Here is a 288358-nt window from a genome sequence, read left to right as displayed (position 1 = left end):
TAGATCTGCGCGGAGACGAGAGACGTATTGGAAATAATAGCCTTTAATGGCATCTTTCAGCCTTTCTGTAATGTCTTTTAGCTGAGATGCAATGTTCTCTCTTGCCGTGTCCGTGAACACGATTTGCAGAGAATACTTTCACAGCGCTTCCTAGGCACTAATGTTGCCCTAGGATAAGCAGTAGCAAGCGGTAACAATGTGCGCGCTGAAGCCCTCCTTCCCAGCTCCGCCGCCCACGCGAGCCCGGCACAGAGAGACTGCGTGGGCCAGAGATGCGGCCTTCCCTACTGCCACAGGCAGCACGGGGGAGGGTCTCTGATTCTCCGGGGAGCTGGGGACGGGAGCTCTAGAGGTCTGGAAAGAGGGGGAGCAAGCCCACCGAAACGCCTTACATACAAAGAAATATGGTATCTTTCGGCCTTTCTGTATAATGTCTTTTAGCTGAAATGCAATGTTCTCTCATGTCGGGTCCGTGAACACAATCTGCAGAAAGTACTTTCACGGTGCTTCCTAGGCACTATTATTGCTCTATGATACGCAGTCGCAAATAGTGGCAATTAGGGGTGGCCGAGCAATGCTGCGCCCGCACAAGGAACTCTGCGGATTTTGGCAGAGTTTTTCGGTGATACCGCAGAATTCGGCAGAGTGAAACTTCACAAACTCTGCCCAGGCCTAATCTTAAATCACTGGATCTCCAGACTTCTCTCAGTTTACATGTGCACCACACTGCACAGTACACATATAAAAAGGTAAATGTTTAAAATTAGTTTAAGCATAGTGTTTTGTACAGAATAGGTATCCTTCCAGACCAAAACAGATGCAAGACATTACACACACCTTTGCACTATGCTGCAAGATGCGAGCATGGCACAGGGAACCAAATTGTGTGCCAGCACCGGGGAGAGGACAGGTGTGCCATGTCTTAGTAGATATGGTGCTATCCTTCTCTTGCTCGTTCACACAACCCAGTGCAGCGGTTTTTGTTGCTACTCTGCATTGCATGAAATAGTAATACATTTACCCCAATGTACACAGCAATGAACAGCAGGGCAGAGCAGCTTGGGCAAGCAGTTTTAGGTTTCGCCTACCACAATCCTTCTAGTTGTCTGTAGGTGGAAGTCCCCTGTCAACCATACCACAAGCTTAAAGTGGCCTTACAGTCCGTCCATTGCTTAACATTGGTTGGCTTTATTATCGCTCTGGTTTGCTTGCTTCTTGTTTGATGACTTGCCTTCCTCTTCTTGTGTTTGTCACTCTCCTAAGGTATCACCACTTTACTATTACTTTGATGGAATAACTTGTATCCTCTCAGTGCTCACTTTTTAGGGAATAACTTTTTTTAAAAAACTTTAAGCACTGCCTGAGAGTGCATATGTGTACCAACTAACTTTTCCCTTCTGCTTTCCACCCCACCACTACCAGCCTGCTTTCTGTGTTCTTATTTTATTTAATCTCCCTCTCTTTCCCTGCTCTTGAGTTGCTTCTACACCTCTTGCACCCCCTTTTTATTATTATTTTTTTAAAAACATTTCTTGGAGGACTCAATAGCTCCCATTTGCTGCCAGGCTGCTCCACTTGCTGAAATGCACGTTAGGTCAATTAAAAATGTATTTTATTATTTACTGCACCAAGTCGCTGCCGCCATCTTGGAGTAGGAAATAAAAAATACCTGAAGTGCACTTGTATTTTTTTTCTGATGATGTGAAGCATCATCCAAAAAAGCATTGATGAAGCCAATAAAGGCGAGACTAGTTGTCTTTTTCAGCGATTGTAAGAGGGGCAGTCAGGTCTGTATAGGACGTTTCGACTCAGCAGTAGGTAGACTTCTTATTGCTGCACAAAAGGCACCTTCTTTTTGGAATTTCATACACACTGAATGAGCAATAGTTAAAAAGCTTCCAACAGGAAGTGGAAGGAACCTGCTTGCATTTTTGACAACATGCTTATTAAAACAACCTTGGGACTCAGGCTCTCGTAAACTAAATGGACCAATCAAACTACATCCCTAAATGGGAGTGGTTCGTTTTAATGTTTGTACCAGTGTCAAAGGTGTGTCATTGAATAACAAATTATATTAGTAACTTAATTAATGTTTAAAAAAAAAAAGTACTACTCGCTTTCTATTTTAAGTAGCCCAAACCATATTGTGTCATTTTTTGATTTGCACACCTAGTTTTTATGGATATGACTCACGTATACTTCACCGCAGACACAGATATGCTGCTTCCAAAGGAAAGCGATGAGCTAAAAAACATTATGCTATGTTATATTTATGAAGCACGCATGTAGATGCATGGTAGCACAACAGGTTTATTGGTTGGTGAACACTCTAGAATCGATGACTGTGACCCTGTCTCAGGTCCTCCAGTTTTTCTACTGTGGGGGCGCCAGATGCCTGGCCTCGAAAGTCACATCTCTAGACTTTGACTCCCTATCAGGCCTTGGTGGTGAATTGTGCCCAAAAGCAACCTTTGGGGCATAGGGCTCTGGCAATGGTGTCCCACCTCCCTGGCATAGTCCTTCCTCTGTTTTCATGCTTGAACCACAAGTACAAAAAACTGATCAGCACAACTCTCTGGGTCATACACAATCTGGCTCAGCAGTGAATATCCACTGCCTAAAACCAGCTAGAGGTGAATGTGATACACTGCTAGACACACCCTGAATTCCTAGTGCCCACCAGATATGGGGCGCTTAGACTACATGAGTAAATAGTAACACACAGTTACCCCGTTCCCTAATTGACAGCGCATTTAGACTGGCCTATCTGTGAGTTATATTATCTCCATTTTGTGTTGAAATCATCCACTTGTGAATTATCACATTTTTACAAGGCTATTGCACTTTTAAGTAAAGAATCTGCATTCAGATCTTGGTAAAGTGTTTTTTTATGTGTTAACAGTGTCGGAGTTTCTAAACCAGGATCCCCTTTACAAAATGTCAACGTCACTACCCCCCGTGTGTAAAAGCCCAAAAAGGAGATAGTTGGCATTTTATTGATTTGAGAATTAGTTTTTAGTCCATGGGTGAGCATACTGAAGGCCTCATTTCGAGGCTGGCGGTCTGACCACCACATAAAGACCCTGGCGATCAGACCGGCGGGGTTCCGCCATCACCACCAGGATCCAGGATCCATGATCCCGACAATCTGGCGGTGGTGGAAATCGCAGTCCACCAGGGCAGCGCAGCATGCAGCGTCTCCCTACTGATCACAATTTCATTCTCCGCCAGTCTTTTCATGGTGCAGGGAGCTATAGGGGGGCTTCTGCACTGCCCATGCACTTGATATGGGCAGTGCAGTGGTTCCCCTGCCCAGCACCCTCGCAATTCTCACTGCCTAGCACCATCTCAGTGAGAATTGCCAGGATGCTGGTGCACCCTGAGGCGGCAGCATTGCCACTGGTTTGATTACGAACCGGAGACAATGCTTCTGTCTGTTTCTCAGTAGGCTGGTGGGGGGAAACTGGGGTTTCCGCCTGCCTAGCGTGAAACACCTAATTGGTCCTGCCGATTGGTCGCTACTACGGCGGCAGCCACCCTGTCGGGAGTTTGACAGATGGGCTTTCCTAACTGTTAAACTCGTAATGATGGCCTAAATGTCGAAGCCCAAATTTCGATGGTACTAAATATCAAGGACAAAATATTGAAGAAAAAATATTGACCGAATTTTCTTCATGTTGATATTCATTCATACATTCCAGTCCCTGCAGTTGAAAGATGATAGGCACTAATTCATACAAGGAGTTTCCCAGGTTGCCCAGGTCATGGAAAACAGGACTGACAGTTTATGTGACTGCTGTAAAGTGGTTGTAATTACAATTGCAGATTCACCATTGGAAAAAGTGAGCAAACAGTCATCTCATTTACATGTCCACAAAAGTCAAGGCTGCGGAAGCAAGGGAAGTCTTTGGTTGTAATAGATAAGGAACACGCCCATGAAGGTCTTTTGGGCGTTGCCAGGGGTCGCCGTTGCGACCCCTGGCTTGCCCCTTGCAACCCCTGGCCTCAGAGGTGTCAAAACCAGAGTCTGCTCCTCCTAATGGACGTCCGATGGGGATCCACTTTGGTGGTTTTATGTCAATTTGTTTTACTACACAAATGGCAAATAACATTATATCCTATTTGTGTAATAAAAATGGAGTACAATTAGCTGGAAAATGTCCATATCTGCAAGCTGATGTAAGTACAATTAGTTGTAATGTATGTGGCCTGCGTGCCTGCAGGTTTGTGTGTGTTTATGTGAGAGACAGTGTGTTAATGTGTATGTGTAAGTATGTACTTGTGACTGAAAGTAAATGGCAGATGGCGTGTGATGTCACTTTTGCTACACCTGGCATTTTGGTGAATTGATGTCCATGAACAGCTCATGTACAAGTCCTACAAACAGGGTAATCAGTTGACAGGTATGGTATAGATCTGAGTTTCAGATTGAATTCTAATGAATTATTAAGTGGGGAGGATACCAGAAACCACTCGACTGAGAGACAAATCCATGAAGAGTGCTGACAACTCGAGTTTGTAGTGGCCGCTGCTTGAATTTCTACCTACAGATCCTGTGCTATCAAGTGCAGACAAAAACTGGGAGAGGGACACAAAAATGACAGGTGGTTACAAAGTAAAATTTACCTTCTAGGCATGCAACCTCTTGAAGGTGGATATAAAAACCATATAAGAACATTAGCATTTTCATCCTGCAGTATCGCAACATGTCTCCCAGGGGGGCTCCTCTGCTCCGATTAACAGGTGTTTGTTGTTACCCATTTCAATGGTACTCATTTTATCGACCTGTGAAGAATGAAAGGATGAGTGGGCCTGCTGGTATTCAAGCCTTGATCATGAGGTTAAAAACAGGTTTGTGGAGTGGATGCACCAATCCCCTGATGAACCAGACCCAGTCCCTTTTAAACACTTTAAACATATATTTGATTTATCCTGGAAGCGTGTCAGAGCTAGCTTTATGAGTTCAAGTAGGCATTTTAAGCTTGATCTTGGCTGAGACTGGGAAACATAGCCATTGCTTCAAGGTACGACAGCTATGTGTAGATGTTGACTTTAGAACAGGGCAACAATGTTTGAGTCCCAGCCTTCTCTCAACATCCTGTGATTCCAAGTTAATCAAATAATCTTTTTGAACCTTAGGACATGTGTAATGTAATCTGGTGCTCATGTTGAGTGCTCTAATGCCCTTGGGTCAAGTTTGCGCTATAGAAAACTGCAATAAATAAAGCTTGCACCAAACAAAGTTGCTAGCAGACTTAGGGCTAAATGTACAATGTATTTTGCAGTCACAAATGGCCCGATCTGAAAAAGTGCTTTTTCTGATGTCCAAATTGTGATTCTGTAGCAGGGTTTTGCTATTCGGTATTTGGAAGGGCTGTGTTTAGATTCACAATGTTATGTCCAATTTACTGCCAACTCAAAGTTGGTGGTGCCCCATTCACAAATGGGAACCCTTTGAGAATGGCTGAATAAATATAAATCTAAATTGTCCCATCGACAACTGCTTGCTCTTTAAAGACAAAACTTAAATGTTTCATTTTATTTTTTTTAAACACGTCTCATTTTCCCTTAAGGAAAATGGGCTACATTAAAAAAGAGTGCTTTATTTAAAAGCAATAACAGACATAGGCCCTCATTACAACCCCGGCGGTCAAAGACCGCCAGGGTTGTTTTGGCGATTGTACCGCCAATAGGCTGGCGGTACAAATCGCCATATTACGACCAAGGCAGTAGCGCCGCGGTCACACCGCCGGGACAGGTGGTTTCCCGCCATCGTTGTCCCGGCGGTTATAATCCGCCAGGGCAGCGCTGCTTGCAGTGCTGCCTGGGGATTATGACTCCCCTTCCCGCCAGCCTGTCCATGGCAGTAGAGACCGCCATGGAAAGGCTGGCGGGAAGGGGAGTCGTGGGGCCCCTGAGGGCCCCTGCACTGCCCATGCACTTGGCATGGGCAGTGCAGGGGCCCCCAGGCACAGCCCCACCCTGCTTTTCACTGTGTGCACAGCAGACAGTGAAAAGTGCTCCACTAGGAGCCGGCTGCAAAGTTACGGCCGACATCCCCGCTGGGCCGGCGGGGATGTTGTAATGTGCCCGGCGGGTTTGCAGCCGCATAGGCGGCCGCTCTACGGTCCAACCTTGTAATGAGGGCCATAGCGATCTGCTGACCCCTGCAGGCCACCATATCTGTGATGGCAGTGAATCCTAGTGGGTCGCAAATTGCGACCAACCTCATTAATAAGCCTGAGCTATGTCTATCTGCAACCCACTAGGAATCGCTAATGAAACTCAAAAGAGTTTCATACTTAAGGAACAGCAATTTCCTAATTGCCATTCGCAGGAAATCACAATTAAAAAATCACTATTCCTAATTTTCGCACAACTGGCCCTAGGTGTAGAAGAAAAACATACCGTGATCTACTAACAGAGGCGTCGTGATTGCTTATCCCCCCTTTACCAGCTACTGCAGGGTATGGTTCTTCATAGGCCTCTTATCTGCAAGTGGCAGATAGAAGCTTATCGTTATTGCTAAAATGGAGAAAGAAAGGTTGGCAGGTAAAAAGGGAAAGGAGGATGGACGAGTGGATGCATGAGTAAGTGAAAAGATGGATGAGTGGGTGAAATGTTGGGAGGCTGAAAAGATGGACGGAAGAGGGGGGAGAATGGGTGGATGAAAGAGTGGATGTGTGGGTGAAAAGATGAGTGGGTAAAAAGATGGATTGAAGGGTGAAAGGATGGGTGGGTAAAAGGTTGTATGGATGATTGGGTGAAAGGATGGGTAGGTGATTGGTGAAAAGATGGGTAGATGAGATGTGGCTAAAAGGATGACAGGGTAAATTGAACTCTGATCGGATGGATGGAAAGATGGATGGATGGATGGCCGGCATGGATGGGTGGGTGGTTGGATGAGTAAATGGATCTGAAGATGGATGGATGGAAATGATGAATGGGTGAGTGAACGGATGCAGAGAAATTGAAATCTGAGAGGATGGATGGATGGGTGGGTGGAAGTATGGCAGAGTAAATGGGAACTTGAGAGGATGGATAGCAAAGTAATTGGAAGCTTGAGAGGATGGATGATGAATGGTGAATGGATGGGCAAAAGGATCAATTGATGGATGAAAGGCTGTATTGATAGATGGGTAAGTGAAATGATGGATGTATAGGAAGATGGATGTACAGACTGATGAAAGAATAGACTATAGATGGACGGATGGATGATGGAATGACCAATGGATGCCTGGAATGTTTAAAGATGGAAGAGTGGAGAAGTGTGGCACAATGGTTAGAGCGGCAGACCAGGATGCAGAGATCTGGCCTGGGACCAGGGTTCAATTTGTGCCTTGGCAGGTCTTGGGCTCAATTCCCTTGTACCAGATAATTCTCGCCTCAGTGCCTAATCTAATTAATGGGTCCCACTCTGTAACTCTGGGCAATAGCTTGCTTAATCTCCACAACAGCCCTGACAGCACTTGGATGCCTGGAGGTTGCCCAGGAGGGGGCGCTTCACAGGGAAAAACCAGAAGGGGTTTCCTCAGCAGTATGTGTACAGTGCCTTGAGATCCTAACGGGTGAGTAGTGCACTATATAAGTGGAAAGTTTACATTTTTAAAGATTGAATGATGGATGACAGAATGAGTGGATGAGAGAATGTAACAGTGAAGCGGTGGATATCAGTGGGTGGATGGAAGGGTGGATGGATGAATACATCCATTCTTATGTGGAAGAGACAAAGGAGCTCTTCTAGGGAGGTTCAGTGTCACATCTTGATTGCTTGGTGGAATCAGAGCTTGGTTTCAAAGGTTTCTCATAGAAGTCTTAAGAACAGCCTTGTCTCTATCCTCCTTCACATTTGTGTCTGTGTGTTCACCCTCCAGACATGGGAATACAAGCATCTCTCTGGGGAACCTGTATTCCTTACTTCATCCTATGCCTTCCTACACCAAAATGGATCCCATTGGTCCCAGCAAACAGACTCTCACCACATCATCGAGTCCTATTACCAACCACAGCCATACATACATGCGCTAGATACACGTGGTGTGTCAGACCAAGGCTCTAGGTGTCACTTAAAAGTGGAACCTAATATGAGTGGGCCACATTCTCCTTGAAATAGAGAAAAAGGTTTGCGCATTTCTCCAGTTCACAAGAATCAGTATGCTGCCACCACCGCTTCATGTCAACAACTCAGTCTGTCCATTTAGAGAACACATATGCTGCAACCGTCCGGGTCACATACCAGGTTCAGGACCTCTGACTTATTACAGACATGCATAGGTTTCAGCGCATCCGCTAGACTAACGACTAATCATGTCAGCATTGCAATTCCCCCTTGGACAGGAAATATATTTATGCTTGGTGGATGTACATGCAGGTGTAAAGCATTAAACAGTGATGGATTGCCTCTTTGGATCAGTAGTAGCTTGCACAGGGGAACATATAAGGGAATGTTTCAAGGAGGGACTGCATCCAATGTGCGAATGGCATTTGTGGGCATTGAGGGAGAAGACAGCTGCTCCATCAGGGGTGTAAGAGAGGCCTCCACAGTCCCTGCAGAGGAGGGGGACCCCCAGGTTTACCCATACTGGAGGGAAGCCCCTTTGCCCCTACTGATATGAGTGTGGTGGGGGCTTCAGCATAACTTGAAGGGGGGGGGCTCACATTCTTATGCACTGTGCTCCATGGAGTGCTCCACCTGATCCTGATGCTTCACCTCCTGTTTCTTGTAAGAAGAGTGGGTTCAATACTTCCTCTTCACAGAGGTGGACATCTGCTGTCCCTCGCAGTCCCCCACCTACCCTCTGGCAGCTGGTCACAAAGATTAAGAGGACGACTTGTGCCTCCTGAGGCAGGATTTCCACAAGTTCTTGTGACCATACCCTCTGCACTGCACCGGAATGCTACAACAAGCATAGCACAGAGACAGAACGATTGCTTCACAGCAATACAAACTGACCAATGGTAAATCTTGTCACTAGTCTCTTGTAACAATGTTTTTCTCTTGCTGCAGAGTTTGGTTCCTGTTTACAAGCACACCGTCTCTATGCATCATCCAAAACTATTTGGAAATCTTTCTTTTGTACAAATAGTTCCATATCATCACAGCTGTGCATGATGAGTCCTCGGTAATAAAAACCTGTGAAGGGCAGGCTGTCAGAGTCTGAGTCATGAAGGAAAGGAGCCGAGGTAGGTGACCTTGTCATAGTTTTCTCTGCTTCTCTTGGAGATGGTCTGTTCATTCCACAGACACACCCTGTAACTAGGACAACATTCCTGCATACTACCGAGGCAGTTCCAGTCCCAGTGTGAGCAGTTGGGAGAGCTTGTCTGCACTGGCTGGTGAGACGGAAGTGATAATCATAGCTGGCACTCATAGGCAACATATTCCTTATTACCAAACACTGAGAAACGTCGGAGTTTTGGGGCTGGGCTTTGCTGCTTTAAATGTTCTATTTTGTGGGCAAGCAGTCCAAGAGTTGACACCCACATGCACCTAACTTCCCTGTAGGAAGCTGTTTCTCTATATGGTGCACTAAAAAGAAGTACACCATCCAGAGAATTCAGTGGATCCCCAACTGGTTTACAGAGGCAAAAGTGGATATTACTAATGCTCTCTTTTGTGGTAGTGTGGGCGAGCAGTTAGGCTTATCAGAGGGCACTGCAAAGCATTTGTTATACTCACAGTGGCAGTAAATGAGACACACTAAAAAAATAAATCCGAGACCAAATTAGAAAAATAACACATCTTATTATATATATTTTGAAACCAAGAGCTTCATTCATAAGTAAGTACTGTTTTTGTTATGAAATTTCACAGGTAGGTAAAACGTTCAAACATGTGCGCCTTTATGCACAATGCAATGCTATAGAAGGGAAAGTCAGATATGCATAAAGATACATACAGTTAGTTTCAGGGGTTCACCTTCAGGGTTTGGAGTTGTAGTGGGCCAAGGTCCATAGTACTACCAGCAGCTCTTCAGGAGGTTCCCGGGTTTCACTGGGAGCAGAGTGCTGGGGAGGTTGTAGCTGGGCAGGCTACGGTGAAGGGGGGTCACCTGGAAACAGACTGCACAGGGGGACAAGTCCAAAAGCTTCTAAACGGGGCCTTGGGTCACAAGGGGTTTTGGAGCAAGGGGGCACAGCCGGTTCTTCAGGACCTGGGCCAGGCTGCAGAGTTGTTAGGGCAACTGGGCTGGCGCGCAAAGATGCTTCTCGAGGTTAGGGGCCAACAGCTGGCAGGGGCAAAATCAGGACTGCTGGGACACTCAATAAGTGGGTCTCACTGGTGCTGACATCCCTCCACTGCTGCTTGGTCCTGGTGCAGTGGGAATCCAGAATGGACTCTCACTGTTGGTGCTTGGTGCAGGTCATCCGGTACCCTGGGGGTTGGTGCAGCACAGCTCCGCTTGGTCTTGGTGTCTTCACACTCAGGGGGAGACAGATTTGGTCCCCCAGGGCATGAGTACCTTCTCCTGGTTGTCTGCAGTGCTGATCGGGCCAGGGAGCTGCAATGCGGTGAACTGGACTCTTGTCAGTGCCTGTAGTCTGCAGGGAAGTAGCTCCTTCACTCCACGGGAGACTGGTGGCGATTTTTGAAGTGCTTGCAGGCTACAGAGGCTTTGGCAGTTCTCCAGCTTGCAGGATGAGACACTCTGTTGAGAGTTGCGAGCAGGCAGTGACTCTTCTTTGTCCTTCTTCTCTTGATCCATCGAATCTGCGTTCAAGGGTTCAGGGGTGCCACCTAAATACTCCATTTAGAGGCGTTAAGTGGGGTGCAAGGTAGCAGCCAATGGGCTGCCTATCTTTTGGGTGACTGCACTCTCTACATGACCACTACTGGAGGGAAGTGGGCATAACCCTGACCCTAGAACGCTAACTCCATCCAAAACAAGATGGAGGAATCTGAAAAGTGCTGTCCTCATCAGCTAGTCCACCTTGGGGTGGAGCTGGCATGATGAGGGCACACCACCTGATCATGCTGATTTTCCAGCTTGTCTTCCTGCCAAGAAGTGGGGTCAGGACAGGGGGGTGGTCATCTCTGCCGTCTGGAGAGACCTGGGTCGCATAACAAAGGCGACTGGGCCTTTGAAGCTCCGTGACCTGGAATGCACCTCCGGATGGAGGAGGTGTCAACACCTCCGCCCAGATCATGCTTTGTTCCTGGCCTCCAAGAGCATAGGCTGTCACCCCAGGAGGTCAGAAACATGTCTATGGTGGCTGGACTGGTTAGGATCAGTCAGTCAACACTCTAGCAGTTGGTAGGTTTTTCAGGGGGCATCTCTAAGGTGCCCTTTGGGTGCATATATTAATAAATCCATCACCGGAATCAGTGATGGTTTAATAATATGAGAGGTTTGATACTAACCATCCTTATTTTCAGAGAAGCCATCATGTAGCTGTGGAACTTGTATTGACCAGTGTCCAGCACATGTATTTAAAATGGCTTGTCTGTCCACTTACTATATGTAAGAATTGAAAAGACATAGCAGGGCTGTATCTGCTCATGTTGATATGTCCTCACATGTGATATAATGCACCCTGCTTTAGGGCTCTAATGCCTTCTGTAGGGGTGACGTACCAATATCATATGCAGTGGTAGGAGACATGGCACACAGAGATGTGTACCAAGTTGTGTTTTCACATTTATCTGCACCAAGACATGCAGCCTGTGATGGCAGCACTGTGTGTGCTTAGTGAGGGGTCACTTAGGGTGGCACAACTGGTGCTACAGCCCTTGGGGTTCCTCGTTAATACCATTTACTAGGAACGTACTGAGGGTGCTAAAGGTTGTGCCAATGGGGGAAACAACAGTACAATTTTGGTAAAGAGGTCTGGTACTGGGGACCAGGTTAGCAGGAACACAGTGCACTTTCAGTTGAAATCACATCATGTGCCATGCAAAAGTTGGTGGCAACCATGCCAAAAAGGAGAGCTTTCCTACACTCCCCAACTCATTAATAAGTTTTATGAACCAGCTATTTTAAAAATGCAGTACTTAGTTTGTAAAAGAATAAGTTCTAGGGTCCAAACGTTTGCTCAGAAATAAGGGGTTGGGGCTACAGAATGCTCGAGTGCCGAATATGAAAGGTGCCTAGGCATGACTCTACCCCAATGGCTCTTTCATCCACCACCAAACAGCCCCTGCCTTTTTATTTCACTCTTGCACATTCTGTTTTATCCCTGATTCCCCCCTTGTCACTAATTTCTGCCTTTCTCTTCCTCCTTCTCCCCCCTTCCTCCTTCTTCCCCTCTTTTGTCTGTTTGTCTTTCTCTTGCCTGGGGTCAAAGTCAGATATGCTATAATGAGAGCTGGTCCCCAAAAATGAGTACTTGTCCTTGCCCTTAGGTCCAGTGCCTTTATATTCACAACCAAATAATATACATTAGCAGACAGCAGTGTACATAGGTGGTGACCGTGTAGGCCAGTTGTTTTCTATTCTGATTAAGGTAGAATTTGTTCATTCTTGGGGCTATGGTGTGAAAAAGATATAAGACACGAGATTTGAGTGATATAAGTATTCTGTAACATGCACAACAAATGCATCACTTGGTCTGTTTCAGAGAGCATGGCTATGAAATCAAATCACCAGCATAGGAAATGATAGCAAATACTGCAAAGCTTGACCACCTGGATATATAATTCGCTGAACAAGTATTTCTCTAAGATCCATTGAAATGCTCAGTGATCCCAAATTTTCCTTTGTGCAGATGGTAGAATATTCCAGTGGTGTGTACCTCGAACACCCAATGAACATTTTCCAGCAAAAGATTTATTTTGATGCAGGACCACCAGGACTGATATAGATGCTGCCAAAGCAACCAGGTTTCAATGTCTTTCCTGATTACCATTTGAAAATCCATGGCAATAACTACCAAAGTTACTGAATTCCATTGATCACATTTAGGAATAGAAATGCCTCTCTTTTCATTTCAACCCAGAGTCCTCAACTAATAGCTCCCTGATCACAGGATTATCCCTGAACAATTTGATTTGTAACTTTTGTAACATTGGATTGTAAATTGCTGCATTCAAAAGGGACTCAATGAGATACCACTTGTGCTCTACTGGGTTTCACTAGAGATCTCCTCGGACCAGGCTAACATGGCTAACATGACGTTATTTACTGAGTGGTGACTCTAAACCCAAAGCATTTTGTATACACACTGCTATTTTAAGAAGGCCCAGTAAAAATAAATACTCAGAGTTCATTTTTAATGCCTCTAACTATCCAGCAATAGGTGAGAAATATGAGGATACAGTGCAGAAACTTCTTTTACTGTGTTGATGTGGAAGAAGCAGAAAGATGGCATTTATTTATCAAGCAATATCAAGGGCAAATCCTTATCAACTTCAAACCTCATTTTCCATACACATTGTTCTGGTCGAGGAGGTTGACCCACCAAGGTTGATGTTGAACAGATGCAATTTCCTCTACAGTCCATCCTCAATCTCAATCTCCAATGAGCATTCCTTTATATCATAGGCTGAATTTGATGCACCAAGAACTAACTGCAGCAGGATCTGTGTATCACCCAGCTAGGGAGAAGACCATAAACCATAAGTGCAGATCATGGAGGAAAGAGGTTCAAGGGGGATGTTACAAAATGTGCAAGCAAGAGGAGCATGTGGCACTTCATGAGCGATCAGTCTCTGAACACATGAGGGGCAAGAGAATTTCAGGTTTTGGTCCCAGCACAACAAGAAGAATGTGAAGATGAACTCCTTTCTTAGCTACTGTAAACAGGATGCACTCAAGGTCGCCCTGATGTTCAATTTGAGAGACAGATGCCCAATTGGACTTGTAAATTCCAACTCATATGTGTAAGGTGGAAAGTTACTGGTGAAGATGAAGTCAACTTACAAATGTTCTGTAAGGCTTAGAGTGATGTATAGACAGATAGGTGGCAGATTCCCTTTACCCTTTGACTAGCGGGACCTCTAGTGAAGTATAAACTTCTCTATTTTACCCTTGCGGAAGTTGCTTTATGCTACGTACAGCTCTCTGGAAGAGCTTCTACTGAAGTTTCTGCTATACTGATACTTTTTCTGACAACAATTCCTTTTCTATCATTAGAAAAGCCTTTAGGTTTCCCTCGAGTTAGTTAGGCTATTTAGATTGTATCAGTTTCAATGGTTAAGCAGGAGAAAAGTAATTTAGACTCTGACCGCCAAGTACTCTTTCTTGATTCTTTGTATTGTTGCCACTGAAATACTTGCAGGTTTTATTCTGGTGCAATCTAATTTGATTAGACACTTTTATTTGAACTTATGCAGTCGGGTTGCAGATAAACTCAACATCTCTGGGGCAATTTAACAACGTGGTGGCACCGTGGGCCCCCTCGCCTGCAAAATGTTGAGCAGCTGCATGCGGCCATAAAAATCAGAGAGGAGCATACCACATGAATCCCCATGCCACACAAACTCCCATGGATGCTTCAGTGAATGATGACAGCGACATAAACAGCAATGAGTGAGTCAATGAATTCTGTGTGACAGGGCTGTTATCATTACTCAATCCACCCTTATGTGTCTGATCCTGCTATTGCGGTCTTCCACTACCAGTGAACACGTCACACAAAAGGAGTGCTAGCTAGCCCAAATAACCCCTTCACAGTAGTCTCAGGCTTGGGACTCACCATCAAGCACTGTTCTGCATGAGCCAGTGGTTTGTAAACAAAGTCACTAGCCCTCCGTCAAAGGAAAACAAAATGGCAGATGCACCCATACTAGCAACTTGAAATCCATGTGAATTCTAGCACTAGGTACACAGAAGGAGCGGTAAAGGAGATCTAAAAGAGGCACAAAGAATACTCGCAGAATACTCTCCTACAGTGACTTTGAACCGGTTTTATCTCCTACCACCAGGCACCTCTCAGCGCAATCCTTCACTTGGCAAGCATCATTTTCAACCCCTATTTGTGATGAAATGAAATGGCAGTCACGCCCATCCTGGTGCCTGGGATTGCCTGGGATACCTCTAAGACTTTCACCCACCAAGTGGTGCATGGTCTAACTCCACTGTGTGTGATCTCACCTTATGTATCTACTTTTAACTCTACAAACACCTTGCAGTAGGTTACTGAGTACAGGCTCAGTATGCTCACCACACTCTGTCTTACTTGTTACCCAAAAGTGTCTAAAAAAGTTAATAATACTAATACAGGAAATTACTACTTGGCTCTTGTTGCTATTGGAAAGGCGCTCTTCCCACACAAAGTGATTGAGTCTGTTTCTGTGGACACTGGGTGGTCAATGGGCACACAAACGCCATTCTAGGTCACTTATACACCAGCATGTGGTGACGTCTACGAATTCCAAAATGGCAGACTATAGAGGTAAAAGCTCCAAAGACAACATGCAAAATAAATCATCTCTAAAACAAACCAAGGCAAGCCCTCCTCTCTCACACACCCCCATCAAAACCAAACAAGACGCATATGCCTGCCTAGAGATGGTCCTTCAGCATCTCAGTGCATCACACAACCTGGCCCAAGAGGCAAAGGCAAACACAGATGCAATGCATCATGACCTCCAAGCCTTAAGGAACAACTTCCAAAACATGTCAAGCAGACTCACAGAAGCAGAAACAAGGTTTGATACATTGGAGGATGCTTCTTCAACAAAATGACTAGAGTGGACGTGGATGCCAATAAGATTATAACCCTTATGAAAGATATCTCCGAGTTGGAAGACCAGGAACTGCATAGGTAACCTGTGCATCTTTGGACTGCCAGAAAAAGTGGAGGATGACCCAAACTCATGTGTTGAGTTTCTGGAGGCCCGGTTACCACAAGACTTCGAGATAGAACGGGCTTATTGAGCACCAATGGGCAGTCCATGCTCTAATCCACCTAATATGCACCCTAGAGCCATGATATTTAAACCACTAAGTTATCGTCACACAGAAATCATACTTGCCCAGATAAGAATAATTTAACAGGTGCTCTGGAACGGCTCCAAAATCAACATTGCATGAGACTACTCAAAGGACACAGTTACAACTAGAAAATGCTTTGTGGCCCTTCATTAGTCTCCAAAGGATCACAACATCCCATAATAATTTGCAGGCCCCTCAAAGTTTCAGATCCTCATCCATAGAAAAATACTGCTCTTCATGGACCCATCTGAACTACAGAAATTCCTGACCTCCTCCATACAATCTACAATGAGCAGTTAATGTCACTGAATGCCCATTCACACTGGATTTCCCTTTTGCTTCATCACCTCTACGTCTACCCTCATGCAGAACTAAAAAGAACCAACAGAGGAGACCACAGCTTTTCTCAGACAGATCCTACAATGTTGAGTGACTGCCAACACCTTGGGCTTCCATCAAGCTACACTGAACACTGAACTCTGAGCTATCCCACAGCAAAGTGCCAAGCCCCCACTATTGTCACTAACCTACTTTGAGTTTCATCATCAAGTAAATCCTTCATGTCCTGACTAATGTGGCCCATCCTGTTACCTCTGGGTTGGTCCTTCAGTTATGTTTATACTTCTTGTGCTGACTCATCAGATACATAAGACTAACATATATGACTAACTGTATGTCTGCTATTCCTCCTGTCAATGGACTGTTTTGATGTGATCAGAAATGGTTAAATGTCTCTTGGCTAAATGGCTGTGTGACACTTGCACTCTACTTTTCCAGCTCAAAGAAATTGTTGCTGACACTGTATTATCATTATAGGTAGTATAAACTACTCAGCACAATTATAATGTAGTGTGTAATATATGATGTCACGTGATATATGAATAAATATGTATGATGTCATACGATACTGAGATAACGCACTACTACTGTAATATTGAGTGCTGTATGGCAATGATACTGTGCTTCTTGCCCAATCTGTTTAAGATGATGCATGGTTAGATGCATGTTGCATTGATACTATTTTACTTTCACACTATACATCTTGCTAAGACAGTATCTCTTGAAATAAGTACAATATTTGATGCTCCTTGCACAATCTTTTTCGGATTATGGTGTAAGGTTTTGCCTGGTTAGGTAGCTTTACCATGTTTACATAAGCTATTAACTAGCATCCCCTTCACACCCACTTGGACGATTGCCAGAACAATAGTTGGACCAAATAGCCCCTACTATCTTTGTGTCCCATGTTAACCTCTACTCAACCTCTGACCTGTTACCCGACAATGGACCCCCCACAACATACGTAGCCCAACCTAATGAATAGTTCCCCACTAACACCTCACAGCCCCTGATTTCTCCAAATTCATAAAGGCCTATAGGGCGTATCGGCTTTCAGCATCACCAGCACTCAAACCTACCTTAGGGCTCCATCTTTAACCCACTTACCTAGAATGTATACTTGTGATACCCAGCCCCCTCCTATTATTCCTGATAAGTACTGTCTCCTATTGATGATAACACCCAGACACCCATCCATCTCCAACTGCAGACATCTGAAAAGAATCTCGCAATGACTCTTCACACACAACACAAGGGCTCATTGAACTTCTTCAAATTCACCCTCTCTCCTAGACTTTCATCAGTCAGCATTCCTACTGGGCTGGGTAGCAACTCAGCTGGTTTGAGACGGGCCAGCTTGTGGGTCAAAGTGCCCGCATAGAACATGGGTGGAGGAATGCATCCCAAACGCATCCCTTGGGTTGGGTGGTGGGTGGAGGGGATCTGGTTTTGTTGATTTTGCTTCAGTTTCAATTGTAAATTATGTTTCTATGGCTTTTCTTTTCCCCGCTATCTACTTCACCTATCCTAACCTTCTCCTCTCCTCCTGACATCCATGCCTGTAGGAAAGTGGCCTCTTCCTAGCTTGGTTACCTCCACTTTTGGCCTGTTTGTCAGTGTGTTTGACTATGTCTACTGGGATCCTGCTAACCAGGACCCCAGTAGTTATGCTCTCTCCCTTAAATGTGGTTATTGGTTACTGTTAACACAGTATTTCACCCACAATTGGCATACTGGTGCCCCCTTATAAGTCCTTAGTATATAGCACCTGGGTACCCAGGGCATTGGAGTTCCAGGGGATCCCTATGGGCTGCAGCATATATTTTGCCACCCTTAGGGAGCCAATGCAAAGGCTTCTGCAGGACTGCCATTGCAGCCTGCGTGAAAAGGTGCAAGCACCCTTTCACTGCCATTTTCACTACAACAGGTCACTTATAAGTCACTGCGATGGCAGGCCTTCCAGCCCAGAGGGCAGGGTGCAAAGTACCTCTGTGTGAGGGCACCCCTGCACTAGCAGAGGTGCTCCCACAAACTCCAGGTCCATTTTCTCAGACTTCGTAAGTGCGGGGGTGCCATTTTACGCGTGTACTGGGCATAGGTCACTAGGTAAGTCCAGCAACATAATGGTAACTCCAAACATAGGCATGTTTGGTATGTCGGAATCATACCTCAAGGCTTTTGTAAGCATTGGTTGTATAATTCCATGCACTCTGGGGGCTCCTTAGAGGACCCCCACTACTGTCATTACAGCCTTATGAGGTTTTCCAGGCAGCCCCAGCTGCTGCAACCTCTCAGACAGGTTGCTGCCCTCCTGTTGCTGAAGCAGCTCGAGCCCAGGAAGGCAGAACAAGACATTTCCTTTGACAGAGGGGTGTTACACCCTCTCCCTTTCGAAATAGGTGTTACAGGCTGGGGAGGGGTAGCGTCCCCAAGCCACTGGAAATGCTTTGAAGGGCGCATTTGGTGCCCTCCTTGCATAAATCAGTCTACACCAGTTCAGGGACCCCCACTCCCTGCTCTGGCGTGAAACTGGACAAAAGAAAGGGGAGTGACCACTCCTCTGTCCATCACCACCGCAGAGGTGGGGCTCAGAGCACCTCAAGAGGGCCCCTGGGTTTTGCCATCTTGGATTCAAGGTTTGCAGGAAACTCTGGGAGCATCTGAGTGGCCAGTGCAAGCAGGTGACGTCAGAGCCCTCACCTGATAGGTGCTTACCTGGTTTGGTGACCAATCCCCCTTTCAGGGCTATTTAGGGTCTCTCCTTTGGGTGGTTCCTCGGATTCGAATTGCAAGACTCCAGCAGGAATCCTCTGCATCCTCCATTTCCACTTCTCACTGAAGAAACTGCATCTGGACCCTCCAGGAACCTACAAGCTGCAACAAAGAAGCAAGACGTCTCCTGCAACATTGTATCTCTGGCTCCTACCAGCAACTGCAACATTTTCCCGGTCATGCACCCTCTGAGGACAGTCCGTCTTCAGCCTGCATCAGAAGTAAGAAGGAATCTCCCTTGGGGGTGAAGGAGTCACTCCCCTGCTTCTGCAGGCACCAAATGCAATGACGACCGGCTGCGTGGATCCCCCCTCCTGCTGAGCTGTGTGGATCCTGCATCTCTGGTGGTGGACTGAAGTGGTCCCAATGGTCCTCTCTTCCAGCTGTCCCACTTTGGTGGAGGTAAGACCTTGCCTGCCCACGCAAGACAGTACTCCGTGCACTGTGTCTTTTGCAGCTGCCAAGGCTTGTTGGCATCCTTCCTCCAAGTCCTTCATGCATCTTGAAGTTCCCGCCCCCAGCACTCTATCCTGTGACGCACATATTCCTAAGTGGTTCTCCGGCGGTGTGGGAGCCTTTGTCGTATGCTGCGTGGGCCTCTTCTGCAACTTTCTTGTCCCGGTGTTGTGGGACTCCTGTGGACACTGCCCAGTCTTCTTTGGCCTCCCTGAGTTGCCGAGGGCCCCCTCTGAATCCCCCTCCTGGGTTGAGTCCACCTTGTCCTTCCTGGTCCCGGACAGCACCATTTTCCACTAACCGCAAGCTTTGCATGTGCCAAGGCTTGTTGGCAGACTCCGACAACACAAATCCGACTGCAATCCTCCATCCGACATGGGACATCACTTGCATCCTCCAGGAACCCCAGTTTGTCTTCTTGGGTGCAGTGCTGACTTTTCTTCTTCACCGGTGGTTCTCCTTTTGCACCTTCATCTGGTCCGACATGGGACATCACTTGCATCCTCCAGGAACCCCAGTTTGTCTTCTTGGGTGCAGTGCTGACTTTTCTTCTTCACCAGTGGTTCTCCTTTTGCACCTTCATCTGGGTTAGCAGGGGCTCCTGCTCTTCCTGGACTCTTCTGTGCTTCTTGGACTTGACCCCCTTCTTCCATAGGTTTTCTTGTCTAGGGATCCACTGTTGGTGTCCTGCAGACTCTTCTGGGTTTTGCATAATCCTTCTTCACGTTTCTGTGTGTGTTCTGGGAAAGTTACTGTGATTTACTCCTGCTTTCCTAGTCACTGGGGTGGGTTGTGGTACTTACCTTTGGGCTTTTCTAATACTCCCAGCTCCTCTCTACACACTACACTTGCCTAGGTGGGGGACCAACTTTCTCATATCAATTTCTTAGTGTATGGTTTGTGCTCCTTCTAGGCCCATTTCTAACTATTGTGATTTCCACTAATTGCACTGTTTTCTAACTGTTTTTATGCCTATTTCGGCAAACTACTGTATATAATTTGTGTATTACTTACCTCCTAAGGGAGTATAGTCTCTATGGTATTTTTGGTATTTGTGTCAGAAATATAAAGTACCTGTATATTTGTAACACTGAGTATTTTCTTTCATGTGTGTGAGTGCTGTGTGACTACAGTGGTATTGCATGAGCTTTACATGTCTCCTAGATAAGCCTTGGCTGCTCATCCACAGCTACCTCTAGAGAGCCTGGTTTCTAGACACTGCCTACATTTTACTAATAAGGGATAACTGGACCTGGTATAAGGTGTAAGTACCATAGGTACCCACCACACACCAGGTCAGCCTTCTACAGTGCCCATTCCCTCGGCTACTTGGGCAGTAGTCCAACACACAATACTTCCCCAAAATTGTCAGCAGGGTCCAGACACCAATTATACTTGTGACTTAGGCCCATTACCCATGGACGAATGAACCAAGCGATCCCATAATGATTTGTACCCACTCTCCCCTGCAGACTTCGACCCCCCGATACTGCTGCTCTAAGAAACCTCACGATCTTCCCATGGCACTGGTATTGAACATACACTCATTAAACACAAAGGAGCTTAACTGGCTGGTTAAACGCAGAGTAGTGGTGGATTACTGTAACAAACCGAAGGGGGATATCATTCTCTTACGATAGACCCACTTAAAATCTATTCATGATGCAAAATTCTACAGCCTGTGGATTACAGATATTGGCATCTCCCCGGTCACGCAAATAAAGAATAGGGTAATAACACTAATCTCGAAAAAATTGTATATATCAGTCATATCACATACTCATGATCAAGCAGGCAGGTGACTCATCTCTAAGATGGAAAAAGAAATCTGGAGCTCTTCATTGTAAACATTTATGCACCAAATGACAAAACTTCAGATTATTGGAGGGACTTAAACAAACAACTCTGGAATCTTCCGGACAACCTAGGCGTTATTTTAGGTGCTGACTTTAATTTGCCTACGGGCGGGAATCTAGACAGAATATCAATCTCACAAATGTATAAGCAATAAAGAGCACAAACTAATGAAAATATGCTGTAATATCAATAGTCTTGTAGGTGTCTGGCATCTTTGTAACCCCACCGGGATTGGCCACACCTTTTACTCCTCACCCCACCACTCATTCTCACAAGTAGACTATATCATGGTAAGCAACTATCTGCTGCACCTCTCCCATTCCCTGAAAATTGAGCTCATAGTGATCTCCAATCACGTATTTGTATAAATGCAACTACCACTTAAAGACCCCACCACCTCACAAATGGCGCTTGAATAACGATGTCCTAGATAACTATAACAATAAAGCAATAGAGACGGACATTGAAAATGTCCTCATAGAAAACCACCTGAATAACACCTTTCCCACAACCTGTTGGGATGCCCTCAAGGTCACGTTAAGGGGGACACTAATTCATATTGCATCCATTAAGAATAAGGCCACCTAAAATCACCTCAAGGAACTAGACATGTCAAACCAAACCCTAAGTACCCAACTCAGACAATCTAAAGGTTCATCCCTTCTACTCAAACTGCATGCAGAACAGTATGAATACAACTGAATCCAGAGTCAGAGAGCCCAAAAATGAATTGACGTGGTCAAAGCAGGTAGGCTGTGTAATAACAACAAAGTCTGAAAATCACTTACAAATTATCTAAACTACACACAAAAACAAATCCCTCATATCGGTTATAAAAAACCCAGATGGGGTGGTCACCATATCCACATCAAGCATACTTGATTCTTTTAAGAGGTTCTATGTGGAACTCTTCAACTCCAATGCCCCCACTTCCCTCACCAAAATTGCTTAATATCTCAACTCCTTCAACCTCCCAAAATATCACAGCAAGATCAACTAATGATTAATAAACCTATCTCAGATTAGGAAATAATCTTGGCTATACGTTCCCTCAAAACTGGGAAGGCCCCTGGCCCAGATGGCTATTCAACAAAATTCTATAAAACATTTGCCAACAGAGTGTCCGGTCCTATACATGCAGTTTTCCGCAAATATGCCTCCACAGGCCATAGTACCGGCTTGGCCACTCAAGCTACCATTGTAGTGGTACCCAAGAAGGGAAAAGACCACCTAAATGTAAAAATTATAGACCGATCTCCCTTAGTAACATCAACTGCAAGATTTACGCACAAATTTTAGCCCGCAGACTGGAGTCAGTCATTCAACAGCTGATCCCAAACTCACAAACAAGTTTCCTTAAGGGCAGACTTGTGGGGACAACATCAGGACATTCTGCCATGCCCTAAAAAGAGCTAAGTTATCCCTCTCAACAATAGCGGCCCTACCCCTGGACGCAGAAAAGACCTTTGATAAGGTTTAATTGCCTTTTTTCTACATGCCATTTTATACAAATACCACCTTGGTGAGGAACTTAAACGCATGATTATGGCCCTTTATTCAGGTCCAAAAGCAAGGATAAGAATGAATGGTCACCTATCCTAAACTTTCACTCTTTCACAAGGTACTCGCCAAGGGTGCCCGCTCTCCCCTCTGCTGTTCCTACTGGTCATTGAGATGTTTTCAGGGATAACCCAGGGATTGCAGGTATCAACTTTCTTCTGGCAGACAAGTAGTAGCCGCCTATTCAGACGATGTATAACTATTCACTGAAGATGCCTCACAAGCCATACCAATCATCATAGAAGAAATAGCTAATTACCGGGCTACTCCTTGAATAAAGATAAAATGGAGGTATTTGCCTTAAATGTACACTGTACAGCTGCTGTAATTGGTGAGCTTGGACTAAAGTGGCAACCAACAGTCATCAACTACCTGGGTGTGGGGGTTTACTCAGACCTTAAACACCCTGTTTCACTTAACAAACAAAAGACGCTGACCAAAATCAAAGAACTTCTTACCCCTTGGTCACAAAAAAAATATCACCTGGTGGGGACGAGTGGGAACGATGAAGATGATGATAGCCCCACTGATTAACTTTACATCTAGCATGGTCCCGGTGATCTTATCCCCCATCCCTTCAAATCAGTGGATAGCTCCATCTCCGAATTCACATGGAAAGGGAAAAGGCCAAGAATCGCCATAAAAATCCTCAAGAGGAACAGATCCTGTGGGGGAATAAATTCTTGTTACCAAAGAGCTTTCCTGATCTCCTAGGGAACATGGTGGTGAGACCTCAGGGACCTAATCCCCACCCCATGGCTTAGCATTGAAGCCAGCCTCACTGCACCACTTCCCCTTTGTTCCACCCTCACATCACACAATATCCCAGAGCTCCCACTGGAATACTCCAGGTGACTTTTAATGGACACTGTAATGTTACTTCTCCCACTTGACAAGCGCCTAGAATATCAACTAAAAGGCTCAACCCTAGCCTCCTTGTGGTTTAACCACTCGATTAAACTGGATGGGAAAACACTTTTTTGGGATCCATGCGCTCAAAAAGTTATAAATACCATATATAGGTGGTCATTCTGACCCCGGCGGTAAAATGCACTTACCGCCGGTCAGAAGACCGCCATAACACCGCTGCGGCCGCGGAAACCCGCCACGGTCATTCTGACCCGCAGAAGGCAAACCTCCGAAAATCCGACAGCCACAACCGACCGCCAGACCAGCGGTCGGCGGAAAGGTGGAGGTGACAAAACCTCCACCGCCACGCCAACAGAAATACGCCCATGCCATTACGACCCACGAATCCACGCGGCGGTCATTCAAACGCGGTATTCCATTGGCGGGACACACCGCCGCGGTCAGAATACACACAAGCGAACAAAACTCAGCCACATTGGACGATTTGAATCCCACACACCTGATACACATACACACACCACTCCCACACACACAATACAATATAAAACACACACCCACATCACCCACAAACCCCTACGCCACAAAATTCTGAAAGAAGGCCAGAGCGAGACACCAGCATCCACAAACTAGCAGCCACAGCCACTCAACACCATCACCCACACACTATCCACACACAAAACAACACACACCACCACACTCAACACACTTAACTACACATACTCCACCCCACACATTATACACACCACCCCATGGCACCCCAAAGACAACCCCGCTTCACAGACGAAGAACTCAGGGTCATGGTGGAGGAAATCGTTCGGGTAGAGCCCCAGCTGTTCGGCACACAGATACAATACACCAGCATTGCCCGGAGGACGGAGCTATGGCAGAGGATTGTCGACAGGGTCAACGCTGTGGGACAGCACCCCAGAAATCGGGAAGACATCAGGAAGCGATGGAACGACCTACGGGGGAAGGTGCGTTCCATGGTATCCAGGCACAACATCGCCGTGCAGAAGACTGGCGGAGGACCCCCACCTCAACCCCCACAATTCACATCATGGGAGGAGGAAGTCTTGAACATCCTGCATCCTGACGGCCTCGCAGGAGTCGGCGGAGGAATGGATACTGGTAAGTTGAAGCTTCACTACTGCTTCCCCCCCACCTGCATGCCAAATCATACCCCAACCCTCACCCCCATCCTCGAACCCCACCCTCACCCCCACCCCCATCCTCACCCCCACCCTCACCCCCACCACCATCCTCACCCCCACCCCCAGCACACCTATTCCCCGCCAATGTCTCACCATCACAACCCACACATCCCAAAACCTAGGCCTGCATGCGTCCACTAAGCATGAACACCCATCACCAAAGCATGCCCAATGCATATACACATCCCCCCCACAAGCCACCCTCACCAAAGCCCCCACACACGAATGCCAGCACTTGGGGACACGAGAACCCATAGATACACCCATATGCCACACATTGAAACTATAACCATACCTCTATACCCCTGCAGGACCCGACCGTCAACACACCGCGGCGGAGGGGCCAGAATTCTCCACACCCCCCACCCAAGAGGCCGTCAGCGATGACAGCAGCTCTGTCGACCTGGACACCGATGACCAGCCCGGACCATCGGGGACCTCTGGACAGTCGGTTCCCCTCACACAGGCCCAGGCCACTACAGACCCAAACCCCTCTGGGAACACCAGCACAGCTCCCACCCAGCGGGCCCATGCCTCTGTCTCCAGGGCGCGTCAATCTGCGGTGTGTCTACCACTACAGGGCACCCAGGATAACCCACCACCCCAACAACAACAGGGACCTGGGGGCAGTGGTAGTGGGCACACCGGCCAGGGGGCAGAGGCCCAGGGAAACAGGGCAACTCGGAGGGCAGCTGTGCGACAGGGGGGGGGACGGGCCCAGGGAACCCACTCTCCACGAGGTCCTCACCACCATCATGGGAGCATACAACCGCTCCCAGGAGACGATGGCGACGGTACTGGCCCGGTTCCAGGAGATCCAGGTACTGCAGGAGGAACACTATCGGGGGTACAGGGAGGACATCAGAGCCATCAACACCACCCTGGTTACCATGGTAGGGCTGCTGCAGGACCTCGTCAACACCAGGGCGGACACTCAACAACACCCAAGGGCCCCTGCCACTAGCCTGGACCAAGAACAGCCAACCACCTCCGCCGGCGCTAGTGGACAGGAGGCCCCCGCACAGCAGCAGCCCACCAGACCCCCACCTCCTGCAGGAGAAGAACCACCCCGCAAGAGGGCCCTGAGATCTCGCAAGAAGACAGAGTAGGATGTCAAGACCCCCGCCAGCAATGGATACCACCTGATGTCATCCCACTGTCCCACATTGTCACCCTGTCCATCCTTGAACTGCCCATGCTCCATCTCTCCACAGGCCTCTGGACAATGCAACTGTGTGACTGTTACTCTGGACTCTGCCATGGACATTCCTTCACCATAGCCCCCACCCACTTGAAACCACCCATCCCATTTTGAGCACTTAAATAAACACCTATTTTGCACAAAACTATCTGGAGTCTGGCTGTGATTTCAATATATTGTAATTGACATGACAGTGCAAATATGTCCTTGTACATGGTGAAGTCAACAAACAGCTGCCACAAAGCTGTAGTCCATGGGGAAACGAAGCACAGGACTCGTAGTGGGGACCCCAGATCTGAAATAGGGAGGGAAAAGCCACAACTCAGTCATCATACACTGGGGCAAATAGACAGGCAGCAGAGATGCAGGAGAGTAGTTCACATTTACTAAATTATCTTTGAAATGTTACCTGTGTCCTATTGGAAGTACTGTTCAATGATTCTGTCCCTGTTGTCTGTTTCAGCCCGTCGTCTTCCTCCTCGTCACTCTCCTCAGGTTCCACAGCTGCCACAACACCACCGTCTCGACCATCCTCCTGCAGGAAAGGCACCTGGTGGCGCAAAGCCAGGTTGTGAAGCATGCAGCAGGCCACGATGATGTGACACACCTTCTTAGGTGAGTACATTAGGGATCCACCTGTCATATGCAGGCACCGAAACCTGGCCTTTAGGAGGCCAAAGGTGCGTTCGATCACCCTCCTAGTACGCCCATGGGCCTCATTGTACCGTTCCTCTGCCCTGGTCCGGGGATTCCTTACTGGGGTCAGTAGCCACGACAGGTTGGGGTACCCAGAGTCCCCCACTAGCCATACACGGTGTCTCTGTAGCTGGTCCATCACGTAAGGGATGCTGCTATTCCTTAGGATGTAGGCGTCATGCACTGACCCTGGGAATTTGGCATTTACATGCGAGATGTACTGGTCAGCCAAACACACCACCTGGATGTTCATTGAATGGTAACTTTTTCTGTTCCTGTACACCTGCTCCCTGTCTCTTGGGGGAACCAAAGCCACATGGGTCCCATCAATGGCACCAATGACGTTGGGAATATGTCCAAGGGCGTAGAAATCACCCTTCACTGTAGCCAATTCGCCCACCTCAGGGAAAATGATGTAGCTCCTCACGGATTTCATCAGGGCAGACAACACTCTGGATAACACCTTCGAAAACATGGGCTGAGACATCCCAGAAGCAATTCCCACTGTTGTCTGAAATGACCCACTTGCCAAGAAATGGAGTACTGACATGCACCAGAGGGGGAATCCCTGTGGGTTGGCGGATGGGGGACATCAGGTCGGGCTCCAGCTGGGCACACAGTTCATGGATAGTGGCACGGTTAAGACGGTAGGTCAGGATAATGTGGCGTTCTTCCATTGTCGACAGGTCCACCAGCGGTCGGTACACGGGAGGATTCATCCGTCTCCTCGCCCAACCCAGCGGACGGTGCCTAGGAAGGACAACATGGAGCACACAGTCAAGCAACCCACAGGTACGTACTCACAGCTAGCACAGTAAACGATTCTCTATGCAGTGAATGGCGTGTCTGACTGGCTATGCAAGGCCTAGGCCTGTGTGACGCAGTTGAAATTGAGCCATGTGGGCCCTGGAAATGGCGGCTGCCTGACCTGTGAAGTGTGACAATGGGATGTGAGGTCAATGCGCTGGCGTGGCACACCGCGGCGGGCGGCGGGCGAAGACCGCGGCGCGAAGCCGCATTGGTTAACATTGAAGCCTATGGGTTTCAGGAGCCAATGGCGAAGGGCGCCGGCGGTGGCGGGACGCACCGCCGCAGTACGCACCGCCGCGGACGTGACCGCCATTTTCTATCTACTTATCCACTTGCGACTTGAACTTTCACAGGAGAGGACCTATACTGCAAGTGTTGCTGTGACCTCGGTCTGGAAGGGACAATGGCTGCTGCGCCTGGGGAAAGGGCCCCTGCCTTCACTGGAGAGGAGTTGGAGAAACTTGTGGATGGGGTCCTCCCCCAGTATGCGCTACTCTACGGTCCTCCAGACCAACAAGTGAGTTTAATTCAATCTGGATTTGGGGCCACTGGCTGGCTTGGGGGCCTGGCGGGGGGCCTGGCGGGGATGGGGGGCATGTTGGGCCTGGCGGGGGGCATGGCGGGGGGCATGGCGGGGATGGGGGGCATGTTGGGCCTGGCGGGGGGCATGGCGGGGGGCCTGGCGGGGATGGGGGGCATGTTGGGGCTGGCGGGGGGCATGGCAGGGGGCCTGGCGGGGATGGGGGGCATGTTGGGCCTGGCGGGGGGCCTGGCGGGGATGGGGGGCATGTTGGGGCTGGCGGGGGGCATGGCGGGGGGCCTGGCGGGGATGGGGGGCATGTTGGGGCTGGCGGGGGGCATGGCGGGGGGCCTGGCGGGGATGGGGGGCATGTTGGGGCTGGCGGGGGCATGGCGGGGGGCCTGGCGGGGATGGGGGGCATGTTGGGCATGGCGGGGGGCATGGCGGGGGGCCTGGCGGGGATGGGGGGCGTTGGGCCACTGGCAAGGAAAATGCTGACAAACTTGAACGTGGTATTTCTCCCTCCCTGTACGTGTCACATAGGTCCGCGCCCATGAGAAGATCGGGATTTGGCGTGCCATCGCCAAGGAAGTCCGGACCCTGGGGGTCCACCATCGACGGGGCACCCACTGCCGCAAGAGGTGGGAGGACATCCGCCGTGGGACCAAGAAGACCGCCGAGTCTCTGCTGGGGATGGCCTCCCAACGTAGGCGGGGTGCCTGCCGTCAACTGAGCCCCCTGATGTTCCGGATCCTGGTGGTGGCCTACCCTGATTTGGATGGGCGCGTGAGGGCAGCACAGCAGACACAAGGGGGTGAGTACAAGCATTATCTACTCTGTTGTCGCGCAGTGGAGGTGTCTGGGTGGGGGAGGAGGGCTGGGGGTCCCCCTAGGCCAGGGCGATATCTGTAGGCTGGGCACCCCCGTAAGCCCCTGTGTCCCCAGCCACCACCCTCAGTAGTTTGTCAGTACAGCCATCCCTGGGCCGTGTCATCCATGGGTGCAGTTGTCAAATCTAGGCGTGTAGGGCATGTTTCACGGAATGCGTAGCGGACCACAAGTGCGCAACTTAGTGCAGGGGGCATCTGTGTCTGTCATGTCCGCTAACTGTACCGGAGATCCATCTACTCAATATCCCTTTATTTCTCTCTCCCCCCCCCCTTTTTGTTTGTCTTTCTGTGCTTGTGTGCATCAGCATCATCAGGCGGAGGAGAAGTGGCATCGGGGCAGGAGGGAGCTGCATCTCACATGGCCCAGGAGGGCCATGCCACAGAGTCAGACTGGACCAGTGAGACGGAGGGCGAGGGGAGCTCCACGACGGGGACAACTGGACCCTGCAGCGACACGGACACGTCCTCGGAAGGGGGCTCCCTTGCGGGGGTGGCACCATCCGTGCCCCCCGCCATTACAGGTACAGCCGCCACCCAGCGCACCATCTCCGCCCTCCCAGCAGCCCCTCAGCGTTCGCCCCGTGCCCGCTCTGCCAGGAAGCCGGGCATCTCCTTCGCCCCAGGCACCTCAGGCCCTGCCCCTGTTACCCCCGCTGCCCTCAGTGAGGAGGTCATTGACCTCCTCCGAACGCTCATTGTTGGGCAGACTACCCTTTTGAATGCCATCCAGGGGGTGGAGAGGGAGGTTCATCGCAGCAATGCGTACCTGGAGGGCATTCATTCGGGTCAGGCTGCCCATCAGCGATCGTTCCAGGCTCTGGCCTCAGCACTGACGGCAGCCATTGTCCCTGTCTCCTGCCTCCCTCTACTAACTCCCTCCTCCCAGTCTCCTGTTCCTCTGCCTGTCCCACCCACACCATCAGACCAGCCTGCACACACCTCAACACCCAAGAGAAGCTCATCCAAACATAAGCACCACAGATCACGCAGACATTCACACACGCAACATTCCGATGCAGACATGCCAACAGTCACTACCACCTCTGTGACCCCCACCTCCTCGTCTCCCTCCTCCCTCCCTGTGACGTCTACACTCACACCTCCATTCACCTCACCATCAGCCAGTGTTTCCATCACCAGCACACCCTCCACTCCAGTCCGCACACGTGCAGTCACCACCCCCACTGCCATTTACACGTCCCCTGTGTCCTCTCCCACTGTGTCTGTCACCCCCTCTTCCACACCACACAAACGCAGCCACCCACCCACCCAACAGCCATCCACCTCACGACAGCCTATCCCTCCTGCACCTGCACCCAAAGACAGCAAACGTGACTCACCTGCAACCACATCCTCTCCCTCCACTCCCATTCCCACTGTACCTACCACTCTCCATTGTCCCAAGAAACTCTTCCTCGCCACTACTAACTTCTTTCCTGACCCTGAGCCCCCCCCTCCTTCTCGTCGGGGTAAGAAGAGCACCTCAGCCACCACCAGCCCTGCAGCCCCCTTGACAAGGGTGCAGGGGTATTGGAGCCCGCCAGCCCGCATGTCTGGATCTTCGCCCAGCAGCAAGGGGACAGCTAGCCCACCCCCTGGGAAGAGGAGCAGAAGGCGGAAGGGGCGCCGCAGGAGCCCGCCTTCTACATCCCCCCCGGACACCACCCAGAGACAGTCACCAGCCACAGCTCCAAAGGGAGGAAAGGGCCACAGGCCCACGACTAAGGAGGGCAAGGGCAGCAAGTCGGAGAGGTCAGGCAGCAGGCCTGCTGCCCAGGAGGAGCCCACAACCCCCATAGCCGCTGCCCCGGGAGGAACCGGCACAGCTGCCCCGGGAGAGCCCACCACCCCCATAGCCGCTGCCCAGGGAGGACCCAGCCCAGCTGGCCAGGAGGGCCCCACCACCCACAGCCCAGGTGGGCATTGAAGGAGCACCATCCCCGCTGCCCAGGAGGGCACCACCAGGCAATGAGCAGTTGGCCATAGACCGACCGCCGTCTCAAGAACCGCTGAACTGGGCCCTTCAAGGCAAGGACCGCTGAACTGGGCCCCACCGTCTCAAGCACCGCTCCGCTGGGCCCCGCCGTCTCAAGAACCGCTGAACTGGGCCCCGCCGTCTCAAGCACCGCTGAACTGGGCCCCGCCGTCTCAAGCACCGCTGAACTGGGCCCCGCCGTCTCAAGAACCGCTGAACTGGGCCCTTCAAGGCAAGGACCGCTGAACTGGGCCCCGCCGTCTCAAGCACCGCTCCGCTGGGCCCCGCCGTCTCAAGAACCGCTGAACTGGGCCCCGCCGTCTCAAGAACCGCTGAACTGGGCCCTTCAAGGCAAGGACCGCTGAACTGGGCCCCGCCGTCTCAAGCACCGCTCCGCTGGGCCCCGCCGTCTCAAGAACCGCTGAACTGGGCCCCGCCGTCTCAAGCACCGCTGAACTGGGCCCCGCCGTCTCAAGAACCGCTGAACTGGGCCCCGCCGACTCAAGCACCGCTGAACTGGGCCCCGCCGTCTCAAGCACCGCTGAACTGGGCCCCGCCGTCTCAAGAACCGCTGAACTGGGCCCTTCAAGGCAAGGACCGCTGAACTGGGCCCCGCCGTCTCAAGCACCGCTCCGCTGGGCCCCGCCGTCTCAAGAACCGCTGAACTGGGCCCCGCCGTCTCAAGCACCGCTGAACTGGGCCCCGCCGTCTCAAGCACCGCTGAACTGGGCCCCGCCGTCTCAAGCACCGCTGAACTGGGCCCCGCCGTCTCAAGCACCGCTGAACTGGGCCCCGCCGTCTCAAGCACCGCTCCGCTGGGCCCCGCCGTCTCAAGAACCGCTGAACTGGGCCCTTCAAGGCAAGAACCGCTGGCCCTTTGGCAGACGTGGCAGGGCAGGATCTATCTCGGGCAGGGCTGCAGGATGTCCTCTGGCCAACTTGCCTCCTCCAGTGGCAGTGGGGTCTGTTATGGACTGTATGGACCGTGGCTTTGCACTCCCCAGGATGGCCCAGTGGGCAGGCCACCCACTGTATGGACTGTATGGACAGTGGCTTTGCACTCCCCAGGATGGCCCAGTGGGCAGGCCACCCACTGTATGGACTGTATGGACAGTGGCTTTGCACTCCCCAGGATGGCCCAGTGGGCAGGCCACCCACTGTATGGACTGTATGGACAGTGGCTTTGCACTCCCCAGGATGGCCCAGTGGGCAGGCCACCCACTGTATGGACTGTATGGACTGTGGCTTTGCACTCCCCAGAATGGCCCAGTGGGCAGGCCACCCACTGTATGGACTGTATGGACTGTGGCTTTGCACTCCCCAGAATGGCCCAGTGGGCAGGCCACCCACTGTATGGACTGTATGGACTGTGGCTTTGCACTCCCCAGGATGGCCCAGTGGGCAGGCCACCCACTGTATGGACTGTATGGACAGTGGCTTTGCACTCCCCAGGATGGCCCAGTGGGCAGGCCACCCACTGTATGGACTGTATGGACAGTGGCTTTGCACTCCCCAGGATGGCCCAGTGGGCAGGCCACCCACTGTATGGACTGTATGGACAGTGGCTTTGCACTCCCCAGAATGGCCCAGTGGGCAGGCCACCCACTGTATGGACTGTATGGACTGTGGCTTTGCACTCCCCAGAATGGCCCAGTGGGCAGGCCACCCACTGTATGGACTGTATGGACTGTGGCTTTGCACTCCCCAGGATGGCCCAGTGGGCAGGCCACCCACTGTATGGACTGTTTGGACTGTGGCTTTGCACTCCCCAGGATGGCCCAGTGGTCATGGAGTCCCCTCGTGGATCTGGCGTCGTGTACTCAAGTGGCTGAGGTGCCCCCCCTTCCCTTCCCCCTGAGGTGCCTGTCCTATTTTCTTTCTGATGCCCCTGCAGTGTTCTCTCCGTGGAGTTCTTGTCGTGGGACTGGGCCTTGCCCCTTTGCACAGGACCCCTGTGATCCACGGACAGTGGTTGGACTACATTTAGTAGCTGTGTATATTTTGTACATAGTTTATTTATTTATTGGGATTACTGGTGTACATATTTCAATATATCTGCCCGTTTATGATCTCTTCTTTTGGTCTTTGCATTATTTAGGAGGGGGGGGGCTTGTGGGTTGTGACAGTGATCTGTGGGAATGCATTGATGTGTGTGTTGTAGTGGGTGTGGGTGGGTGGGTGTGTGCCGGTAATCTTTTCCCTCCCCTGTGTCGTAGGTGCAGTACTCACCGATGTCTTCCGCGCCGCCGGGCGTGCTCCTGGTATATGAGCAGGTATAGGAGTGCGGGGATGACCTGCAACTCTGGTTCCATACTGCCGGAATCTCGCGTGGAGTGCGTAGAGGTGAGCGTTTTCCCGTTCGTAGTCTGTTTCCGCCGTGTTCTTATCGGCGGTGCTCCCGCCCCGGAAAAGGTGGCGGATTGGTGGGTCGTGATAGGGTGGGCGGTACATTGTCTGCCGCCTGGCTGTTGGCGGGGACCGCCGCGCTGTTTGTTTGTACCGCCGTGGCGGGCGGAGTGTTAATACGGCGGGCTGTGTTGGCGGTTCCCGCCAGGGTCAGAATTGCATATTTTAGACCGCCGGCCTGTTGGCGGCTTGGCCGCCGCTTTATCACCGACCGCCAGGGTCAGAATGAGGGCCATAGTCTAGGATTGCAGGTGAATTCTGTCCCCTTTTCTACCCTACGAATGAACTTCGATCTACCTAGTATTGACTTCCATAAATGTCTACAATTCAAAAGTTTATTAAGCAAACTGAAACCCCCTCACAAGCCAGATCTCCCTCTCCTGTTAGGCAACCTTAAAAGAAGAGGTCATACTGCTTCCCACCTCTTTCAACTTCTTGACAAACACAATGGACATGCTTTGACATTATTTACATAAAATGAGAACTACATACCCAATCGATGGACACTTCACACCTTAGCGAAGCAACATGGCAAAAGATCTGTAAATCCCCCTTTGAGGCCAAAATCACACCACTCTTGCACAATCCAGATTCTGGTCCATTCACAAAATGTACTGGACCCCAGCTAGACTGCACAAACTCGGACTGAGGAACTCAATCACATGCAGGTGATGTGGGGAGGGTCCAAGGGACCTTCAACACATGATTTTTAAATTTAAGATGACACTTTCACTATGAACAAAAATTGAAGACCTGCTGCGTCAAACCCCAAACGTTCCAAGAGAGATTGACTTCCTAACAATGGTCTTAGGAAAACAAGCCAACCCCTGTGCGGAGGAACCTCACACCTCCTCACTGGTAGACCTCCTCCTTTCCCTAGGCACCAAAACAGTTCTCTCAGATTGGAAATCCATATCCCTCAGCCCCTTTGACAAATGGTGGAAATTACTATCCTCAGTTAGATGTGCTGATAACCCTTTATACTCTAAACTCCATGGCCCCTTGAGCCCTCAAAGGTTTAGGGACGCTTTTGACAAATACTTACAGAAGAACAAATCCCCATAAAGTCCTCCTTTGCTTCTTCTTTTTACTTGGGGCAGTGTCCGGAAGTTATCATATACCCAGCTTACTCCTGCCCAGTGTAGCCATACCTTCCTATTTCTTTCCCTACTCCCTCCCCCCTCTTCTCTCTCCTTTTCCTCCTTTTGTTATGTTTGTGGAACACGCTATTCAAACAGTTTGAATTGTAATTAACTGGACCTACCAGTTGCTAGATATAAGTACTTCCATATCAGTTTTGTAATAAGAGACTTTTTGCAACCACTCGTTATTACGTGCATACTGTCACCAGCGATATCATAGAATGGAGGTCATTGTATCTCTCTATCTCCTCAGGCACTTGGGGGCATATTTATATGCTGTTTGCACAGAAATAGCATCATTTTTTTATGCTATTTCAGAGCAAACCACTCCACATTTATATTTTAACGCTAGACCCGTCTAGCGTCAGAATATTGGAGCTAAAGCCATTTTTTGCCTGCGAAAAACTACCTTGCGTCAATGAGATGCAAGGTAGGCGTTCCTGGGCAAAAAATTACTCTAAGGCCCATGCGCCTCATTTATCATCCAATGCAAAAATGGTGCACAGGAGGGTGGCAGGCCTAAATAATGGTGCTAATCTTGCTTAGCCCCACATTTAAACATGTGGGTCAGGGCAGGCGTTCGGGGACCTGTGGGCCTATTTCCTTGGTGGAACACCATGGAATAAGTCCACAGGTGCCCTCCCCAGGCCCCAGGGACACCCCCACCCACACCAGAGGGACAGCGGAGGATAGGGGACCCCATTCCAGGTAAGTAGTGGTAAGTATTTTTTGATTTATTTTTTTAAGTGCCATTGGGGGCCCTGAAATGGGCCCCCATACTTGGCACTCGATGCAATGACCATGCCCAGAGGACCCATGTCTCCTGTACTGGCCACTGGGGTGATGGGCATGACTCCTGTATTTTATAAGACAGGAGTCATGTAGTATAGTAGATTTAACATCAACAAAAGACACTAGGCTGGTTAACGTAATCTTTTTTTACTCTAACCAGCCTAACGTCATTTTTAAGTGGAAAGCCCCCTTCTCCCATACCGCCACCCCCACCAGGCTAATATCATTCTCCATGACGTTAGCCTACCCTTTGCGCCGGATTGCGCCATTCCATAAATAAGACGCCTGGCCGGCGTCTTGAAATGGCGCTAGCCGGCGGTATACTTTTTGATGCTAAACTGCGTTAGAGCAGTTAAGCATCAAAAAGTATAAATCAGGGCCTTGGAGTGTACTGCTCTCTTTGTATTGTTAGCTTCTTGACTTTCTTTTTATTTTGTGTAACATAAAAAAATATTTGAACAAAAAAATACAGTCTATTTATTTATATTCATTTATATAAATCTGGGATTGAATCTCTAATAAATCCTTTAAACTCTAATTCCCACCTCAAAGATTTAGGGGGTGATTCTGACCCTGGCGGTCGGTGATAAAGCGGCGGCCAACCCGCCAACAGGCTGGCGGTCCGAAAAATGGAATTCTGACCCTGGCGGGAACCGCCAACAGAGACCGCCACTTTAACACTCCGACCGCCACGGCGGGACAAACAAACAACTCACCAATCCGCCACCTTTTCCGGGGCGGGAGCACCGCCGATAAAAACACGGCGGAAACAGACTACGAACGGGAAAACGCTCACCTCTACGCACTCCACGAGGACGGAGGACAGCATGGAACCCGAATTGAACATCATACCTGCACTCGTCTACCTGCTCATCTACCACGAGTACGAACTCCGCCGCAGACGTCAACGGTGAGTACTGCACCTACGACACACGGGAGGGGGGAGGAGGAAAGGTTACGGGCACACACATATGCGACCCCCACCACCCCCCCAAGATGTACACACCAATGCAGAGCAACAAGTCACAGTGACACCACCCAAACACCCGTAAAAAATACAATCACATAACCAAATAGAGAATAAATATTTATGAACAAAATAGTCTCAGAAAAGTATTTTTCAACCATCAAAACTTTCTTCTGATAAACAAATTATTTACACAGCAGTGGATAACTGAAGCAAGTAGTCCTGCACATCTTACGAATCCATCATGTCCGTGGGCCAAAGTGTAGCGAAACAAGGGCAAAGCCCACACAGGAGACCTGAGTCCTTTGGAGAGAACACTGCAGGTGCATCTGGTGACAAAACCACAGGCACCTCAGGGGGAAGGGAAGGGGGGGGCACCACAGCCACATGAGTCCACAACGCCAGATCCACGAAGGGCCCACCATGCCCACTGTGCCATCCTGGGGAGTGCAAAGCCACAGTCTCTCAAGTCTCTCCAGTGGGTGGGTTGCCCACTGTGCCATCCTGGGGAGTGCAAAGCCACAGTCTCGCAAAGTCTCTACAGTGGGTGGATTGCCCACTGTGCCATCCTGGGGAGTGCAAAGCCACAGTCTCTCAAGTCTCTACAGTGGGTGGATTGCCCACTGTGCCATCCTGGGGAGTGCAAAGCCACAGTCTCGCAAAGTCTCTACAGTGGGTGGATTGCCCACTGTGCCATCCTGGGGTGTGCAAAGCCACAGTCCATCAGGTGGATAAATGTCCCCACTGGACAAGGAGGATGGATGGTGGGCACAGTGAACCCTGAACAGTGCCTGACAGGAAGGGCCCAGCGGAGCGGTGCTTGAGACGGCGGTGCCCAGCGGAGCGGTGCTTGACAGGAAGGGCCCAGCGGAGCGGTGCTTGAGACGGCGGTGCCCAGCGGAGCGGTGCTTGACAGGAAGGGCCCAGCGGAGCGGTGCTTGACAGGAAGGGCCCTGCGGAGCGGTGCTTGAGACGGCGGTGCCCAGCGGAGCGGTGCTTGACAGGAAGGGCCCAGCGGAGCGGTGCTTGAGACGGCGGTGCCCAGCGGAGCGGTGCTTGACAGGAAGGGCCCAGCGGAGCGGTGCTTGACAGGAAGGGCCCAGCGGAGCGGTGCTTGAGACAGCGGTGCCCAGCGGAGCGGTGCTTGACAGGAAGGGCCCAGCGGAGCGGTGCTTGAGACGGCGGTGCCCAGCGGAGCGGTGCTTGACAGGAAGGGCCCAGCGGAGCGGTGCTTGACAGGAAGGGCCCAGCGGAGCGGTGCCTGACAGGAAGGGCCCAGCGGAGCGGTGCCTGACAGGAAGGGCCCAGCGGAGCGGTGCTTGTGATGAAGGGCCCAGCGGAGCGGTGCTTGAGACGGCGGTGCCCAGCGGAGCGGTGCTTGACAGGAAGGGCCCAGCGGAGCGGTGCTTGACAGGAAGGGCCCAGCGGAGCGGTGCCTGACAGGAAGGGCCCAGCGGAGCGGTGCTTGTGATGAAGGGCCCAGCGGAGCGGTGCTTGAGACGGCGGTGCCCAGCGGAGCGGTGCTTGAGACGGCGGGGCCCTCTTCAGCGGTGCTTGTCTTCACGGTGGGGCCCTGTTCAGCGGTGCTTGTCTTCACGGCGGGGCCCTCTTCAGCGGTGCTTGTCTTCACGGCGGGGCCCTCTTCAGCGGTGCTTGTCTTCACGGCGGGGCCCTCTTCAGCGGTGCTTGTCTTCACGGCGGGCCCTCTTCAGCAGTGCTTGTCTTCACGGCGGGGCCCTCTTCAGTGGTGCTTGTCTTCACGGCGGGCCCTCTTCAGCGGTGCTCTTCCAGTCAGTGTAGGGAGTCAGACCTGGCCTGGACAACCTGCTCACTCGCCCTCCGAACGTGCAGTGTCAGGCCCCTTCGGAGACGGAGTCCTGGGCCCTTTGGTGTCGTCCCTTGCAGCCGGGATGGGGCGTGTGGGGCCCTCCTGCTCCGCGCTCCTGCTGGCTGGCCTCTCCGCCCTGCTGCCCTTCCGCTCCTTAGATGGGGCTCTCGGGCCCTTGCCTCCCCTGGCTGTTGTGGCAGGTGAAGTGGCCGGAGTCACCTCCTTGGGGGCATCCGTCTCAGTCCGCTCACGGCGGCCCTTCACTTTCCGGGTCCTCTTGCCTGGGGGGGGGCTGCCAGTCCCCTTGCTGCTCAGTGAAGTGTCACTGCCGCCAAAGGGTGGACTCCATATTCCATGCACCACTTGTACCTTGGAAGCTGGGCTGGTGGTCGCTGAGGTGCCTTTGGGACTTTTCCCAGATGGAGGGGGTGGGTCAGGGGAGGGAAAGAGGTCAACATTTGAGAGGTAATATTTCTTTGGACCAGGGTAAAGGGTAGGAGTAGTGGAGATAGAAGTGGAGGAAGAGGATGTGGTTGTAGGAGAGTCAGGTGTGCTGTCCTTGGGTGCAGGTGACTGAGACGTAGGCTGTCGTGAGGTGGTTGGCTGTTGTTTGGGTGTCTGCCTGCGTTTATGTGTCTTGGAAGAGGGGGTGACAGACACAGTGGGAGAGGACACAGGGGACGTGTACATGGCAGTGGGGGTGGTGACTGCACGTGTGAGGACTGTAGTGGAGGGTGTGCTGGTGATGGAAGAACTGGCTGATGTTGGTGTGCATGCAGGTGTGAGTGTAGACGTCACAGGGAGGGAGGAGTTAGACGAGGAGGAGGGGGACACAGAGGTGGTAGTGACTGTTGGTATGTCTGAAACTGGGTGTTGCTTGGGTGAATGCTTGTGTGTTCTGTGGTGCTTATGTTTGGATGAGCTGGCCTTGGGTGTTGAGGTGTGTGCAGGCTGGTCAGATGGTGTGGATGGGATAGGCTGAGGAACAGGAGACAGAGAAAGGCTGGAGGCAGTTAGAAGAGGGAGACTGGAGACAGGGACAATGGCTGCCGTCAGTGCTGAGGCCAGAGAAGTTGTGGTAAATAATTTAGTTTACCTTATCTTATTTCATAATTTTCTAGTAATAGGTAAATGAGGAAGGAGACAGAGTCCGGGACGTGGAGTATAATCAGGGTTTATTTCAATAACTCGAGTTAAGGGAGAGCTCCCTCACCAAGCGGGTTAGGGAGTGGTCTGCCCAACATTGCGCAGCTTGCAGCTTTTATACATTTCTTGCACAACACAAGCAAATGGCAGTATTCGGTAATTTTCCATCAAGCAAACTTTAAAAAGAAAAAAACAAAACAGTCTATATGCGTCAGTGGAAATATGTGAAGCTGGAACACTCCAATGTGCGTCAGTGGAAATATGTGAAGCTAGCATGCAGACGGAGAAATGTCAGAAGCGTGGGGTAAAAAATAGAGTACAGGGGAAAACAAACGTGACTTTCTTCCAACCACAGGTTATTCTGTCGAAGCGAGCTTTTTCTTAGAAACGGAAGAATCGGCTTAACCACAGCTATGTGGGTGGCTGACATCCTGCCTGAAGCACATCGCACGTTGTAATTTATCTTCTGCTGCATTCTCCAAAATGTCAACACATTCTCAAAATGGATGCTTACTCTCAAAATGGATGTCCAGATGTCAAGGTACAATGATTGCATGAGGGTGCGATATTTTATTTTTCCACATCCCCTCCTTGCACCAGAGTGCAATCACTGTCAGTACAGGCCATTGAGGTAGATCCTGGCATTTTCTTCCTCCGGCTTATGTCTTCTAGGGGTGCACAGGGTAGCACATAATCCACAGAGTGGTGGACCACACTGTAGGCAGAGACAACACCCCATAAGCACTGCGAATATTATCCCAACTATGGATAGTAACTTCCAGCCCCAGGAGGATACCAACCCCCAAAACCATCCTGACCAAGTCCAGGTGCCTGGTTCCTGGTGTAATCCTGATGCTATTTTGTGTAATTTGGAAATAGCTTTATAGACTGAAGGGGCGTTATCGGGAATGAAAATGCAACAACTCGACCCGATAATTTTACAAGCCCCACCCTTCTCCGCTAGTATGACGTCGAGAACAAGACGATTCTGGAGCGCTACCATTCTGATAGCGGATTGTTCCTGAGTCAAGTTCCCCAAAGCGGCTATAGTCTGATTCACAACTGCCTCTACTGTTCGAGTAAGTCTACGTATAAGCTTACTGTTCTGCACTGGTCCGATGAAGAAGAAAAAACCTCTATTAAAATCAGTATATTGTTCCGCAGCAGTTTCAGTTTGATCTATTCCGGATGTATCTATATACCTCTTGTACCTCCCTGCACTAATTCGATGATCCTTGTGGTACGTTGAAGAGGCAAGGAAAACAGGTGGCAATAAGAAGGATATATAACATCTCCCCCCCCAGTTGTAGGGAAGACGGACATAGGCAGACTGGCCGCAAATGAAATAGGTATGTCTGGTGGTCTGAAATGAGGACCGACCATGATCCGTAAATTTCACAGTAAAATTGCATTCACTGTATCCTACAGAGATAGTGCCAGTCTTCTGGATGCACAGGTGTCCTTTTACTTTGAAAACGGATATAGTTATTGGCCCTCCCTCTCCTTGAGACCTGGATCTTGTCAGCTTAAAAGTCAAGTCATCCTGTTGGTATTCTTCACTTTCGAATACCGTTCCATTAGCCTGTGGTAACCCTTCCTCATCAGGATAACAGACCGTTTGAAGGACAGTGTTTAGATTACCCCAGGGCCAGTCCTTTTGATCTGTTGGCATCTCAGACCTGTTGTAAGCTGTGATCAGGGCAAACCAGGCCTCGCATGAGCCGTTATATGAGAATGGAAATGGTGTTAATGGCATTCCCCCTTCATCTTGGTGAGGGGGAATCCGTCCACATACCCAGCAATTAGTGGTATTAACCACTTGATGTGAGTAGTGTAATAGCTTCACAAAGGTGTTGTTCTGCATAGCTACTCTATGTGCCAACTCATGAGGTGGAAGATCGTGATGTGTGTGTTCTTGAGTGTCATTAAGGGGTGTCTGAACTCGTTTGCTTGGAGGAAAAACCACATACAGTATCCAACTCACACATGCTATTGCTGCCAACAAAAACATTAATATCAATACAAAAATATTTTTCCCAGCACACATTCTTCTCTTATATTTGTCCCTTAATCTCTTTTGTTCCATCCTTGTTTCTGTCACAAGCCTTGCCATTAGGCGTATCTCCCTTGAGCCCCTGCCGTTTCACCAACAAGAGGAGCTTGTTTGGACTTAAGTGACCTGGGCTCGGGAAGAAGACCTAAGTTTCGACTTGTATAACTGTTGGGGACTTTCTTCTGTGGGTAATGTCAATTGTTCAGAATGTTTTGGAATCAGGTGAGGCAAGGTGTCCTCTGCCCCTTCTTTAGAAAAGTATTTCTTACAATGGCTGGCATGTAACCAGCCCTTCCGTCCTTCGACTTTCACGGCTGTTCGGGTAACCAGTAGAACAAGCTTGGGTTCCTTCCACCTGGGCTCAAGAGGCGTCGCGCGATCAAAATTCCGGATGAGGACCCAGTCTCCCGGTCTGATCTGGTGTTCTTTGGGTTCGGTATTATCAGGAAATGCAGCTGCAACCTGTGAACGACAAGATTGAAGTGCAGACATCAAAGAAGCCAGATAATCTGTCAATACAGGTAGTTCAATGTCTGTTATAGCCTTAGCTCGCGGTGTCCCCCAAATGTTAGGTGGTCTACCAAAAACTATCTCATAGGGAGCTAGTCCAGTCCTGGAATGGGGAACCATTCTCATGTAGAACAATGCTACAGGTAAAGCTGTTATCCAATCAACTTTCTTATCAGCACAAATTTTTGCCAATTTGTTTTTTAGCGTTTGGTTGTGTCGCTCGACTAGACCAGCTGCTTGTGGATGGCGTACGCAGTGGAATTTCCACTGGTATCCCAGCAAGAGCGAAATTTTCTTCATTAATTCAGATGAGAATGGTTGGCCATTGTCAGAGTATATGACTCGAGGTAGACCAAACCTAGGAAAGTATTCCTTAATCAATTGTTTGGCAGTGGTGTTGGCAGTATAATCAGGTACGGGGTAGGCTTCTGTCCACCTTGTTAATGTACATACTACTACAAGGACATACTTGTATCCTCTGCATCTTTCCATTTGTATATAGTCCATTTGTATGACCTCAAAAGGATGTTCTGGAGGATGAAATCCTCCTGAGCCTACTGTCACACCCTTCCCGATGTTGTACTGGCAACATATCATGCATGTTTGGACCTTGTTTTTGGCTGCGGCTCTAAGGTGCTTATTGTCCCATATAGATCTTGTTGCATCTAACATAGCCTTTTCTCCTAAATGGGCTGGCCCATGTATTGTTTCTATAATGATCTGTACCATGGCGTCCGGTAGATACCAGACTGCTTTGTGTGGCACCATCCATCCCTGGTCTGTCAAGATCCCTCCCTCCTTTTTCCATTTTTCTTTTTCTTCTTTTGTAGCATGACTCTGTATGTCTAGTATATCAATAGCGGTATCTCTGGTAGTTTGTGTATGTCCTATAAATGCAAGGTCATGGGGTGACCCTTTTTCTATGTCTTTCTGTGTCATTTCCTGAGCTGTTTGGTCTGCTAAGGCATTTCCTATAGCGACATCGTCTGTTCCCTTTGAATGTGCTTTGCATTTAATTACAGCTATTTGTTCGGGCAAGTGTATGTCGTCCAATAACTGTGTTATGAGGTCTGCATGTTGTATTTTTGATCCATGGGATGTCATGAAGCCTCTTTCTCTCCATAGCGTTCCGAAATTGTGAACTACCCCAAAGGCATACTGTGAGTCGGTGTAAATGTTTATCCTTTTTCTCTTCCCTATGTGACAAGCTCTACTCAAGGCTATTAATTCTGCAGCCTGCGCCGAGAGAATTGGTATTTGTCGACATTCTAGTACCTGTGTTTTTGTGGTGACTGCATAGGCTGCTTTCAGTTCCCCTTTTTCATTTCTTTTACATGAGCCATCCACATATATATTTTGTTCCGCCTCTTTTAAAGGAATATCTCTTAGGTCTGATCTTGGTTTTGTCACTTGTTCAATCACTTCTATACAATCATGTACTCCGTCTGTCTCTTCAGGGAGAGGTAAGAGTGTCGCTGGATTCAGGGTATTACATCTAAGTATTTGAATGTGGGGTTGGAACAGTGTCAGTTCATACCCTGTCAATCTGGCTATGGTCAAATGTTGAGTCTGTGTTCTATTGAGTAATAGTTCCACTGCATGAGGAACCCTTACTACTAGTGGGTGTCCTAGTACTATGGTGTCACTTTGTCTGATAGCTTGGGCTGTCGCTGCTACAGCTTTCAGGCATGCAGGAAGGGCTTGCGCTACTGGATCCAGAGTGGATGAAAAATATCCGCACGGCCTTTGTTTGCCTGCTTGTTCTTGTGTAAGAACTGACAAAGCAGTCCCATTTTTCTCAGTAACAAATAATGTAAAATCTTTGTGGTAATCGGGGGTAGCTAATACAGGAGCCTGACACATTGCTTGTTTCAACGTTTGGAATGCGTGTGTATGTTCCTCTGTCCAGGGAAGTTGGGGTGTTGCACTTGCTTCCAATGTTGTGAGGTGTACAAGTGGTTTAGATATTAATGCAAACTGAGGGATCCATTGTCTGCAGTATGATGTTAATCCTATGAATTCACGTACTTGTTTCTGTGTTTTTGGTTAGGGTATATTTAGTACCAACTGTATTCTTTCTTGTGTTAGTTGTCTACCCTCCTTCGACAGCAAGTGCCCTAAGTAGGCCACTTGCTGTTGACAAAACTGTAACTTGTTTGTTGACACCTTATGACCATTTTCAGCAAGAAACGTTAATACAATTAACAAAGCTTGTACACATGACTGTTCAGAGCGAGCCGTGATGAGTAAATCATCAACGTATTGCAGGAGTGCAGTATTTTGGGGCATTTGTATAGTGTCTAATTGTCTTTTTAATGCCTGACTGTAGATGCTCGGGCTGTCAGTGAAGCCTTGAGGAGCTCGTGTAAACCGGAAGCTCCTTCCGGACAGTGAGAACCCAAACAAATACTGGCTATCTTCATGTATGGGTACGCTAAAGAACGCATTCTTGAGGTCGATGACGGTGAAATAAGATGCCTCACAATCAATAGTAGTTAAAAGTGTGGAGATATCTGGTACAACAGGATGCTGGGACACCACACACTTATTGAGTTCTCGTAGATCAACTACCAGTCTATAACTGGGATTTTCACCTTGTTGGACTTTCTTTGCTACTGGTAATACAGGGGAATTAACTGTGTTTGAAGGTACTTCTATCACTACCCCTGTTTTGATGAGATCTTCTATGATGGAAATGAGATCTCTCTCAGCTTGCGGAGGTATTTTATACTGGCGTAATCGTGGTAGTATGGCTCCATCTTTCAATATAATTTTGTGAGGCGCAATAGTCATTCGCCCAACCGAGGTGGAGCTGGTGGCCCACAATTCGGGGGGAAGGTGTGCAAGCCGAGGATCCAACTCTCTAACGGTATAGTGGCTTTTAAAATCTCGTAAGAAAAGGCGTACGTCCTGGGGGGAGCATACTATAATAGCTCCCAATTCTTTCAGTTGTTTAATGCCTAGCAAATTTTCGGGGCAAGCATCTGTTAAAAGAAGATCGGTGGTCGTAGTGAGGGGGCCGACTTGTAAAGGTAAGGGCTCTGAAGTACTACTAGTAATGGGCTGACCTGAAAAACCTAGGGAAACATTTTTATTTCCTGACAGTGGTGCTTGAGGCAGTTCATTGTGATCAATTGTTGTTTTGCTTGCCCCGGTATCCAATAAAAACTTCTTTTCTTGTCCCAGGAGGTGAACGTCCACATATGGACCAGTCTGGTCCACAGGTATAGGGATAAGGGGCAATTTATCCTCTTCCCTCCCTGGGCAACTTCAGAAGAAACTGGGAAAGTCGGCATACCCATTATCCTCTCCATTCATGTACATCTGTGACCTCTGTTTTATTTCTTTATCGTGGCTCCTGGGGACTCTTCCCTCCGTTTTGTATTGTTCCCGAGGAACATGGGGTCTAGATAACGTTTTACCGGTGGCCAAATTGTGTTTCAGAACAGGGCATGTTACATTCCCTTGCAAGTCTTTGACATAATGTCCTTGTTTCTTACAGTATTACAAACACCCTTGGAGGTAGTTGTTGTCTTTTGTTGTTGTGGCGGGGGGCCTGTTCTGGGCATTACAGTCTGTGCGACTAAAGCTCTTATCTTAGTTTCTTTCAGTCTCGTTTTTTCACGCTCTTCTTCCTCCCTCAGCCTATTTTGGTGATATTGCAATATTCGTAAGACTTGGGAAGGAGTCTGAGCCTGCCAGGAACTTTCAACTCTTTGAACCCTTTCCTTTAATTTAGGCAAGCTATTTTCTACCAATTTGGACACAAACAGGTGGGGGTAAGAGTCACTATTTGGTTTAAGACCCCTATTGATAGCGAAACACTCCTCTAATCGGGAATAATAATCCCCAGTATCCTCACCAGGTTTTTGCTTACAAGCCGAAATGGCGTCCCAATCCTCTTTTTTAGTAGTGAGGAGTTGGGGTAATACTTTGAGAATAAGACCTGGCAACGCCTTTATATCCTGGTGTATATCTCCCCCCGGTTCGCGAGTACTTTCATGTGTTTCAAGATTTGCCCAATTTAATTCAACAGCATCAACTACCCAGTTTTTCTCTCTCAATTTTTCATAAATCCCCGAGGGCAACAAATTTTTCAACATGATTGTCATATCTGCTAATGTATATGTTCCCATTGTAAGGACATCCGCGAGTTCTTTAAAGAATCCTGTAGGATCCCTAGAATGGGATGGAACCATTTCTTTCATTTTCATAATTTCCATTTTAGTAAGGGGGGTATACACAAAAACTCTGTGCAAGTTATTTCCAACATCTGCTCGTGGGTGCACCTCTCTGAGAGGAAAATGACGAAGTGTGTCTTTCTGTTGTAAATCATGGTGTCGTGACCGAAGAAGTGTTCGTGTTACTTCGTCATGATACTCCTGTCTAGCCTCAAGGAATATGTTCAAAAACAGACTTGGGTCTTGTACGAATGTTAAGGACGTGCACTTAGACAATAAATCTTCGAGGGCCTTTTGATGGGGTCTAATTATTTTATTTAGCGTCATCAAGTGTTGGGTCATATATATACTGGCCAATCTACGTTGCGTAAGTGGGAGATTAGAAAATAACTGGGCAATGACATCTGGATTGTATATTTTTGGTTGCGAGGTCCACAGGGTGGCGGTACGAGCTAATTCCTGCTCCTCAACTGTCAAGGGAGGTTCCTGATCAAGGAACCATTCTAAGGCTTCCTCTGTTTCCTCATATAATTCTTCACTCGTTGGGGCCTCGGGAAAAAAGGAAACAGTTGTATACGTAGAGGGGGTAAATTTTTCTCTTTTTCCGAGGTCCCCACGAAGTGGACATTGCTTAGTAGATCGTGAGGGACCCTCTTTGAATTTACGTTGTTGTTGTACCATAAGGCCCAATAAGGTACCTACTGCTTCATCTATTTCATCCTCTACTTCTTCAGTTTTTTCATTAAGGTCATTAATAATGTCTGCTAATTTTGTAGGAATTTTCAAACCATTTGCCTGGAAATATCGTGCAAAAAGAAGTGTCATGAAAGTATATATGTGCCTTTTTTGTCTCTTATTTTTCCCCTTCATAACATCTGTATATGCGGTGGAATCTCCACCTCGTAACATATATTCAATCATACTGTCAATGGTACTTTGTACTGCAGGCATTTTCTCTATTTTAGTCCAACTATCAACTAACTGTTTTCCTGGTTCATCCAAAGCGGGATATCTTTTATATAATGGATCATGGGGACACTGCACTTTATCCTCCCCGCCCGCTGCTTCGTCTCCTCTCGTTGTCTCTTCCAACGAAAGGTGTCGGGTGCGTTCTGAAAGGTTGTCAATTATAGTTGGGGGAGGTGTTACCGCTTGACCAGGTCCAGGATGGACGGGCCGCATATCAGTAGAATACGGGGGTGGTACGTCCAATAATTCTATGAGGGGTGCTTCTTCAAAATCTATAGGAGCGCTGGGAAGGGGACCATGTTTCAATTTAACCTGACCAGCAACCTCACATTTAGGTAATACCGGATACAGACCGGTCATATTTCCTTGTTTTTCTCTAATTGTTTGGTCAAGAACTGTTTCTTTTCCTGTCTGCAATAATTCGTCTGACTTCGCTTTTTCTGATATTTTCTGCGCTTTTTCAACTTTATTCTGAGCTTTCTCCTGTCTCCTATGGGCTTCTTTCCTCCACCATTCCACAGAATCTAATTGAGCCTGTCTCGCTTTCCTTTTGAACAACTGTTCCTCTACCTTAAGGACACTTTCTATATCGAAAGTCCCGTTGATGGGCCACCGGTATCTTTCTTCCAACTTTTCAGTATATTCCACCCATAAGTCCAAAAAGACTATTGCCGACATGCCATGTTTATTATACATAAATCTAGCTGGCGTGTCCTTAGGTGGAAGAACCACCTCTTTTTCTAAAAACTTTTTAGCCTTAGATTTAGTCTTAAATTTGGTAAACAACGACATTTTGTTACTAAATCTATACCTTTACCGTTTCCTTAATCGGAAAACGTCTTGATACTATTCAGTAATACTCACCGAACAGCAAATCCAGAATTTTCGATCGAATCCAGACGCTGCGCGTGTCAGGGATCTCAGACGTCTCGGACTCCTCAACTCCTCGATGTCGGGCTCGGGTATGGACCTCCCGCGTCTCTCACCGCCTCATATGTATGCCGGTCTCAGTCAATCCCCCGCATCTCCGAAGGAATTCGGCGGGAAATCCCCACCGGGTGCACCTGAAGTCCGTCAAGAGAGGAAACAGGGGAAAACACCGCGGCCGGCAAAAACCGGCGCGTGTAGAGAAGGGAAGGTCCCTGTTCGGGCGCCAAAAAATGTGGTAAATAATTTAGTTTACCTTATCTTATTTCATAATTTTCTAGTAATAGGTAAATGAGGAAGGAGACAGAGTCCGGGACGTGGAGTATAATCAGGGTTTATTTCAATAACTCGAGTTAAGGGAGAGCTCCCTCACCAAGCGGGTTAGGGAGTGGTCTGCCCAACATTGCGCAGCTTGCAGCTTTTATACATTTCTTGCACAACACAAGCAAATGGCAGTATTCGGTAATTTTCCATCAAGCAAACTTTAAAAAGAAAAAAACAAAACAGTCTATATGCGTCAGTGGAAATATGTGAAGCTGGAACACTCCGATGTGCGTCAGTGGAAATATATGAAGCTAGCATGCAGATGGAGAAATGTCAGAAGCGTGGGGTAAAAAATAGAGTACAGGGGAAAACAAGCGTGACTTTCTTCCAACCACAGGTTATTCTGTCGAAGCGAGCTTTTTCTTAGAAACGGAAGAATCGGCTTAACCACAGCTATGTGGGTGGCTGACATCCTGCCTGAAGCACATTGCACGTTGTAATTTATCTTCTGCTGCATTCTCCAAAATGTCAACACATTCTCAAAATGGATGCTTACTCTCAAAATGGATGTCCAGATGTCAAGGTACAATGATTGCATGAGGGTGCGATATTTTATTTTTCCACAAAGTGAACGCTCGTTGATGGGCAGCCTGACCCGAATGAATGCCCTCCAGGTAGGCATTGCTCTGTTGCACCTCCCTTTGCACCCCCTGGATGGCATTCAAAAGGGTAGTCTGCCCAACAATGAGCGTCCTCACGAGGTCAATGAGCTCCGCACTGAGGGCAGCAGGGGTAACAGAGGCAGGGGCTGAGGTGCCTGGGGCGAAGGAGACGCGCGCCTTCCTGGGCGAACGGGCACGGAGCGAAGACTGAGGGGCTGCTGGGAGGGCGGTGCTGGTGCGCTGGGTGGCGGCTGTACCTGTTGTTGCGGGGGGCACAGATGTTGCCGCCCCCGCTAGGGAGCTCCCAAACGAGGACGTGTCCGTGTCGCTGGTGTCTCCACCGGCCCCCGTTGTGGTGCTCCCCTCGCCCTCCGGATCACTGGTGCCCTCGGTGTCTGTGTCAGTGCCCACCGGGGCCTGGTGACCTGCAGCTCCCTCGTGCTCCGACGCCAATTCTCCTCCGCCTGATGATGCTAATGCACAAGAAACAAAGAATAATGGTGGGGGGAGAAATAAAACAAAGTTGAGTGCATGCCTTGTCAATAGCCTTGGCGGAGAGGACAGACACAGGTGCCTCATGCACTAAGCCGCGAACTTGGGGTACACTACTCTGTACTTCTGACTAGGCCAACAGGTCTAGGGACAACAGACGCGCTCATGGGTGATGTTGGACCATGGATAGCTGCACTTGGCACCCTACAGAGGTGGTGGGCGGGGGCACAGGGCCATGTCTAAGGGAGGGGACTACACTACAGAAAGCGCCCTGGCCTACTGTCACCCACAGCCCTCCTCCCCCACCCAGACGCCTCCACTGCGCGTATAGATAGGAGAATGTGCTGATACTCACCCCCTTGTGTCTGCTGTGATGTCCTCAAGCGCCCATCCAAATCCGGTAGGCCACCGCCAGGATCCGGGACATCAGGGGGGTCAGGGTACGACTGGCACCCCTCCTAGGTCGGGAGGCCATCCCCAGCAGTGACTCAGCGGTCTTTCGGGTTCCGCGGCGGATGTCCTCCCACCTCTTCCGACAGTGGGTGCCCCGTCTGGTGTAGACCCCCAGGGCCCGGACTTCCTTGGCGATGGCACGCCAAATATCGATTTTCTGATGGGCGCTCACCTGTTTGACATGTACAGGGTGGGAAAGAGAAAACGTCATATTTCTGCATGTTTGAAGTACATGCCCCCCCCTCCCCACCCTTGCCATGTGGCCCATACTCTCATCAGTCGTGCGTTGCATTCCTCATTTTCTCCCCACCCCACCAACTGACAGCCACCCCACTCCACACAGGCATTACCCATTCAATGTGCACTCAGTGTACTCACTTGTTGGTCTGGAGGACCGTAGAGTAGCGCATACTGGGGGAGGACCCCATCCACAAGTTTCTCCAACTCTTCAGACGTGAAGGCAGGGGCCCTTTCCCCAGTCGCAGCAGCCATTGTCACTTCCAGACCGAGTTCACAGCAGCACTTGCAGTATAGGTCCTCTCCTGTGGATGATCAGGTCTCGAGTGATTAAGCAGATAGAAAATGGCGGTCACGCCCGCGGCGGTGCGTACCGCGGCGGTGCGTACCGCAACCGCTGGCGCACATCGTCATTGGCTCCTGAATCCCATAGGGTTCAATGTTAACCAATGCGACTTCGTACAGCGGTCTTCGACCGCCTACCGCCACGGTGTGCCACGCCAGCGCATTGACCTCACATCCCATTGTCCCAGTTTAGAGGTCAGGCAGCCGCCATTTCAAGGGCCCACATGGCTTAAAGTCTACTGCGTCACACAGGCCTAGGCCTTGCATTTGCACACATACAAACATAGCAGTCAATACATTTTCGTGTACTGTGCAAGCTGTGTTGTACGTACCTGTGAGTTGATTGACTCAGTGCTCCATGTTGTCCTTCCTAGGCACCGTCCGCAGGGACTTGCGAGGAGAAGGAGGAATCCTCCCGTGTACTGGCCGCTGGTTGACCTGTTGACAATGGAAGAACGCCATATAATACTCCGATACCGACTTGACCGAGCCACTATACATGAACTGTGTGCCCAGCTGGAGCCAGACCTGATGTCACCCATCCGCCAACCCACAGGAATTCCCCCTCTAGTGCAGGTTCTATCAGTCCTCCATTTTTTTGCAAGTGGCTCATTCCAGACAACAGTGGCCATGTCATCTGGAATGTCTCAGCCTATGTTTTCAAAGATTCTGTCCAGAGTGTTGGCTGCCCTGATGAAACTCATGAGGAGCTACATCATATTCCCAGAAGAGGCTGATTTGGCCACAGTGAAGGGTGATTTCTATGCCCTTGGACATATCCACAACATCATTGGTGCCATTGATGGGACCCATGTGGCATTAGTACCCCCAAATGACGATGAACAGGTGTACAGAAATAGGAAAAATTACCATTCTATGAATGTGCAGGTTGTCTGTTTGGCAGACCAGTACATCTCCCATGTGAATGCCATGTTCCCTGGGTCAGTGCATGATGCGTATGTTATGCGTAATAGCAGCGTCCCCTATGTGATGGAACAGCTACAGAGACAGCGTGTGTGGCTAATAGGTGACTCTGGTTACCCCAACCTGCCGTGGCTATTGACCCCAGTGAGGAATCCCAGGACCAGGGCAGAGGAACGGTACAATGAGGCCCATGGGCGTACTAGGAGGGTCATAGAAAGGACCTTCGGCCTCCTGAAGGCCAGGTTTAGGTGCCTGCATATGACAGGTGGATCCCTAATGTACTCACCAAAGAAGGTGTGCCACATCATCGTGGCCTGCTGTATGCTTCACAACCTGGCTTTGCGACGCCAGGTGCCTTTCCTGCAGGAGGATGGTCCAGATGGTGGTGTCGTAGAAGCCGTGGAGCCTGTGGAGAGTGAAGAGGAGGAAGACGACGGTGAGGAAACAGACAACAGGGAAGCTGTCATACAACAGTATTTTCAGTAGCACACAGGTAAGGTTCAGCCACGCCATTTCCCATTTACTTAGAGCCTCATGCATCTCAACTTTCTGTATTTCCCCCCAGCTCTTTTAAATAACATTTCTTTTTCCCTTCCCTTCTCAGTGCTTAATGACTCATAGCCCGACTTCTGCTTGGTTTGGCCATGTACTACAGCGTATTGACATTGGTATGTTGTCATCACTAACTGACATCACATATTGTGAACTGTTATGGGTTGTACGATTTTTTGAGAATACAGCATGACTCCAAACGGTTTTCTGTGCAATAATTGTTTTATTTTGTGTGCTTAGATAATGGTATATTATATGAAAACGGTGATGGGTGGGGGTGGAGTGATGTCCATGGCAGAGTCCAGTTCTCAATCTGACAGGTCTATTGTCCATATGCCTGTGGAAGGATGGAGCAGGGGCTGTTTGAGTTTGGACAGGGTGGCAAGGTGGGACAGTGGGATGACTTCTGGGGGTATCTCATGCTGGCGGTGGTCTTGGCATGCTACTCTGGTTTTTTTTTGGGTCTTAGGCTCCTCTTGCGGGGTGGTTGTTCTTCAGCAGGAGGTGGGGTTCTTGTGGCCTGTCGTTGTGTGTGGGCCTCCTGTCCACTAGCGCCGGCGGAGGTGGTAGGCTGTTCCTGGCTAGTGACAGGGGCCCTGTGTGGTGCCACATGGTCCCGCAACGTGTCTTCTATCCTGTTGAGGGCCTGGACCATGCTCCCCATGGTGGTAGCGATGGTGGTGAGTTGGTTGCTGAACCCCATGTAGCGTTCTTCCTGCTGTGCCTGTATCTCGGTGAACCTGGCCAGTACCGTCGCCATCGTCTCTTGGGAGTGGTGGTATGCTCCCATGATGGTAGTGAGGGCCTCTTGGAGAGTGGGTTCCCTGGGCCTCTCCTCCCCCCCTGTCGCACGGCAGCCCTCCGAGTTGCCCTGTTTGCCTGGGCCTCTGTCCCCTGGACGGTGTGCCCACTCCCACTGCCCCCAGGTCCCTGTTGTTGTTGGGGTGTTGGGTTAGCCTGGGTGCCCTGTAGTGGCAGACACACCGCTGCTTGACCTGTCCTAGAGACAGAGGCATGGGCCCGCTGGGTGGGAGCTGTGCTGTTGTTCCCAGGGGGGTTTGGGTCTGCTGTGGCCTGTGTCTGTGTTTGGGGAACCCACTGCCCAGAGGTCCCTGATGGTCCGGGCTGGTCATCAGGTTCCAGGTCGACCGAGCTGCTGTCCTCACTGGGGGCCTGTTCCAGGGGTGGGATGGACATTTGAGGACCCTCCTGACCGGTGTGTTGACGTTCGGGTCCTGCATGGGGTGAGAGAGTATGGTTATTGTTTCTGTGTGTGAAATAGCGTGCGATTTATGGGTGCCCTTGTCCCCCAGTGCAGGCATTCCCTTGTGGGTGGTGTTGTGAGGGTGGTTTGTGGGGGGGGGATGGGTATGTGCAGTGGTCATGCTTAGGTAATGGGTGTCCAATGTTTGTGGTGGCATGCAAGGGTTGGTGAGGGGTTGGGTGGGTTGTGCTAGGGAAACATTCTCATGGATGATGTGTGATGGTGGGTTGGGGGTGAGGGTGGGGGTGTGGGTTGGCATGCTGGTGGGGTGGGGGGGATGACGTATATGAGATAGGACTTACCTGAGTCCATTCCTCCGGGTACTCCAGCGAGGCCCTCAGGATGCAGGATGTTTAATACTTCTTGCTCCCATGCGGTGAATTCTGGTGGGGTGGGTGGGGGTCCTCCGCCAGTCTTCTGCACCGCGATGTTGTGTTGCGACACCATCGAGCGCACCTTCCCCCGTAGGTCGTTCCATCGTTTGCAGATGTCGTCCCTATTTCTGGGGTGCTGTCCCACCGCGTTGACCCTGTCCACGATCCGCTGCCATAGCTCCGCCTTCCTTGCTATGGTGGTGTGCTGAACCTGTGAGCCGAAGAGCTGGGGTTCCACTCTTATGATTTCCTCCACCATCACCCTGAGTTCTTGGTCCGTAAAGCGTGGGTGTCTTTGTGGTGCCATGGGGTGGTGTGGATGAGGTGTGGGGTGGTGTATGTGGTGATGAGTGTGTTGGTGTGTGGTGCTTTGTGCTACTATGTGGTGTGTGTGATGTTGTAGTGTGCCTCTGTGTGTCTGGCTCTCTATTCTCTGATGTGTCTCTCTCTCCTTCGTCTCTGATTTTTGGTTGTAGGGGTTTGTGGGTGATGTGGGTGTGTGTTTTATAGTTGATTGGATGTGTGGGAGTGTTGTTTGTATGTGTATCAGGTGTGTGTATTTCAAATTGTCCAATGTGGTAGTGTTTTGTAAAGGTGTGTGTATTTTGACCGCGGCGGTGTGTACCGCCAATAGACTACCGCGTTTGAAAGACCGCCGCGTGGATTTGTGGATCGTAATGGCATGGGCGTATTTCTGTTGGCGTGGCGGTGGAGGTTTAGTCATCTCCAGTTTATCGCTGGCCGCTGATGTGGCGGACTGCAATGGAGGTCGGATTTTTGGAGGTTTGGCAGTTGCGGGTCAGAATGACCGTGGCGGCTGACCGCGGCCGCAGCGGTATTGTGGCGGTCTTCTGACCGGCGGTAAGCGGCTTTTACCGCCGAGGTCAGAATGACCCCCTTAATGTGTAACCAAATGGATTACACTGTAAATTTATTGACATTATTGGTGTGTTTCTCCTTATCCCTCTGAACTCCTAGAAAGATTCATCAGATCTTGAAAACTGTAAAAATGTGTTTCCAACATCTAGAAAAAGATAACGGAGCACAGCTCTTACAAGGCAGTCATGCAGTTCCATCTGGCTGAATAAGGCCAACTGAGGATCCAGAATCTCAATTAATCCTTCAATAAATGTTTTAATAACCATGCTCACCACCTTCTCTGCCAGGTTTGCTAAGACTGGTAAGTCATAAAGGACCTGTAATTACCTGAGCTAATCATAGATTTCATGGTTAGTTCTGAATTAAAAGATGCATTGATGATTTTTTCCAAATACGATGGACTACATTTGGGTAGGCCTGGATTATCATATTTGCACAATTTCCAAACCTGACAAATCGTGGTGGTGATTGGGAGCTCTCACGCATATTTTATTTTTCTAAGCCCAGCAAGGAAAGGTACAAGCATGAGAGCCACTCAAACACTGATGTCCTGTGTAGAAGGGGAACAAAATTGCTGACATTACATTGCTGGACCACCAGCTTCCTGATGAAGCTTGCTCAATGATACATCCTATTAGTGACCTGCGTGTGGTTCCCCTAGGTATTCTTGAATAATTCACACACTAGGTTGTATTACAGCAGAAAAAAGAGGGTCCAAACAAAATAACTTCCTGTTTAGAATGCCTGTTCGCCTTAAATGTGGGAGCCTAAACACAGAGGATATGGACCCTAGTCCTCCCATTAGAAAGTATGCTACTAATTAATTGGTAAGGTCCCACAATGAGAACGTGACTTTTCAAGCAGCTAATTGCAGTATAAAATATGGTTCATAGACAAAAACTGCAAAGAGGGATATTTTGTTCCCTGTTCAATTTATTTTTTATTTTTTATTGATGAGAAGTGGAGAGTTTAAAAAATGAGTCACAAATTCCAGCAAGGTTTCAGCCAATTTTCAGCCCCTCATAATTGTCTATTATATTGTGAAGGATGCATAGTTTTTAGTGGTGATGTCACCCCAATTGGCCTCTTCTATACGTTGGGTGAGTTGGTCAACCTCTTGTTTATGTTTCTCATATTCTTCTTGGGAAATTTCAATAAGTTGTTGGATCATGTTAGTGGATGCCAATTTGAGGTTATCTTCCCATTTCTGTAAGCGTTCCTGGGAAGTGGTATCCATGGGTGGGAAGATCAATATACGGAGTCCCCGGGGGATGCGATCATTTTCCAAATACTTCTTAAGAGAGGCCACCTCCCACCATTTGGCGGTTTCCTTCTTGAGCGATTTTTCCAAAGCTAAAAAGGTGCTTTTAGCTGATGAGAAATTGGTGGTAATAGGATTAAAAGTCCCAGCATCCACTGTATTAAAAACTTGGTCCAGTTTTGAATTAAGTTGTTCTCTTCTATTCATTGGAAAGGACATCTTGAGGCAAGGCTTGGACAGGAAGTATGTTTGTTGACAAAGTATTACATCAAAAAAAAGAGGGTCCAAACAAAATAACTTCCTGTTTAGAATGCCTGTTCGCCTTAAATGTGGGAGCCTAAACACGGAGGATATGGACCCTAGTCCTCCCATTAGAAAGTACGCTACTAATTAATTGTTAAGGTCCCACAATAAGAACGTGACTTTTCAAGTAGTTAATTGCAGTATAAAATATGGTTCATAGACAAAAACTGCAAAGAGGGATATTTTGTTCCCTGTTCCAATTTGTTTTTTTATTGATGAGAAGTGGAGAGTTCCAAAAATGAGTCACAAAGTCCAGCAAGGTTTCAGCCAATTTTCAGCCCCTCATAATTGTCTATTATATTGTGAAGGATGCATAGTTTTTAGTGGTGATGTCACCCCAATTGGCCTCTTCTATACGTTGGGGGAGTTGGTCAACCTCTTGTTTATGTTTCTCATATTCTTCTTGGGAAATTTCAATAAGTTGTTGGATCATGTTAGTGGATGCCAATTTGAGGTTAGCTTCCCTTTTCTCTAAGCATTCCTGGGAAGTGGTATCCATGGGTGGGAAGATCAATATACGGAGCCCCCGGGGGATACAATCATTTTCCAAATACTTCTTAAGAGAGGAAACCTCCCACCATTTGGCAGTTTCCTTCTTAAGCAATTCTTCCAAAGCTAAAAAGGTGCTTTTAGTTGATGAGAAATTGGTGGTAATAGGATTAAAAGTGCTAGCATCAGATGTATTAAAAACTTGGTCCCATTTTGAATTGCGTTGTTCTCTTCCATTCATTGGAAAGGACATCTTGAGGCAAGGCTTGGACAGGAAGTATGTTTGTTGACAAAGTATTACATCAGAAAAAAGAGGGTCCAAACAAAATAACTTCCTGTTTAGAATGCCTGTTCGCCTTAAATGTGGGCGCTTAAACCGGAGGATATGGACCTGGGAGGACTGGTGTGCACCAGGGGGAGGACAGGCCCAGGAAACCGGCTCTCCAGGAGGCACTCTCCGAGATCCTGGGAGCCTACCAACATTTCCAAGACAAGATGGGCCAGATCCTGGACAACGTGCAGAAGAACAGCTGGCTGCAGGAGGGACAGTACCAGGGGATCAGATAGGAGTTGCAGGCCTTCAACAACACCCTGATCTCCATAGCAGTGGTGCTGGCACACATGGCCAACATTATGAGGGAGGCAGTCTCACACCAGCGGGCCCCTGCCACTTGCCAGTCATCTGAACAGCCTTCCACTTCTGCTGCCGCTAGTGACCAGGATGCCCCGCCACAGGACCCACAGGCCATCAGCACCCCCCCATAAAATGTGAACCACCCTGCAAACATTCCCTGTGATCCAGACAGAAGCCAGGGACACTTGCCAAGACCCCGCCAGGAAATTAGACTCTACTGATTGTCTCCCTTGTGTCCCACTCAGTCACCCTGTCTACCTTGAACTGCCATTGCTCCCCTTCCTTTGTCCCCTTGGGCAATGCATCTGTGCTATAAACAGACTGGCACAATACCCTGGACATTCCTCCATCATCACCCCATCCCATTGCACTTAGCCCCGATATGTTAGCACTTCAATAAACATCCTTGGAATACAATCGGTTTTGAGTATGTCATGTATTTTAAATATGTATTGATTGAAACAGGTACAACCAGTGCAAATGAACTGTACATAGAATGAGCATAGAATTAATGACCTGTAGCTGGCTGTAGTGATCATACCAGGAGTATTTGTCATATCACCAACATCAGCAAAATGAATAGCCAGAGGGAACAGTAAGTGGGCATTGAATTGGGAAATACCAGCATGCCAAACAGAATACAACCAAAATCATTGATATGTAAAGTTACAATGTCTCACCTGTGTGTCATTGGAAGCACTGACGGATTGCACTTGTTCTGTTGTCCTCATCCTCTGCCTCCTCATCCTCACTGTCCACAGGGTCAACTGCTGCCACAGGGGCATCTCCAGTCTCCTCCTGCTGCAGAAAAGGCACACGTTGTCTGAGGGCCAGGTTGTGCAATATGCAGCATACCACTACTATCTGGCAGACCTTCTTGGGTGAGTAGCATAGGGATCCACCTGTTAGATGGAGGCACCGGAACCTGGTCTTCAGGAGGCCAAAGGTTCCCTCAATAATCCTTCTGGTTCGCCCATGTGCCTCATTATAAAGTTCTTCTGCCCTTGTCCTGCATTCCTCACAGGGGTCAGCAGCAGTGATAGGTTTGGGTAACCAGAATCACCTGCAAATATTGAGGGATAACATTTTTAGCCACACACTATCCTATATGGCCCACACCATACCTGTAGGAAAGTACCATCTTGCCTGGCATGTTACCCCCATTTTTACTTGTATATATGTTTGTTTTTGCCTGTGTCACTGGGATCCTGCTAGCCAGGGCCCCAGTGCTCATAAAGTGTGCCCTGTATGTGTTCCCTGTGTGGTGCCTAACTGTATCACTGAGGCTCTGCTAACCAGAACCTCAGTGTTTATGCTCTCTCTGCTTTTAAAATTGTCACTGCAGGCTAGTGACTAATTTTACCAATTCTGATTGGCACACTGGAACACCCATATAATTCCCTAGTATATGGTACCTAGGTACCCAGGGTATTGGGGTTCCAGGAGATCCCTATGGGCTGCAGCATTTTTTTTTCCACCCATAGGGAGCTCAGACACTGCAGCCTGAGTGAAATAACATTGACGTTATTTCACAGCCACTTTACACTGCACTTAAGTAACTTATAAGTCATCTATATGTCTAACCCTCACTTAGTGAAGGTTAGGTGCAAAGTAACTAAGTGTGAGGGCACCCTGGCACTAGCAAAGGTGCCCCCACATTGTTCTAGGCAATTTCCCCAGACTTTGTGAGTGCGGGGACACCATTACACGCGTGCAGTACATATAGGTCAATACCTATATGTAGCGTCACCATGGTAACTCCGAACATGGCCATGTAACATGTCTAGGATCATGGAATTGTCACCCCAATACCATTCTGGGGGACAATTCCATGCATCCCCGGGGCTCCAGCATAGAGCCCGGGTACTGCCAAATTAACTCTCTGGCGTTTTCTCTGCAGCTTCCGCTGCTGCCAACCCTCAGACAGGTTTCTGTCCCCCTGGGGCCTGGGCTACCCAGTCCCAGGAAGGCAGAACAAAGTATTTCCTCTGAGAGAGGGTGTTACACCCTCTCCCTTTGGAAATAGGTGTTAGGGGCCTGAGAGGAGTAGCCTCTCCTGGCCTCTGGAAATGCTTTTATGGGCACAGATGGTGCCCTCCTTGCATAAGCCAGTCTACACCGGTTCAGGGATCCCCCCAGCCCTTCTCTGGTGCGAAACTGGACAAGGGAAAGTAGAGTATCCACTCCCCTGACCGGCACCTCCGTGGGTTGCCGGAATATTCCCCCCTGCAAACACAGGCACCAAACTTCTGCATCACCGGTCCTCTGGGTCCCCTCTCATCTTGAGGAGCGCGGTCCCTGGAACACAGGCGCTGGATCCAGGTGTCCCCAACAGTCCAGTGGCCCTTCTGTCTAAATTTGGTGGAGATAAGTCCTTGCCTCCCCACGCCAGACAGTAATCATTTGTACTGTGTGAACTGCAGCTGCTAGGGCTTCTGTGCACTTTTGCAAGACTTCCTTTGTGCACAGCCTAGCTCAGGTCCCCAGCACTCCGTCCTGCATTGCCCAACTCGCTGAGTTGGACGCCGACTTGGTGGGACTCCCTTTTGTTGTGCTGAGACGACCGCCATGCTCAGATCTTTTGAACACCTGTTCAGGTGCTTCTGTGGGTGCTGCCTGTTTTTACATGGGCTCTCTGTGTTGCTCAGTGCCCCCTCTGTCTCCTCCTCCAAGAGGCGACCTCCTGGTCCTTCCTGGGCCCTGGCAGCACTCAAAATCCTCAACCGCGACTTTTGCAACTAGCAAGGCTTGTTTGCGGTCTTTCTGTGTGAAAACAACTCTGCATCCTCCAGCACACTATGGGACATCTTCTGACCAAAGGAGAAGTTCCTGGCACCTTCCGTTGTTGCAGAATCTTTGGCTTCTTCCACCTGGAGGCAGCCCTTTTGCACCTTCATCTGGGGTTTAGTGGGCTCCTGCCCCCCCTGGACACTTGCGTGACTCTTGGACTTCGTCCCCTTCCTTTACAGGTCATCAGGTCAGAGAATCCGTCTTCAGTGCTTTGCAGTCAGTTGTTGCCTTTGCAGAATACCCTATCTCGACTTTACTGTCTTTCTGGGGTAGTAGGGTAACTTTACTCCTACTTTCCGGGGTCTTGGGGTGGGGTATCTTGGGCACCCTTAGTGTTTTCTTACACTCCCAGCGACCCTCTACACACTAACTAGGCCTAGGGTCCATTTGTGGTTCGGTTTCCACTTTTGGAGTATATGGTTTGTGTTGCCCTTAGGCCTATTGTCTCCTTTTACATTCTATTGTGTCCTACAGTGTTTGAACTACTTTTCTAACTGTTTACTTACCTGATTTTGGTTTGTGTGTATATTTTGTGTTTATTACTTACCTCCTAAGTGAGTATATCCTCTTTATTTTTAGTAACTCTGAGAATTGTGTTTTCTTATGATATAGTGCCAAGTGATATAAGTGGTATGGTAGGAGCTTTGCACATCTCCTAGTTCAGCCTAAGCTGCTTTGCTATAACTACCTCTATCATCCTAAGCTGCTAGAACACCTCTAATCTAACCTGGCACAAAGTGTAGGTACCACAAGGTACCCACTATAAGCCAGGACAGCCTCCTACAATACCCATACACCAATATATACTGGGTGGGAACCAGGGCTCACCGATTAACCCTACGCTGTGCCTCTGTAGTTGGGCCATCACATTTGGGATGCTGCTATTCCTCAGGACAAAGGCATCATGCACCGACTCTGGATACTTAGCAGTGATGTGGGAGATGTACTGGTCCGCCAAGCACACCATCTGCACATGGAGGGGAAACTCTTACGATTCCTAAAAACCTGTTCATTCTGGCGGGGGACACAAATGCAATATGTGTTCCGTCGATCGCCCCAATTAAATTGGGGATATGTCACATTGCATAAAACTCGACCTTCACAGGGGCCAAATCCTCAACCTGGGGGAAAGCAATGTAGCTGCACATGTGTTTTATCAGGGCAGACAATACTCTTGTCAGCACTATTGAGAACATTGGCTGTGACATTCCTGCTGCCAAGCCCACTGTCACTTGGAAGAAACAGTAGCCAAGAAATGGAGCACTGATAGAACTTGCACAAGAGGGGGGATCCCAGTGGGGTGACGGATAGCAGATATCAGGTCAGGCTCCAGTTGGGCACACAGCTCTGTGATTGTGGCCCTGTCCAGTCTATAGGTGAGTATTATGTGCCTGTCCTTCAGTGTAGCTAAGTCCACCAAGGGTCTGTACACGGGGGTATGTCTCCATCTCCTCTTCATCTGCAGTGGTAGGAATCTAAGGGACAAAAGAGTGAGGAGCCTGTCACAAAATGAACAATGGAGCCACAACAGTAGTTTGCAATCTGTAAACATGTAATGGGTCAGTGTGATTTCTCCAGTATGTGCCTATTTCTCCTGTGACACAGCAGCCACAAGGGGGTGAGTACAGTGGATATCATTACAATGTACGCTTTGTGGGGTGGTATCCAGGTGGTGGTTGTGTGTCCTTGGGTGCCCCTAGGCCAGGCCAGACATAGCAGCGTAGGACCTCTGGTGGCTAAGGGTCTCAAGGGAAAATACTGCCTACCTAGCTTGTTAGCATTCACTACTGGCCAGGGCTGTGTGGGTCCCAGGTGCGCTGCAGTTGGCGGTTTGTGCTCCTCCTCATGCCTTGGTGGCTAGCAATATCACTGGTAGTGCACTGCACAGTGTGTAGGCCTGTCCCCTGTGTGTGAGGGTGCTGTGTACTCCAACAGTGGTGTTGGTGCAGTCATTGACCCAGTGTATCCTTTGCCTCTCTCCCCCCCTTTCTTGTTTTGTCATCCTGTCCTTATGTGCATTAGCATCACCTGGTGGAGGAGCAGAGGCACTGGCGACGCAGGGAGCTGTATCCCATAGGACCCTGGAGGCAGAGTCCACTGACGCTGAGGGCACCAGTGTGAAGGAGGGCGAGGGTAGCACCATGGCAGAGACTGGAGGGGACAATACAGACTAGTATACCTCCTCCGATTGGAGCTCCCTGGTGGTGGCGGACACCTGTGACCACCACAGCTGTAGGTACAGCCGCCACCCCCGTAACAGCACCGCCCTCTCAGCAGCCCCTCAGCGAGTTGCCCATGCCCGCCCACCCAGGAGGGTGCGCATCTCCTTCGCCCCAGGCACCTCAGGCCCTGCCCCAGTGAGCCCTGCTGCCCTGAGTGAGGAGGTTATTGACCTCCTGAGATCCATCTCTGTAGGGCAATCAACCATTGTGAGTGCCATCCAGGGGCTGGCAGCCCAGATGCAACAAACTAATGCATCCCTGGAGGGCATTCACACTGGATTGGCGGCCCAACAGAGATCGATTCAGGCTCTGGCCTCCTCTCTGATGGCAGCCATTGTCCCTGTTTCTACCGTCCATCCTACAGCTTTCACTTCCCTGTCCCATTCTCCTCAACCCCAACCCATCCCAAGCACACAGACAGATGGGCATGCACACAGGACAACGCCCAAGAGTGGCACAGGCAAACACAAGCACCACAGTTCATCAACCAGGCACTCACACAAACACCATTCATTTGCAGACACTACACATCCACTATTTCCACTGACTCCCCCTCCTCCTCCACCTCCCACTCAGTTACGTCCACACTCACACCTGCATGCACTACATCAATATCCACTACCAGCATCATCAGCACACCAAGCAGGACACACACCTCACTGGCAGACTCCTCCACAACATCTATGCACATATCCCCTGTGTCCTCTTCCACTGTGTCTGTCCCCTCCTCCTAAGGTACACAAATGCAAGCACTCAGGCACCCAACAGCCATCCACCTCACAACAGCATACAACCCATGCACCTGCACCCAAATCCAGCACACAAACACCTCCAACAACCACTCCCTCATTCTCCACTCCCTTTACTTCGCCCTCTTCCTGCCCCAATGTCCCTAAAAAGCTTTTCCTTTCCACCATTGACCTCTTCCCTACCCCTCCCCCATCTTACACGTATGGCCAGGGTATGAAGAACCCAGCCAAGCACCTCAGCCAAACAGTCCACGGGCCCAATTCCATCAGTACCAACTCATTGTGGAAAGGATTCCAGGCCACAAATACTGAAGGGGAAGGAGCCCACACCAGGCAGCAGAAAGGGGAAGGAGCCTGCCCCAGGTTGCAGAAAGGTGAAGGAGCCTGCACCAGGCAGCAGAAAGGGGAAGGAGCCTGCACCAGCCAGCAGAAAGGGAAGGAGCCTGTACCAGCAAGTAAAAAGGGGAAAGAGCCTGCAGCAGCTGTCACAGAGCCCCCACCGCCAGCTGTGGTTGTGCAGCCATCAGTGAGTGCAGGGCTGAGCAGGAGGCTCCCACTACCACGACGACTACCACCACAGTGCAGCCATCACAAGGTGCAGGGGCTGAGCAGGAGGCTCCCAGTACCACCACCACCACAGTGCAGCCATGGCAGGATGCAGGGGCTGAGCAGGAGGCTCCCACTACCACCACCACCACCACAGTGCAGCCATCCCAGGGTGCAGGGGCTGAGCAGGAGACTACCACCACCACAGTGCAGCCGTCACTGCCGGCTGACGCAATGTGATCCAGCCTCTCCCCTCCAGAAGCAGTGGGCAAGTCACCCACTTGAGAGACTGTGGTCTTGCACTCCCCAGGACCAAGCACAGGGCATGTTGCCCCCTCCAGAACCAGTGGGGAAGACACCCACTTGAGAGACTGTGGTCTTGCACTCCCCAGGACCAAGCACAGGGCATGTTGCCCCCTCCAGAACCAGTGGGCAAGTCACCCACTTGAGAGACTGTGGTCTTGCACTCCCCAGGACCAAGCACGGGGCATCTTGCCCCCTCCAGAACCAGTGGGGAAGACACCCACTTGAGAGACTGTGGCCTTGCACTCCCCAGGACCAAGCACAGGGCATCTTGCCCCCTCCAGCACCAGTGGGGAAGACACCCACTTGAGAGACTGTGGCCTTGCACTCCCCAGGTCTTGTTTCTGCATCCGGCTGAGGTGTGTCCTCCTCCCCCTGAGGTGCCTACCTATTTGCGAACTGATGCCCCTGCAGTGTTCTCTCCGTCTTGGTGCAGGTAACAAGTGGGGCCTTGGACTTTGCCCTGTGGCCATGCAGCCCCTGTGAACTGAGGACTGGGGAGTGTCCCTTTTTTGTACATTTATACTTATCTGTTGCATTGGCAAATTGTATTATTAATTTAATTTTTGTTGATCTTATTACAATCACTTTAGTCAATTCCTGTTGTCCTTGCATTATTCAGCCGATTTACGGGGCTAAATTGTTTATTGGTGCAGCTGGTTGTGTGTATGGTGTGTGTGTCTGGGGTGTGTATGGTGCATGTGTGTGTCACTCTCGTTTTCCTCCCCCCCCTTGTGTGCTAGGCGGCTGTACCGTCGTCGTCTTCGCCGGTGTTGGTGTTCATGGTGGAGCACAACGTAGTAGATCATCGGAAAAACTTGCAGTTCGGGTTCCATGGTGGCGTGGTCCTTCCCTGTGTCTCTAATGGTGAGTCCTTTGACTTCTGAGCTCTGTTTCCACCAGGCTTTTGATGGCGTTGGTACCGCCCCAGAAAAGGTGGCGGACTGTGCAGTCATAATATGGTGGGCGGAACTTTGACTTCCGCCTGGCTGTAGGCGGCTACCGCCATGGTGACTGTTGTTTCCGCCCTGGCGGTCGGTGTGGTACATTGGCTGTCTTTCGGAGATCTGACCGCCATGGTCATAATTTGGCGGTAGTTACCGCCAGCCTGTTGGCGTTATTACCGCAACTTTATCACCGACCTCCAGGGTCGTAATGAGGGCCATAGAGATCTTTTCATAATTTGATACCTGTGTACACTAGATTTCTTCAGATTTATGACAATTTAATGCATAAATCATTGGTTTAACTCTATCTGTCACTATTTGGACATGTGGGTTATTTTAGATTCAATGAAACATACTTCTAAGTCATTCCTTTGTTGGCTATTTACCCTTACTCTGTGTATGAGGGGAACAGTTGCAGGGAATTGTGTTTTTTTTAAAAGGACCCCCTTTTTACTCAGAAGCATGGGCTCGTTTGACTTTGTCTTCATCAATTCACCTCTTTTATATAGAATGCAGCAGATGAGACATTTAATTAAGTTTGCATTTGCGTAGACATGGAAAAAATACTGCTGGCACACCTCAAGGAGAAATATCAAAGGGAGTCAACGTCTATTTGATGTAAAATGCGGCAGCATGCTCTGACTGAGTGAGAAACACCACCCAGGGAAAAACAAAAGAATCTACACTGGCTTCCCCAGGAACCTTGAATTAACTTCAAGACCCGTTGCATCTCTTGCAAGGCTCTTTACATGAAGACTTCTGTGTACCTAACTAACAAATTAGCAATCTGCCAGTCAGCACCAGGCAAGGATCTTCAACATCACAGATTAGAGACTAAGGGCCCGTATCGCCTCCTGCCGCAACATTAGTGTCATTTTTTGAAGCCTATGTAACCCAACGAGGCCAAAATCGCTGTGCCTAATTTACAAAGTGGCAATGCATGCATTGTGACACTTTGTGACTCTTTGTGCTACATTATGCCTGTGCCAAGCATAATGTATGCAAAGGGGCGTTCCCCCATTAGGGGGGATGAAAAATGTTGAAAAGAAATCTAAGAGATTTCTTTGCTTCATTTTTTTCAGCACTTTCAACGCCTGCTCAGATCAGGCATTAAAAGTAGGCACACCATTGTTTACAAGGGGCCTCATTGGGCTTTGCAGGATTAGCGTCAACATTTTTTACACTAATCCTGAAAAGCTCCGAACTAGTGTGAAAAATTCTGATGCTAGTTCCCAAAGTACCACCATGGTGCACCGTATGTATCTTAGATACAGTGCACACATGGTGGCTTCAGGGGGCCACAAAGGGGTGCTAGAAAAGTGGCTCTGCACTGGGTGCAGGGCCACGTTTCTTAAATCAGGCCCTAAAAACTGCAGAACGAGAAAACAAGAAAACAAGCCTTCTCAGCCTACACCCTTTAGGTCTGCAACAACATTCCCTGTGAATACCTATCTTATAATTCAGGGAGAAACAGAAAACTCACTTCTTCAAGCAAGACTACCTCAGATAGGCTGACTTCTCACCCCTTCCACAGCTTTACCACTGCCCTCTTTCCCCTCCCCTGTATGTATCCCTACTTGCATCTTGCACCTTGCATAACACCCCATTGCTAGGTTGCCAGGTTTGTTCCTCAAAAACACCAAACCATGCATACAAACATACTAATGTAACGCAGGGGAAGACAGATGGATACTGTGCACTGAGTCTACACTGAGGCAAAAAAAAAGACTAGAGACTCTCCAGGAGCGTCCTTATGCTGTGAGGGTTCCATTAAGCAATGCTAAGATTTGGAGATAAAGGCCATCATTATGAACATGGCGGTAAACACCGCTCCGCCGGTGGTGGCGGGAACTACTGCCAACAGTCAGGTGGTCTGGAAAAACAGCCAGCCTGAAAACCAATCACCATCAGCAGAGGAGTGCCAACAACAACGGCAGAGGCCTCCCAAAGCCCGACGGAACGGCCCTACCCGCCCATCAAATAATGAAGCATTAGACCGCCATCAGTTCCGGGGTGTGAACCACCACCACGCAAAGCCAGGCAGAAACGAACCAAATAAAAGGAAACACTCACTGGAGGCACACACAACATGCCGAAGCAGACATGGATAGAGAGTTGCAAATCATGCCAGTCCTTCTCCTTGCCATATACCTCCACGACCGAGACCGCCAACGAAGACGACGGCGGTAAGTACTGCAACCTACTAAACAAGGGAGGAAAGGGCACAGTTACATACCCACCCTCTCCACCCACCCCGCAACGCACCCACAACTCCTCACAACAGCACAAGCCATACACCCCACAGCAAGATGTATTTACCGACAGAAGGCAAATTAAACCTGCCCAAAGTACACACGTGCACAACACCCCCACACAAAAAAATGATGAACCACGGATCCTGAGTGTGCCAAAGAAACACTGGCCACACAAACTTTAATGAAGCTCCATGAGCAACAGATGTCCAACAGAAGGCCAATGGCCAGTCTGTACTCCGAAGTCCGATGGCCCACATGGCCCCAACTTGACTCCCACAAGTGCAAAGGTACACCACCTCATAGGGACAACAATTTGGCATCCAGGCACCTCAGGGAACAGGGGCAGGGGGTGGGGACTTACGACTGGGAAGGTGGGGGCTTTGCTTTACGTTTGGGAGGTGGAGGGGGCTTGGGTCTGGTTTTAGAAGCTGGTGAAGCAGCCTGGGACTGGTGTGCGGCAGATGTTCCTGGCCAGCACGGGGTCGCTTGCTCACAGGTGAGGTAGCACGGAAACGGGAAGGGCGGACAGGGGCGAGCTGTGATGTGGGAGGAGCATACAGGGCAAGTAGGTGGGCACGTTTAGGGATGAGACTGTGTGGGCCAGTGGGTTCAAATAGGTCAACACGGGATAGGACAAGTTTTTTAGGGGCAATTGGGGTGGACCTGGAGGAAGGTGTAAGAGTGGAGGTAGAGGGAGTGGATGTGTGTTAGGTGGGTGTCTTGGAACGTTTGAGTGTCTTGGGAGGAGAGGGGTGGACACAGTGGGACAAGACATGCTGCCAGTATAAATGTATGTGGTCTGTGTGTCTGCAAGTTTAGTGAGTGTGCTGCACGTGTCTATTAAAGTCTTTGTAGTGAGTGCAGGTGTAGTGTCTGGGGTGCATGAATGGATGTCTGATTTTGTGGTGACTGCAAGAATGCGGTCATCAACAGTGAATGAGGGTGCAGTGCCTGTGAGTGTGCATATAGAGTTGACAGACAGGGAGGCGGAAGAGGTGGACACACTGGGGGAGGTGGATGTTGTTGTGTGTGCCTTTGTATGTTGGCTGTGTGTATGCCTGTGGTGGGAAGTGTGGTGCTTGTGCTTTGCAGTGTGCTTCTTGTGTGTTGAGGTGTGTGCATGGCTGTCAGAACGTGTGCTTGGTACAGGTGAAGGGAATGGGGTGCTGGAAGGGGTAGAGGTGGTTGGAGGGGGGACGGAATGACCAGGGACACTGGCTGCCGTCAAAGAGGAGGCCAGAGCCTAAAAAGATCTCTGTAGGCCAGACACAGCACCCTAAATGCCATCCAGACAGGCATTGGTCTGCTGCACCTCTGATGCTAGCCCCTGGGTGGTATTGACGATGGTTGTCTGCCCTACAGAGATGTTCCTCAGGAGATCAATAGCCTCCTCCGTGAGTACAGCAGGGCTGACTGGGGCAGGGGATGAGGTGCCTGAGGCAAAGGAGACACCCACCCTTCTGGGTGAGCAGGCACGGGCAACTCGGTGGGGAGCAAATGGGAGGGCGGTGATGGTATGGGGGTGGCAGAAGATGACACAGAATCGGTGGGCACTCTAGGGTCTGCATCCGCCAGGGAGCTCCCATCGGAGAAGGTATCAAAGTCACTACCTCCAGTGGTAGTTGCCTCCCCCGTGGTTCTCCCCTCGGCCTCCAACCCACTGGTCCCCTTGGTGTTGCTCGACTCTGCCTCCGTGGAACCGTGGGCCGCTGCATTCCCACTCGCCGGTGCCTCAGCTCCCTCGCCAGATGATCCTGATGTACACAGACAACACAAGAGAAGAGGGATGGGTAGACAAAACAGGAGAGACACTTGTTAATAGCTGAATAGAGGTACATAACTGGTTCAAACGCAAACAAACACCCACCCTGCAAATATTCCACCATGAAGCACCTACCACTATACGTATGGCCATGCCCCTGACTAGTGGCCACAATCCTGCTCTACAACCATTCCCTATATCACTGAAGGACCTGAAGTACTGCAGACCTGACCCGTACAACCCAACTCCCCACAGGGGCCATTAAGAAAAAGGACATCGGTCAGGGTCCCTGCCACTAGACAGCATACATACCACAGCCAACTCACACATCCATCAAGGAGGCATACAATGGTTTCTGTACTCACCTCCTTGTGTCTGCTGTGCAGCCTTCAAGCGCCCATCCAGGTCCAGATACGCCACCACCAGAATGCGCCGCATTAGGGGGGGTCAGTGCCGACAGGCACCCCTTCCTCGTTGGGAGGACTTCCCCAGCTGGGCCTCGCAGGTCTTCCTCACCCAGCGCCGCAGGTCTTCCCACCGCTTCCTGCAGTGGGTGCTCCGCCGGTTGTAGACCCCTGTGGTCCGCACCTCCCTGGTGATGGCATGCCAGAGTCCCCTCTTCTGATGGGTGCTGACCTATATGGGACACACACAAAAAGTAACACAGAGGTCAGACAATGCCCATTAGATACATCTGGCTATACATCCCCTATGGGACAGACACTTACAACAGCATAACACGACCTCACACATGCAGTATGTCCTTAATCCCACAACTGTACAGTGTCAAACGTGCACACATGTCTACAGCTGTCTACCAACATTCCACACATCCATGACCCCCAATCCACCTACTCACCTGTAATTCTGGTCGACCGTAGAGCTTGACGTACAGGGGCAGGACCCCGTCCACAAGTTTGTCCAGTTCCTCGCTGGTGAAGGCCGGGGCCCTTTCCCCTGCTTCTCGTACCATTTCCAGGACCAGAGGCAGGACACAGCAGCACACTCGATGGAGTACCTGTGTGCATGTAATCCGGGAGTCAAGTGACGTTTGGGTGATGAGATGGCATACTCTCCGCGGCTGTGTGCACCATCACCACCGGCGGCAATCATAATATGCTAAAAATCCCCATTGACAACCATGTTAACCAATGAATGATCGCACTGCAGTGAACACTGCCTCACGCTATTACGACAACCGCTAGCGGTATGAGGTCACTTCCACTACAGCGTTTCTGGATTACAGGGGGCAGACATTTTGGCCATTACTATGCAGTTATTATTTCCTCATTTGCCCCATGCAGGCCCTATTGTCCCCTACCCCCATAAGCATTTACAAATATGAATTTACTCACCACAACAGTCCTCATGTGTCATTGAGGACATGTCACTCCAGTTTAACATCCTACAATGCATATGTGTCATCGACTAGCATGCCAGCAGTGCTGAATATTTAACATTGTGATGAGATGTATGTGTGTTCCTCGCATGTGTTCTCCACTCCTCCTATGTTCCGACCCATGTGGCGTGGGATGGCCCCATCAGTGTATAGACCACTTGTTGATTTGGGGATCATGGTGGAGCGTCACATCATTATAAATTACATACTCAACCGTGCTACTATTCATGAACTTTGTGCATTACTGGATCAAACACTGAGACCGGCTAATCGGAATCAGCATGCCGTTCCTACTGAAGTACAAGTGCTCTCTGCACTCCATTTCCTGGCCACGGGCTCATTTCCAGTGACAGTGGGCATGGGTGCAGGTTTTTCACAGCCAATGTTTAGCATCATACTGTCCAGATTCCTGAATGCATTTGTACGACACCTGCAGACATATGTGAGGTTTCCCCAAAGTGCTGACCTCCCTGCCATCAAGTCAGACTTCTATGCCTGTGCCAACATTCCCCATGTGATAGGTGCCATTGATGGAACCCACATAGCTCTCATCCCCCCACGATTAAGTGAACAGGTGTACAGAAACAGGAAGAACTTTCACTCCATGAACATTCAATTGGTGTGTACTGCAGACCAGTACATCTCACATGTGAATGCCATGTTCCCTGGATCAGTCCATGATTCCTTTGTGCTGAGGAACAGCAGTGTGCCACACATGATGGAACAACTACAATGGGACAAAGGATGGATCATAGGCAAGTGTTACTGACACTTTTTGGCACATAGCGGACAGCCAGGCAGTCTGCAAATTAGGTTTGTCAGTGACAATCCTGCTTTGCCCCCTTTTTCAGGTGATTCTGGCTACCCCAACATGCGTTGGCTCCTGACACCAGTGAGGAATACTAGGACAGATGCAGAGAGAAATTACAATGAGGCCCATGGACGTACTAGGAGGGTGATAGAGCACACAATAGGTCTCCTGAAGGCTAGATTCCGTTGCCTCCTTATCTCTGGGGGATCCCTGGCCTATGAGCCTGAAAAGGTGTGTGGAATAGTGGTGGCCTGCTACATGCTGCGTAACGTGGCTGTGAGGAAATCTATTCCCCTCTTGGAGGAGGAGGGGGCAGTATATCCAGACCAGCTTCCTCAGAGAGGGGATGATAGAGATGTTGATGATAGGGGGGAAGATATACACTCCAGGAACCAACTGATCCAACTGTACTTCCAATAACTGAGTGGTACTATTTGATGCTGTTGCTGTCTGTGCAGCATACTGTCAGTATGCCTTCTCCTCTATGGGGGTGTTGGGTCTATAGACATTGTCACTTGCATGGGACATGTGACATTATAGACAACTTGTTTGACAAATCTGTTGGCACAACCACATGTTTTGCGTGGGGTGCCATTCCTGCTATTAAGCTTTGAATAAATGATTTCAAAGACAATTGCATGCACACTTCATTTTCATTCAACATAATGACAGGGGACATTTACATTAGTGAACAGGTGTTTTATTTGGTGTCAGGGATGCCATGGTGCTCTTTACAGTAATGGGAGTGGGCTCCATATTGGCTACAGGGTCTCAGCAATTGTTGGCAGTGGTAATAAGTCCATCTGTTATTTAACATTTTTGGGATTGTTATTGCACGTTGTGAACGGTGGTTCAGTGGCACACTTGGAGAACAGTTCTTGTCAGTCACTTCTTAGAGGGGGCCTTGGTCTTGGCAGACATATCTGGGCCTGAGGGACCGTGTGGGTTCCTGCTGTTGGCCTGTATGGGTTGAGGTGCAAGTCTCCTGTGTGTCCTGGGGTGGTGGCACAAGTCCAGTTGCTGCTGCTGCTGTTGTTTGCCGATCTGTATTTTGGCCTGTAGTAGGGTCTTCCTGGTCTGTATGGGTCTCAGGCTGGGTTGGGACAAGGTGCAGCAGCGCACCTGCTATGGTGGCCATGGTGGCATTGTGCAGTTTCCACTGCTCCATGGTCTCTTGGTGTTGGGCTTTCTGCAGCCTCTCACTCAATCTGGGCCAATCTGTCCTGGGTATGGTGGTATGCTCCCAGGCCCTCAGAGATCAAGTCCTAGGCTGCAGCATCCATCCTGTGGCCTCTCCCATGGGCCACTGATGCCCTCCCACGGGGCCTAGCCCCCTGTGCCTGTGTCCCCTGCACAGGTCTGGTGGTACCACTTGTACTGGGGCCATCATCTTCCTGCCTGTTGGTAGGGGGTGACTGTGGCCTCCCTCCTTATGTTCCACCAGTAGTCTGTGGCCTGGATACAAAGGACTGTGTGAGGGGCCAGGGCATTCCTTACTGTCCAGGGTTCCCTCTCCAGTGACCTGGGTGGTACCTCTGTCTCCATGTGGGGCACTGCCACTCCTTGTCCTGTCCATCAGGGTGGCATGGGTGGTGGTGCCTGTTGGGGGGAATGGACATGTCTGTTACAGTTGCATATTCGGATGGGGGGCACAGGGCTGGGCTGTTTTGTGCGGGTTTTCCACTTTTTGACCATGCAGGGTGCCTTTGTGAGGTTGCCATTGCATTTTGCTTAGGATGTAGTGGTGCATTGTGGGTGGTGTAGTGCCTTTGTGATTCCTTGCAGGGATGGGTGGGTGTGCACCGGGGGAGGTATATGGGCCTGTTGATGGATTTGTGGGCATGAAGAGTGACTGGCTGTACCGATTGTGCCCTGGGTGGGGTAGTGGTCCTGGTGGATGTTGGAGGGGTGGGGTGGTGCATGCATTACAGGTGTGGTGGATAAGGGGTAATTGTAGACGTCTTACCCAAGTACATTTCTCCAGTGAGTACAGTGAGGCCCTCAGGGTGCAGGGTGGCCAGTACCTTTTCCTCCCAGTCAGTGCAGTCAGGTGGTGTTGGTGGAGGTCCCCCCCAGTCTTCTGGACTGCAATGTTGTGCCTCGATGCCATGGACCTCACCTTCCCGCGCAGGTCATTCCATCTCTTACGGATGTCATCCCTTGTGCGTGAATGGTGTCCCTCTGCGTTGACCTTGTTCACTATTGTCAGCCATAACTCCATCTTCCTGGTGATGGGAGTGTGCTGGACCTGTGCGCCGAATAATTGTGGCTCGACCTTCAGTATCTCGTCCACCAGGGTCCTTAGCTCCAAGTGTGGGTGTTTGGGGGGTGCCATGGTATGTGTTGTGAGTGGTGTGTTGTGTGGATCTAGGTGAGGGTGCTGTTGTGTGGTTGGGTGTGTGATTTGTGTATTGTGGCATTTAGGGGGTCATTACGACATTGGTGGGCGGCAGTAGCGGTAACCGCCGTGCGGCCGCACTCCTGCAGCCCCCATCACGACATTACCGCTGGGCCGGCGGGCGCAAACAAAGTTTGCGCCCGCCGGCCCAGCGGGAATGAGGCCGCAACATAGAAGCCGGCTCCTAATGGAGCCGGCTGTGTTGCGGCCGTGCGACGGGTGCAGTTGCACCTGTCGCGCTTTTCACTGTCTGCTATGCAGACAGTGAAAAGCTGGCCGGGGCCCTGTTAGGGGGCCCCTGCACTGCCCATGCCAGTGGCATGGGCAGTGCAGGGGCCCCCAGGGGCCCCAGGACACCACTTACCGCCAACCTCTTCCTGGCGGTGCAAACCGCCAGAAACAGGCTGGCGGTAGGGGTGTCATAATCCCCAGGGCAGCACTGCTTGCAGCGCTGCCCTGGCGGATTATCACTGCCGGGGCTAAAACGGCGGTAAACCGCCGGCCCCGGCGGTGCGAGCGCTGCGGTCGTAATAGGCCAGGAAGCACCGCCAGCCTGTTGGCGGTGCTTCTGTCATTTTAGCCCTGGCGGTCTCGGACCGCCAGGGTCAAAATGACCCCCTCAGTGTCTGCTTGTGGTGTTCTCTATCTCAGTTATCCTATTGGTGATGCAAATGATTGTGGGGTGTGTCTGTGAGTGTTTTATATAGTTGTGGATGTGTGTCAGGTGTGTGGGTTTCAAACTTGCCAATGTGTGCAATTCTTACTGTTGGGTTCCATTGCTGGCCGTGGCGATCTGCGCCGCCAATGGTCATTCGACTTACACTGACCGCCGCGGTGAATTGTGCATCATTATTTGGAGGGCGAGGAGTTTGTGTGCTCGGCGGTGGCGGGGTGGGATGTACTGCATTTCTGCCGACAATGTCCTGGCGGTGACTGGTGGCTGTGAACATTTTGGCGGAATCAGAATTTTGCATCTTTATATAGCAGATTTTTGTTCACCACCAATGGCAGGATTCTGTTCAGCGTCGCCACAGCAGGGAACGGGGTTTACCGCCATCTTCATAATGAGGGCCAAAGTGTTAAGACACAAGTAGGTTTAAGTTGAGGTGAGGAAGCCATGGTAGTCGGGATTTTTAGGATAAATAACAGCATGCTGGACTATGCATGTGCGCAGTGAAAGAAAGTTTATTGTGAATGCCCTTAAAAGGTCTCATGGGGCCGGATTTATAGTTTAGCAGATGGGTTACTCCTTCACAAATGTGACAGATATTTTGTTCGCCATTTTACGATTTCCATAGGATTTAATGGAATCATAGTAAGTCAGACGGGATTTCCACCACGTTTGTGACGGAGTGACCCCATCCGCCAAACTCTAAATCAGGCCTATAGTGTATGAGCGCTATACAAATAACGTAACCACTAGCCACCTAGAAGTCCTGCATCAGAATTTAACAAGGCACCAGCGCATACATTGCACAAGTATTCTGCTGGAGAAACACCAGGGGTACACCTGAAATGATCTCTGATATCAATTATGATGATCATAATAAAATTATATTTACACCTATATTTGAATAAATATCTATACATAGAAGTGTACCCAATTTCTTGAATGTAGTCACAAAGCACAAGAGCACTGGAAAATTGGTCATTTCATTTGAACAGGAAGTTCATGAAGAATCCATGCCCGCTAGTACATGCTGGGGTGAGGAGGCCGACCATATCAGAGGCAATGTCTGATACTGAACCCCAGTAATATTGGGGCTTCCAGAACCTGTCCAGCGACCCACCGCACTCCACAACCACCACACGAGATACCTGGCCAAGCCACTTTAGGCAAGCCATTCAGGAGTAATAAATCACACTGGGGCCCAAAAGTGTTTGGAAACCAATCATAAAGAAGGCTATCGACCTACATCCCTCAACCCTTCGCCCTGTGGTCTAGCATTACTGTGGCGATGTGAGTTTATACAGTCAACTGGCTGGGTTCATGCCAACTCTAAGTGCAGCTTTCTGCAGACCTCCCCTGTTATTATTTAAGTCTCAGTAGAGATACACCCAGCAAGTGCCCTTTGGCAGTTTCAAAGCCATCTTCTATGTCTCAGCACACCCAGCACCTGGATAGAGATGAATCACCTCCTACCAATCCACTCTCCAATTCCACTGGAACCCCCGTAGGTCAGAAGTGACATACTCTACCCCGTGACCAGCTTCATTGTCCCAGCATGCTCTGCACCGAATGCTAATGAGTCACCTTTGTCAAGCCACTCCCCTTTTTTAATAGCGCTCAATACGTCAGAGGTGACACCTTGTCTTCTCCCGTGCCTAGGAGTGTCCAAAACTGCGGGAAACAGATTCAACACATTTCCTAAGAATAGTTGGAAATCTTTACATGATTCATGTAATCTTGTGATAGAGCAAGAGTACGTTTTATGGAAGAAAAACACAATTTATTTGCGCAAGTTATTTTACTGCAAAAGCAAATGAGTTAGAAATATATCTGTAATTTTTTCAGCGAACCATTTTGCGAGACAGTACGAGAAAGTTGTTTTATTGGTAATTTTCAGACTACTTTGCTGAACAAAGATCATGCATACTGATTTTATGTGAAAGTTTTCTCCTGCAAAAAAGTGAACTTCAGAAGAAGCTAGCTGTAAGGAAAAACGTGCCAATAAAAGCAATATTTAGCAAATTCGTAAAATCGCAAACTGATACATTATGCTTTGAAAAGTTGGAAGGGCCGTGGAATCCGGTATATCTGATCGGGGTAATTATTAAAGTGTGTTCAACTTGTACACAGAGAGCAGAGCTGCACGTCTAGCGCCTAGATCCCCTATTCAGGTAAGGGGCGTGCGCACTGCGGGGACCAGACTGACTGAATTTGCGGGGATCTGACTGACTCTGCAGGTCATCACTTTCTAAGACCGCTCTTTAAAAAAAAAAAATATGATGTATTATCGGCAGCCGAGGCCCCACTTGAGATTGTTTGTGCAAAAAAATAGTTTTTTTCAAATGGTTTTTAGACTTTTGTTTCGTTATTGCTAGTTGTAACCATGCTTGTGTAAATGTGCGTTTGTATTTGCACTCCTGCACTTTTTAAGTGTATTGGTGTGAATCTAGCGCTATTCGAACATCAAGTTTAAATCAAGTAGTTTATATGCCATATTTGCACTTTACTCCTTGTCACTTTTTAAGAATCTTTTTTATTGTCGCTGTAACAATGATTGTTTAAATGTATATTAAATTTGTATTTTTTGTATTTCCTATGTGGACCTCCATCAGAGTTCCAAAACATACATGAATGAATGAGTGAATGAATGTATTCATTGGATCCCTCTGCACACATGGGTGGGGACAGAGACCTGCAGCGGCAGTAACCCCGAACATCAAGGTAATATTGTGGACCCTACACCTCTAAAATCAATATTTCCATGTTCGTCTCCTAGGCTGCCTTCTTTGACTCTTTATCAAGTTGTCTGGTTTCAAGGTCCTTCCCAGTTTCTGGGCCGACAGATACTCTGCTGGGACACCCTGTGGCATAACTACTGCCATAGACTGGTCCCCAACTACCCGGCCCATCCCTGCTCCATGGCTTTCATCTCTAACTACAGCTTCTTGTACACGTTTCCCTACTTCTAACTCAACATAACCCTATTGTAATGACATGTATACATGGGCCAGCGGTGCTTGTTGCGTCGGTGTCCTGTTCAGCGGTGCTTGTGGCGTCGGTGTCCTGTTCAGCGGTGCTTGTGGCGTCGATGTCCTGTTCTGGTGGCGGTGTCCTGTTCAGCGGTGCTTGTGGCTGAGGTGTCCTGTTCAGCGGTGCTTGTTGCGGTGGGGTCCTTGGCAGCGACTCAGCTGCTGGCGGTCCTTACTGGCCCAGCGGCTTAGCTGCTGGCAGTCCTTTCTGGCCCAGCGACTAAGCTGTTTGCAGTCCTTTCTGGCCCAGTGACTCAGCTGCTGGCGGTCCTTTCTGGCCCAGCGGGGCTGGTGCTGGCGGTCCTGTCTGGCCCAGCAGGGCTGGTGCTGGCGGTCCTTTCAGGCCCAGCGGGGCTGGTGCTGGCAGACCTTTCTGGCCCAGCAGGGCTGGTGCTGGCGGTCCTGTCTGGCCCAGGGGGCTGGTGGTCCTTTCAGGCCCAGCAGGGCTGGTGCTGGCGGTCCTTTCAGGCCCAGCGGGGCTGATGGCAGTGGCCTCCTGGGCAGCGGGGCTGATGGCGGTGGGCCCCTGGGCAGCGGGGCTGATGGCAGTGGGCTCCTGGGCAGCAGGGCTGATGGTGGTGGGCTCCTGGGCAGCAGGGCTGATGGCAGTGAGCTGCTGGGCAGCGGGGCTGATGGCGGTGGCCTCCTGGGCAGCGGGGCTGATGGCGGTCTTCTCCACCGTGCTGCTCTTCCCAGACTTGCTGAGTTTCTTGTGCCCCTTCCCCACCTTGGAAGGTGTTGCAGCTGACTCCACTCTCCCACCTGTTCCCCTGGGAGTGGCTTTGGTGGCTGGAGTCTTCCCCCTCTCCTGCCGGGTACTGGCCAACTTTTGATGCTTGACAGGTGGGGGACTGTCCGTGCTGTGGCTCCTTGCCACACTGGCTGCCCTGCTGCCTGGAGCACTCCAGAATCCGGGTCCCAGGGATGTTGTGGCTGAGGTGCTAGGTTGGGACCTAGAGAGTCGGGCCCTAGGAGACTGACGGGGTGGGGGAGGTGAGGGAAGGAGGTCAAGGGTGGACAGGAAAAGTTTCTCGGGAACACTGGGACGGGGATCTGGAGGGGGTTTGGGAGTGGAGGAAGAGGTTGTGGTTGTAGGAGGTGTACGTTTGGTGACTTTGGGTGAAGGTGCATGCGCTGGAGGCTGTCCAGCCCCAGTAAGAATGTTAGATGGTATTCTTTCCAACTTGCCCCTTAGCAGACCACCTAGCATAACTGGTACTAATGTGAGCTCTCATCACAGTAGGGATGTCATTCCTGCAGGCCAAGTTGTTAGGGTGCCAACAGTTAGGGACAATTCTCCCTCTGTTCATTCACACCATTCTTCTGTGTCAAAGCATGCTCAACCCACCCACCCTGATGACAGAATGTTAGAAAGGGAGCTCAATAGATTGAGAGTGGAAGAGTCCAGGCTGAAGCTTAAACAGCAACAGCTGGCTCTAGACAGGGAATCTTTAGACTTAGAAAAAGAAAGACAGAGGTTGGGGTTAGGACCCCATGGTGGCAGCAGCAGTATTACAGATAGTAATCCTGTGAAAGAGCATGATTCTAGGAATCTGCATAAGATAGGTCCCCCTTATAAGGAGGAAGTGGTTTGCTGCACTTGAGAGGGCCTGTGTTGTACAGGGGGTCCCTCAAAGGCAGTGGGCTGCTATCCTATGGCTATCTTTCAGTGGAAAGGGTAGGGTCAGGCTCCTTACTGTGAAGGAAAGTGATGCCAATAATTTTACAGTTTTAAAGAATGCACTCTTGGATGGATTTGGCTTAACCTCTGAACAATACAGGATTAAGTTCAGAGAAACCAGAAAAGAGTTTTCACAAGACTGGGTAGACTTTGTTGACCATTCAGTGATGGGGTGGTTGCATGGCAGTAAAGTTTCTGACTATGAAAGCCTGTATAATCTGATCCTGAGAGAGCATATTCTGAATAACTGTGTGTCTGATTTGTTACACCAATATCTAGTGGACTCAGATCTGACCTCTCCCCAAGAATTGGGAAAGAAGGCAGACAAATGGGTCAGAACAAGAGTGAACAGAAAAGTTCATACAGGGGGTGACAAGGATGGCAAGAAGAAGGATGGTAAGTCTTCAGACAAGGGTGTGGACAAATCTAAAAAGAAGTCTTCATCAGGCCCACTAAAACACTCTGGTGGGGGTGGTGGGTCCAAATCCTCTTCTAATCAAGTAAAGAAACCATGGTGCTATTTATGTAAAGTAAAAGGCCATTGGACAACTGATGCCAGTTGTCCAAAGAAAAGCACCAAGCCTCCCACTACCACAACCCCTACTGCTACACCTAGTGCCCCTAGTAATAGCAGTGGTGGTGGGAGCAAACCTACTAATAGCCAATCCAAGGGAGTAGCTGGGCTCACTTTTGGTAATTTAGTTGGGGTTGGCCTTGTTAGGGAGAACACAGAGGCTGTGTTAGTCTCTGAAGGTGCCATTGATTTGGCCACCTTGGTTGCTTGTCCCCTTAATATGGATAAGTACAAGCAACTTCCCATAATAAATGGTGTTGAGGTTCAGGCCCACAGGGACACAGGTGCCAGTGTTACCATGGTAATAGAGAAACTGGTCCACCCTGAACAACACCTACTTGGTCACCAGTACCAAGTGACTGATGCTCATAACAACACTCTTAGCCACCCCATGGCTGTTGTGAATCTCAACTGGCGGGGGGTTACTGGTCCAAAGAAAGGTGTGGTTGCCTCAGATTTACCTGTAGAATGTCTACTAGGGAACGATTTAGAGACATCAGCTTGGGCAGAAGTGGAGTTGGAGGCTCATGCAGCAATGCTGGGCATTCCTGGGCACATTTTTGCTTTAACCAGGGCTCAGGCCAAAAAGCAAAAAGGACAGGGTGACTTGGATCCTGGAACGATGGACCAAGTGCTTCTTAAAGCTAGGGTTAGTAAAGGTAAATCCCTACCTACTATCCCTCCCTCTACAGATGATTCTACTTCTGAGGAAGAATAATTTCCCCCCTGTGCAGAACCTTCACCAGAGAAGCTGGAAGCAGACACTGCTGAGCTTTTGGGTGGAGGGGGGCCTGCCAGGGAGGAGCTGAGTGTGGCACATCAGACCTGTCCCACACTAGAGGGTCTAAGACAGCAAGCTGTCAAACATAAAAATGGGGATGTCAGTGACTCACACAGAGTTTACTGGGAGGACAACCTCTTGTATACAGAGGCAAGGGACCCAAAACCTGGAGCTGCCAGGAGATTGGTTATTCCCCTGCAATACAGAGAGTTCCTCCTAACTCTAGCCCACGACATTCCCTTGGCTGGACATTTGGGGCAGATGAAAACATGGGAAAGGCTTGTCCCGCTATTTCATTGGCCTAGCATGTCAGAGGACACAAAAGATTTTTGTAAGTCCTGTGCCACCTGTCAAGCCAGTGGCAAGACTGGTGGCACCCCAAAGGCTCCCCTTATTCCACTGCCTGTGGTTGGGGTTCCCTTTGAAAGGGTAGGGGTTGACATACTTGGCTCCCTTGACCCTCCTACTGCTTCAGGCAATAGGTTTATCCTTGTGGTAGTGGACCATGCCACAAGATATCCTGAAGCAATTACTCTAAGGACCATTACAGCTCCTGCAGTGGCAAAAGCCCTCCTGGGAATCTTTTCCAGGGTGGGTTTCCCAAAAGAGGTGGTATCAGACAGGGGTAGCAACTTTATGTCTGCATACTTAAAGGCCATGTGGAAGGAATGTGGTGTAAAATACAAATTCACCACACCTTATCACCCACAAACAAATGGACTGGTTGAGAGGTTTAATAAAACTCTCAAAGTAATGATAATGGGACTCCCTGAAAAACTCAGGAGGAGATGAGATGTCCTGTTACCTTGCCTCCTTTTTGCTTACAGGGAGGTACCTCAAAAAGGAGTGGGCTTCAGCCCCTTTGAACTCCTATTTGGGCACCCTGTAAGAGGTCCTCTAACACTTGTAAAGGAGGGTTGGGAACAACCTTTAAAAGCTCCTAAGCAAGACATAGTGGACTATGTACTTGGCCTGATATCCAGAATGGCTGAGTATATGAAAAAGGCCAGCAAAAACCTTCAGGCCAGCCAAGAGCTCCAAAAGCAATGGCATGACCAGAAGGCTGTTCTGATTCAGTACCAACCAGGACAGAAGGTGTGGGTCTTGGAGCCTGTGGCCCCAAGAGCACTTCAAGACAAATGGAGTGGTCCCCACATTATTGTTGAAAAGAAGGGAGAAGTCACCTACTTGGTTGATTTGGGCACTGCCAGGAGTCCCCTTAGGGTGCTCCATGTTAATCGCCTAAAACCCTACTATGACAGGGCTGATCTCACCCTGCTCATGGCAACAGATGAAGGACAGGAAGAAGAGAGTGACCCTCTCCCTGATCTCTTCTCTTCCACAGAACAGGATGCTCTAGTGGAAGGTATAGTTCTGGCAGATTGTCTTACTGCTGAGCAGAAAGACCACTGCATAAATCTCCTGGGTCAGTTTTCTGAACTCTTTTCTACTGTGCCAGGCATCACTTCTTGGTGTGAGCACACTATAGATACTGGAGACAGCATGCCTGTCAAAAGTAAAATCTACAGGCAGCCTGACCATGTCAGAGACTGCATAAAACAAGAGGTTCAGAAAATGCTTGAACTGGGAGTGGTTGAGCACTCTGAAAGTCCATGGGCCTCTCCTGTGGTACTTGTACCAAAGCCTCATCCCAAAGATGGGAAAAGGGAAATGAGGTTTTGTGTAGATTACAGAGGACTCAACCAGGTAACTAAAACTGATGCTCACCCTATACCCAGGGCAGATGAGCTAATAGATACACTGGCATCTGCCAAGTATCTAAGCACCTTTGATTTGACTGCAGGGTATTGGCAGATCAAGTTATCAGAGGATGCTAAAGCAAAAACTGCATTTTCGACTATTGGAGGGCACTGCCAATTCACAGTAATGCCCTTTGGTTTGAAAAATGCACCTGCCACTTTTCAGAGGTTGGTGAATACAGTCCTGCAAGTGTTGGAGGCTTTTAGTGCAGCATATCTAGATGATATAGCTGTCTTTAGCTCCACCTGGGATGATCACCTGGTCCACCTATGGAAAGTTTTGGAGGCCCTGCAAAAGGCAGGCCTCACTATCAAGGCTTCAAAGTGCCAGATAGGGCAGGGGAAAGTGGTTTATCTGGGACACCTTGTAGGTGGAGAACAGATTGCATCACTTCAGGGGAAAATCCAAACTATCATAGATTTTGGTTCCCACTACAACTCAGACCCAGGTGAGAGCCATCTTAGGCCTCACTGGGTATTACAGGAGGTTCATAAAGAACTATGGCTCCATTGCAGCCCCTCTTAATGACTTCACTTCTAAGAAAATGCCTAAAAAGGTATTGTGGACAGCTAACTGTCAGAAAGCTTTTGAGGAGCTGAAACAGGCCATGTGCTCTGCACCTGTCCTAAAAAGCCCATGTTACTCCAAAAAAATCATTGTCCAAACTGATGCATCTGAATTAGGGGTAGGGGCAGTCTTATCACAACTCAATTCTGAGGGCCAGGATCAACCTGTTGCTTTTATCAGCAGGAGGTTGACCCCTAGAAAAAAGCGTTGGTCTGCCATAGAGAGAGAGGCTTTTGCTGTGGTCTGGACACTGAAGAAGTTGAGGCCATACCTGTTTGGCACTCACTTCATTGTTCAGACAGACCACAAACCTCTACTTTGACTAAAACAAATGAAAGGTGAAAACCCTAAATTGTTGAGGTGGTCCATATCTCTACAGGGAATGGACTATGCAGTGGAACATAGACCTGGGAGTACCCACTCCAATGCAGATGGACTCTCCAGATATTTCCACGTAGACAATGAAGACTCATCAGGTCATGGCTAGTCTTATTGTCCTTCGTTTGGGGGAGGGGGGGTTGTGTAGGAAAGTACCATCTTGCCTGGCATGTTACCCCCATATTTCACTGTATATAGGTTGTTTTAGTGTATGTGTCACTGGGACCCTGCCAGCCAGGGCCCCAGTGCTCATAAGTGTGCCCTGGGTGTGTTCCCTGTGTGATGACTAACTGTCTCACTGAGGCTCTGGTAACCAGAACCTCAGTGGTTATGCTCTCTCATTACTTTCTAAATTGTCACTAACAGGCTAGTGACCAATTTCACCAATTCACATTGGCATACTGGAACACCCTTATAATTCCCTAGTATATGGTACTGAGGTACCCAGGGTATTGGGGTTCCAGGAGAGCCCTATGGGCTGCAGCATTTCTTTTGCCACCCATAGGGAGCTCTGACAATTCTTACACAGGCCGGCCACTGCAGCCTGAGTGAAATAACGTCCACGTTATTTCACAGCCATTTACCACTGCACTTAAGTAACTTATAAGTCACCTATATGTCTAACCTTTACCTGGTAAAGGTTGGGTGCTAAGTTACTTAGTGTGTGGGCACCCTGGCACGAGCCAAGGTGCCCCCACATCGTTCAGGGCAAATTCCCCGGACTTTGTGAGTGCGGGGACACCATTACACGCGTGCACTATACATAGGTCACTACCTATGTATAGCGTCACAATGGTAACTCCGAACATGGCCATGTAACATGTCTAAGGTCATGGAATTGTCACCCCAATGGCATTATGGCATTGGGGATACAATTCCATGATCCCTCGAGTCTCTAGCACAGACCCGGGTACTGCCAAACTACCTTTCCCGGGGTTTCACTGCAGCTGCTGCTGCTGCCAACCCCTCAGACAGGTTTCTGCCCTCCTGGGGTCCAGCCAGGCTTGGCCCAGGAAGGCAGAACAAAGGACTTCCTCAGAGAGAGGGTGTTACACCCTCTCCCTTTGGAAAAAGGTGTCAGGGCTGGGGAGGAGTAGCCTCCCCCAGCCTCTGGAAATGCTTTGATGTGCACAGATGGTGCCCATCTCTGCATAAGCCAGTCTACACCAGTTCAGGGATCCCCCAGCCCTGCTCTGGCGCGAAACTGGACAAAGGAAAGGGGAGTGACCACTCCCCTGACCTGCACCTCCCAGGGGAGGTGCCCAGAGCTCCTCCAGTGTGCTCCAGACCTCTGCCATCTTGGAAACAGAGGTGCTGGCACACTGGACTGCTCTGAGTGGCCAGTGCCAGCAGGTGACCTCAGAGACTCCTCCTGATAGGCTCTTACCTGTGTTGCTAGTCTATCCTCCTTCCTAGGTAGCCAAACCTCCTTTTCTTGCTATTTAGGGTCTCTGCTTTGGGAAATTCTTTAGATAACGAATGCAAGTGCTCATCATAGTTCCTCTGCATCTCTCTCTTCACCTTCTGCCAAAGGATCGACCGCTGACTGCTCAGGACGCCTGCAAAACTGCAACAAAGTAGCAAAGACGACTACTGCAACCTTGTATCGCTGATCCTGCCGCCTTCTCAACTGTTTTCCTGGTAGTGCATGCTGTGGGGGTAGTCTGCCTCCTCTCTGCACCAGGAGCTCTGAAGAAATCTCCAGTGGGACGACGGAATCCTCCCCCTGCAACCGCAGGCACCAAAAGAACTGCATCATCGGTCCTCTGGGTCCCCTCTCAGCACAACGAGCGTGGCCCCTGGAACTCAGCAACTCGGTCCGAGTGACTCCTACAGTCCAGTGACTCTTCAGTCCAAGTTTGGTGGAGGTAAGTCCTTGCCTCCCCACGCTAGACTGCATTGCTGGGTACCACGTGATTTGCAGCTACTCCGGCTCCTGTGCACTCTTCCAGGATTTCCTTTGTGCACAGCCAAGCCTGGGTCCCCGACACTCGACCCTGCAGTGCACAACCTCCTGAGTTGTCCTCAGTCGTCGTGGGATCTCCTTTTGTGACTTCAGGTGAGCTCCAGTTCACTCCTCTTCATAGTGCCTGTTCCGGCACTTCTGCGGGTGCTGCCTGCTTCTGTGAGGGCTCCCTATCTTGCTGGGCGCCCCCTCTGTCTCCTCACGCAAGTGGCAACATCCTGGTCCCTCCTGGGCCACAGCAGCATCCAAAAATCCTAACTGCGACCCTTGCAGCTAGCAAGGCTTGTTTGCGGTCTTTCTGCGTGGGAGCACCTCTGCAAGCTTCTTCACAACGTGGGACATCCATCCTCCAAAGGGGAAGTTCCTAGTCCTCTTCGTTCTTGCAGAATCCACAGCTTCTACCATCCAGTGGCAGATTCTTTGCACCCTCAGCTGGCATTTCCTGGGCATCTGCCCAATCTCTTATTTGTCGTTACTCTTGGACTTGGTCCCCTTGTTCCACAGGTACTCTCATCCGGAAATCCACCTTTGTTGCATTGCTGGTGTTGGTCTTCCTTGCAGAATTCCCCTATCACGACTTCTGTGTTCTCTGGGGAATATAGGTGCACTTTACACCTACTTTTCAGGGTCTTGGGGTGGGCTATTTTTCTAACCCTCACTGTTTTCTTACAGTCCCAGCGACCCTCTAAAAGCTCCCATAGGTTTGGGGTCCATTCGTGGTTCGCATTCCACTTCTAGAGTATATGATTTTTGTTGCCCCTATACCTATGTGCTCCTATTGCAATCTACTGTAATTCTACATTGTTTGCATTACTTCCTTTTGCTATTACTGCATATTTTTGGTATTGTGTACATATATCTTGTGTATATTTGGGATCCTCATACTGAGGGTACTCACTGAGATACTTTGGCATATTGTCATAAAAATAAAGTACCTTTATTTTTAGTATATCTGTGTATTGTGTTTTCTTATGATATTGTGCATATGACACCAGTGGTGTAGTAGGAGCTTTGCATGTCTCCTAGTTCAGCCTAAGCTGCTCTGCTATAGCTACCTTCTATCAGCCTAAGCTGCTAGAAACACCTCTTCTACACTAATAAGGGATAATTGGACCTGGTACCGAGTGTAAGTACCCCTTGGTACCCACTACAAGCCAGGCCAGCCTCCTACACCATGTGAATGCCAAAATCCCATGACGCTTACATCCTGCGGAATAGCAGCATCCCTTATGTGATGGGGCAACTCCAGAGGCACCGTGTGTGGCTATTAGGTGAGCACCTGGAGGCAAGTCAGTGGGAATGGTTGTCTGGGTCTGGGGATATCCCTACTGGTTAGTGTGTGTGTAACAGTTGTCCCTCGTCATTTGCAGGTGACTCTGGTTACCCCAACCTGTCATGGCTACTGACCCCAGTGAGGAATCCCAGGACAAGGGCAGAGGAACGCTACAATGAGGCCCATGGGCGAACTAGGAGGATTATAGAGCGGACCTTTGGCCTCCTGAAGGCCAGGTTCAGGTGCCTCCATATGACAGGTGGATCCCTATTCTACCCACCAAAAAAGGTGTGCCAGATCATCGTGGTCTGCTGTATGCTTCACAACTTAGCTCTGCGACGACAGGTGTCTTTTCTGCAGGAGGATGGTCCAGATGGAGGTGTTGTGGCAGCTGTGGAATCTCTGGACAGTGAAGACGAGGAAGCAGAAGAAGAGGACATCGACAACAGGAACTCGGTGATCCTGCAATACTTCCAGTGAGACACAGGTAAGAATACAAACCTGCCTACTACATGTACTTTAACACTACTACCTCTCTACTGTCTGTCGTTTTCACCCAGTGTATGGTCACTGAGTTGTCACTTTCCCTTACGATTTCACAGATGTGGGTCCCACTGTGTGACATCTGCTTTGTTTCCACATGGTCTAGAGCTGTGTGACATAGGTATGTTGACATTACAATTGAAAGAGCATTTTGACACTGTAATTGCTAATACACTATTTCGAAATCACAGACAGACTCCAGATTGTTTTGTGCTTTTAGGGTGTTTATTTAAGTGCTCTATATTGGAGGGTGCTGTAAAATGGTGAGGGGTGATGGTGGAGGAATGTCCATGGCAGAGTCCAGTCTATTAGTCTCACAGGTGCATTGCCCAAATGGGCTTAGGAAGTGGAGCTGGGGCAGTTTGAGGATGGACAGGGTGACAAGGTGAAACAGAAGGATGACAATCAGGGTGGTCTCATTTCTTGGCGGGGGTCTTGGCATCGTTCTCTGTCTTTGCCCTGGATCTCAGGGACCGTTTGCAGGGTGGTTCTCCCTCTGCAGGGGGTGGGTTGCTGGTTGGTGGTCCTGTGGCAGTGCCTCCTGTCCACTAGCGCCGGCGGAGGTGGTGGGCAGTTCATCGTCCAGGCTAGTGTCAGGGGCCCCTTGTTGTGCCACAGTGTCCCTCCTGGTGTTGAGTACTTCCTTAAGCACCCCTACAAGGGTGCCCAGGGTGGAATTGATGGATCAGAGTTCCTCCCTGAAGCCCAAATACTGTTCCTCCTGCAGCCGCTGGGTCTCCTGAAACTTGGCCAGTACTGTTGCCATCGTCTCCTGGGAATGGTGGTAGGCTCCCATGATGTTGGAGAGGGCCTCATGGAGAGTGGATTCCTTTGGCCTGTCCTCCCCCTGTCGCACAGCAGCCCCCCCAGTTCCCCTGTGTTCCTGGGCCTCCGTCCCCTGGACCGTGTGCCCACTGCCACTGCCCCCAGGTCCCTGTTGTTGTTGGGGTGGTGGGTTAGACTGGGTTCCCTGTAGTGGTGGACACACTGCTGATTGACGTGTTCTGGGGACAGAGGTATGAGCCCACTGGGTGGGTGCTGTGCTCGTGTTTCCAGAGGGGGGAAGCTCTGTGGTGGCCTGTGACTGTGTCAGGGAAACCGACTGTCCAGAGGTCCCAGATGGGCCAGGCTGGTGTTCTAGATCCAGTTGGATCTAGAAGCTGCTGTCATCACTGTGGGCCTCTTCTGTTGGTGGTGTGGACATGTGTGGACCCTCCTGTCTGGTGACATTGGGTAGGAGTCCTTCAGGGGTATAAAAGGATGTTTATTACATCTGTGTGTGCCATGGTGTGCAATGGGTGGGTGACCGTGTACCCCCGTGCTTGCATTCCTGTGTGGGACCTTGTGAGATGGTGGTTCAGGGGGGGCGTATGGGATAGCATGCAAGTAGGGTGGGTGATGTAATAGTTAAGAGCTGACTTACCAGAGTCCATTCCTCCATCTACTCTTGCGAGGCCCTCAGGATGCAGAATCACCAAGACTGGCTCCTCCCATGTTGTTAGTTGTGGGGGAGGAGGTGGCGGTCCGCTGCCAGTCTGATCAACCGCAAGGTGGTGTCTTGAGACCACGGAACGCACCTTCCCCCATAGGTCCTTCCACCTCTTCCTGATGTCATCCCTATTTCTTGGGTGCTGTCCTACTGCGTTAACCCTGTCCACTGTTCTTCGCCATAGCTCCATCTTCCTAGCTATGGAGGTGTGCTGCACCTGTGATCCGAATAGCTGTGGCTCTACCCAGACGATTTCCTCCACCATGACCCTGAGCTCCTCCTCAGAGAACCTGGGGTGTCTTTGCCGTGCCATAGGGTGGGGTGGGTGATGTGTGGGGTGGTGGGTGTAGTGATAAGTGGGGTGATATTTAGTGGTGTGTTGTGTGAGGTGCGAGGAAGTTATGTGGGTGATGGTATGGTGTGCCTGTGGATGCTTGGTAGTAGTTTGTAGTGTCTCTCTCTGGCCTTCTTTCGGTATTTTTGTCGTAGGGGTTTGTGGGTGATGTGGGTGTGTGTTTTATATTGTAATGGGTGTGTGTGTGTGGTGTGTGTATGTGAATCAGGTGTGTGTATTTAGAATTGTCCAATGTGGCAGTATTTTATATATGTGTGTGTATTTTGAGCGCGGCGGCGTGTACTGCCAATGGAATACCGCGGTTGAAAGACCGCTGCGTGGATTCGTGGGTCATGATAGTGTGGGTGTATTTCTGTTGGCGTGACAGTGGAGGTTTTGTTTTCACCAGTTTATCACTGACCTTTAGTGTGGCAGACTTGTGTGGGTGTCTGAATTTTGGCGGATTCCGAGCAGTGGGTCATAATGACCATGGCGGAATTCCGCTGCTGTGGCAGTGTGTTGGGGGTCTTCTGCACGGCGGTAAACGGCTTTTGCCACCAATGTTGTAATGAGGGCCATTATATCTTCCTGTTTGCTTAAGTATCAATGAGTTAAAGTATTCCATTTGGTAACCCACAGAATTTCTTTTCTGTTGCCGACTCACAATAATGGTAGCATATAACTATAATTCGTAATGTTATCTGCAATATGTGATGACTAGATGCATGCATGCATGAAAAGGTCTGTACAATAGTTTATGTCTTACATTGTGATCTGTGTTTGTCTCAGTGGAATACTTTGCTTTTATAGTAGTTTGGGTGATGCAACCTAACTGACATTGACAACAAATCTTAACTAATCTTAAATGCTTTTCAACTATATGAGTGGTTTATCATATTGCCATCAGTTATATAACTAGAATATCCACAGAATCAACCTTGTTTCCTTCCAGTTTATGTGGAAATTGTTTCTAAATTTTTAGAGGCATCCTTCTCAGCTTTGATCAACTTAAGTCTAAGGGGGTTATTCTAACGTTGGAGGAGTGTTAATCCGTCCCAAAAGCGACGGTAAAGTGACGGATATACCACCGGCCGTATTACGAGTTCCATAGGATATAATGGACTCGTAATACGGCTGGTGGTAAATCCGTCACTTTTCCGTCACTTTTGGGACGGATTAACACCTCCTCCAAAGTTAGAATAACCCCCTAAATCTTCTGAAACTTGCATACAAAACAAATATTTTTTCAAGAAGCGATTTATTCAAAATCGGATCTATTCCACGCAATGCCACACTAATATATTATGGATTTTCAAGGATGCTGTAGAAAGCTGTGTAAAAGTCAGTAATTTGCTAATATATCAATTGTCTCTATGCTATCCTCCTAATATCCTGTGCTTAACACGAATATTTCTTTTTTGAAGATTATCTCAGTCTTTTTAAAGGCTCTTTTTAAAGTTCATCTCACATTAAATGATTGTTCTGGATTGTTTATTTAATATATGAGTGTACAACAATCGATGGCTTAACCCATGGGGATGAAAAGTTGTGGACTGCACAGAAGTATTCTTACTGGTTGACTTTGTATATACTTCTGTCAACAGTTTTGCTTGTCTGACCTCTATTGGCACATCCTGAAAACAAAGTATTTGTCTCCAGTTACTAATAAATATCTTTTAATGAGGGTTAATCAGACGTAATCCCTTATAAAATTCCATGGGAGATGCCACATCATGTTTAGATTATTGCACATGAAACTTCTGAACAATTAGTCACATATATTTTGGCAAATGATGGTGCAATGTTGACACCCATAGCTGACCCTGCTGACTTCAAATAAAATTGTCCTACTAATCTGAAAATTGTTTACAGGACAAAAATTTATACAGATTTTGTTTGCAGTACTTTTGTCAACTTTTAATATTTGAAACTCATTGCACACTCACTCAATCATGTGCTAATGACGTATATACTACTTCAACTGTAATAACATGATGTTGTTAGGAGTACTATCTGTAGCTGTTAACTGGTTCTGAATATGCCCAGAGTCTAGTCCTCTACTTAAATATGACCTCCTAAGGACACCTGTGATGAGGAAGTTGGAGCACTGCAACAGCTGGTTTTGGGGTCTTTCAAAACCTTTATCTTTCTACCGACAAAACCATCCACTTTGCAGTAAAATGCTTCCTGCTCCTCCCAAACCCCCGCCCCCCACATTATTTCAAATCCTGTCTGAGCAAGGAGCCATAATTGTTGCCCTGTTTAGTAAATCACTCAATTGCCTGATCCTAGCTCTCAGAGACCTTCAAAAATGCACTTGCTCACAATACCCAAGTCACCATTCCACCAGAATCACTTTGCTCATTCTACCCACCACTGGAACACTCTCCCACTTGTGTTCAAAGGTACTCCTGGCTGCTCACTTTTAAAGCAGCCTTAAAATACCATCTCAGTAATCTTGAATTTTACAAACAAGGCCTAAGTGACTTGTCTCCCTCATTCACTCAGACCCTGCCCCAAAAAATTAGTTAATCTGTAATTCTGTAAAAATAAGCCAAAAGACCCTTGGAGAGTGTGCATGACAACAATGCCTTAATTCATTCTCTCAAGTTATCATATGTCTAAGCTGTTCATCCTCTCATGCAGCACACTTTTCCGGTGCCTATTACTGTAAGGTCTGACAAAGTTTTTGTTTTTGCAGTGTTTCCGTTTTAAAATATATAGCTGCTAAATCAATAACTAAATAAATAAGACTGGGGCCAAGGCGAAAAATCTATCTCTGTATCAATTAAGCATGTTACCAGTTAAACCCACTCCTACCATGCAATTCATATGGGATCTACCTATGAGGGCATAGTGTTCATTTACAGCCTGCCTCAGTAGTCCATCATGAGCACACAAAGGTTCTTTATACAGTTTAATGTTGCATGACTACTGAAATATACACTGTAACCCAAATCATAACAATCATGTAGGCCCTTGAGTGTGTATTGAGTGGTAAATGCAGTGACCTGGTTACTGCTATTATTAACCTTACTTTCAGGAGTGTGACATACATGCTATTGTTGTTGGTCCACTTAGGTTGAAGCACTATACTGTATATAGTCTAGTACAGTTGGTACATTTATAATGTTTCCCTAGCAATAGAAGGGACGAGCTTGGCATGGTTGTTAGTGTGCACAGAGAGTGTCTGATTAGCCTTGAAGATGGAGGGTGTGGCACATACTGAGTGTGTGAGCGTTTGACAAAAGGGAAGGAGTTAGATTTTGACACCACGTTGTGGTGGCATGGAGTAGGCCCTGCCTTTGAAGGATGTTACAGGATAGGAAAGGCTATTGAGGCAGATCAAGAGCTTTATTGTTGGGCATTTGAGTCATCTCAAGCCATCAGTGTTTTCTTTCTTTGGGAATTTGAATTCACCAAACATTCAGGGAGGTGTGACTGTGGACCAGAGGGACCTGTGTGCTTGTAGCATTATGTGGTCAACATGTATGAAGAGGTTTCCGCAATTTGCCTGAGCACACCCATTCACAGCACTCACACACAAATATATATGCATTCTTACATACACACATGCACCCTAAATAAAAGTAAACCTTACCGGGCCACAGCCATTACATCTGGTGGTGGGAGGGAAGCCTCAGTGGTTCCTGGAGGATTGGGGAAGGAACTGCTACCTCCTCTCATTCACTGGCCATCATGCCACTTTGAGGAGGACTTTCTCTTTCTCGTCACAGAATGGGATGAGGCCAATGAGATTCAGACCCCTCCACACCCTGTGACGTGGCATCACTGATGGACAGGCAGCCATGGGCACTTCAAGGCTTAAAACTGAAGCACCCAAGGGGGGAGGAGGAGGAGGACCTCACATAACTTTGTCCGGATGAGGAGGTCACACCCACATGGCTAAGAAATTTAGTGTATGTACAGCATCTGGCTTCCTGACCTGAACATTAAGAGTGTCTGTCAAGCTCCATTTGCTCAGCCTGAGAGACATTCATCATTTTTTGAAAAAAGGTGGAGGGCAGGACCCCTCCACCATTAACGACAGGCAGCGCCTGCATGTTTGGATATCTAATACAGTCATCAACACTGTAGGTATGGGTTGGTGCACTAGGTATTTCTACATGGGAATAGGGGAGGATAGCTTTGGCAACCAATCATTCATAACATCCCAAGGAATGCAGGTGTAATCCAGAGCCCACTACTTGGTATTCAAAATATGCTTATATAGACTGGTTGGATATAATCACAGGCATGCATGTGCATGTATCAGGACCAGATACTGAGTCTGATTGTACTAAGTAGCATCACAAAATAGTTGCTGCTTTTTGTACACAGGCTGCTTTGTGACCCCACCTTCTTCTTGTGCTGCAACTGCCTTACTAATTAGTCACCTATGTTAATTCACACTGAGTTATAAAAAACTCTTGTCTCATTAGTATTTATGAGGCAGAATTCATTTTGCAACTCCCTGTGAATGTCTGCTAATGCAGGGGTGACGCCTGTAAGTAACAGCAGAGCTCATATTAACGTTGCATCGACAAACTGCCAGCATTTGTATAAAACAGACCTAGCTACGACTGATTTTGTAAGGCTCAAAATCCTTCAATGGTTTGCAGCACAAAATTCAGGTTTAAATTATGCATGTCCAGAATCGACCTGTGCATGGTCACCCTGCATTTTTTGGCTTTGTTGTCAGCCTTTTTTTGGTTAGCATTCAGTCTCTGTCCACTATGAGACTGCTATTCAGTGTCATTGTGCATGTGATCCGGGACTTGAATTGTATAGTTAAAGTTGAATTCACCAAATTGTCTATTTAACTTTCCTGAAAGGCCACAGTAAATGGTGCAGAAAATGCACCAATTGCATTACATTTAAATATAATTTGTAGTATGGAGTGTGTTTTTACACCACCCACCTATATGACAAAAATATATGGTTGAGATACGCACCACTGTGCTCTGTCTGAGCTGAAGTTTAAAAAAACATCAATGACACCTGAAAAGTAATAGGTCCTTGGCCATGCAAGTAAAAACTATTTATTGTGGTCTCGCTACAGACAGCTCCATCACAGACAGCATTCTATAAAGTAGTCTACTGTATGGCCCCTTGCCCCTGATGTGAAAGATTGGGAAGCCTAAAAGTCTAATGTAGGAAGACACAAAAAAACACTGACTCCATTAGTTTCCTCAATTCATGGTGTTGATCCTCAAAACGGGGCTGTGCTTATCAAATGATGCAGAAAATGTACAATTGTGCAACACTAAATAAAATTGATTCTTTGCATTGGAAATTTATGAAACTTAACATACTAGAATGATTGTGCTTTTCAGGCTGGCATAAAATGACATCAGATGGATGAGTTATCTCAATGATTAGATGGGTTTCCTGTTAATCTCAGTTTCCTTTTTATTGGTGGCTTCTTTCCTTATTATGCATTTGTGCCTCCCCTAGTGTGTAACTATTATACCATTGCTTGGCTATGGTGGTAACCTTCAGTGGCTGACATTATGGAACTACGTTTGTTTTTAAATGTCATTACTTCTTTAGAACTCCATGGCATCTTCCTTTCTTCCCTGTGTGTTAATGCTGACACCCTAATCCCTTATTGTAGGAGGCTGGCCTGGCTTATAGTGGGTACCTGATGGTACTTACACATTGTGCCTTGTCCAGTTATCCCGTATTAGTAGATTAGTAGTGTTCTAGCAGCTTAGGCTGATAGAGATAGCTATAGCAGAGCACCTTAGGCTGAACTAGGAGACACGCAAAGCTCCTACTATACCACTTATATCATATAGGTACTATATCATAAGAAAGACAATACTCAGAGTTACTAAAAATAAAGGTACTTTATTTTAGTGACAATGTGCCAAAAATATCTCAGAGGATATACTCCCTTACAAGGTAAATAAAATACACAAATATACACACAAACCAAAATCAGGTAAGTAAAACAGTCAGAAAGTAGTGCAAACACTGTAGAATACAATAGGATGCATTAAGCCGAGGGGCAACACAAACCATATACTAAGAAAATGGAATGCGAACCACGAATGGACCCCAAGGCTAGTGCAGTGTGTAGAGGGTCGCTGGGAGTGTAAGAAAACACTAAGGGTGTCCAAGATACCCCACCCCAAGACCCTGGAAAGTAGGAGTAAAGTACTACTATTACCCCAGAAACACACTAAACCTGTGATAGAGGATTTTGCAAAGAACACAACAGACTGCCAAGCACTGAAGATGGATTCCTGGACCTGAGGACCTGCAAAGGAAGGGGACCAAGTCCAAGAGTCATGAAAGTGTCCGGGGGGCAGGAGCCCAATAAACTATGGATGAAGGTGCAAAATGGCTGCCTCTGGATGGAAGAAGCTGAAGATTCTGCAACAACGAAAGGGGCTAGGAACTTCTGCTTCGTGCAGAAGGTGTCCCACGGAGTGCTGGAGGATGCAGAGTTGTTTCTTTGGCAAAAGACCGTAAACAAGCCTTGCTAGCTTGAAGAGTCGCAGTTACAGAAAAAGGGTGCTGCCTGGGCCCAGGAAGGACCAGGATGTTGCCACTTGGTAGAGGAGACAGAGGGGGCCCTCAGAAGCGTAGAGAGCCCATGCACAAGAAGGTAGCAGCCGCAGAAGTCCTTGAACATGGGTTCAAGAAGACTGAATACGGCGGTCGTCTCAACACTACAAGAGAGGGTCCCACGAAGCCAGAGTTCAACTCAGGGATTTGAGCAATGCAGGACGGAGTGCTGGGGATCTGGGCTTGGCTGTGCAAGATGGATTCCTTGGAAAGGTGCACAAAAGCCCTAGCAGCTGCAGTTCATGCGGTGCACAGGATTACTGTCTGGAGAGGGGAGGCAAAGACCACTGGACAGTCTGGGTCACTTGGGTCCACCATCTGTGTTCCAGGGGCCACTCTCGTCAGGATGAGAGGGGTCCCAGAGAACTGGTGACGCTGAAGTTTGGTGCCTGCTGAAGCAGGGGGAAGATTCCGTCAACCCACAGGAGATTTCTTCATGGCTTCCAGTGCAGGATGAAGTCAGGGAGCCCCCAAAGCATGCACCACCAGGAAACAGTTGAGAAAGCCGGCAGGATTAGGCGCTACAATGTTGCTGGTAGTCGTCTTGCTACTTTGTTACAGTTTTGCAGGCGTTCTGGAGCAGTCAGCGGTCGATCCTTGGCAGAAGTCGAAGAGAGAGATGGAACTCTGGTGAATTCTTGCAAGTTGTTATTTGAGGAAAAGCCCACTGGAGAGACCCTAAAAAGCCTGCATAGGAGGATAGGCCACCTAGTCAGGTAAGCACCTATCAGTAGGGGTCTCTGACGTCACCTGCTCGCACTGGCCACTCAGAGGCTTCCAGAGTGCCCTCACACCTCTGGATCCAAGATGGCAGAGGTCTGGGACACACTGGAGGGGCTCTGGGCACCACCCCTGGGGTGGTGATGGACAGGGGAGTGGTCACTCCCCTTTCCTTTGTCCAGTTTGACACCAGAGCAGGGACTGGGGGTCCCTGAACCGGTGTAGACTGGCTTATGCAAGGAGGGCACCATCTGTCTCTCTCTCAGAGGGAATTCTTTGTTCTGCCTTCCTGGGACTGGGCTGCCCAGAGCCTAGGAGGGCAGAACCCTATCTGTGGGGTGGCAGCAGCGGCAGCTGCACAGAAAACCCCAGAGAGCTGGTTTGGCAGTACCCAGGGTCCATAGAGGAGCCCGGGGATGCAAGGGATTGGCACCCCAATACCACATTTGGCGTGGGGGGACAATTGCATGATCTTAGACATGTTATATGGCCATATTTGGAGTTACCATTGTGAAGCTACACATAGGTATTGACCTATTTGTAGTGCAAGTGTGTAATGGTGTTCCTGCACTCACAAAGTCCAGGGAAATGGCTCTGAACTATGTGGGGGCACCCTTGCTAGTGCAAGGGTGCCCTCACACTTAGTAACTTTGCACCTAACCTTCAGGCCACAAACTATGAGCACTGGGGTCCTGGCTAGCAGGGTCTCAGTGAGACAGGCAAAACACACTGACGAATAGGGTTTTCACCATGAGCACTGGGTCCCTGACTAGCAGGATCCCAGTGAGACAGTAAAAATACCCTGACATATACTCACAAGCAGCCAAAAGTTGGGGTAATAATGCTAGAAAGAGGCTACTTTCTCACATAACCCCCCCAAATGAAGGACAATAAGGCTAACCTTGGCCAGTTGAGACTTTATTGTCTAAGTGGAGAGTAGCTTTGTAATAGATTGGTTACTCCCATTATCATCCACTGTATGGTTACTTCCCTGAGGGGATGTGAACCACCCTGTTTGGAGTTTTTTAGCTAGCTAACAATGTGAAGTTAAATTCTCAGAGTTCCTATTAGTATGCTTTAGTTTAGAGCAGTGGGATTGGTCCACTGGGCGTATATCAAGTGATGAGAATGCCAGACAGGGACGCTGTCTCAATAAAGCCATAGCTGGGCAAAAAGGTTGTCCATGTGGCTGTAAGAAAGAACAGGGTTGCTGTTTCTCTTGAGTTGGAGCAGGGCTGCTGTCCTATAAAATCCACATTAGGGCAGGGCAGCTGTCCTAAGTGTTTTGAGGCAGTGCAGGGCTGCTGCACTAAAGATTCTCCGGGAGGGTTGGAGGGATGCTCCATGTTAACTAAAATGGTGCAGTTTTTCACATCAGGATTAGTTATCCAACAGAGAGGTACTTTTACCTCAGGAAGTACAGCTGTGGTAACTGATGGTTCCCTGTAGGAAAGTACCATCTTGCCTGGCATATTACCCCCATTTTGACATGTATGTCAGTTTGTTTTTGCCTGTCTCACTGGGACCCTGCTAGCGAGGACCCCAGTGCTCATAGTTTGTGGCCTGAATGTATGTACCTTTAGTGACGAACTGTGTCACTGAGGCTCTGCTAAGGCCAATGACCATTTTCACCAATTCTAATTGGCATACTGCAACACCCTTATAAATCCCTAGTATATGGTACCTAGGCACCCAGGGTATTGGGGTTCCAGGAGATCCCTATGGGCTGCATCATTTCTTTTGCCACTCAGACAAATCTTGCACAGGACTGCCACTGCAGCCTGAGTGAGATAACGCACACATTATTTCACAGCCAATTTACACTGCACTTAAGTAACTTATAAGTCACCTATATGTCCAACCTTCACTTAGTGAAGGTTAGGTGCAAAGTTACTAAGCGTGAGAGCACCCTGGCACTAGCCAAGGTGCCCCCAAATAGTTCAGGGCAATTTCCCTGGACTTTGTGAGTGCGGGGACACCATTACACATGTGCATTACATATAGGTCAATACCCATATGTAGCTTCACAACGGTAACTCCGAATATGGCCATGTAACATGTCTAAGATCATGGAATTGTCCCCCATGCCAAATCTGGTATTTGGGTGCCAATCTCATGCATCCCCGGGGCTCCACCATGGTTCCCGGGTACTGCCAAACCAGCTCTCTTGGGTTTTCTCTGCAGCTACCACTGCTGCCACCCCACAGACAGGGTTCTGCCCTCCTGGGGTCTGGCAGGAAGGCAGAACAAAGAATTTCCTCTGAGAGAGGGTCTTACACCCTCTCACTTTGGAAATAGGTGTTAAGGAAGAGTAGCCTCCCCCAGCCTCTGGAAATGCTTTGAAGGGCACAGATGGGTCTCTCCTTGCATAAGCCAGTCTACACTGGTTCAGGGACCCCCCAGTCCCTGCTCTGGCACAAAACTGGACAAAGGAAAGGGAAGTGACCACTCCCCTGTCCATCACCACCCCAGGGGTGGTGCCCAGAGCTCCTCCAGTGTGTCCCAGACCTCTGCCATCTTGAATCCAGAGGTGTGAGGGCACAATGGAGGCTTCTGAGTGGCCAGTGCAAGCAGGTGACGTCCGAAACCCCTCCGGATAGGTGCTTACCTGACTAGGTAGCCATTCCTCCTCTGAGGGCTATTTAGGGTCTCGCCAGTGGGCTTTACCTCAGATAACGACTTGCAAAAATTCACCAGAGTTCCTCTGCATCTCCCTCTTCGACTTCTGCCAAGGATCGACCGCTGACTGCTCCAGGACACCGGCAAAACTGCAACAAGGTAGCAAGAAGACTACCAGCGACATTGTAGCGCCTAATCCTGCCAGCTTTCTTGACTGTTTCCTGGTGGTGCATGCTTTGGGGGCTGCCTGCCTTCATCCTGCACTGGAAGCCATGATGAAATCTCCTGTGGGTCGAGAGAATCTTCCCCCTTCTCCAGCAGGCACCAGACTTCAGCATCACCGGTACTCTGGAACCCCTCTCATCCTGACGAGCGTGGCCCCCGGAATACAGGTGGTGGACCCAAGTAACCCAGACTGTCCAGTGGTCCAACTGTCCAAATTTGGAGGAGGTAAGTCCTTGCCTCCTCTCTCTAGACAGTAACCCTGTGCACCGCGTGAACTGCAGCTGCTAGAGCTTCTGTGCACATTTATGAGGAATCCTTCATGCACAACCTAGCCCAGGTCCCCAGCACTCTGTCCTGCAATGCTCAACTCCCTGAGTTGATCTCAGGCTTTGTGGGACCCTCTTTTGTAGTATTGAGACAACCACTGTGCTCAGTCTTCTTGAACTTGTGTTCAAGGACTTCTGTGGGTGCTACCTTCTTGTGCATGGGCTCTCTATGTTGCTGAGGGCCCCCTCTGTCTCCTCCCCCAAGTGACAACATCCTGGTCCTTCCTGGGCCCAGGCAGCACCCTTTTTCTTCAACCGCGACCTTTGCAGCTAGCAAGGCTTGTTTGCAGTTTTTTGCCAAGGAAACAACTCTGCATGCTTCAGCTCTCTGTGGGACATCTTCTGCATGAAGAAGAAGTTCCTAGCCCCTTTTGTTGTTGCAGAATCTTCATCTTCTTCCATCCAGAGGCAGCCATTTTGCACCTTCATCCAGGGTTTAGTGGGCTCCTGACCCCCTGGACACTTTCACGACTCTAGGACTTGGTCCCCTTCCTTTGCAGGTCCTCAGGTCCAGGAATCCGTCTTCAGTGCTTTGCAGGCTGTTGTTGTCTTCGCAGAATCCTCTATCACGAGTTTGGTGTGTTTCTGGGGAATTAGTATCACTTTACTCCTACTTTTCAGGGTCTTGGGGTGGGGTTTCTTGGACACCCTTAGTGTTTTCTTACACTCCCAGCTACCCTCTACACACTACACTAGCCTAGGGGTCAATTTGTTGTTCGCATTCTACTTCCAGAGTATATGGTTTGTGTTGCCCCTAGGCCTATTGCATCCTATTGTATTCTACAGTGTTTGCACTTTTTTTCTAACTGTCTACTTACCTGATTTTGGTTTGTGTGTATATTTTGTGTATTTTACTTACCTTCTAAGGGAGTATATCCTCTGAGATATTTTGGGCACATTGTCATTAAAATAAAGTACCTTTATTTTTAGTAACTCTTAGTATTGTGTTTCTTGTGATATAGTGCCTATATAATATAAGTGGTATAGTAGGAGCTTTGCATGTCTCCTAGTTCAGCCTAAGCTGCTCTGCTATAGCTACCTCTATGAGCCTAAGCTGCTAGAATACTACTAATCTACTAATAAGGGATAACTGGACCTGGCACAAGGTGTAAGTACCATCGGGTACCCACTATAAGCCAGGCCAGCCTCCTACATTGGTGGCAGCGGTGGGATAAGTACTTGTAACTGCTTTACCACTTTGTTATTGGTGCTTTTCAGAAGAAAAACATATTCCAAATACTTAAATATATACACAGTTAACTCTCTTCCTGAAAACTTTCTTAAAAGTTTATAAAAGGTTTGAAAAGTTTGATTTTTTTTTCTCTTTTCTTTAAAACATTTCTAAACTTTTTCTCTTTGTCCTAAACTCTTTCTTGCAACTATGTCTGTAGTAGAGGCCACTCCCAAAGTTGTCCAGGCAACTTATGGCAGTTTAAACTTTAAATGTTTGAAGGGTCTCTGCATAGAAAGAAGTTTAAGCAATGGTAAGAACCCTACCAAAGATCTTCTCCTTAGCCTTCTCCTAGAAAGTGACCAGAACCAGTCTGGCCCATCCCAGGAACAGGAGGTAGAGGAGGAGGGTACCCAGGAAGAATCAGGGGAGGGCCCTGAGGACTCTGTGGAGGGTTCCTCCAAAGACCTGTCAGCTGACAAACCACCTAGTGAAAGTGGTAGTGGGAGGGGGGTCACACATCAGTAGGCCACCTTTCACTCCAAAAGGCCCAGATAACTAGGGTTCAGGTAGTTAGAGAATGGTCCACTTCTGCCCATTCCCACATTACCTCTGTGTCTCAGAATTCCCAGGCCTCCAACCCTGAGGATAACACCCTAGACAGGGAACTCAGAAAGCTGAGGTTGGAAGAGGCCAGACTGAAGCTGAGAAAGCAGTAGTTGGCCTTAGACAGGGTGTCTCTAGATGTAGAGAGGGAGAGGCAGAAGTTGGGGTTAGTTCCCCATGGTGGCAGCAGCAGTGTTCTTGATAGTCATCCTGTAAGAGAATCAGATTCAAGAAACCTGCACAAACTTGTCCCCCCCTTACAAGGAGGGGGATGACATAAACAAGGGGCCCTGCACTTGAGAGGGCCTGTATGGTACAGTTGGTCCCTCAAAGGCAGTGAGCTGCTATCTTGTGGCTATCTTTCACTGGCAAGGATAGGGATAGGCTCCTTACTGTCAGAGAGAGTGATGCCAACAGCTACAAAGTTTTGAAAGATGCACTCTTATAGGGATTTGGCTTAAGCACTGAACAATACAGGGTAAGGTTCAGAGATACCAGAAAAGAGTCCTCTCAAAACTGGACAGACTTTGTACACTGTTCAGTGAAGGCCTTGGAGGGATGGTTACATGGCAGTAAGGTGACTGACTATGAAAGCCCATATAATCTTATTTTGAGAGAGCATAATTTGAATAATTGTGTGTCTGACTTGTTGCATCAGTACTTGGTAGACTCAGATCTGACCTCTCCCCAAGAATTGGGAAAGAAGGCAGACAAATGGGTCAGAACAAGAGTGAGCAGAAAAGCTCATACAGGTGGTGATAAGGATGGCAAGAAGAAGGATGGTAAGTCTTCTGACAAGGGTGGGGACAAAGATAAAAAGCATTCTGAGTCTTCATCAGGCCTACAAACATCCTCTTGGGGAGGTCGGTCCAAATCCTCTTCTAACAATCAAAAGAAGCCATGGTGTTATTTATGTAAAAGTAAAGGCCATTGGGCAAGTGATTCCAGTTGTCCAAAGAAAAAACACCAAGGCTCCCACTACCACAACCCCAACTGCGTCTTCTAGTGCCCCCAGTAATAGCAGTGGTGGTGAGAAGTCTACTACAAATAGCCAATCTAAGGGTGTAGCTGGGCTCACCATTGGTAATGCGGTTGGGGTTGGTCTTGTTAGGGAGACCACATAGGCTGTTTTAGTCCCTGATGGTGGTGTTGACTTTGTCACCTTGGTTGCTTGTCCCCTTAATATGGGTAAGTACAAGCAACTTCCCTAATAAATGGTGTTAAGGTTTAGGCCTACAGGGATCCAGTGTCACTATGGTGATTGAGAAACTGGTTCACCCTGATCAACACCTACTTGGTCAGCAGTACCAAGTGATTGATGCTTATAACAACACTCTTAGCCACCCCATGACTGTTATGAATCTCAACTGGGGCTGGGGTTACTGGTCCAAAGAAAGTTGTGGTAGCCACTGATTTACCTGTGGACTGCTTACTAGGCAATGATTTGGAGACATCAGCTTGGGTTGAAGTGGAGTTGGAGGCTCATGCGGCAATGCTGGGCATTCCAGGGCATATCTTTGCTCTCACAAGGGCTCAGGCCCAGAAGCAAAGAGGACAGGGAAGCTTGGATCCTGGAACAGTGGGCCAAGTGCCCCCAAAAGCTAGGGGTAGACAGGGCAAATCCTTTCCCACTATCCCTCCCTCTCCAGAAGATTCCCCCTTTGAAGAAGAGGAATCCTCTCCGTGTGCAGAACCTACACCAGATGAGCTGGCAGCAGACACAGCTGAGCTTTTGGGTGCAGGGGGGGGCTGCTAGGGAAGAGCTGAGTGTGGCACAGCAGACCTGTCCCACACTAGAGGATTTAAGGCAGCAAGCTGTCAAACAGCAGAATGGGGATATCACTGATAGCCATAAAGTCCATTGGGAAGATAACCCCCTCTACACTGAGTCAAGGGACCCTAAACCTGGAGCTGCCAGGAGATTGGTCATCCCTTTGCATTATAGGGAGTTTCTTCTGACTTTGGCACATGATATTTCTTTGGCTGGGCATTTGGGCCAGAGTAAAACATGGGACAGACATGTTCCATTGTTTCACTGGCCTCACATGTCAGAGGACACTAAGGAGTTTTGTCGCTCCTGTGTGACCTGCCAAGTCAGTGGCAAGACTGGTGGCACACCTAAGGCCCCCTTAATTCCACTTCCAGTGGTTGGGGTGCCCTTTGAAAGGGCAGGGGTTGACATAGTTGGCCCCCTTGACCCTCCAACAGCTTCAGGCACTAGGTTTATCATTGTGGTAGTGGACCACGCCACTAGGTATCCTGAAGCTATTCCCTTAAGGACCACTACAGCTCCTGCAGTGGCAAAAGCCCTCCTGGGAATCGTTTCCAGAATGGGTTTCCCTAAGGAAGTGGTGTTAGACAGAGGTAGTAACTTCATGTCTGCATACCCCAAAGCTATGTGGAAGGAGTGTGGTGTAACTCACAAGTTCCCTATTCCTTATCATCCACAGACAAATGGTCTGGTTGAGAGGTTTAATAAAACTCTCAAAGGCATGATCATGGGACTTCCTGAAAAACTCAGGAGGAGATGTGATGCCCTGTTGCCATGCCTCCTTTTTGCTTATAGGGAGGTACCCCATAAAGGAGTGGGCTTTAGCCCCTTTGAAATTCTCTTTGGGCACCCTGTAAGAGGACCCCTTGCTCTTGTAAAGGAGAGTTGGGAACAACCTTTCAAAGCTCCCAAGCAAGACATTGTGGGCTATGTACTTGGCCTAAGATTCAGAATGGCTGAGTACATGAAGAAGGCCATTAAAAACCTTCAGGCCAGACAAGAGCTCCAAAAGCAATGGCATGACCAGAAGGCTGTCCTGACCCAGTACCACCCAGGACAGAAGGTGTGGGTATTGGAGCCTGTGACCCCAAGAGCACTCCAGGACAAATGGAGTGGACCCCATCTAATAGTAGAAAAGAAAGGTGAGGTCACCTATTTGGTAGACCTGGGCACTGCCAGGAGTCCCCTTAGGGTGTTCCATGTCAATCGCCTGAAACCTTACTATGACAGGGCTTACTTAAGCCTGCTTATGGCAACTGATGAGGGGCAGGAAGAAGAGAGTGGCCCTCTCCCCGACCTCTTCTCCACCACTGAAGCTGATGGCTTTGTAGAGGGAGTGGTGCTTGCAGATTGACTTACTGCTGAGCAGAAGGACAACTGCATAAATCTCTTAGATCAGTTTTCTGACCTCTTCTCACTGATCCCAGGTACAACTAACCAGTGTGAGCACACAATCAACACTGGGTACAGTTTGCTATCAAAAGTAATATTTATAGGCTACCTGACCATGTTAGAGATTGCATAAAACAAGAGGTACAGGGAATGCTAGATCTGGGAGTGATTGAGCCCATGGGCTAGCCCAGTGGTGCTTATCCCCAAACCTCATAGCAAAGATGGTAAAAAGGAAATGAGGTTTTGTGTTGACTATAGAGGTCTTAATCAAGTAACCAAAACTGATGCTCACCCTATACCCAGGGCAGATGAGCTCATAGATACACTGGCTTCTGCCAAGTATCTAAGCACTTTTGACTTAACTGCAGGGTATTAGCAGATTAAGCTGTCAGAAGGTGCTAAACCTAAAACTGCATTTTCTACCATTGGATGGCCCTATCAGTTCACTGTTATGCCTCTTGGTTTGAAGAATGCACCTGCCACTATTCAGAGGTTGGTGAATACAGTCCTGAAAGGATTGGAAGCTTTTAGTGCAGCATATTTGATGATATAGCTGTCTTCAGCTCCACCCAGGATGATCACCTGGTCTACCTATGGAACGTTTTGGAGGCCCTGCAAAAGGCAGGCCTCACTATCAAGGCTTCAAAGTGTCAGATAGGGCAGAGGAAAGTGGTTTATCTGGGCCACCTGGTAGGTGGGGAACAGATTGCACCATTGCAGGGGAAGATCCAAACCATTATGGAATGGGCTCCCCCTACAACTCAAACCCAGGTGGGAGCCTTCCTAGGCCTCACAGGGTACTATAGGAGGTTCATTAAGAACTATGGCTCTATTGCAGCTCCTCTTAATGACCTCACCAGCAAGAAGATGCCTAAAAAGGCATTGTGGACATTTAGCTGTCAATAGGCTTTTGATGAGCTCAAACAGGCCATGTACTCTGCACCTGTCCTAAAAAGCCCTTGTTACTCCAAAAAATTCATAGTCCAGACTGATGCTTCTGAATTAGGGGTGGGTAGGGGCAGTCTTATCACAGCTTAACACTGAGGGCCAGGATCAACCTGTTGCTTTTATCAGCAGGAGGTTGACCCCGAGAGAAAAGCATTGGTCTGTCTTAGAGAGGGAGGCCTTTGCTGTGGTCTGGGCACTGAAAAAAGTTGAGACCATACCTGTTTGGTACTCACTTTATTGTTTAGACAGACCACAAACCTCTATTATGGCTTAAACAAATGAAAGGTGAAAACCCTAAATTGTTGAGGTGGTCCATCTCCCTACAGGTAATGGACTATACAGTGGAACATAGACCTGGGAGTACCCACTCCAATGCAGATGGACTCTCCAGATATTTCCACTTAGACAATCAAGACTCATCTGCGCAAGGTTAGCCTTATTGTCCCTTGTTTGGGGGTGGGGGGTTGTGTAGGAAAGTACCATCTTGCCTGGCATGTTACCCCCATTTTTACATGTATGTCAATTTGTTTTTGCCTCTCTCACTGGGATCCTGCTAGCCAGGACCCCAGTGCTCATAGTTTGTGGCCTGAATGTGTGTACCTTTAGTGACGAACTGTGTCACTGAGGCTCTGCTAATCAGAGCCAAACCTCCAATGTCATAATATGGGGAGACGTACTGCCAGCCTGTTGGCAGCACTTTTCTCCATTTTACCGCCGTCTGCCAGGGTCATAATGAGGGCCTATATCTTGTTGACATGTGAGAATAACGCTGCCCACGGATTGTATGGCAGGGATGGCTAACACAACCTCCTGTTGGTTTAGTTGGGACACTAAAAGGTGACCTGCCTTCTCACCCTGTTCATAGTGATGGCCTTAAAGTCTCTGAAGGTCATAATCGGCCTTAATGTGATCATGGCGTTAAGGTCCATATGTGTCTTCTCCAAGGGACAGTGGCTGTGGAAGGAGGACTTTGCTGTATAGAGACACGTAAGAGCCACAATCTTTGCCTCCAGTTCCTTCTGATGGGTTGCTCTCCACACTGGAGGGGGGACAGCGTGGAAAGGAAGAGGGGCCTGAGTGGGGGAAGGTGAGGGAACGGAGAGGGAGGGAGATAGAAGAGAGGGAAAGACAGGAGGAAAGAGAAAAGGAGGGAAAGGGGGACAGCAGGACAAGGGTCCCACCGATGCAGCACAGGGAGTTTGACCACGTATTGGGGGGTAGAAAAGGAGGGCTGAGGTCAGAAGGGAGAAGAGAAATATTCTAGTTGGCACTGGGGCAAGGGAGAGCATTGGGAAAGGTTGGGAACTGTAGACTGCGGGTCTAGGCTCGCAGCACCAACAAACCGAAGGGCTCACGGAGAGGGTGATGTACATGCTAGGGGAAAACCAGGGGGAGGACATAGCCACAGCCCAAGAGGTGGGGCGAGGGCCTGTCTGGTGAGGGATGGAGGGCTGCAGAGAGCAGGTAAACAATAAGAGTCAAGGAGGTATGGCAGTGAATTGAATTGGATTGAAGCCATAGATTAGGGAGTCCTGCAAGGCGACCAGGGGAGGTTGGCGTGGAGTTAGTGTGGGTGCTGGACCAGGTGGGTTGGTGACAGCCTCAGGGGTGGGAGGAGGGTAGAGGGACAGGGGAGGGAAGGCAGTGAGGTCAGGACTGTAATGAAGTCATGTCCCTGCAACCTGGAAAAGATGGAAAGGCATGCAGTTACACAGCAGGAAAATCAGTACAATCAAACATAGAACAAATTACAGCTGCACAATCGGAAAATGGATCAACAATGCAAACAGCACTATAGTTAATTTCAAACACGGTACTCATTTATCCATCGACTGAGGACCATGGCTCCCGTAAGGAGCCTTGTTACCAAGTATGCGTCTCAGCCATTAGGGTGGGAGGGCTTTAGTCAGAACATGTTTTGTTGAGATCCTAGTCCTGTGTGGGGCCGCCACTGCCCTGAGGGCCAGATCCCTGTCATTCTGGTAGTGGGCCAGTCTGTCTAGGTCTCTGCCCCTGTCCTGGGTTCCACTAGTGTACCAGAAACCACTGTGGACAGCAGAGGGGGGAGGCATGGAAGCGGGATAGATTGTGAATCCAGGGGGGCAACATCCATTCCCTGAGAAGTGAAGAGGTGTAGGGTTTCAAGGTCGAAGAAATCCTTTGACCTGCTGCATTCGTGATACACATGTGGGCAGGTTCGAACAGTCTGAACTTTATGGGGCCAGAGGGTTAGGAATGCTTTCCTTCTGTCATTAGTTGCCTGTGAGAAGTCAGGGGCAATGTGGATCTTATGCCCCTCAAAGTCATACGGGCCATGAGAACGGGCCACAGTCAGGAGCTGTCTCACCTCCTTGTGTCAGAGGAAGCAGACTATGATTGGACGCAGTCTTCCCAATGGGACCTGGGTTGAGGGGTTCATTTGGTGCACCCTTTGAAATCCAAGGAGGAAGTGAAGGGGAGGCCCACAAGAGTGTGGAGGAGACTCCTTAAGAAGGCTCTGGCGTCTGTGCACTCAGCACTTTGTCAGGTGCCAAAGAAGCAGATGTTGCCCCTATGGCTTCTGTCCTCCAGGTCAGTCACCTTGTCACGCAGGTATAAGAACTCCTGGTCCCTGTCTAGTAGGTTGTTGAGGGGGCCCTTCACCTTTGCAAGCTGCTGCTCCATCCGCTTCACCCTGTCCTGGAAGTCTGTGATTTCAACGTGGATGGGTTTGATTTCGGCCATTATGTCAGAGATTTTGGAGGCCACGCCTTTCATACGGCGACTGACTACTGTAATCTCCTGCAGGATGCTCTCCATAGTAGTGTCTCTGTGCTGGCACGGAGGAACCGTGGGGGGCCCAGCAGCGGATGAGCCCTGCTGGTTAGCCAGCAGGCGATGTTGGTAAACTGCTTCCGAGAAGATCAGCTGATGAGAGGATTTGCCAACGGACTTGCTGGAAGGCATCTCCAGGACAGGGTTCCAGGTAGGTGGGGGGAGAGTACAGTGTGGGGGGGAAGTGAGAGGGCCCGTGGTTTCAGGGAGGGACCAGTGGTTCCCTTGTCAGGTTTCCAGCCAACAGGAGATAGGGGAACAGAGGCGTAGTGGTGCCCCCAGCCGGGTCCACTCAATTCAGTTTGAGCAGTCCACTGACCTGTCTCTGTGCTGTCCATAGAGGCAGAAGGCAGTCTTCAGTAGGGGGTTGCACCTTCGGTATAGGACTTTGCAGTAGGTAAAGGTGCACTGGATGGAGGGCGGCCCCTGAGTCTGGGAGATGGATGTTGCAGCCATAGAAGAGGGCTGAAGGGCAGTAGCTCCCCGTATCCTTGAGGGCAGTGAGGGCAATGAGGGGTGGGGTAGGGGGCTTGGGGCGCCCCGTCCTGTATGAAGAGACCAGCATCTGCTGGGAACGGATCTGTGTATGGGGCACGTTGCTATTGTTATGGGGGGTGACACTTGCTGATGGGTCCTGGGTGTCCGTGTGGCTATCTGTAGTTGGGCCAAGGGCAGTATGCCGTACACACCCTACAGTGGGTGACAGAAAGCATAGGGCCAAAGCAAGCAGCAGGATCCACTTGGAGTATCCAACCTTGTGGTAAGCCTGAAATCACATCTTAGACTCTGGATCATTATTTTTCAACAGCGGTACTTTATATTTATTTAGGTTCTTCTGCATTATAATTTTTACATTTCCAATCTCATTTTCTTTTTATCCGGTTTTAATGTTGTTGGTTTCATTTTGCTATTTTTTTTTCTTTTTCCTTCTTTTACTAAATAGATTTGGAAATTTTAATGTGTTGTTTTCTTGAGTTTAAAATTAGTGATGCTGCTTGAACTTTACACATACTGCTGGGATGTCTATTGCATGTGCCATAGGTAACAGACATTAAGCAGAGGTTCTGTGAGAACTATGTTTGGCCCCACTTCCATTCCAATAACCCACTTTCTGACAATATCATTGTGACTTGGAAAGATAAAGAGAATGCCCCTTTCATGCCATCAACTTGTAATCAGTTGCAAAAGGCATGATATAAGTCTGAATCACAATGCACGTTTAGTACATCATCGTTAATAATTATTAATACACAAAAAATATGATTGTTTAGTATAGAAAGGTTGTATTTTGTTAGTAAAATTAATTAAATTGCAATTTGAAATTAAGTTGATGGTGTTGGAACTGTTTTCTATTTTTATCCATGTTCAAAATAAATACATGCAATTATTTCACATCAATATTTAACATTAAAATATTCAAGTTGTAATAAACCTTTTTACTTTTCCCTGTAATTTACTAAAGAGAAATCTCCACCTCAGTACGGGAGAATCTCACTATGGTAAAGTACAGGGATATGTAAGAAGTTTAGTAAACTTGAAAAAATAGTAAACATATGTTTGTGTTAAATATTAATATATTTTTTATATATTGATTTTAAGTGTAGAACAAAACAAAAACAAATTACAGCTTAATATACTTAACTTAATTTCAATTGAAAATGTATTTATGAAATTCAATTAAAATTATTTTTCAGACGTTTAAGTTAAAAAAAGCCTCCTAAAATAAAAATTAAACTATATATTTTACTATGCATTAATAATTATTAAAGTGATGTATAGAATTAGTTGAAGGTAATGTAATTATATTTAAATAAAATGTATGTTACATATTAAAAAGGTGACAAATAAAATTAAAATATATATTATATTTAGAGAATTGTTCATATTTATTAATGTTTTTGACGATTTTAAATCATTTATTTTAATTGGACAATATTTCCTATAGGGTTTTGTTTTAAGTCCTAAACTCCATTGTTTTCTAGTAGCTGTGGCTGCCCAGGTGTGGTGCTGGAATAACCCCAGCTCTGAAATGGAGTACATTACCCATTGTTTTCGATCCCTTTTGGCTGTAGTAATTTTAGAAGTGCAGTTTGTGAAAAGGAATGGTCTTACTCTTTTTGGATGGTTGCACATCGCTTCCTAAACCCCTCCCTAACCCTAATTTAGCCACTCCTTTGTCCTCCCTAAACTTCACCTATTTTGTAATAAGCATGCATCATTTCTCAACCAATCCCTCTGGTCCCTCCCACACTTACTATTTACCAGTACACTTAATGGGTGAAGATCTCCCCGTATAAAAGACAGGAGACCTAGAGGTGGAGACTTAAACCATAGGCTTGAGAGTAGCATTTTGCAGTATTTTTGTAGTACCACATTTATACTACTAAAGTACTACAAAATGCTGTTTGTGAATAGAATAAGGACCAGTAATTCTTTGTGGTAGAATAATGTCTCAACACTTTATTTTTTATCATTTAGAAAATGTAAAAGAAATAAAATCACATGCTAAGAAAATAAGTTAACTGGCATGTTGAATGAAAAATGAAAGACGAGCCTACAATTGGTTAGAGTCCTTTTTCAGGGGAAAAATCTATGTTGGATTGCAAATATGTGGACAGATGGTAGATGGGATGTATAGTTCAGACACTCCCAGAAGTTCATTTTTTGTGATTTTGACTTGTGTTGTCAGATATTATACCCCACTGGGCCAGATAAACTGCCTCTCCTAAGGGTCACTGAGGTGGCTTGTGTGTCAGCTGAGGAGATGGTGACAGGTGGTTCCATGGGGAACAACCTTCCCCTTTCCATGGAACTGCAAGCTGGAGATAGTTCTGGGACCAAGCGGGCAGCAGATGTTGATTGGCCACTGAAAGGGCCAACTACATTTGAGGATAATAAAGACAATGATATAAAACCATCTTGCACCACCCCAGGTGGAAAGTGTTGACACTCATGGGCTGCTCCAGTAGTTTATTTTGGGCCCCATGGATCTCATTCTGGGCCCTCAGGAGATCATCTGGTCTGGCGGAGCAGTTCCTCCTGCCATTTAACTGTTCCGATCAGGTTTTAGGCGCACTCTGAGCCTCACTCCGCACAGCCTCCTGCCACAGCCCTTTCAAAACGGCCTTGTGACCTTGACTCAGTGGCCACAGGTTTTGCCCATCCTGACTGTGTTTGTCACTGGAGGTTGGACTGCGGTGGCCACAGTTGATGGTGGTGTGATACACATCGGCTTCGTGGGAGCACTGTTGTGTCTTCTGTCTGTATTAGGTTTAGTGTTTTGACACAGGTGGATAGACATAGAGCGCTGGCCCACAAACCCAGTGGACGTGGCTGTTCTTATTGCCGTTCTTCAACTGCAGGAGGAATGCTCTAACTGAAGGCTGCAGACGGTGTCTCTTCAGGTCGAGTGGCCACCAGATTAGAAGCTGTTGTTTGGGATCTGCATGCCTGATTGTGAAAAAAATGATAATCTATTGTTTAATAAAATATTGTCTATACTTCATTACATTTGTCGCCTGATTTAGAGTTGGCAGACATATTAGACTATTAGCAACAACATATACCCATAATTGATCACACCGAGGATGCTTATTCATGTTTGTTTTATTATTTATAGTATTCAAAAGTTTGCTATAAATTCATGGAATGATGTCCAGTTGGGCAAGGGTAAATATAACAGATACCAGATATGCCATTCACATTTTCACAAGTGCTATTAATAATACAGAAGGCATAGCCCTAATGTTTGCACAGAGAAAGCTGTTCAGCAGATTGTAAATCAGTGCATAAATGTGGGCCAAAGTGAATGTTTTGATCTGAAAGGTGGCTTCATATTTTGGGGCTGCAAAGGTGTTTTAATAGGCAGTTTTGTTGACTCATCTGTCCCAGGCCCTGTGGTACTATGGCTTAGCACATGTCTGTGAATAAGAATTCCAAATAAAATCTCAAAATAACTCTTACCCATCCTTTCTTGGAAGTGGATTTTTTATGTTTGCAGAAAGGTATGACTACCAGCACAAAAACAACACTGCCCATACTGCAGGCAGCCTTGCATCAAGGTGCAAAGATACCTGTGTTGACACTAGGCACCACACAATGCACCAGTGCTAGGATGGAGCAGAAGTGTTCTATATCTTAGTAAATATGGTGCGCCTCTACTCTCTCTGTTTCATCCAACACATTGCAGCAACTTTTCTTGTTGCCCTGAGTTGCATGAAATATGAGTAAATTTGCCCCAAGTGTCAATACATCAACCTGAGCTCAACCACCCGGTAGGGAACCATGCAGACAGGTTTTATTCATAAGAATGTGTAAAATATTTATGTAGTACCAAAACATTAAGAAATTCACAAACATAAACAATGGAAATAAAAAAAAAGAAAATCAATAAAACGTGAAGGAAAAATTTGACTAAAATGCATTAAGTGCAAATGGACTATGTCTGTTTTTGGAGGTGTGAGGACCGTTGAGCAGGAGGAATCTTAAATTAAATCCAACACTCTGGAAATGCCAGCTAGATACTTTCTGCAGCATATGCCCCGGAAGCTCTAGCGCTCTTGAGGATTTTTGTCAAAAAAGTGATTTTTAGAGAAATGTTGCATTTTTTTTAAAGTCCCTTTCTGCACTAGGACTAGACAACTTTTCAAATTTTAGACTTCAGCAGACCCAGTCCCCTTAGTGTATGTCACCTGGTATCTATTGAAGTCGAACAGAAATCGCAGCTTAGTCCTGGTCTACCACGACCATTGATTTACATCAGACCCTATATTTGCCTTGGTACTTTTTAATTAAAAGCTTTAAAAAATCATCTAGTTCCTTTTTTGATTGTTTTTGTTTACATTTTTTTTTTATTAAAATGATTTTAAATATGTTAAAATTAATTGTGGAATTTAAATGTGGTTTTGGTGAAAGTTTGTATTGTTTATGCACTGCTTAAAGAGTTGACACATTGGCTTTGCTTGAAACCTGACTGCTTTGTGTCACATTGCCAGGGAAAGAGCACAAGTTTCATTTTTGCTATTTGTGTTACATTAAGCAGGTGGTTGTCTTATTCTTTTATCTGGACAATTCTCACCACCTAATAATAACTCTATTTAAAGCTACATTAATTAAGGAGGGTGTGATGTATGTTCAAAATAGGATGTGACACCTGTTTGTATTGGTTTCTGTTATGAGCCAGTGTTAAGGAAAAAGGTGTAACAGAATGATGAAATAGTCAGTGGCAGCTGCTGTCGGGGCAAAGTGACAGGGCAGGAGGCACAAAACAAAAAGACAACAAAAATAGAAAGAAAAAAAAAAAAGCTTACCTAACGCCCGCCACATCGCACCTCTTCTGGCTCTATTCACTGCAGACACAGGCTCCCAGCAGCATTAGAGCAGCGTCAGGATTGGCCTGGCGCACTGGCTTTGCGCTCCCAGGCAGACTGGGAGCCTGTGCTTGCTGTCTCCAACCCGGCAACACAGCCAGAAGCAAGGGAAGGTACTGTCCACCACAGATCATTCCAGGGCTTGTGAATGTCATCCTGTGAGCACCTGTGCTAGAGATGGCATTCACCTTATCCACTTTTCTGTCCCACATTTGCCTTCTCTGACTCATGACTGTTGCCAGGTAACGGGCTCCAAACAGCCCGGGCTCAACCCGAATTATCTCATCCACCATCACAGTTATCTGCTTTTCTGAAAAGTTAGGACTCTTCTTCCAAACATTTTTGCAAAACAAAATGAAATGGGTAGCCTGCTGCTGTTGGTTTGAGGTGAGAGCAGTAACTGGTTAGTGTTGTTAAACTTGTAACTTTTGTTGTGGGAGGTGCAGGTGTGATTGGTAAGGTGCAGGTTTTGTTGATAAGGTTATTTTTAGCAGGTGTGTGTTGATGGACACATCTGCCATCTGAACACATCCCCAGCAATGAAGTTCTCTATCATGGTGTTACTCCCATCTCACTTTGATGGTGGACAACCATCAATATGGTATACAGATGCACGCCATGCAAATGCTGATAAAGTGTTATCCGTCAATGTTGGACTGGGAAACCGATGACGGACCCCTGAGTACTGGCTGTCGAACCCTACTCCTTCATGACAGATGGCAATGCTTCAGCACCAGCCTGTAGAGATCAGTGCCTCAGTGACAGAGGTGTGATCTACCATACACCAAACTCTAAATCAGGCCATGGGTTTTGTGAGCACAATATCTATGACACTGTGCTAACAAATAATTCAAGTTCTCATAGGATGGAACTGAATGACCAGGAGCCAACTCTTAATCAGCAGTAAAGGCTAATTAATCATACTACAGTAATGTGTGTTAATGAGTCTGCTTCACACATTGAAAAATATTGTGAACTGAAGGAAAGCTGAATGAAGGTTGAATGACACAACCACGCATGCAGGAACCACGCATGCCTTAACAATACAGTCGGAACCAAAACCGCTTCTTTTCCATGCATGCCTTTACAATTAATTTCATTGTAAAAGTATGCTTAGTAAAGGCATATGCGGAAACGGCATGTGTGGTTGTGTCATACAACCCCCTCCTCTTAACCTAAAACACTACCTCAACCACCCACACCTGCCCTGAGGCCCAAAACTATCCCCACCCCTGAGAAGTAAACTACTCAGACACTTCCACGCACCCTAAACCCTAAAAAAATAAACTACCCCAACCCCCTCCACTCCTGCCCCTAACAAATAAACAACGCTGAATGCCCTAAATCCACCCCACTGCTATAAACTACCCCCAAACCCTGCCCCAAACCCACTTACCTCACTGCGCCCTCTCCTGATCCTTCCTCCTCTTCTCTCCTCCCTCCTCTCGACCTTCCTTAAACCTTCTCCCACCCCCAAAAGATAAGCTACCCCACCTCCCCACCCCGGCCCCTAAAAAATAAGCTACTCTGACCCCCCACCCACCCTAAGCCCTAAATAAAAAGAGCCCAACCCCTTCACCCCGCCCCTAAAAAATTTACTTCCCCGGTCCCTCACTCAACCTAAGCACTAAATTCAGCACCACTTACCTCACTGTATCCTCTCCCGACTCCGCTCCACCTGCCCTTCCTTAAACCTTCCCCCGCCCCTAAATAAAAACAACCCCGCACCCACCCTAAGCCCTGAAAATAAAACTATCCCTACCCCCATCCCCGCCCCTAAAAAATAAACTCACCAGACCCCTAAGCCCTTAATCCACCCCTAAAAACTCCCCTCAACCCTGCCCCAGCCCCATTTACCTCACCACGTCCTCTCCTGATCCACTAGACTGCTCTCTGCCTCAAACACGCATATACGTAGTTTGGCCCATGCGTGGTTAAGGCAGAGAAAAAGGCAGTCATTGTTCAGGTAAGCTTTGTTCCGCTTGCGTGGGAAACGTTTTACCTGAATGAATACCATACTAAAAAAAAAATAACATAGGAAAGAATACACTGAAAGAAATGACCAGGATGCCAAAGTTAAATGAAACATCATGGTGCTCTCTTGCATCAGGGAGGTAAAACCTGAGAGCTCAAACCTCTTCTCCTTTGAACAATAACATCAGCATTTAGTATTTAGTATTAGATAAAAAAAACAAAAAAAAAACTGTGGAATAATTTGTTACACATAGTAACATTTAAAAATCGTGGTTTCACTGCAGTTTTAAGAGACAATGTGCCTCATTTGCACTTATGCTGTTGATATACTGTAAAGTATGCAAAAGAAGTGAATAATTTTATTTCCCCAACTGTCATAAAACGTAACTATTTTATAACCTTCCTATTTCACAGGCTCTTGTACCTGTTAGAAAAATTAGCATTAATGTATGTTATGATGTTATTTGACACCTGACCCTCTCGGGCAGATTTACTAAGGGCTTGTGTTCTTGTGCCACACAAGGTGGTGAAAGGCAAAGCAAACAAGCCTTTAACTAGAATTTATTAAGCCACACAAGGTGCCCTGCTTGGCTCTGCATGTTTAAATCCACTTCACTGCCTTGCAGTCCATTGCACCATGGAGGCTTTCCATGGAAGGGGTGTGGGCGTTCCCACGCATCTACCTCTCTTCACACAATCCCAGATTTACTAAGGTCTGTATACCTGGGATTGCACCAAAATGATGTGCCTGCCGACCGTGGCATAGCGAGGAGAAATATCTTCATCCTCGTTACTTCCTCTTGCATGGTGCTGCATTCTGCAGTACACACATACAAAGACGGAAATGCCTTTCAGGATTGTTTTTGTGCAGGACGGCATCCCTTCCTGTACAATCCTGCTCGTGACGCGGGCGCCATTGCAAGCACTGAAGGAAAAAGAATACTTCAAAAGCCCATTATGGCTTATTCTTCTGCTTAACTCCTTAAATGTTATCTGAGGGTTCTAGTGTTTTTGCTTTTACCCAGGATTGTAGGGACAATCGCTCTTTGTCTCTTCCGTCACCTGCCCCTTTCTTTTCCCTTTCAGTTCGTATGTACAGTAGGGTATATATTTTTGCACTTCTTCTTTCTGAAAATGGATTTTCTTTCATTTTCTAGATATGCCAGTTATGCCTTGATCAACACAACTTTGCTGAAGCCTGATTGGCTTGTATCTGTAGGTAAAAAAAATAATATAATAACATTGCTTTCATTTGAGAAATCCTTTTTATCCCTATGCTCCTTGGGCAGCAGGCATCACCATTAACACAGATCAACTACTTATACTTCTCAAAAATGAAGATACACTAGAAACAAGCACAAGCCATTCAGGGGCAGCCCTTCCACAAGAGTGGAAGAGCATCGTTCCGCTAAGAAAAATTCCCTCTGGACAGAAAAATAAAATGATAATAAACTTTGTTTATTACCATTTTATTTTTCAGCACCCCGTCCTGAACTGAGTGTCAGGACGGGGGGTGCAATTGCTGCCGAGGGGAGCAGGGAGCTGTGCACTTGGTTAAAGTGGGCCTGTCCCTTTTGCCAGCCGTCTTGCGACGGCCAGCCTGACATGCGCATTTTAAACGTCTCTAACTGAGCTGTCTGCAGATAGCTGGGTTACAGAATGCACAGGCCTCCAGGCTCTGGTGAGCGCTGTGAGAGCCCACTCCCACCAATCCTGATGCTGGTTTCAGGCTGGTTAACCAGCATCAGGATTGGGCTGTGGAGTTTCCTGGGTCCCGTTGCGCGTTGGACCCAGGAGAGAAGGAGAGACGTCGAGAGGAGGACATCCGTCCTAAAGTAAGTGCCATTTTGTTTTCTTTTTTCTTTTATTATTATTTTACCCCCCTCCTGCCCCGCGATTGTAAAGAAGAGCCAGCCATCACTGGAGCCATGTGTTAATATATATGAGCACTAACAGTGAAGGTCTGTTTTTAGGAAAACTTTTTGGTAGTACAAATAGCAGCATGGAAGCTCAAATATGGCACAAGTGAGTGTTTTAGGTCTGGCTTTAGCCAAGCTCTTTTGTTTTTTTAAGGAAAAAAATATCAAAAAATACAAAAATAAAATACATGTAGACATACATAGGGGCCTTTGGACCACTGATATTCCCCTATTGATCTGTTCAATTGTCATTCACAGTTTGCTTCCGCCCACCACTATATACAACATGGGACAGTTGTTCCCTGCTTTTGTTTTTTTGTCTCTTTGGTGCCATTGACCTCCCTGCCTACCTTTTGTGTATATGTCTCTTTGGTGTCACTGAGCTCCCTGCTTTTGTTTGGAATATTTATTGCATGCTAACCAGTCACAAAACAGAGTCCCTAAAATTAGGGATACTTTTATTTATAGGGATGAAAGGCTGCCTCAGGGGTTGGTAGTGGGTAGAGGTAGTAACAGGGTGTTGGGGTTCAGGGATAGGTAGTGTATTGGGATAATAAGGAAATTTCAGTGTGCAGGGATGTGCAATATAGAATTCATTTACAATGATCAAAAGAAGTAAAAATACATTATTTACATTACATTTAATGAAAATTAATTTTTCCATTAAAACGTTTATTCATTAAGAATGTTATACATGTATATATCTGTATACACATATATATGGATATATATACAAATATATAAATAGATCAATCTATAGATAGAAATTTAAAAACATATATATGTATATAGATTTAAAACTGACTGAATGGATTATGATCATGAGGAAGAAAGCTGTATAGAGGATCAATCGACAGCCTAAAAAAGAGCATCCTTTATCTGAGGCACCTTTTCTAGTGATTAGTTGCTGGTTCCTGTGAAGAACCTTGTCTTCCAAGGTTTCCACAATAGTAGGGAATTGATTTACCCAGGAGAGAAAGAGCAGCTTAATTCAGACAATAACAAGAGTAGGATTAGTCTCCAGCTCTACCTAGCTGAAAAGAAGGGCTGTAAACAGAATGAACATAAGGAAAAGGAAGGAAGAACATTGAGTCTGTCACGAAATATTCCACTGAAAGGGAGACTTCACAAAGGTGGCCCGACCGATGGACCGCACTGTGGTCAATATAGAGACTCTTGGACACAACCTGGAGCCAGCCTGGAGCTTCCAGGTTTTCGGAAATACTTGCTGCACTGCACAGGGTGAGATGAGACGGAAAGTCACTTTTTTGAATGATTTGTGGTTGGGCCCATCATTAACTTAGGTAAGCCTACATATAAAGACTGGACGAATGGGTCAGCGATCTGGTGCATGGATGAATAGGTGAGTGAATGACTGCATGGATGAGTAAGTGCAGGACTGGCACGTAAGTTCATGGATGGATTGATGGGTAGGAGAATGCATGGTGAGTTTTATTGTTCTGCACAATGAACTCCCTGAGGCAGTGTTGGATGTACAGAGATATACAATAATTCTTCTCACCATCAACAGATGATAAAGGAGTGAATATGAATAAAAGAGAACAACATGAATGAACATCTGAATAAATGGTTGGGTAAAAAGAATGAGTATACTGATAGCCAAGGTAAATTTGTTGGAATTTATTTCCCCGAGTTGTTCCTCACTCACTCTTCCATGCATAAACTTAACGAGTCATCCCTGTGCCTAGGCACTCATCCATGCACTCTGTTGATTGCTCATCGATATACATTCTCATCCATCTACGTATGTACCCATTGGCTCATTCTCACATCCACGCAAAAATACAACCACACAAACAAATTCACCAATCAATGAGGAAGTACTTTTACATATAAAAAAGTTATTATCTTATTAACTTTAATTTATTCTTTTTGTCAGTTGATGTTGGCTCTTGCCCCATGCCCTTTCTTTTAAGCAGTCAAAATCTGTGCTATCTTTTGATGATTTCTTCTATGCTTTTGTTGTTGTAATGCTTGCTTACAGTTTTAACATTTGTTTTGTTTATTGTGTTGTTTATGCACCTTGAAGCTGGGCTGGGCATTACAAGTAATTCCAATTGAACTATCATCAGTCTTAAGGTCCCTATTAGTATATTACCAGATGCAAGTTGTAATTCCATTCTGAAGCTCTGTCCTAGACTAGAATATTGATGTCCACGAAGGACTGCCGCTTATATGTGTCGGGGCTCCACCATCCTTCTTGTATGCCCCTAATAAAGAATGTTAGCCTATTATTCACAATTACTATAGTACCAAATGTCAACACTGTCTGATGGGTGGTGCAGGAGCACAGAGGTGCCTAAACCAGCCATTCCAGCTATTGTCCAGCGCTGGCAAATACCAAGCCCTGACTTCAGGGACTTGCCAAGCCTCACTGACCACACCCCACCCCACCCCGTGATGTAATGGGATAGGTTAAGTTGAAAAAAGAATGATTGATGTGGCGAAATTAGCTATCAGTTTCCTGCTTCATTGCCTGAGGCGGAAAGGATCTGTGTGCCTACCCAAGAGTCCACACACCAGAGCTAAGGAGCTGAAGCAGACCAGTGCAGGCACTCGATACCATGTATGGGGAAAAAGATCTATTAAATGTGTGCATGTCTATGTGAGTGAAAGAGAACATTAATATGTGTGTGGAGAGATACAGCCTGTGTGCATGTGTAAGATTATAACGTGCGATTGAAAATGAGTCAATGAGAGTGATAAAGAAGAGTGAGAATGAGCGAAAGTGAGTTAAATGTGAGTGAGTGGGTCAAAGTGAGTCAGAGTAAATGAGAGAATGACTGTGAAACTGAGAATTAAGAGTAAGAGGGAGGGAGTTTGAGCGACAGTGAGAGTGAGTGGAAATGGATGAGTGTGAGGCAAAAAGCAGGTGTTAGTGAGTAAATAGATGAGATGAGTGAGTGTGTAAGTATGTGTGTGTCAAAGTGAGTGAGAGTGATAGACAGGAAAATGTGGGAATGAATGACCATTAGAGATACTGAATGAAAATCTGTCAGAATGAGTGACACGTGAGACTGAGTGTGAGCTATAGTAAGAGTGATCATGTGAGAGTGACAGCGAGAGTGAGTGAATGAGAGTGAATGAGTTTCAGGGAGTAAGTGAGCGAGAATGAGTGTGAGTGAGTGAATGTATGTGAACGTGTGTGTGTGTGTTTGCATGTGTGAGTGTACATTATACTTGCAAATCTCCCACTGACCCTGGCATAATGAAAGAAACTCTTGTCATATGGGACACCCATAGCAAGATGCTGACACTAGATATTGGAGGTTATTCTTGGCATATGGGATGCCAGCAGCAAAATACTGGTGCTGGTACACTAGAGGTAATTCTTCACATAAGAATCACCAGGAGAAAAATGGTGGAGCTGAGATATTGAAGGGAATTGTTGAGCACAGGAACATTGTGGTAAAAGTCTGGCACTGGCACATTAGAAGTAATTCTCTTTCATATGTGATACCTGTGACAAAATACTGGCACTGGCATACTGAGGTAAATCGTGGCATATGGGGCATCCACTACAAAATGCTGGAGCTGACATATTACAGATAATTCTTAGCTTAATATGCACTCATAGCAGAATGCTGGTGCTGGTACACTAGAGAATAGTCTTGGTAGATTGGACACCAGTGGTAAAAAGCTGGCACTATTCTATTGAAGGTAATTCTTGGCATGTGGGGCGCCAATGTAAAAGTGCTGGGATATTGGAGGTAATCGTTGGCATATAAACACTCACTATCATATGCAAATCAGTCTTGACCCTGCACCAATGGGAACAATAGCAGCCTAAATTGGCAGGCCTCCCTGAACAAGGAAACACAGCCCAGGACCTGTTTCTCCCTTATTAGTGCTCATCAGCCAGGTATAGCTTGGTTCCAGTGGCACAGTGTGCATGGGTCACAAGTCTAGGCATACCTGTTCAATTTAGGAAATCAGACTGGGCTGTTTCTACTCGAGCAGGGTCAAAACTGATTTGCCTATGGCTGGGGGGAGTAGTGATTCATAGTGAGATGTTTAGCAGAATCAGGGAGTGATCTGCGATTTTGCCAGGTAGATTTTTACAATCTGTGTGTATTTTGTAGTAATGGTCCCCTAATCCACCATAGTGGGATTTTCTCTTGTGAAAATTAAAAAAGCAATGACCCCCCTCGCCATAGTTATGGCTTGGGGATCGTTTAAAAGATTTCACTGCCTCTTATTGCCACATTTTCAATGGCGGGGACGGCCAGTGAAAGTTGTCCGTGCATCCGTCTATTCTAAATCGGGGGGCTGACACATAACCAAACTTCCAACAGCCCTCACTCTGTCGGAAGTGTGTTTCAGCAGTGGAGAAAGGGCTTTTTCCAATGAGGCATATGGCTCTTCAGGTTGGTGGAAAGGGTACTCCGTCGCCTTTGCATACCCATTCTGCCAACATATGAATCAGGCCCAGAGTCCCCTAAACAGGCAGGGCTAGACTGGGAACCGATAGCAGCTCCTGCAAAAATCATCAAACCAGCCTGGTTCCTTTCCGCTTCGCTTTCTTCTGTCTCTTGTCTCCCTCTTTCCTCTCTCTCTCCTGAAGCACCTGTTCCCCTCTTCTGTGATTACCTGGAGAAGGTGGAAAAACTGACAAAGAAGCAGCAGAAGCAGCCCCCTGCCCTAGAAATCAGCCCAAACTAGTAGATAATCACAAACTCAAATAAGTTGTGAGCAGAGATTACATTTCCCATAAACGTTATATCATTATATCTACCATTTCGGTCCAGGACTTGGTCTGTGACGAGATTCCAGTCTCTGCACACTATAGTCCAATTATAACCAAATTCTGTTAGTAGTATGTAGTATTGCACTAAGAATGTACTCTTGTTGAAATTTGGCACATGCACTTATCCGTATTAGGCCCACATTCTCCAAGGTTTAGCGTTGGGTTAGCGTTAATTTTGTAACGCTAAACCGATGCTAAACCTTTTTTGAGATTCACAAACCGATCCAAATTAATATTTGCATTGGTTTGTATGGAAAAATAACACAAAGCAGCAAAAATGCTGCTTTGCATTACTTTGCATCAAGGGGGCTTTACATGGGTGGTACATGGGCGTACCCATGCTACCACCCATGCTTTTTGACGCCAAATCCTATTCCCAAACATCAGTAGAAAGGGTTGTGAAAGCTGAATTAATTACTAATACATTTGCAATGATTAATAGTTAAGAATTTACATGAATTAGGCTAACATGGAGAAAATGGCGTATCTTGGAAAATGTGCCCACTTGCGTAGCCACCATAGCATGTACAACAATTAATAAAAAATTCACATTTATAATTTAAATAAGGTGCACATGTAGAAAAATGTAAAATGAAATGTATTAGTGAATCATACTAATGTATTAATGTTATGTATTTGCTTTAAAATATTAAGGCATTGATTAATTATGAGATTTTGGGCCTAGTCGATATAGCCTCATGTTAAGTATCATGGCATAAATAAATGTTCAGAAATGTTTTGTGAAAGCAGAGAATTAACACTGTCCATTGTTCACTCGGCGCTGACCAGGCAATTTGTAAATGTCTTACACTTTTGCGTGAGAACTGTCTGCTGAAATGTTCTGTACTACGAATTGATACTAATGTTACCGTGATGCGTGAGAAGCGATTGTTTCCAGGCCTGGACAATGGCCGCGCTGACTGGAGGTATGATTGCTACTAAGAAGTTACTTGACAAAGCTGGCGATGGGAACGGGAGAAGAGGAGCCAAACATCGACGTGTGAAAGACTGTCTAGTTATATCATAGATTTTGAAATTAATGTTTATTGGTTCTATTGTGAACACACAATATTTTGACCAATGGCGTTGTGAGAAAGTACTTTATGGATTTTAGTTTATCCTGACTACACTTGGCAGCCAGGAGTAAGTCTTTCCTAGGCAGTTTCTGGTTAGTCTTTCCTAGGCAGTTGTCCTTTAATCTTTTTCTAGGCAGTCGCTGTTTAGTCTATTTTCTATTCTGTCTTGTTCCAATCCCGTGCGAGGAGCACAGCAGTTCCTGATGTCTATTTTCTTACTTTAGCTTGTAGCTTAATTGTAAATGCTATAGATGCAATTTCTTAGCTCAATGCCCTTTCTAAGTTGGTTCACTTAACTTAGAGCCCAACTGTGGCTGGGCTATTCCCTTTTACTGTCCTTTGCTGAAGCTGACCAGGCTGACGTCCAACTGACGAAGAAATCACAGCTTGCTGATCCATGCAGAAGAGGTTTATGAAATGTTACTGTTTCCGTAATAGATTTTTGTTCTTTTCTTTTAGGTACCAACACTACTTTGGTAGAGCTCTAGTTAGATGTTTTCCAAATTAACTTTTGACTAAATATTTTTTGCATGAAGCCCAAACAGGCTATTCTAATTGGAGGGTTAGTGTGCCATGTGTTGACAAATGTTATTAACAAAGAATTTATTTTGTTCACCTGTTGAATCTAGATGTATGCTATCTCTATTGTTCAGTTATTGATTTACTAATCTGCACAGTAACTCTTGAATGTCTAATGATAAATGCTTTAGTTAAATTTAGATTCTTTCTCCGCTTTGCCAGCCTGTGTTGTTTGTATACGTTTATCACTTGGTTTTGAGATTCATTTATATTAGCATTGTTAATATAGGGAAATAAACTTTCAAATTTTACCAAAGGTGTGGTTATTTATGGCCACATGGGTCATGGTGCGTAAAGATTACTGACTCAAGGTTTCTGATAATTGATTTGTTGAACATGGTAAATTGTTGCTGGTTTGATTAAGAGTAAAGATTGGGTACATGGTGAAATCACTCTAAGTGTAGTCAAAAGGTCCATCGAACCTCTAACGCGTCTGTTTTCATTTCTCTGTGCTTTTCTGACTTTGCATGTATGCTGCACTGCACAGCACCCACGCAAAGTCGGAAATGCTTTTTCACTTGTGTAGACATAGTAATTTGTACAGGAAAGTTACACTTCCAGTAAAAAAAATATGCTAGACTCACGCACACGCCCTAGCACTACGGTGCTACGGTGTGTGCATAGTGCTCTGCAGCTGAAATCAGCGATGGAGCTAGGGAGATGGGAGGAGAGAGCCATTTCTATGTGAATATGGCACTCTCCTGCTTCCTTCTTGTAACGCAACGCAGCTCAGCATCTTTGGGTGCTGCTCTGCATTGTCTGTCAGCTTTCAGAATCTGGGCCTTAGTGTTTCTCCTGCTGTTTTAATTTTCACAAATGCCTATCTGCCTTCTAGACCCACCCAGGAGGGGAGAATTGTGTGTGGAAAAGTATTTTCTATCAATATCGCTACACCACATTTCCTGATATATTCATGTCCTGTGTCAGGTTAGGATTCTCAGAATGGATTTGGCCACGGCCAGTAACTTTACAGACCTACCGCCTCATTACAAGGCTGGCAGTTCTGAGACCGCCAGCCTGGCGGGGGTGGTCAGGACCGGCCCTGCTGTGGTGGTCTGACCGCCACATTATGATGCCTTCACCCGGATCAGTGATCCCGATGGATTGTCGGCGGGTGCAGGTCGGAATCAGGCATGGCGGCGCTGCATGCAGCGTTACTCCACTGATTACGACCTGGTTCTCTGCCAGCCTTTTCATGGCGGTATCACCACGATGCAAAGGCTGGCGGAGATCAGGTGCAGGGGGCCACAGGGGGGCCCCTGCACTGCCCATGCAGTTGGGTGCACCTGCCGAGCACCCTCACAATGTTCACTGTCTGCTGTGCAGACAGTGAACATTGTGAGGGTGTTGGTGCACCCTGCGGCAGCAGCATTGCCGCCGGCTTGATTAGTAGCCAGTGACAATGCTGACGCCAGTTTTCCCCTGGGCTGGCGGGCGGAAACTTCTGTTTCCGCCCACCAGCTCACGGGGAAACTCGTAATGGGTCCGGGGGTGGAGGTAGCCAGTGTGGCGGCAACCTCCCCGTTGGAAGTTTGGTGGGCTGTAGAAACCGTCTTCCGCAATCCTGATGAGGCCCCTATTGTCAGTTTGCCTGTCTTCCTTGATGATAATGTTTTTTCCTGCAGTAAAGCAGTGTCTGTATTTTTATTGTTTGGATACTATAGTATTTAGTTTCTTTTGATAAAGTGGGGCATACCATCACCATTCATAGCTTTGTTGTTTGTTAGATTAAGGGACATCTTTGAGATCAGTATTCACATTTAGAAATGTGAGATTTGTGGATGATTGTATAAGATCTATGGATTGTGGACCATAGACCCAGGGATATAATGCAAGCACTTGACAGCTACTAGAGAGTGTATGAGGAGATATTGGTTCTCTTTATAGGCCCTGGCTATGAGTCTGGCGGGTCAGAATTACCACATGCAGAACTGATCTGAATTCATGTATGCATTTCCCCTCCACGTCCCTCTGTGTACGCCAGTGTTCCTTCATCTGTTATTTCCAAGTATGAGGACACTGGACTCGATTCCGTCCAGTAGAATCACATGAGCTTTTGGTTGCCACAGCAGCCAAGCCTCTTTCCTTTTTTTCTGGCAAGGTGGTGCATACAGTGCTCTCCTCTGAAGAAATGAGCTTCTCCTCTCCTTCCCTAGCAGTCCCTCTCCTTTCACCCACACTCCAGACAGAGGCTCTTGCATACATTTACCACCTGCTTAGAGCAAGTGGTAGATATATGCGTTAAACCGCACAGAAATAGTAAATCTATGTTGTTCTATGACCGGTAAATCCAGTGCCACATATAGAATTATAGATGTGGAACAGTGAATTATGGGGCTGTTCTTCACCTAAGATTTGTGAGTGACATCAAATAGACAGCAAGAGCAAAGCTCAGGTGGCCTATGATCTCATTCAGACCCTGAGGTTCAAAATACCCCCATAATTCACTGTTTAGCCATCTATAATTTTACTTTATGCACGACCCCCAAAGTCATCTGCCCCTGCTTACAACTGCTATGTATGGCCGGAGGAGTAATGTAACAGGCAAAGGCAATGCTGCCTGTCTCAAATTAAAAAGAAAATACCTTACCTGCCACCCTTAACCAACCCCACCACTTTCCATGCCTTCCTTCCACTCCTGCAGCTATCCATTCTGGAGACAAAGAGTGCTGTGCTGACAGGCTCTGCTAGAGCCCAGTAGTCTGGACAGGATGGCCTTTATAACGTAGCAACAGTGGTAAAGAGTTTTCCTATCAACCGCTGCTACGTCATTAGCAGTGAGTAAAATGTTATGGTATGTTAGTGTATCCGTGAGCCTGCTGTGCCGTGTCCGCAAGTATCCCTGACAGAAGGAGAACACCAATATAACAGATTAAACATTACAAAACAACATGGCTCTTGCTCCAAATAACAGGCTAGGAAGTGTGGCCAAAGTACCAGAGGTTCACTTTGAACTTGGTAGCTGGGATAGCCAAACAAAATGTAGCGCGGACCTGGGGGGCAGACGGACTGCCCAGGGTAGAGGACTGGGAATCTGATCTTGATTAGTGCCAGTGCGTGGAGCACGTGGTTTACCAAAGCAGAGTCTGCCCAGAAAAGTGAGAAAATATATTGGGCAATTGGATAAAGTATAGAGACCAAGACTAGAGGGGTGAGGGATCTTGCAATCAATAATGGAACTTTAAGGTCGATGCACACCATGACTATCGCGGCGAGGCTACTCCGCTGTATAAAGTGTGATTGTGAAACCAATATTATTGATCTGTCAATGCAATGCAAGGATCACTGAACACCGGTTTCATATACAGATTTACAATTTGTTTTATAAAACAACGTAACATATAATGCAATATGTCCCATTAACACATTATACCTGATATGACTGTTCAAAATGCATCTTTTGTTTATCCAGAGTACTGTCAATTCCCAGTGAAGAAATAAACACCTAAAATAAAGCATTATAAAATCAGAGTGGTTTTACCCTGGCAGGCATCACACAGAGTGCGCCTACGAATATTGCTTGGTTTTGCTAATTCTAAAATGAGTTTCTTTCCACCACACTTTGGTGTTAAGAAGTAGCATACCTCTGTTGCATTTTCAGTTCAGTTTCAAAATATTTTCAGACATCAGAAAGGAAGGTTTTTTATTTAAAACAATTATCTGTCTGTGTTAATGAAACTGACCTAACTTGATAATTTCATCATATTTTATGCCCCACCCATGTCATTGAGTTCAAGTTACAAAATGGACATGTTTTACCATAAGACATCAAGGTTGGCAGGGAACTCTGGGAGCATCTAAGGGGCCATTGCCAGCAGGTGAGGTCAGAGCCCTCTCCTGATAGGTTACCAATCCCCCTTTCAGGGCTATTTAGGGTCTCTCTTTTGGGTGGATCTTCAGATTTGGATTGCAAGACTCCAGCAGGAATCCTCTGCATCCTCCATTTCAACTTTTCACTGAAGAACTGCATCTGGACCCTCCAGGAACTCTACCATCTGCAACAAAGAAGCCAGACGCCATCTGCAACACTGTATCTTCAGCTCCTGCCAGCAACTGCAACTGTTTCCCTGTCCTGCATCCTCTGAGGATAGCCCCTCTTCAGCCTGCACCAGAAGAGCAAAGGAATCTCCCTTGGGGTATAGGAGTCACTCCCCTCTTCAGCAGGCACCTACTGCAACGATGACTGGCTGCGTGGATCCCCTCTCCTGCTGAGCTGCATGGATCCTGAATCATTAGTGGAGGACTGAAGTGGTCCCGATGGTCCTGACCTCCTACTGTCCAACTTTGGTGGAGGTAAGAGCTTGCCTCCCCACACAAGACAGTACCCCTGTGCACTGCGTGTTTTGCAGTTGCCAAGGCTTGTTGGCATACTTCCATGAAGTTCTTCATGCATCCTGCAGCTCCGGCCCCCACCACTCTATCCTGTGATGCACAGATTCCTGAGTGGTTCTCCGGCGGCATGGGACCCTTTGTTGTTGTGCTGCGTGGGCCTCCTTTTGCACCTCCTTTGTCCTCGTGCTGTGGTACTCCTATGCACGCTGCCTGGTCTTCTGTGGGCTCTCTGAGTTGCTGAGAGCCCCCTCTGACTCCCCCTCCTGGGTAGAGTCCACCAGGTCCCTCCTGGTCCCGGGCAGGGCCATTTTCCACTAACCGCGAGCTTTGCGTGTGACAAGGCTTGTTGGTGGAATCCAGTGACGCAAACCAGACTGCAATCTTCCATCCGGCATGGGACATCAACTGCACCAACCATGAACAAGCATCTGTCTTCTTGAGTGCAGTTCTATCTGTTGTTCTTCACTAGTGGTCCTTCTTTTGCACCTTCATCCGGGTTAGCAGGGACTCCTGTTCTCCCTGGACTCTTGTGTGCTTCTTGAAGTTGGTCCCCTTCTTCCACAGGTCTTCAGGTCAGGAATCTACTGTTGGTGTCTTGTAGTCTCTTCTGGTTCTTGCATCATCTTATTTCCCCGTGTTTCTGTGTGTTCTAGGAAAGGGCCTGTGTTTTACTCCTGCTTTCCTGGGCTCTGGGGTGGGTTCTATTGTTTACCTTTGGTGTTTTCTAATACTCCCAGCTCCCCTCTACACACTACACTTGCCTAGGTGGGAGACCGACATTCACATTTCACTTTCTTAGTATTTGGTTTGTGCTCCCCCCAGGCCCATTTCTAACTATTGTGATTATTCGTAATTGCACTGTTTTCTAACAGTTTTCCTGCATTTTTATGCATACTAGTGTATATAATTTCTGTACTAGTTACCTCCTAAGGGAGTATAGTCTCTGTGGGGTTTTTGGTATTTGTGTCACCTAAATAAAGTACCTTTATTTTTGTACCACTGAGTATTTTCTTTCATGTGTGTGAGTACTGTGTGACTGCAGTGGTATTGCATGAGATTTGCATGTCTCCTAGATAAGCCGAAGCTGCTCAGCTACAGCTACCTCTAGAGAGCCTGGCTTCTAGACACTGCCTACATTTCACTAATAAGTGATAACTAGACCTGGTGTAAGTACCTTAGGTACCCACTACAAACCAGGCCAGCCTCCTACCAGGATCAAATGTAGCTGGTGCGAGCTACAACTCTCCAAAGGAGAGGAGCTCTCGAGGTGTTTTTAGTCCAGATGAGAAATAGTTATGTGTGAAAGAGACGCAGGTAGTCATTATGATCTTGGCGGATCTACCCTGCCATGCCTGCGGTAGCGGTCAGACCGCCAACAGCGTGGTGGTGCAGGACCTCCAAATAATGACTGTGGCAGTGAACTGGCCAGGGGGGTGGGACGGCCTGGCCAAAGGTTGACCAATCCGGTGGTCCACCTAACATTGCCCGCTGTATAATGAGTATCCTTACCACCAGGGATTTTGTGGCTGCAGCCCCGCCACAAAGTCCCTGGGGGGTAAGGATACTGGTGACAGGAATACTAATTCCTGTCCCCACAACAGGACCCCCCCTCCATGTAGGAGGCCCTCCCCTACCCCTGACCCCATCAGAAGCCCCCCATACCCCCAAGCAGCGACGCACCTCCCTCCCCCTGTCCCCGTACTGACCTCTCCACCTATGATCCACGCACGCACACACCACACTTACGTACATACATGCACACATACACGCTCACTCATTCACACAAACCTGCACAGACGGCCACGACAACCCCCCCACCACCCGCATACAGGCATTTACACAAGCACACAGACACCTGCACACACGCACACAAACACACACAACAAACCCCCACCCCCTCCATTCACTAACTCCCCACCCCTATACTCACACACCCGCAGACACACACACACACTCACACCACCCATACATACACACGCAGACACTCACCCACCACACAACACCCCCAACCCCACAGCCATACACGCACACAGACACACACACTCACTCACATGCCCCCTACTCATATAGGGCACCCACCTCCCTCCCCACACCCCACATACATGCACACAGACACCAACACGCACCACGCATACACCCATTCACCAGACACGCATCCACTCACACTCATCCATATATGCATTCACTCATACATATTCACACTCATCCATACACGCATTCACTCATACATACTCACACTCATCCATACACGCTTTCACTCACACATACTCACACTCGCCCATACACGCGTTCACTCACATGCATTCAGGCATGCATACACAGACATCCAAACACGCACTCATTTCAACATTCATACATGCATTCACTCACATGCATACACCACAACACTCACAGTTGCATTCACACAACCATACACACATTCATACCCACATGCAGACACCACACACTCACACATCACCCCCCCACCCTCCCATCCTCCTCCCCTGTCGGACACCTGACTTATCTTATCCGGCAAGGAGGTAGTTCGGCAGGGAAGAGGTGCTGACATTGCCGGCAGCGCCCCGCCAGAAGGACACCGCCAAGCCGTACTAATGGTCCTAATATGGCTGGCGGCTTCCTACAGGTGGGGCGGTGCAGGTGGTAGCAACGCCAGTGTGCCACTGCCTGCCAGCATGGCTACTGCCAGATTTCCGCCCTGATTGTGGCGGAAATCCCGCAGTATCCATAATATGATGGGCGGAAGACCGCCAGTGCTGGCGGTCTACTAGCACCCGCGGCATCGGCGGTATTTGAAAAATACCACCGATGTCATAATAAGGGCCATAGTGATCATTTATTATGTGTAAGGTGACACTGTCTCTTGGTAGGCTACATTTCAGTTTTATTCTGGTGCCTTCAAGGGATAGAAGCAAAAACAGTGAAGGTAAGTCAGAGGTAGTATCTCCCCTATAAGGTCAACATGTTTTCACTCCATCTTTGACCTAATTCATAGGTTTAGGGGCATTCTTCAGGACCAGTAATCAGAGTCTGTAAGAGACTGGCCTGGCTTATAGTGGGTACCTGATGGTACTTACACCTTGTACAAGGTCGAGTTATCCCTTATTAGTAGTGCAGTAGTGTTCTAGCAGCTTAGGCTGATAGAGGTAGCTATAGCAGAGCAGCTTAGGCTGAACTAGGAGACATGCAGAGCTTCTACTATACCACTTATATCATATAGGTACTATATCATAAGAAACACAATACTCAGGGTTACTAAAAATAAAGGTACTTTATTTTAGTGACAATGTGCCAAAAATATCTCAGAGGATATACTTCCTTGGGAGGTAAGTAAAATACACACACAAACCAAACTCAGGTAAGTAAAACAGTCAGAAAGTAGTGCTAACACTGTAGAATACAATAGGATGCAATAGGCCTAGGGGCAACACAAACCATATACTAAGAAAGTGGAATGCGAACCATGTAGGGACCCCAGGCCTAGTGTAGTGTGTAGAGGGTCGCTGGGAGTGTAAGAAAACACTAAGGCCCGTATTTATACTTTTTTTGCGCCGCATTTGCATCGTTTTTTGACGCAAAAACGGCGCAAACTTGAAAAATACCATTGTATTTTGTAGGTTTGCGCCGTTTTGCGTCAAAAAGCGGCGCAAATGCGGCGCTAAAAAAAGTATAAATATGGGCCTAAGGGTGTCCAAGATACCCCACCCCAAGACCCTGGAAAGTGGGAGTAAAGTACTACTATTTCCCCAGAAACACACTAATCTCGTGATACAGGATTTTGCAAAGCACTGAAGACGGATTCCTGGACCTGAAGACCTGCAAAGGAAGGGGACCAAGTCCAAGAGTCGCTAAAGTGTCCGGGGGGGGGCAGGAGCCCACTAAACCCCGGATGAAGGTGCAAAATGGCTGCCTCTGGGTGGAAGAAGCTGAAGATTCTGCAACAGCGAAAGGTGCCAGGAACTTCTCCTTTGTACAGAAGATGTCCCACTGCAAGCTGGAGGTTGCAGAGTTGTTTCTTTGGCAAAAGACTGCAAGCAAACCTTGCTAGCTGCGGTTGAAGAAAAGAAAAAGGGCGCTGCCTGGGCCCAGGAAGGACCAGGATGTCACCACTTGGGAGAGGAGACAGAGGGGGCCCTCAGCAATGTAGAGAGCCCATGCACAAGAAGGTAGCACCCACAGAAGCATTTGAACACGGGTTCAAGAAGTCTGAACATGGCGTTCGTCTCAGCACTGCAAAAGAGGGTCCCACGAAGCCGGAGATCAACTCACGGAGCTGAGCATTGCAGGACAGGTGCTGGGGACCTGGGCTAGACTGTGCACGAAGGATTTCTTGGAAATGTACACAGAAGCCCAAATAGCTGCAGTTCACACGGTACACAGGAATACTGTCTGGAGAGGGGAGGCAAGGACTTACCTCCTCCAAATTTGGACAGATGGACCACTGGACAGTCTGGGTCACTTGGGTCCACCACCTGTGTTCCAGGAGCCTTGCTCGTCACGACGAGACGGGACCCAGAGGACCGGTGAAGCTGAAGTTTGGTGCTTGCTGAAGCAGGGGGAAGACTCCGTCAACCCACAGGAGATTTCTTCATGGCTTCCAGTACAGGAAGAAGGCAGGCAGCCCCCAAAGCATGCACCACCAGGAAACAGTTGAGAAAGCTGGCAGGAATAGGCAGTACAATGTCGCTGGTAGACTTCTTGCTACTTTGTTGCAGTTTTTCAGGCGTTCTGGAGCAGTCAGCGGTCAATCCTTGGCAGAAGTCGAAGAGAGAGGTGCCGGGGAACTCTGGTGAATTCTTGCAAGTCGTTATCTGAGGAAAAGCCCACTGGAGAGACCCTAAATAGCCCTCAGAGGAGGATTTGCCACCTAGTCAGGTAAGCACCTATCAGGAGGGGTCTCTGACGTCACCTGCTGGCACTGGCCACTCAGAGGCCTCCATTGTGCCCTCACACCCCTAGATCCAAGATGGCAGAGGTCTGGGACACACTGGAGGAGCCCTGGGCACCACCCCTGGGGTGGTGATGGACAGGGGTTTGGTCACTCCCCTTTCCTTTGTCCAGTTTTGTGCCAGAGCAGGGACTGGGGGTTCCTTGAACCGGTGTAGACTGGCCTACGCAAGGAGGGCACCATCTGTACCCTTCAAAGCATTTCCAGATGCTGGGAGAGGCTACCCCCCCCAGCCTTTAACACCCATTTCCAAAGGGAGGGGGTATAACACCCTCTCTCAGAGTAAATTCTTTGTTCTGCCTTCCTGGGACTGGGCTGCCAGACCCCAAGAGGGCAGAACCCTGTCTGTGGGGTGGCAGCAGCGGTAGCTGCAGAGAAAACCCCAGAGAGCTGGTTTGGCAGTACCTGGGGTCCATAGTGGTGCCCCGGGGATGCATGGGATTGGCACCCCAATACCATATTTGGCATGGGGGACAATTCCATGATCTTAGACATGTTACATGGCCATATTCAGAGTTACCATTGTGAAGCTAAACATAGGTATTGACCTATATGTAGTGCACGTGTGTAATGGTGCCCCCGCACTCACAAAGTCCAGGAAAATTACCCTGAACTATGTGGGGCACCTTTGCTAGTGCTAGGGTGCCCTCACACTTAGTATCCTTGCACCTAACCTTCAGCAAGTGACGGTTAGACATATAGGTAACCTATAAGTTACTTAAGTGCAGTGAAAATGGCTGTGAAATAACGTGTGCGTTATTTCACTCAGGCTGCAGTGGCAGTCCTGTGTAAGATTTGTCTGAGCTTCCTATGGGTGGCAAAAGAAATGCTGCAGCCCATAGGGATCTCCTGGAACCCCAATACCCTGGGTGCCTAGGTACCATATACTAGGGAATTATAAGGGTGTTCCAGTGTGCCAATTGAAATTGGTAAAAGTGGTCACTAGCCTACAGTGACCAATTTAAAGGCAGAGGGAGCATAAGCACTGAGGTTCTGGTTAGCAGAGCCTCAGTGACACAGTTAGTCACTACACAGGGTTACACATTCAGGCCACAAACTATGAGCACTGGGGTCCTGACCAGCAGGATCCCAGTGAGACAGGCAAAAACAAACTGACATACATGTAAAAATGGGGGTAACACGCCAGGCAAGATGGTACTTTCCTACAGAGTCACTCTGTAATATTAAAGTAGTATGAATAAAGAAACTAGTATTTAATGAAGGTGGCAACTGGCAGTCCACCTGATACAGGAGGTGACTCACAACATGCTATTTGTGTAAGTCCACTGTTGTTCTACTCTATCTAAATTAGATACTTAGCTCCTTCTCAAGCCTAAATGAAGGCTGCCTAAATCGCAGACCCACAAGTGGTCTTCGCATCCTCAGTTGGCGTCCTAAATAAATATTTTCTTCACATACATGAACACAGTTGTCTGTCTTTCTTCTTTTCTTTTTTTACCAGGTATACTTTTTGGGGTTGACAAAGTCAGATTTTAAGTCATAATTATGAGAATGCCACTTTTAGAAAGTTTACATTTTCTTGCCCTAACCATTTCTGCCTTCTGCCCGTGTTCTGGGTCACAACTGTGAATGGATCTGCTGTTGGGCTTTGTGTATTCTTCCCACTCAGTGAGACAAAAGGGGACTAGATGTGGGCAGGATGGGCTATCCTGCCAGGATGGCTGGAGTGGATCTGTGCTTTGTCCCACTTACACTTCAAAGGTCGTGCCTCCAGCATACACAAAGGAACCTCTTGACCTGTGAAAGACTTCAGAAGGACTGCCATGCTACTTAAAGTCTGATTTCTCCCTCAGTGCACTACTCTGCTGCTACCAGAGGACCTTGCTCCTTGAGGCTTGCCTTGCCCCCCAGAGAAATGCCCTACTGCTTGAGGTCTGACTTGCTGCTTGAACACAGGACTACCGGAGTGACTCCAAGGGTTAATTGGCTGGTCTCCTGTGTGAGCTATAGGGACATAACTAGCTCCAAAGACCTTAAACCCTGCTCCTGGCCTCTGCCACCCCTAAAATAGTTCCCCTCAAGTCCTAGACCCTTGGTTATGGTGGTAAAGGTAGTGCTCCTGCCTAACCCCAAAAGTTAGGACTTGAAAACGTTCTCACCAAAAAGTGGCCTGAAAATTGACTAAAGCCCGGGGTCTGCCTGCTCGCCCATCTGCCCATGTCACATTACTGGTTGGTTTAGCTCTGCAGTAACTCCCGCTACATGCTTATCCACAGCAGCTAATCCTGTTCAGCAGTACATCTTGGTTAAGGCATCCAACCTCCTGGGGTCTTCATCAGCTACAGCCTGCAGCTTCACCCCGATGGAGTTTTTTGACTTCCAAAAAAGTGACAAAGTCTGAAGGTAGAAATCACCAACAACAATATAATGGCGCACAATCAAAAAACATTAATATGAAGAAGTCAAAATCGAGTATGGCTTTTTCAAAATCTTCTTTATTCCATATCAAAATTGTTGTAAGAATGTCATATTTCCTAATTGTTACAGCAACAACACACAGCCAACATGTTTAGTTTCCAACGTGAACTTCTTCAGCGACTCCAAATTTTTCATACAGAACAGTGTATCACACCAGATTCCAAACATTCGTATTATCATCCGTACTGGAGGTCACCGCAGTATTTCTACTCAATGCCCCACTCCTACTTTCAGTGAGGTGGACCCCACACCAGAGATCAAAAAGGGCTTTTTGATCTTTTGTGCGGTGCTGGTGTCTGGAAGCTAATACTTAAGACATGGATTAAGGTGTTCGTTGTGGGGTTCACCTCACTGAAACTAGGAGTGGGGCATTGAAATCAGAGCATTATTTGATACAAATATATAAAACTTTCTTTTAAATCATTTAGGTACTATGGTGAGTGACTTTAAGAAGCAGTATGGCACTTATTTTAGTCAAAGACCAACTCGGCCTCCAACAGAACAGAGGATGCCCTAAAAGGAAGTTAACAAATGTTTGAAATGGATTAACTCAAAAGATAGTTCAGTGAATGACTGATGTACATAAAAGAAGCAGAAATGTACATGAAATGTTGAGGTTGGACCTCATTTAAAGGTTAGTTAATACAGGGTATCTATCACAAAACAGCAGATGTTCCATCTGTCAACCGTACAGCTCCCCATTGCAGGTCGTAGGGCCACGAGGTTTTATGTGGTGGAATTTGACCTCGCTCTGCAACTGGAAAGGCTTAGGTGGTCACTACAACCCTGGCGGTCGGTGTTAAAGCGGCGGTAAAACCGCCAACAGGCCGGCGCAATAAAAAATGGAATTACGACCGTGGTGGAAACCGCCAACATAGACAGCCACTTTAACACTCCGACCGCCACGGCGGTACAAACAAACAGCATGGCGGTCACCGCCAGCAGACAGGCGGAAGTCAATGTACCGCCCATATATCACAACCTACCAATCTGCCACCTTTTCAGGGGCAGATTCACCGCAAACAAAAACACGGCGGAAACAGGACTTCGAAGGAAAACGCTCACCTCTACACACCCCACGAGGAATCAGAACACCATGGAACCCGAGCTCCAGATCCTGCCAGCCCTTATCTTCTTGCTCCTCTACCAGGAGCACGAACGCCGGCGGCGAAGACCACAGTGAGTACTGCACCTATGACACAGGGGAGGGGGGAGGAAAAAAACGGGGACACACACACTCACCCACGACAACACACACACTAATACAGCATGATACATTACAGTTACACCTCCTAAACCCCCCGGAAGAATGCAAAGACAAAAGGAAATTAATGCAACCATTGTAATATATTAAAATCCAGTACGCAAAAAATATATATACACCATAAACAAATATAAACACCAAGAATAGTAGTCCAGGTAGTGCTCCATAGAAGTCCGTGGAACACTGGGCCCACACGGCATGGGCGAGGCCCACACTCAATCCCCGAACATGACGGAGAGAACACTGCAGGAGCATCAGATAGCAATAAAACAGGCACCTCAGGGGGAAGGGAAAGGGGGGGCAGCGAAGCCGGTTGAGTGCACTACGCCAAATCCACGAGGGGGCCACATGCCCACTGTTCAATCCTGGGGAGTGCAAAGCCACAGTCTCTCAAATCTTTACAGTGGGTGGGTTGCCCACTGTTCCATCCTGGGGAGTGCAAAGCCACAGTCTCTCAAGTCACTCCAGTGGGTGGGATGCCCATGTTCCATCCTGGGGAGTGCAAAGCCACAGTCTCTCAAGTCTCTACAGTGGGTGGGTTGCCCACTGTTCCATCTTGGGGAGTGCAAAGACAGTCTCACAAGTCTCTACAGTGGGTGGGTTGCCCACTGTTCCATCCTGGGGAGTGCAAAACCACAGTCTCACAAGTCTCTACAGTGGGTGGGTTGCCCACTGTTCCATCCTGGGGAGTGCAAAGCCACAGTCTCACAAGTATCTACAGTGGGTGGGTTGCCCACTGTTCCATCCTGGGGAGTGCAAAGCCACAGTCTCACAAGTATCTACAGTGGGTGGGTTGCCCACTGTTCCATCCTGAGGAGTGCAAAGCCACAGTCTCTCAAGTGGATAACAGTCTCCACTGGTTCTGGTGCCCAGAGTGCTTAATCCTGCCAAGGACTGAGGTAGTGGATGTATCTCTCCACTGGTTCTGGAGGGGGCATGGTGCCCAGAGTGCTTCATCCTGCCAAGGACTGAGGTAGTGGATGGTAATCTCCACTGGTTCTGGAGGGGGCCTTGTGCCCAGAGTGCTTCATCCTGCCAAGGACTGAGATGTTAATCTCCACTGGTTCTGGAGGGGGCCTGGTGCCCAGAGTGCTTCATCCTGCCAAGGACTAAGGTAGTGGATGTTAATCTCCACTGGTTCTGGAGGGGGCCTTGTGCCCAGAGTGCTTCATCCTGCCAAGGACTGAGGTAGTGGATGTATCTCTCCACTGGTTCTGGAGGGGGCATGGTGCCCAGAGTGCTTCATCCTGCCAAGGACTGAGGTAGTGGATGTTAATCTCCACTGGTTCTGGAGGGGGACTTGTGCCCAGAGTGCTTCATCCTGCCAAGGACTGAGATGTTAATCTCCACTGGTTCTGGAGGGGGCCTGGTGCCAAGAGTGCTTCATCCTGCCAAGGACTAAGGTAGTGGATGTTAATCTCCACTGGTTCTGGAGGGGGCCTTGTGCCCAGAGTGCTTCATCCTGCCAAGGACTGAGGTAGTGGATGTTAATCTCCACTGGTTCTGGAGGGTGCCTTGTGCCCAGAGTGCTTCATCCTGCTCGTGACGGAGTCTGTAGCGTCAGTGCCCTTGGTGCTCATGGGCCAGCGGTGCTTGTGGCGGCAGTGTCCTGTTCAGCGGTGCTTGTGGCGGCGGGATCCTTGGCAGTGACTCAGCTGCTGGCGGTCCTGTCTGGCCCAGCGGGGCTGGTGGTCCTGTCTGGCCCAGCGGGGCTGGTGCTGGAGGTCCTTTATTGCCCAGCAGGGCTGGTGCTGGCGGTCCTGTCCTGGGCAGCAGGGCTGGTGCTGGCGGTCCTGTCCTAGGCAGCAGGGCTGGTGCTGGTGGTGGCCTCCTGGGCAGCGGGGATGATGGCGGTGGCCTCCTGGGCAGCGGGGATGATGGCGGTGGCCTCCTGGGCAGCGGGGATGATGGCGGTCTTCTCCGCCGTGCTGCTCTTCCCAGACTTGATGAGTTTCTTGTGCCCCTTCCCTACCTTGGAAGGTGTCAAGCTGACTCCACACTCCCACCTGTACCACTGGGAGCGGCTTTGCTGGCTGGAGTCTTCCCCCTCTCCCGCCAGGCACTGGCCAACTTTTGATGCTTGACAGGTGGGGGACTGTCCGTGCTGTGGCTCCGTGCCACACTGGTGCCCTGCTGCCCGGTGCACTCCAGATTCTGGTGACTACAGGCACCACTGGTCCCGGAGATGTTGTGGCTGAGGTGCTAGGTTGGGACCTGGAGAGTCGGGCCCTAAGAGAAGGACGGGATGGGGGAGGTGAGGGAAAGAGGTCAAGGGTGGACAGGAAAAGTTTCTTGGGAACACCTGGACGGGTAGATGGAGGGGGTTTGGGAGTGGAGGAAGAGGATGTGGTTGTAGGAGGTGTTCGTTTGGTGACTTTGGGTGAAGGGGCATGCGCTGTAGGTTGTCCTGACGTGGATGGCTGTTGGGTGGGTGTGTGGCTGCGTTTGTGTATCTTGGTAGGTGGTGTCACAGACACAATGGGAGAGGACACTTGGGACGTGTGAATGGTAGTGGGGGTGGTGACTGCACATGAGCGGGGTGTGGTGGTGTGTGTGCTGGTGATGGAAGTAGTGGCTGTAGATGTAGTGCATGCAGGTGTGAGTATAGACGAGACTGGGAGGGAGGAGGGAGATAGGGAGATGAGGAGGAGGGGGACACAGTGGAGGCAGTGGATGTTGGTGTGTCTGCATGTGTGTGATGCTTGCATGAGTGCCTGTGGGATGTGTGGTGCTTATGTTTGCCAGAGCTTCCCTTGTGTTTTGACGTGTGTTCATGCTGGCCTGAAGGTGTGCTTGTGATAGGCTGCGGTACAGGGGATTGGTTCTGGGTGGAGGAAGTTGGAGTTGGGAGGCTAGAGACAGGAACAGTAGCTGCCATCAGTGCTGAGGCCAGAGTATGAAAAGCTTGCTGAAGGGCTGTCTGACCAGAATGAATGCCCTCCAGGAATGCATTTGTTTGTTGCAACTGCCTTTCTACACCCTGGATGGCATTCAAAATGGTAGACTGCCCAACAGTGAGGGACCTGAGGAGGTCAATGGCCTCCTCACTGATGGCAGCAAGGGTGACTGGAGCAGGGCCTAAGGTACCTGGGGCGAAGGTGATGCCCACCCTCCTGGGTGAGCGGGCACGGGGCAAAGGCTGAGGGGCTGCTAGGAGGGTGGTGCTAGGAGGGGGGGTGGTGGCTGTACCTGTAGATGCGGGGGCACAGATGTGGCCACCACCACGAGGGAGCTCCCATCAGAGGACGACTCCATATCACTGGTGTCAGCTCCTGTCCCCGCCGTGGAGCTCCCCTCGCCCTCAGTCCCACTGGTGAATTCCGAGTCCGTAGTCTCGCCCTCCAGGGCCATGTGGGATGCAGCTCCCTCCTGCTCCGGTGCCACTGCTCCTCCGCCTGATGATGCTAATGCACACAAGAACAGGGAGACCACAAAAAGGGGGGGCAAGACAGAAGAAAGACATGTTGAATGCATGCATTACCGCTACCGTTGGCGGACACAACAGACACGGAAGCCCCCTGCACTACGCCGCGCACTTGGGGTCCACTGTTCAATCCCTGGGACATGGCCTACAAGGCTATGGCTGACATCTGCACACATAGATGTCACAGGAGCCTGACTAGGTGTAGTTGGCACTGTACACAGGTGGGGTGGGGTGCCACAGGGTCTGCCAGAACAAGGGGACCTAACTAGCACACTCGCCCTGGCCTAGGGAAATCCACAGCCCACCTCCCCCACCCAGACACCTCCACTGCGCGCTGAATCAGCTGAATGAGAGCGTATTCACCCCCTTGTGGCTGCTGTGATGCCCTCAAGGTCCCATCCAACTGCGGGTACGCCACCGCCAGGATCCTGAACATCAGGGGGGTCATGGTGCGACGGGCACCCCTCCCACGTTGGGAGGCCATCCCCAGCTGGGCCTCCGCCGTCTTCTTGCTCCAGCGGCGAACGCCCTCCCATCTTTTCCGGCAGTGGGTGCTCCGTCTGTGGTAGACCCCCAGGGTCCGGACTTCCTTGGCGATGGCACACCAAATATCCTTCTTCTGGTGGGCGCTGACCTACAGGAATAGTACAGGGTAAAAGAAGAAGATATAACCGTCCACACCGTCACAGTCATTGGCCCCCTTCCCTACCCTTGCCATGTGGCACATGCACTCACCGTTGTTTCATGCACGCCTCAATCTCCCCCCCATCTTTCATCCACCCCACTTCACACAGGCATAGCCCATACAGCATGCTCCCAGTGTACTTACCTGTTTGTCTGGAGGACCGTAGAATAGCGTGTACTGGGGGAGGACCCCATCCACGAGTTTCTCCAAATCCTCCGATGTGAAGGCAGGGGCCCTTTCCCCAGACGCACGAGCCATTGTCGCTTCTGGACCGAGGTCACAGCAGCACTTGCAGTGTAGGTCCTCTCCTGTCGAAGATCAGGTATCGAGTGATTGAACAGATAGAAAATGGCAGTCATGTCCGCGGAGGTGCGTACCGTCACCGCCGGCGTACATCATCATTGGCTCCTGGGACCCATAGTGTCCAATGTTAACCAATGCAGAACTGAGCCCCGGTCTTCGACCGCCTACCGAGACGGTGTACAACGCCAGCGCAGTTACCTCACATCCCATTGTCCCACTTTACAGGTCAGGCAGCCGCCATTTCAGGGGCCCACATGGCTTAATTTTTCACTGCGTCACACTTACCTAGGCCTTGCCTCAACACTCATACAGGCCAAATTTCGGAATATGATTCGTGTTCTGTGTAAGCTGTGGGTACATACCTCTGAGTTGGTTGACTCTGTGGTCGCTGTTGTCCTTCATAGGCACCGTCCGCTGGGACATGTGAGGAGATGGCGGCATCCTCCGGTGTACAGACCGCTGGTGGACCTGTCGACAATGGAGGAAAGACATGTGATCATCACCTACAGGCTTGATCGTGCCACAATCCTGGAACTGTGTGCCCAGTTGGAGCCAGACCTGATGTCAGCTATCCGCCATCCCACAGCAATCCCCCCTCAAGTGCAGGTGCTGTCAGTACTCCATTTCCTTGCAAGTGGGTCATTTCAAACGCACAGTGGCCATAGCATCAGGGATGTCCCAGCCTATGTTTTCCAACGTGTTCTCCAGAGAGTTGTCTGCCCTGCTGAAACACATGCGGAGCTACATCGTTTTCCCTCAGGTGGAGAATTTGCCTACAGTGAAAGGTGACTTCTGTGCCCTGGGACAAATCCCCAACATCATTAGTGCCATTGATGGGACACATGTGGCTTTGGTACCCCCCGCAGGAGTGAACAGGTGTACAGGAACCGGAAGAGTTATCATTCCATGAATGTGCAGATGGTGTGTTTGGCAGACCAGTACATCTCCCATGTGAATGCCAAATTCCCTGGCTCAGTGCATGACGCTTACATCCTGCGTAATAGCAGCATCCCTTATGTGATGGGTCAACTTCAGAGGCACCTTGTGTGGCTATTAGGTGAGCACCTGGAAGCAAGTCAGTGGGAATGGTTGTCTGGGGATATCCCTACAGGTTAGTGTGTGTCTAACAGTTGCCCTCGCCATTTGCAGGTGACTCTGGTTGCCCCAACATGTCATGGCTACTGACCCCAGTGAGAAATCCCAGGACAAGGGCAGAGGAACACTACAATGAGGCCCATGGGTGAACTCGGCGGATTATAGAGCGGACCTTCGGCCTCATAAAGGCCAGGTTCAGGTGCCTCCATATGACAGGTGGATCCCTATTCTACTCACCAAAGAAGGTGTGCCAGATCATCGAGGCCTGCTGTATGCTTCACAACTTAGCTTTGCGACAACAGGTGCCTTTTCTGCAGGAGGATGGTCCAGATGGCGGTGTTGTGGCAGCTGTGGAGCCTATGGACAGTGAAGACGAGGAAGCAGAAGAAGAAGACATCGACAACAGGAACTCGGTTATCCTGCAATATTTCCAGTGAGACACAGGTAAGAAGACAAACCTGCCTACTACATGCACTTTAACACTACTACCTCTCTACTGTCTGTCGTTTTCACCAAATGTATGGTCACTGAGTTGCCATTTTCCCTTACGATTTCACAGATGTGGGTCCCACTGAGTGACATCTGCTTTGTTTCCTCATGGACTAGAGCTGTGTGACATAGATATGTTGACATTACATTTGAAAGAGCATTTTGCCACTGTGATTGCTAATACACTATTTTGAAATCACAGACAGACTCCAGATTGTTTTGTGCTTTAAGGGTGTGTATTTATGTGCTCAAGATTGGAGGTGGTTGTAAAATGGTGAGGGGTGATGGTGGAGGAATGTCCATGGCAGAGTCCAGTCTATTAGTCTCACAGGTGCATTGCCCAAATGGGCATAGGCAGTGGAGCTGGTGCAGTTTGAGGATGGACAGGGTGACAAAGTGGGACAGAAGGATGACATTCAGGGTGGTCTCATTTCTTGGCGGGGGTCTTGGCATCGTTCTCTGTCTTTGTCCTGGATCTCAGGGACCGTTTGCGAGGTGGTTCTCCCTCTGCAGGGGGTGGGGTGCTGGTGTGGTTGTCCTGTGGCGGTGCCTCCTGTCCAGTAGCGCCAGCGGAGATGGTGGGCAGTTCATCGTCCAGGCTAGTGTCAGGGGCCCCTTGTTGGGCCACAGTGTCCCTCCTGGTGTTGAGGACTTCCTTCAGCACCCCTACGATGGTGCCCAGGCTGGAATTGATTGATCTGAGTTCCTCCCTGAAGCCCAAATACTGTTCCTCCTGCAGGCGCTGGGTCTCCTGAAACTTGGCCAGTACCAATGCCATTGTCTCCTGGGAATGGTGGTAGGCTCCCATGATGTTGGAGAGGGCCTTGTGGAGAGTGGGTTCCCTTGGCCTGTCCTCCCCCTGTCGTACAGCAGCCCTCCCAGTTCCCCTGTGTTCCTGGGCCTCCGTCCCCTGGACCGTGTGCCCAGTGCCACTGCCCCCAGGTCCCTGTTGTTGTTGGGGTGGGGGTTAGCCTGGGTTCCCTGTAATGGTGGACACACTGCTGATTGACGTGTCCTGGGGACAGAGGTATGGGCCCGCTGGGTGGGTGCTGTGCTGGTGTTTCCAGAGGGGGTAAGTTCTGTGGTGGCCTGTGACTGTGTCAGGGGAACCAACTGTCCTGAGGTCCCCAATGGGCCGGGCTGGTCATCTAGATCCAGTTGGACAGTGCTGCTGTCATCACTGTGGGCCTCTTCTGTTGGTGGTGTGGACATGTGTGGACCCTCCTGTCCGGTGACGTTGGGTAGGGATCCTGCAAGGGTATAAAAGGATGTTTATTACATCTGTGTGTGCCATGGTGTGCAATGGGTGGGTGACCGTGTACCCCAGTGCTTGTATTCCTGTGTGGGTCCTTGTGTGATGGTGGTTTAGGGGGGTGTATGAGTTTGTGCAGTGGCCATGCTTTGTTGTTGCATGCAGGGCTTGGTGTTAGGATGTGTGGTTTGTGATGTTGGGACATTTGTGAGGAGTTTGAGTGATGGGGTGAGGGTGAGGGTAGGGGTATGTGATAGCATGCAAGTAGGGTGGGGGATGTAATAGTTAAGATTTGACTTACCAGAGTCCATTCCTTCATCTACTCCTGCGAGGCCCTCAGGATGCAAAATCGCCAAGACTTGCTCCTCCCATGTTTTTAGTTGTGGGGGAGGAGGTGGGGGTCCACGCCAGTCCTCTGAACTGCAAGGTGGTGTCTTGAGACCACGGAACGCACCTTCCCCCGTAGGTCGTTCCACCTCTTCCTGATGTCATCCCTATTTCTTGGGTGCTGTCCCACTGCGTTAACCCTGTCCACAATTCTGCACCATAGCTCCATCTTCCTAGCTATGGAGGTGTGCTGCACCTGTGATCCGAATAGCTGTGGTTCTACCCGGACGATTTCCTCCACCATGACCCTGAGCTCCTCCTCAGAGAACCTGGGGTGTCTTTGCCGTGCCATGGGGTGGTGTGGGTGATGTGTGGGGTGGTGTGTGTAGTGATAAGTGAGGTGATATTTAGTAGTGTGTTGTGTGAGGTGTGTGGAAGTTATGTGGGTGATGGTATTGTGTGCCTGTGGATGCTTGGTAGTTGTTTGTAGTGTCTCTCTCTGGCCTTCTCTCGGTAATTTTGTCGTAGGGGTTTGTGGGTGGGTGTTTTATATTGTAATGGGTGTGTGGGAGTAGTGTGTGTATGTGTATCAGGTGTGTGTATTTTGAATTGTCCAATGTGGTGGTGTTTTGTAAATGTGTGTGTATTTTGAGCGCAGCGGTGTGTACCGCCAATGGAATACAGCGGTTGAAAGACCACCGCGTGGATCCGTGTGTCGTGATAGTGTGGGCGTATTTCTGTTGGCGTGACGGTGGAGGTTTTGTTTTCGCCAGTTTATCACTGACCTTTGGTGTGGCGGACTTGTGTGGGTGTCTGAATTTTGGCGGATTCCGAGCAGTGGGTCATAATGACCGTGGCGGAATTCCGCTGCTGCGGCGGTGTGTTGGCAGTCTTCTGTACGACAGTAAGCGGCTTTTACCGCCAATGTTGTAATGTTTGTTGCAGCTAAATGGTTTGACACCTGTTTTCCCTGTTCACCTACGAAGGGCAATAAGAAATGGTTTGTCCCTGGTAGCGGCAAGTTAATAATAAATGGGCCTGCCTACACTCCACATAGTCAGACGTGGCTATCCTGTGGAGAAGTGTAATTTTAGTTCCACCCTTGTGCTTTACAGAAATCATAGAACCATGTAGCTGGCATCATATATATTGTGTGCCTTAACATTGCTAATGTAAAGTGAAGCACCAAAACAGATAATTAATAGTGCATTCACTGTGGAAGACTAGAGATTCATATGTGCGTGTGTTCCAGTGTTTAACTTCAACATGCAAATGTGTGGTTCTCATTCACATTTACAATTATGCATTTGAGTTATATCACCTGATTAAAGTTTTATATATACTCATGTTTTCATTTACAATTGTTGCATTTATTTTGTAATTGTAAGGTGCACTTATAATCATGAATTTTTATTTTGTATTGTTATGCAATTCCTACTTTGGTAAGAGGACTGTGTGTTTAGGAGGGTAGCACCATCAAGTGTGGGAGAATGAATACAACCCACACCATTATTAGCTGTTAGCCTAAGTCCTGGCTAGCTTGCAGTGCTTCACCCAAGTCTTCAAACCTGTCCGAGTGAAAGGTAATTGTGGCAACCCGAACTTGACACTCTAACTCCTCTGGGAAGTTGTGGAAACAGACTGTACTCTTTTTAGGTCGAGCATTCGAGGCCTCTTGTATATACTTTAGTATATTCTTCTATACTTCTTTGTGGGGTCTCTGCTTTTTCACTGGTTTGTTTCAGTGTCCTTAAAAAATCCTTGCTTGCTAGTGGTCAGTCCTTGCTCTTTGTCCCACCTTTTCCACAGTTGTACACTCCCATGGAGCATGGCCCTAGTACTTGTACCCTTCCACTTGTGCCTATGAAGAATGTGCTTAGGGATTACTTTGTTCAAAGGCTAATAGCATTTGACCAGAGCGTTGGATACTTCAGTGGCCCCAGTCTGTTTCTGTTAACAGGGCTCTAGTCTATTACTTACTTTTCATCTGCAGTGATGTGTGACTTCGTTTATTCCATTCATTACTCTCCCTCGCACATTTTCTGTTCTTGCATTACAAATGCTTGTTCCTTTTGTCTGTCTCTGCGAGCTCTCAGCAGCGCTTTGAACCGGCTGCTTATGTCAACGGTTTTACTTTTTATTTTCAGTTTGTGGCAAGAAAACGCTAATAGCTGAAACTCGAGCGAACACAAGAGCTATTGCAGTTCAAATGCTTGTTTTGTTTTCAGTCTGTGTGGAAATAAAAGTCCAGTCAGTAATTTACAACCCTATGCGCTCTAACTCGAGCAAACACGAGACTATTGCATTCCAAATGCTTGTTTTTAAAGCATTTAGAGTGCACTTGTTATGTTTCTTCTGGCGTTTAATGGCACCATTTTTGTTTAAATACCCTTGCATGGTTTATTTAAAAGCTTGCTTACAGCTTGGGGATGATTTAATGTATTTGAGGAGAAAGCTGTGAAACGTAACACATGGTGTTTTATATTCGCTGTTTTCCATTTACTGAGGTTGGCATGATGGATTCAGCTCCTTTCTTATCTTTCACTCACATACGTACGGGTGTTTTTTACAGCTTGAGACGATAGTGCCTTTTAGGATACAGCTTTTAAACGGAACAAATGCAGGCAGTTGTTTTTATTGAGGTGCAGTTCTTTTTAGCTGATGTTTTAATAAAACGTATGGTATTCACAGGGTTAAGTAATAAGCAGATTTATGTTCAATAGCGGGCAAGATTGCATTTTGTAAGATTGTGTTTGAATAAATGCTTACCTGCTCGCTGCACATTTAAACTAGGTTTAAAATGAAAGCCTAGTATTTATTTGTATCTTACAGAGTGCTTCATTGTCGTTTCTTCGAGTCTGTATAGCGCTTGCGCTCATGCTTTGTATTTACAAACGACAGAAATGTTGCTTCTAAGCGTGATAGTAATCTTTATGGGTATGTTAATGTCTTTCTTTTAAGTCATGAAGCACCCCGCTTTCACAACAATACCTCAAGGATTATTTCTTTATTGCCCATTTGCGACTGCATCTTGGCGCCGGGTTCTTGCAAAAGGTGTGATTCCGTGCATTTGTTTGGAAGGGCTAAAGGTTGCCTAAAGCCTAAAAATTACACTCTAGTGCTTTGAAAACGCTCGTAACAAATGTTTATTTCTATTTTCATTTCAAACAGACTTTGGGTATCAACTGTAACCGGTAGAACATTTTGTATATACTTAGCTGGCCATTTTATTTTAATAAAATGTAAAAATAAGCATGCACAGCTGTTTCACGTGCTGAAGTGATTTTTTTTGGAGATAAATAGTTGGCAAATGCAAATTATTTTTAGAAAACAAATATATGTTCACAGCTAACATTAATGCAAATTGTGCTTTTTAAGGAATAGCGATTTTACTTTTGTGGACACGTTATTTTACATGTGCGACTTGTGGCAGAAGGGTTTATATTTACATTGCATAAGGACTAATATTTATTTAATTCTAAAACATACATATTTTGGGATTAAAGACAGGTAACAAAATATCAGCTAAAGCAATACACACAGTGCTTAATTTGTAAATTAAAAGGTGCCGTGCCCAAAGCCCTCCTCTTAAACATGTGGCTGCTGCAATTAAATGTGTGAACACGGAATACTGATGCAGCGTAATCCTGAAACCATCTCGGGCCTCTTCAATCCATTTAAAGAACACTCTCTGCCCCTTCAGCTCTCTCCGGTTACTTTCTTCTGTTGTGACACTTTTTTCGTTTTTCTCTTCCTCCGTCTTTCTCATATGTGACTTTTGCTCACAGTAAATGCTTAAGGCAGAAAAAAAGGCACCAGCCCTCAAAAATAAGTGCAGGTGCTCCGCACCGGAAACAGCAAGCACAAATTAAGCACTACATACATCTGCATTCTTTAATGAAGAAATTAAAGATATTTTAAAGATGGTGGATATGTGCGGTTAAATAATTTTTTCTGGCGATGCTCGCTGTGACTCCATCTTGGCGCCAGGTTGTTACAAAAGGTGCGATTCCACGCATTCCTTTTGAAGGGCTAAAGGCTGCCTAAAACCTAGAAATTACACTCCTAGGCTTTGAAAATACTCGCAACAAATACACCTGCAAATATGTTTATTGTGTGTTTATTGTAAATAATAAGGTAAAAACATTGCTTAGAAATACCAAAGAAGTTACTTAACAACAAAAGTAGAAAAATAAAACATTTAACAAAAAGCAAGACTTTTTTATTTAATAATACACCATACACACTGCACCACACACCAACAAAGAATAAACAACATTAGAATTGAATATGTTCATACTAATACACAACAGTAATAAAAAAACATGCCGTCACATCCAAAGGCGAGACCTATTGGCTATGCCAATGCTTGTTTATTTAGTTACCCACACATGCTAAGTCTAGGCACAAGATGTGAAATAGATTTAAAAGCATTTTTTGAAGAAATTGCATTCTGGTATGAAAAGCATGTGCTGCGATAATTAGGCAGATGAAATAAAAGCAAGGTGACCAACATCACAATCAAAGTCAAGGCAATAAATAACCCCACCATGTTGTATGATTCTAGATGTTCTAGAGATTCCTACCTAACCATATGTCTACACCTGAGAGCATAGTGGTTGTAACACTCTGCCTGCCCTGAACTAAGGGATTAGCCCGGGCTCCATACCTGAAAAGAATAGCAGGGGTCTGCCTGTTGTGTAGATGACAATCCTTTAGGGAAGCTGAGAGATCAGCACCAGCAAGGCTGTCTGTCATGTAGTATGCATCCTTGGATGATGATGATGACCGGAATGCCCTCTATCCCCTTGGATCAATGTGTGGTTTATATAATGACCCATGCCTCATTTGGAACACAGTTCTGATGTAATGCTGTGTCTCGGAGATAGAAGCTGGCTCCTGGACTGGCAATACAAGTTAGCATATCATGTACTCCATGCAAAAGTCTTGGACAAAAAGTACAGATTATATGTGGTGTAAAGGCTGATTAAATGTACAGCATGATCCTTGCCTTCCTAGAATGAAGAAGCTGATAAAATATGTAAAAGCCACCGCTAGAAGCAGTCTTTCTAAATCATTAATAAAATCGTGTATAGATGTAAATAAGGCACAGGCCGTGAAACTAAGCTAAGGCAGGGGTGCTCAAATCGATAGTAAAATGGTCCTTACGTGAGAATGTGCATTGAATGTTTTATTAAGTTAGCATGACCAAAGGTCTTTCCAATTTGGGCCCGTATTTATACTTTTTTTAGCGCCGCATTTGCGCCGCTTTTTGACGCAAAACGGCGCAAACCTACAAAATACAATGGTATTTTGCAAGTTTGCGCCGTTTTTGCATCAAAAAACGACGCAAATGCGGCGCAAAAAAAGTATAAATACGGGCCTTGGTTTCTTGTGTTTAACCTTCAATGTGAAGTTTTGCATGCACTGCAGTTTTCCTTTTCTTGCAAATGTGTTCGTATGATTTTACAGTTAATGAACAGCATATTGTGTGTTAGAGATAGCAAAGTGAGGGAGGATATTTTGACAGGGAAGAGAGCTAATAACAAACTAAGAAGAAAAGACCACTGTTTGTGTATCAGGAGCAGGGAGACACTCAAGATCGTCCTAATGTTCAAACCATGGGATGAGAGATTCAAGAGGAGTTGCAAATTTCAACTGTGAGAAGATGAAAAACTACTGGTGTTGATTACCTGAATTTCTCGAAAATTCTGTGAGCTTAATTGGTATTCACACTGTTAGTTTAATAGCAGATTCCCTTTAGATTCTGAGTGGTACGGACCTCTCTACCCTTATCTTCTGTGTGTGGCTTTATGCTATGCAACACCTCTCTTGGAGAACTTCTACTGAAGTCTTCACTATGTTGACACCTTCATATTTCCCCACAACTAACTAGGGTTTCCTGACTTTAGTTTAGTTTAGGCTTAAATTTACATTTCTTTAGACTTATTCATACTTAGGCAGGAGGATCCAAGCTTGTACACAGATCATCAGATTCTATTTCTTGTCTTCTGTATTGCCTCAACTGAGATTCTTGTATGCCTTATGCTATTGTGATTGAATCTTATTTGATGGTTTGGTTCACCTTTGGTGATTCTGTACTTATATAGCGTGTTTCTGAGATTCATTTAAATTAGTTTGCCCCTTAATGTGTAATAAAACTCATTTAACTTTATTTATTGTCACTTGGTCCTTAATGTGTGACCAAATGGATTACACTGTCAGCTAGATTATGAAATTAAACTAATTCTTCTTTACAACTCAGGCATCCTAAAAAGATCTATCCAAGGAGTAATGGTAAGAAAAAGTGCTCAGTGCTCCATCAACCGTAAGCCACGTGTTCATGTATGATTGCTTCGCACAATACCACAGAATGGCAACAATGGCAGTGTGGTAGCTTGTGCCTCACTCTGTGTGCCACCCTTGCACACCTGCCTATCTACTGAAGGACAGCAGGCTGTGCTTTACCCTCCCCACCAAAGATCCATCTTCAATGCACTGCAGAATTTAAGTTACACTTGCAGGGCTGTAAGTGCCTTTTCACCAATATGCATGCTGTAGCGTTTATTGGGGCTGTAAATATACAGCACAATGCCAGCAGCTGCCTACCAGGGCGTGCGCCACAACACACTCTACTTTGTCTCGATCGTGTACCAGATATATAGGCTGCAATAATATATTTGCAAGCAGCCGGGATGGTGGTGGTGCAGGCAGAGATGACCCAGACTCACACTGTGAATGGCACACCATGCTCTAGAAGACATAGAGGGAGAAAATTAAAAAAATGAATCAGGGGCTTGGCCACACCACAAGCTGATGCACTATCACACCCACAGCAGTTGACACAGCACAGTCAGTTGAATACACCCTAGAGGCCAATTCTACAGGCTATAATTGTCTGAAACAAAGAACCATGGAGACCCATACCCTGTCACTACAACCTGTGAGGGCAACACTTCACTGTCTTTATCATGGCATCAATTCCCTGCAATCAAGCTGCTTGTCGTTAATAGGTCTCCCTCAGCACAAGCCCAGAAAAGGAAGCCGTGGGCCGAATGACTTAAAATGCATTTCACATCAACAGGGTTGGAGGGCAGAAATTGACTCCTTCTGCAGAAGGAGAAGGTATGTACAAATTATTGTAAAATCTACCAGAGACTGGACCCTGTTCACATATGATACATTAAAGAAGGCACTGAACAATCAAATCAAATCTCTGGACAATCCAGACTATGAGTGAGTCATCCTGCGCTAGTCACTGCCAGGTCCTGACGAACTGATTCACTGGTTCTACCGCCATTTGAGAGAGCTCACCAGCACCTGCATCCTGAGGAATGAGATAGACGAAATCAGATTGCAGTTCATACTGGGCTTTGCATCAGCCAACCTAAGAGAATAGATCCTTCAGGAACCAGGAAAACCATGCAAGACATACTAATGTTAGGGCTCTCTAAAGAAATGTCAAAAGTCTGAGTGTCTCACATGGATGTTGCTCTCCACCATCCCATACATAGTGATCCAGTCAATCAGATATCCCACATAGCAACAGCAATCAAGGGAGAATGAAGCAAGATGCCATGGAGACCATGTGGAAGATAATTCCCACAAGTGGAAGAGTGCCCTGTGGAAGGCAAGAAGTGCTCTGCGTACAGGAATGAAATACTTTACAAAAGTGTGCAGGTTGTCCCTGCTACCATGGAGCACTCTGGAAAAAAGCAGTCAACTCTGTGCTGCACCCTGCAGATGGCCAGGGAGAAGAAGATATGGACTAAAATGAGGAGGAAGGCATCATCCATGAGATTCCAGTGGTACCATCATTGGTGACAGCAGGGACAGGATTTCTGAAAATGGTCAACTATTGCAGCCGTTTCATCATGACTTTCACTGATCTGATGGTTCTTACATAGGAATTTATGGAAACGTTTGTCCCCTGGACGTGCAAAGAGGAGCATGAAAAGTCATTCTGAAACACCAAGGAGACCATATCAGCAGATACCACACTGAGATATTTTGATCCCATAAAAAATTCAGAGATGAAGGAGGATGCCAGTTCCGCAGATCTACACGCTGTCCTATCTTAAGAACAGGTCTACGGAGAGTGGGCCCCTACTGCATATGCCAGTCAGGCCTTCACCCCCATGGAACAACAATATTAGGGTATCTTTTAATTGTCCACCGCTCATCTACTGTTTTAAGGATTGGTGTCCAAACTGCTGCAAAAGATAGAAAGGTGGATGTTACAATAAGAAGAATACTCATTTTGAGTTGAAAATAAGCTAAGAGCTCAGAACTTGGCAGGTTTGTCATTGCATTCTCGATCTGCCACTCCAGAAGAAGAAGCAAAAGCTTAGGAATCAGAGGAATATGTAAGACTTGTAGTAGAACGATCAACTGCTGATAGTGTCCCTTGGAGAGATCCGAAAAGCCACAGAGGCAGATGATTGACTGTACCTGGTGATGGAAGCCATCAGAATGGGAGATTGGAAGACCCTTAAGACCAATGCTTCACATCGGACAAAGGAAGCTCAACAGATCCTGGCATCCATGTACTATGACCTGGCATGAGCTGGCAGTCTCCACCAAAGGTTGCCTCCTGAGGGGCCTATGGCTGGTAATTCTTCAAAGCCTGACCAGACAGGGGGTCCACCTGTTACAAGGAACATAGCAGGGCATGGTCAAGAAAAAGAGTTGAATCCGGAGCAAAGTATAGTTCCCCAGGCTGGATGAAATGGTTGAAGAAACAGTTAGACCTGCGGGATATGCCTGTCCACAGGAAGCTCAGAGCCCCACACCCATTATCACGGAGGCAGTTTCCCAAGACCCCTGGGTCAGTGCTGAATTCAGGAGTATGCCAGGAGTTCTTGCTTGTGGTAACTGACGATTACTCCAAGTACCTTCAGGTGGAGATTGAGTCTACCACAGCTGCCAGTGAAGTGATACAAAAGGGGCAGGAAATTGTAGATTACCATAAATCACTGTGTGAGAAGCATTCCAAATTTATAGCCCTATATACCCAAACCAACAGCGGAGCAGAAAGGTCTATGGGCACTCTGTTAGAGGTCATCCGCCCAGCCCATGCCACCAACCAGAATGTAGAGTGTGCCATTCATTGTTTTCTGCGAGAATACCATCAGATACCTCATTTGACTGCTGGCATTGCTCCAAGACTTGCCTAGATTAGTTCGAGGGCTGTGGCCATAATCTCACATCATTTTGAATGGCTCCCAGTGCAACTGAGTGAAGACCTGTCACATCAAGGCTGGGAGAGGTAAAATGTTCAGGCCAGTAAGTACCAACAAGCTGGGAGACGCGAAATACAGGTGGGAGATCTTTGAACAAGAATCATGGAGAGTTACCCAGATACAAGGCACCATGGAATCCGCCCAGAAATGTGCTGAGGAATCCTCAAGAAATATTTCAGTTTTTAAAAGGTTCTGGAGTCACAGCCCTGACATTCGGAGATCAGAGGAGGCTGACAACACTGAAGGGGCAAAGAGTGTCCTGACAGAGGCCGGGGTTGCTCTGGTTACTCAGGAAAGTATGTGACATAGGACCTGATTTACAGTTTGGCGGATGGGGTTACTCTTTCACAAACATGACGGATATCCCGTCCACTGTATTACAATGCCATTATATTCTATGGACTTCGTAATACGGCAGACAGAATATCCGCCACATTTGTGATGGAGTAACCAGTCCACCAAACTCTAAATCAGAACCTGAGTTCCAGAGCCAGCAAAGGGGTCATCACCAATACCATCTCTTCGCAGAAGTACTGTGTCTATCTGCTATGAACATCTGAACATTGTCTAGGCATGGAAGGGTCCACGGAGGGTTAGCGGAAGAGGTGGAAACATTCATAATGGGTGTGAGCATGGAGCTAATGTGTTGCAGTCCTTTTGAGTAGGAGTGGTCGGGCAAGGGTCTAATGGGGCCCCTAAATGGAAGGACTTCTTGAGGATGGCAGTTTCTTTTAGAGTGATAATTGGTTGGGTGGTTGCATTGGTTCTTTGAATAAGATCATGAAGTGTTTAACAAATGCAGTTGGGTCCGGTTCCTGGTTGATGTTGCTGCAAATGGCAGTGATTTTGTTGCTGAAAGATTAAGAGAAATTGTTGCAGAGGTCCTGCAAGGGGGTGATGGAGCTGGAGGCAGCCGCTGATGAGGTTAACTCTTTCACAAAGGAGAACATTTCTTTGCGTCTATTTTGGTGGTTACATTGATGCGGTCCACCACAGCGGCATGTTTGGTGGTCCAGCTCATTTGACGGTGGGTCTTAAGGCAGATTGGAACGTGCTCCTGTCTGCGTTGTCGTGACTCATTCTCCATTTGCACTCCAGTTGTTTCCAGTGGCATTTCATCAGTCTGAGTTCCTCCTTGTACCAACAGGCCCGGAGTCTGCATCCTGTTGTATTGCTGTGTTTGGAGGGAGGGGGCAAGGAGTCGGCGCCAGAGGTGATCCATTTGTTGAAATTGTTGATGGCTTTGGAGAGGTAGTTGCTGTATTTGTGTTGATAGGTGGTCAGGGCAGTGTTCTAGTCCTTGTCAGTGATGATGAACCAGTTTTGCTAGGCTGGTCTGGTGGTGGTGTGTGTGCACTGGACCTGAACCTGACAAAGGTGTGGTCTGTACAGGGGACTGGTGTGAGCAGGGAGTTATTAAAAATTTGATATCCCTATTTGATTGTAAATGAAAATATATTGAGGAGGAGAGATATTGATAGCTTCGGAGAAGGCAGTTAATAATAACGGTTTGCACTGAATCGCCTCAACAGATCAGTAAAGCAAGATCTGCAATGCACAGGGGGCCTACACATGGAATAAATTGAGCAATAGACATCTGTTGACATAATGCTACTTCATGAAGATTAATTGTATGGTCTGAGTCACTCTACGTTTTATTACTATACGGTTACAAATAATTGCCATTGTGTACAAATTTATGTACTATAAATGTGCTATTTCTTATCAATTTTAACATGATATTTTCTAATATAGGATTAAAGTCATATATATTTCTCCAAACATTTGTGTTTTATGGGTTTAACTTTTTTTGTGGTATTTAAGTAAATTGAATTTAGAGTGAACTCTGAGTGTTTGTGTGAAGCTTAACTATAGGGGAAACCCTTTGAATATTCTGTTTAGTGAAACACTGTCCCCTGGGAGTGAGGGGCCAGATGTATCAAGCCTTTTTGCATTCACAAATGGTGCGAATGCCCGTTTGCAAATGCAAAAATGCCTTTCAGTATTCATGAAAGGCATTTGCAACGCAAATTTAAGGAATCGCTAAAATAGCGATTCCTTAAATTTGCGAGCCCGTTTAGAGAATCACAAATTGCGATTCTCTAAATAAGAAATCGCAAATAAGGAACCCTTATTTGCGATTTCTAAACCACATGTATCAAGCATTTCCTTAATGCGAATTTGGCATTTTTAAAATTGACATGTAACGCACACATGCCCCTTTGGCATGTGTGCACCTTACATATCCAAAAAAACGTTTTGGGGTGCAGCAGAGGGGGCCTTAGGCCCCCAGCACCCTGGGGTTTTGCATTTCCAAAATAGGTAGGAAATCGCTATTTGGGAAATGCAAAGAAATTCCAAATATGAGCCTACAGGCCCATAGGTGCGAATGGGGGCTGTATCGCTATTTGCGATTTGGTAATAGCATTTGCAATTTTTTAAGAAATCGCTATTACCGAATCGCAAATATGATACATAGCATTTTGCGAATCAGAAATAGCGATTTCTTAAAATTTGATATTACCGATTTCCATAAGGATTTTTTGATACATCTGGCCAGAGAGGTCTCTCGCCCTTGTTTTATATTATATGTCATATGTACCATTGAGGTGAGGTATCACCCCCTGCATGCAGTCATATGTGAGCACTATCTATTGGTGTCTTGGTATCTGAGAGGAGCAGAGTAAAGTGAAATTGGTGATATTTGTACTTAGAACACCAATACAGGTGAAAACACTTCCAAAGTCAGACAACCAAAAACAAGTCAAGATCTCATCATCATAAACAGAGGAGTTTAGATCTTAGCAGAGCTTTATCTGTCATTCACAATGAAAGCAATCAACATGTAACATATAGAAGTTGCAATGAGTCAATCCCCTTTCATGCCATTCAGTGTTGAAAGTTGTGAGAGCTGTTTTTCTTTTCCTCATTTTAAATGCATTAGAAACTGACTTAATCCAACACAAATAGTGTTTATACTGTCCTCCATCTTGAATCAGTGTCGTAGTATACCCTGTGATGTCCAGTATTACTGTTTTTTTCTTCTATATAAAGAAGTCTGAGTTTACTTCAACAAATGAACGTTTTCATAGATTTCCCCAGCACCCTGCTTATCCAAGGAAGTTCTAACTTCTCCCAGGTTATCAGTATACAGTATATCAACTAATATGCTTGAATAAACTGTGAGAACGACTATATCAAATGCAATACTACGAGAGAATCCTCTAATGTATTTTATATTAAAATGTTTCCTCTAGCTTGTTCTTCATTGGAGCACGCCCCATCCCACACCACACGTGCTGATGTTACACCACTGAAGTCAGCATTGGTAAACATTACTTACCATTCAAGCTAATAGCAAGCACCTGGTGAGTGCGGTGTGTTGGTGCTGTCACTTTCAGGAGCTGTGTTCTTTCAATGACCTTTTATAAGGTCTTCCATCAGGATGAGTATAGAACATTTAGCTAATTTGCAATTATTCACCTTGTGGATAGGTCATAGAGCATCATAACTTTGGACACTCCAGTTTATGGACTTAGGTATCACAGACGTCACAGTCTCCCAGGAACAGAAATCCATAAACAGTAATCATCTACTCAGTGACACAGAGTGTCATAACATATAATTATTCATTTCAGGGACCCTGGCACACTCTGCCATAACATGTGATCTTATCTCCTTGACCCACACCTAGAGTTTCATAAATGGTGATATTTATTCTCAGACATACAAGGACACAGTTATATAACAAGCCATCTTACATCTTCATACATGAAACTTCACTTATCTTTGACCCTCCTTCGCAGGGACTAGAGCACACACACTGCTGTTCAGAGTCTATGCAAATAGTCATCTCAGGGACCCAGGAACATTGTTTTACAACGCGATACTCCCAACTCAAGCACTCGGAGGCAGGACCTCATAACGTTCTAATGACCTCAGGAACTCATACACACTGATATGTGTCAATGGATTATAATGCTTGCTAACTTCCATTTTTTGGAGCAGGTTTGCATCCAAGCATTATTCTGTTCAAAAGGGGGACAAATGTTTGCCTAAAATGTAGAATGGGTTTCTCTTCATGGAGGAATTGTTCTTTTCAAGATGGCTTCTGCTTTCACCAAATAGTCTGTTTTAGATGGACTCTCGCTCCTAGGCGAGACTGCTGGTTTAGGGATGACAGCACTTTTGTTTGTAGCCGACTAGGCCAATCCTATAACAAGTCGCAACTGTCAGCCCAACCCTCCCGGCTCACAAGCAGTACCTCACCAAAAACCCAAACAGTAAAAGATTATTTCTGTCAGCCTTTATGCATGGACTCTAAAGTGCAACATCTCAGGGTAGTCGTAGTAGAATGGAGATTACCCTTTTCTCATATTAGTAATACGTCTCAATCACACATAGGCAATAAAGGAGATGCAGGAACGTTTTTAACAGGTTTATTAAAAAGACTGAAATCTACTGTAAAAGGCATGAGCTGTAATAATTAGGATAATGAATGACGGAAGAAGCAGAATTGTGGAGATGAGAGTTGTGAATACAAAGACCCCCACCATCGTGCAAAAAACATGGGGGCATATTTAAGAAAAGTGGTGCTGCACATTGTACATAGGGGCCCACTGTAAACAATGGTGTGCCCCCTTTTAACACCTGCTCTGAACAGGCGTCAAAAGCGCAGAAAAAAATGACACAAGGAAATCTGTTACATTTCCTTCCACCACTTTTTCAGCCCCCCCCAAACGAGGGAACGCCCCCTCTGCATACACTATGCCTGGCGCAGGCATAATGTAGTGCAAAGGGTTACAAAGTGGTGCAATGGAAGCATTGCGCCACTTTGTAAATAGTGCAGGGATTTTGGCCTCGTTGGGCTACATTAGGGTAAAAAAAGATGTTAATGTGGCACAAAGACACACTAGGGGCTCTTAAATACGCCCCATGAAATATAAAATACCCCTAAAACCCTAGCATGGAAAATCTAATCTGTAACCTAGTGAGAGCTAGGTGTGATAGACCTAGGAGTTCATTACAACCCTGGCGGACGGTGTTAAAGCTGCGGAAATACCGCAAACAGGCCGGCGGACAAAAAAAGGGAATCATAACCCTGGCAGAAACCGCCAACAAAGACAGCCAATTTAACACACCGCCCGCCACAGCGGTACTGACAAGCAGCGCGGCGGTCACCACCAACAGACAGGCGGGAGACAATGTACCACCCACAGTATTACAACCCGCTAATCCGCCACCTTTTCCAGGGCGGATTCACTGTGGATAAAAACACAGCGGAAACAGCTTTTGCTATGGGAAAATGCTCACCTGAACATATCCCACGAGTAACGAGGACTCCATGGAGCCGGAACTCCAAATACTCCCTGCCGTTGTGTTTCTGCTCCTCTATGACCAACAGCTACGTAGGCGCCAAAGACAACGGTGAGTACTGCACCTACGACACGGGGAGGCAAAAGTTAGGGGGACACCCACCCAACACCCCCACCCTCGCATATTACAACATACACACCAATGCATTCACAAAAAATCACAGTGACAACCCACAATCCCCCCGGAAGAATGAAAACACAAAGCGAAAATCGGTCAAACAATGTAATGTGCCAATATACATGTCATACAAAAATATACAGATATATATTTGAAAATCAGTCATAATTATATACAATACGAGAAGTAGTGCAGATATGTACATAACAATGTCCGTGCATCATCAGTCCAAAAATGCATGGACGAGGACCACAAACGATACCTGACCACAATCGGAGAGAACACTGCCGGGGCATCAGATAGAAATACTACAGGCACCTCAGGGGGAAGGAAAGGGGGGCACCACAGCCGGAGGAGTGCAAAGCCAGATCCACGACAGGGCTCCATGCCCATTTATGCCATCCTGGGGAGTGCAAAGCCACAGTCTCTCAAGTCTATACAGTGGGTGCTTTGCCCACTGTGCCATCCTGGGGAGTGCAAAGCCACAGTCTCTCAAGTCTACACAGTGGGTGGTTTGCCCACTGTGCCATCCTGGGGAGTGCAAAGCCACAGTCTCTCAAGTCTACACAGTGGGTGGCTTGCCCACTGTGCCATCCTGGGGAGTGCAAAGCCACAGTCTCTCAAGTCTATACAGTGGGTGGCTTGCCCACTGTGCCATCCTGGGAAGTGCAAAGCCACAGTCTCTCAAGTCTATACAGTGGGTGGCCTGCCCACTGGGCCATCCTAGGGAGTGCAAAGCCACAGTCTCTCAAGTTGATGCAGGTCTCTACTGGTACTGGGGGGGAATGGTGCCCAGGCTGGATGATTCTCCCCGTTAAAGGTCATGTCCTGTTACTGTCCCAGCTGCACATGGGATAAGGATGCCTGATGTGGCGGTCCATTCATTCCTACACGGTGCTTGCCCTGTTCAGCGGTGCTTTGCCATGGCGGTCTTTGCCCTGTTCAGCAGTGCTTTGACATGGCGGTTCAGGACTGTTCAGCGGTGCTTTGCCATGGCGGTCTTTGCCCTGTTCAGCGGTGCTTTGACATGGCGGTTCAGGACTGTTCAGCAGTACTTTGCCATGGCGGTCTTTGCCCTGTTCAGCGGTGCTTTGACATGGCGGTTCAGGACTGTTCAGCGGTGCTTTGCCATGGCGGTCTTTGCCCTGTTCAGCAGTGCTTTGACATGGCGGTTCTGATAAGGACAGTGGTGTGTGGCATGACGTTCTCTACACTGAACATTGGTGTGTGGCATGACGTTTCATCATTGCCCAGCGGGGCTGTGGCAGCCGGGGCCCTCCAGGGCACTGACTCCGGCGGTGGCGGTGGTCTCCTGACCAGTGACGATACTTGTGCCCTCCTGGGCACTGACTCCGGCGGTGGTCTCCTGACCAGTGACGATACTTGGGCCCTCCTGGGCACTGAATCTCGCGGTGGTCTCTGGACCAGTGACGATATTTGGGCCCTCCTGGGCTGTGACTCTGGCGGTGGTCTCTGGACCAGTGACGATACTTGTGCCCTCCTGGGCACTGACTCTGGCAGTGGTCTCCTGACCAGTGACGATACTTGGGCCCTCCTGGGCTGTGACTCTGGCGGTGGTCTCCGGACCAGTGACGATACTTGGGCCCTCCTGGGCACTGACATTGGCGGTGGTCTCCTGACCAGTGACGATACTTGGGCCCTCCTGGGCTGTGACTCTGGCGGTGGTCTCCGGACCAGTGATGATACTTGTGCCCTCCTGGGCACTGACTCCGGCGGTGGCGGTGGTCTCCTGACCAGTGACGATACTTGGGCCCTCCTGGCCTGTGACTCTGGCGGTGGTCTCTGGACCAGTGACGATACTTGGGCCCTCCTGGGCTGTGACTCTGGCGGTGGTCTCCGGACCAGTGACGATTCTTGGGCCCTCCTGGGCTGTGACTCTGGCAGTGGTCTCCGGACTGTAGGAAAGTACCATCTTGCCTGGCATGTTACCCCCATATTTCACTGTATATATGTTGTTTTAGTTGTATGTGTCACTGGGACCCTGCCAGCCAGGGCCCCAGTGCTCATAAGTGTGCCCTGTATGTGTTACCTGTGTTATGACTAACTGTCTCACTGAGGCTCTGCTATCCAGAACCTCAGTGGTTATGCTCTCTCATTTCTTTCCAAATTGTCACTAACAGGCTAGTGACCAATTTCACCAATTTACATTGGCATACTGGAACACCCTTATAATTCCCTAGTATATGGTACTGAGGAGATCCCTATGGGCTGCAGCATTTCTTTTGCCACCCATAGGGAGCTCTGACAATTCTTACACAGGCCTGCCACTGCAGCCTCTGTGAAATCACGTCCACGTTATTTCACAGCCATTTACCACTGCACTTAAGTAACTAATAAGTCACCTATATGTCTAACCTTTACCTGGTAAAGGTTAGGTGCTAAGTTACTTAGTGTGTGGGCACCCTGGCACTAGCCAAGGTGCTCCCACATTGTTCAGGGCAAATTCCCCGGACTTTGTGAGTGCGGGGACACCATTACATGCGTGCACTATACATAGGTCACTACCTAAGTATAGCTTCACAATGGTAACTCCAAATATGGCCATGTAACATGTCTATGATCATGGAATTGCCCCCTCTATGCCATCCTGGCATTGTTGGCACAATCCCATGATCCCACGGGTCTCTAGCACAGACCCGGGTACTGCCAAACTGCCTTTTCAGGGGTTTCACTGCAGCTGCTGCTGCTGCCAACCCCTCAGACAGGTTTCTGCCCTCCTGGGGTCCAGCCAGGCTTGGCCCAGGAAGGCAGAACAAAGGACTTCCTCAGAGAGAGGGTGTTACACCCTCTCCCTTTGGAAAAAGGTGTTAAGGCAGGGGAGGAGTAGTCTCCCCCAGCCTCTGGAAATGCTTTCATGGGCACAGATGGTGCCCATTTCTGCATAAGCCAGTCTACACCGGTTCAGGGATCCCTCAGCCCTGCTCTGGCGCGAAATGGACAAAGGAGAGGGGAGTGACCACTCCCCTGACCTGCACCTCCCCTCCAGATCTCCTCCAGTGTGCTCCAGACCTCTGCCATCTTGGAAACAGAGGTGCTGCTGGCACACTGGACTGCTCTGAGTGGCCAGGGCCAGCAGGTGACGTCAGAGACTCCTTCTGATAGGCTCCTTCAGGTGTTGCTAGCCTATCCTCTCTCCTAAGTAGCCAAACCCTCTTTTCTGGCTATTTAGGGTCTCTGCTTTGGGGAATTCCTTAGATAACGAATGCAAGAGCTCATCAGAGTTCATCTGCATCTCTCTCTTCACCTTCTGCCAAGGAATCGACTGCTGACCGCGCTGGAAGCCTGCAAAACTGCTACAAAGTAGCAAAGACGACTACTGCGACATTGTAATGCTGATCCTGCCGCCTTCTCGACTGTTTTCCTGGTGGTGCATGCTGTGGGGGTAGTCTGCCTCCTCTCTGCACTAGAAGCTCCGAAGAAATCTCCCGTGGGTCTACGGAATCTTCCCCCTGCAACCGCAGGCACCAAAGAACTGCATCACCGGTCCTCTGGGTCTCCTCTCAGCACGATGAGCGAGGTCCCTTGAACTCAGCAACTCTGTCCAAGTGACTCCCACAGTCCAGTGACTCTTCAGTCCAAGTTTGGTGGAGGTAAGTCCTTGCCTCCCCACGCTAGACTGCATTGCTGGGAACCACGTGTTTTGCAGCTACTCCGGCTCCTGTGCACTCACCGAAGATTTCCTTTGTGCACAGCCAAGCCTGGGTCCACGGCACTCTAACCTGCATTGCACGACCTCCTGAGTTGTCCTCCGGCGGCGTGGGATTCTCTTGTGCAACTTCGGGTGAGCACCATTTCACTCCACTTCGTAGTGCCTGTTCCGGCACTTCTGCGAGTGCTGCCTGCTTCTGAGAGGGCTCCTTGTCTTGCTGGACGCCCCCTCTGTCCCCTCACGCAATTGGTGACATCCTGGTCTCTCCTGGGCCACAGCAGCATCCAAAAACCCTAACCGCAAGCTTTGCAGCTAGCAAGGCTTGTTTGCGGTCTTTCTGCGGGAAAACACTTCTGCACAACTCTTCACGACGTGGGACATCCATCCTCCAAAGGGGAAGTTTCTAGTCCTTGTCGTTCTTGCAGAATCCTCAGCTTCTACCATCCGGTGGCAGCTTCTTTGCACCCACAGCTGGCATTTCCTGGGCATCTGCCCACTCTCGACTTGATCGTGACTTTTGGACTTGGTCCCCTTGTTCCACAGGTACTCTCGTCTGGAAATCCATCGTTGTTGCATTGCTGGTGTTGGTCTTTCCTGCAGAATTCCCCTATCACGACTTCTGTGCTCTTTGGGGAACTTCAGTGCACTTTGCACTCACTTTTCAGGGTCTTGGGAGGGGGCTATTTTTCTAACCCTGACTGTTTTCTTACAGTCCCAGCGACCCTCTACAAGGTCACATAGGTTTGGTGTCCATTCGTGGTTCGCATTCCACTTCTAGAGTATATGGTTTGTGTTGCCCCTATCCCTATGTGCCCCCATTGCATTCTATTGTGACTATACATTGTTTGCACTGTTTTCTATTGCTGTTACTGCATATTTTGGTATTGTGTACATATATCTTGTGTATATTTGCTATCCTCATACTGAGGGTACTCACTGAGATACTTTGGCATATTGTCATAAAAATAAAGTACCTTTATTTTTAGTATATCTGTGTATTGTGTTTTCTTATGATATTGTACAAGTGACACTAGTGGTACTGTAGGAGCTTCACTCGTCTCCTAGTTCAGCCTAAGCTGCTCTGCTAAGCTACCTTTTCTATCAGCCTAAGCTGCTAGACACTCCTATACACTAATAAGAAATACCTGGGTCTGGTGCAAGGTGTAAGTACCCCTTGGTACTCACTACAAGCCAGTCCAGCCTCCTACACGGACCAATGGCGATACATGGGCCCTCCTGGGCTGTGACTCTGGCGGTGGTCTCTGGACCAGTGACGACGGTGCTGGCGGTTGTGTCTCGACCGCCGGAAATGATGGCGCACTTCTCCGCTGTGACACTCACAACAGGCTGGGCAGACTTCCTCTGGCCCTTCCCCACCTTTGGTGGAGTCACAGCTGACTCTCCAATCCCCTTGGAACCCATTTCAGTTGTTTTCCCACCAGGAGTCTTAACACGGTCCCGTCGTCCACTCTCCAATTTTAGAGCCTTTACAGGGGGTGGGCTGCGAGTGCCTTGGCTCCGGGTCCTACTGCCTGCCTTGGTGGCCGGTGCACTCCACAAACCTTGAACAGGCACCACTGGTATTGGAGGCTTTTTGGCTGAGGCGCTACGACAGGACTGATGAATTGGAGGGGGGTGGGGGCAAAAAGGTCAACTTTACAGAGGGACAGTTTCTGACGAACACTGGGATGGGTAGCTGGAGGGGGTCTGGGAGTGGAGGAAGAGGAGGTGGTTGTCGGAGGTGTCACTTTAGCTGTTTTGGGTGCAGGTGCAGGTACTGGAGGCTGTCGTGAGGTGGATGGATGTTGGGTGAGTGATTGCCGGCGTTTGTGTACTTTGGGAGGGGGCGTCACAGACACACTGGGAGAGGACACAGGGGACGTGTAAATGGCAGTGGAGGTGGTGAGTGCAGGTGAGCGGCTTGTGGTGCTGGGTGTCCTGGTGCGATTCATGGTGCCTGTAGATGTGGTGCATGCAGGTGTGTGTGTAGACGAGACTGGGAGGGAGGAGGGAGAAGAGGAGGAGGGGGACACAGTGGAGACAGTGGATGTTGCTGTGTCTGTATGTGGGTGAGGCTTGCGTGAGTGCCTGTGGTGTGTGTGGTGCCTATGTTTGCTTGAGCTACTTGTGTGTGTTGACTTGTGTGCATGCTAGTCTGTAGGTGTGCTTGGGATGGGCTGGGGTACAGGAGATTGGGTCTGGGTGGAGGAAGTTGGAGGGGGGAGGCTAGACACAGGGACAATGGCTGCCATCAGTGCTGAGGCCAGAGATTGCAGGGTTCGCTGAAGGACACCCTGACCAGAATGAATGCCCTCCAGGAATGCATTACTGTGTTGCAACTCTCGTTCTATACCCTGGATGGCATTCACAATGGTAGACTGCCCAACAGTGAGTGACCTGAGGAGGTCAATGGCCTCCTCACTGAGGGCAGAAGGGGTGACTGGGGCAGGGCCTGAGGTGCCTGGGGCGAAGGTGATGCCCACCCTCCTGGGCGAGCGGGCACGGGGTGAACGCTGAGGGGCTGCTGGGAGGGCGGGGCTGGTAGGGGAGGTGGCGGCTGTACCTGTAAAGTTGGGGGGCACAGATGGTGCCGCCACCACAAGGGAGCCCACATCGTCGAACAAGTCTGTGTCGCTGCTTGGTGATCCGGTGGCCGACGTGAAGCTCCCCTCGCCCTCCGTCCCACTGGTGCATTCAGAGTCCGTGGTGTGGCCCTCCATGGCCATGTGGGATGCAGCTCCCTCGTGCTCCGGTGCCACTGTACCTCCGCCTGTTGATGCTGATGTACAAAAGGACAGGGAGAGCCGAAAAAGGGGGGGAGACAGAAGAAAGAGAGTTTTAGTGCATGGCATACCGCTACCGTTGGCGGACAAGACAAACGCAGCTGCCCCCTGCATTACGCCGTGCTCCTGCCCTCTGCAGATGCAATTTCTGGGATATGGCCTATATGGCAATGGTGGACATCTGCGCACATGGATGCCACAGGGGCAACTATACCTCGACTTGGCACTCTGCTGAGGTGGGGTAGAGTGCCACATGGCCTACGTTATGGAGGGGCCTTGCCTACCTAACTCGCTCTGGCCTAGGGACACCCACAGCCCACCTCCCCCACCCAGACACCTCCACTGCACGCAAAGTCCGCAGAATGAGAGTGTACTCACCCCCTTGTGTCTGCTGTGATGCCCTCAAGCGCCCATCCAACTCCGAGTAGGCCACCGCCAGGATCCGGAACATCAGGGGGGAAATGGTGCAACGGGCACCCCTCCCACGTTGGGAGGCCATCCCCAGCTGAGCCTCCGCCGTCTTCTTGCTGCAGCGACGAATGTCCTCCCATCTCTTACGGCAGTGGGTGCCCCGTCCCTGGTGGGCCCCCAGGGTCCGGACCTCCTTGACGATGGCACGCCAAATGTCCCTCTTCTGGTGGGCGCTGACCTACATGACATGCACAAGGGAAGAGGAACAGTCATTACCAACTGCACCGTCGTTGTGAGTGGCCCCCTCCCTACTCTGGCCATTTGGCCCATTCATTCACATGCATTAATGTTCTATGAACTCTGCCCCCTTCCCTCATCCAACCAGCCCTCTCCACCCAGGCCTAGCTCATACAACGTGCTCCCTGTGTACTAACCTGTTGGTCTGGAGGACCGTAGAGTAGCGTGTACTGGGGGAGGACCCCGTCTACCAGTTTCTCCAACTCCTGTGCAGTGAAGGCAGGGACCCTTTCCCCAGACGCAGCAGCCATCGTCGCTTCCAGACCGAGGTCACATCAGCACTTGCAGTGTAGGTCCTCTCCTGTCGAAGTTCAAGTATCTAGTGATTGAACAGATAGAAAATGGCGGTGACGTCCGCGGCGGTGCGCATCATCACCGCCAGCGCACCTGTTCATTGGCTCCTGGGACCCTTAGGGTCCAATGTTAACCAATGCAGCATTGCGCCGCGGTCTACGACCGCCTACCGCCACGGTGTGCAACGCCAGTGCAGTTACCCCACAATCCCATTGTCCCACTTTAGAGGTTAGGCACCCGCCATTTCAGGGGCCCACATAGCTTTATTTACTACTGCGTCACACATAGCTAGGCCTACACTCAACACACATACAGGAAGGGTTTTGTGAGTGGTGTAGTCTTGTGTGTAACTGTGGGACATACCTGGAGGAATAATGACTGGTTCTTCGCTGTTGTCCTTCGTAGGCACCTTCAGCTGGGACATATGAGAAGATGGCGGAATCCTCCGGTGTACCAACCGCTGGTGGACCTGTTGACAATGGAAGAGAGACATGTCATCGTAACCTACCGGTTTGACCGTGCCACAATCCAGGAACTATGTACCCAGTTGGAGCCAGACCTGATGTCACCAATCCGCCATCCGAGTGGAATCCCCCCTGACGTGCAGATGCTGTCAGTGCTCCATTTCCTTGCAAGTGGCTCTTTTCAGACAACAGTGGCCATGGCATCAGGGATGTCCCAGCCTATGTTTTCCAACATGTTGTCCAGAGTGTTGTCTGCCCTGCTGAAACACGTAAGGAGATACATCATTTTCCCTCAGGTGGAGGATTTGCCTACAGTGAAAGGTGACTTCTATGCCCTTGGACATACCCCCAACGTCATAGGTGCTATTAATGGGACCCATGTAGCTCTGGTCCCCCCCCACAGGAGTGAATATGTGTACAGGAACCGGAAGAGTTATCATTCCATGCATGTACAGATGGTCTGTTTGGCAGACCAGTACATCTCCCAGGTAAATGCTATGTTCCCTGGCTCAGTGCATGACACCTACATCCTGCGGAATAGCAGCATCCCTGATATGATGGGTCAACTCTAGAGGCACAGTGTATGACTATTGGGGGACTCTGGTTACCCCTACCTGTCCTGGCTATTGACCCCAGTAAGGAATCCCAGGACCAGGGCAGAGGAACAGTACAATGAGGCCCATGGGCAGACTAGGAGGGTGATCGAACACACCTTCGGCCTCCTGAAGGCCAGGTTCAGGTGCCTCCATATGACAGGTGGATCCGTATTCTACTCACCGAAGAAGGTGTGCGACATCATCATCGCCTGCTCCATGCTCTATAATGTGGCTTTGCGACGCCAGGTGCCTTTTCTGCAGGAGGATGATCCAGATGACGGTGTTGTAGCAGCTGTGGAGTCTGTGGAGCCTGTGGACAGTGATGAGGATGAAGCTGAGGAAGAAGACAACGACAACAGGGAGTCAGTCATACAGCAATATTTCCAGTGAGACACAGGTGAGAAAATGTTCATTTTTAGCCTTACATTAGCATTTACACGTCTACCTCTATCCTGATTCTCGATTTAAATCACTATTTGGTAACTGAGTTGTACCCTTCCATTACGGTTTCACAGGTGTGGTTACCTACGTGTCAACTGCTTGCATCCTTCAAGGGCTTGTGATGTGTGACATAGGTATGTTAGCTTTACAATGGTAAACCCATTATGACACTGTCATTGATAATACATTTTTACTAAATCACAGACTGACTCCAGATTGTTTTGTGTTTCAAGGGTGTTTATTGAAGTGTTCAAAAATGGGAGGGGGTTGTAAATTGAGGATGGGTGATGGCGGAGGAATGTCCATGGCAGAGTCCAGTCTATTAGTCTCACAGGTGCACTGCCCATCTGGGCATAGGAAGTGGAGCTGGGGCAGTTTAAGTATGGACAGGGTAACAAAGTGGGACAGTGGGAGGACAAACAGGGTGGTGTCATTTCCTGGCGGGGGTCTTGCCATCTTGCTCTGTCCTGTTCCTGGATCCCAGGGACCGCTTGCGTGGTGGTTGTCCGTCTGCAGGGGGTGGGGTGCTGGTGTGTTGGTCCTGTGGCAGGGCGTCCTGTCCACTAGCGCCGGCGGAGGTGGTGGGCAGTTCATCGTCCTGGCTAGTGTCAGGGGCCCCTTGGAGTGCCACGGTGTCCCTCAAGGTCTGCTGTATGTCCTTCAGCACCCCTACGATGGTGCCCAGGGCAGAGCTGATGGTCCTGAGCTCCTCCCTGAACCCCAAATACAGTTCGTCCTGCAGGCGCAGGGTCTCCTGCAACTTGTCCAGGACCGTCGCCATCGTCTCCTGGGAGTGGTGGTATGCTCCCATGATGGAGGATAGGGCCTCGTGGAGAGTGGGTTCCCTTGGCCTGTCCGCCCCCTGTCGCACAGCAGCCCTCCCAGTTCCCCTGTGTTCCTGTGCCTCTGTCCCCTGGACTGTGTGCCCACTACCACTGCCCCCAGGTCCCTGTTGTTGTTGGGGTGGTGGGTTAGCCTGGGTTCCCTGTAGTGGTGGACACACCGCTGATTGACCTGTCCTGGGTAGGGAGGTTTGGGCCCGCTGGGTGGGTGCTGTGCTGGTGTTACCAGAGGGTGGAAGGTCGGGGTTGGGCTGTGCCTGTGCAAGGGGAACCGACTGTCCCGAGGCCCATGATGGTCCGGGCTGGTCATCAGGATCCAGTAGGGCAGAGCTGCTCTTGTCACTGTGGGCCTCTTCTGGGGGTGGAGTGGTGTTGTCTGGACCCTCTGGTGTGGTGACGGTCCTTCTGGTTCCTGCAGGGGCATAAGAGCTAGATTATTGCATGTGTGTGTGTAATGGTGTGCAATGGGTGGGTGTTTGTGTACCCCAGTGCAACCATTCCTGTGTGTGGGGTTGTGTGGTGATGGTTGGGGGGGGGTGTACTGGGTATGTGCAGTGGGCATGCTTTAGTGAGGGGTGTCCATGCTTAGTTGTGTCATGCAGGGCTTGGTGTTGGGATGGGTGGTTTGTGATATTAGTACATTAGTGAGGAGTTGTAGTGATAGGGGAGGGGGTGAGGGAGAGGGTGTGTGATAGCATGCAGGTAGGGTGGGGGATATGATAGTTAAGAATTGACTTACCAGTGTCCCATCCTCCACCGACTCCTGCGAGGCCCTCAGGATGCAAGATGGTCAAGACTTGCTCCTCCCATGTTGTTAGTTGTGGGGGAGGAGGTGGGGGTCCGCCGCCAGTCCGCTGTACCGCGATGTTGTGCTAGGAGACCGTTGAACGCACCTTCCCCCGTAGGTCGTTCCACCTCTTCCAGATGTCCTCCCTATTTCTTGGGTGCTGTCCCACGGCGTTCACCCTGTCCACTATTCTGCGCCATAACTCCATCTTCCTGGCTATTGATGTGTGCTGTACCTGTGAGCCAAATAGCTGTGGCTCTACCTGGACGATTTCCTCCACCATGACCCTGAGCTCCTCCTCGGAGAAGCGGGGGTGTCTTTGGCGTGACATGGGGTGGTGTGGGTGATGTGTGGGGTGGTGTATGTGGTGATGGTTGTGGTGAGTGTAGTGGTGTGTGGTGTTTTGTGCGTGGATGTTGTGTGGGTGATGGTGTTGTGTGCCTCTGTGTAGTGGGGTTGTCTATTCTGTGCTCTCTCTCTGTCGCCTTCGTCTTGAATTTTTGGTCGTAGGGGTTTGTGGGTGATGTGGGTGTGTGTTTTATATTGTATTGGGTGTGTGGGTGTGTTGTTTGTATGTGTGTCAGGTGTGTGTATTTGGAATTGTCCAATGTGGCGGTGTTTTGGAGATGTGTGTGTATTTTGAGCGCGGCAGTGTGTACCGCCAATGGAATACCGCGGTTGAAGGACCGCCGCGTGGATTCATGGGTCGTAATAGCATGGGCGTGTTTCTGTTGGCGTGGAGGTGGAGGATTTGTTTCCGCCAGTTTATCACTGACCTTTGGTGTGGCGGTCTTGTGTGGGTGTCTGAATTTCGGCGGATTCCAAGATGTGTGTCATAATAGCTGTGGCGGAATGCCGCCGCCGCAGCGGTGTATTGGTGGTCTTCTGCACGGCGGTAAGCGCCTTTTACCGCCAATGCTAATCTGCCAGTAGCAGGTCCATGAGAAGTGCCCCCAACCCTTGTTATCTTGACATGAGGTCTCTAGATCAGACTCCGTGGTGATACAAAGGCTGGGTCTGCATCAAAGTGACGTGCAGATTAGATGGCATTGATAGCATCTGGTAGGAATCTCTCTGATAACCTTCCTGAGATGTATTTGTACAAATCTTGTAGGACCCCTGATGCAGGTATGTTCCCAAACAATAGATAAGGAGGCATGCTTGGGGCGGCAATTATATAAACAAATCCCTCCAAAAGTACATTATGTTCCTCTCCCACGTAAGTGGGAAAGGGACTTGATGTCAATACCTATGTATCTCACTGAACTTTGACGCTGATAGTGATGCCTTCACAGAGTGACACTGATAATGTAAAATCAACATTTCACTAACTATATACATAGCAGCCATTTTGAAAGAAATAATTAAATAAATAGGCTAAGACAGGGCAAGCTAAGTAGGTTAAAAGTCACTAGGTGACAGGGGTGGGCACAGGCCTGCAAGCCAGAAGGCTAAGCTAAACTCCTGATTCCCATTAAAACTAAATAGGATCCACTACACCTCCCCATTGCCAGAACAAGTATGACACCATAATGGTGACCACATAGAAGGTGTATGAGTCTAAGCTAAAATGATCTGATCTAAAAAACAAGCTCGAATCTTACAAAATTTGTTACAAACAGCTAACAACAGACAGAGAGATAAAGGGCCTGATTAGAAGTTCAGCAGACTCTTTTTACCGTCTGCCGAACTTCCGATGGGGAGGTTGCTGCCACACTGGCTACCTTCCTGCCTGACCTATTAAGAGTTTCCTGCTAGGCTGGCGGGCACACACCTAGGTTTCCATCCACCAGCCTAGTAGGAAACAGGCTACAGCATTGTCTCTGGCTCGTAATTGAGCCGGCAGCAATGCTGTAGCCAGCAGGGTGCACCAGCAGACAGTGAACATTGCAACAGTGTTGGGCAGGCGGGGCCCTGCACTGCCCAATCCAAGGGCATGGGCAATGCAGTGGCGCCTCTGTGGTCACCTGCACCTGTTCTCTGCCAGCCTTTTCATGGCGGTGTTACCACCATGAACAGGCTGGCGGAGAACGAAGACGTAAGCCATGCATGCAGCGCTGACCTGGCGGATTAGGATCTCCACCACCGCCAGACCGATGTGATCCAAGATCGTGGCGGAGCTGGTGGTTCCTTGGTGGATGGACCACCAGGGTTGTTATGTGGTGGTCGGACCGCCGCATAGGCGGCCGTCCAGACCACTACCGTGAGTGTGGCATTCATAAGACTGCCACTCTCGGAATGAGGCCCAAAAAGTTGACCATGACAGGCACAGCAGGCCAAATGGTAATCAAATCTAACAATAGTCGTGATGTTTCAAGAATGTCTCTGAAGTCATCGAAAGGAAGTGCATCCAGGAATGACTCCACATCATCAAATGTCAGATTGATGACAGGATTGGCAGACGGATCCACGGAGCAGAAGGGCACTGCAGCCTCAGTGCTGGATCACCCGCAAAGGTAGTACCAACCAAAGTACCTGAAGGAGCCAAATAGTTGACAAGGGGTAGTTCGTAGGTGGCCTCTCTAATCAGCCTCAGTCTCATGGGGCACAACTGTAAATGAACCATCATCAGGAACACTAGCAGCTCCTGGTCCACAGAAGGCACACTGAAGGTAGACACTCAAAGAGGCACCAGGTGCAATGGAAGACTGGTTGCACGCACCAAAGGGCTGGTCATGATGTTTCAAGAATGTCTCTGAAGTCATCGAAAGGAAGTGCATCCAGGAATGACTCCACATCATCAAATGTCAGATTGATGACAGGATTGGCAGACGGATCCACGGAGCAGAAGGGCGCTGCAGCCTCAGTGCTGGATCACCCGCAAAGGTAGTACCAACCAAAGTACCTGAAGGAGCCAAATAGTTGACAAGGGGTAGTTCGTAGGTGGCCTCTCTAATCAGCCTCAGTCTCATGGGGCACAACTGTAAATGAACCATCATCAGGAACACTAGCAGCTCTTGGTCCACAGAAGGCACACTGAAGGTAGACACTCAAAGAGGCACCAGGTGCAATGGAAGACTGGTTGCACGCACCAAAGGGCTGGTCAGAATGAGAATGACCAATTGTGCTCCAATTCTTCCAGCAATGGAGCATCAAAGAACTGCAACATGCGATCACAGCTGGGCTGGGCTGGTGGTAGTAGCTCCATCACTCCGCTTAGCTGAGAAGGCACAACCACTGCGTATTAGGAACAGCAGCAGCAGTATCCTGCCAATCAATGCCAAAATCACCGGAAATTTGCCAAACACACTTGAAAAGAGTGAATGGATAGCCAATGAAATGACTCCAAAGACAGTCTGGAAGATGGAAACAAATCCAGACTCAACAGCCTTAAAGAAGTGGATAATCCCTGTAGTGCTCGAGGCAATAAATATTATGGAAACCAGCTCTCGAAAGTGCTTGGGGAAGTTGGTATTTAATAGGGACTGTATATCGGATGATGATCTTGTGATCTGTGGAGCATACCTCTCCCTAGCCGATGTCAACGCCACTTTTAGGACAGTAGCGCCTTTAGTCTGCTCAGCTTGCCATAATTTACATTAGTAGTATCAATGTGAGGCCACATTTCTGCTATTTCTGCGACTCTTATGTATTGTGTGGAAGGGAATAGAAAATGTCCAAAACAAGTTACAATCTTAAAGACTGAAATTGCATAGGCAATTCCTGCTCTGATGCTGCAACAGCTCCTTCTTTCAGGACCACATAACTTCCATTCAAAAGTATATGAAATGCTAGATGAATCAAAGGGACGGGAGTTCCCTTCAGAAAACAGGCCAAGTTTGTGACCCCTGCTTTGCAAAGGCCATGAAGGGACACCTGTTTGCAAATCATTGAATGACTAACAGTAGTCCGCACTCGCTTCCGCTGAGAAAGACCTCTGTTTCACCGTTCAGACATTTGTCTTTAAAGGGCAACTCCCACTCTTCTTTAATATAGCTATTTCCTAACCACTTGTATCTGCCCACAGCAAAATGTTTCAAGCCCTTCGGAAAAACGAAAGGTGGAAGTGTTCAGACTTATAATGCCATGTATAAGCCATACTGTTGATGGACTTTCTGCAACCATGAAATGCAGCTTTTCTAACTTTTCTATAGGAAGCATGGTGTAACTTGCTTTCCTTTTAGCCACGATCTACTGTTCCCTGGATAAATACAAAGCAGCAAACAGGTCACTACTGTTAGATGTATTTTCCATGGAACGTGGCCATTCTTCAGAATCAGTAAAGCCCAACCTAACTGCATGATGGAACACAGCTGAGTTTGTCCATGGTGTAGAAGGGATATGTCATTCTGAATGATGTCAATCGTAGATGACACTCTGTTGTTAAGGGTGTATTTTCTGTTGGACAGAGTATTCATACCATTCTCAACAACAGTTAAAGCCTTTTCCAAATTCTCCTCATCTATCTGCCTTAAACGTGCAGCCGCTTCCATTTGCAAAAGCTTCCAGATCTTATTGTATAAGGCGTACAATAATCTCTTAGAACAGGGTTTTCTGGGACCTAGCAAGAAATCCTGCAAGTCCATTTCCTCTGAAAGGTCATTAAGATGTTCTTTAACTGCTGCTAAGTTGTTAGTCTGTAACCATTGTTGGCACAGTTTACCCACACTGTATGTGGTAACTATACCCGAGTGTTGACCTGAGACGAAGCAAGGGTCCGGCCAGCTAAACTTGAAACCCCCTGAGGAATTAACAAAACACGACTGACACTTATTGTCCACTGGCCACAATAACCACCCGACGGGACTAGAAAGTGACAAATTATTGGTACCATCCTGAACCTTTGCATTTAATTCTTCCTCAGTGACATTTAGGAAGGATTGCCAATTGGTGAATTTGGCTGGTGGGAGGATACTGGGTGCATTGAGTTCTTTTATTTTTTTCTAACCCGAAACAGGATGTCTGTTGTATTGTGTCATTTAAGAAGATCATATTAAAAGGAATAAGGCATGCTCTAAACAAAGCTTCCCTACCCTGAATTTGCCAAACTTGTGTTCCCCATACATCAATAGTGTTCTTCCATTACTTGTATCCTTCAACTGCAAGTTGGGAAACAAAGGAATCTGAATAGATTAATCTAGTGTTAAGTAGCAAAATCCTCTGAATTTTAGAAGGTGGTAACTTGAAGTACTATGACCTGCATTTGTAATGTCATGCCCAGAAAAGTATGCAAATGTATCTAAATCTAAATAGTGTTCCCACTGTGTGTAATTAAATACTGATCCATATCTTGTTGCTCGGTGCAGATAGTAATGTCCCCAGTTATTATAACAGAACATTTGGACATAATTCTTTGTGTTAGTGTACACATCATCATTTTCAAATACAGTGTAATCTTGCAGCTCAGTAAGCATTGATTCAATTGTTTGAACATCCCAGTCATCAGAAACAACACCAGGTGCAATTACATCAATCATTGAAATTTTGAAAATATATGGAATTTATATAACCTCAGTAGGCCCGTATATAACAAAGGGAACTTTATCCCAAACAATCCCATCTGTAATTGGTACTGCTGAAATGTTCACGAGGGAAAAGTCTCTTCGGACCTTATGTGAGAAAGATATGGAGTTAGAACTTCATCCACTGGCTCGCCAGAAGAGTGTTCAGGAAAATAATGACCATATAGCAAGAGAAAGAAAACAGTCACAAAACCAATCCGTCACAGGAAGGCAAGCAATGTCAGAAATATCCACAAATAATTCCATGAATAAACCAAATAGGTATTTTTAAGCCATACTTACAGCTTACGTGTCTTTGAAACAGTTTTAGTTGCAAGTGTGGATGAAGTTGAAGAAAAGTCATCTTGGTCTATGAAGTAACCAGAAGCAGTCTCTGCAAACACAAGAGCCGGTGCATCACTGGTGGGTGGATCCACTTCGCGCGGAGGTTCATAGTAGACAATGTTGTCAGTTTGCATTGCATTGGAGTAGAAAACAACCACTTCTTGGATAGTTACTGTTGGTGAAGTGGTAACAGGAATCAGCAGAAGCTCATTCTCTGCCCTCCCCATGCTTGAGGAGGCATTTTTAGCAGGGTTGTACATGCTGGTGTAGTCAGAAAAGTTATTTTTTCTTCTTTGAAGAGGTATGTCCTGTTGGGTAATGAGAGGGGACCAGGAACTACCAAGGGGACCTCTGAGTTTACTGTGCAGGATCGGCCACATGGTGCAATTTGATCTGGTGCCTTGTATTCAAAGGACTGGGACCGGTACTTTGTAGGATGGGCAGAATTCCTTCTTCACAGCAGTCTTCTTACAAACTAGATCCACAACTTTAGGAATCCAGCCTGTAGAAGTTGTTGGCAAATCCCTTATTCCTAAAGTGGCAGCACTGGCGGATGAATTATCATCACAAAATTGCTGAAGCTCCTGTAAGACAGTGAGATGTCCATTTATGTCAAAAGGTTTTCTGCTGCCACCATACCAGAGCTATCTAGATCAGGGAAATACATGGGTATCCCAAAGCAGACCTCGTAAGGAGTGCGTCCTCCCAAGGACCATCTTGGCAGATTATTCAGTGCTCTCTGGACCCCATATAGATGATGAAGCCAACTACGGCCTGAACCTAATACCCTAGCTGTTAAGGACTGCTTTAGATCTTGATTCCTCCTCTCCACAACTGAATTATCCTCGGGATGTTAGGGCGAGGAGTAATGGAGTTCAACACCCATTGTCCTCATGGTGTACCTGAATGCCTTAGAGGCAAAAGCAGGGCCATGGTCTGAATGGGATGCTGCAACCACATATGTACCAATAAAGATCAGCAAGTATTTTATAACAGATCGATCGTCAGCTGACCACTGTGGCCATACCCACAGGAATCTAGAACAAGAATCTACAGCAACCAAGATGTATTTGTATGCACCATCAGGCTGTAAGGGACCACAATGGTCCAGGTACACACATTGTAGTGGCCTATTGGACACTAAGACGGATGTATGCAGTGGGCGTTTGATGTTTGAGCCCTTAATCTGATGGCAAATGTCACAGAAAAGAACATATTGTTTGGTCTGTTTGTATAGACCTGGCCACCAGAACCATTTCTGTAAGAGTGTTGTTGTGGCCGCAACCCCAAAAATACTAGCTGCACTCCATTTTATGGTCACTGGATCTTTCCAGAGGGTCTTCTCTGACAATGTAGGTATGTTACAGACAAGCCAATCCTGATGCTTGCATTCAATATTGAGACGCATAAACAGGGGAGTGCACCAATTTATCGCCAATTCACAGTCACTGCCAGAAAGATAAAGGGTGGCAAGGGAATTTCTCTCATGTACTAGGTGCCATTGACTTCACATACATGAAATTTCAGCCACCTTTTTAGGAACAGACATTGCTGGCACTTCATCAATGTGCAGGCTGTCTGGAATGTGCGGGACTGCTTTACTGACGTGTATGCTGTCTTCATTTTCCGGCAGTCATCTCTTGCACGTTGCTTGGTTGCTGGAAATTTCAGTGACATATGGCTTCTTGGTAAGTAAAAACATGTCACACTGGGCCTGAATTTGTATTAAGAAGTGCCACCCCAACCCTAATCAAAATTCTGTATAGCACAATAGTCAGACATGAACCTTACCCATTCTGCATTTTGATAAGCATGCATACAATTAGAATAGTTGTCCCTGTTAAATAGTATTTTTTTAAAGTTACATGGTATACTCTGTCTCCTCACAGTATATCAGTGGCAGTACAATAGGAAACACCTCCATAAAAGAGCCAATATTGAGTGCTCTTTAGGTCCCCTCAAGTTGTGATCCAGATGTCTGGACCATACGGGGGCGGGGTTTTGGTGTACTCCCCAGACGTTCTGTGCAAGATTGATGTACCTTGTTGTGTGTTGAACAACATCACCATACGCCAGAGCTTACATAAAGATCTTGATCCTGATCAACACCCACATTCAGGCCAGTGGGATGGGGAACAAAAAAGAGTTCAGGGTCTGGAGGTGAGCGATCAGCTGGTCAACTTTATTTTCTTGAGCTGTAAGTTTCATTGCATTGATGTGGTTGGACGTTCTGTTGTTAACGAAAACATGTTGGACGACTAGCACACCATCCGTAAACACCATCCTGAGACAATTAAATGTACTTTGCATCATGCTGTCAACTGGCATCCAATCCTCAAAGATAAAAAAAATTGACTGATCTTGTTATCCAACATTGTTACACTAATCCATAGTAAAAAACAACCACTTCATTTCAAATATCAAAACTCATTTTTAAGCAAAACGTATTAAAAGCATACCTTGACACATATAGAATCGATATTGACCTTGAGACTCCACACTTAGGGCGGAGATTTCCACCTATGTCTAATAAACAGGAAATGACACATAGGAAGAGGAGGTCAGCCATTTTGTTTTCATTCTGCGCCATCCTCTCCACAGCGAAGCATCCCCCTTCATCTTGCTCCTCCTTTGCCTAATCTTGGCCCCAACATGTCTTAGGGGATTGAAGAGAAGCCCCCTTGCCCTTTTTTGCAAATCAGAATTAAAGATCACCAGAGAAGGGTCCTACACAACTAACCTTAGCTTTTTAGGGGTCCTGAAACCCAGCTGAGCACTGCAGTGTGGGCCCAAAACCGAAGGGGCATCGCCACTCACTGCAGAGCAGTGGGAGTCCACAACCAGCTGGGGAAGCTGTGCTGTATATGCTGGGAGGAGCCGCTGGGCCCATATTAACACCCAATAAATTATGTATTTTTTTCCCAGCCACATACACATCACCCCCACATGTCACCCCTGTACCAGACTGTCCTGGATGCTGCCTGGCCGACCCTCCATTCCCAGTTAAAAGAGTCTGAGCAGCAGAGAAATGGTTATTTTGTGTAAAATTGTATTTGCCACATATATGTATTTGAGTGTTAGTGAGTTTTGAGAGTGCTGCACTGTTGTGATTTCTCATAGCCTTACTTTTCTCTGTAAATTGTCTTGTTAGATCACATATAATAAGATGCCTGTTTATTGCTTGTTTTCTTTGCCTTTATTGCTAATAGGTTTTTGTTATTTGGAAAGGCTGACGTTGTGTATCTTTAGCTTACTTATAAACAACATATTTTTGCAATGTTTTAATATATACATTCTCACAATTACTGAATCATTTAGGCAGCATTTCAGAGTCCTTTACAGTGCTTTGTAGCAGGTGGAAAAGCGTGTGTAACCTGTTATGAACTTAGGGACAGATTTACAAGGACCTAGCACCTCCTTGCGCCACATTAGCATCATTTGTTTTACGCTAATGTGGCTCAAGGAGGCACTTTTCGCTGCACAATATTTACAAAGTGGCGCAATGCATGCAATGCGCCACTTTGCGACCCCTTGTAGCACATTATGCCTGTGTCAGGCATAATGTATGCAAAGGAGGCTTTAGGAGGTACGCAAAAATGGCACAGCGAGATCTACAAAATTTCACTGCGCCATTTTTGCCATCATTTTTAACGCCTGATCAGAGCTGAAGTTAAAATGACGCACCCATTGAAATCAATGGGCCACTTTGCTACACTAGCGTCAACATTTTTGATGCTAGTGTAGCAAAGCGCCACAATAGCATCAAAAGTGTTGACGCTATTGTTCTATCGACTGACATGGTATGCTGTATTATAAATACGGCGCACACATGGTGTTGGGTGAGGCAAGGGTGACACAAGAAAAGTGGCGCATCAGTACTGATGCTCCACTTTTACGAAGCCATGCAAATCCCAATTTGCATGGCCTTCCGTGGATTTTCTAAAACATGTAACACAACGCAACTCATAGTGCTCCCTTGCATTACCTTGCGTCAGGTAGGCATTAAATAGGTGGTGCATCTGAGTTCCTGTATGGAAACCCATATGTACAAAGACTAGTAAACATGGGTTTGTGCAAAATGATACACCTGACTGAGGCTGGCGTAACAATGAGACATATCTTTATTTCTCCAAGTTTTGCAATATGCAGCACACATACAAAGAATAAATAGCCTCAAAGGAAAGTTTTTGTGCAGGAAGCGACCCCTAAAACCAACCTGATCACACACAGGCACCCTTGTGCCATGAAGTATGGGTGCCTGCGTTGGTAGTAGGCAGCCATAAGCTCTGCCGTGCTAAGACAGAGTAGAACTGTGCCATATTCTCTCTGTGCCATGTTCTCTCTCTTACTATCACGTAACGCGGCACACCAACTTCACTAGCTGCATTTGTGAATTTGTTAGGTAATATGTCACTAACCTCTTACCTAACCTTGCACATACTTTGAATGGCTGACAAGTCAGGATTGCTGTGAATTAGCAATATAATGAACATCTAATTTACATCATTTTAATATGAAGGCACAGGATAGTGTGTAGTTTGGGAAAATGTCCACATTGCCAGCTACAATTATAAAGATATGTAATATTTACCTAATGATTTCACAAAGTCACAATTTATTCTGGTCCTTTTCAGCAGACCTAGTCTGGCCCACTGACAACAGAGCAGGACCAGCAAGAATAGAGATCCTCGACTCGAAGTAGACATGTCACTTCGATACATCCAGTCAGGAGAATTACACGATCTTCCTCCAAGAGATTCTGCAGAGGCTGAACAGTCTCCTAGAGGGGCAATGGAAGTGGACACCACCACCCAGGAGGAGGAAGATGTAGATTCTCATGCTGCCCTTAAACACCAATAAGATGTGGTGTCTCTAGAACACTCCCCAACCCAATCTTGGTCTGCCCCCACCCCTTCTTTACTCCTGGGCCCCCATTCCATGGGACCCTTCAGCTCCAACCCTGCACCTACTTCTACCAGTGCCCACCTGGGAGAGCAAGAGTTGAAGGACAATTCTCCTCCCACCATCCACACCTCTCCCGTGATGCCCAATCCCTTCCAACTGAGTCTGTGCCATTGGCTCAATTTAAGGAGGTGATTATGTCAATTGCAGAGGCTCAGGGAACACTCTCTCTGGACATCCAGAACTTTATGGTAGAGGTATGAATGCTCCAAGAGAGAGTCTCTGGGCAGCTACAAACTTTAATTGGCACCAGCACCTCGCTGACTGCAGTTAATATGTCGCTTCTGTCTACTCAACCCAATCTACCTCCTGTAATCCTGTCTCCCAGTTTGCCTTTCTTTATTGTTTCTGCTGCTACTACTTGTGCTCCTTCTTCTCATGGGGTGTCTGGTCCTGCATCATCCCGTCAATTAATGTCCGACTTAAAAAAAAAAGATTTGAATAAAACAGTCAAAACCAAGAGTGAGGTTAGTCAGCAACTTCTCCCCTCAAGCCGGGACCCAGAGTTAAATTCATCCTCTGGCTTAAAGATCAGACTTAGGTAGTCATTACAACCCTGGAGGTCGGTGTTAAAGCGGCGGTAAAACCGCCAACAGGCCGGCGGTAAAAAAAATGGAATTACGACCGTGGCGGAAACCGCCAACATAGACAGCCACTTTAACACTCCGACCGCCACGTCGGTACAAACAAACACCGCGGCGCTAACCGCCAACAGACAGGCGGAGCACAATGTACCGCCCACGGAATTACAACTGGCCAATCTGCCACCTTTCCCGGGGCGGATTCACCGCGAACAAAAACACGGCGGAAACAAGACTTCGAAGGGGAAACGCTCACCTCTACACACCCCACGAGGAACCAGGACGCCATGGAACCGGAACTTCAGATCCTGCTAGCCCTTATCTTCCTGCTCCTCTACCAGGAGCACGAACTCCGGCAGCGAAGAGCACAGTGAGTACTGCACCTGCGACACAGGGGAGGGGGAGGGAAAAACAGTGACACACACACGCAACACTCCCACCCTCACCTACGACAACAAACACACAAATACAGCATGATACATCACAGTTACACCCCCCAAACTCCCCTGGAAGAATGCAAGGACAAAAGGAAATGAGTTGAATGAGTGTAATATAGTCAAAGTCCGTATTCAAAAATATATACATATATGAAGATATTCACACTATAAACAAATATATACAAGAAGAATACAAGTACAAGGGATTCCACCATCATAGTCCGTGGACCACTGGGCCCAAAAGGCATGAGCGAGGCCCACACACAATACCCGAACAAGACGGAGAGAACACTGCTGGGGCATCAGATAGAAATAAAACAGGCACCTCAGGGGGAAGGGAAGGGGAGGCACCTCAGCCGGATGAGTGCACAACGCCAGATACACAAGGGGTCTCTAGTCTCTCAAGTCTCTACAGTGGGTGGGTTGCACACTGTTCAATCATGGGGAGTGTAAAGCCACAGTCTCTCAAGTCTCTACAGTGGGTGGGTTGCCCACTGTGCAATCCTGGGGAGTGCAAACCCACAGTCTATCAAGTCTCCCAAGTGGGTGGGTTGCCCACTGTTCAATCCTGGGGAGTGCAAAGCCACAGTCTCTCAAGTCTCTACAGTGGGTGGGTTGCCCACTGTGCAATCCTGGGAAGTGCAAAGCCACAGTCTCTCAAGTCTCCCAAGTGGGTGGGTTGCCCACTGTTCAATCCTGGGGAGTGCAAAGCCACAATCTCTCAAGTCTCTACAGTGGGTGGGTTGCCCACTGTTCAATCCTGGGGAGTCCAGAGTCACAGTCTCACAAGTGGATAACAGTCTCCACTGGTTCTGGAGGTGGCTTTGTGCCCAGAGTGCTTCATCCTGCCAAGGACTGAGGTAGTGGATGTGATTGTCCACTGGTTCTGGAGGGGGCTTTGTGCCCAGAGTGCTTCATCCTGCCAAGGACTGAGGTAGTGGATGTTTTTCTCCATTGGTTCTGGAGGGGGCTTTGTGCCCAGAGTGCTTCATCCTGCCAAGGATTGAGGTAGTGGCTTCCTTTCTCCACTGGTTCTGGAGGGGGCTTTGTGCCCAGAGTGCTTCATCCTGCCCAGGACTGAGGTAGTAAATGTGATTATCCACTGGTTCTGGAGGGGGCTTTGTGCCCAGAGTGCTTCATCCTGCCAAGGACTGAGGTAGTGGATGCCTTTCTCCACTGGTTCTGGTGCGGGCTTTGTGCCCAGAGTGCTTCATCCTGCCAAGGACTGGGATAGTGGATGTGATTATCCACTGGTTCTGGAGTGGGCTTTGTGCCTAGAGTGCTTCATCCTGCCCAGGACTGAGGTAGTGGATGTGATTATCCACTGGTTTTGGGGGGGGGCTTTGTGCCCAGAGTGCTTCATTCTGCCAAGGACTGAGGTAGTGGATGTCTTTCTCCACTGGTTCTGGAGGGGGCTTTGTGCCCAGAGTGCTTCATCCTGCCAAGGACTGAGGTAGTGGATGCCTTTCTCCACTGGTTCTGGAGGGGGCTTTGTGCCCGGAGTACTTCATCCTGCCCAGGACTGAGGTAGTGGATGCCTTTCTCCACTGGTTCTGGAGGGGGCTTTGTGCCCAGAGTGCTTCATCCAGCTTGTGGCGGCCTCAGTAGCGTCTGAAACTTTTGTGCTCACTGCCCTGCGGTGCTGGTGGTGGTAGTGTCCTGGGCAGCGGTGCTGGTGGTGGTAGTGTTCTGGGCAGCGGTGCTAGTGGCGGTGGTGTCCTGGGCAGCGGTGCTGGTGGTGTCCTGGGCAGCGGTGCTAGTGGCGGTGGTGTCCTGGGCAGCGGTGCTAGTGGCGGTCTTGTCCGCCGTGGAGAGTACCCCACACTTTCTGGTTTTCCTGTGCCCCTTCCCCACCTTTGGATGGTGGCGCAGCTGTCTCCACACTCTCAATTGTACCCCTGGGAGCGGCTTTGGTGGCTGATTTCTTTCCACTCTCCCGCTGAGGACTGGCCAACTTTTTGTGCTTTACAGGTGGGGGACTGTCTGTGCTCTGTCTCCTTGCCACCATGGCTGCCCTGCTGCCTTGCGCACTCCAGAAGCCGGTTACTACTGGCACTGGTCCCACAGATGTTGTTGCTGAGGTGCTGGGTTGGGACCTGGAGAGGCGGCCCCTAGGAGATGGAAGGGTTGGGGGAGGTGAGGGGAAGAGGTCAAGTTTGGCCTGGAAAAGTTTTTGGGGAGCACAGGTGCGGGTAGAAGGAGGGGGTTTGGGAGTGGAGGAAGAGGTAGAGGTTGTAGGAGGTGTACGTTTGCTGACTTGGGGTGAAGGTGCATGGGCTGGAGGCTGTCGTGAGGTGGATGGCTGTTGGGTAGGTGGGTGGCTGCGTTTGTGTACTTTGGGAGGAGGGCTCACAGACACACTGGTAGAGGACACGGGGATGTGTGAATGGTAGTGGGGTGGTGAGTGCACGTGAGCGGGGTGTGGTGGTGGGTGAGATGGAGGTAGTGGCTGACGATGTAGTGCATGCAGGTGTGAGTGGAAACGAGACAAGGAGGGAAGAGGGAGACGTGGGGGAGGGGGACACAGTGGAGGCAGTGGATGTTGGTGTGTCTGCATGTGTATGATGCTTGCGTGAGTGCCTGTGGGATGTGTGGTGCTTATGTTTGCCTGAGCTTACCTTGTGTGCTGACGTGTGTGCATGCTGGTCTGATGGTGTGCTTGGGATAGGGTGAGGTACAGGGGTTTGGGTCTGGGTGGAGGAAGTTGGAGGGGGGAGGCTAGAGACAGGGACAATGGCTGCCATCAGTGCTGAGGCCAGAGTCTGAAAAGCTTGCTGATGGGCTGCCTGACCAGAATGAATGCCCTTGAGGTATGCATTAGTTTGTTGCAACTGCCTCCCTACACCCTAGATGGCATTCAGAATGGTAGACTGCCCAACAGTGAGGGACCTGAGGAGGTAAATGGCCTCCTCACTGAGGGCAGCAGGGGTGACTGGGGCAGGGCCTGAGGTGCCTGGGGCGAAGGAGATGCCCACCATCCTGGGTGAGCGGACACCGGGCAAATGCTGAGGGGCTGCTGGGAGGGCGGTGCTGGTAGGGGGGTGGCGGCTGTACCTGTAGATGCGGAGGGCACAGAGTGGCCTGCCACCGCAAGGGAGCTCCCATCAGAGGAGGAGTCCGTTTCGCTGGTCTCAGCTCCTGTCCCCGCCGTGGAGCTCCCCTCGCCCTCCGTCCCACTGGTGAAATCAGACTCCGTTGTGTCACCCACCAGGGCCATGTGGGATGCAGCTCCCTCCTGCTCCGGTGCCACTGCTCCTCTGCCTGATGATGCTAATGCACACAAGAACAGGGAGACCACAAAAAGGGGTGGGAAGACAGAAGAAAGACATGTTCAGTGCATGCAATACCGCTACCGTTGGCAGACACTACAGACACAGCAGCCCTCTGCACTATGCCATGCACTTGGAGTTCCCTAATCAATCACAGGGACATGGGGTACAAGGCTATGCACGATTGCTGCACACATGGATGTCACAGGAGCCTGACTAGGTGTAGTTGGCTCTGTACACAGGTGGGGTGGTGTGCCACAGGGCCTGCCTTAAAGAGGGACCTTACCTATTAAAAACTCGCCCTGGCCTAGGGGAACCCACAGCCCACCTCCCCGACCCAGACACCTCCAATGCACGCTGAATCAGCAGAATGAGAGCGTACTCACCCCCTTGTGGCTGCTGTGATGCCCTCAAGCGCCCATCCAACTCCGGGTACGCCACTGCCAGGATCCGGAACATCAGGGTGGTCATGGTGCGACAGGCACCCCTCCCACGTTGGGAGGCCATCCCCAGCTGAGCCTCCGCCGGCTTCTTGCTCCAGCAGCGAATGTCCTCCCATCTTTTCCGGCAATGGGTGCTCCGTCTGTGGTAGACCCCCAGGGTCTGGACGTCCTTGGCGATGGCACGCCAAATGTCCTTCTTCTGGTGGGCGCTGACCTACATTAAGAGTACAGGGGAAAAGGAGATGATATTACTGTCGGCACTGTCACAGTCATTGGCCCGCTTCCCTACCCATTGACATGACGCACATGCATTCCCCATTGTTTCATGCACACCTCATTCTCCCCCCCCCCCCCCATCTTTCAACCACACCACTCCACACAGGCATTGCCCATCCAGCATGCTCATAGTGTACTTACCTGTTTGTCTGGAGGACCGTAGAGTAGCGTGTACTGGGAGAGGACCCCATCCACTAGTTTATCCAACTCCTCCATGCTGAAGGCAGGGGCCCTTTCCCCAGACACATGAGCCATTGTCTCTTCCAGACTGTGGCCACAGCAGCACTTGCAGTGTAGGTCCTCTCCTGTCGAAGATCAGGTATCAAGTGATTCAACAGAGAGAAAATGGCGGTCACGTCCGCGGCGGTGCATACCGTCACCGCCGGCATACATCGTCATTGGCTCTTGGGACACATAGGGTCCAATGTTAACCGATGCAGGATTGCGCCGCGGATTTTCGACTGCCTACCGCGACGGTGTACAGCGCCAGCGCAGTTACCTCATATCCCCTTGTCCCACTTTACAGGTCAGGCAGACTCCATTTCAGGGGGCCACATGCCATTATTTTGGACTGCGTCACACATATCTAGGCCTTGCTTAAACACTAATACAGGCATATGTCGATGTGGTACATTTTTCCCATAAAGCTGTGTTTACGTACCTCAGAGTTATTTCACTCTCTGCTCGCTGTTCTCATCCATGGGCACCGTCCGCTGGGGCATGTGAGGAGATGGCGGAATCCTCCGGTGTACAGACCGCTGGTGGACCTGTCGACAATGGAGGAGCAACATGTGATCATCACCTATAGACTTGCTCGTACCACAATCCAGGAACTGTGTGCCCAGTTGGAGCAAGACCTGATGTCAGCTATCAGCCATCCCACAGGACTCCCCCCTCAAGTGCAGGTGCTGTCAGTACTCCATTTCCTAGCAAGTGGGTCTTTTTAAACTACAGTGGCCATAGCATCAGGGATGTCCCAGCATATATTTTCCAACGTGTTGTCCAGAGTGCTGTCTGTTCTGCTGAAACACATGCGGAGCTACATCGTTTTCCCTCAGGTGGAGGATTTGCCCACAGTGAAAGGTGACTTCTATGCCCTGGGACATATCCCCAACATCATAGGTGCCATTGATGGTACACATGTGGCCTTGCCCCCCCTCCCACGCAGGAGTGAACAGGTGTACAGAAACCGGAAGAGTTACCATTCTATGAATGTACAGATGGTGTGTTTGGGCGACCAGTACATCTCCCATGTGAACGCCAAGTTTCCTGGCTCAGTGCATGACGCCTACATTCTGAGGAATAGCAGCATCCCTTATGTGATGGGGCAACTCCAGAGGCACCATGTGTGGCTATTAGGTGAGGACATGGACCCTATACAGTGTGACTAGGTGTCTGGGGATATCCCTATGAGTTAGTGTGTGTCTAACAGTTGTCCCTCGACATTTGCAGGTGACTCTGGTTACCCCAACCTGTCATGGCTACTGACCCCAGTGAGGAATCCCAGGACAAGGGCAGAGCAACGCTACAATGAGGCCCATGGGCGAACTAGGAGGATTATAGAGCAGACCTTCGGCCTCCTGAAAGCCAGGTTCCCGTGCCTCCATATGACAGGTGGTTCCGTATTCTACTCACCAAACAAGGTGTGCCAGATCATCGTGGCCTGGTGTATGCTTCACAACTTGGCTTTGCGACAACAGGTGTCTTTTCTGCAGGAGGATGGTCCAGATGGAGGTGTTGTGGCAGCTGTGGAGCCTGTGGACAGTGAAGACGAGGAAGCTGAGGAAGAGGATATCGACAACAGAACTACAGTTATTCATCAATACTTCCAGTGAGACACAGGTAAGAAGACAACACTGCCTGCTACATCTGATTTAAATCTACTACCTCTCATCTGTCAGTCATATTCACCCAGTGTATGGTCACTGAGTTGTCACTTTCCCTTACGTTTTCAGAGCTGTGGGTCCCACTGTGTGACATCTGCTTTGTTTCCGCATGGACTAGAGCTGTGTGACATACGTATGTTGACATTACATTGGATATAGCTTTTTTCCACTGTTATTGCTAATACACATTTTCGAAAGCACTGACAGACTCTTGATTGATTTGTGATTTAAGGGTGTTTATTGAAGTGCAAATTAGTGGATGGGTGGGAAAAATGGTCAGGGGTGATGGTGGAGGAATGTCCATGGCAGAGTCCAGTCTATTAGTCTCACAGGTGTATTGTCCAAAGGGGCATAGGAAGTGGAGCAATGGCAGTTTAAGGATGGACAGGGTAACAAAGTGGGACAGAAGGATGATATTTAGGGGGTCTCATTTCCTGGCAGGGGTCCTGGCAATGTTCTCTGTCTTGTTTCTGGATCTCAGGGACTGCTTACGGGGTGGTTCTCCATCTGCGGTGGGTGGGGTGCTGGTGTCATGTTCCTGTGGCGGTGCCACCTGTCCACTAGCGCCGGCGGAGGTGGTGGGCAGTTCATCGTCCAGGCTAGTGTCAGGGGCCCCTTGTTGTGCCACTGTGTCCCTCCTGGTGTTGACAAGGTCTTGCAGCACCCCTGCAATGGTGACCAGGGTGTTGTTAATGGACTTCAAGTCCTCCCTGATCCCAAGGTAGTGTTCCTCCTGCAGCCGCTGAGTCCCCTGAAACTAGGCCAATACCGTTGCCATCATCTCCTGGGAATGATGGTAGGCTCCCATGATGTTGGAGAGGGCCTCGTGGAGAGTGGGTTCCCTGGGCCTGTCCTCCCCCTGTCGCACAGCAGTCCTCCCAGTTCCCCTGTGTTCCTGTTCCTCTGTCCCCTGAACCGTGTGCCCACCACCACTGCCCCCAGGTCCCTGTTGTTGTTGGGGTGGTGGGTTAGCCTGGGTTCCCTGTAGTGGTGGACACACTGCTGATTGATGTGTCCTGGGGACAGAGGGATGGACCTGCTGGGTGGGTGCTGCGCTGGTGTTTCCAGAGGGGGCAAGCTCTGTAGGGGCCTGTGCCAGTGTTAGGGGACCGACTGTCCCGAGGTCCCAGATGGGCAGGGCTGGTCATCTTGATCCAGTTGGACAGAGCTGCTGTCATCACTGTGGGCCTCTTCTGTGGGTGGAGTGGACACGTCTGGTACCTCCTGTCCGGTGACGTTGGGTAGGGGTCCTGCAGGGGTGTAAATGCATGATTATTGCATCTGTGTGTGCCACTGTGTGCAATAGGTGCGTGACCGTGTACCCCAGTGCTTGCATTCCTATGTGGGACCTTGTGTGACAATGGTTTAGGGGTCTGTGTGGGTATGTGTGGTGGACATGCTTTGGTGATGGGTGTCCATGCTTTGGTGTTACATGCCGTGCTTGGGTTTGGGATGTGTGGTTTGTGATATTGGGACATACGTGAGGAGTTGGAGTGATGGGGGTGAGGGCGAGGGTGGGGGTTTGTGATAGCATGCAGGTGGGAGGGGGATAAAGTAGTTAAAGGTTAGACTTACCAGAGTCCAGTCCTCCTGCGACTCCTGCGAGGCCCTCTGGATGCAGTATGGCCAAGACCTGCTCCTCCCATGTAGTGAGTTCTGGGGGAGGAGGTGGGGGTCTGCCACCAGTCCTGTGAACCGCCAGGTGGTGTCTTGAGACCACTGAACGCACCTTCCCCTCTAGGTCGTTCCACCTCTTCCTGATATCATCCCTAGTTCATGGGTGCTGTCCCACTACGTTGACCCTGTTGACTATTCTTCACCATAGCTCCCTCTTCCTAGCTATGGTGGTGTGCTGTACCTGTGATCCGAATAGTTGTGGTTCCACCCTGATGATTTCCTCCACCATGACCCTGAGGGCCTCCTCCGAGAACCTGGGGTGTCTTTGCGGTGCCATGGGGTGGTGTGGGTGCTGTGTGGGGTGGTGTGTGCTGTGATGTGTGGGGTGATTTTAGAGGTGTGTGGTATGAGGAGCGTGGATGTTGTGTGAGTGATGGTGTTGAGTGCCTGTGGATGCTATTATTGTTTCTGGTGGTGTCTCTCTCTGGCCTTCTGTCGCAATTGTTGTCGTAGGGGTTTGTGGGTGTGTGTTTTATATTGTATTGGGTGTGTGGGAGCAGTATGTGTATGTGTATCAGGTGTGTGTATTTCGAAATGTCCAATGTGGTTGTGTTTTGTAGATGTGTGTGTATTTTGAGCGCGGCAGTGTGTACCACCAATAGAATACCGCGGTTGAAAGACCACCGCGTGGATTCATGTGTTGTGATAGTGTGGGCGTATTCCTGTTGGCGTGATGGTGGAGGTTTTGTTTTCGCCAGTTTATCACTGACCTTTGGTGTGGCGGACTTGTGTGGGTGTCTGGATTTTGGAGGATTCCGAGCTGTGGGTCATAATGACTGTGGCGATATTCTGCGGCCGTGGCAGTGTGTTGGCGGTCTTCTGCACGGCGGTAAGCGGCTTTTACCGCCAATGTTGTAAAGAGGGCCATAATGTCCCATGACATACATCATTTGTTCTGAAAAAGACAAGTGGTGAGAGGCTTGCAGAGCTTCATATAATCTGGTTATGGTGGCACAGGGTCACAGCAGATTGTTCCACAAATACAAAATATGTTGCGTCCAATTCTGTAGCTATGGAATTTTGGAGCATTAAAAATTAAGATAGGAAGAGAATCAGAGCATGCAATGTGGAAGATAACTTTGAAACCTGGAGCCTAAGAAAGACAATCCCATATTGAGAAACATCTGTTGTATCAAGCATATAAGTTTGCACTTGAGGGTCCTCTGTATGGGTGGCCATTGGAGGGTGTAAAGACCAGACAAGATGTGGCCAACCCACTTCAGTATAGTATTCTTCTAACCATGTTTTAGACACACTTCAATCTGGTCAGTGCATATAAAATGTTAGTGGTTCACCACATTATCCTTAATATCTGACATTATCCTTCTTTCCACCTGATTTCTCAGACACACGTCTGTTTGGGAATGGGCCTCAGGGTCCTTTTCGCGTCTGGTTGGCCACAATAGGTGAGCCTTCGAACTCTGATCCACTATGGCCCAGGTGACTATTACTATCTAGCACCGTATTCCTGGGATGGAAGAACCAGAGTGGAGATCAAGCAGAAACAATCTGTGCTTTGTGGGTTTTCATGAAGGAGTGGAATGTGAAGACCCAGAGCCCTTCTTAAGCTACTAGATAAATTCCTTTATTATGGAAACTGATCTCTCTCCATGCTTTATAATCCAAAGGACCTGCAGAACATTGATGATGCAGCTGCCTGCAGTTGCCTTCCCATGCTCCGTAATTTCTAATTTCTTAAACTATCAAGTTAGAGACTTAGGCCCTCATTACAACCCTGGCGGTAAATCCTGCTTACCGCCGTGCAGAAGACTGCCAACATACCGCTGCGGCCGCGGAATTCCACTACAGGTATAACGACCCACAGCTCGTAATCTGCCACAATACAGACACCCACAAAAGTCCGCCACACCAAAGGTCAGTGATAAAATGGCGATAACAAAACCGACACCGTCACGCCAACAAGAATACGCCCACAGTATCACGACCCACAAATCAACGTGGCGGTCTTTCAACTGCAGTAAACCATTGGCAGTACACACCGCCGCGCTCAAAATACACACACATCTACAAAACACAACCACATTGGACAATTCAAAATACACACACCTGATACACATACACACACCACTCCCACACACCCATTACAATATACAACACACACCCACATTACCCACAAGCCCTCACTACCAGAAATTTAAAGCAGACCCGAGAGAGACACTACATAAAACAACAGCAGCATCCACAGGCACACAACACCATCACTTACACAACATCCACGCACCTCAAACAAGACACACAAACATATCCCCTCACATATTACAACAGACACCACCTCACACATCACCCACACCACATCATGGCACCTCAACGACACCCCAGGTTCTCTGAGGAGGAGCTCAGGGTCATGGTGGAGGAAATCGTCCTGGTAGAGCCACAGCTATTCGGAGCACAGGTGCAGCAGACCTCCATTGCAAGGAAGATGGAGTTATGGCGCAGAATTGTCGACAGGGTCAACGCAGTGGGACAGCATCCAAGAACCAGGGATGACATCAGGAAGAGGGGGAAAGTGCGTTTCGTGGTCTCCAGACACCAGATCGCAGTACACAGGACTGGCGGTGGACCCCCACCTTCTCCCCCACAACTAACAACATGGGAGGAGCAAGTCTTGGCAATAATGCATCCTGAGGGCCTCGCAGGAGTAGCAGGAGGACTGGACTCTGGTAAGGCAAATCTTTACTACTTTATCCTCCCCACCCCACCTGCATGCCATTACATACCCCACCCTTACCCTCACACCCATCACCCCAACAACCCACAGATACCCCACCAACACAACCCACACATCCCCAAAACAAGCCATGGATGTAACACCAATGCATGGACACCCATCACCAAAGCATGTTCAGTACAGATACCCACACAGACCCCAAACCAACTATCACACAAGGCCCAAGCTAAGAATGCAAGCACTGGAGGAGAGGGTTGCTCACCCATTGCACACGGTGGCACACTCAGATACAATAATTATGCATTTACAACCCAACAGGACCCAACATCACCGGACAGGAGGTGCCAGGCATAGTCAGTCCCCCCACAGAAGAGGCCCACAGTGATGACAGCAGCTCTGCATGCCTGGATCAAGATGACCAGCCCGTCCCATCAGGGACCTCGGGACAGTCGGTTCCCCTGACAGTCACAAGCCACCACAGAGCCTCCCCCCTCAGGAAACACCAGTACAGCACCCACCCAGCGGGCCCATCCGTCTGTCCCCAGGACACACCAATAAGCAGTGTGTCCACCACTACAGGGAGCCCAGGCAACCCCACTAACACAGTACGATCAGGGACCTGGGGGCAGCGTCAGTGGGCAAACGGTTCAGGGGACAGAGGCACAGGACAACAGGGAAGCTGGGAGGACTGCTGTGCGACAGGGGGAGGACAGGCCCAGGGAACCCACTCTCCTCGAGGCCCGCTCCAACATCATGGGAGTTTACCATCATTCCCAGGAGACAATGGCAACGGCAGCAACTCCTCCTCTGATGGGAGCTCCCTTGCGGTGGCGGGCCCCTCTGTGCCCACTGCATCAACAGGTACAGCCCCGATCAGCACTGCCCTCCCAGCAGCCCCTCACCGTGTCTCCTGTGCCGCTCACCCAGGATGGTGGGCATCTCCTTCGCCCCAGGCACCTCAGGCCCTGCCCCAGTCAGCCCTGCTGCCCTCAGTGAGGAGGCTATTGACCTCCTGAGATCCCTCACTGTTGGGCAGTCTACCATTCTGAATGCCTTCAAGGGTGTTGAGAGGCATTTGCAACAAACAAATGCATACCTGGAGGGCATTCATTCTGGCCAGGCAGCCCAACAGAGAGCCTTTCAGGCTCTGGCCTCAGCACTGATGGCAGCCATTGTCCCTGTGTCCAGCCTCCCCCCTCCAACCTCCTCCACCCAGACCCAATCCCCTGTACCTCAGCCTATCCCAAGCACACCATCAGACCAGCATGCACACACATCAACACACAAGAGTGGCTCAGGCAAACACAAGCACCACACATCCCACAGGCACTCACACAAGCACCATACCCATGCAGACATATCATCATCCACTTCCTCCACTGTGTCCCCCTCCTCCACGTCTCCCTCCTCCCTCCCAGTCTCGTCTCCACTCACACGTGCATGCACTACATCCTCAGCCACTACCTCCATCACCAGCACGCTCATCACCACACACCGCTCACGTGCAATCACCACCCCCACTACCATTCACACATCCCCTGTGTCCTCTCCCAGTGTGTCTGTGAGCCCTCCTCCCAAAGTGCACAAACGCAGGCACACACCCACCCAACAGCCATCCACCTCACAAAAGACTCTAGCCCATGCACCTTCACCCAAATTCAGCAGACATACACCTCTTACAACCACTACCTCTTCCTCCACTCCCAAAACCCCTCTATCTACCCGTTCCAGTGTGTCTACAAAACTTTTCCTAGCCAACATTGACCTCTTCCCTCCACCTCCCCCCGTCCTTCCCTTAGGGCCAGGCTTTCCAGGTCCGAGCCCAGCACCTCAGCCACCACATCCCGAGGCACAGTGGGGCCAGCAACTGCGGGGTCATCGAGTGCGCCACCCATCAGGGCTGCCAGTGTGCCACGTAGCGAGGGCAAGGACATTCCGCCACCTGCCAAGGTGAAAAAGGTGCCCACATCCCGGAGGGAGAAGCTGAAGCTACCAGCCACCAAGGGCTCAGGGAAAACGAAAGGGGATAGTGGCAAGACAACTGCGCCAAAATCAAAGGTGGGGAAGGGCCAAAAACAGAAGGGCAGGTCAGGAGAGTGCATGGTGGCACCGACTGAGGGACCAGTGTCACACCTTCTGTCCACATCCACGCCAACCTGTACGGCGGTGAACACCGCTAGCTGCACCGCCCCCTGCACCGCCACCTGCACCGCCTCTGGCACGTCTACAGCCGCTGCGACAGTCCCCAGTCTCTTCCCCGGTGGGCAGCCATCCGAGGCTGCAGGAGACATCCTGCTTTCTCCCTCAGCAGGTGCTGACCTATGCACTGTCGCCAGCCCCACCGCCACAGACACCGCCGCCAGCACCGCCGCCACAGAGATGCCCGCAAGCCCCGCCACCACAGACACCGCAGCAAGCACCGCCAGCAGCCCCGCGACGTCCTCGGACAGTGGCACCACCACTGACATGCCTACCATCTCCAGTGGTCAGTCGTCCGAGGCTGGAGGAGAGTTCCAGGACCCTGGGCAGCTTCTATGAAGCATTACTGTCATCACTGTTGGCACCTGCAGGTGGAAGGCGAAGCCGCAGCAGTGTGGGCAGTGTTGCCAGATTGGGCCAGATCACGCACAATTGGGCTATATTTTATCCAGTTATGCAGAAAAAATTGGTTTGTGCGGGTTGCACCCTGCAAGAATGAGAGAAGGTATACAGTTAGCAAGAGCAGAAATGATGCGCTTACAACTTCTGTAAGACTGTCCAGCCACAAATATCCATCTACTTCTCCATCTACTGCCTGCCACTGCTCCATCTTCATTAAAGTAGCGAAATTGGGCTACTTTGGGCTACTTTTTTGTTGGCTTTGGGCTAGAGAATGCTCTAAAAATCTGGCAACACTGAGTGTGGGTTATGTCGCTGCCTCCATGGTGTATCATGCTACCTGTACCTCGCCAGTGTCGTGCCACGCACATCCAGGTGAGGGAATTGTACTGGCCACACTGCACGTGGAGCACTCTGGGCACAAGGCCCCCTCCAGAACCAGTGGAGAATGACATCCACTACCCCAGTCCTTTGCAGGATGAAGCACTCTGGGCACAAGGCCCCCTCCAGAACCAGTGGAGAATGACATCACTACCCCAGTCCTTGGCAGGATGAAGCACTCTGGGCACAAAGCCCCCTCCAGAACCAGTGGAGAATGACATCCACTTGAGAGACTATGGCTTTGCACTCTCCAGGATAGAGCAGTGGGCAAACCACCCACTGGGGAGACTTGAGAGACTGTGGCTTTGCAATCCCCAGGATACAGCAATGGGCAAACCACCCACTGGAGAGACTTGAGAGACTGTAGCTTTGCACTCCCCAGGATAAAGCAGTGGGCAAACCACCCACTGGAGAGACTTGAGAGACTGTGGCTTTGCACTCCCCAGGATACAGTAATGGGCATGGAGCCCCCTCGTGCAGCAGTGGCGTTGTGCGTTCATCTGGCTGAGGTGCCCCCCTCCTTCCCCCTGAGGTGCCTGTGTATTTTCGATCTGATGCCCCTGCAGTGTTCTCTCCGTTTCCAGTCAGGTATCATGTGTGGGCTTCGCCCATGCATTTTGGGCCCAGTGGTCCACGGACGATGATTGGTGCACTATCCGGATTTGTGTAGTTGGTGTACATAATTGTATATACTGGATTTTGGATTTTCATAATGAGATTTCACATGATTACATTCGTTCAAGTCATTTCCTTTTGTCCTTGCATTCTTCCAGGGGGTGGAGGGAGTGTATATGTAATGTTGCTGCATGTATTTGTGTGTATGGTGTTGTGGGTGAGGGTGGGGGTGTTGCGTGTTACGTGTGTGTGTGTCACTCTCTTTTCCCTCCCCCCTACCCCCTCCCCTGTGTTGTAGGTGCAGTACTCACCGTGGTTGTCACCGCCTTCTTTGGTGCTCCTGATAGAAGAGAAGGAAGACCAGCATCTGCAGTATCTGCAATTCGGGCTCCATGGCGTCCTGGTTCCTCGTGGGGTGTGGAGAGGTGAGTGTTTTCCCTTCTGTGTACTGTTTCCGCCATTTTTTTGATCACGTTGGTTCCGCCCCGGAAAAGGTGGCGGATAGGCGTCTTGAAATACAGTGGGCGGTACTTTGTCTACAGCCTGTCTGTTGGCGGTTACCGCCACGGTGTTTGCTTGTACCGCCGTGGCCGTCGGAGTGTTAAAGTGGCTGTCTATGTTGGCGGTTTCCGCCATGGTCGTGATCCCATTTTCTTTTCCGCCGGCCTGTTTCGGTATTTCCGAAATATATGCTCTTCTTTCCGCTTCAACTAAAAACTAGCTAAACTAAACTGAAAATCATCTTCCAATCTAAAACTTTGTTCTTTCACACACCAGAACAAGCATGGAACTGGATTCAGGAGTGGCCAATAACAATGGACTGAGACAGATCACAGTAATTATGCTCATATTAGTGGATACATCTCACTCATTTGATATTCAGGGCATCCTCCAACAAGTTGTATACTTGGGCCCAGATTTATGGTCAGTGTGGCACAGGGCAGCACAGCAAGCCACCTTTGCTGCGCTGCCAGGTATCACAGGGAAAGAGCAGGAATGCACCTTATTTAACCAATACAGCACATTCCTGTCCTTTCCTCTTGAGGTGGCTCCCTTTTGGCAACCTAGTACCAACACAGGCTCCCTTACACCATGGTGGAAATGTGCCTGCGTTGCATGCAGGATTGTTTTTGTGCAGGAAGGGGCACCTTCCTCCACAAAAGCAAACCTGAGTAGTATTTTCCTCTTACTGTGTGTGCTGCAGAATGCAGCACACAGAGAAAAAGGTAAAAACAAGGAGAAATAAAGATAATTCTCCTTGTTACATCTCACCTGGGGAGGTGTAGGATTTAGGTCCATTCCCAGGTTTGCTAGGGTTGATAAATCTGGAAATGCGTAAAAAACCATGGGAGTTGCGTGGGAACACCCACCCAACACCCATTGAACGCCTCCCTAGAACAGAGTAAGGCAAATCAGTGATTTTCACTGTCTTGCCTTACTTCTTATATTTGAAGCTACCCAAAGCCACGCAAAGTGGCTTTTTTGTGGCTTCAAAAATATGACTTAGTGGTTTGCGTGGTACAAAGATTGGGCAAACCCCTCACAAATCTGGCCCTTGGTTTTGTTTTTCCATTATTTATAGGGGTTAAGATAGGAACTGGTGAGGGAACGCAATTGCCATTTTCCTCCAGACCCACGGGCCCATAGTCAACTCCTTGTTCATATTATAGCATGGGGTTGGGTTCCAGCTTACTAATTATTATAGTTTGCAATTGTTTTACATGACACTATCTCATATACTGCTCTAAAGGCACATTGCCCCATGCACACACCCCATTTACACAGCAATGACGATGCACTGGCCTGACCTCCATACCCCTGTGCAGGGTTATGGTTTCATGGAACAATTTGAATGGTCTGTGCGTAGTTTTAATGCTGTTCTATTCAAAGATGCTTAGCAGCAGCAGCTATTACCTTTAATTAAGTGCCTTCTCATCTCCTTTCTCACCCTATTTCTTGTTGTCCTGAGGTTAATCCTCATTCCCCTAATAGGTCACTACTTCCCCAAAAATGGTTTCCCTCTCCATGAAGACATTCATGTCACTCTAATATAAACTCTACTGCTCCCAGTATTGTTTTGTATTTCCTTCTCCTTATGCCTTCTTTGGGTTACTACTTGCAAACGCTGCTGGGACACTTAACTTAAAGGGTAAATAACTTCTATGTTTTTTTAGTACCTCTTTGTTCAGGGATATTGCAGTGCAGGCCCCATGTTTCCATGAACTCCTAGACACATCCTTTTGAGAAGCAGGTCCCCTCATCAAACATTTGCGCTTGACTGTCAGCGTGGTTTATTTCTTTTTCCTTGCAGGAGCTCTCCTCCGTCGTGGAGGGTAAGTGACTGCTTCTGGAGTACTGCAATTTAAGCACCATCTTTTACATGTCATTGTTGCACAAATTACGCATGTACATTTGACAATATCTTTATTGTGTGTCGTAATTTGATAACATAGATGAGTGTTTAAAGTCATTGATGTAATGTAGTCACTCAAACACTGAAGTGTTAAAACGTGCATACTTATAATCTTATAAAGGGGCAGATTTAAGAGCCCCTAATGCCAGCTTAGCATCTGCCATAGCGTCAATCTTTTCACGCTAAGGCGGAGCTAAAGTGGCATTTTCCCAGTGCCATATTCACAAAGTGGCGCAATGCATACATTGCTCCACTTTGTAAACCATTACGCGTCATTATGCCTGCGTCAGGCATAATGCATGCAAGGGTGGCCGTAAAAAGGGCACAAGGAAATCTAAGAGATTTCTTTGCACAATTTGTTTTGCCACTTTTAATGCCTGCTCAGAGAAGGCGTTAAAAGGGGGCTTCCATTATTTATTCATACTAGGTGCAGCGCAACTTTTCTTAAACCTGCCCCATATAAAATGCTTTCATGTATTCATTATTCACATTTTGCATTTATTCTTTCAGTTGTATTTATTGGAGTGAATTGAACTCCTTTTGTCCATGTTTATGTTAATCTGAAAAGTTAACGTGCATGTATAACCATGTAATCAAAATGCACATTACCTGTTTAGTTAAAGTCAGCCTAACTTAACTGACTGAAGAACTTAACTCTAATTTGTGTTTTTCCTGGATAGTGTGTTATTTCCTTTGCAGATGTGTTTCAAGGCTCTGTTAGCTAGTGAAAAGTAGTAATGTCTTCTGTATTAGTTTTGCTGATAGTAAGGTCTGAGAAAACAAATCTTGGCAAGAGACGTAAAGATAAAATGAGCAGAAGAAGCCTCCTATTCATTGCAAATCAGGAAAGAGGATGCTCAAGGTTAACTTGGTCATCCGAGCTCTGCGGGAGGGGAAAATCAACAGATGTTGCACATGCACAATGTGAGTAAGAGAAATAATTTGATTTTTGAAGACACCTCAAGAAATATGGAAGCTTCTGGAACTTTTTGGTCTTGAATTAGTGTTCACATTGCTAGATGGTAAGACAGACTTTAGACTTTGAGGTGTACAGACCTCTCTGCTTCCCTTTATCTTTGCAAGTGTGAAGCTTCATGCTAAACACTTAGGCCCTCATTACAACCCTGGCGGTTGGTGATATGGCGGCGGTAATACCGCCAACAGGCCGGCGGTAACAAAAATGGAATTATGACCATGGCGGAAACCGCTCAGACAGACAGCCACTTTAACACACCGATGCCATGGCAGAATCAACAAGCACCATGGCGGTAACCGCCAATAGCCAGGCGGAAGACAATGTACCGCCCACTCTATAATGACCGGCCTTTCAGCCACCTTTTCCAAGGCGGTACCAACGACATCAAAAGCCTGGCGGAAACACTGCACAGAAGTCAAAGGTCTCACCTGTGGAGACTCTGGAAACAACCACGACTCCATGGAGCCCGAGCTGCACATATTCCACATGATCCTCTACCTTCTGCTGCATTATGAACATCAACACCAGTGAAGACGACCACGGTGAGTACTGCCGCCTAGCACACAAGGGAGGGGGGAGGAAAAAGAGAGTGACACATACATGCAACACCCCCAACACCATACACACAACCAGATGCAGTAACATTACACATTCACCCCGTGCCCCTCAGGAATAATGCAAGGACAAAATGATTTGAAGAAAGTGAGTGTAATACGACAAAATACTATGAATAAGTGCATCAAAATCCAAACGTATATACATATTTACAAATGTAGGGACACTGCCCAGTCCTCAATGTCCGTGGGCCACATCACATAGGCCAAGGCCCCACCTTACCCCTGCAACAACACTGAGAGAACACTGCAGGGGCATCAGGTCAAAAATAGACAGGCACCTCAGGGGGACGGGAAATGGGGGGGACACCTCAGCCGGAAGATGGTACAACACCACTGGTCCTGGAGAGGGCAACATGCTCTGTGCGATGTCCTGGGGAGTGCAAGGCCACAGTATCTCAAGTGGGTGGCTACTTCCACTGGTTCCGAAGGGAGCTTTGTGCCCAGTGTGTTTCATCCTGGGAAGGATGGGGTGAGTGGATGGCTTCTTCCACTGGTTCTGGAGTGGGCCTTGTGCCCAGTGTGGTTAATCCTGGGAAGGATGGGGTGAGTGGATGGCTTCTTCTATTGGTTCTGGAGGGGGCCTTGTGCCCAGTGTGCTTCATCCTTGGAAGGATGGGATGAGTGGATGGCTTCTCCACTGGTTCTGGAAGGTGGCCTTGTGCCCAGTGTGCTTCATCCTGGGAAGGAAGGGGTGTGTGGATGGCTTCTTCCACTGTTTCGGGAGGGGGCCTTGTGCCCAGTCTGCTTCATCCTGATAAGGATGGGTTGAGTGTATGGCTTCTTCCACTAGTTCTGGAGGGGGCATTGTGCCCTGTGATACAGATCTTGGGGAGTGCAAGGTCACAGTCTCTCACCTGGGTATCAGACCCACAGGATTTGCAGGGCTTAGGCCGCACAACAGCCCATGGATGCAGGACTACACACTGTCCGCCGGCATTGACAGCTGCTCAGTGGTGGCAGTGGCGGTGCTGGTGGCGGTGCTACCAGTGTTGGGGGGAGGCTCCAGCCCTTCCCCTGCAGCCTTGGACAGCTGCCCACTCGGGCTGCTGCTGCTGGCAGTGGTGCTGCCAGTGGTGGGGGAAGGCTGCAGCCCTTCCCCTGCAGCCTCGGACAGCTGCCCACTCGGGCTGCTGCTGCTGGCAGTGCTGCCAAGGGTGGGGGGAAGCTCCAGCCCTTCCCCTGCAGCCTCGGACGGCTGTCCACTCAGGCTGCTGCTGCTGGTTGGTGCTGCTGGTGGCAGTGATGCCAGTGGTAGGGGGAGGCTCCAGTCCTTCCCCTACAGCCTCGGACGGCTGCCCACTGGGGCTGCTGCTACTGGAAGTGGCGCTGGTGGCGGTGCTGCCAGTGGTGGGGGGAGGCTCTAGCCCTTCCCTTGAAGCCTTGGATGGCTGAACCACCATGGTTGGTGGTGGGGGCTCCGAATGAGTCCTAGCACCAGGCCTCCTGTCCTTCCTGCCTGCTGGTCCCTCAGTCGGTGCCACCATGCACTCTCCTGACCTGCCCTTCTGTTTTTGGCCCTTCCCCACCTTTGATGGTGGCGCAGTTGTCTTGCCACTATCCCCTTTCGTTTTCCCTGAGCCCTTGGTGGCTGGTAGCTTCAGCTTCTCCCTCTGGGATGTGGGCACCTTTTTCACCTTGGCAGGTGGCGGAATGTCCTTGCCCTCGCTACGTGGCACACTGGCAGCCCTGATGGGTGGCGCACTCGATGACCCCGCAGTTGCTGGCCCCACTGTGCCTGGGGATGTGGTGGCTGAGGTGCTGGGCTGGGACCTGGAAAGCCTGGCCCTAGGGGAATGGACGGGGGGAGGTGTAGGGAAGAGGTCAATGTTTGCCAGAAAAAGTTTTTTAGACACACTGGAACGGGTAGATGGAGGGGGTTTGGGAGTGGAGGAAGAGGAAGTGGTTGTAGGAGGTGTCTGTCTGCTGATTTTGGGTGCAGGTGCATGGGCTGGATGCTGTTGTGAGGTGGATGGCTGTTGGGTGTTTGAGTGCTTGCATTTGTGTACTTTGGGAGGAGGGGCACAGACACAGTGGGAGAGGACACAGGGGACGTGTGCATGGATTTGGGGGTGGTGAATGCCAGTGAGGGGCGTGTAGTGATAGGCGTGATAGTGGTAGTGGATGAGGATGTAGTGCATGCAGGTGTGAGTGTAGATGCTACTGAGAGGAGGGTGGATGACGAGGAGGGGGACACAGTGGAGGCAGTGGATGTTGGTATGTCTGCATCTTGATGGTGTTTGTGTGAGTGCCTATGGGATGATGTGTGGTGCTTGTGTATGCCTGAACCACTCCTGTGTGTTGTCTTGTGTGCATGCTGGTCTGCCTGTGTGCTTGGGATAGGTTGGGGTTGAGGGGAATGGGATTGGGTAGAGGAAGTTGGAGGGCGAGGCTAGAAACAAAGACAATGGCTGCCATCAGGGAGGAGGCCAGAGCCTGGATTGATCTCTGTTGGGCCGCCATGCCAAAGTGAATGCCCTCCAGGAACACATTTGTCTGTTGCAAATGGGCTGCCAGCCCCTGGATGGCATTCACAATGGTTGACTGCCCAACAGAGATGGATCGCAGGAGGTCAGTAGCCTCCTCACTCAGGGAAGCAGGGCCTGAGGTGTCTGGGGCGAAGGAGATGCCCACCCTGCTGGGTAAGAGGGCATGGGAAACATGCTGAGGGGCTGCTGGGAGGGCGGTGCTGGTACGAGGGTGGCAGCTGTACCTGTATTTGGGTGGACACAGAGGTGTCCGCCACAACCAGGGAGCTTCCATCGGAGGAGGTATCACTGTCAGAACTGTCCCCTCCAGTTTCCGCTGTGGTGCTCCCCTCACCCTCCGTCCCACTGGTGCACTCACAGTCGGTGGATTCGGCCTCCTGGGCCCTGTGGGATGCATCTCTCCCCGTCACCAGTGCCTCTGCTCCTCTGCCAGATGATGCTAATGCACATAAGGAGAGGGTGACAAAACAAAAAGGGGAGGGAGAGACAAAGGATGCACTTGGTCAATGGCGGCAACAACACCACCATTGGCGTACACGACACACACACCAGGGAACAGCCCTACACACTAGGCAATGCACTAACAGTCACAATGCTAGTCACCAGCCCATGGACAGGGATACCTAACGCCAATTGCAGCATACCTGAGACCCACAGACCCCTGCCCAGTAGTGGATGACTACTAGCTTGGTTGGAGGAGGTTGACATCAGACCCTGCCCAACATGGGACCTACCCTTCAATGTCCAGCCTGGCCTAGGGGCACCCACAGCCCCACATCCCCTACCCGGATGCCACCCCACCACGTGCATGTAGTATATTGGGGCACTGAACTCACTGCCTTTTGGCTGCTGTGATGCCCCCAAGCACCCATCCAGCTCTGGATAGGCCACCACCAGTATGCGGGCCATCAGGGGGGTCAGGGTTCGGAGGGCACCCCTTCCTCATTGGGAGGCCATCCCCAGCTAGGCCTACACGGTCCTCCGTACCCAGCGTCTCAGGTCCTCCCACCGTTTCCGATAGTGGATGCTCTGTCTGCCGTACACCCCCAGGGTCCGCATGTCCTTGGCGATGGCTCGCCATATACCCTTTTTCTGATGTGCGCTGACCTGCAGAGAAATAGACATAGGAAAAGGTATCAGTCAGACCATACTGCCTGTTACACTCGTGGCCCACCATATCCCTCACATTCCCTTACACACATACATGGCCCACAATACATGCAGCACGCTGCCCAGAGCCCTTCCACCAACCCCCCCACCACACGAGGCCCTCACACACAGCACTCCATGCTTTCATGCCCCATGCATCGTGCTCACAGCGTACTCACCTGTTGGTCTGGAAGGCCATTTAGCATCCGGTACTGGGATACGACCCCATCCATCATTCTCTCCAACTCCACCGCGGTGAAGGCAGGGACCCTTTTCCCAGTGACACGAGCCATGGTCGGTTCCAGACACAGGTCACAGCAGCACTTGCAGTGTAGGTCCTCTCCTGTTGAAGGTCAGGTAGCAAGTGAGTGAACAGATAGAAAATGGTGGTCACATCCGCGGCTGTGCGTACCGTCACCGCCGGTGTACATCACCATTGGCCACTGTAACCCATAGGGCCCAATGGTAACCAATGAGGAGTTGCACAGCGGTTCTCGACTGCCTCCAGCAACAGCGCACAACGTCAGCGGAATTACCTCATTTCCACGTCCCTCCATACAGGACACGTGGACGCCATTTCGGCAGGGGCAGGCCATGGCCACTTACTGTGTCACAGTACACACAGGCACCATTTGGGCCTATCCAACAATATACTGTTACAGTCACAACATGCAATGCAGTGTAGTGTTTGGAAATATGGGATACTGACCAGCTTCTCACCGTTTTGCCTCATAGATTGCAACTGCTGCGAATGAATAGGAGATGGAGATATCCCCCCGTGTACAGCCCCTGGTGGACTTGGCAACAATGGAGGACAGGCACATTATCCTCACCTATAAACTGGACAGGGCCAGAATCACAGAGCTGTGTGCCCAATTGGAGCCTGACCTGATATCTGCTATCCGTCACCCCACCGGGATCCTCCCTCTTGTGCAAGTCCTATCTGTGCTCCATTTCCTGGCAACTGGCTCCTTCCAAGTGACAGTGGGCAGCAGGAATGTCACAGCCAATGTTCTCAATGGTGCTGATCTGAGTGTTGTCTGCCCTGATTAAACACATGCGCAGCCACATTGTTTTCCCCCGAGTCGAGGTTTTGGCCACAGTGAAAGATGATTTCTATGCAATGGGACATATCCCCAACATTATTAGGGCTATTGATGGTACACATATTGCATTTGTCCCCCTCCCCGGAGAAATGAACAGGTGATCAGAAATCGAAAGAGCTTTCACTCCATGAATGTGCAGATAGTGTGTCTGGCGGACCAGTGCATCTTCCATGTCAATGCAAAGTATCCTGGGTCTGTGCATGATGCCTTTATCCTAAGGAATAGCAGCATCACATATGTGATGGCTCAACTCCAGAAGCACCGGGTGTGGCTAATAGATGAGCCCTGGTTCCCACCCAGTGGATGTTGGTGTATGGTATGGTGGGGGCCCTAAGGGTTAGTGTGTGTCTAACAGTTGTCCCTCGATATTTGCAGGTGACTCTGGTTACCCCAACCTCTCATGGCTACTAACCCCTGTGCGGAATCCCAGGACAAGGGCAGAGGAACGTTACAATGAGGCACATGGGCGAACAAGAAGAATCATAGAGAGGACATTCAGCCTCCTGAAGGCCAGGTTTTGTTGCCTCCATCTAACCAGTGGATCCCTGTACTACTCACCCAAGAAGGTCTGCCAGATCATTATGGCATGCTGTATGTTGCACAACCTTGTCTTACGTCGCCAGTTGCCTTTCTGCAGGAGGGTGAGGCTGGAGATGGGCGTGTGGCAGCAGTGGATGACCCTGTGGAAAGCGAAGATGAGGAGGCAGAGGATGAGGATGAGGACAACAGAAGTGCAATAATGTGACAATAATCCAATGACACACAGGTAAGACAGTGTAAATTCACTTTTCATTGACAGTTTTGTGTTTGACATTGTCACTGGCAGGCTGATTTTCCCACTTCTATGGCCACTTACTATACCCTTTGGCATCTCTATTTGCAGATATGTGTGCCCCACTATTGCTCCTGGTGTGTTGACTGCAGCCAACTACAGGTCATTCCTATGTATACATTACTGTACAGTTGTACTGCAGTGTTTAAAACTTGTTAAACTAATACATAGTTCAATAATTTGACAGACTCCATACTTATATTTTTTCAAATGGTGTTTATTTCAGTGCTAATAAGTAGAGGGAGATGTGCGATGGGCTGGGGTGATGGTGGAGGAAAGTCCAGGATAGAGTCCAGTCTATATGGATCACAGGTGCATTGTCCAAGGGGGCATAAGAAGGGAAGCAATGGCAGTTTAAGGTGGACAGGGTGACAGAGTGGGACACAAGGGTAACAATCAGGAGAGTCTTATTTCCTGGCGGGGGTCTTGGCAATAGTCTCTGGCTTCTGCATGGAGCGCAGGGAACGTTTGCAGGGTGGATCTCCTTCTGCAGGGGGAGAGTGCTGGTGGCCTGTTGTTCCTGTGGCGGGGCCTCCTGTCCACTAGCGGCAGCAGAGGTTGAGGGCTGTTCATCGGTTTGGCCAGTGGTAGGGGCCCGGTGGTGTGCCACTGCCTCCCTCATAGTGTTGGCCATGTCTGCCAGCACCCCTTCAATGGTGGCCAGGGTGGTGTTGATGTCCTTCAAGTCCTCCCTGATCCCCAGGTACTGTCCCTCCTGCAGCCGCTGGTTCTCCTGCATCTTGTCCAGTATCTTGTCCATCATCTCCTGAGAATTGTGGTATCCTCTCAGGATCTTGGTGAGTGCCTCCTGGAGAGTCAATTCCCTGGGCCTGTCCTCCCACTGTCGCACAGCAGTCTTCCCAGCTTCCCTGTTGTCCTGTGCCTCTGTCCCCTGAACCGTGTGCTTGCTGCCACTGACCCCAGGTCCCTGATTGTCCTATGTTTGTGGGGTGGCCTGGGGTCCCTGTAGTGGTGGACACACTGCTGATTGATGTGTCCCGGGGACAGAGGTATGGGCCCACTGGGTGGGTACTGTGCTGCTGTATCCTGAGGGGGGGAGGGTCTGTGATGGTATGGGACTGTGCCTGGGTAACCAACTGTCTGGAGATCCCTGATGGGCCATGTTGGTCATCCAGAGCTGCTGTCATCACTGTGGGCCTCTTCGGGGGGGGACTGTATGTTGCTTGCACCTCCTCTCCGGTGATGTTGGCTGAGGGACCTCTGGGGATGTCAATGCACTGTTATTGTTTCTGCGTGTGCCATGTGCATGGGTGTGTTGCCCTCCATGGTTGTTATTGTCCTGGAAGCTTTGCCTTGTGTGAGTAATTATTTGGTGGGCTTGCTGTTTTTCTCTAGTGTGCATGCTTTAGTGATGGGTGTCCATGAAGTCTGTGATGGGGGTCCATGCATTGGTGTTGCATGCAGGGCTTGGTATTGGGAGGGGTGGGTTGTGATGGTGGGGTGTGTGGGAGGTGGTAGAATTATGGGAGTGAGGGTAAGGGTGGAGTTATGTGATGGCATGCAGGTAGGGGGTGATAGTAATAGAGATATGACTTACAGAGTCCAGTCCTCCTCCTACTCCTGCCAGGCCCTCAGGATTCATGATTGCCAAGACTTGCTCCTCCCATGTCGTTAGTTGTTTGAGAGGAGGTGGGGCTCCACTGCCAGTCCTCTGTACAGCTATTTGGTGTCTTGCTGCTGTGGAATGCACCTTCCCCCGTAGGTTGTTCCCTCTCTTCCTGATGTCATCCCTTGTTCTGGGATGCTGTCCCACACTGTTGACACTGTCCACAATCCTCCGCCATAGCTCCATCTTCCTCGCAATGGATGTCTGCTGCACCTGTGATCCAAATAGCTGTGGCTCTACCCGGATGATTTCCTCCACCATGACCCTTAGCTCCTCCTCTGAGAACCTGGGGTGTCATTGTGGTGCCATGGGTGTAGTGTGAGTGGTGTGGGTGAGGGTGTGTGGGGTGATGTGTTGGGGTGTGTGATGTAAGGTGCGTGGATGGTGTATAGTTGACGGTGGTGTGTTGCTGTGGTCTTGTCTATGATCTTGCTCTCTCTCTAGTGGCACTTGTTTGTAGTCATAAAGGGTTGTGGGTAATGTGGGTGTGTGTTTTATAGTGGTGTGAGTGTGGTGTGTGTATAGGTGTCAGGTGTGTGTTATTTGAATTGTCCAATGTGGTGTTGTTTTGTATGTGTGTGTGTATTTTGAGCCCAGCGGTATGTCCCGCCAATGGTTTACCACCATGGAATGTCTGCTGCGGTGATTTGTGGATCATAATGTTGTGGGCATAGTTCTGTTGGCATAACGGTGTGGGTTTGATTACCACCAGGCCTTTGGGCTGGCAGACTTGTGTGTGTGGCTGTATAGTGACGGATTGCTATATGTGTGTCATAATATGGGAAGCGATAATCCACTGTGGACGCGGTATGTTGGCGGCAGTCAGCATGGCGATAAGTGGGATTTATCGCTAATGCCATAATGAGGGCCTTACTCCTTTTCTTTTCAGGGCTTCTACTGAAGACTTCGTTATGCTGACATCTTCTTGCATTTTTGAATTTCCTTAGGATGCCATTCCAACCGTCCTTGTTCTTGATTTAGAATTCTGACTAGATGACTTTACAATTATTTAATATTAAGAGGATTGAGAGCAGGGGTTTCTTTATGAAACACCTATTATGAATTCTCAGCTCCTGTATTGCCGTGGTTGTTATTGCTTTGCATCTTAATTTGATGAGACCGAAATGGTTGTGATATTTCAGCTTGCTAGTTGTAATTCTGTACCTTTTAAATATTTTCATGACCTGCATATACATTGGATTGATTATTGATTGGGAAATAAATCATTTAACTTACATTTTGGATTCTTAGTCCTTATTTTGTGGCCAATGGGCTTCACAAAAGTCTAAATTGTTTATTATTGTTGATTCCCTCATCGTCTCCGTCAATGTAAAAAGATCTGTCCAATGAGAGATCGTAAACATGCCTCATACACCCACATACTCCTGGTCTGTGTGAGTCAGGGAGTGCGGCTCACACATAATGAAACAACATCCCACCTCGGGCACAAAGAGGAGATAGCAAAAGGATATATAGGCATGGAAGAAAAGGAGAGGGAAAAGATGAACGAGTTATTTGTAGATTAAATGTCAGCATCAGGATTTTTGATGTAAAAATAGTTTTTGTTTACAGATATTGTATGCCTACTTTTTGAAGTCTGCTTTAGTGGTAGTATTCAATTAAATGTTTCCTTTCTATTGCAGATATTAGTTCATGTGTTTATTTATAGGGAAAATATAAACGCTTTGTTTACGAAATCCAATCTGCTTTACGAGGAACCTGAGGCTTCTATTTAAAGACTGTTCCTTCTTTTCGTTACTCTAATGAGTTTCTGCCTTGACTTCAGATGTGCTAGCATTCTCGTAAAAAGGCAAATAGGAACCTGACAGGGTTTCATTTTCAAGATTCGCTGGTGGACTGTATCCCTTTGGCAAAGGGAGATCTAGAGATTCCCCAATTCCTTGTTTTCGATCCTCTATCTGTAAACTTACTTGATCAGCCTTAACTTTTAACAGAGGACATTGTTATCCCAATCCAGTAGACAAGAGAGCAGAGGGCACCTTGAAAAGAACCTGTGACAGACTGAGCTGGTCAGAGATCTATGGAGTCTGTGAATAGTACTCTTTGGCTAAGGTTTTCAGACACTTTCTACAAGCATCCAGCTTTTGGGGCACATGTAGGTAGATGCTAAGTTCTTTTAAGATGCTGTCTTTCATAACCTAAAAGCATTAGCAATGGCTTCAGGAAGGGTAGTAGACGCATGTTGTACTGGGCACTTGGGACAGGCTGTGCATGAAGGACTTTTGCAAATAGTGCACAGAGGCCTCAGGAGGTGAAGAATGCTCAGTACACAGGGGTACCGTCGCTCTCAGGGAAGACAAGATCTTACCTCCTCCAAATTGCATCAGCAGGACCTCAGGACAGTCTATGTTGATGGAGTCTGCCCTCTGTGTCCTTAGGAGCACTCTTGTCATTGTGAGAGGAGTTCAAGGGTACCAGTCGTCATCTTGGAAGGTCCTCGCGTGAGCAGGGGAGTGACTCCGTCACCCAACAGGAGATTTCTTCAGTCCTTCTGGTGCAGGATGACGACAAGGAGTCCTCAGAGTGTGCACACCATGGAAACTGTTGCAGTTGCTGGCTGGAGCTAAAGTTGCAGAGGAAAAGTATCCCTTCCTGGAGCAGGCTGCGGTTGATCTGAGGTTAGAGGATGAAGTAGTAGTTGCAGAGGATTCCTAAAGGAACTTTCAAGCAGAATCTGAAGAGAACCCACAGAGGTGACCCTAAATAGCCTTGAGAGGGGTAGTGGCTACCTTATCAGGTAAGGACCTATCAGGAGGGGTCCCTGACGTCACCTGCTGGCACTTGCCACTCAGAGCCCTCCAGAGTACACCTACACTTTGCAAAGCAAGATGGCTGAGGCCTGGGACACACTGGAGGAGCTCTGGGCACCACCCATAACGTGGTGATGGACAGGGGAGTGGTGACTCCCCTTTCCTTTGTCCAGTTTCGTGACAGAGCAGGGGACTAGAGGTCCCTGAACTGGTGTACACTGGCTTATGCAAGGAGGGCACCATCTGTGCCCTTCAAATCATTTCCAGAGGCTGGGGGAGGCTACCCCTCCCAGCCTGTAACACCTATTTCCAAAGGGAGAGGGTGTAACACCCTGCTCTCAGAGGAAATGCTTTGTTCTGCCTTCCTGGGTCTGAGCTGCTCAGACCCCAGGAGGGCAGAACCCTGTCTGTGAGGTGGCAGCAGCTGTAGCTGCAGTGCAAGCCTCAGAGAGCTGGTTTGGGAGTACTGGGGGTCCATAGTGGAGCCCCCACGATGCATGGAATTGGCTCCCCAATACCAGATTTGGAATGGGGGACAATTCCATGATCTTAGACATGTTACATGGCCATATTCGGAGTTACCATTATGAAGCTACATATAGGTATTGACCTGTGTGGTGTGCACGTGTGTAATGGTGTCCCCGCATTCACAAAAGTCCCGGGAAATGGCCCTGAACTATGTGGGGGCACCTTTGCTAGTACAAGGGTGCCCTCACACTTAGTAACTTTGCACCTAACCTTTAGCAAGTGAAGGTTAGACAAATAGGTGACTTATAAGTTACTTAAGTGCTGTGAAGAATTTCATGCAGGCTGCAATGGGAGGCCTGTGCAAGGGTTTGTCTGAGCTCCCTATGGGTGGCAAAAGAAATGCTGCAGCCCATATGGATCTCCTGGAACCCCAAAGCTCTGGGTGCCTAGGTACCATATACTAGGGACTTATAAGGGGGGTCCAGTGTGCCAATTAAAATTGGTAAATGATGTCACTAGCCTACAGAGACAAATTCAAAAGCAGAGAGAGCATAAGCACCGAGGTTAGCAAAGCCTCAATGACACAGTAAAGCACTATCCAGACACACATTAGGCCATAAACTATGAGCACTGGGGTCCTAACCAGCAGGATCCCAGTGAGACAGGAAAAAACATACTGACATACAGGTAAAAATGGGGGTAACATGCCAAAGAAGATGCAACTTTCCTACACACATGCACAGACACAATGGGCAGCTCACTCGCACCGCAACACTACAAAAAAACACATTGCCACACATCTCAGGCACAGGGACAGTGAAGTCTACACAACAGTCACCCACACATCACCAAAACAACACACAAATATCACATACAAATACAGCTCACACACTTACATTCCACACAGGCCAGGGGCTGTCATCACATACAACAAACATACGTATCACTGTGGCATTAAGCACATCAACACCACCATTAAACAATCCTACAAAGGACACACATATCACACACATGCACAATGGAAGGACAATGGCATACACAATAGACAGAGAGATACATAGAAAAGGGGCAATAGCCACACATTACTTGCACTATTGGGATGGGGACACTAGGAACACTCAGGGAAGAAGGCTGCACTGGGACACATATCACTTTGTACACACCCCTAAAACAACATGTGCACATGAAAGTGCCCTACATGTGCCTCGGGGACAAACAGTACCATACACGAATGTCATGACCATCTGCACAATGTAGGAGTGTGAGTCAACAAAGCACATACAACTCCAAGTGCATGGGACACACCCCTACAGGGACCAGCTGAAAGGGACACCCAGATAAATGGGAAAATGCACTGGCAAGAACAAACAAAGCTAGCACAACTGAACACTCTCCATGTCTCCACTAACAAACCTCAAGCTGACACACATAAGATTAATATATAAGCCATACCAGGGGCTCAAGTCCCACACCATATGTGCTCACACAGGACAACACAAGATGAAATACTCACCATACCAAATGCCACACAATGCAATGACACCACCATTGCATTCACACCCACATATACAGACATTCAACATATACCTTCCTCTTGGGAGACACCAGCACAGCCAACAAAGTAAAATATTGCAAACAGTAGCAAATGGGGGGGCAGGCACCTCAGGGATCATCCACTGGGGGTGGGTCGCATTTGGGATTGGGGGGGTTTGGGCTTGAGAGGGGTGGTCTTCTTCTTGGGAGGGGTGTTACTTTTTGGCGGGGGGAGAGAGATGAGTGCTTGCCAGGGGGAGGGATATGGGAGGCCTTGGAGGTGCAAGGGACAGGCTGGTAGCTGGGTGGGGGCCTCTTGGTTTTGGGACAGGGGTGGAGGAAACAGAGGTAAAGTCCAGGTCTAACAAAAAAAGTTTTTTAGGGACACAGAAAGTTCTGCAGAAGGGGGTCGGGATTTGGAGGTTGAGGGAGTGGTAGGCTTTGTAGGTGTAGATGCCATGGGTGCATGCTTATCGGACATATGCTTGTGTGTGTCTGTTAGGTGGGTGAGTGAGGGCATTTATGTATCTTGGGCTTAGGGGGGAGTGGAGGTGCTGAAGGGATGCAGTAGTGGGTGCGTATGTATCTGTTGGGTTGGTGACTAGAGGTATGGTGGATGTGGTGGATATCTGTGTGTCTGTTGCTGAGGTGTCTGAGAGCCTGAAAGGTTCTCTGTAGGCCAGCCACTGCACCTCGAATGCCTTCCAGGAATGTGTTTGTCTGTTGGAGTTAGGTTGTTAATCCCTGGTTGGCATTCACAATGGCTGACTGACCCACATAGATACTTCTCAGGAGGTCAATAGCCTCCTCACTCAGGGCAGCAGGTGTGACAGGGGCTTGGGTGGAGGTGCCTGCAGCGAAGGAGGTGCCCACCCTCTTGGGTGAGTGGGCACTGCCAACTTGGTGGGTAGGAACAGGGCGGGCGGTGATAGAACAGGGGGTGGCGGAGAACGGTGCTACTGGAGAATTCCCAGATGGGTCCTCCACAACTGGGGAGTGGCCACTGGAAAAGGATTCCGATGATGATGATGAGGATGTTGACCCGGTCTCCCCCGTGGCACTCCCCTCGCACTACAGGCCACTGGGTCCCTCTGTGTCAGTTGTGATTTGGCCAGAGGTCCCGTGGCCAGATGCTTCCCCACTTGGCTCGACCCCGTTTCTTTCGCCTGCCGATACAGATGCTACAAAGACAAAGAGAAATATGGTCATCACATGTCCATGAACACTCTTTAGAAACAGCTCTGATTAGCAAACATTATCATGATGTCAAGAAGGCCCCAACTACTAACTCCACCTAAGTGGCCCATACATGTGCCATACCATGTGATTGCATGTCAACTGAAATGTCAACAGTTGACATAGGAAAATCAGGATCTATGCAAACTACAATTGCATGGCTGAAGTTGAAGACCTTCTCACCCATAAGGTTTTGCCCCATGGAGCAGACCTCAGTAACCTGTTATCACACAATAATAGACAAATGCCAAATGTATTCCCACATTTCCCACACAAGGTCATGCACACATCTAATTGTCACATACATAACTACCCAACATAAATAAATGATGCTCCAAAATCCTGCAATGCTGATGACAAAAGTATAATAGACTGGAGAAGGTGACAGGAAATACTCATATGACACTGGAAGCAGTACCACTAGGCACACTTCGGCAAGTGACATCTGTCCCAAAAGAGTCAAGGAGATACCATTGGTGTTGCTCAGATAGGCCACACATATGGCATAGAAATTCACACTGTAGAAGGATGTGAACAGTCGTAGCAAGATGACGAGCGCGTAGAGCTGATGGCCGACCCCACCCCCCAGCGATGTGTGTGCGACTCCTCGCTGCTCAGGTTGCAAGAGGCGGAAACCGCGGAGCCGCCGCACCGCCCCCGTTACGGGCGAAGGGAGAAGAAGGGGAAGAAGACTCCGGGAGGCTCAATGCTTATGGGAGAGCCACTCGGAGTTTTGATTCTGGAAAATAACTGGGGCTGTTGCCGCGCTACGAGCAGGGTGTCCCGGGGAAGACTCAGGTATGACCCCTCAGGCAGCAGTTCATGGAAACAGATCCTCCTAGCAAGACATATACTCTGCCTGGTAGCAAGAGAGACGGATCGAGTGTGCTTGATAGATAATAAGGGAGACATTGAGCGGAAACTGGTCAGAGTGGTCACTGGGCTACGTGGACATGGCAGCAAAGAGCGTGAGGATCACTGGAGAGAAGGCAGAGAAAGGAGATAGTGGCACTATAGAAGGCCGACAAATGGGCGGGGTTCGTCAAACACGTGCAAAAGACGGGAGAAGTGGTTGCCCAGCAGGTAGGCAGTCCACTACAGGGCCAAGCAAATTCAACAGCAAAATTGGTCGGGCGGGGGCTCTAAAGGACGGTTTGAGCATAGGTGTTTTGCGCCATGGTCATAATTCCATTTTTGTTACCTCCGGCCTGTTAGCGGTATTACCACCGCTTTATCACCGACCGCCAGGGTTGTAATGAGGGCCTAAGTATGTTGAGGCATAATATAAGTCGTAAAAGACTGGTTGTAAGGAAGGGTGAAATGCAGGCAACTATTAATAACTGTATAAACCAAGGGTAGTGTGTGAAAAAATGGTGGGCAAATGACTAGAATATGAATCGCTTCTATAAATATCTGTGGGCTAAATAATTCCCAGACGAGGCTCAGAATTGCTGAAAATATGAAAATATTAAGGGCAGATATATATTGTCTACAGGAAATACAGATAGAGTATGGTAAAAGATCTATCTTAGTTTCCCTTGGGATGAGGGTTGTAATATGCACCGAACAGAATGTCAAGATCAAAGGGGTGGCCATGTTAGCTAGCAGTAGCAAATATGAGTTTGCACAACAAGTGGCACATAAGTATGGAAGATGGGTCTTGGTAGAATGTCAACGTAGTCAAGGAGGGTTTACTTTATGCCTACTTTATGGTTCAGTCATGGACGATCCATCAATATTAGACTTTTTATTGGTGGATTTGGCAGAATGGCCAGCCCCATATATAGTATGTGGAGATCTGAATTTTAATGGTTCTTGCAATGGCTTGAAAGACCTTAGGGAGACTAACCCCAATAGATATCAAGGATGTAAACCTAGAGTATATAAATCTCTTTGTAGCCTACAAAAAGAAATAGGATTGCTGGATGGCTGGCCCAGATTGTGTGCACCAGATCCAGGATACAGGTGTTATTCTGCCCCACATATAAAATTGGCCAGATTAGATTATTTTTTCATGTCCCCCAAAATGTTGACAGGGGCTCGTATGGAATTATACCCTCGGTACATGTCTGATCATAATCCGTTAGTATTGGAAATGAATGTGAAGGGTTTGAAAGGTAATAGGAAGGAGTGGACCATGGAGACAGGGCTCTTGAACGATCCAGAGTACCTCCACCATATGAGCATATGGCTGAGTGAATTTCTTGAATCTAACAAGGGGTCTCCTCCACTGGAGTTTGTGTGGGATACCTTAAAGGCAGGAATACGTGGTGAAACTTTTAGCTTTAGCGCCAGTAAACAGAAGTGTAAACAGAAGTATGCCCAAAGTAGAATCAAGGAAGCACACATTAAACTTAAAGAGGCAGAAAATTAACTCATTCTAGCTATTGATGGAGGCATAGATGGGAAGGTTGCACCACAGGAAATTGCTGTAGCCAAAGCTGCAATTAATGAAATCTCAGAGAAAAAAGTAGCAGAGAAATATCTTTTCAAAGGGGGCTGAATCCTGTGAATATAGTGAGAAGGTGGGTCGCCTATTGGCAATTCAAGCTCGCCAAAAACCAGTGGCTGGTATTATCAGAGAAATTATAGACCCTCAGGGATGGCTTGTCTCAAAACATGAAGATATTAGGGAAGTCTTTCGCAGGTACTATGAGGAACTTTACAAAGCCTCCACCTCAGTGGATGTGGAAGCAGTTAATAGATTTCTAAGCTTAGTAGGGGTAGGCATTGTCACAACGGAGGATCAGGAGGCACTGGGGATAAGATCAGGATTGAAGAACTTGAGGAGCCAATGTTCGAATTATTTACTCAGGTGCAACAAGACAGCAAGTCTCCTCCCTCCTGGGCAACTGCTGAAATAGTAGTTTTTCTCAAAAAGGGAAAAATACCACAAAATCCTGGCTCATATAGGCCGATCACTTTAATGAACAGCGACACTAAGATTCACTCTAAAATCTTTGCCTCACACTTGTCTCCTGTTATTAGGAATTAGTTACACCAAGACAGCACGTTTTTATTCCCGGGAAGGACAGTTTCGACCACATTAGAAGAGTCATTGCGCTGTTTGACGCAACAAGCATGGCAGAAAAACCTATGGCAGTGGCACTGTTAGACGCTGAAAAGGCCTTTGACAGGATTAATTGGGAGTATTTGTGGAGAGTTTTAGAGAAGTACGGACTTGGAGACAAGTTTGTAAAGGCAAAATAGGCAACCGAATGCCCGCTTACAGCTGATGGGAGGTCAATCTGACATTATACAAACTGGGCGGGGGACCAAGCAGAGGTGTCCTTGCTCTCCACTACTGTTTGCACTATATATTGACCCCTTGCTGAGGCAGCTAGAAAATAATCCAGCTATTTTACCAGTTAATATGTATGGATGGGACACTAAGATACAGGCGAACGCAGATGATATAGTGGTGATAACGTCAAACCCGGATGAAGCTTTAAGGGAGATTGACCATCAAAGTCGGACAGCAGTTAAATGAGGTGCCTGCTGGAGGTGTAGGTTTGGGTGGGAGAAGTAAAATTTGACACCCAGGGAAGACCTCTGTGTCTGGATACTGTCGGCACCTTCACCCAGGCAAGATATTTGCACTTATACTTGGTACTAGCTAGTGGGTGAGGATGACTCCTGTCTTCTTCCCAACCAATGAGGTAAACCTTTCCAGGGGCAACCCTACCCACTTTTGCAGCAGTTCCATTTGTCCAACTGTAAACAATCCCACAGTGCAATTACTGCCAAAATCAAAAATGGAGGAACCCTTTCTTCCTTGTACAGAGCCTTTGTGCCCACCTAGAGGTGTGACCAGGGAAATGAGCAGTCCCCTCCTCTGTGGTAATTCAAAACCAGTTCTGGGGACAGTTACCCTCCTACTTGGTTTGGTGTCAGCTTGGCATGGAGAGCAAAGGGGTTCCTTCTCAAGTGCAGGCCCCTTTACAAGTTAATGAAGTTCCTGGGTACATCCTAACTGGTCTTGCGTCAAGGGAAAGAAAAACACCTCTCCACATCCAGGCCATTGTCTCTGTTCTGGAAGCAGTTTTCACATCTCATTAAGGTCTAGCATTTGATGGGCAGCTGCAGGAGAGTTAATGCAAATTACCTTCCAAGAGTTTCAGTCACATAAAAGGTAAATGTCTAAAAGTTACTTTTCCTAAAATATTTCTTAAAAATCCGAATTCACCATTGAATTGGACTTTAAATACATATTCATAATAGTGGTTGAACTATTTCTCTAGCTTTTTTCAAACACAAGATATCAGAATTATTATTTTAATCTGAACTCTAGTTTCCTCATACAACAGCAAGAGGTTTCCACAGGGAAAATAATTTTGGGGGATGGGCTTTTCACTGTAGGCTCATGGTAACATACATTTTCTCACTGTCCCACTTTTAAATACCAGGTACCCTACCTTGTGGCATACAAGGTATAGATATGAGTGATTTATTAATATTTAAAAGAGATGTTTTTCCCTATCACAAGAGTTAATTTGACAGTTTGGACTTCAGGTTTACACTGTGGTAGTCTGGCTACATTTGTGGGCCTGAAGCCATGCTTTTCTTATCACATTAACGGACGGCACAATAGGTGCTGCAGTCCACAGGTGAAATATAACTTTCTTTATATGGGTGCAGTTTCTACACCCTTTACTATGGCCTTATGGCAAAATTAAATCTGCCAATCAGTGATTAGCCAATTTCTACATGCTTTAAGATTCAGACTGCATATCCTTGGTACTGGACAGTAGAGTTCAAGTGTTCAGAGTCTAAAACCTAGCAATAAAATTCGGCAAAAAATGGTGGTGTCTATAGAAAAAGAGCCATTTTATCACAACATTGCAATTAAACAATCAAAAAAAGATACTGAATACTTTGCATTGATAATGAAAAGAACATGCATTTCAATGGATGAATGTCTGAAATGCAGTAGGGTGTGTTTAAATAGGCAACATATAGTATCGGTCTCTCTTTGATCTACGCTTCACTTGTTGGAGCCACTTATCGACATTTACATTTGGAGGTTGAGCATTGTTTCTCCTGAATAGAGTCTGTTTCTTTCAGTGTGCCGACCAATACAAACTTGCATAGGAGATTCAACTAAACAGGCTTTTAACCATTATAGCCAAAAGAAGTTACAAGAGCAACCCCGAATGTCCATGTGAACCTGGGTACAATCATAACAAGGCACATATTCCCGTGAAACTCATTTAAAGACAATTGCTGTTTGGAGCAGAGAAAAATCTTGCTATTTGACTAAATCAATCAGTATATTCTAACATAAAGACAGTAAACTTTCTCTCATAACCATCGTAGTTTGGTCCATTCTCAACCAGTACCAAAGTATATATAACATTATGGTTTATTTTTTATTTATTTTTTAAACCATATTCAGGACATTATTTTGTAAACCATATTCAGGACATAGGAAGTTCCTTGTGTGGTTACAATATTACAAAGTAGTCAAACAAAACATACAGAAAAATGCACCCCACATTAGCAACACAGTGAAAAAGGTATAGCTGCTAATTTGATAATCTCTGGTGTTTCTCATAAAGACAGCCTCTTGTTACAATTCAAGTGTCAATACAATGCTTTAACTAGGTTCAGAGCAGATGAAGTCCGTCTCATTTAGTTGTCGATGACGTTTCGACCCTGGTAAATGATACCGGGGTCTCATCAGCGCACACATTGACCTCGGGAACTGATAAGGAAGTATGATTAGCATATATATATATATATATATATATAGAGAGAGAGAGAGAGAGAGAGAGAGAGAGAGAGCTATATTATATACAATGTATATATACACATATATATATCAAGTATTATGGAACTAAAAGGAAACTGAGCATAAAGGTGATAGGTACTGGTTGTTGTATATAACTGAGATAATTCAGGGATCACATCTTGCTTAAAAGTAATGGTATCTAGACTAAAGGTAACTACAGTCAGGATTAAAGGAAGTTATAATGCATTGCATAATAGTAGGGGAACCTTCTCCCACTATTGTATGACTCACCATAGTAATGGCAGAATAACCAGCTTGCGGCGGTGCTCAATTCACCTACAATGGCCAAAAGGGCAACTGTACGTCGATTTGCAGGATTAGGAAACAAAGCGGTAAATAAATATGTTTTACCTTAATATATAGTACGCCGCATCAGATGGCTGGGGCTAATCCTTCAGCGAGGGATGCTGAGAATTGCGAATCTCCCAATCAGAGAAGGGAGAAAGGAGCAACACTGATTTCTATTCGTAGCCTGGGTTTGAATACGGAAAGAACGCGCTCAGCCGGGGCAGGTTAATTGAAAACAGCTGAGAAGACAAACTGTTCCCGCGCGACACAACGCGCTCGTCTTTGAAAAAATGTACGGAGCAAGATACAAAGACGAGATCAAGGCAAACAGGATGCACATGCAACGCTGGCCTTTAAATGTAAAACAATGTTACAAAATACAAAAATCATAAAAATATTAAATAATAAAAAATAAAATATGCAGTTGTACGTGGGAAAATAAGGAGAAGGATCCAGGGCCACAAAAGGTGCACAAGATGCGCAGGCTTTTTAATTGTAGAGCAATCTAACAAAATTGTCAGGACAAAGGTCAGGATTAAATAGGAGGATATAAAAGGCAGCCTCATGGAGTGAAGGGTTATTCTAAACAAAATGCTCGCTCCTGGATACACACAAAGGTGGGGGGGTTGCGGTTTTATGGGGGAGAGGAAGGGGGAAAAGGAAAGATAAAGGGGATGGGGTAAAAAGGGAAGAGGGAGAGGATAAGGCAGTTGTTGCCAGAGCACATAGATGAATAATATGTAAGCATAAATAAAATAAATGAAAAGGGGATACAAAATGATCGAACCGTAACTTGGCACTGCACCTAAGTGGAAGCATAATTCTTGGAGCTTCACCTCGGCAATAACCACACATCTTACAGCAGAAGTATAGGGTGTGAGAAGTATTAATAGTAAGTCTTGTTTTAGGAACGGAGGACCAGGGAAGGTGTCGAGGGTCACACCATTTAATGAGGAATGTAAAAAGATTTTGTAAACAAAACAGGGTTTAAAGAATTCTATATGCATACTTATTCAAGGGAAAGCACTGTGAACGTAGGCAACCAAGAATAACTGGTGTAGGCTTTTGAATACATAAAGGAGGCATTTTGATTGAGATCAAGATAGTATCTACCTGGAGCAATGAGGAATGACTAATATTTGTTCTGGAACACAAACCGGAGTCACATTAATAGAATGTAAATGTTAGCCATTCTATTGGAGTCACGGATGTGAAATGAATACACAATTAGAGGAGCAAAGCAACAGGTTTCACATAATCAGGAGGAGAATTGACAATACTGTTAGAAAAAAAATATTGTTAGAAAAAAACTGAGAGAAAGATCAAAGAAACCATTACTTAATAGCCAAAAAGGGCAGCTATTGTGCCAAGTTAATTCAGTAATTAAGTATATTTCCTCCATTCCTCCATGGAGTCCAGACCGTTCTTTATGGGGTCACATTTGTCTATCTATTTGCATTCTAGTCTTTGGAAGGTCAATGCAATATCACCACCTCCCGGGGAGGGGAACAACCTTTTCAATGACTTCCCATCTGAAATATTCTGAGGTGTGTTGTTCCTGATAATGCTGGATCAACTGTGCCATTTCCACGCAGCCTCTAATGTGGATCTTATGCTGACTTATTCTTGTTCGTACCTGTTCAGTTGTCTGTCCTATGTAAATAGGATTACAGGGACATCATGTACAATAGCTAACATTGGTCGAAGCACACTTCGTGTGATGTCTCAGAGTTAATTGAATGTCACCATAAACAATTATGTGTTGTGTATTGACAGGCAACACAATTCCATCATTTATAATGTCCTTTCAATGGGTCCAATCCAAAAAAGGAAGGCAATGTCAAATTGTCTTTGGGGAGTCGTGTGTCGTCATGTGCCAAGTGATCCCTGAGCTTGTTCCTCTTTTGTAAGAGAAGAAGGGGGAGTCTTGGAAGGGGGCCATGGTTCTGAGGATGGACCTGTGATTTATGATAATTTTTATAATCTTGATTGTCTGCGGGCAGAATGTTGTAACACATACAATTGTATCCATAGGAGGCCTGTGTCTGGTTTGTAGAATAATATCCTTTGGGTTATGCCATGCCCTTTTGAAATAATCTTAACTAGTCACTTGGGATACCCTCTCTGTTGTAATTTTTGACTAAGTATAGCTCCCTCTCTAAAATAGTCAAGGTACAATTCCTACATAGCCAAATTAATTGACCGAATAGTAATCCATCTTTCAAAGCTCTGGGATGGAAACTTTCGTACTGTAATAGAGTGTTACGTTCTGTTGGTTTGCGGTAAAGTGTGACAATAAGTTGATTGTTACAATTTTTAATTAGGAGACCCAGAAAAGGTATGCCACATTGATCCATATTGCTGATATAGTTCAAATGGGGTTGACAGGTATTGAGATAATGGACAAAGCTTTTCCAAGTCTCACCTGTCCCTTCCCAAATCATCAAAATGTCATCAATGTACCTTTTACAACAGTGTATGTTTCTGAAGAGGGGATTGTTTTTAGTGGTGATACACTGGCGCTCTAAAAGGACCATGTACAGGTTAGCCAGATTTAGGGCAAACATTGCTCCTATAGATGTAACAGAGCATTGTTCAGAGAAGTCCATGTGGAATAAAAAATAGCTTCTCTACAGAGCAATATCCAGAAGATCAATGATATAGTCTATGATAACTCTGCAAGGTGCTGGGCGGGTATCTAATCCCTGCTTAATCACTTTCATGCTCTCATTCTGAGGAATGTTGGTATAGAATGACTCAATATCAAGGATAACCAGAAGTTTCCTGGAGGGGTCAAATCTCATCCTCTCAAGTAAATTGATCATGTATGTACTGTCCCTAACATAGTTGTTGAGGTGGGGAAAAAAAGTCTTCAATAAAAGAGTTAATGTATTCACCCAAAGGTTCAAGAATTGAATCGCAACCCAGCAAGATGGGCATGGCCTGGTGGACTTCTTGGGACTTTGTGGATCTTTGGAAACGTGTACTAAAAAAAGGTGTCCTGGATGATTTTTTGTTGAGGAACTCAAATTCCTGTTGAGAGAGAAATCCTTGTTGGACACCCGAGACGTGGTATCATAATGATATATATGCTTTGGTACTGGTTGAGAGTGGACCAAACCACGATGGTTATGACAGGAAATTTACTGTCTTTAACCATTACAGGTCCTCTTTTGACAGATAGGCCCATATTTACAAGAAAAGGACAGAGCCTGGCACTACAAGCTGGCTTGCTGTGCCGCGCTATTAGAAAAGTGCAGGGTTCCATCATATTTACAGCAATACAACGCAACCTGTACTTTCCTCCGTGCTGGCGCACAATTGGCTGCCTGACGCCAATGCAGGAATCCTTACACCAAGGTGCAAGGGTGCCTGCGTTTCAGGAATGATTGGTTATGTGCAAGAAGGGGCACCTTCCTGCACATGAACAATCATTAATGGTGTTTTCCTTCTTCTATGTGTGCTACAGAGAAGAGCAAAAAACAAGGAGAAATAAAGGTATTTCTCCCTATTGCACCACTTTTAAGCCTGGGGTGGCTTTGGAATCTGATGCATTCCCAAGTTTAAGACAAATTGTAAATCTCAGAATGTGTCAGATTCCATGGGAACACCCCTTTCACGCAGTTATGAAAGGGGGCCATATTTACAAGGCCATGAAAAGCCACACAAGGCTGCTTTACGTGACCTTGTAAATATGTGTGGGCGCACTGTGCCGCCACATCGTCACAAAAGTGATGATCTGGTGGCGTTATTGTGCTGCATGGGACTTGTATATATGCCCCATAGCGTGTGAGAGGAATCTTTCCCCTACTGGTTGTCCATCTGAAAATGTTCATCAGTTACTTGAGGGCAGCTTTGATAAGGGTCTTTCAGTGGCTATATTAAAACGGCAGTTGTTTGCCATTGAGGGGTATATTTATACTCTTTTTGCGCCGCATTTTCATATTTTTTTTTACGCAAATGCGACGCAAACTTAACACCATATTTATATTTTGATGCTAGACCTGTCTAGCGTCGAAATATTGGAGTTTGCACCATTTTTTGGATGTGTGAACCCACCTTGCATCAATGAGATGCAAGATAGGTGTTCCCATCCAAAAAATTATGCTATCACCATAGCGCCATATTTACCCCTCATCCTAAAATGATGCACAGGTGGGAGGTGGACCCAAATAATGGTGCTAAGCCTGCTTAGCACCATTATTTAAAGCCTGGGTCAGACCAGGCGTTAGAGGACCTGTGGACCCATTTCCATAGTCAAACACCATGGAATGGGTCAACAGGTGCCCGCCCCAAACCCCAGGAACACCCCGACCCACACCAGGGGGACACAACAGGATTGTGGACCCCATCCCAGGTAACTATAGGTAGGTTTTTCTTTAAAACAATTCTAAGTGCATTGGGGGCCCTGACATGGACCTTGCCTTAGCGCCGGCTTGCGCCATTCTATAAATACGGTGCCCGGCTGGCAATGTAAAATGACACAAGCCGGCACTAAACTTTTTGGTGACAAAACTGCATTAGAGCAGTTTTGCGGCACAAAGAATATATCTGGGTCTCAACCTTTTATTTCCTCTTTGGGGAAGTTTTTCTTCTGAAGAAAGTCTGATTTCTAGATTGTTTAAGGGTTCTGACTAAATGAGGCTAACGCCAAGGGCACTATTTCCTTCTTGGTTAATTCCTTTACATAGAATACTCCTTTACCAGTCCTAGAGGAGGTTTCAGAAAACTGTCTGACTGAAGGTGTTTTTTTTGGGTGTCAATTATTACAGCTATAAGAATGGGTTAAGGATAGGATCTTTCTAAGGTGAGAACCTAATTTCCTCACAAAGATTAAACATGTATTTCACAAAAAAATGAGATTATTTTTCCTTCCTTGTCCTCCAGTTCCTCTTCAGATGCTGATCCATTGCTTTGGGTGTTACAAGAGTACTGAAAACCTACAGAGGGCGATGGATTGTTGACAGATTATCCGTTCATAAACTTCGGTGGAGATAAAATTGGTTATAAATCCCAAAGGTTATAAGAAGGTCACTTATTTAGCCTAGCGATTTAGTTGCTGATAGGGATCTTACAATGTCAGTTCAAACTCACTCTACCAGAGCTATGGCGGTCCTTTGGGCCGAAGAAGGGGGTGTTTCAGTTGTGGACATTTGCAGATCTGCCACTAGGGCTAAATTTTTTTAAAGAGATGCTGTATAAAGGTACGTCCATTTTGATTATTTTTTTCTTTTTTTGACTTGTGGGTAAATGTCTCTATTTGTTTGTCTTCTTGGGTGTGGTAAAAAGGGTTTGTTGATTTTCCGCACCTAGGTCTTTCGATGTCTTCTTCTTGTAGTTTTGGGCATATCAGACTGTGATGAAGGGTCCTGCTTGGGTATATCCTCAGAATAGTAAGCAATGGGACCTGGAAGGTGTGAGGAGGTAACACCTATATTACATCCCGGTAATCCTCATTACTCTGATTCCTCCTTTCCTGCCCTAGTATTGATGAGTTCTTGTGATCCTTCATTAGCAATCTCACAAGGGGGCTGGTAAATTCAGGAAGAAATGTTGGGAACAGTAGATTTTACAAAAGTGAAATTAATGTCTTGCTTCATCAAGAGGGAACACAGCTTGAAGAAGTGATGACCTATCACCGGGAATGAGGATAGAATTAACTGAGTAATGTAAATTACTGGTAGGGAATCTAGGCATTCCTTAACAACAGCTTTACAAGAGCGGAATTAAGCAGTAATTTAGCTTATGATGTACCTTTCGAGGCTCTCATTTGCAGCTCACCCAGAATCTGCTTGTTTCCTGTTTTTGTAGGAAGTGATATTTGTGCCTGGAACATCATTCTAAAATTGCTTCACAAAATCCAGTTCAGGAAAGCAAATTCAGCTGATGAGAAGGCTTTGATATATACATGGGCGCCAATTCCTCCACTAAGCATGCTGCAGACAGGCTCCCATCAACTTGTGGTGAAAGTGGAGGAGTAAGAAATGTTGTACACTCTGATACTTGGAGATCTCAGGTTGTGTCCTTTCAAGTGTGAGATGGTGAGCCAATCCAGGATCTCTACCTCACAGGGCTCTACATCCTGATTCTAATAGCATTTCCAAAGGCACAATTAGTACTACAAGAAACGCAATGCACACCGATGGGGTTGTCAAAGGCCAGGAGAGGCTGCTCTTCTCACACATAACCTGAGATAATATCTGAGCCTTTCAGTTGTTGTGTATTTCAAGGTCACACTCTTGTGCCTATTTCTCAAATTGGGCCAATCCTATTACCGAATGATAATGCCAGTCACACAATCTAGTAGGGTATTGTGAGTAGCAATGCAGGCAGAGTGTCTTCTTGTGGCAGTTGTTGCTACCAAGAGAGGGGTTTCCAGAACTGCCAGTGTGCACTGATTGAAATAGCGGAACTGAGCATTCTGGATGCAAGGTGAAACTCCACGAGGCCGAATGGACAGGAGCTGCTGCCAGGGCCTGGTGGACAAAGGATTATCAAGGCATGTATAAAAACATTTTGGTGGTTTAGCCCCATTGGAACATTTCTTAATTACTATTATTAGGCAGCTGCATTCCACAAATAGGGGCATTTGTATGGTGTGACTTGACAGCGCAGCTGCAGCCAGACAATTATGTGAGCATCACTAGAGAGGGTCTTTGGCAACACCCACACGATGGGAGGCAGGAGTACATCTTTTCATTGGTCAGAAGTTGAGTGCTTCCACAAAGCAGTGCTTGCCCTCCACACAGCTGTCATCATTGTGTTCATTTATCCATCAGCCTAAACTGAAACTATGAGGTGCACACACACATAACAGTGGAATACTATTAAAGTATCTTAGGTAATTGATGTTGTTTTTATCTCTGGCAGCATCACAGACAGGAAGAGGACAGTCATTACCCTAAATTGATTTTTAGATCTGGCTTGAAAGTGCAAATCTAATCCGACATTTTAACCTGCATCAATATTATATTCTGCAGTCCTTTGCTTTCACACATTAGCACAGATGGGAAGAGGGTAGTCCTCAACCTAAATGGATTTTTAGGTCTGGCTTGACTTTCCAACTCTCATCCGACCTTTTAACCTGCATCAATATTATATTTTGCAGTCATTTGCTTCCACACAGTTATATATCCATTCCAATGCTATTTACCTGTACTGCTTCATATTACCATACAACATTCCTTTGAAGCCAAACTTATTGCCACTGCCAAAGATTTGTTCCTTATTTGGTGAACACTCATCTTTACATGAAGACTGTGCTAGTACATGCCTCTTAAAGGTCTGTGACACATGAAGACTGGCAAGTAATATCGTGCTTTCGAGCACTAAATACCAGACAGTACAGTTAACAAAACCCTGGCTCTACACACATTACAGCAAACACATGCATTTGAGTTTATGACTTACCGCCCAAATCTGAAAAACACATTACTCTACAGCAGTGGTTCCCAACTTGTGGTCCGGGGTCCCCGGTCCCCATGAATTTTACGCAGGGAGTCTGCGACTATTTAGGAAATTAAAGAGTATGAATAGATTAATAAAGGGTTTATAAATTGAAAAAAAGGAAAATGTTAATCTGAACATTTTAAAATGTTCGATAAATGTGAGGGAATTTAAAATTGGAGGCTAAAAGTTAAGCGAGTGCCCTCATTCTGGTTCGTGGAAGCAGCGCAAGAGCATCAAACAGAATGTAGTATGGACGACAAGTAGCCTCAATTGAATTTAGAAAAGGTCCAACCTTCCCATTAAAATTTTGTTTTTAAATATTTGTTTGTGAATTCAATAAATGATTGAATATTTTGGGTATTTGTTTGATAAATGCTTGTTTCCATATTTTTTGTGTATTGTTTTGCAGTTGAAATAATCGAAAATGCTTAAGCAGGGGCCTCCTGCTTTAAGTAATGACTCGATTCCAATAGTGATTCAGTGGGCGGTCCTGGGTTCCAGTAATGATTAAGTGGGGGTTCCACAGGAGTCAAAAGGTTAATACCCACTTCTCTACCGAAAACATTTATGTTCTCTAATTTTGTATATGTAATCATTTTGAGACACTTTGCTTTTTCTGCCACAGAAAAACACGCAAGCATCTTGCATATTTAAAACTTAAAAAAAATATTTTAGAAAGCTGTAGCAGTTTACCTTATCAGTGGTTGACTCGGACACAGCAAGATGGAGGTTGCTTGTTTGGGGGTGGAGGTACGCTCTCTTTGCTTACAGGGGTGAGGATATTTTTTGTTGACAGGCAACAAACTTATCATTATTCCAAGCAACCCGTTATAATACGCTGCTGGGTAGCTCAGCGAGCTGGCTGAGATGTCTCACTGATCATTGAAAGACAGCTGAACAGTACTTCATCCAGAGTGCTTCCTGCAGACAAGGGTTGAAGGGTCACTCGAATGAATAAACTCCACCCATCATTGTGTGCTCTCAGCCTGCAAGGAATCTATCATGTCTCACTGCTGATTCACACATTCTTCAGTGTTCACCCCTCTGCTACGGTACAGTTCGCCCTCCTAAGATGGCTCCATCAAAAATAGTGCTCCTTATTCTGTTTGAGACAAAAATAGGCCAAATTCAGAAAATGTGATTTAGTATTCAGTCCCTGCTTCATTCCAATGTCAGTTTTAAAATGATTGCTTTAATCAACTTGAGAAATATCTTCATTTTTAAAGACATCTTGCAGCAAAAGTATAAAAAAGTCTATTCAAAATGTGTATTTCATTATCATTTAGAATCAATGCACCTTAGTACATCTGATTATACCAGTGCCTTGAGAAGTATTTTTTTAAGTGATAGTTTTGAAACATGATTTCCGAGCATCTTCACCCCTCCCTGACAACACTGCCAATAGTGAACCAAGAGGCAAGTCAGTTGTTAGGTGCCACTCTGGGTGGCCTGGGATCCTATATCACATGAACACCATTACATTATATTGAATGAAACAAAGGAGAAGGTTTTGTTTAGCACACAGCCTGAAGTCATGTATTTTAAGGCCCGCAGGTGTGATTATGAAGAGGAGGGATGGAGAGAGAAATAAATCAATTGCCTAGGATCACACAATTTGGTTAAGTGGAGAAGCCAGAAATAATCCTAAATTACTTGTTTCAAATTGTGCAGTTCAGACCCAAAGGCCCAGATTTAGGAGCCCCTAGTGCCATTCCAACGCCATATTAGTGTAATTTGTTTATGCTAATGCGGCATTGGAAGGCCAAAAACGCATGCCAAATTTACAAAGTGGTGTAATGCATGCATTGCACCACTTTGTAACCCCTTGCACCACATTATGCTTGCGCCAGGCATAATTTATGCAAAGGGGGAGTTCCGGCACTAAGGGGGCTGAAAAAATGTCACAAAGAAATCTAAGAGGTTTCTTTGCATCATTTTTGCCAGGATTTTAAATGCCTGCTCAGAGCAGGTGTTAAAAAGAAGCTCCCATTGGTTTCAATGCCCCTCTTGATGCTTTGCAGGGTTAGCGTAAAAATTATTGACGCTAGTCCTGCAAAGCGTTGAACTAGCGCAAAAAATTATGATGCTAGTTCCCTACCTACTGCCATGGTGCGCCGTATTTTAAATATGGTGCACACATAGAGCGCTAAGGGGTGCAAAAAAAGTGGTGCTGCACTAGGTGTAACACCACTTTTCATAAATCTGCCCCAAAATGGATATGCTTCGCTTCCCATATGCCCACCGTACAGCTAACCACTGTCCACCGCCCTGCTGGCACCAATGCCGCCCTTTCCACATCCCAGATCAAACTTTGTAGCCCCTGTGAACATGTTTGTGAGTACCCATGCTTTAATGCAAAAGCCTACTCTATTTAATTATTTTGCAGTTATATATAGTGCAAAGAAGTCCCAAAAGGTTATCAGAGCATTTTAAATAGAACAGTTACTATTACGTACAAGCTGTTCACAAGAAAACAGTGACAAAAGAGATCAGACCAACTGCTGCCAAGGTGATGATGAACGCATATGACGTAATCAAAAGATGCAGAGTGGAGATAAGATGTCGCCGATCATCAGAACTGGAGGCAGTCACCTAATGGAAGACCCACTCACCAGTGGCGGCTAGTGGATTTTAAAAGTGGTGGGCTGTAAACTTTCGACCCAGATATACGAGCGGGGGCAGGAAGAGGCTCGCCTGCACGAAAAGTTTGAAAAAAATATTCTAATAGTTCTCTTATTAACCATTGGCCGATACATGTTAACAGGGCTGTGCTGATTCCCCTACAACCCAAACCGGTTTAAATATGCTGTCTTGAAAACTGAGAGTTCTGAGAGGCTTGAAAATGAAAGGCGTCTCCAGTGCTGTAATGCATGTGAGCTCTGAGGCCATAGCCCATCATGAAGCTCTCACAAGCTGGCAGAAGTGCGTAGAGTTAAAAGCTTCTGTAGTGAATCCTAGTTTGTTTTAACGGGATAACAGGAGTTAGTTTAGCGGTAGGCTTGTAAACTCGTGCCCCCGTCACCCAGTGACTTTTAACCTACTTAGCTTGCTCTGTCTTAGTCCATTTAATTATTTATTTCCTTTAAGATAGCGGACTTGTTTATAGTTAGGCCACTTGTTATGGGTTCTATTATCAGTGTCACTGCGCCAAGGCGTCAAGATCAAGCACGAAAGACAAACATACAGTAGGTATTCACACTTAGGGATTTTTCCTCTCTATACTTTCGAGGGATTGTTGATATTAATTGCCGTCCCAAGCATGCCTGTTATCTATTGTTATGAATAACACTTATGTCAAGGGACCTTGTAGATCTGTATAAATACAACACACTTTTAGACAGATAATCAGAGGGATTCCAACCAGAGCGCATCGCCACCATTGCTGATACCGATGCTGCAGTCATCTTGCCGCTGACCCAGTCTTCGTGTCCCTGCAGAGTCTGAGATAGAGACCTCATTCCAAGGTAACGAGGGTTGGGGGCTCCTCTCATGGACACGGCTTTGGCAGATTAGGTTTAACGAACCCAGCTCTCCTTTTTAGGTAGGAGGTTAGACCTATTCTCCTTAGGGTATTAGGGCTTATTCCATCTTATACATATACATATATTTCTTTCATATATTGCACAATGGTGGGGGTCTTTATAACAATGACTCTCTGCTTCACAATCCTATTGCTTGGTATATTCATTATCCTAATCATTGCAGTTCATGCAACTTATCACAAATTGCAGTTATGTTGAATAAAAACTATTATAACTTCACTGCATCTGTGTTATTGCCTTTGTTTGTATGAGACATAATAAATCTGTGAGAAAAGGGTAATTTCCGTTTAACCACGACAACCCTGAGAGATCTTACTTTGAGTCCATGCGTAAGCGACTGCTACAAATCACCTTTTACTATTGTGTTTCTGGTGAGGTACTGCTAGTAAGCCGGTAAGGTTTGGACAACAGTTACAACTAGTTGTAGGAAGAGACTTAGTCACCTACAAACGAAAGTACTGTCATCCTGAGACCAGCAGTCTTGCTCAAAGCAAGAGTCCAAACTACGACACTTCCTGCCGCTACATATGGTGATCTGACAGCCAGAACTTCAAATGCCGGTTAGGCACTTGAAGCATTATAGGCTTGGTAAATTAAGAACCAGTACCGTGGGTAAAGGTTACACCTGACTATTACTGATTCAAAACGCCAGACAAGTGGTAATGATGTCCTATACAACGCAACTTATTATTACAATCGAATAAAAGATGAAACTTACATGGTGTAAAAGGGCACTAAGCACTGAGCTGTCAACCAGTAAACCCATAGCAGGAGAGGCTGAAGCGCTCTCAAACTCAGTCCTGTTTCTATAGATTTGCAGCGCTAATTGTAGGCAATTTAGGCCCATATTTATGGAAAGTTTGTGCTGCCTTAGTGTAACTTTTTTTATGCTAAACGGGCGCTAACTTAACTCCATATTTATATTTTGATGCTAGACCCGTCTAGCGTCAAATTTTCTTGGTTAGCCTAATTTTTTGGAAGCATCAAACTACCTTGCGTTGTTTTGCGACAAGGTAGGCGTTCCCTTCCAAAAAATTACTCTAACCCTCTAGAGCCATATTTACCTCCCGATGCAAAAATGACGCACACCTAGGAAGCGGACCCAAAAAATGACCCAAATTTTAACACCGGATCAGACCAGGCGTTAAAGGGTTGTTAGGCACATTTCCTAAGGGAAAAAACATGGATTCCACCATGGTGTATCTGTTTTAGGCACATAGATGCCCCCCCCCACCCTCTACATTACCACCACCCACACCACAGGGGCATCACAGGAGGAAGGAGCCCATTCCGGGTAAGTGTAGGTGTATTTGTGTTGTGTGCCACTGGGGGCCACTTACATGGGGCCTCCTGACTGGCACTGGGTTGTGTTGGGGTAGTCCTGGGGACACTTGTCCCCTGTTTTGGACATTGGGGTTGGAGGAATGACTCCTGTCTACACTTAGACAGGTGTCATTTTTTGGCTGCTTGTGCAAACAAAAATGACGCTAGGCTGACAAGCAGCAGTTTTTCTCGCCTTGACCCAGCAATTCAACGATGTCTCATGTTCCTGCTTCAACACCCTCTGCATGCTTTGCAAGATCTTCAGGTGGATCCCCACTGAAACCAGAAGGATGGTCACCCAGGCCCTCGTCAGCAGCAGACTGGACTACGGCAACGCTCTCTGCGCAGGAACTACGGCCAAGCTCCAGAAAAATCTGCAACGTATACACAATGCCTCCGCACGCCTCATCCTCAACATCCCACGCTGCAACCACATCTCAGCTCACCTGAGAGATTTACACTGGCTCCACGTCAACAAGAGCATCACCTTTAAACTCCTCATCCACGGTCACAAAGCACTCCACAGCGCTGGCCCTGCCTACCTCAACGAGCGACTCATCTTACACACTCCCCACCGTCAACTCCTCTCTGCCAACCTTACCCTCGCCACCATTCCTCGAATCCACCGAACTACAGCCGGCGGCAGATCATTCTCCCACCTCGCCGCCAAGCCCTGGAACTCTCTCCCTGTCCACCTACGACAGACCCAGGACCTGCTGAACTTCAGGAAATGTCTCAAGACCTGGCTGTTCGAGCAGTAGCACCTTCCCCCCAACCCATCAGCACCTTGAGACCCTAGCAGATGAGTATCGTGCTCTACAAATGACTGCTTGATTGATTGTGAACACCCTTGGATACTGTGCTATCACTCTTGCTGATGGTGAAAACACCAATGGGTACTGCACTGACACCCTTGAGGACCATGATGATACTCTTGGGAATGCACTATTGCTACACTATTACCATTTAATAGTACCTGAACACCTCTGGATACTGTACTAAGACCCTTGGATATGATGAAAACCCTCATGAGCACTGGGATGACACCCTGGGAGACTGTGCTTTCCCTTGAATATCACACTGATGATCGTGGGTACTACACTAACACTCACGGGTACTGGGGAATACACCCCTGGATCCTAAGCTATTTATATTTTGTATTGAGCTAAGATACCTGGGCTTTACATACACAACCAAGAGTGCTGAGCGTACACCCCCAACTAATACGCTAAGGATCTTTAGCACTGCCATACTGGAAACCGTATTAGTACTTTTAGTTGCGTACTGCCTCAGAAACCCTTGTTTCTGCGCTATCATAATTAGACACTGGGCTAACATTATTTGACAATGTGCAAAAACAAATCCTGATTTCTGTGCCAGTTTCTTTTGTGTAATGCACTACCCTTCTGTATACTGGCATTTGTATCCTCAGACACTGCAGTAACATCTTTGCATACAGCACTACCACCCTTGGGAAAAGCAGTGGCACCCTTGGGCATGCAAGATCCCCGATATATCTTGTGACAGAAATGGCTTGGAGTTGGGACTAGACATAGCCTGAGAAGTAGAAGCTGCAGGCTTTGAGAAGTTTGGGATACCTGCAGTGCAGGAATTGGAAAAAGTGCATTCTGGGAAACCATTAACTGGGGTCAAGATGTGGCAGAGGAAAAGGAGTGGAGTCACAGTCAACAAATGCATCCATTTATTTTTAAATCTGCTGCAAAGAATTTGCCAACAAGGACAAATTTGTCAGTACCTTGGTTCAAGCTTGGTAATTGGTCACAAAGAGGTTGTATTTTAAAATATCTTACAGGGTTAAGAGTTTTGCTGCAGAGCTCTTTGTGTGCCTAGCACTTTTGAGGGGATTATAACAGCAGGAAGGAAACTCTGCTAGTTAATGCAGTTCTGGGAGAGTTCTCTGCTTTGTCCAGTCACACTTTCATTATGTTATGCAGGTTTGTAGAGCACACTGTCATGTGGGAAGGTATCCTGGTATTGAGCAGGTGAGAGTCTACCCAAATCTAGGGCCTAGTGGGACTATTTGAAAAGCCATGTCTCCAGCTTCTTGCGCAATTCAAGAAGTTAAGAGGAGGCTCATATGTGTAGTGGTATGTCGTTCCATGCTTTAGGAGCAATGTAGGCAGAGGCTCTGGTTTTCTGTATGTGTGGGAGGTGTGCAAGTAGGAGTCTGGACTAGTGGAGGTGTCTCGAAGGTTTGTAAAAGCAGATGCAATTGCTGAGGCATGCATGGCGAGTGGTATTATGTGCCTTGAAAACGTGGGTTAGGAGTTTGAAATGTGCTCATTTGTGTATGGGGAGCCAGTGGATCTCCTTCAGGTGTGGTGTGATGTGAGTGTGGCATGAGAAGTTGAGTGATTCTGGCTGCAGAGTTCAGAATGGTCTGCAACATTCTGGTCAGTTTTTCGTTCATCCGGCATAGGGGTGTTCCACTTTCTTGTGACCAGGGCGTGGATGACAGTTCTCCGTGTGCTGACTGGGAGCCATTTGAAAATCTTCCTCAGCATTTTCAGGGCATGGAAGCATGAGGTGGTGACAGCCTTGACTTGGGCGTTCATGGAGAGTTTGCAGTCAATGACGATCCAGAGGTTCTTGCATGAGTGGGGATGGATGTCAGTCCTAGCTTAAAGGCCTTGAGGTGGAGTCCCACAGTAAAGTGCCCTTTCCAAAGATCACTATTTCAGTCTTATTCATATTAATTTTCAGATAGTTGGTCTTCATCCAGTGGGTGATTTCAGTAAAGCAGACGAATAACTTGATCCAGATATTGGGCATCTTCTCTGTGAGGGAGAAAATGAGTTGCATGTCATTGGGGAAGGAAAGGATGTTGATGATGTGAGAGTGGAAATTGGACTTTATATCTAGGACTGGCTTATTAGATGTCTTGTATGGATTCTAGTAACGTAACTGCTTTGAATGTGATATTTAATGGTGTTTGTGTATATGCAGTGTGACAGTTGCACGAATCATTACCTGAACTTTATAAATTGTAATGTTGTTCTGCTTTCCTTCTTAACTCATATCAGAGCTTACAGAACATATCAAGAATGCACTTCTGAGTTCAAAGAAGACTTTTATTGTTGTTAATTCTTCCCCACCCACAAGTTCGTGAGAGACGAATTAACAGATTTCAAGCACAAAAGTAGTCACAGCATTAAAACAAAATATATCTCAGTTGCAATGTACACAGCAGGTTATATATATATATGATATTGATAAGATATTGAATGCAAAGCAAAACAAATACTTCACCGTGTGAGAAACTGTTTACAGCTTCATCTTTCAGGGGTCTGCAAGTCGATGACTCCGGTCAACTGCGGGAAAGAGATTATCTACCCACACAGGAGACTGGCAACTGGCGCCAAGTTCCAGCCTGAAGTCCAGCAGATTTCAATCTAATTCTCTGAAGCCCCGAGCCATCCGTTACAAAAGCGTGCCCCCTCCTCTCAGACCTGGGAAAACTACGCAAGCCTTTGGAGACTGGCCAGATCTCCTAGACTCCTCCTCTTCCCAAGCCTGAGCAGAAAGGAAAAACACCAAATGTACCCTCTCTTATCAGGTCTAGTCTGGTGTGAGAAAAACAGTTTGGTTCATCTTGTGGAAAAACATAGCTTGGAAAAATACAGCTTGGATTCTCAACTGCAATGTCTAACTCCATGTTAAAGGCAATAGGCAGCCAACCTCAATATCAAATGTAATGTCTAATGTCATGTCAAAGCCAATAGGCGGCTAAACTGAATACAGCATGTAATGGCTAAGGCAATGTCAAAGCCAATAGGCGGCTGAACTGAATACAAAATGTAATGGCTAATGCCATGTCAAAGCCAATAGGCGGCTAGGCTGAACAAAACATACAATGTGCTACTGGTGAACATTGAGCAACTAATATGCGCAGTGGTGAAACACAAAGTCATTGGTCAAACAAAATTAATCGCATCACATTCCACCCTATGACCAATGAATTTTTGTTTCACATATCTCTTGTTTCAAACAAAAACAAAAAACATCAGCACACAACAAAAAACATTATTAGCAAGTCAGATCTGAATGATAAAAGCAATCCCTGTAAAGCAATGGAAGTGGATTAACATATTGATCTCATAACCTTTCACATCAGATACATCTACACAGAAAAGACTGATACTTTTATACTCTGAATGAGATGATAGTGTCTCTAAAATAGCAATTTGATGTAGCATGAGTACTACTCATGTAAAGGTGCACGGTCCATCTGAAAGGTTTCCTGGAAGGTAAGTGAAAGTCAGAGTTCCACATGAGAAAACACAGACAGTTAACTGTTAAGGTTGATTAGTTCCAGTGGAAGAATGTAATCAAACAAGTTGAACTTGAACTGAAGGCGCCATTTGCGCAAAATGGATCCATGGTGCTTGTACTGTACTCAGTCAGGTTCAGGTTGGGGGTTCGGTCCCTTCCCCGACCCCACACGCACACACCCGAAGGGGGACCACACAGCACACTCAGGGACAGTGGCGAAACGTGGTAGGATCTGCAAAAGAAAAAAGTATGACTTTTCTTGCAAATAACATTTGTCATTTAAAATGTACCCTTCCTCTTTTCCCTGTTTGATAATCAGCAGGACGTTTTTGGGGCCCTTTGGTATAATTTCTGCAGGTTCTGGAGGGTCACTTAGGGCTTCAACCCACACCTCAGCACAGAGGTTTTTATCTGCTGCACCACAGCTTCCCTTTTCTTGCACTGTCAGAAGGGCTGGGGCAGACTCATTCTTTACCAAACCTCCATTCACTGCACTTTTGACAAGTTGGGCCATTCTGTCTCCAATTTGTATGAATGAATCAGATTCTTTTCTAGGTATCAGCATAATTTTTATTTCTCCTTGGTAATTTGCAGCAATCACTTGCACTAAAACCTGATCAATTTGCCATATCTGTCCTGGTAACTTTCCTCTCTCTGTGACTGCTTGTGGGACAGATTTCTCTTGTGCGTGCTGCACAGTTTTTATCAAATCTAGAGGAATGTGCATCTCTCTCATCTCTGCCCACCTGTAAGTGGCTTTTTCTCCCAGCTGTTCACATTTCTGGTGCACCCACTTAGCCATCCCCACTAAGTCAGAATTCTGGGTGAACACTTCTCTCTCTGAATTTTTCTCTTTAACATCTGCGAGGGAATTGAACCAGTTAGGTGCAAGCCATGTGGAAAACCAAACGGCTAAACCATTGGCAGTAAACCAAGAATCAGTGTAAAAATGACACATCTCACGCAGCTCTTGCTTTAAAATCTGACACACATTGTACAACGCTGTTCCCTTTCCTGTGCCAGAAAACAACATTTCAGTCAATGAATCATTGGTAAAACAAACATGCTTTTTATCTTCAGTGGACACAAATTCAAATGGTGCACTCAATTTCACTGGTGACTCTTTTACCTGTGGTACTCTAGCCCTGTCTTGCAAGTACCAGATCCAGTGTATGATCCTAGCTAGGGGCACTCTTTTCTTCCCCTGTTCCTGAATTACATGTAAATCAGTGTTTTCCTCTTGCACTGCGCAGAAACCTAAAGCCTGCATTATTTCATTTGCCAAATCACAAGCGCGCAGCTGCATATAATTTTTCCCAGTGACCATATACCAAAGTGTTAGGATTTCACTCAGATGAGGGCTATTCTGTTTCCAAAAATCAAACAAGCTAATTAAACTCGGTGTCTCTTGCTTAGTGCAAACAGTAAGAAACTTTAAAATCTTTCCTTTTACTTCATTTTGCAATGGTAACTCGTAAATCACATTCTGAGCTCCCTCGTTCTTTGTGTTATCAGTTAAGGAATGCTCTTTGACTGCCAAAAAACCTGGCTCACACGGAGGCTCAGAGTAGCTCGAAGCTGTCTTAACCCCCTCATTACTGGAATGGGAAAAGAAAGATTCTTCTAAAACAGCATTTTTATAACTTTCAGCATTATCTTGAATTAATGTATTCTGGCTAATTTGCTCACGTAAATTCTCATTTTCATGTTCCAACTGCCTACATTTCTCCTGCATTTCTCTGTAAGCAGATAAAAGTATCCAAACCCTTCTGTCAAAAACAAAAGGAACATCATTGCTTCCAAAAGGCACATTTTCTAAATATGCTTTATCACAGCAAAACATGTTTCTCAAAGCACCATCAGGGAGTTTAACTACACATGCATTTTCAAACATGGTCTGCCGTGCTTCTGTAATTCTCCAAACAACAAAAAACAATTACACTTTTAAATTGTGCACGTACAAATCTATAATTCGACCCTACCCCACCTCTGGTACCAAAATGTTCTGCTTTCCTTCTTAACTCGTATCAGAGCTTACAGAACATATCAAGAATGCACTTCTGAGTTCAAAGAAGACTTTTATTGTTGTTAATTCTTCCCCACCCACAAGTTCATGAGAGACGAATTAATAGATTTCAAGCACAAAAGTAGTCACAGCATTAAAACAAAATATATCTCAGTTGCAATGTACACAGCAGGTTATATATATATATGATATTGATAAGATATTGAATGCAAAGCAAAACAAATACTTCACCATGTGAGAAACTGTTTACAGCTTCATCTTTCTGGGGTCTGCAAGTTGATGACTCCGGTCAACTGCGAGAAAGAGATTATCTACCCACACAGGTGGCTGGCAACTGGCACCAAGTTCCAGCCTGAAGTCCAGCAGATTTCAATCTAATTCTCTGAAGCCCCGAGCCATCCGTTACAAAAGCGTGCCCCCTCCTCTCAGACCTGGGAAAACTACGCAAGCCTTTGGAGACTGGCCAGATCTCCTAGACTCCTCCTCTTCCCAAGCCTGAGCAGAAAGGAAAAACACCAAATGTACCCTCTCTTATCAGGTCTAGTCTGGTGTGAGAAAAACAGTTTGGTTCATCTTATGGAAAAACATAGCTTGGAAAAATACAGCTTGGATTCTCAACTGCAATGTCTAACTCCACGTTAAAGGCAATAGGCAGCTAACCTAAATATCAAATGTAATGTCTAATGTCATGTCAAAGCCAATAGGCGGCTAAACTGAATACAGCATGTAATGGCTAATGCAATGTCAAAGCCAATAGGCGGCTGAACTGAATACAAAATGTAATGGCTAATGCCATGTCAAAGCCAATAGGTGGCTAGGCTGAACAAAACATACAATGTGCTACTGGTGAACATTGAGCAACTAATATGCGCAGTGGTGAAACACAAAGTCATTGGTCAAACAAAATTAATCGCATCACAAATGTGCGTTCTTATTGTATCGCTGTTATGAACACCTTTGGATACTGTGCTATCACTCTTGCTGATGGTAAAAACAACCTTAGGTACTTCAAAAGACTTAAAAGATAAATAATTCATTTACAAAATATATGAATTAATTTAGCCTATAAATAAAATATAAAAAATGTAAAAAACCAAAAACACATAAAAATAAAAGCAAACAATATAAAATACAAAAAAGAATAAACTCCATAATAATTGTAAACAATATTAGGAGTCTGGGAATAGTAGATATACTATTCCCCCTTCAGTTTATACAACAGTAGGGAAAGTGTGCAACTTCAGAGAGGTTAAATATACTACTCCTACTCCAGTCAGCACACCAGTAGAGAAAGTGTTGGACTTTAGAAGGGTTAGATTTACTGTTCCTATTACAGTCTGTGCAGCAGTAGGGAAAGCATTGGACTTTGGAGGGGTTATATTTACTATACCTACTCCAGTCTAAGCAACAGTAGGGAAAATTCTTCACTTCAAACTTATTACATATGTTAATAATACTATTAATATATGATAAATATTAAACACTTAATATAAACATTATTAACATTAGAAATATATACATATATAAGTATAAAAAAATAACAATACAAAATATATAAAGAAAAATTTAAAAGAATGGAATAAAATGAAATTTCATATAATAAATGTATCTTCCCTAGGTACCATCAAGAAGTTAAAATAATTATTATTAGATTTAATTTAAATGAATACATAAAAAACTATTCAGATAAATATCATGGCACGAACAAACTTTGACAAACACTCACCATAAACAAATTAAAATGGTAAAAAATTATAAATGTACAAACATACATGATGAATTACAATTAATGAATTACATACAAATATCAGTTTATTACAAAACAACATATATATATTTTCTTCCCAACCAACTCATCCAAAAAAAGTAAAGCACATGATTTTTTAAAAAAAAGTGTAATACACATAATAATACTAAAATCAATTGAAAAATGAATTAAACAGTACAGCAATTACACAATTAATATTAACTTAATTATTTTATATATTTAGTAATTAAATGACAAATAATGTACACAAACATTCAATTACAGCAGCTAGTTCACCCGCATCATGTTTTTATTATACTTTATTTCTGTTAAATTCAAGCTCGCTGTATTTTAGAGTTTTATGGTTGGGGCAAATCCTTGCCTTTTTACTGATTTTGGGCATTGTTTGAATTGAAACCTTTAATCGCTCGTGATAACTGAGAAACATGGCAGAATTTGCACGGCTTGGGGGGATTATTACTTGAATTATTGAAAATGACAACTACTTGTTTTGCTGTTAAATAAAATACCTGAAATACTTAAACTTGCATTTGTGAAGCTCCTTTGGCACTTTGGTTTTACTCACTTCCTGATTTTTCCAACCTGGAGCTGCCATTTTGTTTTTGTTGTACTCTATTCGTTTGTTGGCTTGATTCCTTATATAGCGAGCGATGCAGTGGACTTGCAGCGTTTCGTTCACCCGCAGCACGTTTAGTTTATTTCTGTTAAATTCAAACTTGCTGTATTTTAGATTTTTATGGTTGGAGGAAAAACCTTGCATTTTATACTGATTTTGGGGATTGTTTGCATTGAAAACTTTAATCTCTCATAATTAGTGAGCAACGTGGCAGAATTTGCACGGTTTGGGGGATTAATTCTTGAATTGTCAAATGGGACAACTACTTGTTTTGCTGCTAAATAACTGAACTACTTCAAGTTGCTTTTGCGAAGAGTACTTGGCACTACAATTTTACTAATTTCCTGATTTTTCCAACTTACAGCCGCGGTTTTGGCAGCTCTCTAGTTGTATGGTGGCTTGAGGCCAGATGTACAAACCGTTTTGCATGGCGCAATGCGCAAAATGGGAATGCGACTTGCAAATAGGAAAGGGTGTTTCCTTCCTATTTGTGATTCGCACCGCAATTCGCAGTTAGCACCAATGTCAAGTGGGTGCTAACTCATTTGCAAAAGGGATGGGGTCCCCAGGGGACCCCTTCCCCTTGTGAATGTCGCCCAAAATATTTTTTCAGAGCAGGCAGTGGTCCAATGGACCACTGCCTACTCTGAAAAAACGAAACCAAATGGTTTCATTTTTTCTTTTGTATTGCAACTCGTTTTCCTTTAAGGAAAACGGGCTGCAATACAACAACAAAAAAACTGCTTTATTAAAAAAGCAGTCACAGACATGGAGGTCTGCTGTCTTAATATTAATGAGGTGGGTTGCAATTTGCGACCCCCTTGCGATTCACAGCACTCACAGGGATGGAGGCCTGCTGGAGACAGCAGGCCACCATATCTGTGACTGCTTTTAAATAAAGTAGTTTTTTTTTTGTATTACAGCCCGTTTTCCTTAAAGGAAAACGAGTTGCAATACAAACGAAAAAATGAAACGTTTTTGTTTAATTTTTTCAGAGAAGGACCACTGCCTGCTCTGAAAAAAAAAATTCAGGGCATTTCACAAAGGGGAAGGGGTCCAATGGGTTACCACCAGTGTGATGCTGGTGGTAACTGCTAATTGCTTTGCGACCGCGTTCGCGGTCACAAAGCAATTCTGGATCGCGATGCGAATCGTAAATAGGAAGGGGGACACCCCTTCCTATTTGCGACTCACATTCCCATTTTGCGAGTCGGTAACCAGGTTACCGACTCGCAAAATGGGAATGAGCATCGCAATGTGCTTTTTGCATGTCGCAAACAGCGAAATTCGCTGTTTGCTGCATGCAAAAAGTTTCGGACATCTGGCCCTTAACCTGGGCAGTGTCGGAGTGGGACTGCATTGCCCAGGGTGTGGCTTCTCCACTAAAGCCCACAATCTTTATAGCCTTTGTCCCAACAAGGATTACAAACTGGCGATTCTACCTTTTCCCCCCTGGAGCCTCCTTCCTGGCAGGCCTCTTAAACTGTCGCTCCTTACCCAATCATGCTCTGAATATTTACAACATGTTAAGCGATAATAAATGGGACTTACTTTTTCTTACTGAAGCGTGGTTGAAAGATAGCTCAGCCACTGTTTTTGCTTTCGTCATTCCCCAGGATTTTTCAAACACTTGGATCAGTGCTTAATTTGTAAATAAAAACGCACCGGTGCTGAAAGCCCTTCTCTTAAACACACGGCTGCTGCAATTAAATGTGGGAACGTAGAATACTGAGGCAGCGTAATCCCGTAGCCATCTCGGGCCTCTTCAATCCATTTAAAGGCACTCCCGACCCCTTCAGCTCACTCTTGCAGCTTTCTACTTTCTCCCTTTGTGACGCTCTTTCGTTTTTCTCTTCCACCGTCTTTCTCATATGTGTCTTTTGCTCGCAGCAAGTGCTTGGGGCAGAAGAATAAGCTCCGACCCTCAAAAATAAGTGCCGGTGCTCAGCACCGGAAACAACAAGCACAAATTAAGCACTGACTTGGATAGAAAGGACAAAAATGGGAGTGTTGTAGCTATTATACATCACTCTCCCTGTTATGTTTAAAAAATAACTAATATTGAAAACATTGAAGGCTCGTTGTTCACTATTACCTTAGCCCCTACCTTTGCAGTATCAGACGCACTTATATATCATCCCCCTGATTTAACGGCTGCCTCTTTACAGTTTCTGAATGATATTGTAAGTAAATTATCTCCACTCCATGCCTATTACATGGTGTTAGGTGACTTTATTCTGCACATGGATGACCTTAATAATAAACCTGCCCCGCAACTTCTAAGGCCTTTGGAAGGATTTAATCTGAAGCAAGTAATCAAGATTCCCACTCATAATGCTGATCACACACTTGACCTGATCTTGGTGAACCCACTAAGTGGTAAAGTATAGCCAGTTCTGAACTTGTGCTGGTCTGACCATGCTTTTATCCCGTTTAATGTTGTTACTTCGAGTCCTCGCAACTGCATACATTAACTAAGAAGCTGTCCATACCCTGGCACAAAATCACTAAGTTGTCTTTTCTGGAGTCCCTTCAGACCTTTATCTGCCAGAGGACAAGGGACCTTGATCGTGAGGTATCCTATTTCGACGATTGGCTTACAAGAGCTGTTGACTCATTGCACACTGGAAAGCCTACTCCTCAAAGAGACTTAAGCTCAATGCACCCTGGTTCACTGATGCCCTTAAGGATGAGAAAACCACGTGCAAAAGATTGGAAAGGCTATGGAGATCTAAGTATGACAAGGGGGCAAAAGTGATCTATCTGTCCGCTCTCAAAAAGTATCATGCGGCCATTCAGTCAGCCCAAATATTTTATTGCCATGTCTATTTTAGAGGCTGCAAATAGTCCTCGAGAACTGTTCAAAGTGGTCAATTTGTTTCACTCCCCAATGGCAACTAAAAAATGTCCTTACTCCTTCTATGGAGCCCTAAAAGGGTCTTTCTGACTTTTTTCCCAGGAAATTATTTTCTAGATATAAACAATTTTCTGGGCATTGGCCCATCAGTCAAAGAGCATCATCCGAGGCCCCTTTGGGTCCATCTCTGACCAGATTCCTCCCCCATTTCAGCTGAGGAATCTGCAACTGAGATTGCAGATTGCAAGTCATGCCCCCCCCTTGACGCCTGTCAGCGGGTCATTCTTAAACTAGCTGTACCTTTGGTTAATCCCATTATTAATAGGCTGCTCAATGAATGGTTTGACCAAGTGCTAGTTCCATCCAGCTTGAAACACGGACTTCTCCTCCCCCTGCTGAAGAAACCATCACCTGACCCTAAGGTTTTTAAAAATTTTAGACCTTGTTCTCTGATGGTAAGCAAACACCTATCAAATTTTCGGGAATCGAACCACCTGTTCCTGGACTCGTAATCGGGCTTCCGTGCTGGTTAAAGTGCAGAGACAGCTCTCCTTGAAGTCTCTGAGGGGCATATTTATACTTCGTTTGTGCCGAATTTGCGTCGTTTTTTTCTACGCAAATTCGGCGCAAAACTAACGCCATAGTTATACTTTGGCGTTAGACGCGTCTAGCGCCAAAGTATGGGCAAATAGCGTCATTTTTTTGCGTGAACGCCTTCCTTGCGTTAATGAGATGCAAGGAAGGCGTTCCCGTCTAAAAAAATGACTGCGACGCAAATGCGTCGTATTTATACTCCCGGGCAAAAATCACGCCCGGGAGTGGGCGGGGCAAAAAACCCCGCATTTGCGCCACTTTTTAACGCCTGGGTCAGGGCAGGCGTTAAGGGGCCTGTGGGCTCAAAATGAGCCCACAGGTGCCCTCCCCTGCCCCCAGGGACCCCCCCTGCCACCCTTGCCCACCCCAGGAGGACCCCCAAGGATGGAGGGACCCATCCCAGGGACATTCAGGTAAGTTCAGGTAAGTATTAAAAAAAAAAATTTTTTTTTTTTTTGGTGGCATAGGGGGGCCTTATTTGTGCCCCCCTACATGCCACTATGCCCAATGACCATGCCCAGGGGACACAAGTCCCCTGGGCATGGCCATTGGGCAAGGGGGCATGACTCCTGTCTTTACTAAGACAGGAGTCATTTAAATGGCGTCTGGGTGTCGTTAAAAATGGCGCAAATCGGGTTGAGGCGATTTTTTTGCCTCAACCTGACTTGCCCCATTTTAAGACACCCTAACGCCATTTTCCCCAACGCCGGCGCTGCCAGGTCTACGTGGTTTTTTTCCACGCACACCAGGCAGCGCCGGTCTGCTAGCGCCGGCTAACGCCATTCCATAAATACGGCGCCCGCATGGCGCTTCAGAATGGCGTTAGCCGGCGCTAAATTTTTTGACGCTAAACTGCGTTAGCGCAGTTTACCGTCAAAAAGTATAAATATGGGCCTGAATACATTAAAGGTAATGTAGGTTTTAACGCCCCTACCATGCTAATCTTTTTGGATCTCTCTTAAGCATTCAAAATGATTTTGCACATCATTTTTCTGGAGAGACTTGATAAGATCGGTGTCAGAGCTAGAGCCTTGGTTTAAATCCTTCATCGGCGGACCTTCCCAGGCAGTCTTTCTTCCCCCTTTCACCTCAGAGGTGAAGCCCTTAGATTGCGGAGTCCCGCAGGACTCCGCTCTTACCCCTACATTTTTCAATATTTATATGGAGCCTCTGGGTAAGTTAGTTGAATTCTGGGAAATGAGAGTTATATCCTACGCGGATGATACTCAGCCCATCCTGGCGTTCCAGGAAAATGCTCCCACAATTTTTGATGCCTTCAAACTCGGCCTTAAATCAGCGGTGGACTGGATGAGCGCAAGTTGTCTGAGACCCAACTCAGACACAACTGAGATTCTTTTTTTTGGCACTAAGTCCACCCTTTCACCCAGCTCTAATGGCCATCGGACATGGGTGCTCCCCCTCTTCCTTCCTCACTGGTTAGTAATCTTGGGGTGATATTTGATTAAAAATTACTTTGGAGCCCCATAGTAAGGCAGTAGATTCCATCTGTGTTTTCATCCTTAGATCTTTGAGTAGGATGCTGCACACTATTCCTGTAGAAAATTGCAGGATGATTGTCCATGCCCTGATAATTTCTAGGCTGGACTACTCCAATAGTTTGTACTTGGGACTCCCAGAGATTCTGACTCAGGGCCATATTTATACTCTGTTTGCGCCGAATGTGTGTCAAAAATGTTTACGCACATTCGGCGCAAACACTGCCCCATATTTATACTTTGACGTCCGACGCCGCGGGCGTCAAAGTTCCACCATGTGCGCCATTTTTTAGAAGGGGGAACCAGCCTTGCGTTAATTATATGCAAGGTAGGCGTTCCCTTCTAAAAAATGACTTTAAGGCCTGTGCGCCTTATTTATACTGTGACGTCATTTTGACGCACAGGAGGGGGCAGGCCTTAAAAAACGGCGCCCAGCCTGATGGGCACTGTTTTTTAACGCCTGGGTCAGGGCAGGCGTTAAGGGACCTGTGGGCTCACAAGGAGCCCAGAGGTGCCCTCCCATGCCCCAGGAACACCCCCTGCCACCCTTACCCACCCCAGGAGGACACCCAAGGATGGAGGGACCCATCCCAGGAAAAGACATGTAAGTGCAGGTAGGTATTTTTTTTCGAATTTGTTTTGTGGCATAGGGGGGCCTGATTTGTGCCCCCCTACATGCCACTATGCCCAATGACCATGCCCAGGGGACATAAGTCCCCTGGGCATGGCCATTGGGCAAGGGGGCATGACTCCTGTCTTTGCTAAGACAGGAGTCATTTCAATGGGGGTTGGGCGTAAAAAAAAATGGCGCAAATCGGGTTGAGGCCAAAATTTTGCCTCAGCCTGACTTGCCCCATTTTTTGACGCCCAATCTCCATTTTCCCCTACGCCGGCGCTGCCTGGTGTGAGTCATTTTTTTTGACGCACACCAGTCCGCAGCGCCGGCTAACGTCATTCAATAAATATGGTGCTTTGGAATGGCGTTAGCCGGCGGTAAAATTTTTGACGCACAACTGCGTTGGCGCAGTTGTGCGTCAAAAAGTATAAATATGGGCCTCAGTGTCTCCAAATTATTCAGATCACTGCTGCTTGTCTGATTCTCAAAATCCCCCACCGGGACTCTGTGTCAAGACTTCTTAGTCATCTTCAAGGGCTTCCTGTGAACAAGAGGATCCAGTTTATAGCACTTATCCATGCCGTTAGAACTTATAACCATAAGGGTCCTCTCTACCTTAGGCGCCAGTAAAAACCTTATGTTCAAGAGAGATCACTGAGATCCAACAACTCCAATTCCTCTAGATTCCCAGTATTCACAGAACTGAAGAGGAGGCAGATCATTTATATACCTGGCTTTTAAGCTTTGTAATGCACTTCCTTTTGCCTTGAGAAACTGTTCGTCTGAAACATTTTTTAGAAAGTCCTTAAAAACTTCCTGTATGTGTCTTGGTTAGTGTCTCCTTTGACGCCTTTGTTCTGGTGATCCTTAAAGGTAGCTTTGCTCTTTATAAATGGCTTTGTTGTCTTTTGCTGTTGTTGTTTTTGTTGCCTCACATGTAATTTTATGTGACTTCCTACCCTGTACCCCTACATACCCTGCAGCCTGCACATAAAATAAATCAGCATTCAACAATGTACTTCATTAATATTCAATTAACTATAAATTAATAATTAATTGTTCATTATTACTTGATTAACTTGAAAAGCTATCCCTCTACATACCCAGTAGCCCGCACCTTAAAATATAACTAAAATAAATCAGTATTAAACAATTTCCGTAAATAGTAATCAACTAAATAATGAATTAACAATTAATAAATATTGTAAATTATTACTTAATTAACTGCTTACTCTCTACCGCTACAAACACAGTAGTCTGCACCTAAAATATAACTAAAATAAGCTAGTAATAAACAATGTACATAATTAATGGACAATGAAATAATTAATTAACAAGTGACAATTAATTGTTAATTAAATATTACTTAACTTCCCTCCCTATACCCCCAAAAACCCAGCAAGGGATTGTCCATATAGCAGGAGATGCTGTTATTGCCCATAAAGCAGGAGATGCTGTTAGCTGGTAACTTAGGGCCAGATGTAGTAAAGTTTAAATTTTGCGAATCGGAAATTGCGAGTCGGTGCGACTCGCAATTTCTGATTTGCAAAATCGGGTGCAGAACGGTGTCTCAGACAACGTCTGTGAATCTCAATGGGGTCGCAAAGACTCACCTCATTAATGTTAATGAGGTGGGTCACATTTTGCGACCCCATTGAGATTCCCTGCACTCACAGGGATGGTGGCCTGCTGGAGACAGCAGACCTCCATGTCTGTGACTGCGTTTTAAATAAAGCATTTTTTTTGTTTGTATTGCAGCCAGTTTTCCTTAAAGGAAAACGAGTTGCAATACAAAAAATATAACGAAACCATTTAATTTTGTTTTTTCAGAATAGGCAGTGGTCCAATGGACCACTGCCTGCTCTGAAAAAACATTAATGGCGACATTCACAAAGCGGAAGGGGTCCCCTGGGGACCCCTTCCCTTTTGCGAATGGGTTACCAGCAGTGTGACACTGGTGGTAACTGCGAATTGCTTTGCGACCGCATTCGCAGTCACATAGCAATTTTGCATCGCGGTGCGAGTCGCAAATTGGAAGGGAACTCCCCTTCCTATTCGTGAGTCGCATTCCCATTTTGCGAGTCGGTACCAACTCGCAAAATGGGAATGTGCATCGCGATGTGCGTTTTGCATGGCGCTAACTGCGATTTTCGCAGTTTGCGCCATGCAAAACGCTACCTACATCTGGCCATAGGTTGCTTGACGTTTGAACGCGAGTGCCTACCTCGCATTTAAAAGCTACACAAGATATCTGCTGGAGGCAGTTTCCAGGACAACATTTCTCTCTTCCAAGGCTATTCTGTTACCCCAAGACCTTTTCTGCATGATCCAGTGCCTCCTCCAGGTGAAAGTGTAGCCACATTAGATTTCACGACTGGGAAATCTCACAAAACGTTTCGAGCCAGCTAGCCCGTTTAATAAATACGAGCGTCAGTTTTGTAAATGAGTGGACTTTTGCCCCACCAAGGTGTGTAATGAAAACTGTGGGAGTGGCAATAAATGAATATTTTTATATCAAGCACTACGGCCAAGCTTTATCAATCTTCCAGAAAAATAGAAACATATTGGCCCATTTTAATGAAAAAGTGGCGCCTCAGAGCGGATGCACCACTTTTTCTGCGCCCCCCCTAGCAGCACCTAATGACACCATGGTTGTGCGGTATTGATATTAGGGTGCACCATGGCGGTCGTTAGCACAGTAGCGTCAAAATGTTTTATGCTAATCTGGCGCTTTGCTACACTAGTTTCAAAACTTTCAACGCTAGTATAGCAAAGTACAAGGAGACCCATAGGTTTCTATGGGTGCGTCATTTTAAAGCCTGCTCTGAGCAGGCATTGAAAATCATGGCAAAAATGATGCAGTGAAATCTATTAAATTTCACTCGGCCATTTTTGCGGGCCTCTTAGCGCTGGGACGCCTCACTTGCATAAATTATGCTTGGCGCAGGCATAATGTGGCGCAAGGGGTTACAAAGTGACACAATGCATGCATTGCGCCACTTTGTAAATACGGTGTAGGAAAAAGCCTACCTTAGCGTCAAAAAAATTATGCTAAGAAGACGATAAGGCGGCTCAAGGGGCTCTTAAATATGCCCCATTATGTGCTAAATATGTCATTCAATCAAGCAGTTCTTGTAAAGCGTGGCTTATCACACGTGGGTTCTCAAGGAGCTGTTGTGGGGGCGCCCATCACTTGAATAGCCAGGTCTTGAGCTCCTTCCTGAATTGCTTCAGTGATGCGGCCTGTCTGAGATTCAGTGGGAGAGTATTCCATGTTCAGGCTGCGAGGTAGGAAAGGATCTGCCTCCAGCTATTCTTTTCCTGATTCTCATGATGGCGGCAAGAGCGAGAAGGGAGGATCGGAGTTGCATGGTGGGAGTGTAGAAGGTAAGGCGGTGGTTGAGGTAGTCTGGTCTGATGTTGTGATGAGCCTTGTAGGTGTGGTTCAGTAGCTTGAAGGTGATGCGTTTGTCGTTTGGGAGTCAGTGGAGGTCTCTGAGTTGGGCTTAGATGTGGATGTGGCGGGGATGTCCAGGATGAGTCTGGCTGCTGAATTCTGTATTCTCTGTAGCCTTGTTGTAGCTTCTTTGTGATGCCGGCGTAGAATGTGTGGCAGTAGTCCAAGTTGCTGCTGACCAGAGCAGGGGTGACCGTCCTTCTATTCTCGGTGTGGATCCACTTAAAGTACTTCCAAAGGAGACGCAGGGTGTGAAAGCTGACTGATGAGACAGCATTGACTTGACGCGTCATGGAAAGCGTGGAGTCCAGGATGATGCCCAGGTTGCGTGCGTGGTCCGTGGGGGTTGGGGCGTTTGCTAGGGTGGCTGGCCACCAGGAGTCATCCCAGGTGGATGGGGTGGAGCCGTGTACGAGTATCTCTGTCTTGTCTGAGTTGAGCATGAGGCAGCTTGCTTCCATGCAGGCGGCAACTGCACTCATACCATTGTGGAAGTTTCTCTTGACTATTGATGGGTCGTTAGTCAGGGAGAGGATCAGTTGGGTATCGTTGGCATAGGAGACAAGGTTAAGTCCATGCTTTCTGATGATTTTGGCGAGCATGGCCAAGTAGATGTTGAAGAGAGTCGGCTTAGTTAGGATCCCTGGGGTACTCCCCAGCAGGTTTCTTTGCACGCCAAAGTGTATGGTGTGAGTCTGACACTCTGGGTTCTTCCAGACAGGAAGGAACTAATCCATTTCAGTGCTTTGCTGTTGATTCTGGCGTCTTAGAGTCTGGTGTAAAGGGTGGGATGGGAGATGGTGTCAAAGGCGGCGGAGAGGTCGAGGAGGATGAGTTCAGCCATGTCACTGTGGTCCAGTATGGCATGGATGTCCTCGGTGGCTGTGAGGATTGTCTCGGTGCTGTGGTTGCTCGTGAAACCAGACTGTGAGGGATCTAGGTTAACTCAAGGAACTCCGTTAGTTGCATGTCGATGGCGTTTTCTGTTACCTTAGCTGGGAAGGGGAGCAGAGAGATGGGTGTGTAGTTTTTCATCTCCCTTGGGTAGGTGGAGGGTTTCTTTAGGAGAGGGTTGATCTCTGCGTGCTTCCAGTCGGGTGGGAAGGTGGCAGTTTCAATAGAATAGTTTATAGTCCAGAAGAGCTCTGGTGCGATGGTGGCACTGGTCAGGTTGAAGATCTGATGTGGGCACGGATCCGAAGGTGCCCCTGAATGGATGTAGGTCATGAGTTTCCGGGTGTCTTCAGTAGAGATGGGGTCCAGTGGTTCAGGGTCTGCAACGTGGGGTCCATGGTAATGCTGGGTATGGTTCTTGAATCCTTCATATATGTCCTGGATTTTCCAGTGGAAAAAGGTGGCGAGGTTGTTGCAGAGGTCTTGAGAGGGGGTGATGTCTGAGGTGTCTGATCAGGGGTTCATGAATTCCTTCACCACTGTGAATAGCTCCTTGCTGTTGTGGTGTTTAGTGCTGATGCATTCTTGAATGGCAGCTTTCTTGGAGGCTCTGATGCGTTGTTGGTGCATGGTGACTGCTCCTTTGTAGGCTGTTTGTGGTTGTTTTGCTGTTCCTCCATTTTCATTCCAGTCATCAGCAGTTGCGTTTGGATTCTTAGAGTTCTGTCGTGAACCAGTTTGGTTTCCTCCAGTGCTGGTTTCCGGTGGGTTTTCTGAAGGGGGCTATTATGTTGGAGCATTCTATAATCCAGATGTGCAGGTTGCACGCTGAGTTCTTCGCGTTTGTGGCATCCAGTGTGGGGGAGTGGCTGAGGGCATCGGTGAGCTGGGCTTCAGTGACTTTTCTCCAGTTTCTGCCTGGGGAGGTGTGATGGCGTGCGGTGATCTTCGTAAAGGTGAAGTGGAAGCAATGGTGTTCGGAGGTGTGCAAGATGGTGATGTTGTTTTCAGCTGAAAAGACAGGGTTGAGGGTGTGACCTGCTGAGTGGGTGGGGAGGTTGACTAGTTGCTTGAGACTGAGGGTGGCAGGGTTGTCCAGGAGGGATGTGGTTTTAGGGTCATTGCGGTTTTCAAGGTGAAAGTTGAAGTCGCCGATCAGGATGTAGTCGGTGGAGGCAAGTACGTGGGGGGCAATGAGGTTGGCAAAGTTCACTGAACTGGGGTTGGAGTCCGAGTGGTCTGAAGATGAGCATGACACAGAGGGAGGTGTTTTAGTTGGTCTGAATTTGGAAGTGGAAGTGTTCGGTGGTGGTCGGCTGGTTCTGTCTTTCGATTGTTGTTGAGAGGTGGAGGGTGTTCCTGTAGACCACGGAGATGCCTCCTCCTGGTCGATTGACTCTGTCTTTGTGGACGATTTTGTAGCCGTTGGGAATGGCAGTGGCGATGTCTGGGGCTGAGGTGGGAGTGATCCAGGTTTCTGTGAGGAAGGCAAAGTCAGTGGTGATCGAGTTGAGGAGGTTCCAGACTTCTATGGCGTGTTTGGCGAGGGAACGGATGTTGAGGAGTATGCAGTTGAGATGTTCATCTTGGCTGTGGAGGGGCGGTGTGGCATTCCGCAGCAGGTAAGGGAACAGGAGCGGCAGGAGAAAGGTCCATGAGTGTTCTCTGGATCAGCTTGGTGGCAGGCTGAGGATCTTCCGAGGTTGAGGGCATGCAGAGCGATGGCGTCATATGGGTGAGTGGTGAGGGAACCAGGGTCCGTGCTACAGGGTGCGGTCCAGGCATGGGCAGGTGCAGACGGGCTTGCCTTTGGTGCGCCTTCGGAAGGCTAGCGGCGTGCCCGCTGTGTGCAGCCGCCATTAGGAAGGAGAAGGATGTGGGAGGGTCTGGTCAGCTGGGTGGCAGGAGGGCAAGAAAGTGCTTCACAGGGAGGGGTGCGGGGCCACAGGGGGCAGTAAGGGCAGAAGCAGCAGGGACGGAGCATGGGGGAAAGAAGCGCCAAAGAGTGAGAAAAAGGAAAAAAGAGACAAACAGGTTAAAAAAGAGGACATAAAGGCAAAGAGACACACATACAGGTACAGATGGCCACTAGGCCACGAGGATGCCTGTGGGTGAAGGTGGGCCTCGAACTGAAAGTCAGGCAGGCTCTCAGTCAGACCAGCAGCAGGAGGAGCTGTGCAGACGGGGCTAGCATATGCTGACCAGTAGGTCAGAGGAGTCACCAACTCACTGCGCAGCAGGCGCCATTAAGGGGAGGTAGGTGGGAAAATGGCTAAAAACATTGGCAAAGCCAATGCCTTGCTTAGGAGAGACCTATTGGCTTTACCAGTGCTTGTTACCTAGTGCCATAAGCACCGAATTCAAAAGTCTGAAACAAATTGTCCTCTAAAGAAAACTAAACTATGGTACTTAATGCACCTGGCACCATTAAGTGGTGTTGGCTTGTAAGCGACCTCACTATTCACAAAGGCTAGCCTCCCTTGGATATAAAAACTCCATAAATGCATTTTATTACAGGAATGTGGGGCCCTAAAAACTACAGGGCCTGAGTCATAATGCCATCTCTGCTCCTGCTTGTGACAGACCAGGCTTGAGTTACCTGAGACAGTTTTGGAGAACATCTCTCCTCAGACTTACTTCCCATGTTTGACCGCTGCTATCTTGCCAGCCATACAGTGTTTCTTACTCAATAAAAGATGTAGGCAGCGCCCTCTCACCGAATGTTTAGTTGTTGGTCCAGCACCATGTTCATCTCACTCCAGGTTTACTGGTCCATGCGTGATGTGTTGGCCCAGTCCAGGTTTCTTCCTTTGAATCCGGGACTTGTCATATTTTATAATGGAATAAACAAGACTACAAGTCCCAAAATGCAAAGAAAAAACATGGACTGGAGCAGCCCATCACACATGATCCTGGGAAACTCCACACGTCTGCATGTTCATTGGAGTGTTCTGTTTCCTTGTTTGAGCAAGAATTGGGTGACAAACCAAAGATGAGCCTGGTATCATCTACTTACATAAAAAATGCTGCCCCCCCCCAGTAGATGCAGAAAGTGAGCAAGAGAGGGCATGTAAATGTTAATAAGAAGAAGGGACGGGTTTGACCCCTGCAGAATGCCACACTCTCCTACAGCAAAAACGACTGAGGTCCTGCAAAAGATATTATGTTGTCATCACTCAAAAACGATTTTAGCCAAGAGGGGACTGTCTCTCCGATTCCATTGTCAGTTAGCCTGGATATTATAAAATTGTGATCCACAGTATCTGCTTTGTAAGAGTGAGTGCATATTTGAGATATAGCTCTACTTGCTGTTTCTGGAGAATGATACCAAGTTGCTCTCCTCCCACTCTCTGGTACTGCATTACTCTAAAATGGCCGCACTGCTCAAGTACTAAAGGCCTGATTTAAGAGGCCCTAGCGCCACCTTAGCATCATTTGTTTTTACGCGAAGGCGGCGCTAACGTGGCTTTTTACACACACCATATTTACAAAGTAGCACACTGCATGCATTGCGCCACTTTGTAAACCCTTTGCGCCACATTATGCCTGCACCAAGCATAATGTATGTAATGGGGCATTCCCTCATTAGTGGGGGGCGAAGAAATTGCGCAAGGAAATCTAACAGTGGGTACATCGCCACTTGTCTTAAATCAGCCCCTAAGTGTGCAGTGGGCCCTGTCATACGAAATGATCATGTCAAGATCAGGTTTTCACAGTTACATCGCCATAATCAATTACAACTAGGAATACAGGGTCGGTGCTCTAAACATGGATAATCTGCCTTATCATCTATTGGCCACCAAGACGTCACACACACTGTGCGCCATCTGATGATGAAGCAAGGTGCCTTGTGTATAAAACGCGAGTACATATTTCAGTGAGTCCAGTGGTGCCTTTGTGCCCATTGCTTAGTATAGAAGTGTGTGCAAGTGGTGGGAATGTCTTGGGCTGGGCCCGCTGTAATCCTCATATAGAGGAATGCCCTAGTGTGGGAACAGTAGATTGCTGCTATGTCTGTAATACTGTTGTTTTCTCTTAGTGTCAATCAGGAATGGCTGGATGTGGTGGTTGTTCTGTCGTTATGTTGCTATGAAACAATACATTTGATTATATAAAGAAAGAAAAACTTAATCCTTCTCAACATTTCACAAAGCTTCACGGACCCCTCCCCTAAGAAAAGTGGGACCCCTTTGTGTTCAATATAACCCCAGTAATGCATGGCTATCAGATGTCATCTTCCTGCATATCCCAGACCTCCATCACTTGGATGCTGCTTCTTCCAAAGTAGGGTTTACATAATCATCCAGAAGTGCAATGGCAGACATCTTGGAATGGGTTTTGTTTAGGAAAATTATGTAGATATGTGAAATTTTGGGAAAATTACACATATTTACTCAAATTTAAATCCAATATTTAGCTCAGTATTTTATCATCAAAAATGCAAGTGCGGCAAACAGCAGTCGGTCATTTTCTGATTGTTCATGTTGACCCTACGCCACATTTTTGCCACAAATGGTGGCACAATTATGTAATGTGATATAATTTCGAGAATTAACAAGCATCGTGAAAAATTCCAATATCCCACTAATTCCACCAGCCTAATCTCAATCCCAGCAAGCCGGGATGTCTTTTTTTCATCGTCTTCTGTAGGTAGCTCTCTCCAGGGATTGAGAAAGACATTTAAAAGGGTAAACCAAAGAAGTTACTGGAGATAGAGCTTTCTTGACCATCTTCCAAGAGTGTTCAGCAGTATGATGCAATTCCTGTTCACTGCCTTTGCTTTCAGATAAACTCTATTTTGCAGTCATGCAATTGACCATTTTCTCCCTTGTGCTGAGCTTTCCTAATCATCCAACTCCACCCCAAGCAAGTCTGATGACTCCCACAAGCCATGAAAGGAAATCTTCTCCACAACCCTCATGTGAAGTTCAGATCCAGTTTCCATTCACTAAACTCCAGTGCTTGATTTGTAATAGAATAAGTTTTGGGGCTCAAACTTTTGTTCAGAAGCCCGTGGTTGGCAGTAAGGAAAATCAGGGTGCTGAATACCAAACCTGTGGTGATTGATTGCAACGCCCGCCCCATTAATCCATCACTAGACACTCCGCGCCTCTTTACCTCACTCCTGCTTTGTCCAGTAGTCACTTGTTTTCCGTATTTCAGTATCTCCTTGTTTGCAATTGTCCCTTTCTTCCAGGCCACACAGATGTTTGCCTTCTTTTACTGAAGCAGTTTTTAATGTCTATAGGACTCTGCACACTTTACTCGTGCTAATCAGTGGTAAAGTGCTTGTGTGATCCCTTTTAAACATGATACAAATGGCATATACTTAAATGGCACATTTCATTTACCTATAAGTCCCTACATATGGCACTATACCAGGCCCCAAAAAAGCATAAAGATGTTACAATACCCGCAGGCATAGTGACTGGAATAATCTACCCAACCTAACTACAATGCTCTTAACACCTAAACTGGTCTTAAAATGTGTGATCCTGGACAGATACTTAATTTCACAAAGTCACCTTTTTCTTCATTATCACATATGAGTGTACCTACAAATATGTGAGCTCAGTATGTCTGTTTATTTTATTTGACTAAATGTTTGCTTCATGTACAATAAGAACCTAGCCCACATCTAAGGTACACATGACCTTGACCTGCCTCTGTCCTCATGGCAGGGGCAGAACATTTCTCAGTTCATGTTTACAAATGTTCACTTTGAATAAATAAATTACTAAATCATTATGTGAGAGTGCAGTGTCATTTACATACAACACATTTCCATTGAAATGGCCAAAAAATGTCCCACTGTCATGCAGTTTTACTGAAAGAACTATACAGTACAGCATACAAACGACAATGTAGGAAAATCGGGTTTCAGCAAATATTTATAATTTGCTTATTACCAAGTAAAGTGTTCTGGGTTGTGTTGATCCTAATAAAATCATGATTTCCACCACACCTCTGAATTACAAAAAATGTGAATTTGCTAACTGCTGATATATTTGGAAATATGTGTACTACTGTTCATTTAGAAAAATAACGTACATCCTTTCTTTTCACACTTATTGTACCCCAGCATAATTGTCAGACAGTTCCCTTTCCAAATTCTCTAACTTTGCAGTCAGAGAAAGAAAAGTAAACACCATTCTCTAGGATAAATTGAGAAGTAGTTTGTGTGAAGATAAAACTGATGTTTGACCGCTGTCTTTGAACATAGCAAATATGAAAAGATAAAACAAGATTTATATGCAAGGCATCTTTATAACTCATTCACCTTCCTCAAAGGGCCAGTACCAGAGATGCTTTAAGGCGTAGGCAAAGTAAACACTTGCCCAGGCCTCCCACATTTCACGGGGCCCTGTAAAGGGATCAGGTCAGTCAAAAAACAATGGGTCTCATTTATGAGGCCCTAGCAGCACACTGCCCCACCAAAGCGTAAATTTTTTTGACGCTCCAGTGGTGCAGTGTGTCAGCCTATATTTACAAGGGCACGCAAAGCCACCTTGCTTGGCTTTTCATGGCCTTGTTTATATGGACCCCTTTCACGCATAACACTGTGTGAAGGGGGTGTTCCATGGGTGTTGGTGTGGGTGTTCCCACAGCAACACCCATGGAATCTGATGGAATCTGACGCAGTACCAGATTTACAAGTCTGGGAATGTGTCAGATTCCTACGCCACCTCAGGGTTGGAGTTACAGTGGTGCAGTTTTTGTCTTTCTATGTGTGCTGCATTCTACAGCACACATAGAAACAGGAACACGCCATTAAAGATTGTTTATGTGCAGGAAGGTGTTCCTTACTGCACAATAAACAATCAGCCCTGAAGTTCAGGCACCCTTGCACCATGGTGCAATAATGCCTGTGTTGGAGCTAAGCAGCAATTTGTACGCTAGCCTATTGGACAAGGACAGGAATGCGCCGCATCTTACATATAAGTAGATTGTTTTGACGCAGTGCAGCGCAACAAAAAGGCTTGCGGCGCTGCTTTGCGCCAAAACACAGTAAATGAGTCTCTATCTATTTCTCTCTCTCTCCTCTGTCTCTAGCTCAGTGTCTCTCTATCTTTCTGCTTACTTCTTTGTACCTCACCATTCTCTATTTCATTTCCTTCTCTCTACCTCACTGTCCTGTTGTAAATTCTCTCTCTGTCTCACCAATCACTACCCACCAATACCCACAGTTCTCTCTACTTAATTTCTCTATTCCTCTGCGACTACCCCTGTCAACTCAAGCCCCCACTTCTGTCTCATCTCTCCCTCTCCTAACTTCACCCATCTCACGTAGCTCCCCACTCTTTCTTTACCTCTCGCTTTCTACCTATCTCTACATTCCCATGTACATACAGCGTCTCTCTAGCACCTCTCTCTACCTTACCACTCTCTACCTGCACAGCAATGTCCTATCCACTCACCTGAACCTCCAGATTGCTGTGGAACTGAAGATTTGCCAACTACACCCTCAGAAGCTGCTTCTTTTACTGTGTGATAGTAAAAAGCCAAAAGGGGAAGGGGGGGTTGGAGAGAGAGAGAGAGAGAGAGAGAGAGAGAGAGAGAGAGAGGAGAGAGAGAGAGAGAGAGAGAGAGAGAGAGAGAGAGAGAGAGAGAGAGAGAGAGAGAGAGAGAGAGAGAGAGAGAGAGAGAGAGAGAGAGAGAGAGAGAGAGAGAGAGAGAGAGAGAGAGAGAGAGAGAGAGAGAGAGAGAGAGAGAGAGAGAGAGAGAGAGAGAGAGAGAGAGAGAGAGAGAGAGAGACCCCTCTTATGGTCCTCTAAATTCTGATCTTGAGAGGATGATGCCTGTCTCTGCTCAAGATCTTCTGAAAGATTAGCCTTTCAGATTGATTAACTGGTTTTGTGGAGACTCTGATGAGATGAAACACAGGTGTGAGTACGTTCACCAAGTCCACAGAGGCCTATATTTATGGGGAAGGACAGGAATGTGCCGTATTTAAGGTATAGGGCGCATTCCTGTCCTTTCCTCCTGCACTGGCATATAATGGGCTGCCCAGTGCCAAGGCAGTACCATTGCACAATGTGCAAGGGTGCCTCTGTTGCATGGAGGATTGTGTTAGTGCAAGAAGGGGCACCTTCCTGCACAAAAACTATCCTTAGAGGCATATTCCTCTATCTACATATGCTGCAGAATGCAGCGCACATAGAAAGAGGAAGTAACAAGGAGAAATAAAAATATTTCTCCTTGTTACGCCTCTCTTGGGGATGCATATCTTTTTGGTGCATTCCAAAGTTTACCAGGTTTGGTAAATCTGTAAATGCATCAAAAAACATGGGAGTTTCATGGCAACACTCATGCAACTCCCAAGGTACGCCTCCCTGTCACAGAGTAAGGACGCAGCGACTTGCGCTGCCTTGCTCCATATTTCTGAGGCTATTCAAAGCCACACAAAGTAACTTTGTGTGGCTTAAAAAATAAGACTTAGTGGTTTGCGCCATGCATTTACCACGTTGCGTGGTGCAACAATGGCACAAACCACTCATAAATTTGCACAATAAAGACTAGCCATTTTTTTTTCCTAAGGCTTTCTTTTTAGCAAAGTCATTTACTTTGATCGATTGTCTCTGAGGACTAAACTTTTACAAGTGTTGGCCCTTAAAAATCACAAATATATTGTTAGCAAACATTCACAAGCTAGGTAAGCCCTTACCGTCAGTAGTAAAAGTACATCTTTTAATACCTCACCTAATAATTTATTCAAAGACTAATGCTCGCTTAATCTACACAGAAGAACTATTGTGTCCAAATTCAATGGAATACTCTGTTTGGAAAGTCTTAAACTCCAACTTTAAGTTTTTTCAGTTAACAATTTGGGCAAAAAAATTAAAAAGTTCACTATCCTTTTTATTGCAAGTAATATCCTTTTCCCTGTTGTCACACACGTTCCTCAACTTGTGTTCTTATTTTTCTTTGCATGTGTGGGTACAGGGAAGGGCATCTCCCGAGAAGCAGGCTTGCAGGCATAAAACTGGGGGTAACCTCAAAGGGATCAAAGCAGGATCTAAGCAGGCAAAGAGAGCAAGGTCTTCTCTCTTTGGCGGTTCTTGAAGCCAAGCAAGTTGGCTGTTTGGGCACGGTCTTTAGAGAGCCCCACCTAAGATAGCTGCTGCTCCTGAAATCTTGCTAGGTTTCGGAGGGAGAGGGCCTTTCATTGTAAAACTATACTCCTAGGCTGAGGCCTTAAGAGGCCAGGGGGAATTTAATAAGCCCATCACGGGCCAGGACGTCAATTATGGCCTTTAAGCAAGGTCAAGGGGGCCAGGGGCTCAGTACTAAAGAACAGGGGCCTGATTTAGATCTTGGCAGATGGGTTGCTCTGTCACAAATGTGACGGTTATTATGGCCTCCATATTACGACTTCCATAGGCTATAACAGAATCAAAATATGGAGGATGGAATATTCGACACATTTGTGACAGAGTAAAGATGTCTGCCAAGATCTAAATCAGGCCCAAAGACCCTAATTGGGGGAGGTACCTAGTGCGGAAGGCAAAGTGAATAGAAAGTACACCCTGGAACTAGGGCTGGGGCTTGATACTAACTCTTATGACCTCAGACTTTCTCTCTACGATTCTCTGTGCCTATCTCTCCTTCTCTAGCACCTCCCTCTACCCTAACTCTCTCTGCCTCTCTCCTTTCTCTGCACACTCTGCTCTGTTTACCTTTCATCTCTGTGTCTCACTTCCATCTACTTCACCTCTCCCTCCGTGTCATCTCACTTTACCACATCTCTCTCTCTCCACCACTCTTCTTTCTCCATCATTTTTCTCTCTATTGTACATCTCTCATTACTTCATCTCTCTCTAGACCACCTCGATCTCTCTCTCTCTCTCTCTCTCTCTCTCTCTCTCTCTCTCTCTCTCTCTCTCTCTCTCTCTGTCCCTCCTTAACCTCTCAATTTACCTCTCTACTCCTGCTTTATATCGTTTCTCCAGTCCCTCCCTTTTTTAATCTGTTACCCCTACCTCACCTCTTTGGCTTCATTACTCTTTCTCTCTTTCGCACCCTGCGTACTACGGCACTGCTGCCGGCTTGATTACAAGCCGGAGACAATGCTGTAGGCCGTTTCCTGCTAGGCCAGCGGGTGTAAACTGAGGTTTACGCCGCGGACCTAGCAGGAAACTCATAATGGGCCCGGTGGGGAGGTAGCCACAATGGCGGCAACCTCCCCGTCGGAAGTTCGGCAGACGGCCAAAACCATCTGCCAAACTCATAATGAGGCCCTTAGTGTTTATATCACAGAACCTATTGCCCCCAGGAAATCCATGTATGTAACACATATTGTTTTGTTTCTTGCAGCTGGCCTCAAGCGCCACTGATGAGATGAAAAATCACAGTGTGTTTATGTGGAAAGTACGTAATAACCTATGGAAACATTTAAACAAAGAGAATGAAGGGAGGCATCCCTTAAATCAGTGGTTATTAAACTTTTGACTTCTGTAGATCCCCACCTAATCATTACTGTAATATGTAGACGTCTACTAAATCATTATTGGAATCCAGGGACCCCCACTGATTCAATATTGGAGTCCAGGGACCCCAAAGATTCATTATCCGAAGCCAGGGACCCTGGCGTAAGCAGTGTCACTGATTTGAACCTCAAAACAGTACACAGAAATACAGATACAAGCATTTGTAAAACAAATGCACAAATTATTAAATATTTTATTTAATTTGTAAGCAAATTTAAAAAAATCTAAATTGCCATTTTAATGGGAAGGTTGGGAATTTTCTAAATTCAAATGAGGTCACTCGTTGACCATGCGATATATCTGTTTGATGCACTTGTACTAATCCCACAAATCAATCTGAGCATACCAAGTTAATTTTTCGTCTCCAGTTCCAAATTACTTCATGTTTGTGGAACATTTTACAATTTTCAATTTTACATTTTGCTTCTTTATATACATTCCATTAATCTGTTACTTTGATTTAATTTTCTAATCATTCGCAGCCCCACAGGTACGGGTCCTGGATCTCCGGGGGTACATTTTATACTTTGTTTTGAAATCGCAAGCATAGCGCTTCATGCGTGCTAACATTTCACACTGAGTTCATGGCACAGTGCCCAGAGATTCTATATTAGAACCCGTTCAGAATAGACAGTATTTAACATAGAATCAACCTTTCTGCATTTATGTTAAAAAAATCTTTTGCATTTTCTCTCACCAGTTCACAAACCATAACAAACTATTTTTTGAAAATCATTCCAATGGCCTAATTCCTAGTTACAAGGAATTTGAGGTGTTGCGAATGCACTGCATGGCTTTGAACCCTAGAAGGGATGATTCTGGCTTTCAGCCTTCTGAGATAAATGAAATGAGTGCCCTTAGGCTGGTTAACAGTCACATGTATTTTCAAAGCTACAATTGTCTCATCTCCCTGGTCAGCAAGCGCCATATAGAATACAGTCCTTTGATCTGATTCAATATAATTTGATTATTTGTTTTACATGCAAAACATAGAACAGATCATCTAAGCAACTTTGCTACAAACTAATGGGCATATCTACAAGAATTGAGCATCAGCTATGATGAGCCACTTTTCTTGTGCCCCCTGCACCCCCCTAACGCCACCATGGTAGAGCCATATTTACAATACTGCGCACCATGGCGCACATTAGCACAATAGCGTCAACATTTTTGATACTATTGTGGAGAATTGGTTGACTAGCACCAAACATTATGGCGTTAGTCCTGCAATGGGTGGGGAGCAGCATTGAAAACAATGGGAGCATCACTTTAACGCCTGCCTTGGGCAGGTGTTAAAAATGACAGTAAAAATGGCGCAGTGAAATCTCGTAAATTTCACCGTGACATTTTTTCCCCCATACTGCCACCCCCACCCGGCTAACGTCATTTTCCATGATGTTAGCCTACCCTTTCTTCCAGATTGCACCATTCCATAAATTTGGTGCCCTGCTGGTGTCCTGAAATGGCCCAAGCTGTCACTGTACTTTTTGACTCAAAACTGTGTGTTTTGCGTCAAAAAGTATAAATATGTGCCCTAGTTTCTTTAGTTCGTCCATTCAGTTACCTAACTGCCCCATTACCTCTCTAAAGTGGCCTGCGATATATCTGATCTTATTTCAAAGTTACATTCTTTTGCTGTTAACGATTAAGGCCCATATTTATGGATAGTTAGCTCTGCTTTAGCGCCATTTATTTTGGTGCTAAAATGGCGCTAACCTAACTCCATATTTATATTTTGACGCTAGACCCGTCTAGCATCAAAATGTTGGAGTTAGCACCATGTTTAGGATGCATGAACCCACCGTATGTCAATGAGAAGCAAGGTAGGTGTTTCTGTCCTAAACACGATGCTAACCCCCTAGTGCCATATTTACCTCCCGGCACAGAAATGACGCACAAGGAAGAGGCTGACCTGAATAATGGCGCTAAGCCTGCTTAGCGCCACTATTTAATGCCTGGGTCAGACCAGGCATTAGAGTGCAGGTAGGCCCACTTCCGTGGTGGAACACCATGGAATGGGCACAACGATGCCCACCCCAAGACCCAGCAACACCACCACCCACACTACAAAGACACTGCTGGAAGAAGGAGCCCATCCCAGGTAAGTTGCAGGTAAGTGCTTGTGTATGTGTGTGGCATGTCATGGGGGCTCCTTTCATGGGGCCCCCTGCCTGGCACTGGGTATGTAGGGCTTGCCCAGGGGACACTGGGCCCCTGTGGTGGGCATTGGGGTGGTAGGCATGACTCCTGTCTCAACTTAGACAGGAGTCATTTTTTGGCTGCTCGTGCATCAGAAAATGACGCTAGGCCGATTAGCAGCAGAGTTTTTGCCACTAACCAGGCTAACGTCATTTCTGACCCACTAGCGCCATTCCCCCGGCTAGCATCTTTTTTGTATGCTAGCCATTCCTTAGCACCATTGTGCGTCATTACTTAAATATGGTGCACGGCTGGAGCTATGGAATGGCGTTAGCTCGCGCTAAGTGAAATGATGCACAACTGCGTTAGCGCAGTTGTGCACCATTTTACATAAATATGGGCCCAAGGATTTCAATTTTAGGGCTTTAGACAATATATGTTCCTTGAGTGTGTGTGTTAAAAAGTTCACTAAAAGTTTCTATGGTTTCCTCCAATTTGGATATAGGGGTCTCAATAAATTCTGTGACTTTCCCTTGATAAGTCCACTGTAATATCTTCCAGTGGGACTACCATGTTTAACAGTTCCACCACAGAGGATCTTAGATCTCTCTCTCTGCACCCTCTGGAATATTTAACATCCTCAAATTATTCCTTCTGGAATTATTCTCTATTCCAGTCTCAGAAAGTTCATTCTCCTTCTGTTCATTAGTATAATTTCTCTTTTGCTCTGGGCTCCTAATTTTTGAGCTCAGTAACTTCCTCCTCGAGGACCCGAGTCCTCTGTGCTAGCGCATCCGTCTTCTTTTCCAGGACACTACATGCCACTTGAATCTCTTTCTAATTTATTTCTGATGCAGTAAATCTTGATTAAATTTCCGTCATTAAGGACATTAACATTCCCTCCAGGGAGGTGTATTCAAGGGTTCTGACTGAGACGGGTTAGAATTCACCGAAAAAGAGTCCATGAAGGCCATGGAGAATTTGTCTGTTCCATCCTCCTTTCCTTCTAGTAATAATGCCAATTTATTACTTGGTGGAGATTGCTTCCCTCTAACAACTTCTATAGCGGTCTTAGCATCTCTCACTAGCGGTGCAGCTTTTTCCACCACATCCACCACACTTGGCCTGCCCGTATCTCCCACTTCTGCCAAAGGTTGATATTTTTTCAGAATGGACATTTTCGTTGAAATCTCCATAGTGGTCCCACAACTATTTTCACTGACTTCACTGTCTGAAAGCGGTGATATTATGGGCTTGCTTTTACTCAATTGTTTTACTCACAGAGGCAATAAATGAGACACACGCTCAAAGAATAAATCTGAGACCAGTTTAGAAATATAACAATTCTTTTCATATATGTTGTGAAACCAAAAACGTTGTAAAAGAGTAAGTACTGATTTTGTTAACATTTCTTTCAGGTATGTAAAGAGTTCAAACCTGTGCGTTTATGCACAATGCAGTCCTATGGGAGGAAAAGTCAATAATACATTAAAGGTAAGTATAGTCGGTTTCAGGGGTCCACCTTCTGGGTTTAGAAATGTAGGGGTCCAATGTCCAAAGTACTATCAGCGGATCATCAGGAACTCACCGAATTCCATTGGGAGCAGGGTGTTGGTGAGGTTGTAGCTCGATGCACTACGGAGAAGTGGGGCCACCTGGAATCAGACTGCTAAGGAGAACTTGGGGACAAGTCAGCGCTCCCAAATGGGGGCTTGGGTCACAAGAGGGTTTGGAGCAAGCGGCCAAAGCCGACTCCTCGGGATCTGGGTCAGGTGGGTCAGATGCAGAGTAGATAGCGATAGGTTAGGGGCCAACAGCTGACAGGGGCAAAATCAAGACTGCAGGGCCACTCACAAAGTGGGTCTCAGTGGTGCTGACATTCTTTGATAGTTGCTTTGTCCTGGTGCAGTGGGAACAGAGCACAGATCCCTCCTCCTGGTCATCTGCAGCATTGGTCAGGCCAGGAAGCTGCAAGGCCATGGACGAGACTCTTCTTTTCGGTGCCTGCAGATTGCAGGGAAGTAGCTCCTCTACTCAAAGGGAGACGGTGGCAATTTGCAAGATGGCGGCAAACTACACAAGGCTAAGGTAGTTCTCCAGCTTTGCAGGAGGAGTCACTCTGTCACGATTGTTGAGAAAGGTGCGAGCCGGCAAGTTTTCACTACAAAAAACCCAAAGCTCTATTTTTCTTTCAGGGCACTGACTCTTCTTCGGCCTTCTTCTCTGGATCCATCAAACCTGAGTTCTTGGGTTCAGGGGAGCCACCTAAATAAGCAATTTATGGGTGTTACAGGGAGTGCAGTCAATGGGTTGCTTAATTTAGGGTGACAATACCCTCTATATGACAGCTTCCACTGGGAAGTGGGCATAACCTTGACCCTAGAATACTAACTCTGTCCAAAATAAGATGCAGGAATTTGAAAAGTGAGTCCAGATTTACAAACAATGCACAAAACGCAGCGCAGCAGCCAAAAAGGCTGCACTGCATTGCGGGACAGGGAGGGAGCAGGAGAGCACCATATATACAAAGATATGGCACTCCCTTCCCCTCTTCCTAGCACCGGCGCTGATTTCAGATGCTGTGTGTCATGCGCACACCTCTGCGCCATAGTGCTAGGTTTTGTACTGGAAGGCATGAATGGTTGCATGGGAATGCTCATATACCACCCATGTAACACCCTCTTTGCTCTAAGTAACGCAAAGCAGTGCTTATTTTGTGCTGGAAAGTAAATGAGAAAAAAATATGTTGTGCTGGTAAGCATCACTTTTGAGATGCTAACGCAGCCCAAAATGTTCGTAAATTTCCCCTGTGGTGTCTACTTCAGCTGGTCCACCATAGGGGTGGAACTGGCCTCAAGTGGGTACACCTTCTAATCCTACTAATTTAACCACTTGTCTTGTTGCCAAGAAGTGGGGTCTGGACAGGGGTTGGTCTTCTCCACCATCTGTAGGGACCAGGATCACATAATAAAGGAGGCTGATCCTTTGAAGCTTCATGCCCTGGAATGTCCATTCTGCCTGGAAGAGGTGACCAATAGTGCTGGCTCTCAGCTTAGGAGGTCAGAAATCTGTCTACGGTGGCTGTGCTGGTTTAGACCAGTCAGTCAGCACACTAGCAGTCAGGTAGGCTTTCAGGGAGCACCTCTAAGGTGCCCTCTGTGTGAATGTATTAATACATCCATCACTGGATTAGTTAGGGTTTATTAATATGTGGTGTTTGATACCAAACATCCCTATGGTCAGATAAGCCATCATATAGCTGGGGAACACTCCTATTGACCAGTGTCCAGCACATGTACTTAAAATGGCTTCCCTGTCCTCTGACTATGCCTAAGATTCCTTGACAACTCTACCTCTAAAACTTGTTTAGAAGGATACGCCTTAGCGCTTTCTTCCATGACAAACCCAGCATTGAACAGATGGCCTCTGGTCTACGAAACCCTTCCAAATTCATCCCTCAGCCACCATGGTAGCTAACAAACTCCTTACCTTTGAACAGGCAGTTCTCAAAGATTTGGCCAAAAGTTCCCAAGGGCCTAACTTTCACAATATGTCTAAACAAGAATTAGAGGCAGTGAAATCCTTGGCTAATGACACTCAAATCACCATCAAACAGGCAGATAAAGGGGGCGCCACAGTAATTATTTCTAGCATTAATTATGACACTGAATGCTGCTGCCAATTGGCTAACAGAACATACTACACTGATTACCCAGGACACAACTAGGCATCTTACTTCTTAGATTAGTTCAATCGCGTCCTTCAGCTGAGACACAAGGACTGATTAGTAAAAATGAAGCTGATTTCCTTGTCAACGACAAACCAAGGATCCCCTATTGTTACATACTGCCCAAAATTCATAAGGGCCTACTGCCCCCCCACCCCACCCAGGAAGACCCATTGTGTCAAGAATTGGCTCACTTTTAGAGCCTTTGTCTAAATTCTGTGATCACTTCCTACAGTCATTGACAAAGGGAACTCCTTCTTTCCTACAGGACACAAGAGATGTCCTCAACCTTTTTGAAGAAACAAAAGAAATGCACCAGACTGACCTGTCAGTGAACCTAGACGTGGAGGCACTATACACGAACATTTCATTAACAGCATGATTCAAAAAGCCAGGGCACTCGTATCATAATAAGATAAGAGTCTGTGCAGTTAGGTTCTTGGTCTTCAGAGAATCAATATATAATCCAAACAGAGTTAAAGTTCAGTGTCTTTATTCTTGTGCGAGGTTTTCATACATGTTCATCACATCAGAAAGATTCCATATGTGGTCATCACAACAACATCCAACAGCCAACACGTGTTTCGTCTCCGAGAAATTAATCTCATTGACTTCCTCAGGGCAAAGTATAAGTAAGGTGTTAACATGAATAAATGGCTTATCCTAATCAAGTAAAACTCTTCAAGATAATGTACGATCAATAGAGAAAGAGTAGTGGGAATCATGTGACGGGGGCAAAACACTATTATCCCCGAGTCTTCGTGAGGGAGTACTCATAAGTCAGCAAGTATGGATCCAAAATCTTTTACGGTGCGATCTACAAACAAAACAGTTCTTTTGGGTAATTTCTTGTGTTGGGGGCGCTGTGTCTTGCTCCCCGATAATTCAGCTAGATGTATAAGGTGTAGAAGAGACACAAAGTAAGGTCTCAGGAGTGTGTGTGAAACTCCTCAGCATGACAGCAACCTTCAAAATACTAGAGCTCACTACGGTCTAGTAAATGGACATCACCAGCTCCTACGACCTTTGTCATCAAGTGCGCTACACTCGTCATAACTGAATGTTTTTTCAATGGGGGGAGCAATTATATCACCAAATCTAGGGCACTTCCATGGGAAGTAATTTTGCACCCAGTCTGGCCTGCCTCTGCATGGCAGCTTTTGAGAAGGAAACTATTTTTCATGCCTCAAATCCTTTGAAAGCCAGCATATTTCTTTGTCGCACATACATCAACAATGTCCTGGTCTTTTGGAAAGAGGACAGGACCACTTGTGACACGTTTTGTGAATGTGTACACACCTCGAACCTCCATCTACACTTCTCTTGTAAAATATCTGTTAACAGGCTTCCCTTTCTGAGTCTTATGATCTGCTGGACAGAGGAGGGTTTGTACACAACCACATTCAGTAAACCAACTGACTGCAATAGTCTTCTCTTGTCAGCCATCAAAATAAGGCACTCTGGGACAATTTGCCCTACAGACAGTTCTTACGACTATAACTTAATTGTAGCACCATACAAGACTTTCAGACACAGGCATTACAGCTGTCCAAAAACTCGGAAGCAAGAGAATATCCAGCATACTGTGTCAGAACTACTAAGAAACATGCCTGGAACAAGAACAGAGAAGCACTGTTAGACATGTACCAAACCACAAGATGACACATTGACTTGTGTGACCAACTTCATACCTGACTCAAACAGGATAAGAAAAATTATAAGAAAACATTGGGGTATCCTTCAAACCACTGACCTGACATTGCCATCAGCACGTTTTGCTTTTAGACGTACCTCAAACTTGAAGAACATGCTCATACACAAGACCTAAAAGATCAACAAGTACAGAACAAAGACAACTGTGGGACCATTCCCAGGATCGTAGTGCATTTCCCCTGTGGGTCATGTACAATGTGTACATTCACCAGAATGATAAAAGAGATCAAACTCACAGCCATGTTGACCTGGCAACAAAGAGCACTCACAAACTGCAACACAAGGAACTGTATATACATGGTGACATGCCCTTGTGATAAGAAATATATAGGCATGACAAAAAGACCTGTCAAGACATCCATTATGGAACATCGGAGTAACATTTGCTGAAAGAGAGAAAGCACTAGAATGTGTACATACTTTTTGACAGAGGGCCATTCCCACAATGAGATATAGTGGACGGTTCTGGAGGCACATACATGCATGTCCCAAAGAGCCCTTTTAAAAGGGGAGCAGAATTGAATCGTCCGGCTGTCTACACACATAGAGGGTCTCAATGATGATATTCCATGGCTTGAGATCATGATCTAATCACCCTGCCAATCAACCTCCCACATAAAGAGAAATTTTAATATTTATAGGCTTGTGTATTAATGTGAATATGAATTATGTCCCAATAATGTGTGTTCCATGATAGCTTGTTGACTGATTAACTCCAAGGTGCAGAGCAGCGAGTAAGAGGGCTTGCAGAGTCACATATCTAATGGGTCCACAAATGAACATTTTATTTGTGGGGGGGGGGGTTTACCTTACGAGGGATTCTAGATATCCGCATTTTCCCACCTTAGTGCATGGCACCTGAGGTGCCACCATTATGGCCCGAGATGGGTACCAAGACCTTACCTACCATAGTAGCGCCAGTTTCTGTTTGTAGAGGTAGGTGGGGGGTGGTTGACTACTAGAACTTACTTTACCTCCCTGCACCACATACCAAGATGGTGCATACACCTCTTGAAAGCAACCAGGCCACTCACATGTTTAATACGCAGGAGGCCCCTGGGGGTGCCTTAACACTTGTCACCTCCCTGTGGGGCCCATAACTACTCCTCATTTACTACAATACCCTGGTTTTCTTCCATGGGGTCTCTATTGATCCCTAAACATAGCACGTACAACATGCATTGATGAATGATCTATAAGTCTTCTTCCAGATATATTACACCATTGCAAGATGGCCCCAGACTCCCTCCTGGTGGGTATGCGTACGGGCAGCAGACACGTTGGGGGAGCGGGCGGTTGCACAGACCCTGAGAGTGTTTATAAATGTGCTTAAACATTTGTTACTCCTGGTGGGGGGTCCGCAACCATCTCTCCATAACAGTATTATTCTGTTTTTCCACCGCAGGTTCTCTAAGGATCACCCAACTTGGCGGACATATTACTAATGGTTGGTGATCTAGGCATTCTAAGGCAGTATGAACACATCTGGGGCTCATCAGCTCAAACTCTTTTATTGCCTGCCCCGGCAGCCTCTACAGGAGGCAGAGCCAAGGTAGGTTGGTTGGTGGAGTCCAGGTGAAGGCTTTGTGAGTATAATAAGGAGCTCTGCATGATAACGGCCATAAGGTAGTCCTGAACCTTTTACTTACATACAGACCTTTTTCTTTACCATTTCAATTACAGGATGCTAAGTCAGCATCCGTTCTGCTCCTGAAGTAGGAGGCAGAAAAGCTACCCTATGTGGGTGGGTTCCACCCACGCTCAGCAACACACTTGTCTTATGTGTTCAGTGTTGTTTTGAAATTCAGGAGCAGTTTTAAAAGCCCCTTGCAGCACCTTAATGCTGCCTTATTGTCATTTTTGCAACATTAAGGTGAGAATGTGAAGAAGCCATTCTCCTGCGCCATATTTACAAAGAGGAGCAATGCATGCATTGAGCCACTTTGCAAACCTTTGCACCACATTAAGCCAGCACCAGGCATAATGTATACAAGGGGGCACTCCCACGCAGGGAGGCCCAAAAAATGGCTCCATGAAATTGACAAAATTTCACTGCACCATTTTTTCCATCATTTTTAATGCCTGCTCACGGCAGGTGTTAAAGTGGCACACCCATATTTATCTATGGGCCTCCTTATGCTTTGCTGCACTATCCCCAACATATTTGGTGATACTGCAGTAAAGCCCCACAAAAGCTTAAAAAATGTTGATGCTGTTTTGGTAACAACCGCCATGGTACGCCGTATTGTAAATACGGCGCAATCATGGTGTCATTAGGGGGCAAGGGGATGCAAGAAAAGTGGTGCATCAGGACTGATGCACCACTTGCTCATAAAGATTCTCCTCACTGTGCTAGAGGCACTATTAACTGGCGGCAACATGCTCCACATTTTAAACTCATGTTGCACCCATACTATTGTTTCATTGGTAAGTAGGTGGCCAACGTGATTTCTCTGTTTTTATTTTTACAGGTTGGCTGGTCCTTCACAGTGACCTTTGTGTAGGTACCATCACACCGCTGAGAGGTTAACGGGTATTGGATACCTCTAAGATTCCAACCATTGTGTAGATTAGGGCAATATTGGTCCTGAAGAGTTGCCACTTGCTTATTACTGACTTAATTGAGGCAAGAAACATGTTGACCTTGTTTTCCCATATATCTATAATTGATCATTGTGTCTTTTGATAGCCACCAAGTTTTTAATCTGAAAAGTAGACTCAGTGAATAAAAAACATTTACAGGACTACTTAGTCATTTTAGACATTCACTTAGGTGCACTTCACCAATCTACACTCTAGGCCCTACACACATACACTTCACATACGGCTTTGGAATAAAGCTCTCAATCAAAAAGCCACCTTGTGGGTGCCCATCAAGCATTGCAGTGCAAGCTTGAAAAAGAGAAAGCCCTATGATGAAGCATTACACCCATCTTGGTGTGTGAGGGGGATTCTTCCTAAAGGAACAGTTTTCTGTTCCACGGTTGGGGTAGTGGTCCACCTGTTTCTTTTTCTTTTTCTCTCCCTTCCTTTTTCTTCTCCATGTCTTGACACTGGACTGGAAGGAACTGCATACCTTGGTTATATATATATATTGTTCAAAGGAGCATGTATACTGGGCCTTTAAGAGCTCCTGGTCTCCCCTTTTTTGTCTTTTGAAATAAGAACCAACAAAGACATAGCAGGGCATATCTTCCAATGCAGATATGCCCTCACATGCAATATGATGCACCCTGCCTTAGGGTTATAGGCCTGCTGTAGGGGTGACTTACAAATATCAAATGCAGTGGTTGAGGACCTGGCGGGGATGTGTGACAGATTGTGTTTTCACTTTAGTCTGCACCAAGACATGTAGCCCACAATGGCCCACAATGACAGCACTGTGTGCATTTGGTGATAGGTCCCTGACTGTGGCACAATTTGTGCTGCAGCCCTTAGGGACCTTCTTTAGTAACCTGGACTCTAGGGACTAGGGGTACTATTTACTAGGGACTTACAGAGAGTGCTATATGTTGTGCCAATTGGGAAAAACAACTGTACAATTTAGGGAACGAGATCTGGCAGTGAGTACCCGGTTAGCGGGAACCCAGTGCACTTTCAGTCAAAATCACATCAGATATCAGGCAAAAAGTATGGGCTAACCATGCCAAAAATGGTGCTTTCCTACAGCGTCCTTATGTTGGTTAGCATCCACCTCTCTTGAGTGTTCCAGCCTGTCAGCCCACTCAACAATCCTCTCCTGAGTACCAGGACTCCGAAGTCTTGTGAAAAATAGGTCTGTACCTCCAACTGTGCTCTCTCTCCCACCTGCAACACGAAAGGAAATCCTTGCTGAGGGGTTCCTTCCTCGTCTTACTTTGGACACTGCTCGACTCCAGGTGATGACACTGATTCCACCGCCAGCTCCCATCGTGATGTCTCTGGCCGTGTTCACTTCCACGCCAGAGATGCCATCACTGGAAAAGGCAAAGGCAGAGTTTATCACAACCAACTCCCTTGTTTGGGTCTACCTCCGGAGTCCCCCAAACATCATCAGTTGGTCAGCTTCCACACAGATGAGCCACTGTCTGTAGGAGGCTTGCTCTCTATATAGTGTACAAAAACAATTTGCACTGTGCAGAGAGTCAAAGCAACCCCATGTTGGTTCACAGAGATTAAAAACGAGACCACCTGATGCTCTCATTTTTGTGGTAGCTTGGTCGAGCAGTAAGACCAATCTTGGAGAAGTGCTAAGTATTTGTTGTACTCACATTATTAATAAATATAGACACACACTCAAAATAACAACTCGAGACCAATTTACAAAAATCCTTCAAGATCATCAAAATCAGGTAAGTACTTTTTAAGTTATGATTTTTTCAAAGTTAAGCAAAAATTGTCTTTTTGTGCGCAATTATGCACCATAGGAAACAATGGGAGAAAACTTGGAGGTCATCAAGATGTCTTGTGGGCCAGCCGGAGAAGTTCAGGTGGTTCCCAGTTCAAGGGGGAGCAGCGGCTGAAAGCCTTGGAGCTGGTGCAGGGCAGGCCCGGGGGACCACTTGAAAATGCGCTGCAAAGTCAGACTTAAAGGTGAGTCCGCTGGATCCCCTTGAAATGTAGAGGCTGCAGGGGTTGGGGACCCCTAAAGCACATCTTGTTCTCTGATGCAATGGCCAGGAAGGCCGGGTGCAGAGCAGATATGTCAGTGAACAAAGGAGCCTTTGGAACCAGGGGGCAGGTCACTTGGGTGGTGGATTGCAGATCAGCCGGGCCACTCTGGGTGGTAGTTCTTGGGTGTCCTGAAGTCCCTTGACTGGAGCTTACTTCTGGTCCTCGTAGAGGCCGGAGTGAACTTTTCTTCTGAGTGTCCGACGTTGGGGGTTTAGTGGAGTACCTGGCAGTGCCCAACATGGCTTTTTTTTCTTGCAGCCGGACTTCTGTTCTCGAGCCTTGGGTCTTCTTTGTCGCTGGCCTTCTTGTGTCCATCGAATCTGGTCTGCAGGTCCAGGGATGCCCACTAAACACTGCATTTAGTGGGCGTTTAGGGGAGTACCTGGTAGTTGCCAATGGGCCCTTTACCTTACGGTGGCTATACCCACTATGTGACCACTTCCTGAGGAGAGAGGTCACATCCCTAATCCTGATTGGCTGTTTTTTCTACCATGCAAGATGGAAGAAAATTAAATGGAGATGCCACCTTGCCTGCTACACCTGAGGGGTGGCTCAGGCATTGGGTGGCGGCTCCTCCTACTCATTCCCACCATTGCTCCTACCAAAAGTGGGGGTTTGCAATGGAGGTGGCCATCTGCTGCTAGCAGAAGGGCAGGGGATCAAGTTTCAAGGGCGGCAAGCCCTTTGAAGCTCGCAGGCAAGGAAGTGCATATTCCTGGGGGAGGAGGTGTAACACCTCTGCCCAGGAAGGGCTTTGTTTTCTGGTCCAAGAGAGCAAAGGCCCTCACCCCAGGGATCGAGAATCTTGTCTGGGGGTAGCAGGCTAGTTGGCACTCGCCAGCAACAATGCCAGGGCTAGTCAGCTTTGTAAGGGTCACCTCTAAGGTGGCCCCTGGGTACATCTTGCAATAAATCCAATACTGGTACCAATTTTGATTTTTTGTTCTGAGTTGTTTGATACCAAACAACCCATGGTTCAGAGTGACCAGTGTCCAGCACATACATTTAAAATGGCTGCTCTGTACACTTACTATGCTCCAGGTTTAGCAAGGCCAGAGTAGGGGCATATTGCTCATGCACCTATGCCCACACATGCATTATAGTGCACCCTACCTTAGGATATAAGGCCTGCCAGAGGGACGGCATACCTATATTGCATGCAGTGTGTAGTGGACAGGTCACACAGGCTGTGTGCTATGTTATGCTTGCATTTCAATGCAAGGGTCCCTGAGGGTCGCACAATCTGTGCTGCTGCCCTCAGGGGCCTACCCCTAGAACCCCACACCCTAAGTACCTGAGTACCATTTATGAGCATGAGCATGGTCACATCACCTCTGTCATAAAGGGGCTTAAGGTGGTTGACATGAATTATTCTTTTGGGATTTTTGCAACTACCAAGGTCAACTAGATAGGTGACCTCCCCTTTCTTTTCAAGTATGGGGAAGGGCCCAGACCACTTGTTTTGGAGAACCCTAGGACTCACAGTCTCCATTACCCAAACATTCTGCCCTGGTTGGAATTCTACCATAGCAGCTTTTTGGTCATACCAGTGCTTTTGAAGCTCCTGTCTGTCCTGAAGGATTTGGCATGCTTTTTCCATGTATTCAGCCATTCTTGAACATAGGCCAAGTACATAGCCCACTATGGGGGTCATTACAACATTGGCGGTAAAAGCCGCTTACCGCCGTGCAGAAGACCGCCAACACACCGCCGCGGCCGCGGATATCCGCCACAGCTAATATGACCCACAGCACGGAATCTGCCAAAATTCAGACACCCACACAAGTCCGCCACACCAAAGGTCAGTGATAAACTGGCGAAAACAAAACATCCACCGTCACGCCAACAGAAATACGCCCACACTATCACGACACACGAATCCACGCAGCGGTCTTTCAACCGCGGTATTCCATTGGCGGTACACACCGCCGCGCCCAAAATACACACACACATACAAAACACAGCCACATTGGACAATTCGAAATACACACACCTGATACACATACACACACCACTCCCACACACCAAATACAATATAAAACACACACCCACATCACCCACAAACCCATACAACAACAGTTGAGAAAGAAGCACAGAGAGAGACACCACCATCAACAATACTAGCATCCACAGGCACACCAGACCATCCCCCACATAACTTCCACGCACCTCACACAACACCCCACTACATATCAGCACACTTATCACCACACACACCACCCCACACATCACCCACACCACCCCATGGCACGGCAAAGACACCCCAGGTTCTCGGAGGAGGAGCTCAGGGTCATGGTGGAGGAAATCGTCTGGGTAGAGCCACAGCTATTCGGATCACAGGTGCAGCACACCTCCATTGCAAGGAAGATGGAGCTATGGCGAAGAATAGTGGACAGGGTCAACGCAGTGGGACAGCACCCAAGAAATCGGGATGACATCAGGAAGAGGTGGAACGACCTACGGGGGAAGGTGCGTTCCGTGGTCTCAAGACACCACCTTGCGGTTCAGCGGACTGGCGGCGGACCCACACCTCCTACCCCACAACTAACAACATGGGAGGAGCAGGTCTTGGCGATTCTGCATCCTGAGGGCCTCGCAGGAGTAGATGGCAGAATGGACTCTGGTAAGTCAAATCTTAACTATTACATCCCCCACCCTACCTGCATACCATCACATACCCCCACCCTCACCCTCACCCCCATCACTCCAACTCCTCACAAATGTCCCAACATCAGAAACCACACATCCCAACACCAAGCCCTGCATGCAACACCAAAGCATGGACACCCATCACCAAAGCATTCCCACTGCACAAACCCATACACCCCCCTAAACCATCATCACACAAGGTCCCACACAGAAATGCAAGCACTGGGGTACACGGTCACCCACCCATTGCACACCATGCCACACACAGATGTAATAAACATCCTTTTATACCCCTGCAGGACCCCTACCCAACGTCACCGGACAGGAGGGTCCACACATGTCCACACCACCAACAGAAGAGGCCCACAGTGATGACAGCAGCTCTGTCCAACTGGATCTAGATGACCAGCCCGGCCCATCGGGGACCTCGGGACAGTCGGTTCCCATCACACAGTCACAGGCCACTACAGACCCTCCCCCCTCTGGAAACACCAGCACAGCACCCACCCAGCGGGCCCATACCTCTGTCCCCAGGACACGTCAATCACCAGTGTGTCCACCACTACAGGGAACCCAGGCTAACCCACCACCCCAACAACAACAGGGACCTGGGGGCAGTGGCAGTGGGCACACGGTCCAGGGGACGGAGGCCCAGGAACACAGGGGAACTGGGAGGGCTGCTGTGCGACAGGGGGAGGACAGGCCAAGGGAACCCACTCTCCACGAGGCCCTCTCCTCCATCATGGGAGCCTACCACCACTCCCAGGAGACAATGGCAACGGTACTGGCCAAGTTTCAGGAGACCCAGCGCCTGCAGGAGGAACAGTATTTGGGCTTCAGGGAGGAACTCAGATCCATCAATTCCACCCTGGGCACCATCGTAGGGGTGCTGAAGGAAGTACTCAACACCAGGAGGGACACTGTGGCACAACAAGGGGCCCCTGACACTAGCATGGACGATGAACTGCCCACCACCTCCGCCAGCGCTGGTGGACAGGAGGCACCGCCACAGGACCACCACACCAGCACCCCACCCCCTGCAGAGGGAGAACCACTCCACAAACGGTCCCTGAAATCCAGGACAAAGAAAGAGAACGATGCCAAGACCACTGCCAAGAAATGAGACCACCCTGGATGTCATCCTTCTGTCCCACTTTGTCACCCTGTCCATCCATAAACTGCCCCAGCTCCACTTCCTATGCCCATTTGGGCAATGCACCTGTGAGACTAATAGACTGGACTCTGCCATGGACATTCCTCCACCATCACCCCTCACCATTTTGCAACCCCCTCCAATATTTTGCACTTAAATAAACACCCTTGAAGCACAAAACAATCTGGAGTCAGTCTGTGATTTCAGAATAGTGTATTAGCAATTACTGTGGCAAAAAGCTCTTTCAATTGTAATGTTAACATACCTATGTCACACAGCTCTAGCCCATGAGGAATCAAAGCAGATGTCACACAGTGGACCCACATCTGTGAAATTGTAAGGGAAAGTGACAACTCAGTGACCATACACTGGGTGAAAACGACAGACAGTAGAGAGGTAGTAGTGTTAAAGTACATGTAGTAGGCAGGTTTGTATTCTTACCTGTGTCTCACTGGAAATATTTCAGGATCACTGAGTCCCTGTTGTCCATGTCCTCTTCTTCTGCTTCCTCGTCTTCACTGTCCACAGGCTCCACAGCTGCAACAACACCGCCATCTGGACCATCCTCCTGCAGAAAAGGCACCTGTGGTTGCAAAGCTAAGTTGTGAAGCATACAGCAGGCCACGATGATCTGGCACACCTTCTTTGGTGAGTAGAATAGGGATCCACCTGTCATATGGAGGTACCTGAACCTGGCCTTCAGGAGGCCGAAGGTCCGCTCGATTATCCGCCGTGTTCGCCCATGGGCCTCATTGTAGCATTCCTCTGCCCTTGTCCTGGGATTCCTCACTGGGGTCAGTAGCCATGATGGGTTGGGGTAACCAGAGTCACCTGCAAATGACGAGGGACAACTGTTAGACACACTTCTAACCTGTAGGGATAACCCCAGACCAAGACAACCATTCCCACTGTCTTGCTTCCAGGTGCTCACCTAATAGCTACACACGGTGCCTCTGGAGTTGACCCATCACATAAGGGATGCTGCTATTCCGCAGGATGTAGGCATCATGCACTGAGCCAGGGAACTTAGCATTCACATAAGAGATGTACCGGTCTGCCAAACATACCATCTGCACATTCATCGAATGATAACTCTTCCGGTTTCTGTACACCTTTTCATTCCTGCAGGGGGGTACCAAAGCCACATGGGTCCCATCAATGGCACCTATGATGTTGGGGATATGTCCCAGGGCATAGAAATCACCTTTCACTGTAGGCAAATCCTCCACCTGAGGGAAAACGATGTAGCTACGCATGTGTTTCAGCAGGGCAGACAACACTCTGGACAACATGTTGGAAAACACAGGCTGGGGCATCCCTGAAGCTATGGCCACTGTTGTTTGAAATTACCCACTTGCAAGGAAATGGAGCACTGACAGCACCTGCACTTGAGGGGGGATTCCTGTGGGATGGCAGATAGCTGACATCAGGTCTGGCTCCAGCTGGGTACACAGTTCCTGGATTGTGGCATGGTCAAGCCTGTATGTGATGATCACATGTCTTTCCTCCATTGTCGACAGGTCCACAAGCGGTCTGTACACCGGAGGATGCCACCATCTCCTCACATGTCCCAGCGGACGGTACCTATGAAGGACAACAGCGAGCACAGAGTCAAACAACTCAGAGGTACGTACCCACAGCTTAAACAGAACACGAATCCTAATCCGAAAAGTGGCCTGTATGTGTGTTGAGTCTTGGCCTAGGTATGTGTGACGCAGTTAAAAATGAAGCCATGTGGGCCCCTGAAATGGTGGCTGCCTGACCTCTAAAGTGGGACAATGGGATGTGAGGTAACTGCGCTGGCGTTGTACACCGTTGCGGTAGGCGGTCGAAGACCGCGGCGCAATGCTGCATTGGTTAACATTGGACCCTATGGGTCCCAGGAGCCAATGATGATGTACGCCAGTGATGACGATACGCACCACCACGGACGTGACCGCCATTTTCTATCTGTTCAATCATTCGATACCTGATCTTCAATAGGAGAGGACCTACACTGCAAGTGCTGCTGTGACCTCGGTCTGGAAGAGACAATGGCTCGTGCGTCTGTAGAAAGGGCCCCTGCCTTCACATCGGAGGAGTTGGAGAAACTCGTGGACGGGGTCCTCCCCCAGTACACACTACTCCACGGTCCTCCAGACAAACAGGTAAGTACACTGGGAGCATGCTGTATGGGCTATGCCTGTGTGGAGTGGGGTGGATGTAAGAAGGGGGGGAGATTGCGGTGTGCATGAAACGACGGTGAGTGCATATGCCACATGGCAAGGGTAGGGATGGGGGCCAATGACTGTGACGGTGCAGTTGGTAATAACTTTTCTTTTCCCCATGTACAATTTATGTAGGTCAGCGCCCACCAGAAAAAAGATATTTGGCGTGCCATCGCCAAGGACGTCCGGACCCTGGGGGTCTACCACAGAGGGAGCACCCACTGCCGGAAAAGATGGGAGGACATTCGCCGCTGGAGCAAGAAGATGGTGGAGGCTCAGCTGGGGATGGCCTCCCAACGTGGGAGGGGTGCCCATCGTACCATGACCCCCCTGATGTTCAGGATCCTAGCGGTGGTGTACCCGGAGTTGGATGGGCGCTTGAGGGCATCAGAGCAGCCACAAGGGGGTGAGTACACTCTCATCCTGCTGATTTTGCGCGCAGTGGAGGTGTCTGGGTGGGGGAGGTGGGCTGTGGGTTTCCCTAGGCCAGGGTGAGTTTAGCAGGCAAGGTCCCTCCGTAAGGCAGGCCATGTGGCACCCCACCCCACCTCTGTATAGTGCCAAGTACACCTAGTCATGCCCATGTGTCATCCATGTGTGCAGATGTCGTCCATAGCCTAGTAGGCCATTTCCCGGCGATTGAACAGTGGAGCCCAAGAGCGCGGCGTAGTGCATGGGGCTTCTGTGTCTGTCGTATCCACCAACGGTAGTGGTAATGCATGCACTGAACATGTCTTTCTTCTGTCGCCCCCCCCCCTTTTTGTGGTCTCCCTGTTCTTGTGTGCATTAGCATCATCAGGCGGAGGAGCAGTGGCACCGGAGCACGAGGGAGCTGCATCCCACATGGCCCTGGAGGGCGACACTACGGAGTCTGAATTCACCAGTGGGACGGAGGGCGATGGGAGCTCCACGGCAGGGACAGGAGCTGAGACCAGCGACACAGACTCGTCCTCTGATGGGAGCTCCCTTGTGGTGGCGGCAACATCTGTGCCCCCTGCATCTACAGGTACAGCTGCCACCCCCCCTACCAGCACCGCCCTCCCAGCAGCCCCTCAGCCTTTGCCCCGTGCCCGCTCACCCAGGAGGGTGGGCATCACCTTCGCCCCAGGCACCTCAGGCCCTGCCCTAGTCACCCCTGCTGCCCTCAGTGAGGAGGCCATTGACCTCCTCAGGTCCCTCACTGTTGGGCAGTCTACCATTTTGAATGCCATCCAGGGTGTCGAAAGGCAGTTGCAACAAACCAATGCATTCCTGGAGGGCATTCATTCTGGTCAGGCGGCCCTTCAGCGAGCTTTTCAGACTCTGGCCTCAGCACTGATGGCAGCCATTGTCCCTGTCTCTAGCCTCCCCCCTCCAACTTCCTCCACCCAGACCCAATCCCCTGTACCCCAACCTATCCCAAGTACACCTTCAGACCAGCATGCACGCACGTCAACACACAAGGGAAGCTCAGGCAAACATAAGCACCACACATCCCAGAGGCACTCACGCAAGCATCACACACATGCAGACACACCAACATCCACTGCCTCCACTGTGTCCCCCTCCTCCTTGTCTCCATCCTCCCTCTCAGTCTCATCTCCACTCAAACCTGCAGGCACTACACCTACAGCCGCTACTGCCATCACCAGCACACCCACCACCACACCTCGCTCACGTGCAGTCACCACCCCCACTACCATTCACACGTCCCTTGTGTCCTCTCCCAGTGTGTCTGTGACGCCACCTCCCAAGATACACAAACGCAGGCACACACCCACCCAACAGCCATCCACCTCACAACAGCCTCCAGCGCATGCACCTTCACCCAAAGTCTCCAAACGAACACCTCCTACAACCACAACCTCTTCCTCCAGTCCCAAACCCCCTCCAGCTACCCGTCCCAGTGTCTCCAACAAACCTTTCCTGTCCAACCTTGACCTCTTTCCCACACCTCCCCCACCCTGTCCGTGTCCTAGGGCCCAACTCTCCAGGTCCAAACCTAGCACCTCAGCCACAACACCTCTGGGACCAGTGGTGCCTGAGTCACCGGAATCTGGAGTGCACCAGCCACCAGGGCAGCCAGTGTGGCACGGAGCCACAGCACGGACAGTCCCCCACCTGTCAAGAATCAAAAGTTGGCCAGTGCCCGGCGGGAGAGGGGGAAGACTCCAGCCACCAAAGCCTCTCCCGGGGGTCCCGGTGGGAGTGTGGAGTCAGCTGCGACACCTTCCAAGGTGGGGAAGGGCCACAAGAAACCCAGAAAGTCTGGGAAGAGCATCACGGCGGAGGAGACCGCCATAATCCCCGCTGCCCAGGAGGCCACCGCCATCATCCCTGCTGCCCAGGAGTCCACCGCCGCATCCCCGCTGCCCAGGAGGCCACCGCCATCATCCCCCCTGGCCAGGAGGCCACCGCCAGCACCTGCCCTGCTGCCCAGGAGGCCACCGCCAGCACAAGCCCCGCTGGGCTAGAGAGGACCGCCAGCACAAGCCCCGCTGGGACAGAGAGGACCGCCAGCACAAGCCCCACTGGGACAGAGAGGACCTCCAGCACAAGCCCCGCTGGGCTAGAGAGGACCGCCAGCACAAGCCCTGCTGGGACTGAGAGGACCGCCAGCAGCTGAGTCACTGCAAATGAGGCCGCTGCCTCAAGCACCGCTGAACAGGGCACCGCCGCCTCATGCACCGCTGAACAGGGCACCGCCGCTACAAGCACCGCTGAACAGGGCACCGCCGCTACAAGCACTGCTGAACAGGGCACCGCCGCTACATGCACCGCTGGACAGGGCACCGCCGCTACAAGGACTGCTGAACAGGGCACCGCCACCTCATGCACCGCTGAACAGGGCACCGCCGCTACAAGCACCGCTGAACAGGGCACCGCCGCCTCATGCACCGCTGACCAGGGCACCGCCGCCTCATGCACCGCTGAACAGGGCACCGCCGCTACAAGCACCGCTGAACAGGGCACCGCCGCCACAAGCACCGCTGGCCCATGAGCGCCAAGGGCACTGACGCTACTGAGTCCGTCACGAGCAGGATGAAGCACTCTGGGCACAGAGCCCCCTCCAGAACCAGTGGATATTCCCATCCACTACCTCTGTCCTTAGCAGGATGAAGCACTCTGGGCACCATGCCCCCTCCAGAACCAGTGGAGAAAGGCATCCACTACCTCTGTCCTTAGCAGGATGAAGCACTCTGGGCACCATGCCCCCTCCAGAATCAGTGGAGACTGTCATCCACTTGAGAGACTGTGGCTTTACACTCCCCAGGATGGCACAGTGGGCAACCCACCCACTGTATAGACTTGAGAGACTGTGGCTTTGTACTCCCCAGGATGGAACGGTGGGCAACCCACCCACTGTATAGACTTGAGAGACTGTGGCTTTGCACTCCCCAGGATGGAACAGTGGGCATGTGGCCCCCTCGTGGATTTGGCATCGTGCACTCAACCGGCTGAGGTGCCTCCCCTTTCCCTCCCCCTGAGGTGCCTGTTTTCTTGCTCTCTGATGCCCCTGCAGTGTTCTCTCCGTCATGGTCGGGGATCTTGTGTGGGCCTCGCCCATACCGTGTGGGCCCAGTGTTCCACATACTTATTTGGAGCACTACCTGGACTACTAAGCTTGGTGTATATTTTGTTTATGGTGTGTAGGAGGCTGGCCTGGCTTGTAGTGGGTACCAGAGGTACTTACACCTTGTGCCAGGTCCAGTTATCCCTTATTAGTGTAGAAGAGGTGTTTCTAGCAGCTTAGGCTGATAGAAGGTAGCTATGGCAAAGCAGCTTAGGCTGAGCTAGGAGACATGTAAAGCTCCTACTATACCACTGGTGTCATATGCACAATATCATAAAAAAACACAATACACAGAATTACTAAAAATAAAGGTACTTTATTTTTACGACAATATGCCAAAAGTATATCAGTGAGTACCCTCAGTATGAGGATAAGTTATATACACAAGATATATGTACACAAACCAAAATTAGGCAGGTAATAGCAAGAAAAGTAATGCAAGCAGTGTAGAATTACAGTAGATTGCAATAGGAACACATAGGTATAGGGGCAACACAAACCATATACTCCAAAAGTGGAATGTGAACCACGAATGGATCCCAAACCTACGTGAGCTTGTAGAGGGTCGCTGGGACTGTAAGAAAACAGTGAGAGTTAGAAAAACAGCCCACCCCAAGACCCTGAAAAGTAGGTGTAAAGTGCACCTATATTCCCCAGAGAGCACAGAAGTCGTGATATGGGAATTCTGCAAGGAAGACCAACACCAGCAATGCAACAACAGTGGATTTCTGGACCTGAGTAACCTGTAAGACAAGGGGACCAAGTCCAATAGTCGCGACAGTGTCGAGAGTGGGCAGGAGCCCAGGAAATGCCAGCTGAGGGTTCAAGGAGGCTGCCACCGGATGGAAGAAGCTTGGAGTTCTTCCAAGAGTGAGAGAAGAGAAGTGAGAGAAAGAAGAGTGCTAGGGACTTCTCCTTTGGAAGATGGATGTCCCACATCGCGATGAAGCTTGCAGAGGTGTTCCCACGCAGAAAGACGGCAAACAAGCCTTGTTAGCTGCAAGGGTTGCAGTAGAGGTTTTTGGGTGCTGCTGTGGCCCAGGAGGGACCAGGATGTCGCCACTTGGAGGAGGAGACAGAGGGGGCATCCAGCAACTCAGGGAGCCCTCACAGAAGCAGGCAGCTCCCGCAGAAGTACCTGAACAGGCACTTGAAAGAAGAGTGTATCGGAGTCCACGCGAAGTCACAAAAGGGAGTCCCACGACACCGGAGGACAACTCAGAAGGTTGTGCACTGCAGGAAGGAGTGTTGGGGACCCAGGCTTGGCTGTGCACGAAGGAAATCCTGGAAGAGTGCACAGGAGCCGGAGCAGCTGCAAATCACGCGGTACCCAGAAATGCAGTCTAGCGTGGGGAGGCAAGGACTTACCTCCACCAAACTTGGACTGAAGAGTCACTGGACTGTGGGAGTCACTTGGACAGAGTTGCTGAGTTCCAGGGACCACGCTCATTGGGATGAGAGGGGACCCAGAGGACCAGTGATGCAGTCTTTTGGTGCCTGCGTTAGCAGGGGGAAAATTCCGTCAGCCCACAGGAGATTTCTTCAGAGCTCCTTGTGCAGAGAGGAGGCAGGCTACCCCCAGAGCATGCACCACCTGGAAACAGTCGATAAAGCCGGCAGGATGAGGCGATAGAAGGTTGCTAGTAGTCGTCTTGCTACTTTGCTACGGTTTTGCAGGCGTCCTGAGCAGTCAGCTGTCGATCCTTTGGCAGAAGGTGAAGAGGGAGATACAGAGAAACTCTGATGAGCTCTTGCATTCGTTATCTAAAGAATTCCCCAAAGCAGAGACCCTAAATAGCCAGAAAAGGAGGTTTGGCTACCTAGGAAGGAGGATTGGCTAGCAAGAGAGGTAAGAGCCTATCAGAAGGAGCCTCTGACGTCACCTGCTGGCACTGGCCACTCAGAGCAGTCCAGTGTGCCCCCAACACCTCTGTTTCCAAGATGGCAGAGGTCTGGGACACACTGGAGGAGCTCTGGGCACCTCCCCTGGGAGGTGCAGGTCAGGGGAGTGGTCACTCCCCTTTCCTTTGTCCAGTTTTGCGCCAGAGCAGGGCTGGGGGATCCCTGAACCGGTGTAAACTGGCTTATGCAGAATTGGACACCATCTGTGCCCATCAAAGCATTTCCAGCGGCTGGGGAGGCTACTCCTCCCCAGCCCTCATACCTATTTCCAAAGGGAGAGGGTGTTACACCCTCTCTCAGAGGAAGTCCTTTGTTCTGCCTTCCTGGACCAGGGCTGCCTGGACCCCAGGAGGGCAGAAACCTGTCTGAGGGGTTGGCAGCAGCTGCAGTGGAGACCCCGGAAAAGCAGTTTGGCAGTACCCGGGTTCTGTGCTAGAGACCCTGGGGATCATGGAATTGTCCCCCCAATACCAGAATGGTATTGGGGTGACAATTCCACGATCTTAGACATGTTACATGGCCATGTTCGGAGTTACCATTGTGACGCTATACATATGTCGTGACCTATGTATAGTGCACGCGTGTAATGGTGTCCCCGCACTCACAAAGTTCGGGGAATTTGCCATGAATGATGTGGGGGCACCTTGGCTAGTGCCAGGGTGCCCACACACTAAGTAACTTTGCACCCAACCTTCACCAAGTGAGGGTTAGACATATAGGTGACTTATAAGTTACTTAAGTGCAGTGGTAAAGGGCTGTGAAATAACGTGGACGTTATTTCACGCAGGCTGCAGTGGCAGGCCTGTGTAAGAATTGTCAGAGCTCCCTATGGGGGCAAAAGAAATGCTGCAGCCCATAGGGATCTCCTGGAACCACAATACCCTGGGTACCTCAGTACCATATACTAGGGAATTAAATGGGTGTACCAGTATGCCAATGTGAATTGGTAAATTTAGTCACTAGCCTGTTAGTGACAAATTTGGAAAGCAGAGAGAGCATAACCACTGAGGTTCTGGTTAGCAGAGCCTCAGTGAGACAGTTAGGCATCACACAGGGAACACATACAGGGCACATACTTATGAGCACTGGGGCCCTGCCTGGCAGGGTCCCAGTGACACATAGACTAAAACAACATATATACAGTGAAATATGGGGGTAACATGCCAGGCAAGATGGTACTTTCCTACATGGTGTATATATATATTTTTGCTTACTTGATTTTAATATATTACAATGGTTACACTCATTTCCTTTTGTCTTTGCATTCTTCCGGGGGGGGTTGGGGGTGTAACTATAATGTATAAATATGTATTAGTGTGTGTGTTGTAATGGGTGAGGGGGGGGGTGGGGGTTGGGGGTTTGCGTGTGTGTGTCCCTGTTTTTTCCCTCCCCCCTCCCCTGTGACGTAGGTGCAGTACTCACCGTTGTCTTCGCCACCGGCGTTCCTGCTCCTGGTAGAGGAGCAAGAAGATGAGGGCTGGCAGGATGTGCAGCTCGGGTTCCATGGCATCCGGATTCCTCGTGGGGTGTGTAGAGGTGAGCGTTTTCCCTTCGAAGTCCTGTTTCCGCCGTGTTTTTGTCTGTGGGGAATCCACCCCAGAAAAGGTTGCGGATTGGTAGGTTGTGATACTGTGGGCGGTACTTTGTCTTCTGCCTGTCTGTTGGCGGTGACCGCCAGGCTGTTTGTCTGTAACGCCGTGGCGGTCGGAGTGTTAAAGTGGCTGTCTTTGTTGATGGTTTCCGCCACAGTCGTAATTCCAATTTTTTTACCGCCGCTTTAACACCATCCGCCAGGATTGTAATGAACACCTATGTCTTGTTTGGGCTCTTTGAGAGGTCTCTCCCAGCCTTCCCTTACAAGACTCAGTGGTTCCCTAACAGGGTGCCCAAACAAAAGCTTAAAGGGGGGAATGGTACTCCCTCTTATGGCACTTCCCTGTAGAAAAAAACAGACATGGAAGTAGGACATCTCATCTCCTGAGTTTTTTAGGGAGTTCTCCAATCATGCCTTTGAGGGTTTGGTTAAATCTTTCAACCAACCCATTGGTCTGTGGCTGGTATGGGGCAGCAAACTTATAAGTTACACCAGGGGCCACATGTACGTACTTTTGGTTTTGCGACTCGCAATTTGCGAGTCGCAAAACCTTATGCACAACAGTGTCCATGACACTGTTAGCGATTTTCAAGGGGGTCGCAAATGCCCACCTCATGAATATTCATGAGGTGGGTCGCAATTTGCAACCCCCTTGAGAATGGCGCTCCTCACAGGGATGGTGGCCTGCTGCGGACAGCAGACCACCATGTCTGTGACTGCTTTTCAACAGAGCAGTTTTATTTTTTTTGTAATGCAGCCTGTTTTCCTTAAAGGAAAACGAGATGCATTACAAAAACAAAAAATGAAACGTTTTCGGACCTCTGCCTGCTCTGATTTTTTTTACTGCAATTGTTTTTCGACCGTGTTCCCGGTCACAAAACAATCCTACATTGCACTGCGAGTCGCAATTAGGAAGGGAACACCCCTTCCTAATTGCGAGTCACACACCCGTTTTGCGATTCGGTAACCAGGTTACCGAATCGCAAAACTAGGTTTGTGCATCGCGATGTGCTTTTTGCACATCGCAACAGCAAAATTCGCTGTTTGTGACGTGCAAAAAGCTACCTACATGAGGCCCCAGATTCCTTTCACATGTGTTTCAAGACACGTAGTTGAAACCGCTAAATGATACTACCTCCTTAGGGAAGCCAACTCTAGTAAAAACTGCCTAGGAGGGATTTGGCTACTTCAGGAGCAGTGATGGTCTTAAGGAGAATGCTTCAGGGTATTTAGTGTCATGATCCACTATCACTAGGATATCAGTGTTCCCTGATGCTGTCTGAGGGTCAAGGGGTCCAACAATATCAAACCCTACCTTCGCAAGTGTTACCCCAACCACAGGTAGTGGGTTTAAGGAGGCCTTCAGGTAGCCTCCTGCCTTGCCACTGGCTTGGCAGGTAATACAGGACTGGCAAATGTCCTTCACTTTCTGGGACATTCCAGGCCAGTAAAAGTGATTGACTAGTCTGCTCCATGTTTTGTTTTAGCCCAGATGCCCAGCTAGGTGAATGTCATGAGCCAGAGAGAGAAGAAACTCTCTGTATTGCTGGGGCACTACCACCTGCCTGGTTGCACCAGGCATGGCGTCTCTGGCCTCAGTAAACCGGAGCCCATCCTCCCAATAGACCCTGTGGGTAGCAATTACAGAACCCTTTTCCTCATGTGCAGCTTGCGGCCTCAGGCATTCAAGAGTGGGGCATGTTCTTTGTCCCTGGCACAGATCCTTCCTGGAGGGTCCCCCTGGGCTTAAAAGCCTTGGCTGGTAAGGCCCAAGCTCTGTAGGCTAATTTCTCTCTGGGAATAACAAGTCATCTTCCTAAGAAGAGGGGTTCTGACCTGTGATCTTTGTAGAAGCTGACTCTCCAGTCTTCATGCCCTTGCTCTTGGAGGGTTGGCCCACTTGTTCAGGGTCCAACAACTCATTTTCACTCTGAAGTTTGCTATGTGCCCTGGTCTTAACACAGGCCCATTCTGAGATCGCAAGCATGGCTACATGGTTCTTCATTTCTACTTTAGCCCAGGGGGAATGCTCCAGATCATTACCAAGCAGACAGTCTATTGGGATGGTTGGGGACACAACCACCTCCTTTTGTTCAATTACTCCCCCCAATCAAAGGTTACAATTGCCATGTGGTGGAATTTGGTTTCATTGTCAGAAGTGGTGACAGGATATGTCTTCCCTACCAGGAACTCATTTGAGTGGACCAAGCGGTGGGTCACCATGGTGACACTAGCTCATGTATCCCCCAAGGCTTCTACTTTTGTCCCATGATTCAAAGGGTGCTGCTTGTATTTGTACATATTACTAGGCCAGACAGCACAGTATAAATCTACTCCTCCCTATGTGGCTAGTGTTGTCTCTGTGGGTTCACTGACATGGTCAGGCCACAACTGTGATCCCATCTGGAGGTTGACCACTGCATTTACTGCACCTGGACTAGAGGTCTTCTTTTTATATTTAAAGCCAAGGTCTCCAGTTTGGTGTCCTGTAGCTTTGCGATCATGGCACCAAGGCTTGTTGAGATCAAAGTTTCTACCCTTGTACCAACCCTTGGGGAGGGGGGGGGGGCTTTTTGGCCTCTTTCTTTTGGTCTCCTCCACCAGTGGTAGTTTTGGTCACACTTGTCTTGACACAGTTGTCTGCCTTCTTCCCCAACTCAAGAGCTGAAAATGAACCGAAGTCTACCAGATATTGATGTAGCTTCTCATTTTAACAATTACTTAGCAGATGCTCTTTCATTAACTGGTTATACAGCCCATCTGTGAGAAAGTAGCCTCTTTCTAGCCTTGTTACCCCCACTTTTGATCTGTTTGTGAGTATATGTCAGGGTGTTTTCACTGTCTCACTGGGATCCTGCTTGCCAGGACCCAGTACTCATAGTGAAAACCCTATGTTTTCAGTATGTTTGTTATGTGTCACTGGGACCCTGCTAGCCAGGACCCCAGTGCTCATAAGTTTGCGGCCTATATGTATGTGTTCCCTGTGTGATGCCTAACTGTCTCACTGAGGCTCTGCTAACCAGAACCTCAGTGGTTATGCTCTCTCTGCTTTACAAATTGTCACTAACAGGCTAGTGACCAATTTTACCAATTCATATTGGCATACTGGAACACCCTTATAATTCCCTAGTATATGGTACTGAGGTACCCAGGGTATTGGGGTTCCAGGAGATCCCTATGGGCTGCAGCATTTCTTTTGCCACCCATAGGGAGATCTGACAATTCTTACACAGGCCTGCCAGAGCAGCCTGAGTGAAATAATGCCCACATTATTTCACAGCCATTTTACACTGCACATAAGTAACTTATAAGTCACCTATATGTCTAACCTTCACCTGCCAAGGTGCCCCCACATCGTTCAGGGCAAATTGCCCGGACTTTGTGAGTGCGGGGACAACATTTCACGCGTGCACTATACATAGGTCACTACCTATGTATAGCGTCACAATGGTAACTTCGAACATGGCCATGTAACATGTCTAAGATCATGGAATTGTCACCCCAATGCCATTGTGGCATTGGGGAGACAATTCCATGATCCCCCGAGTCTCTAGCACAGACCCGGGTACTGCCAAACTGACTTTCCCGGGGTTTCACTGCAGCTGCTGCTGCTGCCAACCCCTCAGACAGGTTTCTGCCCTCCTGGGGTCCAAACAGGCCTGGCCCAGGAAGGCAGAACAAAGGACTTCCTCAGAGAGAGGGTGTTACACCCTCT

This window comes from Pleurodeles waltl, chromosome 7 (genome assembly GCF_031143425.1).
Source record: "Pleurodeles waltl isolate 20211129_DDA chromosome 7, aPleWal1.hap1.20221129, whole genome shotgun sequence".
Lineage (NCBI taxonomy): Eukaryota > Metazoa > Chordata > Amphibia > Caudata > Salamandridae > Pleurodeles > Pleurodeles waltl.
Note: the sequence above shows the minus strand (reverse complement) of the source record.